The sequence below is a fragment of the Ursus americanus genome, chromosome 5 (assembly GCF_024610735.1).
Source record: "Ursus americanus isolate L20-20 chromosome 5, mUrsAme1.1.p, whole genome shotgun sequence".
In the NCBI taxonomy this organism is placed as follows: domain Eukaryota; kingdom Metazoa; phylum Chordata; class Mammalia; order Carnivora; family Ursidae; genus Ursus; species Ursus americanus.
In genome coordinates this window covers 31,188,900-31,477,257 of record NC_142131.1, presented here as the reverse complement: position 1 = coordinate 31,477,257, position 288,358 = coordinate 31,188,900, and the positions used below count along the sequence as shown (strand labels likewise).

At 39.6% G+C, this 288,358-nt stretch overlaps 2 protein-coding genes, 1 long non-coding RNA gene and 3 pseudogenes across 3 annotated transcripts in view; 1 reads left to right on the top strand and 5 right to left on the bottom strand.

Moving 5' to 3' along the window:
• LOC148110068 (uncharacterized) overlaps positions 1-67,610 on the bottom strand; it is a 97,596-nt gene extending 29,986 nt beyond the window's left edge. The window contains exons 1-2 of the long non-coding RNA XR_015724323.1: positions 67,452-67,610; positions 48,850-48,946 (exon numbers count right to left, since the gene is read on the bottom strand). This is a non-coding gene — a long non-coding RNA (uncharacterized LOC148110068). The remainder of the gene's footprint in view (positions 1-48,849; positions 48,947-67,451) is intronic.
• Positions 60,931-67,326, bottom strand: LOC123800250 (large ribosomal subunit protein uL1-like; annotated as a pseudogene).
• An 8,114-nt stretch (positions 67,611-75,724) lies between the features above and the next one.
• On the bottom strand, positions 75,725-101,766 carry GCNT4 (glucosaminyl (N-acetyl) transferase 4). Its single transcript, XM_045809842.2, has 2 exons — positions 101,635-101,766; positions 75,725-80,329 (listed from the first exon to the last, which is right to left on the bottom strand). Exon 2 carries the CDS (start codon positions 80,326-80,328, stop codon positions 78,964-78,966), a length of 1,365 nt encoding a protein of 454 aa, XP_045665798.1. The 5' UTR covers position 80,329; positions 101,635-101,766; the 3' UTR covers positions 75,725-78,963.
• Positions 101,767-117,912: 16,146 nt separating this feature from the next.
• Positions 117,913-286,563, bottom strand: ANKRD31 (ankyrin repeat domain 31). Its single transcript, XM_087862065.1, is given in 27 exon segments — positions 117,913-118,193; positions 126,067-126,169; positions 135,016-135,156; positions 149,400-150,396; positions 153,223-153,319; positions 165,333-165,420; positions 170,149-170,264; positions 173,016-173,178; positions 188,171-188,313; positions 189,162-189,299; positions 192,624-192,788; positions 193,461-194,976; positions 195,919-195,971; positions 200,636-200,783; positions 215,990-216,132; positions 227,125-227,280; positions 234,058-234,167; positions 242,422-242,693; positions 245,165-245,219; positions 245,221-245,810; positions 257,230-257,273; positions 259,846-259,922; positions 263,339-263,379; positions 268,735-268,843; positions 270,633-270,666; positions 274,225-274,283; positions 286,301-286,563. Coding segments are annotated over 27 exon segments (5,808 nt in total). The 5' UTR covers positions 286,405-286,563; the 3' UTR covers positions 117,913-118,047.
• LOC123800247 (metallothionein-2 pseudogene) lies at positions 210,454-210,681 on the bottom strand (annotated as a pseudogene).
• On the top strand, positions 275,459-275,571 carry LOC123800267 (U6 spliceosomal RNA; annotated as a pseudogene).
• Positions 286,564-288,358: the final 1,795 nt, after the last annotated feature.

Below are 288,358 nucleotides of genomic sequence, written 5' to 3'. Positions count from 1 at the left end.
CAGAGGGAGAGGGAGAGAGAGTCCCAAGCAGACTCCATGCTAAGCACAGAACCTGATGCAGGGCTGGATCCCACGACAACCTCGAGATCACAACCTGAGCCAAAACCATGAGTCCGAGGCTTAACTGGCTGCGCCACCCAGGTGCTCCCAAATATACACATGTTTTTATTATTCCTCTTCTTACACAAAACTTGCCTATTACATCCTGGAGATCTTTCGTTATCAGTATATACAGAGCTGCTACCTTCACACTGTCCAACCCGTATTTCTTTATTTTTGTTCGTTTTTAAAAAATTAACAGTGTCCACCTTTTGAGAAGTGTGAAGCTTTACTTGGGTATGACAAAATGCCTTGTGTTGGAAATTTAATTGATGCCCTTAGAGCCATCTGCCAATTTATACATCATCCAACTGAATTTCGCTATTTTAAAGTTTTCCGGTCGCTTGATTTGTACCTCTCGGTTTCTGAAGTTGAATATATTGGGGGTATGTAACTTCCTGCTGGGTGTTTTCATTCAATTGAGTGGTTCCCTGTTGGAGGACTTGTAGGAAATGTGGCAGACTGGAGGAATAGATGTTTTTGGAAAGGGATGGATCAAAAGTGGTCAAAAGTTTTCTGGTTGCAAGTTACAGAAACCCAACTTGAACTTGCTTGGTACAAGCAGAGTTCATTGCCTTGTATGTGTAAACTGGAGGTCTGGGGAAAATGAGTCTCAGTGACCCTTGGAGCCAGAGACTTGGATGCAGCCTTGTTTCTCTTCTCTACTTCTTTCTTTGCATCAGCCTGATTCTGTCAGATCAGCTTCTTCCATGTGAGTGGAAATCTAGCTGCCTGCAGCTCCCGGACTCTCATCTTTCATCTTTGATACCCAAGCGGGTCTACCTGACTTCTCTCAGTGCAATTGCAAAAGTATCTGTCTAAGGAATGAGTTGGATCGACCCAGATTTTATTACACGCTCAGCCTGTACCAGTTATCTGCTGGCGGGAGGTGGGATGCTATTATGACTGACAGCTTGTAGCAGACGCAGTGCCCATATCCTTTCAAGCTCACCCTGGAAAGCCACTGGAAGACTGACACTGAACTCACCTATAGCTGCCTTCCCCTCTCCACCGGATAGCATTCTCTCATTCAGGAGCATGCCCACCCGCCATGGGACGTGAACCCCAAGTGCAGAGTTAACGCACCTGCTGCATCCTCCTACAAATGACAGTTGGGCACTGGGAGATACATTAGGAGATAAACATCCCAGCTCCTCACCTCTTGGTTGGACAATTCTGAAGCATGTTCTACAGTTTCTCAGAGCATCCCCAGTGAGATCGATCCAAAGGGGTCACCCACTGATAATGCACCCCCCCTTTTTTTAAAGTAGGCTCCACACCTAGCATGGAGCCCAGCATGGGGCTTGAACTCGCAATCCTAAGATCAAGACCTGAGCTGAGATCAAGAGTCAGACACATAACCCACTGAGGCATCCAGGTGCCCCACAATAATGCACTCTTGATTGGCTTCCCCCCAACCGTCTCATTTCCCTGCTCTTGCCTCTGCTATCTGCAATCACCTCCCAAATAAACTACTTCTTCCAAATCCATCTCAGTGTTTTTCTTTTCTTTCTTTCTTTCTTTCTTTCTTTCTTTCTTTCTTTCTTTCTTTCTTTCTTTCTTTCTTTCTTTCTTTCTTTCTTTTTCTCTTCCTATCTTTCTTTTTTTTTTGGTGGAGGGCAACACAGACTAAGACACAGTCCCAAACTAGAACTACCAAAGTGGAAGTGGAAGAAAGAACAGCTACCCAAAAGGAAAGAGTATAATTCTTAGAAGAGGGGAGGGGTGCTATGCAGACAAATGATAGCCATTCAGCCCGGTATGGGTTATTCTACTTACCAAATCAGTGCTGAATGGGACACTGCATCCCTTATTTACGACATAAATAGCACACTGTCTAAAAAATAGCATGGCTTCTCTCTCAGACGCAAAGTAGATTAAATCTTCAGAACACCAAAGTGTAGCTTATTAGTGCTAGAACATGGAGTCATGGTGCTTGGCCTGAATGGGATCTTATAGGTTAACATTTCTCAAGCTTAGATAGTTTGGGTCCCCCGTGAAGAAACAAAACTTTTTTTCTTCCTTTACTCATACAATACTTCTTTTTTTTTTTTTAAAGATTTTATTTATTTATTTGAGAGAGAGACAGCCAGCGAGAGAGGGAACACAGCAGGGGAGTGGGAGAGGAAGAAGCAGGCTCCCAGTGGAGGAGCCCGATGTGGGGCTCAATCCCAGAACACAGGGATCACGCCCTGAGCCAAAGGCAGACGCTCAACGACTGAACCACCCGGGCGCCCCCATACAATACTTCTGACACTGGATATGTTGTTTTTTTTCCCTCACCAACCAATTCTCTGACACCATCTGAGGGTCCTAGAATTCAGGTCTGACGCCATCTGCTTGGAGTTCATGTCAGATCCCACAAGCGAAGGACTCAATCCTATTTCAGACACCAATTGCAAGTCCCAAGTTGTCACCCATACTTCTGACTGATGGTTCTAAGTTGGAGTCCCAACAACCTCTTCCTCAGGTTTGATCATTCACTAGAATAGCTCATAGAACTTGGGGAAACGTGCTTACCAGTTTGTTAGAGGAGATGATAAAGGAGACACATGAACAGTCAGATGAAGAGATCCAGAGGGTGAGGTTCTGGAGTCCCAAGCACAAGACCTTCTGTCCTGCGGAGATGGGGTACACCACCCTCCCAGCATGTGGATATGTTCACCAACCTGAAAGCTCTCAGGACCCGATAGTTTAGGGATTTTTATGGAAGCTTCATCACATAGACACAATCAATTATTGACTCAATCTCCAGCCCCTCTCCCCTCCCCAAAGGATGGAGGGTAGGGCTGAAAGTTCCAAGCTTCTCATTAGGGCTTGTTATTACTGGTGACCAGCCCCCATCCTGAAGCTATCTGGGAGCCCATCAAAAGTCCTCTTTTTACAACAAAAGACACAACTATCACCCAAGAAATTCCAGCGGATTTAGGAGCTCTGTACCAGGAACCAGGGTCAAAGACCAAATATGACAATAAAAATGCAGATAGCACCATTATTCCTTAGGAGATTACAAAGGCTTTAGGAGCTCTGGCCGGGAGCCAGGGATAAAGACCAAAATAGATATTTCTTATTTTATCAAAATACCATGCCACTTTAATAATTTTGTCATATTTTGGTGCCATCTGAACCATTACTTAAGTTTTTAATTGACTTAGGAAACAAAAAAACAGGATTGCCGACTATGAATAGAAGATAATCACACAAATGAGAATATAAAAATTGATGTTCTTTAAATAAACCACCAATACATTTAATCAAATATGCCACTAATATGTTGAGGAAATGCTCTTTGGGTTCACTGGCTTCTAAAGCTAGCACGAGTAGACTTCCAAGAGCTACTTGGGCACAGACAGTTTGATGGAAATGAGTTTCCATCAACTCTTTTCTAAAACACAACAGCCTGGGGGCACCTGGGTGGCACAGCGGTTGGGCGTCTGCCTTCGGCTCAGGGCGTGATCCCGGCGTTATGGAATCGAGCCCCACATCAGGCTCCTCCGCTATGAGCTGCTTCTTCCTCTCCCACTCCCCCTGCTTGTGTTCCCTCTCTCGCTGGCTGTCTCTATCTCTGTCAAATAAATAAATAAAATCTTTAAAAAAATAAAATAAAATAAAATAAAATAAAATAAAATAAAATAAAATAAAATAAAATAAAATAAAATAAAATAAAACACAACAGCCTGAGAATACACCCGTGAGAGTCAGGTTCTCCTTTCCCTCCCTTTCTCTCAAAGTCCCCCTTCTCCTGCTTAATAAAATAAGGGGAATCATTTTTTGGTGTATCATGTGGGGGGCAAGGGTAGCATTGTTTGAAATACTTGTGTCGGTTCTGAAAAAATTGAATGACTCTAATGACCAGGTTTTAAAAATCCCTGTGTCAGCCAGGTGGTTTCCAGTTCTTTGTTTTCAAAAAAATAGAAAGATAAAATTTAAAATAACTTTCAATGATAACTCACAATATACATTTTGGCATAAAGCTCAGGAGTTCACAGAATTGAATGATATTGTTCTAAAATCCCTCTTTTCATCATTTTTAACATATTTGTGTAAAGAAGGTTTCTCAGTGCTTCTATCTATAAAAAACACGTATAAGAACAGAATTGCACTATGTTATTCTAGTAATAAGTAATATTTTTCCGCAAAGACTGAATGGGGGCAATAAAAAGCAACTTCAGCCATATCCTCAAGAGATATACTTCCAGTATTTTACTTTTTCTCAAAGAATTTCATTGAAATTTGTAATATATTTATTTGTGATTTATTTCTTAGTCAATTGTGAATTCACTAACTGTAATGATAAAATCCAGAATACATTTTTAAAACTATTCAGGGCCTTATGGTCACAGCAATTTGTTTTTAAAATTCCAACTTATATACATATTTTTATCATAGTGAAAAAAACATAACATGACCAATAAAAGACTTTCTAGCACAAAATGTATTAAGATCAAATTCTGTAGGAGAATGGAAATATAAGGTCAGACACAGAAGGAATGATGTGAAGTTTCTGATTGTCAAAGAGCTTGTGGGGCGCCTGGGTGGCGCAGTCGTCAGGCGTCTGCCTCCGGCTCAGGGCGTGATCCCGGTGTTCTGGGATCAAGCCCCACATCAGGCTTCTCTGCTGGGAGCCTGCTTCTTCCTCTCCCACTCCCCCTGCCTGTGTTCCCTCTCTCGCTGGCTGTCTCTGTCAAATAAATAAATAAAATCTTAAAAAAAAAAAAAGAGCTTGTGCATGTGTTTTGTAAACGGGTAACAGTGAATGTCAAATTGCTATCATATTCGGATTCCATTGCCTACTTTAAAAATAGCAAAGGGACAGTTTTATTTTAAAAACTCTATATATACCATATGCTGGAGAAATACATATTTTGTAATTATATAAACTTACATAAACTTTCATCTGTCAATTTAAAAATGTGTGAGAGGGAGATTGTTTCATGAAATTCTTTTTGAGCTTCTATAACCACAGTAATTTGAAAAACAATGCAGAAGAAACCTCAAATATGTAAGAGCTTTAAAAATCTACTATTCATGAGGGGCGCCTGGGTGGCTCAGTCGTTAAGCGTCTGCCTTCGGCTCAGGGTGTGATCCAGGCGTTCTGGGGTCGAGCCCCACATCTCGAGCCCCACATCGAGCCCCACATCGAGCCCCACATCGAGCCCCACATCGAGCCCCACATCGGGCTCCTATGCTGTGAGCCTTCTTCCTCTCCCACCCCCCCTGCTTGTGTTCCCTCTCTTGCTGGCTGTCTCTCTCTCTCTGTCAAATAAATAAGTAAATAAATCTTTAAAAAAATATATATTCATGAATCCTTGCTGAAAACAATTGCTCAAATATGCATTCCAACCACCAGAGCAATGACTCAAAATCAAGAACTCAAAATTGGAAAAGTCAGAGTAAGAAAAAATGGAACGAAGAAACCAATTCAACTCCTAAAACTGATGGTAGATAACTATATTAGAATTGTTTTTCGAATTCAAAAATTTTCAAAAATGATCTCCAAATAAATGCAAACACCAAAGCAATCATTGAAAGGATTTAGATGGGAAAAATCAGATGTCAGGAGCTAGACCCCAAGACCTGACTTTTACTGCCCACCTGATTATACTCATGATCTTTGTCCCACATTTTCCCTTAACTTCTTCTTTCCTGCTCATATCTGAACTTAGGCAAAGGACGGTGGAGGTGAGGGGGCAGGGGGCATAGCACCCCCTGATGGAAACCAAAACTCCCCCTCAAAGGAAGAGCTCCGGAGGTCCAGACTACCCAGACAAGTTTGAAAATCACGCCTGCGCAGATGGACTATGGGATGCGCCATGGAGTGACTGACAGTTACCTTACCTCCTTGTAACACTAAAACCTCCACCCAAGGAGGAGCACAAGACTCATTTACATAACACGCAATCTGTGCATAAGCATGTTTCCTTAAGGTGCATGCATGACTTCATGCGTGCCTTTAAATGCAACGATAAAGCTCCCCTTTCTGAATATTCATCCTAACCCTAAATGAAAGGAGCCCATTCATCCTTGCTCCAGGAGTCACAGCTTTGGAAGTTACTCCCTGTGATCTCCTTATTTGGGGCAAATAAAGTTTTCTTTCTGTGACAAGTCCAGCTGGTATAGTTTCTACCTGTGACTCGCCAAGGAGTGAAGTCACGTTAGTTTGGTTAAAAAATACTGTGGTCCTACAAGCCCAGATTAAATCAACAGCTGGAGTAATGGAAAGCGAATGCTGGACAGCTTCCTTCAGTGCATTCATCTGCAGACAGAATACATGGTTCTTGAGTGCCAACTACGTGCCAAGCAGTGTCACAGGGGCTCAGGCTGTATCACTAAACAATGTGGTCAAGGATCCAAGCAGAGTTTGGAATTCTCTGCTTGGAGATATAACGTATAGTTGGAGGGTGGAGGGAGGGAAATAAAGAAAAACTGTTCAGTCTTTTGATGATCCTAATTAGGGATATAGAGTTTTAAGTTGGCATTTAGTATATGAACTTGACTTTCAACTTAAGAAATAATCAAAAAGAAACACCAAGGGACGCAGAGAAAAGGAAACACTAAAAGAAAAAACTAACATGAACACATAAATACTATTACTCTATGAAATGAAGGATGTCTGAATGCATGGAGAATATTCCTCACTGTCCATTTGTTTGAGGCATTTGCTCTCTAAACCCAGACATTTAGGGTTTTGATGAAGGTACAATTGATTTAATCAATCACTGATTAACCACATTGGTATTTAATTCAATCCCCAGCCCCTCTCCCGGGCCTGGTGGTCAGAAGGTAGGGCTGAAAGCTCCAATCCTTAAATCATGTGGTTGGTTCCTCTGGCGACCAGCCCCCATCTGCCAAGAGTCACGCATTAGCATAAACTCAGTTCCCAGCTCACTATGAATAACAAACGACGCTCCTCTCACCCCTGCCACTCAGGAAGTTACAAGTGTTTTAGAAGTTCTGTGCCAGGAACTAGGGATGAAGACCAAATATAGATCTCTTATTATATTATAACATCCAAGTGTGTGTCTGTGCTTGTGTGAAGAGGAAGATAAAGAGGATAGAAGGTGGGGGGACAACACAGTTCCCCTGGTCTCTTTCTCCTACTTCCACTGAAGAGGTGGCAGAGGTCTCCTGTGAAAGGCAGGGCCCTCCTCCCCCTCCCCCTCTCCACCCCCTCAGGTCAGAACTCTGCTCTACGGGAAGGGGATAAGCGAGGGGAAGAGTCCCCTCTCTGAAGGATGTACAGCGCCCAGCTGGGGCCAGGAGGAGATTCAGCTTCCCTCCAATAGTCTTCCTCTGGGAGCAAAGTGACAACCACATAAGGCTCTGGAACTTACTCTAATAATTAACATTGTGGGGGCTGGCTTCTTAAAGGCCTGAAGTCTCTTTGAACGGCTGGGTTCAAACAGAACTGAGAGTGGTTACATATCGTTTTTGTGAGGCCGCCCCTGTGATCAGAGCTGCTGTGCGCAGCCCCAAACTCCAGGCCTGAAAATAAAAATATCTTCTCCGTGTGAACCAGGGACCACCAGGAAAAGCAGAAAGGCTTTGGTTTTCTCTTTTGTGAAGCGAAGAACTCGTCAAGTCATCGATACGCGCTAGTCCTGATCGGATGCAGAGGAAATACAAGGAGTCATCGAAGTCACTTATCCAGGAGTCTCACTGACACGGCTTTGCACGCAGGAAGCTCGTGGAAACCACCGCTCTGCTTAGCAGTGACGCTCGAAGCCTTCAGAAACAGTGTAGCGGCACCTGCCTGAACCACAGTAACGGGATTGCGTTACTATGCCTGCAAATGTGTGAGGAATTGGACGAAACACAGTGTAGGTGATGCTAGAGTGTATTCTATTTTTTAAAAAACGAAACTTGAATGGGTTTCAAAAAGTAGACTTACGACTTTCAAGATTGATTGTTATTATTGGTTCCACAGAAATTGCCTTCCTCCCTTGGGATCGCGTGGAAGATGAGAAAGTGCGTTTTCAGCTAGTAGTTATGTGTTCTAATCAAATCACATTATTTTATTTTATTTTTTTGGCTTGACAGCACTGTTGGTGATGTATAAATTCCATCTGTAGCTGTCAAAGGTTTAGTACGTCCTCCCCTCACCTGAGCTAACTGGTGACATTCCTGCTAAATGACAAGGGTGTCTGTGGCTGGTTCTATCAGATGACGTTGCACAAAGGACGCCAGGAACCTGTCTGGCACGCGCGGCAGAGTCACGTAGGAGCTATTTCCTCACCCAGCTTCTCTACTGTTGCTTTTCTTTCTTTCCTGGATATGCTCGTTTTGCTTTTGACCATTTCTCTGTTTCGCACAGGGTCCATTCGGTCACCAGGTCTCTAGAGTTGCGGCATGTTTGTGATTTGAGTTTTCTATGGCTGTTGGCTTGCTTTTTCTTTGTTTCTGAGTCTAGACATTCAACGTTATGTGGCTCTTGGCTCTCGGTTTATCTTGAGGCTGATGGGTTCACTGACAAAGACACTGACACGCATAAACTCAAATCACAAGAAATCAGCTTAATTTAACATTGTTATTTTTACTCTTCGAGTTTTCATCCTTAAGGCATGGGGTCCTGCAGGAATGAGAGCTTATTCCAAATTCCTCGCTTTCTTTATTAAAAATAAAAAGAATCTAAAGATAAAAGTTCATTAGCATGCTGTTAGTGGAGAAAGGGATTTTTTAAAAAACAAAAACGGCTTTCCGCCCCCCATCTCCATCTGATGTTGCTCAAAACATACTATTGGTCATTTAGTCAGAACGATTAAAAAACCAAAAACAGATGCAATATATTTATGCACAGATCCATCAAGGAGTGGGAAAACAGAGGATGAAAGACTAGAGAAAAAAACTGACCTTTATGGTCGCCAGCTAGGATGTGGTGGGAGCAAATTAGAGTTTTCTAACTGAAGACGTAGCCTTGTCTGTAGAAGCAGGTTCTGGGGTCAAGTAGCAGGTATTCTTGATGCCCAACACATCAATTTCATTTTGTGTCTCCATTTCAGCTGCATAGATATCTGTCTCATTGTTTGGCTCCTCGTGAGACGGGGTCTCATCTGCCTGACAAGCCCTGTTGTTCACAACAGGCTCCGGTGCTGGAAGCTGTCACTGGGGCTAGGAGCAGCTTCCAAAGTGGCTCACGCCAAAGCCTGGCAAGTGAGTGCTGGGTGCTGGCGGGAGGCCTCGGTTCCTCACCCTTGGGACCTCCCCAGAAGGCTGCTTGAGAATTCACGACATGGCAGCCGGCTGCACCCAGAGCTAATGATCCAGGCCTCAGGTTTTGATGCAAAGAGTTCCTGCTAGAGTGATTCTCCTGGCATGTTTCTCCTTCATGGAAAGAGGAGGGGTTTTGACAGGTGAATTTGGTAGAAGGAACTAAGTATGGTCAATCGGCTTCTTTGAGGTGATTTTATTTTGGAGGAAGCAAGTCCCCAGGATGCAGGCATTCTAATCTGCTTTTGGCCAGACCAGAGAAAGGGCCAGATCTTGGAGAGTCCTTGCCTTGATCAGCTATGCCAGTAACTGGTGGGTAAGTCCATTTCACTGGGATGAATTTTTTTTTTTAAAGAATTTATTTATTTATTTGACAGAGCACAAGTAGGCAGAGCAGTAGAAGGAGGCAGAGGGAGAAGCAGCCTCCTCACTGAGCAGGGAGCCTGAGGCAGGGCTCCATCCCAGGACCCTGGGATCATGACCTGAGCCGAAGGCAGACACTTAACCGACTGAGCCAGCTAGGGGCCCCCTTGGGTGAATGGATGGTAAACCCACACAGCTGTAGATCTAAAGTCATGAGCTCTCATCAGCATTGCAGATGTTTTGCACATCACCCATATGACTCATATCAACTGATTCTGAACACTAAGAGGGAAGATGGGGCTTCTTCCAAGTTTCTGGAAGAGAATAAAACTAAAGTAATTCAGCCAGTAATCTGAATATCTAAATTGCTTTTCCACTGGCTACATTTTAACATCTTCAAAGCTGGGGGTATTTCTGTGCTCAGTTCTTTTCTGTGGAGCCTACGAAGGTATTTGCCAGACTTCTTCCAGAGGGGTGTCTGGGTAGGGAGGGCGCAGGGAGTGGGACAGATGTTTTTCTTTATCATTCTCAAGTTCTCGCATCTAGTTTTGTCAAATGGTGGTTATAACAACGTGAGAAATACCAACCAGTTAAAATTTTCCTGGCAGACCCATTGACTCCAATCTTCACTTTCTGTTCTTCTACCACCACCACCACCACCACCACCACCAGTACGACTACTGGCACTTGCTATTTTTGAGCAGCTCCCATGAGCCCACCAGTATACTATGAGCTTTACATACATCGTTTCTGATCTTTTAAAAATTATTTATTTATTTATTTATTTATTTAAGTAATCTCTACACCCATTGTGGGGCTCGAACTCACAACCCCGAGATCGAGGGTCACATGCTCCACCCACTGAGCCAGCTCAGGTGCCCCACGTTGTTTCTGATCTTTACATCAGCTCTGCAATGTAGATATTACTTTCTTTCAAATGAGGATAACAAAGCTTAGAGAAATTTGGAAATGTGTTCCAGGTCATGTAGAATGGAGACTGGAACCCCATTCTAACTCCAAAGGTCAGGCTCCTTCACTTTTGCCCCATCCCTCTGAGCGCATGCCCCATCTCAGCTTTGCAGCATGGCAAGAGCAGCTCAGAGGACATTCTTGTTTTTCAGGGCTGGCTGACTTTTCCCTAGTGGGGTTTTCCAAACAGTCTAGAAATGTAAGAGCTATTAAAGCCAAGAATTCTACTTGGAGGCCATCTTACCGTTCTAATATCCCCATCTCCTCCCCAAGCAAAACTCACAACGTGCACCCTCCCCCCTTTCTGCTATGAAACTGTTATTGTACTTATCTCAGTGTTTGCCAAGAGGCCATCTGTGCAACCAGGAGGTGTCATTATCTTTACAGTCTTTTAAAATGGCCATTGCCTGAGTAATAGAAATTGCATTTGACAATAGAAGATGGGCTTCTGGGTCTCTGAGGGACCATATCTACACTGCTATTTCCTCTTCCCGTGACAAAAATAAATAAAACAAACCGAAAAGCCCTCCAAAACAAGAAAACCCAAACAACAAAATCAACCCCCCCAAACTCTAATATTGAGAAAGAAAAGCAGCAATTCCCTTAATGGGGGTGGTAGGCAGACAATGGTTCCCCAAAGATGTCCACGTCCTTTCCCCTGGAACTTGTGAATATGGCAAAGAGACTTTGCAGATGTAATTGAATTAAGGATCTTGCAATGTAGATTATCCTGGGTTATCTGGTGGGCCCCACATAACTGCCAAGGTCCTTCCAAGTGAAAGAAGTAGGCAAGAGAATCAGAGGAGGAGACTGGCCACAGAAGCAGAGGTTGGAGCGATGGGATTGCTAGCTGGGGGGCATGGGCCAAGGACTGCAGGAATCCTTTAGAAGGTGGAAAACACAAGGAAACCCGATGTTCTTCTAGAGCCCCCAGAAACAACGAAGCCCTGCTGACACCTTAATTTTAACCCTGTGAGACCCATTTTATACTTCGGACGGCCAGAACTGAGACATACTATATTTGTGTTGCTTAAGGTACTAAGTTTGTAGGAATTTGTTACAGTAGCAATAGAAAAGGAACACAGTGGAATACTCTCTACCTTTTTTCACCTAATCGTTTATGCAATTGGCCGTTAAATATCCTGGTCAGAAACTATGCCAGTTAGTGATCCCGCCATTTTTTTTTTTTTTTTTAGATTTTATTTATTTATTTGACAGAGAGAGAGACAGCCAGCGAGAGAGGGAACACAGGCAAGGGAGTGGGAGAGGAAGAAGCAGGCCCCCAGGAGAGGAGCCTGATGTGGGGCTCAATCCCAGGCCTCTGGGATCATGCCCCGAGCCGAAGGCAGATGCTTAACGACTGAGCCACCCAGGCGCCCCCGACCCCGCCATTTAAACTTTTCTCACACAAGAAACATCTCAGCATGTCATGTCTGATGTACCATTTTGTTGCTGCCCTTTCTTGTAACAACCTTTTGGAAAAATGGGGTTAACACAATCCTGTTTCCTATTGATAAGAAATGATCACAACTATTTCAAGGAGAACACTGGAAGCCCCTGCATATCCTCTTACTGTAGGTGTAATTAAATATAAATCAGTAACAGTGAAACTAATAGCTGTCACATGTCCATCTGCTGCCTGTGCTCCTGGAAAACAAGGCGTGCCCTATCACCACCAGGAAACTCCCCTGGTGTTCCTGAGTCGGCTATTACCAACAGAGCTCTTTCAATGCCCCAGGAATCGAGGTGAAAAAAGTCAATGACTCCCAATCAGGCTCTGAAGGAAATGGCGCAACTACCGCAAGTTCCTGTGAAGTTGACTCGGTCTGTGGGTGTAGAGGCTCACAGCCCCGGGCTGGGCTACCATTAGGGAGCTGGGCGAAGAGCCTCTTTGCTCTGTTTCAGCAAAACACTGTGGACACTGCCTTGTTGATTAAAGGCATCCACTGTCTAGTTGCCAGCCAGTGGGATAATGATTTAATTAACCCTCTTACTGGTGGGAACCCAGAGCAGTCATTTCCCGGCACAAACTTTCACCACAAAACAAATTCAATTGATTTCTGCCCAGTCGTCCTCTCCTCTGTGGAAATCTGAATGAGCAAACCCGTTGTAGTTGATGAAACCAAAGATCCCTCCAGCAAAGCCTCGATGTGCCGACCCTTCTGGGGTCTGGAAGGGGCCAGGTGCTAATAAATTCTATGTGGCTACGGTACCAGGTGTCAGGCTGCTTCTAGATTCTTGCACCCCACAGTGCTCCAGTCTGTCTCCTCCATGCCCACTGGAGGGAAGGCTCCTATTCATTGATTAAAGGCTTCATTTCCCAGAATGGGTGCCTAGGCGATAGCCACATTATTGCTGTATCTCAAATTAGTCATTCCTGCTTCAAGCACAGGAAATCATCCTAGGGATTTGCTAATGCTTGTCAGAATTTCAAAATTTAGCATCCAATTAGTCAATCAAATTACCAGAAGGAGATAAAATATTTTGGTATTTCCATTTTACTGATGGTGCTAAAATCTGTATTCCTTTCAACATAGTCTCTGGGCCCCAATGATGTGCTGACATACTTAGAGAAAGCTAACTAACCTAATACCAATGTGTGCAGTTAGGACCTTCAACCTAAACCTCTCTAGTTTATTCACTCTTTGGGGTTATTTACATTTCTTTTATTTTGTCAATAGGAAGACCGCAAGATGAACTGTAATGAAAACTGAACTCGGGGTAAGCACTCTACTAGATGTCTTCTTTAATCTGCAGAATAACTATGTCCTTTTGAGTCTTCTGATAGGCAGATGCTGGTTTATTGGGGAGTAACACCTGTGAACTATCAAAAGCATGAACGGAAATGGAGAGGCTCAGGCCACAAACAAAGCTGACAAATTCTAGGCCAAGCCAGCAGGGGGTGGGGATGGGGTGGAGTGGGCTCAGGAGGGTTCCATATTGCACAGAAATGGCCAGGGTCTAGCACTCCCCTGAATCCCATCATTGGATGGGCTCTGCACAAGAAGAGTCTGGCCTCATCTCAAATGATGTGCCAGGTCCCAAAGGCCTGGATCTGGAGGTCACCGGCTCCCTGGGCTCCTCACAGCCAAAGGGCCAGTCCTTTCTTGATGGGAACTCTGAGCGGTGTACTTTCATAGTACCAGGACAACTCTGCGGGAGGCATGGCTATTACGTGTGGGGGAGGCCAAATGTTGCCTTGACCCTCTTTTTTGTCTGGGTCTGAAAATTAAAATCACATAAGAGAGACTAACAGGAGAAAGGCATACAAATTTATTTAAGTTTTATGTGACTTGGGAGCCCTCATAAGGAAATGAAGACCCAAAGCAACGGCAAAGCCTACTTGTCTGACTATTGGGTTGCACCAACAGGGGCAGTTGTGGAGAAGTGACTCCATGGGGAGGAAGAAGGAAGAGAAGAATTATGTTCACGAGATCTGCTTGTGGAGAATTCTATCTCAGCTTCCCTTCCTCGATGATAAGAATGCTATTTTCCTGGTACAGGGAAGATGTCTTCCACATGGGAATTTTTATCTCCTGTTTTTGGGAGGAAAAGCAGAGATTAGGATGCCTTTCTTGCAGCTGCTGTTTTTTTTGGGTGCCTTTGAGTCAAGATAATCCTTGTGCCAAGGTGACATATGCCACCCTTCTTCTGCCCATTTCATAGGAAACTAAGACATAGAGACCTTAAGGTCATCCAGCAGGACTTCTAATAGAGGAGACAGAACAGCTGATAATCAGTTCTGGGCACATGAGAGGTGTTTGGAGAAAAAAAAAAGTGCTTCATTATATCAGGTTAAGAACATAATACATGTTTTATTAACTAGGGCAATGGAGTTATAGAAGCTCCAATGCTGTGTTATTTGAGGGAGTCCCTTATTCTAGAAGCAGTCTTCCGAAGGCCATTAGACGACTTCAAATGTCACCACTCACTCTTTTCATTTATTTATTTTATTATTATTATTTTTAATAGTTTTTAAAAAAGATTTTTATTTATTTATTTATTTGTCAGAGAGAGAGAGAGCATGAGCAGGGGGAGCAGCAGGCTCCCTGCTGAGCAAGGAGCCCGATGCAAGACTTGATCCCAGGACCCCGGGGTCATGACCTGAGCCGAAGGGAGACGTTTAACTGATGAGCCACCCAGGCGTCCTTCCACTCGCTCTTTTTAAATCATAGTCTATAATGTTGCCAAAACCTGAGTGGGGCAACACATTAAGCTTTCCTTGGTTGCTAATTAGCTTAGCTTAGTTTTCTTTTTTTTTTTTTTTTTAAGATTTTATTTATTTATGTGACAGAGAGACAGCCAGCGAGAGAGGGAACACAGCAGGCGAGTGAGAGAGGAAGAAGCAGGCTCCTAGCGGAGGAGCCCGATGTGGGACTCGATCCCAGAACGCCGGGATCACGCCCTGAGCCGAAGGCAGACGCTTTAACGACTGTGCTACCCAGGCGCCCAGCTTAGCTTAGTTTTCTAACCATTTTCTGTAGGATGCTTTTCTGGTCTTTTTGCACTCGTGCTTCCCCTTTGGTGCAAGGGTTATTGATTTACTCAGCAGACACTTGAGTGCCCTCAGGCACTGTTCACGATGCTCAGAACAGGGGCGCTGGGGTGGCTTAGTCGGTTGGGCGTCTGCCCCTCCCCTTGCTTGTGCTCTCTCTCTCCCTCTCAAATAAATACATAAAATCTTAAAAAAAAACTCAATTTAAACTAAATTTAGTGATGGAAGCACAACACGAATGAAGATTCCCCAAGTAGAATTTTCAAATAGGCAGAATTCTCCACTTTCTTAGACTCTGTCTCTGGCAGCACTCCCCTCTGTGGCTAGGCACGCAGCACCGTCAGGCTATTGCCTATGCCTCGGCTCTCTATTTCTCTCTCCTCTAGTTCTCATGCTTTCAGCGCTACTTCCATCTTTCAGATATGCTTACCTGTCCAATTTCCATCCTCTCAGTATTCATTTTCTGTGAAGCAGATCTTGGGATCTGAGCTGACCACACAACCTTACGAACAGTAAGTGCGCAGTTGGCAGCTGTCAAAGTTTGCGGGAGTAACCGTGCGTGCGTCTCACACAGCTATCCTCCCCACATACGAAGTACCTATGCCATGTGCTCCTCCTCACAACTGAACCTGACTGGAGAGAAGGCCTGACAACCAAACTTGGGTTTTATTAGGCAAAGGTTTTACAATATGGGAGATATGACAGCCTGTTTGTATATTGGTGAAAATTATTCAATAGAGAAGAAAAAAATCGATAATGTAGGAGAAAGGAGAATTTCTGGCATTGATGTCTTAAGAGAGAAGAGAAGAGAGCTCCTGCACTTGTGGGAAGACTCAAAATATAGAAAGGTTCAAGATGCGGAGTGATTCAGAGGATTTAGGAAACAGACAGAAGGGACGTCTTCAGAATTTGCCAGTCCCTGTCATTGCTCTCCTGATTATCTGGGGTCCATGTGCTGGCCAAAATCCTGACCACAACCTACAAGACCATATATATATATATTTTTTAAGATTTTATTTATTTATTCGACAGAGATAGAGACAGCCAGCGAGAGAGGGAACACAAGCAGGGGAAGTGGGAGAGGAAGAAGCAGGCTCATAGCGGAAGAGCCTGATGTGGGGCTCGATCCCATAACGCTAGGATCACGCCCTAAGCCGAAGGCAGACGTTTAACCGCTGTGCCACCCAGGCGCCCCTACAAGACCATATTTAATGTGACTTCCCATGACTGTTACTTCTCTGAACTCCTCGGCTGTTATACATCCCCTCTTTCTCTCTGCTACAGCTACACTGGCCACCTTTCTGTTCCTTGCACATACGAGTCATGCTATTACCTCAGGGCCTTTGCACCTGCTGTTTCCGCCACCTATTTTCCTCCTCCAAATAATTATATGGCTCACTTCTCACTTCCTTAAGGTCTCTATGAACTACCACTTTATTTTGACAGAGGTGCTGAGCAAATATAACTTTCTCAAACTGTAGGGAATTTATATACAACGACCAATTGTTCTCTAAAAACTGAAATGAGTAACAGTTAAGTGGAACACAAAGTCCACATAGGTCATACTCAATTAAAAAAACATTACTCCTAATGTGAAACTAATGATCAGCAAATTAGACTGGATCTGACAAAGAATAAACACAAACGTAATTTAATATTTTTGAGGCTTGACAACATTGTTGAATTACAAATCCCGAGGGAAAAGAGAAATGATCTATTACCCAAATAAAAGACTTAAGAGCAATAGTTTCCTGCCATTTGAGGGCCAGTTGAAGAACTGATTTTCAATGACTAACACGAGCAAACAGATAAAAAATATATTTACATAAATATTTTAAGAGAATCAAAGGATTTAAGAGAATCAAAGGGAGTAGAAGAAAAGGGTGGTAGAGGAAACATACAAAACAATAATATCATTCAAAGGCTGTTAATTGGCTTCTATTTGTAAACTGCTTTTTGAATGACTTTTAAAAAAGTAAAAAATTCATGAGACCCTGAGAAGTATTTATCAGCATTTTTGAAAGCTCTAGCAGCTAATCTCTTTTATTTATTTATTTATTTGAGAGAGAGAGAGAAAGAGAGAGAGAGAAAGAAAGTGCGAACGGGGAGGGGCAGAGGGAGAGAGAGAATCCCAAGCAAACTCTGCGCCGAGTGTGGTCCTGGATACAGGGCTGGGTCTCATGACTCTGAGAGACGACCTGGGCCGAAAATAGGAGTTGGGTGCTCAACCAACTGAGCCACCCAGAAGCCCTGAGCAACTAGTCTCTTAATTAAATATAGCAACGATCGTTTTAAATACTTGTACTACTTTTATACAAATAATCTGTAGGTATTAAAAATATGGACTTTTAAAAAGTTACTTATCATTTTGCCATCCACAGAGACTCTGTTAGCATCTGGGTGTGTATCTTTTCAGAGTGTCTCTAGTAATGGCGTCTGAGGAAGGAAACGAAGTGGCAGAGATAAAATCAAATATTGAGATGTTTTGGAGGATCTTCTGAGGAATTTTTCAAGGTATACATAAATAATTGACAAGGTAAATTATTTTCAAGTAATTAACAAATGTAAAGATCTGTAAAAAAATCAGTGACAGCATCACAGAGAATGAGTGGGGGTAGACAGCAGAGCCCCAGTGTGCGCTTGACTCGTGATTTTCAAGACATGATTGGTGATTCATTTGTAAGTCACAAAATTAATTTAGTGGCCTTGACCATATTAAAAAGAAAAAAAAGGAGGAGGAGGAGAAATAGAATCAAATTGGAAGTATCAAGATGCAGTTTTAATATTTTTATTTCGTGTGTGTGTGCGCTCGCCTGAGTTGCCATGAATAATGCACTTCCTACTGTGAATTGTGGTAAAAACTGTATAAATGCTACAGCAGTAGACTGAAACCTTACAGAACAAGCAGCAAGTGGAGAGAGGATTCCACCTCTAGATAATAATACTCTCCTGTCCAAAGGGGAATAAGAAAGGAGGAAATCATCACAACCCGTGAGAACCTTATGCCTGATGCCAAGCTTAGGCTGCCCGGCTAATGAAGATACATTGACCTATTGACCTGCTGGATACACCATTAATACATTAGAGGTTCATCAAACGTCCTCCTCATAAAAGAACGGCACTCCTTCAAAATGCTTCTGATGCTTCCCTGTCTGCTCCAGGAGCAGTTGAAAGATTATGCTTCTTCTGATTTGTCTATGCCTTGCAGCCTTGACTAAAAACTCCCTTAGGTTTAAGGGGTTAGATGGGTCACCTCACTGGACAAGCCTGGAGCCAATGGTTCTCAGTGAAATTAAATCATAGCAAGATCTACAAGGCTGTGGAGGAAGAAGACTGCCAGTGGTCTGAGAAAACCCGGAGTGCTATTAAAATGCACGGGGCAATGGTAAAATGTGCTGTCTGGATGGGCTGTAGAATTACTGCCATCAAACACAAAAACAGGCCTGCTAGGGGGCAGAGGGCAGGGTGAGTATGAGTCAGTCACTGAGTCCCAGAGACCTTAAGCCATTAGCTGTAGTCAGATATTGGTCCTGCCAATTACTACTAATTGATGATTTGGGGCTCTGCTCGGAGCCCTCTAGTGAGAACTAGCCATGTGTCAGCCATCCACAGCCTCCAAGGATCATGTGCTGGACATGTTGTGAGGACTGAAGTGAGGAGAACAAGATGGCAGAGTTCACGCGAACAGTTGTGAAATCCGTCACTGCACTGTAGGGGAGCTCAGGTTTGGTCCTTATTATAAGTCATTCATTGAAAAAGAAATGGCAAATGCAAAGCCTTTTTTGATTGGTGGTTTCCACAAGGAAGGTTAGCAGAGCTGCCTCTCACTCCATAAACCCTGTTTCTCCCCAACTTCTCCCTGGGTGGGGGACATGGGTCTCAGTCCTCCAATTCCAGGGGCTAATCTGGAGTTGCAGAAGCAGCTAGTTCTTTCTGCCCTTGGATCAAAGGCACTAAAGAGAATCTTCGTACAGAGAGGCCAGGGAATCCTGTAAGGGAATCATGGTGGATGATTCCTCCGAATCCTCCCAGATTGTCTTTCCATACCTCTCTCTCTCTCATGAATTTATGCATTCTGACCTTCCTCAAAAGCACTATCAGAAAAGGGCCAGAGATTTACTGGGGTTGTTTTCTAATTCTGGTTGGATCCCTAGTTGGTACTTGATGGGAATTTGGAGGATCAGAGAAAATCCAAAACTGGACAGAGCCTAGATGCTTACAAGACCCCCTTGGTCTTAGAGTCCCAATAACATATAGTCAATAAATACTGATTGAATCCCTATGGTGTAGCAAGGCTTTACATGTAGGGGATATAAACTTTTTCTGTTTTAGTGATGATTTTAGTCATATGATCATCAACCCCCCACATCTTTTAAGACAATATTCCTTCTCTCCTGCTTGTTGGTGAAATGGTCATGTGAGCCCCTTATCCAAAGCTGGGCTGAGAAGCTTTAGGAACATCTAAGTAGCCACCCCATTGCTGTATCTCCCACTTATCACATGGATATAAGAAGACAGAACTGGGCACCCTGGGCATGGAGGAGAATGCTGGGTCCTGGGAGATGGGTGCTGGCAGCTAAAGAGCACACACAGCATCTTGCCTGCAAGAGCTTCTCAGTGTCCTGAAAACACTCAGGTCTCATGATGCCCTTATTCTGTAAAAGGATCACTGCTGAGGTCAGATGACTTGGCCCATTATCATCACTCAGCAACTCAGCAGCTACACCAGAAATAGAATGCTGCCTGGTACTCTCAAGTGCCCAGCAGAAACTTAAAACATGGCAAATACCCAGGGCAGGAGAAAGAAGTCACCCATGGAGTCCTTGCTCCTGATAAAATACAAAAGCTCACCTGACCCCTGAGGTCATAATGGTTCTTGCAGCTTGGAGTGTGCCCCCATTACCCCCAACACCACCCCAACTCAGAAGGCAACCCAAGGAGGGTGATGCCTGCTAGTAAGCAGCTGTGTTTGCTCTGTGTGTTTGCTCTGTTGGAGAGCATAGTCATGTTCTGAAAGGATAATCTAAACTATGGTGGGGCTCGGCTCCCCAGGGCATGCACTTGGGCTGCAGGGAGAAGACAGTGGGTGCTGGTGTCGCAGTCCTACCTACTCACTGAATGATGCAAAAAGTGGTGGCCCACTTGTGGGCTGTAGAGGCAAAGCTGCAGAGGAGGGTGGTAGCTAAGAGCTGCAGTAGGACTACCTGAGTTCAAGGTCTTGTGCTTGCTACCACTGTCATCTGCGGGTCACTGGGCAATTTGTTACTTCTTCCTGCCTTGGTTTCTTCATCCATAAAATGTGGATCATAAAAGCACCTACCTCATAGGGTCCATTGCTAGGATTAGATGAGCAAACATGAGCAAAGTACTTAGTACCCGGCATGTAATAGGCATCATATAACTGCTGGCACATATGTACTCAAAGGATGAGTGGGTGACCAATAAAAATGATGTTTATAAACAGTGATGTGCAGGTAAATGTCTAACAACTTGCTCCTTGAGGAAAAACAGCTTTGATTTGTAATGTTTGCTGATTTTCATGGCTTACCTATTCTCATAATGACTGATTTTAAGAACACAGAGTTTGGAAGAAATGCTTACAGTCAGGTGAGCTGTGAGCTCACATCTCTCCAGAGTGGCCACACCAATAGTTATGAAGCCCAAGTAATAATGTGAAAGATGCAATGATGTTTTATATGAAAAAATAAGAATAAAACTTGAAATAAAAATGATTATCAATTATGTAAAAATTTAGTGTGTGCATAGTTGGGGCACCTGGGTGGCTCAGTCAGTTGAGTGTTTGACTCTTGATTTCAGCTCTGGTCTTGATCTCAGGGGTCTGGGGCCAGGCTCCATGCTCAGTGGGGAGTCTGCTTGAGGATTCTCTCTCTGCCCCTCCCCCTCTCCCCCAAATAAATAATCTTTTACAAAATGTAACACACTTAAAAACAAAATTAAATAGGAGATATAACTGGAAGAATTTATCTAGAGGATAAAGAAAAGTAAGTACAGGGTCTCGATCAGTCATGAGAAGCTGCCACACTATTTGTGTCACGATTTGCTGACAGAAGAGAGATACAGGCCCTTAACCCTGGAATTCTCAGAAAATTTGGGAGGATATGAAAATTTTAATATAGGCTCGGTGGATTCTTTGCAAAAACACTAATTTATTCTCTGGTTTGAGTCCATCGCAGAAATGACAGACACAGAATAAAGTGATTAAAGCAAAACATTAGACAGGGTCTATCCTAAACCCCTTTGGCCCCATTGAGAGTTTCACTTCTCTCTCCTTATTAGTACAACAGCCTACACTTGCCTCCTGTCTTGGACTCCCACCTCCAACTCAGCCTTCACACCGCTGCTATCAGAGTTCTAAGGTGCACAGCAGACCAGTGCAGGGTCCTGGTTAAACTTTTGTAGTAGCTTTCTGTGGCCTGCTGGAAAAACTGGAAACTAATTTCTCACCGAAGGACCTTCATGATCTAGCCTAGCCCATCCACCTTGTCCACCTGGGGCCACGGGGGAGTTTGCTCAGAGTGGTAGTGAAGAGGATGGACTTTGAGACCAGGCTGCCTGACTCCACCTTTAGCACACATATTTAAGCACTTTGAGCCTCTATCTCCTTATCTGTAAAATGATGAGAGTCACAAGTCTGTTGAGAAGGTTACATGAGATGATTTGTGTAAAGCTCTGAACCCAGCGTGCAACACATGGGAACTGCTCAACAAATGTCAGTTGTTATGATTATGTACTTTCTTTTCTTGGAATATTTGCATTTTTGCCTGAACCAAATAGGGGACATATTTTGGGACAAGTCAGCATTCTGGATCTATCCCAGTAATGAGTCCTCTTTTGTTATTTTTTTCATTCTAGAATCTTTGGCTATCCTGCCAATTCTGCTTATACTTGTACAGATAAGGTGGCTGGAATGCGGCCTGTTTACCAGAATGAATGACCTCTATGTCTGTTGTTGGCTGCATTCAGGACAGCCCCTCCTACTAACACTGAGGGAAGAAAATCAGCAACCAAACCATTCGGGGTCCCAAATGAAACCAATCCAGAGATATCCAGACAAAAGTAGATTTTCAGCAGCCCACTTATCAGCCAGGAGTGAATGAGAACCCCCAACAGTCTGTGACTTCACACAGCTAGGGCAGCTTGGGCTAAAATCAGGCCCAAATGGAGATTAAATCAGAGTTTTGAGTGATGGCGTCAACAACCCAGACTGGACTTGAGCTGAACTGACCATCCCTCTGGGAGCATGCCTTAATGGGGGAACAAGACCCACTTAGCAAACCAGAACTGGAGAGGTGGCCTGCATCTCAGCTTCCTCACGGGCTAAGATCCCCAGGGAAATGAGCAGTGGAAGGAGTGAAGTAGGGGAGTCACGATGGCTCTTATGCCCTGGATGTGACATACTTATCTCCTGAAAGATTACTTTGGAGATGTGAACAGATCTTCTTTCCTCTTTTTTTTTTTTATAAAGATTTCTTTATTTACTTTAGAGGCAGGGGAAGGGCAGAGGAAGAGGGAGAGAATCTGGAGCAATTACCCACTGAGTGCAGAACCCAGCGTGGGGCTTGATCCTAGGACCCTGAGATCACGACCTGAGCCAAAACCAAGAGTCAGACACCCAACCAACTGAACCACCCAGGAGCCTGTCTTCTTTGCTTTTTAACCCAAGTTCAAATGTCCTTTTCATATGACAACTTGGTAAAAATAGTTTTCTTTCTTTTATCTCACTTCTAAGTTCCACTGGATTATTGATGCCAAAAAAAAAAAAAAAAGCCCTAATGATAAGCTATCAGACCATGCTAAAATATCTTCAGGCTGCCAAGTTAATGTTCCTATATCTACACAATTTATAGTGATCAAGGAGGAGAGGGCTTTTGAGGATTTGAGGTCTTTGCTATACTAATAACACCAGCTAGCATTGATTGAGCACTTACTATGTGCCAAAGATGTTCCTGCGTGATCTCATATGGTCCTACAGGTGGTGGGGCTGGAATCAGCCTCATCTTACACTTGAGAAGGCTGAGGATGCAGAGCGGAAGTAATTGCGCACGTTTAAACTGTTTAGCAAGAGACAAACCAGGAGCATCTGAACTGAGGGCTGAGCTTCTAATCTGTGGTGTATGCCACTCCTCTCTTTTCTCCACTTCCATAATTACTGTATGCTGTGGTCCCCCCACAAAATCGCATGTTGGAATCCTAACTGGCGAGGAGATGATATTAGGAGCTTGGGCATTTAAGAGGTGATTAGGTCATGAGGGGGGAGTCATCATGATTGGGATTAGACCCTAGAGAGCTCCCTAGCCCCTTCTGCCATGGGAGGACACAAGAAGAAGTCAGCAATCTGTAACCCAGAACAGTCCCTCACCGGAACCTGACCATGCTGCCTCCTGATCTTGGGCTTCCAGCCTCCAGAACAGGGAGCAGGACGTTGCAGCTTTTTATAAGCCCCTCAGTGCATGGTGCTTGGCGACAGCAGCCTAAACGAAGACTAAGATGGTATTGAGAGAGGACAAAACCACAGGGTTCCGAGCTAGCTCATGATGATAGTACGCTGCCTCAGTTCCTTGAGGTCACAACCTTCTCCGCGTTTGCCACTCATCCTTTCAGTCATCCATTCAACGAACACTTGTAATGGCACACCAGCAATGTGCCATCGCCTGCAGACACAGAGGTGATCAAAACCCAGTGCGACCCTGCACTTATAAAGCCTACAATTTACATGGGACACCAGTAGAGGTGGGGCGACCACACACACACACGTGTGAAATTGCAGGTGGGACAAGAGCTACAGACAGAGGAATGAGATGCCATGAGCATGTGTAAGAGGAAAACTGGCCATGATGTCTAAAGAAAGTGGAGAGGGGAAAGTATCCCATTGGGACGAGCAGCACAGGAGGAAGCCCTGTGACAGGAGCGGAGTGTGGCACATCCTGGGTCTGAAAGTTGACCAGCGGCTAGAGGAGGCCGAGCCGTGCTAAGGACTTGGTTTTTTTCTTTTTCTTTCTTTTCTTTTCTTTCTTTTCTTTTCTTCTTTCTTTTTTCTTTTTTCTTTTTTCTTTTTCTTCTTTCTTTCTTTCTTTCTTTCTTTCTTTCTTTCTTTCTTTCAAAGATTTATTTATTTGAGAGAGAGAGAGAGAGAGCACAAGCAGGGGGAGGGGCAGAGGGGAGAGTCTCAGACAGACTGCATACCACGGAGCACCATACCCGACACCGGGCTTGATTTCATCACCCTGAGATCATCACCTGAGCCAAAATCAAGAGTCAGATGCTTAGAGGGCTACAGAGGGGAGAGGGGTGGGGGAATGGGATAGGCCAGTGATGGGTAGTAAGGAGGGCACATATTGCATGGTGCACTGGGTGTTATACACAACTAATGAATCATCGAGCCTTGCATCGAAAACCGGGGATGTACTGTATGGTGACTAACATAATATAATAAAAAATCATTATAAAAAAAAAAAAAGAGTCAGATGCTTAACAGACTGAGCCACCCAGGCGCCCCTGGTTTTTATCTTAATGGCAGTGGACGGTCTTTGAACCACCAACTCTAGACTCCATTCTTGAAACATTGCTCGTGCCTACAGTGCCCCTACAGCCAGTGTGTGTGTGTGTCTGGTGCCCACAGAGTACTGGGGAGGTGGATGTTTACAGCATCAGCATCCCTACAGTTTGACTTCAGTCATGGTGTTGGCTGACTTGGGAACATAAAGAACCCAGTTCTGGCAGCTTCCTGCCCTGCCTGTACGCTCACTTCCTTTGGCCTGGTGGCGGGCTGACAATTCCACAAGGTGAAGGATCACAGAGTGCAGATGGTAATTACAGAGTTTGCTTGGGACTTCTTTGCAAACAAATCAGCCCATAATAACGAGTAAGTTCAGTGCAATTAGCAGAATTCCAGAGATAGTACTCTCCACCTCTGGCTTTTCTGCTGGATAATGCCATAAACTCTCTGATTGAGAAAAGCGGTAATGCAGTTTTCTGGTACAAAGCTCACTGCTGGCATTCTGCAATCATAAAAGAATAAAGATATGGTGACTCATTTGTTACTCTCATTACTTAAATATTCCTCCCTAAACTTTGTTAATATATTTCATGGTTAAGCCATGAAATAAGCCACTGGTACTATAAAATGATTTTTCCGCCTTACTACATAGAATTTTCCTTTTGATTTCAGATGCCATTTCAACACCGTCTGAGAAAACTCACTTCTCTGAAAGGTTGTGTGTGTGTGTGTGTGTGTGTGTGTGTGTGTGTGTGTAGGGGGGTTATTTACTTTTTAATTTACTGTTTATTTACACTTTTATTTCAACCTGTTTTTCAAGTTACCCCAAGTGAATGATTCTGAAATGAATAGGCACAGTCCCTTTCCACAGATTCAAAGCTACTCGGGACAACGCAGAGGGGAGCTCCTCGAAATGATTTCCAGAGACTGACACTTCCCTCTAGCCCCAATTATAACTGTTTACACTTCAAAGCCAGAGGAGTCATCTAGACGTCTTCTAGATAATCCCTTTAACTCTTCTAGATAATCCCTTTAACTCGAAGGAAGTGAACGCAAAAACATCCTTGACTGAGGGGGTCTGAGTTTACTGATTAAAAGCTTATTTGGATTTGCATTTGCACAAGATCAGGGTAGGGGGCAGCCCAATCCGTAGCCTGTGTCACGTGAGGGCTGCCCCAACTGAAATCACGGTCTCAGCCCAGGCCCAGGGATGGGGGAGTCAGTCAGGGAAACCCTTGGGAGAAAGTTGAGGAGATGGATGAATTTTATGCATCAGTTTGGCTCGGCCAACCAGTGCTCAGATATTTGGTCAAACGTTATTTTGGGTGTTTCTGGGAGGGTGTATTTGCATAACTTTAACATCTAAATTCATAGACTGAGTAAAGCAGGTTGCTCAACCCACTGTAGATGGTCCCACTGAAGGCCTGACTGGAACAAAAGGCTGATCTTCCCCTGAATAAGAGAGAATTCCTCCAGCCTGGTTGCCTTTGACAGGGAACATGTGTGTTTTTTTTTAAATTTAAAATTAAATTTAATTAATTAACATATAGTGTATTATTAGTTTCAGGGGTAGAATCCAGTGAGTCATCAGTCTTGCATAACACCCAGTGCTCATTACATCACGTGCCCTCCTTCATGCCCATCCCCCAGTTACCCCATCAGCACCCCCCACCCCCAGCAACCCTCAGTTTGTTTCCTATAGCTAAGAGTCTCTTATGGTTTGTCTCCCTCTCTGATTTTGTCTGATCTTTTCTTTTTGTCCTGTCCTCAGGCTCAGCTGAAACACTGGTTCTTCCCGGGGCTCCCGCCTGCAGGCCCTTGGACTAGAACGATGTCACTGGGACACCAGCTTGATAAGGGCAGATCTTGAGATTTGTCAGCTTCCATAAACAAGTGAGTCAGTTTCTCACAATGTATTTCTCTCTCTCTGTACAGACATAATTCCACACATTGTATTGATCCTGTTTCTCTGGAGAACTCTGACTAATAGGTGTGAGAGGTGGCTTATCACCTCCCAAGCGGCGTGGGTCAGAGTTGCTGGAAGTCTTGCCTGAGGAAGCACGTCTGTGCAGGTAACCTCCAGATCTCCCTTCTCTCCTTCCCAGGCCCACATTTCTCTGTGAGGGCTCATGACTTTCTCCATTTCAGTGTCAGGAGCTAGGACAGGGATAGGACGTAGGAAAGAGACAACAGAGGTTTTGGCTTGGCAAGTCCGGATTCTTGACCAGGTGGAACGTGGGTAGGAGGCTCCTCCCGAGGAGAAGGGCTTCCCACACTGTCAGGAGCGCTCGAGCACGCAGCCCTTCCGCTGACAAAGACACTGCCGTGTGCTGCTTCAGAGTGGGGCTCCGGAATCTGACAGCGTGGGCTCCACCTGGCCTCCACCTCTCCGTAGCAATGTGACCTTGGGACGACAGTCCTCACCTGACTTATTTCTAAAATGGGGATGATAATAATAACAACATACATCCCATGAGTTGCTGGGACGATCCCTTGAAAATACAGAAACACACAGTCCAGCACCTGTGCTGGCTGTTAGTAACAGTCCTGCCTGTTCAATGCTGCCTTCAATTTTGGGTACAAACATCCAATTTGGTTATTCTATGTTAGCGTTTGCCTTACATTTTGGAGTCTCTGCAGATTTAACAACTACCACTTGTATGTATTCAAGTCCCCACCACTGAAGTGTGGTCTGTGCTCCAGCAGCAGAGACACTGCCTGGAAGCTGATTAGAAATGCAGGACCCAGGCTCCACGTAGAGCACAGGCACAGTAAGGTGTGATTTAAGGCTCTGATCAAAGTAACAAGGAGCACAAGGCTAGTGACAGATTCCTATGACATTAACTCTGGAGACACCTCTCCAATTTAATACCGATTAATGTTGAATTCTGGCCAACATACTGGAAAACAGATGGACAGGAGGAATTCTGAGTAGTAGAGCAGAACTTGGGGGAAGGCAGGACCAGGGCAGCGGCAGGGGCTCCTGGACTCCCCTCCGTGGCCCTGGCATTCAATGCCTCCAATCCACCTGCCTGTGTATTCCATTCAAATTCTCTCTGACTGGCCCGATCGAGGTCAGTGTCTTCTACTCTTGGATTGGTCAGCACTGGCCAGGCTTGAGTGGGCAGCCAGGAAGGTGCTAAGCCAGAAGCCACCCTGGTTTGTATCCACTATAGAAACCATGTTCCAGAAAGATAGGAGTCCAGATTCCTGCTCTAAACAGACTTCACAGACATCCCTTTAAATGAGCTACACTAGTTGTCTACAATGGATCCTAAACAAAGTTAATGTCTAAAGTTAGGCATCTCAAACTTGCCTGAAAATTTGGAGAAGGGAGACTGACTCCAAAAGAGGTTATTTTTGAAGGTTAACAATATATTTACCTGATAGAATTATTAAAAACAATGGCTAGCACGTTTGATGTTTGTTCTTAGCAAAGGTCTCATTTGGAGAGTTTAATATTTCAGAAGATTCTTCTGGAATTTTAGCTTCCTTCAAAGCACTATATCTAGAGGAATAGATAGTACTGGGTCTGGAGAAGAAAGCCTGAATTTCCCGGAAGGCCATATTTGAGAACTGATGGTAGAACCAGGGCTATGGTAACCTGAGGGAGAAGAATGATTTCTACACCTTTATCTGACCCATTGTTTAACCTGTGACTGATATATGCATGTTGATAAAATCTCAACCACCTGGAACTAAGGTCAGGGAAAGGAGAGGCACATTTTTGGCTCCTAGTCAGCTAACGAACTAAAGGAATAGCATAGCCACAGTTTTAAAAGTAATAACCCCATTGTTCTTTGAATCAGCTGAGCTTTATTTGGAGGGTATTCAGGTATGTGTGCTATGGTCTAAGAAGGGCATTGGAAGCTGGATGGATTCCAGGCAAGGGCATCAGGAGAATGTGTAGCATGGTTTCCAGAACTTTTCTCCAAAGAACCACAGAATATACAACCAGGAACTGGGAACCATGGAATTTAGCCAAAAGAAGCATCTTCAGCCAAGGCGGCCATATGAAAGAGACCACAGACATGTTCCCTTCTGCTTCTGAGGGGCAAACTAAGGCCCCTGAGTGGCAGTTAGGGAGAGAGGGATTTAAAATGAGTACAAACATCATTTCTTTATCTGTGGCACAGAATTTCTTTTATGGAGAAGATTGTCTATTATGGAGGAAATGTCTTGATAAGTCTAATTTGTGTTGGAAAGATTGCTGGAACAGAAATGTCATATTTTAAAGGATTAGAAGAGGTGAGGGAAGCTCCTATGAAGAGGCAAGGAGAAGGGAATGATAATGGCGGAGACTATATGTTGGGGCAGGGGGCGGGCAATCTCTTTATCTTCGGTTCCATTTTCCTGTAAACTTAAAACTGCTTAAAAAAAAATAAAGTCTATCTAAAAAAGAGAGAGAGGAACAAGAAGAGGAATTTGCTGTGTTCCTGAGTGGTAACTGTGAGTAGAAAAGGAAGAGAGGGAAAAGAGAGAATTTAGCAAGAAGCGGGAAGCTAGGAGAAGGGGCACAGAGACAGATCTGGGGAGGATGGAATGGATTTGGGAGAACTGAAACAGCTATCCATCCATCCATCCATCCATCCATCCATCCATCCATCCGTGTTTTTTAGTGCTCAAACCTCTGGCTAGGTGCTGTTACATAGCTACTGGAGAAAGGGTAGTGAATAAAGCAGATGGACAGCATTCCTACTCTCATGGTGGACACATTCTAATGGGGAGATGGACAATAGACTAACCCACAAATAAATATGCAGTATGTCAGCTCACAGGAAGCGCCATGAAGAAAAACAAAGCCAAGGAAAGCAGTTGAGTGATAGAGTGGCCAGGAAAGGTCTTTCTGAGAAGACGACATTTAAGCAGAAAACTGAATGAGGTGAGGCTTGAGCCTCGGGAGTATCTGTGGGGAAACCTTTGGGGGAAAAGAATGGAAAGTCTACTGACTGGAGCTAAGGTGGGGAGGAAAAGTAGTGAGAGACAGATGTTTTTTCAGTGGTTGGCTGTCTTACGAATGCCGCCCAGTGTCCCGTCTCCCAAACACAATGCTTGTATAGGTAGAGGTGGTGCAAGACTGAGGTAGTGTGTGAAAACACATGAGCCCAGAGCCTGAGGCGGTGCTTCCACCCTCTATCACAATAGAGGCACCTAGCCCCATCACCCCCATCCTCCTCTGCCCTCTCTGAAATTTGCAAATGTCTTGGAGAAGACCTTGAACTTCAGCGTGACATGGAATTGTTAGTGTTTGAACCAATTTACCTAGATCTTTAAGGGGCAAGGGACTCCCACCACATCTGATCAGTGAAACATGAAATCTTCTTTCTAGAAGATTCTCAGAAGTGTATGAACATCTATTGCTGAAAAGATCTGCATCAAGTCTCCTAGAAGAGATTATTGCTTTGGGTAGGAGGTTGAACTAAATGGTTTTTATGCCTGGCTGGGTACCAGTCATCTGAAAAGTGTTTAAACAATACAGGTTTCTTAGCCTTACCCAGAAACTCTGAATCAGAATCTCTGGAAAATGGGGACAAGGACTCTGTACTTAAAAAAAGTTTCCCTGGTGCTTCTGCTGCAATTAGAATACAACTTGTATTTGGAAACCACAAAATTAAATGACTTTTAAGATTTCCTTCAGTTCTAAGCATTTCGAAGGGATAAAATGTCAGCTCTTCCATGAGGTCATCTAACGTACGTATTTATGCAACTATGATAAAATCATGGATCCCTTGGTTTACAAAAATATGATCATAATTACTGCAATTTGCTTTGTACACTTGATAATCTATGTTAAAGATCTTTATGTTAATGCATACAGTGGCACCTCATAATGATTGCCTGGTGTTCCGTTGTAAGGCTGTGTCATTACATCATAGACATGTAAGCTGTTTCCAATTTGATACTATTACAACCAATGCTGAAATAAACATCACTGTAGTGTATTGATGTTTATTACAAGCATATATTGGGCATCAATTTCTAGAATTGGAATTTTGAAGATATTCCATAAGGCTCTACCAGTTTATACTCATACCATTAGCTGAGAAAAGTTTCTGTTTCCCCTGTCCTTCTACCCTTCACTGATACTATCAATCTTTTACATTTAAGATAATCAGATGCATGAAAAAAATCTCATTTTAATTTGAGTTTCTTTGGCTGCTGCTGAGAATGGGATCATTATGTATGTTTACTGCTTATTTTTCTTCAGTGAATTACCTGTTCCTATCTACGATACTGTGATTTCTAATAAAAAAATCTGAATTTTGTGGTTTCCATTTCTGGCACAAAGCTCCTAAAAACCTTGGAATTTCCTAAGTGATAAGAACAAGAAAGTTGACTTTTGTTATTCATAACAAGCCCCTTTCAACCACACCTGAATTTTTGTTAATGAGGTGACTTTTGGAAAGCCCCCAAGGAGAGGAGGTGGTTGGCTTTATGACTAGAGGGTTGGAACTTTCAGTCCTACCCCCTGATCTCTGGGGATGGAAGAAGGGCTGGAGAGTGACTTACTCACTAATGGCAATGATTTCCTCAATCATGTCTACGTAAATCAAGCCTCCACAAAACCCCCAAATGATGAGCTCAGAGAACTTGTGGGCTGGTAAACAAGGTACTTCAATGTGCCTGGAGGTGGTGTACCTCAAGCTCCAAAGAGACAGAAGCTCTGGAACTTGAAATATGTATTTCTTCATCTGACTGTTCATTCGTATCCTTTAATATCCTTTGTAATACAACAGTAATCTAGTAAGTAAACTTTTTCTGAGTTCTGTGAGCTGCTCTAGCAAATTAATTAAGCCCTAGAAGGTGGTCATGGGAACCTCTGATTTATGGTGAGTTGGTCACGAGTTCAGGTAACAACCTGGACTTGTGATTGCCATCTGAATTGGAAGGCTGGGGGAAGTCTTGTGGGATTGGCTTTTACCCTGTGGGATCTGATATTATCTTCAGATAGACAGCATTGAGATTGAGTTAATTTGTAGAACAGCCAGCTGGTATCGCAGGATTGCTCGGTGTGGGGAAAAACTACGACACATTTGGTGATCGGAAATGGCAGAAGTGAAGTAGTGAAGTACAGTATTGAAAGTAGAGGAGACACACAGGAGTGTGTTTTTCCACAAGAGTCTCCTTTGTTCATTTCTCTATTAGATTGAAATTTCTTATTGATTTGTGAGGGATTTTATTTATTATGCCTTGTTTTAGTTCAAGCTATGAGACTGGGTGGCTTAAACAACAAATATTTCTTACTGTTCTGGAGATGGGGAAGTCCAAGATCAAGATACTAGTGGATCCTGTGTCTGGTGAAGGCTGACTTCTGGGTTTGCAGATGGCTGTCTTCTCATTGTGTCCTCACATGGTGGAGAGCAAAGAGAGAGAGGGACCTCTCATGTCTCCTCTTTTTTTTTTTTTTTTAAGGTTTTATTTATTTGAGATAGAGAGAGAGAGAGCGAGAGCATGAGCGAGGGTGAGGGGCAGAGCGGGAGATAGAAGCTGAGCAGGAGAGGGAGCCTGATTCAGGACTCAATCCCAGGACTCCAGAATCATGACCTGAGCCCAAGACAGACACTTACCTGACTGGGTCACCCAGGAGCCCCCTTACATTTCCTCTTATAAGGGCACTAATCCTATTACGAGAGCTCCACCTTCATGATCTAATTTACCTCCTAAAGGCCCCACCTCAAAATATCATCACTTGGGGGTTAGGATTTCAACATATAAATTTGGTGGTGAGGAGGCATACACATGCAGTCCACAACATCCCATGACACAAACATTCAGTCCATTCGATGTTATTAGTCCCTTATGCAGTTTCTCTAGAACGTCATATAAACTTTTTTATTTAATTAAATTTAAAAAATAGATATCTTACAGGATTCAAAAGTCAAAACTACACAGAAAGATAAACACGGAGAAGTCTCATTTCCACTTTTGTCCCTTTACCGTGTTCCTCCCTGTCCCCAACATTAAATCATTTTTCCTGTTCTTCATTTTGTAAACATAAGCAAAAGTGTCTATATAGTTTTCCCCCTCATTTTCTTAATAAAACGTGTCAGACAATAGAAAGTGTTCTGACCTTAGTTCTTTCACTTAACATACACTGGGGAGCCCCTAATGACCTCTCCATATCTTCCTTATTCTGCTTCTCAGCGGCCTCACACTGCATTGTGTGGATGTACTGTAGTTGATGCTGGACACCTGCGTTGTTTCCAAGTAGTTTATAATTACGAACAGCACTGAAATAAATAACTTTGTGCGTATTTTATGTTGTATCTCTGCAGTGTGTTTGTAACAAATTCCTGGGAATGAAATTGCCAGGTCCAAGAACTGTCACTTGCCTTTTAACTTTGTTATGATGTCTTTCTTTGTAAAGGAGTTTTAAGTTTTTATGTTAATTTTTTTCTGCTTAAAATGGTGGGATTTTACCAGGCTTTCCTTGGGAAGACCAGCTCTCACCCTCTTATAAAGGCATTCTTCTCTATTTTCTCCCAAAGTGCGTACGTACACACACACATCCTTTTAATATAGATTTCATATTGTCTGTGATCAGGGGTCGAATTACTTTCTCCCATAAGGATGCCCCAAAATACTATACCTCATTTATGGAACTTATCACCTTCTCTTTTTTCCTGGGAAGATAAACTTGTGTCCAATATGAACACTCCTACTGGACTGTGGGCTCCCAAAGAGCAGTTATTGTGCCTTCTTCATTTTTATACACCTGATAGCTCCTACCAGAGTCCTGGCTTCTGAGAGACGTTAAGTGAAATACGTCTTTAATGAAGTCAATAGGAAGTACAAAATGGTGGCCAGTTTTCCAATATTCTAATTCTAAACAACCCTGAAATGAATAAAGTTTACATATTTCATTTTACATCTGTGCAGTATATTTGTCAAGTGTAGAATGGTGGCTAGCTTTCCAAATTTAAGGCATGATAAAGAGACAGAAAATAGGCTTATATGGCCATTAAAGACAGAGAAATTTGTGCTGGGATAAGTTTCTAAAACTCAAGGTCTATGAGACACTGGTGTGAATAATAAATGAGAAAGAAATTCTCGGAGGTCTCTTCCAGTCTATGAACATTCTGGGTGAAACAGGTCAGCAATATTCAAAGGCAGGTTTTACAATATTGGGGGTGGACCGCAATAGAAGTACGTTGATGGGAGGGTGTTTCTACGACTTCTTCAAAAATCAATACCTTATAGGGAGAAATTTCATTCATTCAACAAGGATTAGACTAACCCATATGAAATTGGTAATATTTAACTATTTTTTTTTATCTACAAAAGCTGAAGTTTCATATGGTTAAATCTAATATTTATTGAACTCTGACTGCATCTCAGGTGGTGTATAAATATAACAAATGACAAAAGATCTTTCAGTGGAAAAACAAACATGGTTCCTGTCCTAATGGAGCTGAAAATGTACTGAGCAAGACAGACAATCAGCAAGACAGTAAGAAAACAAAGAAGTATAATTACAGATTTCTAGATTCGTATGCCTTTCTGATATTTATCTGAATCATTAAAAATATGTGGAAGTTGCTACCTACAGCTTAAAAGAAAATGTCATCTTTTTATTATTCTTTGCTTCACCCTAAATCTTCTTTATATCTTTGCCAAGTATTTTAGTCTTATAAGCCTTCAATTAAATTATGTTTAAGTAATGTATTTTCTGAAGTCACTTTCATTGAGGCACAATTTATGATAAAGTTTCACTTTTCAAAGTGTACAGTTCAATGAATTTTGACAAACGGATGTGGTTGTGTAACCACCACTTTAATCAAGATGTAGAACATTTCCATCGCCCCCAAAAGTTCCTCTCCTGCCCTTGTAGTCAAATGTGGAATCTATGAACGGAATGATCTGTAGGCAGACTGGGCGCCTGCAGTCTCTCTTCTGTCTTTTCTTTCCCAGAGAGCCCCTTCTTCTGGGTGTGAGGACAAAAGTCTGGCAGAGACAGAAGTTGCAGGGACCTTCACAGTGGCCCAGGAGACCTGGAGAGTTTATCTGAAGCAAATACCCGGCGTTCAGCTGGGCTGGGATCAACCAGTCTGCCCTGGGTGAGAACAAACGTTCCCTGTTTGTTCCCTGTTTGTTCTCCCCGGGAGAGCTCAGACTGTGGCTGTACGTCTCCCTTTTAGCTTACACCTGTTCTCTTTCGTTTGCCCACATATTTCTTATCTCAGCCTCTTGAACCCTTGAGCTTTTCTCTGAAGCCTTAACATTTTAGGTCTGAAATTCAGGGTCCGTTAGGCTAGGCACATAGGCTCCAAGTCTGTCCTTCATGTGAAGGGTCTGAACATTGGAGAAAGAGAAAGGTGTCTCTACCAATGAAAACCTCTGCAGAAAGAGCTTTCGGGATGTTTGCCTTGATTCTCAGGCGACTGGAGCAAGTGACAAAGCTCATGATTCAGACGTGGGTTCAGCCGTTTTCCAGAGGAGGTGACAGCACATGAGTCAAAGCTTTACCTCCTTGCTAACTATGATTGGACAAAGAATAAATATTGCCAAGCAGTCATTGTCTATGTCACCAGGCTTTCAAACAGAGGAATCGCAGACGCTGGTAGCCTTTTCTGGTCCTCCAGATGTACAGCCACATGCAGACTATTTATTTTGGCAAACAATGTATACAAGTAAATCAAAGGAGCAATAATGTCGAAACAAAGTCTTACTAATATAGGCAGTAATAGGTAATCAGTGTATTGATTAGAACACAGTAATGGATTTTAAATCAATTTATTGGTTATCTAATACTACATATATTACTATTAGAGTGGTAATTCCCAAATGTGACTGATTCTTAGAACTACCTTTGGAGCTTGTTGAAAATACAAATTTCCTGGAGATTCTGACTGAGTTGCTGGGGAAAGGATCCAGAAATCTGCATTTTCATCAAATGTCCTAGTTGGTTCTGATGCTGCTTTCCAGGGTCTGTCCTTTGAGGGTGTTACATTTCAAACTGGAAGATCTTGGTTTCAGAGATCTAGGATTGTAGGCTTCCACTGACTGGCTGTGCCGACTTGGTTTTGACCTGTCATTGCTCTGGGCCTCAGGGGCCTCATTTGGGAAATGAATCATAAGCAGTTTTTTTGAGCAGGACAGAAACATGGTAAGAGGTATGCTTTTGAGAGACGAAGGTGGTGATTCTGTGTGGGTAGGTTAAGGCTAGTTAGGAGGAATTCACCACAGTGTAGGAAGACCTGTAATGAGGGATGACGGGAGGGAAGGCAAAGAGGGGCCAGAGGTGAGAAATGAATGGGAGTCTCGGGACTTGGTGACTGATTGGATATGGAGCGTGAAGCAGGGGAAGGGGAACAGGTGGCTCCAGGGTTTCATACCTGGGAGACTAGGCCCATAGAGGCTTCATTTCTAGAAATAAGGGAGTCAGGAAAGACTGATGGATGGAACACTCAATAGCCCCTGAAGAGGAGACTCCCTAACGGTACTGTGTTCCATTCTGGAACTTTCTTCCCCATCCTATTTGAAGAAGGATATAGAACTATGCTGTGGAAGAGGCAGATACCAGCTCTGGACTCCTTCCATCACCGTAGGCAATCATCTCACCTCCCTGGAACTTAGTTCCCTCATTTGTAAATTAAAGATAGACCAATTCTTATGGGATCCATGGATGACCTTCAGGGGTTCTATGAATCCCTTGAAACCGTATGCAAGATTTTCATAAATGGGCCTACCTATTTTTTTCTTTTCTTTTTTTAACCTAAATTTTTCTATGGAGAGAGCCCTGAGCTTTCATCAAATTCTCAACAGAGTTAGTGACCCAGGAGGAATGAGTAACCATTGTAATAAATGGCTCTTAAAAAACACTTTTTATCATGGAAAATTTCAAATATACACAAGAACAGAATAAATGAGAGAACCGTGTCCTTATTATTCAAGTTTAATAACTGAGGGGATCTCTTAGGTCCTTTTTGAAGTGTTAGCATTTCATTGTGTGGAGGTACCATTACTTATGTTTGACTTTTTAAAAATTTATTACCTGTAAATGGGTTTTATTTTTTAAAAAATGGGTGTTTAAAAGAGGGAATGGTGAACGTCACAGACCTCCACTTAAGCCACTCGTTCACCACGCAGGATTCTCTGTACATGGTGGTGAATGTCCTTGCTTCTCTCTATGGCACTGTAGTTCCTTTACTCCTGCCAATTTAACTGTGTGTTTACCGAAAGAGTCAGTTGTATCTGTGTCCAAAACTGTGCTAGTTGTCATAAGTATTAAAAATATGTAATGTCCTTCAATGTCCCTGAATTATTGAGTAAGAGGTCAGAGTATGTACACTAAAAAAAAGAACTTCACTTTTTCTCATATATGCTGTTTTGAATTTTCTCTCTGCCACTGGATGGTCTCTCCTGCAGATGCCACAGCATTTCTACTCACTTCCAGCCCCTAATAAATAATTTCCCATTTAGTTATTCAAAAGTGCAGACCAGTTCTATATCAAAGCTCACCTGCCCCTCCATGTTGGGCCTGACAGAATCCCATCGAAGGCACAGCTGGCTTTTTCTTAGTCTTCCATCTCACTCTGCCATGGCTCCCCGTACTCCCTCTCTGTGCTGCATCTGAATACGTAGGATTGGAAGCCGGAGGGGGATGGAGGGGTGTGTGTGTGAGACCAGTGAATCTGTAATCTGGCACCAGTGATCCTGAGTGACAGATGCCCACCTATTTGCTTGCTCTCATGGGCACTTCCGTGGACCTGCCACATCACCACACCTTGGTACACGCAATGCTCTTCCGGCTGGTGGTCTACGACCCTCCACTCAGTTCCAAGCTTCTGATGAGTGTGCTGGCCTGGCAGGCAGAAGTCTTAGGCAGGGCTGCTCTAAAATGATCAAGTTTATCTACTCTGAGCAGTGTCCACTCTGGCCACTGGGAAGCAGCCATGCTTGGCTGACACTGGTGGAGGCATGATGGTGGTAAAAGTACCATTGTTCTCCCTCTACCACTCGCTCCTTCTGCAGCCGGGGGGCCGCGTCTTGCTCTTTAGCTCCTCTAGGCACAAGTCCAGCTTCTGGGCCTGGTGACCTTCATTTCCAAGACTCCTCATCATGCTCTTCTGGCCGTTCACTTAAGGGTCACTCCTGGACCTTTACTTCAGACAAATTCCTGCTATCCACCTCTTTCAGGAGCGCCCCGTTTCTCATGAAGCCTGGAAGTTGATGATAAGCTAAGCTGTGGTGGAAAATTTGGGCTGCACCGCTTAGCAGACTGTGCAGGGATGATCTGTGTCCTCTCGACGTGTGCACTAATGACCCCTGTTCTCAGTCGTTGGGCCTCAACCAAGATGGAGATAAGAGAAATGTTCCATTTAAAATCCACTGTAGAAATATCACTTAAAATGTGAAATGGGGGAAATGTGAGGGTGGAAGAGGGTTATTTCTATGAAAACTAAAGAAACATTTAGGAAAGACAAAAACAACAGAAAACCCAAACCCATCATTACAAAGATCCTATAAAATTCAGTACGGATGAGAGCTACTGACTGGGGGCATTGTAAAGATCAAGATCTTTAAGTTCCTGCTTCTCTCTCTCTCTCTCTCTCTCTTTTAAGATTTTATTTATTTATTTGACAGAGAGAGAGAGACAGCCAGCGAGAGAGGGAACACAAGCAGGGGGAGTGGGAGAGGAAGAAGCAGGCTCCCAGTGGCGCAGGGAGCCCAATGTGGGGCTCGATCCCAGGCGCCTGGGATCACGCCCTGAGCAGAAGGCAGATGCTTAACGACTGAGCCACCCAGGCGCCCCTCCCTTTTTTTTCCCAAAGAGAAGAATTTATTATTTGCTGTATGGTAAGAATAATATATTCCTTACATGCACACTGTGTCCATGGGGACAACGGCTAACCAGATAGTTACATTTTTAAAGCGAAGAGACAGAATACTCATGTACTTTCACTTTTGAGTTACACTCACTTAACTCTACTATCTAAAAGCTTCATATGTTTCTGAATTCATACTTATGTATCTTCAAACACTTGTAATTCACATTAGGCAGTAGATGAAAATCTATAAACAGAGTCCAAGAATTTGGGTATTCGAATGGAGAGTTCCCACATGGCTCAGGTGTGTCCCTAGCAGATTTCAGAACAAGACTGTCACCCTCTCTTTTCAACATCACAACCCACCGTTTAAAGTAAGGCAGCATCTGCCAGACCCTGCTCCTCCACCTTTGTGGTCAAATCTTGGTTTTCGCTGCCATCTTCTTTCCGGATCCAGGCGACATGCACCACCCCCTGGATCAGAAAGGGGTTACTGTCATCCGTGCTCCTGCCGTCTAGGACCAACGGAGTGCCATCCAGCCCATTCACCTTGTCTTAGTTATTTTTATTCTCTTAGCACAGATTTCAATCAGATGAACGAAACGGGACTTAAATTCCTTGGCCATATCAGGGAGGTCACCTTCGGCTTTTATGCAACCAGAGATGCTGAAGATGTTTGTGGTATCTTTTCTAGCTACGTGAATCTGTCATAAAAAGATTAGATTACTGGGGCACCTGGGTGGCACAGGGGGTTAAGGGTCCAACTCGTGGTTTCGGCTCAGGTTGTGTTCTCAGGGTTGTGAGATCAAGCCCTGTGTCAGCTTGAGATTCTCTCTCCCTCTCCCTCTGCTCCTACCATTCATGCTCCCTCCCTCTCTCTCTCTCTCAAATAAATAAATAAATCTTAAAAAAAAAAGATTAGATGACTGGCTTATTATAAAAGGATATAGCTCAGGAACAGCTAGATGGAGAAGATATATGGGGCAAGGTAACGGGAAAGGGCACGGAGCTGCCAGGCTCTTTCACAGGACGCCACTCACCCCCAATCTCTACATATTTACCAACCCGGAAGCTCCCTTCTTCTTCTTCTTTTTTAAATTATTTATTTATTTATTTATTTATTTTAAAAAGATTTTATTTATTTATGTGACAGAGAGACAGCCAGCGAGAGAGGGAACACAAGCAGGGGGAGTGGGAGAGGAAGAAGCAGGCTCTCAGTGGAGGAGCCCGATGTGGGACTCGATCCCACAACTCCGGGATCACGCCCTGAGCCGAAGGCAGCTGCCTAATGACTGTGCTACCCAGGAGCCCCATTCTTCTTTTTTTTTTAAATAGTTTTATTTATTATTATTTTTTTTGAGAGAGAGACAGAGAGAGAGTGTGTGCACAAGCACGGGAGAGGGGCAGAGTGAGAAGGAGAGAATCCCAAGCAGGCTCCGTGCTGGGCGTGGAGCCTGAGGCTGGGCTCAATCTCACAACCCTGAGATCATGACCTGAGCCAAAATCAAGAGTCAGATACTTACCCAAAGGAGCCACCAGGTGCCTCACTCCCTGCTTCTCTTTAAAGAGGCTGTACTAATTTCCACTTAGAGAAACTAAGACTAACTTCAATCAGCAGCCTGATTTTCCTCAAAGAACGTGAGGAATGAACATACTTTGTTATGTTAGAACTTAAAAGGAACATTTAAGGTAAATATCATTAACACATAAATATCTTTTTTGTACTTCCCTGCTTTAACTAACTTTTTCAATTACCAAACACTCACAAGGTTTAATAGAGTTGGTTAAAAGGTTTGCAGAAAATGCTGTTTTCCCCTCACTATGGAGAGTCTTCCATATCAACAGAGTTTCATTTTTTCACTGGGCTCTAGTCCCCCAGAATAAAAATATTTCTCTTTGTCTCTTGCAGCTCAGCCTAATAATGTGACTAAATCCTGGTCACTAGAAATATATTGAAATACCTTTTGGTAGCTTCTGGGAATGTTCTTTAAGCAAAAGTTACCACATGCTCGTGCCCATTTCTTCTTTGCCTGTCTTCCATCCTACTACCTGGAATACAGACATGATAGCTGGAGCTCTAGCTACCATCTTGAGACATAAGAGAAAAAATGGAAGGAGTCGGGGTATCTGAGGACTTTGTGGAGCCAACCTGCCAGAACAACATGGAAATAAATGTCTGCCTTCTTTAAGCTGCTACTGTTTTCAGTCAAAGCAGGATTCACTGTCAAGAACATTGTTCTTGTTTTCCTGTGCAAAGCAGAGGCTTGTATGAAGGTATATAATTTGTAGCAAATTGTCCTTGGAGGTACAATTTGAATAAATGAATTTTGAAAGACTAGAAGATTTTGCCATGTCCTATGAAAAAAAATCTCCAAAAGAAATTTGCAATTCTGTTTGTCTTTAACTTAACAATTAGCTGCCTTGGTCTTAAGGTATATTGACATTTCCATGTCTTTAACTGTATAAATACTTGCAAGATTGTTCTGTCAGATCAGAAAAGGATTATTAGCTCTTTTTCTATCATGTATATGATAGAAATAATAAATGCTTACAACTAATTTTAACAATGAGATGGAGATTCTTACCTCACTTAAATTTATATTACAATTTCAAGGCACATAAAAAATCAGGGCTCTGGATATCCCGGTAAGATTATTTTTTAAAGATTTTGTTTATTTATTTGAGAGAGAGATACAGAGAGAGAGCACAAGCAGGGGGGAGCAGCAGAGGGAGAAGGAGAAGTAGACTCTCTGATGAGTCCAGGGCTCCATCCCAAGACCCCGAGATCATGACCTGAACCGAAGGCAGACGCTTAACTGAATGAGCCACTCAGGCGCCTCACGATTTTTTCTTTACATTAATTTTGAGACTGCAGTTGGATTTTAGAAATGCAGATATTTTCAGAAATGCAGATTTTTAAATAGATCTTAACAACAAGAATACTTGGCATTTTTGTAATGTAATTCCTGTCATTTTGGGGGTGTGTGTCAGCAGACATTTAATTATCAGTCATATTTCTGTACTTGTGAGGCCATTCTTAACAGAGAAACGTTTAAGAGAAATGACAGTGAGTCTCCTCCCCGTCTGTTAATATTTTGTGCTGGGGAAACCCGTTCGAAATAACTATCAAAAGCAACTTAGAAGGTCAGTGAGAGTGCCATGTCCCGAGGAGGCAGTGACGGGCATTTTGAACGGTGTGCATGCAAGAAACAGGGCCATCAGCCAAGTGACCGACGAGATAAGGAATATTCTGTCTGCCTATATATGGACATTTGGGGCTTTCAGCACAAACCGGGCAGTGCCACGTCTGCTGTCTTCCCCAATCCTTGGCAGAGGACTGGGCCTCTGACCGAAGCAGTTTGGGACCCAAACAGATTGCTGGGTGTTGCTCTGCCTGAGGACCGTGCTTCCCTAACTTCAGTCATGCAGGCAATCACCTTTATGGTTTTAGCTACATCTGTATTATTTACTCGGTATTTTTGTCAGTTCCACTGTGTTTCCTTAAATATCTTTGCTTTAAAAGAAAACTTTGTATTATCTTCTATGGAATAATTAGTATCACACTATAAATGGAAGGCAAGTGTAGGTCAGAGATGGGACCATATCTGAAAAAGCCAGAATTTAATCATTACGTCCTCCCTGCTTAAAACAACCAGTGTCTTCTGAACACGTCTCCCAGATGATAAAATTCTGTGGGATCTGCTCTCCCCAAAACTACTCTCTGCTTTACCCTCCATGGTTCTGGCCCAATGACCTTCTCCCTTGACCCTAGACTTGCAAAGCTCACTATCCTTCTCTATTTGGCATAACCAGCTTTTCTTATCACTCCAAGGGCAGCTTAAATGTCACCTCCCGGGGTGGCCACTGTTGGTGTCCTGCCTGGAAACGCTCGAATACCCTTTACTAGTTCCATTTCACCTCTTTCTTTTTTTCCAAAATCCCCCTGGCACCAACAGAATACTTGACTCATAATATATATATATACAATATATACAATATACATATATACATGTATGTACATATGTATAAATATACATATATATTTTTAAATGTATTGTATAGCATGGGGAACATAGGTAAATGGATGGATCAATACATTTGAAGTATTAATTAATTGATTTTAACAATTCATTAATTGAAAAGGCAGAAAACATCTTAATTATTACACACTTGCTGAATAGTGTTCAGAATAGCAGAGACTCAGCTGAGGGGATGGTACTAATACAGGAACATCTAAGGAGGAATGATCACGAGTAGTCATCATAACCAGAGAAGGCCATCCTGGGTGAGTCAGCACTGAGGAGGAGGGAAGATCTGCTTCTCTGGGGTCTAGCAAAAGGGAACACCAAGGACCCATTTATTTTCTCTTTATTTCCCTTAGCTCCACAAAATATGGTTTTGTGTGCAAGGCAGACTGAGCCATTAGAAGACACAAAGCCCAGCGCCAGCATCTGGTTACGGGACTTGGCAGGTGGGAAAACGACAGAGGATGCGGCCTGAAGGGCCAACGTGGCTGTCTCAGACAAAGTGCGCTCCGTCCCTGGCCCCAGTGTGATGTGATTTCTGAATCCCCAGGCTGATAAGAGCCTCCCAGCGGGGAGGGGCTGTGAATCACTTGGCTACAAGCTTCCTGTCTGCTCTCCTCCCAGTTGATTGATTGGGTTGAACGCTGAGCAGTCACATTCCCACTGAGACAACTGCGTCGTAAGTCCTAGTCCTTAGTCTCCTGCTCTTCCAGATACGAGTGCACAGCCCCACGTGTCACTGGGAGAAGAGCTCCAAGAGTCACAGCAATAATCCAATCTATTGATCAGGCTTTTCTGGTTGCCTTTTCTGAGAAGACACGTTACTGGGAGGTCAGGTGTGGCTATGCTGATGTTTGCGGGGAACAGAGGCTACAGGAAGATAATCGGCACAGACTGAGGGACCATGTTGTGGGGAGCCAGTGTCTCAGGGGCATCGCCACCAGTTTCCCAGGCCTCCCTGCCCTTGGTGGACCACTGGGGGCCTGCCCATTTGGGGCTTTGGCTGGTACCAAATATGCACGTGCTCAGGGCATCACCCTTAGAGCACTTGAAGGTGGGACACTGTAAGTGACAAGGCAGAGGAGGCAGAGAGAAGTGGCAATGGGGCATTTTCCACACTCCCAGCCTCCATCAGCATCCTCCAAAGCTGACTGACAAAAAAACAATCTATATAATACTTGCGGCTCGCTAGGTAAAAACAGTTTTAAAATAAGTCCCTCAATACCTCTTCTAACTGTGAAGCTGCTGATGCAGCCCTTCCGGAAAGGAATTCTGAACCTGGGGACAACTTGGCAAAGACTTCTTCCCTAAGAGAAGTTTTATGAGTTAGAGTAGTACGTTTAACATTATTGCATTGACCAATATCTGGTTCTTTTCCTATTCTAGTCACATGAAAGGCTGTACTTCTTAGTCTTCGCCGGTGGACCGGGCCATGTGACTAGCTGTGATGGCCCTCGTAATGGTGTACATCATTTCCAGGCTGAGATGGTGAGACGCCCATGTGTGATTCTCCAGGCTCTTCCTTGCTACACCAAGGAAATCATGGTGAAAGCTTTATGCTGAGATGGAAGGCCCAAGAGGTTGAAGCAGCCAGAGTCTCTAGGTCACCATGTGGAGGATAAGTGCCCGGGAGAGCAGCCTGGACCCACAGGGGAGTTTTCCATTAGAAAGAAATAAACCTTTGTTGCATTAAGGCTTTGGGATTTGGGAACTGTTTGCTACTGCAGCGTAATTTACCGCACCCTTACTAATAAAAGAAGGAATGCTTCAGGGAGTGCCTGTTACTTCTCCTCTGATCCCATCCTTTTCCTCCAGCCAGGTATTCTTCTCTAAGCTAGACTTTTCTCCTCCAATCCTCTTCTGAGGCCGATAACCCTCCCCAGTCTTTCTTCCCCCGTCAAACCATCCTCAGACCCTGTTCAGTTAGAGTTCATGCTTAACCGCTCAGACTTCAGGACACTGAAGACCCAAGAATCTTTCTCAGCCACGTTGGCCTAAACAGGAAATTCTGCTGAAAACTCATCCAACTGTTTCATGAAATAAAACCTGTAAAGCCCCATGGAGAATTAGTTTGGATATCAAGGGAATGGAAAACATTTGACTTTCTTTACTTAATAAGCACCTGTATCTAGCTAAATTGTGGAGCAGGTCAGGATAACACTACTTTCCCTTTATCCTAACACTTATATGCCAATCTTAAGACTTAAAATGTTGGTATAAAAATAGTTGCTTTTTCTTTTTCTGTGAAGTTCACACCTAAGTGTCTGGGAGGTTGTGTCAGTGACCCAAACTTGAACCACCAAGCACTTGCATAGAGAGATGCCTCCCTTGCCAAAGAAAATGCCTCCTCGGCCTACAAGTCAGTTTGCTAGCAAGTCAAGTGTGTGAACCACTCCATCGATCTGAGACTTCTCACTCTCACGCCGTGACTGCAGGGAGGAACTCTGGGAGCTAAACGGATCACCATTCTTTCTGATTTCACTGTGAGCTAAGCCAAGCACATCAACAAAGCAAGGGACCCATACATGTGCTTTAAGACATCTCCTGAGATGAATCGTGATGTTAGTCAAGTAGCTACCACTCGGAAGAGATGTCTCTATTTGCTATATAACTTATTTAGAAGCAAATAACGGAAAATCTCATAATAGAGCCTTAAACAACCAACAGTTCAATTGATCATTTCTCCTGCTTTGATATTTTAGAGCTTCAGAGACCTTCCCGCAGGTGAGACATAGACCTCAGAGAATACCAGCATGTTATCCTGGCCCTCCGGAGATGGGAACTCTTTATCAGCTACAGAGAGGTCAGAAAGCAGTTAACTGTTACGGCCCGTGGACCCTGCACAGGGCAAAGAGCTCCAGGGCAGAGACAACGCTGATCTTGCTTTCTGCAGAGGATAGGTGTGGTTGCCTCAGTGACAGGCCCTGTTAATATCCACCCAATATCCCACATCCCCTTCCCCTTCCTTCTACGATTCTTATGCGGTGGCAGTATGTATGGCGAAAAATCATTCCTGGACAGAAGCCAATCATGAGAACACTGCTTCCTGCTTTCTCAGACTCCTTTGAAGATAAGAATGGCAGGTGACCTCATTAAGACCAATGAGATAGATATAAGGGAAAGTTTGCTAGGGGACTTCTGGGAAAATATTTTGTATTGAAAATGAAATGGAAAAGCATGGATGGCATTAAATCCTGGGTTAAATGTCATGATAATGCTCACCGATATAGTAACCATTTTGTGATAATTATTAGGCCCTGTGATGAGGAAAAGCTTCAAGAGAAAGATTAAGGTGGTAGATGAACCCCCCCCCCACCTCCCAAGGACTTCTGCTTCTGACTGAGATGGCATAACAGGGATTAGATCTATCCTTCTACCTGAAATGAACATAAAAGAGGACAAAATATGTGAAGTGACAGATTTCAAGACCCTGGGACATCAGGCAATGAAAAAGAGTGATACATAAGAGGCCAGGAAAAAAAAAATGTGAGCCCTGTAATTGCCCCAAAATATTGCCTTGAAAGAGTTTGCAGGCTGTAAAGGGAGGGGGAGTCTAGGTAGAACTCAGAAGACCCCCTGAGTGGGGGTAAAAGGGCTAGCAGTGAGGAGACCACAGGAGCTGGAGTTTACAGGGCAGAGAACCAGATTAGAAAGATCTATACGAAGAAATCCAGAGATCTGCAGAGGGTTCTCCTTGAGTTTTAGCCAATTGCTGATCATCAAATGCATATAAAAAAATTAATTAAGGCTGGAAAAAGAACCACCCAAATGGATTATGGTATGTTGCCTGACCATATGGAACTAAATTAGAAATGAATAGTAGAAAGATCTCTGTAAAGTCCTAAAATATTTAGAAACTAAATACCTCTCTAAAAAATCATGATCAAAGAAATCAAAAGGAAATTTAGAAAGTAGTTTGAGCTGAAAAAAACCCCAACATATCATATTTTATGGGATGCCACTAAAGCAGTGCCTAGGGGGTATATCATAGCATTAAACATTGGTATTAGCAAAGAATAAAGATCTTAAAATCAGTGGTCTCAAATCAGTGGTCTAAGCTTCCATCTTAAAAAACTATAAAAAGAGTCCTCGAAATCCAAAGTAAACAGAGAGCAGAAATAATAAACACCAGGGCAGAAATGACTGAAATAGAAAATAGAAAACAGAAAACAGAAGAAGAAGGAGAAAGGAGAAGAAGAGGAGGAGGAGGAAGGGGAGGAACAGGAAGGAGGAGGAGGAGGTACTGGTGGTGGAGGAAGAAGACCAATGAAACTTAAAGCCAGTTGTTTGAGAAGGTGAGTGTAATTGATAAATCTCATTAGGGAAACAAAAAAGAAGAAGAAGACACAAATTACCAATGTTAGGAAGGACAGAAGTAATATCACTACAGACTCTATAGATATTAAAGAGATAATAATAGGATATAATGAATACTTTTATGCCAATAAAATTGATAGTTTAGGGGAAATGGAAAAATTATTCGAAAGACACAAATTGCTAAAGCTTACTCAAAAAAAAAAAAAAAAGGATCAGCTGAATAGTCCTGCATCTATCAAAGAAATTGAACTTGTAGCTAAACATGTTCCCATAAGTAAGACTCCAGGTCCAGTTGGCTTCACTTGTAAATTCTTACCAAACATGTAAGAGAAAGATAATACTAATCCTATAAAAAAAATCTAGCCCAAAAATTGAACATCAGGAACATATGTCCTAATTCATTCTATGAAGCCATCATTACCCTTAGACTAAAGCCAAAGACATTACAAGAAAATAATTACAGTCAGAAATGAAAGATGGCTTTAAAATTTGAAAAAAAAAAATCGATCCTCACTGATCTATCAATAATTCACTATATAAACAAACTAAAAACAAAACATAATAAGATAACTCTATAAGATGATCTCATAAATAGAAAAACCATTTAACAAAATTCAGCATTCATTCCTGACATAAACTCTTAGCAAACTAGGAATAGAAGGAATTTCCCTTAACCTGATGAAAGACATTTACAAAAATATACAGTTAACATCATTTTTAATGATCAAAGATGAAATGCTTCCTTCTTAGACTAAGAACAAGACAAGATGACTCAATACTTCTGTTCAACAATGCCCTGGAGGTTCCAGCCAGTGCAATCAGGCAAGAGAAAGAAATAAAAAACACTGAGATTGGAAAGCAGGAAATAAAACTATTTACAAATAGCATAATCTGTAGGAAATCCACTGGAATCTACAAAAAAAGCTACTAGAATGAGTGAGTTTGGCAAGGTAGCAGGATACATGTATAACATAAAAATCAGCAGTATTTTTATATACCAGCAATGGACAATCAGATATTTAAAAATGTAAAAGCAATACTAATTACAATAGCATAAAACATATGAAATACTTAAGGATAAATCTAACACAAATGTACAACATCTGTATACTGAAGACATTACTGAAAGAAAATTTAAAATATACAAATAAATGGACAGATAAACTGTGTTGGTGAGTCTGAAGTCTCAATATAGTACCATCACCATTCTGCCCCGGTTTATAGATTCCATGAATCCCATCCCAAATTCAAGGAGGCTTTTTAAAAGAAACTAACAAGCTGATTCTAAAGTTTGTGTTATAATGCAAAGGACAAAAAATAGCCAACCATCTTCGAAAAAAAATTACAGGACTCATATTACCAATTTCAAGACTTATTATAAATAACAAGACAGAGTGATACACAAACTCAACAAGTAGATCAATGGAACAGAACGGAGAGACCAGAAATAAACTCAGGCATATACTGACAACTTTTCCCAAAATTACATAAGTAATTCAATAGAGAAGTTAAGTCCTTTCAACAAATGATGCTGGAACAACTGCATATCCATAGGCAAAAAGAAAAAAAAAGCAAAGTCTGATATCTCACACTGCATACAAAATTTCACTCAACAGACCTAAATGTTGTTATCTAAAACTTTTTTTTTTAAAGCTTCCAGAAGAAAATGTAGGTAATCTTTGTGACTTTGGATTACACACAGATTTCTTAGATACACCACTAAAAGCATAATTCGTAAAGGAAATAATTTATAAATTGAATATTATCAAAATAACTGCTTTTTGAAAGATATAGTCAAAAGAATGAATAGACAAACTGCATACCGGGAGAAAATATTTGCAAATCATATATCTGATGAAATACTTATTTCCAGAATAAATAAATAATTTTCAAAACTTGATAAGAGGAAAACAAACAACCCAATAAAGAAATGAACAAAATTTTGGACTGACACTTCACCAAGAAAATGTATGGAAATAAACACATACAGAGATACTTAACATCGTTAGGGAAATGCAAATTAAAATCACAATTTGATACCATTATATACTTATTAGAAGGTTAAAGTGGAAAAAAAAATGACGTTACCTAGTGTTGTCAAGGATGGAGAAGAACTGGAACTCTCTTACATTGCTGATAGGAATGTAAAACGGTGGAACCACGTTGGAAACAGTTCGGCACTTTTCTTAAAAAAGTAAACAGACAAACAAAAAAACTTATCATATGATCCAGCCATTTTACTCCTAGATATTTACCATGCAATAAAGAAATACATGTCCATACAGAGATTTTTACACAAATGTTCATGGCAACTTTATTTGTAATAGACAAAATCTGGAAACAATTTTTAATAATCTGGAAACAATATAAATAGCCTTCAACGAGTGAATGGATAAACAGCCTCAGATATATCCATACAGTGGAATTCTACTTGGGATTAAAAGGGATGAACTACTGATATACAACAGAACATGGATAATCTCAAAATAGAAACAGGCAGGGGCACTGGGTGGCTCACTTCGGTTAAGCATCTGACTCTTGATCTCAGCTCGGGTCTTGATCTCACCGTTGTGAGTTCAAGCCCTGCACTGGGCTCCACACGGGGCAAGGAGACTAATTAAAAACACACACACAAAAAGTCAGGCAGAAAGGGTACATACTATTGATTCTATTTATAAAAATTTCTAGAAAATGCAAACTAATTTATAGTGACAGGAAGTAGATCAATGGCTGCCAGAGGAGTGTGAGGAGGAGAGACTGGAGGGAGGAATTAAAAAGAAGAATGAGGAAACTTTTAAGAGTAATGGGAATGTTCACCATCTTGAGTGTTGTGATAGTTTCGTGAGTATACAAAAATGTCAAAATTCACTAAATGGTACAATTTAATTAATAGAGTTTATTGCATGTCAATTAAAACTCTAAAAACCTGCAAAAAAGAAAAAAAAATAAAAGATGCTGTCCCTGACATTGTTGAACCATTCAACCAATGACAGCGGTCTCTCTCCAAATCTTTGAATATGAAAAACATTCTAAAGAATTAAGCCGTGGCAAGCCATTTTTCCATATTTGCAGCTGGAAGCAAAATTTACTGCTACATCAAACCCAAACCTTGGTTGACACATAAAAATTACAGAAAACTAAAGCTTGGAGGGACATTGGGGATTAGCCATGCAAAGCCTTCCCCTCACCCCCCACTGGAAGAGAACCATGCTAGCCTGACTCCCAGCGGCGGCTCTTTCTAGTATGGCATACTGCAATGTGCCATTTCAATTCTTATTGTCTAAATTGTATTTTCTTGAAAAGGCAAAGAGGAAAAAAATGAAGAGTGGAATTTAATGCATACACGTTGAATTAGCCAGAGGAATGGTTGTATGTTTTATAAATGAGACAACAGAGCGTTGAGGTACAGAAGAGAAAGGAGATATTTTCTTAGACTCACACAGCAAACATGAACACCAGTCTCTTGAGGCAAGTCAAGGAAAATGACATCACTTGCCCTAAATAATTCTCAAACGTAGAAGTACTTCCAGGAGTCAACATCTGCCTCTGCTAAGTGCTCCTCTGAGCGTGCATGCGTGCCTGGAATAGCAGCAGACATTTCAATCCTGAAGTTTCCGAGGGTGTTCACATGTTAAAAGTGAAGTGCAAAAATGCAGTCATTCTGTGTTAGTTGACATTTTTTAAATGGCATATCTTTTTTTGTAACTTAACACTAAATTTGTTTTAGATCAGGCTTACTCATGAAGGCCTGAAAGTTTGTTTTAGTCCTTAAATGTTCTCATCTTTGAGCAAAGGCCAAACAATGAAAAGGTAGCAGTAGAAAACCATGCAAAGCCTTCCCCCAAACCCCAATCTTTTTTTTTTTTTTTTAAATATATACAGATGAGGAAAAAGAAACCCAGAAAAGTAGAGAGACTTGCCCAGATCTGCTGGGAGATCCAGGAAGAGAACCACACTGTCTTGACTCCCAGAGTGGGAATGAGATGGAATAAGAAAATGAGTATTTTACCAAGTTGTAGGTAACTGAACACCTTCCCGGCTCCACATGCTATCAATATCCTATGTGTCAAACAAAAGTTGGGAACATGGCTTTCGTCTGTGTGGTTAACTTTATTTTTCTGGGGCACAGCACCAGAGCCCATACCTTACAGACCTTCCCAGCGGAGAAAGGCTGATTTCTACTATTCTTCCTTTACGGGAAGAGTCACTCCAAATCCTGGCGCAAAGGGGATGTGGGAAAGTCTAAGAGACTTGGGGTAAATTACTGAAATGACTGAATTTTGAAACACAGAAATGAACCACAAAGAGATGAAAGGAGTTGAAATCACTCAGCCTCAATAAGTTAAGAGGATAGCTGATCTCCACCCAGTATTATCTTCCAGCCTTCCTGTCCAAATTCTGCTGGAATCTTTTATGACGTTAATTACACCATATGGCAGACACTGATATTTGCCTACCCAATATCCATTCCAGTGTCAGCCCCAAAACAGGATCCGGGTCTTGTTTAGGAGTGACAGCGTGCCCATCAAAACCACTGTTCCACATCCCTTCCAGCCGGTGGTAGCCATGTGACACCCATCTGACCAATGGGACACAAGCTAAGAGTTTCTGGACCGCTTCCCCCCCCCCTCTCCTGCACCCCTTCCTCCACATGCTCTTTTCTGTCACATGGACAGAAAGCCTAGAGGTGCAGCCACCACCTGGAGATAAAGGTAACAAGCATGAGGAAGACGGACCAGGGAGCCAACCGCCTTCCTGAAATCCTCAGTCAGGAAAAATGCTCCTTAGGCATCTCAATCACAACACGCCCAAAAGGGAACTCAGTATCTGCCTTTAGAATTTTCTGTTTTGCTAAATGGCTTCACCGTTGCTATCATCAAAATTTTGGAAGTTACCCTTGAGCCCCCCCGCTTCAGGCCCAACCAAACATTTCCCAACAGGCTCCTCACACTCACTATTTTTCTTATTGTGGTAAAATACACATAACAAAATTTACCACTTTAATGTGTAAATTTGGTGACATTTACTACATTCACAATGTTGTGCAAACATCACCACTATCTCGTTCTAGAATATTATCACCATCCCCAAAGGAAACCCCATGCCCATTGAGCAGTACTTCCTATCCTCCCCTACCCCTGCTTCCTGGCAACCACTGATTTGCTTTCTGTCCCTATGAATTTGTCAAATGAAATCAGAGCGTACGTGGCTTTTGTGTCTCACATCTTTCCCTTCACACAATGTTTTCAAGGGTCATCCATGTTGCATTATGTATCAGTATTCCGTTCCCTTTTATGGCCAAATAATATCCATTGTGTGGACAGATCGCATTTTGTTTATCCCCTCGTCAGCTGAGAGATACCTGGTTTGTTTCTACCTTTTGGCTATTGTGAATGGTGTTGCTATGAACATTGTGCATGTTTTTATTGGAACACCTGTTACGATTTCCTTGGGAGACCTACGGGGGGAATTGCCAGGTCATATGGTAATCCGCATCTAACTTCCCGAGGAAGTGCCCACATTTTTCAACGGTGGCTGGACAATTTTACATTCCCACGAGAAACTGAAGGGTTTCAATTTCTCCACATCTTCACCACACTTGTTATTTTCTGTTTTGTTTTCATCACAGTCATCCTAATGAGTGTGAAGTGGTATCTCACTGTGGTTTTGATTTGTATCTCCCTAATGACTAATGACATTGAACATCTTTTGAAGTGCTTTTTGGACATTTGTATACTTTCCTTGGAGAAATGTGTATTCATGTCCTTGGCCCATTTTTTAATTGGCATGTTTGGTTTACAGCTGCTGAAATAGGGTTCTTTATATCTTAGATATTAGATCCCTGGCAGAATTCTGATTTGTGAGTATTTTCTCCATTCTGTGGGTTGTCCTTTCATTCTCTTGGTAATGCCCTTTGATGCGCAAAAGCTTTTAATTCCGATGAAGTCCAATTTATTTATTTTTCTTTCGTTGCTTATACATTTGGTGTCTTGCATTCACCTTTGAGTCCTTTGTGAATCCATTCACAGAGCCGAATGATATTTTACATATTTACATCAGATGAGCACTCCCCTTCTTAACACCTTCTGTAGTTTTCCACTGCACTGAGGCTAAACCCCAACTCCTCTCTGCGGACTACAAGGCTCTGCATGACTTGGTCCCTGTCTTTCTCCTGAGTCTCGCTTTGCCACATTTTCCCTCCCTTCAGTTTCCTAAGTATACTAGGCTTTTTTTAATCCCAGGACCTTCTAACACACCACTGCTCCTGCCTGGAAGGCTCTCCCTCACCTCTTCAGTTAATTCCAGTTCATCCGTCAGGTTAAGAGTCTCCTTCCCAGGAGCCTTCCTTAACCCTCAGCCCAAACTTGTTATGAGAGGTACAGTTTTGCAAGACAGATGCTAAACAGCCACCACTGGAAATTCAATCATGTAAACACAATGAAAGGCATTCTATTAAAAACAAACACGTGAAACATTACATCCTTATTAGTCTATGACGTTGTACTATCATCCCCGCTCCCGAGGCCATCTGCACCCGGCAGCACGATGTACTGGCCTGCTACCGGGCATCTCATCCCAGCTCTGCCTTTGCTGGCAGGGGCAGCCTGCCATCGGTCATGGGCGAAATATTTACTCAAAGGTTACAAATTAGGGGGTTTTTTGGTGGGAAGAGCAGGGGTGACATTTACCAAGACACCAGCGTCAGATCTCCCTTACATGCTGCCAGGACACTCTAGACTTTTCTGTTTGGTTTTCTTCTCTCTTATAATCTCTTAACTTATTACTTGAAATCGTGCGTTCAATGCCTGTGTTTCTCGTAAGAATAGGAATTCTCTGAGGGAGATGTCAGGGTACGTGACGTCCCCTATTGATCTCTGACCTCCCTGCACCTAGCACATGATACCTACTTAATAATTTTGTTGACAGACTGTCACCAAGACCAAAGAAGCCAACTCCAACCTTTAGATATAGATGAATTAACGGCAGGGACTCATCTAGAATTGTACGAAATGTTCACTCACCAGGCTGTCTTGAGGATTTAAACACTGATGATCATTTAATGATACTCTAAAGTCTACCAGGCTTAAACGTTTCCTTGATGCCCTTTTAATTAAAAGATAACCAGTGATGGCCAAAGGCACTTTTCACCTCAGTGGTCTGTATAGACTCACCAGTCCCCACTGCCCCCCCACCCCATTGGTTTCCAACCCCCACTCCACCTTCACACAGTATTCTTTTTCATGTGTTTTCACCATCTTCTTCCAAGGACATCGGTCACGCTGGATTAAGGGCCCACTCTTCTCCAGTATGACCACCTCTAAACTAATTGCATTTGCAAGACTCTGTTTCCAAATAATGCCACATTCTGATGTACTGGGGGTTAGGTCCTTAACATATCTTTTTTGGAAATGCAATTCAACCCATCACACTCTGCAAGTGGCTCCTGTCATACAGGAACGCCCAGTGCATCACCAGAAGCTGAACCTGGAGGCTCTGCCTCTTTACTTCCTCTACTTCCCGTGAACCTCACAACGACCCCTCCTCCAAAGACAATCTAGTTGTTCGCTTTGTTTGAGGATTTACATCAAACCACCCGTAGGCCCTAACTGTGAGGGATTAGAAGCTGGCCTCTGGGCACAAAGGCACACTTTCCAGCCCTTGGCTGGGACGCCTGGGAGGAGGGAGCCAGTGTCTGTCCCAACTCCCCCTGAGCATTGGAATGTGGAGTCATTTCTCTACTGAAGCAGATTTTATTTCTACACCCCTCTGGGGATGTTTCCCTTTACTAAGCACTGATATAGATTCAGTGATTGTAAGCTAGAAAGATCAGACAAGTTGTCTGAACCAGACCTCCATTTTACAAAGCCACAAGCCCCTGCTGGGGTCATCAGCTTTGAGAGGGTCAGAGCCAGAACCAAGGTGATCTTGCTGGTGCTGGCGCCCTCAGCCCGAGGCCTCGCCAGTGGCTTCGCGGTCAGGTCTGTGGTTGCAGGGACCAGTACCTTCTGCCATCGATTCAAACTTAAAGTGAAAAAGTCAAGACAGGACTACAGACAGTGGCCAAATGTGGACATGCTCTCTGACATCCAGGAAGGAACACGCCTATTGTGACTTCCTCCTGAGAAGACAGTAACTTACGTGGGTTTTATTTCCGGGCTGTTAGAATCGTTATCATTAGTGGCTTTGTTGGGAGAACAATACTCCAGAGTATTCATTATAAGGTTTAACTGTTACTAGCAAAATACAATCATCTTCAAACAGTTCTGAAGGCACTGGATTTAGAACTTTGCAATCCAATTTCATTTTATTTAAAGACTTAAGAAGAATTACACCTTGTGAAGTCTTGTCAGAAAAACCAGTATCCTACGCCAGGCTAGTACTCCCACAACCCTGGGGCCTCTGGGCTCTCACTCTACGTTCCTGGGAAGGGAAATCAATTAAAAGTGACCATCATAGTTATATATCGGTGTTTCTAAAAGGCTCTGGAAAATTTCTGCTTAAATGTGGCTGATTAAACACTTGCTTTTATCTCCAATATCTCCTGAAATCTCACCAAAATGATAGTTAACAAGGGGGGGAAGAGCAATAAATCACAAGTTTTAAGAAAACAGAATCAAGGTAACTAAGACATATGCAAAGAACTAAGTTAGGGGGAGCTGGAAAGAGAAAAATGACTGTTACAAGGTTTATCAGACCAAAGGTCCCAGGACCTGAAACCCGCAGTGGGGGAAGCCAGCAGGAAGAGAGTTAATGTCCCCTGCAGAACCCCACAAAGCCTTGGGAATCTGAAAGCAGGGGTGCAGAGCAGTACTGAGAACTGCAAGATCCCTTGAATATAGGGGACCAGCGAGGCAGCAGAGCCCCTCCCTGACCCAGCATAGCCAGAGGGCTGCCCTTCCCCGACCTGGCAGGAAACTGGAGACATACTGGAGATGGACCAGCGGATGTGGTCTAGGGGACTCCAGCAGGACAGAGACACCACAGTGAAAGTAGATGAAGGTCTGCAGGCAAAATGGAGAGACCCAGACACCATCTGCTTCCCTCTCAGTACACTTGCAGCCAGCCATGTACAACCCATGTGAGAGACTGGAGGATTCCGCCCTGCACACATTGAGCAGCCCCAGACGGATACTGACAAGTGTGCCATGGGGCGGGGGCTCACCTCTCCAGGTGCCTCTCAAACTTGGCTGCACATTGGACTCACCTGGAGAGCTCGGCTCCACTTCCAGAGCTGATGAAATTGCTCAGTACAGGCCAGCATCAGGAATTTTTAAGCTTCCCCAAGTGATTTTAATGTACAGCCAAGCCTGAGAAATGCCACTTGAATGAACCCTACTGGTCCACAGCGTCTTCTAAATGTCTCATTCCTGATCTTTTCAAAGAACCAACTTCCAGTTCTATCGAGATCCTCTATTCTTTGTCCATTTCCTATTTCATTGATTTGCCATCTTATTTCCTTTCTTCTGCTTATTTTGAATTGAATTTGCCTTCTTTTTCTAGTTTCTTAAAGTGGAAACATTAAACACCCGTTTAAGACTTTTCCTTTTTTCTAAAAGTAGCATTTAATGCTATAAATTTCCCTTAAAGCACTGCTGTAGCTGGGTCCCACAAATGTGGATATGCAAGGTTTTCATTCTGATTCTGCTAAAAATATTTCCTAATTCCTCTTGTGATTTCTTCTTTGACATATGAGTTATTGAGAAGTATGCTGCTTAATTTCTAAGAATTTGAGGGTTTTTTTCCTGGCTATCTTTCTGTTACTTTAATTCTATTGTAGAGAGAATATACTTTGTGTAATTTGGATCCTCTTAAATTCATTGAGACTTGTATTATGGCTCAGAATATGTTACACCCTGGTGAATGCTCTATGTCCATCTGAAAAAAATGCATCCTCTGTTGTTGGGTGAATTGTTCTATAGAGTCAATTAGGGAGTGTTATAAAACTGTCTGTATGCTAACTCATTTTTTCTCTGTTTCAACTATTCATTATCAACATCATCTTCAACAATAATTTTAGCTTTGCCTACTTCTCCTTTCAGTTCTAAAAGTTCTTGTTACAAGTACTTTAAGGCTATGTTATTGTGTGCCTATACACTTGGAATTATTATGTCTTCTTGATGATTGTTCCCTTTATCGTTATGAAACATCTCTTTTTAACCCTGGTAATGTTATTTGTTTCAAAAATTACTTTATCTGAATACAATTCAATATAGCCTCTCTCTCGCTTTCTTGCGATTAGTAATTGCACACCATTTCTTTTCCAATCATTTTGCTTTTCATCTATTCGCTTTTACAGTTTAAGTAGGTTTCTTGTATTTGGCGTATAGATGGGTCGTTTTACAAGATTTTATGACTCTTTTGATGGGAGATCACAACAGAATGATGCCTGGATAACCCAAAGGCAGAGCTCTGTTATTTACAGCTCTGAAGGGGAGCAGGCTGCCAGGCAGGGCCATACAGGACTCTGCCCCAGGGGGGGACAGGAAGCCAGAGCTCCAGCGAGCAGTTTGGATATGGTAAGTGGGATAGGGTTAGCTAGGTTTCGTGGGGTCCCTGAAATAATATCAAGGGCTCCAGGGGCATAGAGGCTGTTCCTAGCTGTCTGGTACTGGGCCCTGGTCAATTAATGGCTGGTGCACAGGGGCCTGGTGTGCAGCTGCCCTGACAAAGGAAGTGCTTGGGGTACAGACTCAATCAGCTGCTCCAGAAGGGGAACTCACTGGCTTCCAGCCAAGGTCAAGACTGCACGGAGACAGCAGTTCAAAAAAAAAAAAAAAGTTGTTTTTTGTTTTTTTAATCAAGGTAATAATGTCTACCTTTAATTGGAGGGATTAGATAATTCACATTTAATGTGCTTATTATTATGGACAAGTGTAAGCCTATTGCCATTTGTTTTCTATATTGTTGTTTGTTCTCTTTCCTCTCTTTTCCTGCCTCTTTTTAAATTTAGCATATTTTATGATTCCACTTGATCTCTACCATTGATTAGTTACATTTCTTCGTTCCTTTTCACTTTTTTCCTCACATAGTATAGTTTATATTTTTTGTTGTTCCTTTTCACTTTTAAATATTTGCCCTAGGGTTTCAGTGTATATTTTTAACTTATTACAGCCTTCATCCACATAAAACTAGATCTTAAGGACCTTGTAACAGAGTACCACCATTCCCCGAAAAACACCCATTCTTTGTGCTATTGTGGTCATGAATTCTATTTTATAGATGTTTTAAACCCAGTAATACATTTTAATTTTTAAAAATTTAAACAATTAAAAAAATATTTTTTTATAGTAGGCTCCATGCCGAAGCCCAAACTCACAACCCTGAGATTAAGACCTGACTGAGATCAAGAGTTGGACGCTTAACCGCCTGAGCCACCCAGCCGCTCCTTTAAAATTTTTTAAAGAAGGAAAAAGTTTCTTCTATAATTATCTACATATTTACAATTTCCAGCATTTTTCATTTTTTGTGTAAATCCAAATTTCCACTTGGTATCAATTTGCTTTTGCTGTAAGTCTTTCCTTTAATGTTTTTGTGTGTGTGTGTGCGTGTGTGTGTGTAATTCAGGTCTGCTGGCAGTTAATTCTCCCAGGTTGTTTGAAAAAGCCTCTATTTTGCCTTCATTTTAAAAAGATATTTCTGATAGATGTAACCTTCTAAACTGACCTTTTTTAAATCTTTCAGTGCTTTCAAAATGTCACTTCAGTGTCTTGTGGACTGAACTTTCTCATGAGAAGTCTGCTTTAATTTTCAACTTTGTTATGTGCGTAATTTGTTTTTTCTCTTCTAGCTGCTTTGAAGGTTATTTCCTCATTATTGATTTTTGGTAACCTGATTGTGATTTTCTATACGGTTCTTCTACTTGGATTTCATTGAGATTCTTAGATCAGGGTGCTTAGAGTCTTAATCAGATTTTGGACCAGATTTCTCCGCACCGCCTGTTCCCATCGCATGTATGTTCTATAGCTAACGTCGTCCCCCACTTCACTGAGGCTCTGTTCGAGGATGTCTGTCCATCTTTCAGGTCAGGGAGCTTCTACTGTGCCACATCCTTAAGCTCACTGATCTTTTTCCTCTGCACTAGTTAATCCCACCCAGTATATAGTTCATTTCAGGTATTTTTCACCTCTAAAAAACTCCATTTGATTTTTTTAATCTTTCATTTCTCTTCTCATCACATCCGTGTTTTCTCTCACATCCTTGAGCACATGAAGCACATTTAGAACAGCTGTCTTCACATACAAATGGCTAACAGACACATGAAAAAATGTTCAAAATCATTAGCCATCAAGGAAATTCAAATCAAAACCACACTGAGATACCACCTTACGCCAGTTAGAATGGCAAAAATAGACAAGGCAAGAAACAACAATTGTTGGAGAGGATGTGGAGAAAGGGGATCCCTCCTACATTGTTGGTGGGAATGCAAGTTGGTACAGCCACTCTGGAAAACAGTGTGGAGGTCCCTTAAAAAGTTAAAAATTGAGCTACCCTATGACCCAGCCATTGCACTACTGGGTATTTACCCCAAAGATACAGACGTAGTGAAGAGAAGGGCCATATGCACCCCAATGTTCATAGCAGCAATGTCCACAATAGCTAAATTGTGGAAGGAGCCGAGATGCCCTTCAACAGATGACTGGATTAAGAAGTTGTGGTCCATATATACAATGGAATATTACTCAGCTATCAGAAAGAACGAGTTCTCAACATTTGCTACAACATGGACAGCACTGGAGGAGATAATGCTAAGTGAAATAAGTCAAGCAGAGAAAGACAACTATCATATGATTTCTCTCATCTATGGAACATAAGAACTAGGATGATCGGTAGGGGAAGAGAGGGATAAAGAAAGGGGGGGTAATCAGAAGGGGGAATGAAACATGAGAGACTATGGACTATGAGAAACAAACTGAGGACTTCAGAGGGGAGGGGGGTGGGGGAATGGGATAGACCGGTGATGGGTAGTAAGGAGGGCACGTATTGCATGGTGCACTGGGTGTTATACACAACTAATGAATCATCGAGCCTTACATCGGAAACCGGGCATGTACTGTATGGTGACTAACATAATATAATAAAAAATCATTTAAAAAAAAAAAAAAAAAAAAGAACATCTGTCTTCATGTCCTTGCTACTAACGTCATCTTCTCCATCATTTCCTAGTTTGTTTTTATTTTTTTTTAATTTTTTAATTTTTTTAAAGATTTTATTTATTTATGTGACAGAGAGACAGCCAGCGAGAGAGGGAGCACAGCAGGGGAGTGGGAGAGGAAGAAGCAGGCTCCCAGCGGAGGAGCCCGATGTGGGACTCGATCCCGGAACGCCGGGATCACGCCCTGAGCCGAAGGCAGACGCTTAACGACTGCGCTACCCAGGCGCCCCTCCTAGTTTGTTTTTAATGACTAATTTTTCTTCTTGTTATGGGTCCCATTCTCCTGCTTCCTCATACGGCTAGTGATTTTTGACTGGATGCCAAACATGGTGAATTTGTTATCACTAAACACTAGACTTATACTCCTTTAAAGAATATCAAACTTTTTTGGCAGGCAGTTTAAGTTACTTGTGGATTAGTTTGATCCACTTGAAGCGCGGCTTTTCAGCTCTTTGAAGGGAGTTGTAGAGTCCTCATTAGCCTAAAGTCAGTTTAGCCCCACTTTTAAGGCATGGCCTTGCTGGGGTCTCTACTGAATGCTGGGTATTCAAGGAGAGCTCTCCACCCTGACTAGTGGGAACTTAAATGGTTTTGAGGCCTATGTGAGATCCAAAATTTGTTTATGTCATGGCTCCCTGTCAATTATTCCTTTCTTAGAAGTTGCTGTCCAGACTAATGGAAGCACCGGAGGCATAAACAGTGTTCAGCCTCAATCTCAAGACCCTTTGCGGATTTCTGGAGGTCTGGGTAACTCCTGCCTTTTAAGTACTCTGCCCTGGAAAGTTTAGCCACCTGGATCTCTCTCAACTCCAATCTCTATTTAGATTTCTCCTGTACCATGGTCTGGGCATTTCCTCCAGGCAGAAAGCCTAGGTGGTAGTAAGGCTCACTTCATTTTTCCCGTTTTCTCAGTTTTGTGCTGCCTGTTGTCCAAGCCTGCAGATTGTGTGTATATATATATAAAATTTCCAGTTTTCTAGTTGTTTATGGTGGGAAGGTACTTCTAGATCGTCTTATCAATGGGAGCACAAATAATACCCCACTTTTTTTTTTTTGGTAGCACTAGGGTTTATTAAGCTGCCCTTCATGCAGACGCCGGGCTTGCCCGTGGTGCTCTTGATGTATAAAGCTCAGATGTTCTGCCAGTCCCTCTTGAGCAATGACGCCAGGAAACTTGACAGCCAATTGGACGTTGTACACAAGCTCTTCCTCTGTCGTCTTCATGGGCCCAACAGCCACCGCCAGACACAACACCTTTTCATCTGGAATTCGATTCTGGACTTTACTGCATCCACTTTGGCCACCATGTTCTCATTGTGGGTTAGCAAGGAGGGGAACTTGGCAGCCTTCCTGAGGCCTGGGCTCAGGATTCATGGGATCTGCTTGATCAGAGATTCTGAAGCAAAAAAAAAAAAAAGGCATCGTACGTCTTGGCTAGCTTCTTGACTCATGTTTTATTTTTGTTGAGTTCCTTCAGTGCCTCAGTGTCCATGGGGGGAATATCCACAGCCTTGGCCTCATCACAGTGCTGCTGGTCCCCCCAAAACACACACAGGGAATTTGGGGCAGGGACTGGACTTAGCCTGCTGGTGCCCAAGAAGGGTTTGTCCTTCTGAGGGTCTTAATTCCTCAAGCTGACGTGCAGCTCCACCATCTGCCAAAGCTTCAGTGCTCAAGCTGGTTCCCATGCAGGACTTCCCAGCCGCCTCCCACAGGGTGTCTGGGGAGACCGCCGCTCACGGCGCTGCACCTCAGTGACCGGAAAAGCGAGTCGGTGCTCCAGTCTTACGTTTGAATTTCCAGCACTGCATTACCAGATCGAGGGAACCCCTGGTATGAAACACAGACACGAAAACAAAAGGGGAAAAAGGACCAAAAAACCCCCGGATGATGCAGAGAGTGACGTTTTTAAAAAAATTATAACGAAAACCCTAAAAGGGACCTGAGAAGATACTGCATCACTGAATCACAGAGTATTCTGAAATCACAGACAGCGTGAATTTTTTTTTTTTAGATGCAGGGGATAAGAAAGTTTTTGATATTAAAAATATGCTAGAAGAAAGAAAAATTCTGCATAAAGTATCAAAGGTACAACTGAGGAAATTTTTCAGACAATTGAACAAAAAGACAAGAAGACAGAAAATACCAGAAAGGAGACAAAACCACCACAGGATTGATGAAGAGAGACCAAATTTTCAACTCAATGTATCTTTAGGAAAAGAACATAGGAAAAAAATGGAGGACAGGAAATTATGGGAAAAGGAAAGCAAACTTCCCAAAGAGGAATGTGAAAGTCTAGATTGAAAAGGGCCACTGACGGCTCAGCTCAACGGGGGAAAGAAAGATCCTCACCAGGTAAACCATGACCAAATCTCAGGATACCTGAACAAACGAGAGGCTCTCAAAAGCACACGAAAGGTCAGGGATTAGAAAGGCACAGTGACACAGGAAATGAGAGGACAAGAGGCTAGTGCCCTCAACTTCTAAGAGGACATGATTGCCATCTGGAGATTCATACCCTGACGAACTATCAAGTGAAGTTAAGGGTCTAATAGAAATATTTTCAAACACACACGGCAACAAAAATTTGATCCTTCATTCATTCTTATGAAGCAGCAGAAGGATGTGCCCCACCAATCACAATGACAACCCACGGCAGGACACAGGGTCTGGAAAATGAGGCGTCTCAAACAAGAGATTGTGAGAACCCCCTGGAAAATGCCAGGAGGGGGGACTCCAGGGTGACAGCTGGGCAGCCAGCTCAGAGGACAGTCAGTGGAGGCCGGAGGGGGACTATGGTGAGGGGATGTTCAGAGGAGGGGACAAGGGGACCTGATCATTTACTTGACATGACTTATTGTGAAGAGTTTTCATGCAGCATGCTGTTCAGAATAATTTAGAATAATGAAGGCAGATATGAAAAACCGAAAAGATTTGAACATGGTTGCTCTGGGTTGTGGAAAGTGGAGACCAGGAGGGCCTTGGGGAGTGACGGTCATTTTTTTGTTTTAACCCTGTACTTTTGTTTGCTTTTTAAAACTCTTCATTTATTACTTTTATAGATAAAAAGAATAATAAAAGGGTAAGAGGCCTAGATTTAAAGTACAGGGTAGATGCGGCCATCATAACCAGCTAGACCCCTGGAAAACTGGAGTTCCCGGGGTGAATTCATAAGGGACCATACAAGAGGACCCATTTAGGGAGAAATGTAACTGTGAGGGCTGATTGGAAATTCATGTTAGCAAGTCTGCACATTCTTTCCTTAATAGAGAAACAGATTCAAGAAGTCTAATTACATTCAGAAGTTTGCTTGATAAAGAGGAAATCAAAGTGAAGGGAGTTATATAGTCCTCAGAAATATTTCTTTCTTTTTTTTTTTTAAGATTTTTAAAATTTATTTGTCAGAGAGAGAGAGAGAGCACAAGCAGGGGGAGCGGCAGGCAGAGAGAGAAGCAGGCTCCGCACTGAGCAGGGAGCTGGATTTGGGACTCCATCCCACCTGAGCCGAAGGCAGACATTTAACCAACTGAGCCACCCAGGCGTCCCTAGTCCTCAGAAATATTTCAGTGAGACCACGATCAATATGGCCTGGTGAGTCGCCTGCTCCTTTAAGAGCTATCAGAGATCAGCAAACTTTCTCTGTCAAGGTCTAGATAGTCAATGTTTCCACTTCGCAGGCTGTCTCTGTCTTAACTGGTCACCTCACCTGTTACAGCTGGTTATACGTTTTATCTGACCTGGTGTTAGCATGTTTTGCTTTTTCATCCAATTCCTGTTTTTATTTCTGTTCCAAGAAAAATAACAGAATTTGCACCAAAGGACTTTCTAGAATAAGTTGGATCATGGCTAAGATGCCAGGGAGAGTCTATTCATTTTGGTTTGTCATTAGGATTTGATTGCATAAAAGGAGGTTTCATGAGATTGTCACTAACATGCAAGGACAATTTCAGGTTCATTCTGTGAACTTACAGGTGCTCTTTAAAGAAGCACAGACGTTTTCTTACAGCATGGCTACCTGACCAGCTCTGCCTTTTGTGTTTGTTTACACCGTGGTTAAAAACCACAGCAATTACTCAAATGCAGAGAACTGAAACAGCAAGAATTAATGTTTGACTCTTGGAAATTGAACACTTTGCTTTTCCACTTGCTTGCAGTCTACCTTATTTAATCTGCTGAGAGCAAAAAGGCAAAATAAACAATGTTTTCCAAGAGCTGTGTCAGTTCAGAGGACAAACAGCAATTGTAGATTCAGTCACAGAAAGCTCAGAATTTCAGTCATTGAGCACCTACTTACTGGACATTTACTGTGTGCCTGGTGCACATACAAAACAGAGCGCCGAACGACACACCATGGTCCCCGTCCTCATGGAACTTAAGTCTAGTGAGGGAGACACAGGTTTAGAAAAGAAAAATACTACATATATAATTATCAATTATAATAAGTGTCCTAAAGGAAAAGTAAAGAGAGGAGGATGTAATTTAGACGGTGGCATCTTTAGAGAGATGTTCTTTGACCTGGGGCTTCCAAGTTATCAACAGGGAGTTCCAGTTATCTACAACTGCATGACAAACCACCCCACACCGAGTGGCAGAGAAGACCATTTTGTGCTCAAAAATTCTAGTCGTCAGGATTTCAAACAGGACATGGTGGCAACAGCTTATTTCTGCTCCACATTTAGGGTCTTAGCTGGGAAAATGAGACTGTCTGGGAGTGATTCAAATAGCCAGGGGCTGGACTCTTCCCTGGGCATCCTCACACACATGGCTGGTGCTGTCTTGAGCTGAACATTGGCTTCAAAGACATATGCCCATGTTCTAGTGTCACTACCTGTGAATAGGATGTCATCTGGAGAATGGGTCTTTGTAGATGTGATCAAGTCAGGGATCTTGAGATGAGATCATTCTGGACTGAGTGGGCTCTTTATAAAGCCAATAACCGTGTCCTCATAAGAGAAAGCAGAGGGCAAGTTGAGAGAAGGAGAAACACAGGGGAGAAGGGAGTGTGAAGAAGGAGGCAGAGACTGGAGGGATGGGTCTACAACCCAGGAGTGCCAAGTATAGGTGACTACCTCCAGAATCTTGGAGGGAAGAATGGGTCAGATTGTCCCCCAGAGACTCCAGAAGGGGGCAACGCCCACTGACAGTTGGATGTCAGACTTTTGGTAGATTTCAGAACTGCCAGAGAGTGAATTTCTGTTAGCACAAGCCACCAAATCTGTGGTTACATACTATGCAGCCACAGGAAACTAATACAGGTGCCTATAGTGGGATGACTCAAGGACCCAGTAGCTCCATGTTGCCTCAGCTTCTCGTGGTGTGGTGGTGAGGTTCAGAGACAGAGCTTCCCCAAGCAAGCATCCCAGGAGCATAACCTTCCAGAGACCAGGGCAGAGGCTTTTCTTGCCTGGCCTAGGAAGTCACACTAACATCACTTCCATCATACGTTACAAGCTCACCCAGATTCAAGGAGAGGGGATATAGGGCTCCATCTCTCTATTGGAGAATCTGCGACCATCTTCTAAAACTGCCTCAAGGAGTTGACCATTTGTAGCCGGGAGTAGAGCGGTCCAGATCTGCACTGTCCTTTCTGGCAGCAGCTGGTCCCAGGGGGCTATTTAAATGGGAACTAGCCACATGGCAAGTACTCAGAGCTGCGTGTGGCTAGGGGCTACCATGCTGGAGAACACAGACGGAGAACACACCCAGCATTGCGGGACGTTGTGTTGGACGTGCTGCCCTGGATGGGACGGACGTAACAGTATGGGCCAAGTCTCTGAGTTAGAACATAAATGGACTTAGACGCGGAATAGAAAAAAACCCTGGCTTTACATATACTATATGCTAATTAACTAAATTTAAATAAAATTAAAAAAATAAAGAAACAATGAATATACACTCCACAATAAAATATTTGTCCTTCCTGAAAAGAGAGAAAGAGAGAAAGAGAAGGAGAGAGAGAAAGGAAAGAAGGAAAGAAGGAAAGAAGGAAAGAAGGAAGGAAGGAAGGAAGGAAGGAAGGAAAGTTGGCTTTAAGGTCAGGTTCTTTAGCTGTTTTCTGCTGTTGTGTTCCTAGCATCTAGGACATAATAGGTCCTCACAATTTTTTTGTGGATCGAAAGGATGTATACATATGGAAGGCTTAAGTATAACATGTGCCAAGCTAGAGAAAAATGACCTCAGATGAGATTGGAGGAGTGGACCAAGGTCAGATTACACAGGGCCTTTTTTTTCTTAAGGAGTTTACATTTTATTTTAAGTAAAATAGAACTCGCATAATATGTTGTTTCATATTTTGCATATTTATGAGAGGCCTAAAAAGAAATAAATTTATTGTGGCTATTTGGTTTATTTGTTAGTAAAAAAGGCAGAAGACAGAAATCTAGAAATAAAAGTTTGACCAAATTAGGAATCTATTTATCTCTATATGAATGTAGGCTGCCATGGCAACTCCAGAACCATGAGGAACCCAGGCCCTCGGTTGAGGCTTCTACCTTATTGTCCAAGATGTCTACTTTGGTCCAGCTTTTTAATCCTCTTTCTAGACAGGAGAAAGAGAAAAGGGGAGAAGGAGAGCTGCTGGCCCTCATATCCAGGATGATGATCTCACTTCCTCTAGGTCCCTTTTTTTTTTTTTTAAGATTTCATTCATTTATTTGAGAGAATGAGAGAGAGAAAGAGAGAGAGAGAGACAGAGCATGAGCAAGGGGAGGGGCAGAGGGAGAACCAGATTCCCTGCTGAGCCTGACACCGGGTTTGATATCAGGACCCTGAGATCATGATCTGAGCCAAACGAAGGAAGATGCTTAACTGACTGAGCCACCCAGGTGTCCCTAACCTCTAGATTCTTAACTTTATATGCAAAAACCCTTCCTCCAAATAAGGTCATATTCAGAGTTATGGGGTGGAGGTCTTGGACATCTGCTCAATTTAAGGACACTTCTCAGAGAGTTGCACATAAATCTTCCACTATATCCCTTTGGCCAGTTCTTGATCAGATGACCACATCTACCTTGCAAGGGAGGCTAGGACATATAAACTTCATTCAGGGAAATACGTCCTCAGCTAGGAAGGAGAGTTCTCTTACTACAGAAGAAGCTGAGACAAGACAGGAGCGGCAGCAGCTGTTTGTCTCTGGCAGAGCGGAATGCACAGGTGTTTCCACTAGACCACAAGCTCCTGGACAAGGAGCAAGTCTCATTCATTCCCAACCCCCAGCACAAAGTACGCTGCTTAACAGGCAGTAACTCATCAGTGATTGTGTGCTGAATTGCATGCTTCTCAATTTCAAGGTTCTTAAATTCCAACCTCTTTTTCAGAAAGATTTATTTCTTAGAAGCCACATTCCCTGCACCCCCTGCCCCGCCCCCACTCTGGCCCCTACTTGCGGAAGCATGTGGGGACTTTTCTCCCATCTTTACCCTGAGAATCTGCTGGGGCTCCTGGAGATAAACACAAGTGCAGGGTTCCCCTAGAATTCCTCCCGGAACTCTGCACTCTCCAACTCTCCCCACTGAGCCTCCAGCAATGTGCCACTTACAGTTGAAGTGTTTCCTCTGGTACTGGCTCTGGCTGTGGACTTGTGCCCTGGGAGGGTGGTGATGCTTTGTGTTCGCGTGTCTCTCCAAGGTTCAGGGTGACAGTTCGCCCAGTGACGTCCGTGCTCTGAGGGATCCAAAAAAAGTTGTTCATTTTCCGTTTGTTCAGCTTTCTTCTTACTGAGATGGTTTGGAAGAGGGTGGATTGGTAGGGGAACAACGAGAAAGAAAAGGTGAGGGACAGGGAGGACAGGCAGGAAGCACAGGGTATAAGGACACTCACGAGCCAGGAGCTCCGCCTTCCCGCAGTCACCCCACGTCTTTCACCGGCCAGCTGTGCCCTCAACTGGCCCCCCAATCCCTGCTGCCGCTGCCACACCGCCGTTTTCAACTCTGGTTATTAGAATCCCCTGGGGAGCTATTATAGCGCCCTGCACCTAGGTCTCCCCTAATCAGAAACACTTTAGGGGCTTCTAATGTGTCATTGGTGCTGAGGACCCGTGATCTGGGGCCTTGCTCCTCAGGGGACGGTCCACAGACAAGCAGCGTTGGCATGGATCGGGAGCTGGACAGAGAGGCAGCGTCTCACGCCCGACCCCAGACCTACCCAATCGGAATCTGCGTTTTAATAAGATCCAGGTGATTTCTATGCACATTAAACTTCGAGGAGCTCTGACAAGATGACCCTCCTGTAACCCCAGCCATGGCTGAACTCATGAAGCAGCCCGCTCCCTGCGACGAGCTACGTCAGCCGGCGTCCTGCCGAGCACGTGGTGTCCGTGACGTCCGACGCGGCGCGGCCCACACAGACCGCTCGCCCGCTGTCATTCCCCAAGCGTAATGTGTTTGAAATAGAATTCGATCTTCCAACAGGGAATGGGCTTGGGCTCTTTAGTCTGAAACCCTGATAATAAGAGTTCATTAACTTCAGCGTCCACAAGAGTAAAAAACACTCTGAATTAACTGAACAGGTTATAATTGAAGAATTGGGGTTAACTTGCAGGCTAGGGTTGGAAGTAGGTGTGAGAGACTTCAGTGGAAAAGCAGATTGAAGCATGAAGCCAAGAGAATGGCACTGAGAGTAAGAAAGCCAGGGGAGGAAGACGGAAGGTCAAGTCAGCTCAGGGGGGAGGGGGAGCCCTGCAGGGAGGGCTGGTGGCCTCCAACAGAGCCCCAGCAGAGGAAAGGCAACAGCGGCCCCAAATACCCACTCCCCCCAAGCCCCACGGAGGCGTTCCTCAACTCTGGCTTCCTATTCTGTAAGCTCTGGTTGCCTCCTTCCCTACAAGATCTCAGTACCTTGTGGAAGAAAATCACCGTGGGCATGTGTCTCGCACTTTGCTGCTCACCAGGACCGGTGCATGAAGTGCAGTAGTGGGAAGGGGCTAAGGGCTTGGCCTGGAGCCACAGAGCGTCAGTTCCAAACTCTGCTCTGCCACTTACTCGCTGGGGACGTTGGATAAGTCAGCTGACTTCCCGGGGGTTCTTCATCACCTATACAATAAGGATGGTATGGGCAACCACTCATAATGGTAAATGCAAAAGGAAAGACTACTGTGCTTGGCACAGTGATACACACATGCACACGCATACATATGGTACATTCTTTAATATATTTTTAATCTATACATTTATGTGTATTTAATATATTTAATATATATTAAATAATATCCTAGAAGGAACTGAAACCTGATTCTTCTGGCTTTTTTTGTAGGAAGATTGTTCACCATTCCATGTCACCTGTCTAGGTTCCTTCGAGAGTGCTAAATGAGAGTAATAACATAAAAAGTTATTTTAGTTTATTATTATTTTTAAAAGATGTATTAATTTATTTGAGAGAGAGAGAGAGAGAGAGAGAGAGTGTGTGTGTGTGTGTGTGTGTGTGTGTGTGTGTGAGTGGGGGGAGGAGCAGAGGGAGAGAGAAAGAATCCTCAAGCCAACTCCATGCTGAGTGTGGAGCCCATGAGCATCTCAATCCCAAGACCCCAAGATCATGAGCGGAGCTGAAATCCAGTCAGCTGCTTGACTGAGCCACCCAGGCGCCCCTAAAAAAGTTATTTTAAACAAATTAATGTGCAGACCTTATTTGGATCCTGATTTAAACAAATGGTGGCTACAAAGATATATGTGACACAACTGGGAAAGTTTGAAAATGGACTCATTGTTACATATTAAGGAATTGTTAATTTTGTTAGGCGTGGTTATGTTAAAAAAAAAAAGAGTCCTTACCACTTAAATTCATCTTAAAGTATTAGGTAAGATCATCTAATATTGCCCACATTTGACTGGTTTTGACCTATAAAAACAGCAGTTGCATATGGGCTCAAATATGGACAAAAGAGGCATGTGTCTGGCACTTTCCTGCTCACCAGGACCTGAGCGAAAAGTATAGGTAGACTGCAGGGGCTAAGTGAAGTAATATGATGTCTGGGATTTTCTTTTAAAATATTCCTGGGGAAAACAGGGTGGAGAGAGAGACAGATGAAACAAGACTGTCAAAATGTTAGTAAATGTGAGGCTGGGTATCATGTGATTTATCATGCCATTCTCTTTACCTTTATGTTTGTTTGAAATTTTCCAAAATAAAATTATTTTAAAGTTTTGTTTGATGGTATTTGACGGTATATTTTAGTATTTTATGACTACAACTAAAAGAAAATCCAATCTTGCTTAAACAAACCAAAGGAGGGCTTTAGTTGGGCTGAGAAGAGGGCAGAGGAGCTGGTCTCGAGAAAGACTGGATTCATTTCCTTAAATACCTTGAGGACCTTTCTGTCCTCTAGTCCTTCTCGGTTCCTTTTGGCACATTGACTTCATTGGCTGCTACAACCTTGTCCAGGTGTGGTGGGGTACAGGGCTGCCTGTGGCTAGTAGGCCCGTATCCTTGCGTTTGGGAGGTGAGAGTGAAGCAAGAGGTTCTCTCTCTTTCTCTCTCTTTTTTTTTTCTTTTTTAAAAATGGGCCAGCCTCTTTGCTTTCTTTCCAGGAACAAGCAGTTATCCCCCGGCAGGAATTTTGAAAGTCCCAGGAACCCTGATTAGCCTAATTTAGGTCGTGTGACCACTCCATAGACCAATCACTGTGTTGTGGTGGTGAGGGCCTGTGCCTACCCCCTCCGTAGCCAGGAGGAGTGTTTTCTGAAGACTTGGGAGGCAGAAGGGCTCAGCAGACCCAAGCGACAGCCACCCTTCTAAGGCCTCTGGTTGTTTGTACCAGCTATTAGATTATAAGCCATCTTTGCTTACAGATTATGTCTTTTTCCTTCCTGCTTGCTTAATTGACTTTCCCCCCAGCTTTTATGTTAAAGTTGATAGAGCTGGCTATGAAGTTTATTGCAAAAAAAATCAGCAGTTTCGATTTCTTCCCCCATTTCCCTTCTTCAGTGGCAGCTAGTTTCAACTCTCTGAACTGGTTCTTTCGGTTTTATTTCCACTTAGCGAAATGGATTTTTATATTGATTTTTCAGTTTTAGGCATAATCTGTTGATTCCTACCATGGGAGATAATATCTCTCTCTCTCTCTCTCACACACACCCCCCCCCACACACACACCCCTATATTCTCCACCCCACATATTCATCCTTTCTATTCCTCCCAAATTCACAATAAATTCTATCAGTATCATGTTGACTAGATCAGGATTTAAAACTCACATGTTAAATATTAAGTGATTAACATTATAGGATTATTACCATGTCAACAGTATTTCCAACTCAGCCATCGCCACACGACCTTTTGCTCTCCTTTGGGCTCATCATTTTTTCCCCACAGGCATTCAGTCCCTAATTCTCCAATGGTCTAATTCACCTCTAAACAAATACATTCAGATTTATGAGGCATTCTATATCTTCATCCTTCTGAAGAAATATCTGAAGCTTGTTGACCTACTCCAATGTGAACTGGATTCCACTCCCCTTCCTTCCATGTTGGACTCCCTACTTCCTGTGGAGGTGGCCTTCCCAACAAACATTGGTGAAACTACCTGTAAAACTGCATCAATAATTATCCTGAATAAAAAAGAATTATTAGCCATTAAGAGTAAATTGAATCATGGACAAGAATTACTGTAATGAAACTTACCTGTTCCGTGTTGTTGCTTAAAACAATGGAAGATGTAGGAGGGGCGCCTGGGTGGCTCAGTCCTTAAGCGTCTGCCTTTGGCTCAGGGCGTGATCCCGATGTTCTGGGATCGAGCCCCACATCAGGCTCCTCCACTGGGAGCCTGCTTCTTCCTCTCCCACTCCCCCTGCTTGTGTTCCCTCTCTCGCTGGCTGTCTCTCTCTGTGTCAAATAAATAAACAAAATCTTAAAAAAAAAAAAAAAACAATGGAAGATGTAGAGCTAGTTTCCCTTAGGTAGATACATTTTGCTGAGTTTTCTAGGTCCTTTTTTTTTTTTTTTGAACATCCACCCATGGTTGAAGTAGAAACTTAGAAACATTTAAAGATGACGTATAACTCTGTATCTATTTTGCATTGGCATTCCTGTAGCAGCTTGAAACAGTGAGGTTAGAATGATATGGCTCTCTGTTTCAATATTTAAAAATTTTTTAGGACTATCACATTGAAATGCTCCTGAAAAATTCCATTTGGGTATTCTGTCTCACCAGCATACATCTTGAAGAGAATTAACACCCAGGTCTGAATTTGAGACTTCACCACAGTAACTTCAGGTTAACCACAGCTCCAAAACTCATTTGTTTCTTATTACATTTCATAAAATGATTCCAAATAAGGCAGCAAAGTGGTTGACAATAATTGTAGGAGGACCTATAGTTAGGGAACTATATCAGCTTTAGTTCTTATTAAAATATATATAGATAACCACCTCTTCAACAATGTAGAGAGAGCCTATAAGGCAGCGTATATATAAACTATTTCTGAACTTCTGATCACAGCTTTTAGGATCTGGAATTGTACTTATTGTAGTATTTGGTGCTTTCTAAATGCTAACTTGGCCAAATGTTTCCAATGTAAAGAAATAACTTCAGGAAAGTCATCCTTATAGTGGTTCTCAAAGTGTCGTCTGGAACACCAACAGCAAATTCCCCTCTCCCTCCAGCACTCCACTTAATGAAAAAGTGAACAGGGGAGAGGGGAAGTAATTTGTGTTTTAACAAGCCCTCTAAGTGATTCTGCTGCAGACTTAAGTTTGAAAACCATTGTGCTAGGAAAACACTGTATCATGTTCCACTGTTAGTAACAGATAACCTAGGTAACAATAGCTTAAAGTATTTATCAGTTTTTTTTCACCCCTAAAAGAAGCCGAGGTAAGTGGTCTTGGATGATTCAAATGTCATATTTTACTCTTTCCTTGCCATAAAACTTGTATCCCCATAGTTTTAAAATGGCAGCTTAAATTCCACCTACTATAAACACATTCTAGATGGTAGGAAAAAGCAAGGGAGGCAGAGGGAAAGTGAGCCAAGTAAGCCATCTTTTAAAAGTATTCTCAGATGCCCCACCCAATGACTTCTGCTTTTTCTTATTTGCGATCCCTAGTTAAAAGGGAGGCTGGGAAATAACAGTTGGTCACATTATTGCTCAGAATAAAAATACTCAGAAGCCAGGGAGAATGGTACTAGAAGAAACCAGCCTTTAGAGCCTTCCTGGAATAGAGTTAAACATCAAAAGTAAGGCTTTCAGAACATTATTCTGATTGAGCACGTCATTAACCATACATTAAAACACCTTCTTTGATCTGCTAGAGGAATGGCTGCATCCTTGTGTAAGACAAAGGTTTTTGCTCACTGTGAGAATCAGAAAAGTCGTTTATCAAAGTAAATATATACAGTTTCTTTCACATAGGTTGAAGTTGTGTTTGATATACACCAACCAAATGTCCTATGCAATTCTTTGACAAGGCAATATGTCAAAAAATATGTAACATATGAAAAGCAATCAGCAAAAAAAAAAAAAAATCCATTCTCTTCAGAATTGTAATTCCTTTTTCAGAAAGTAATTCAAGGAAAGAAGAAGCTATATGTATAAAGCTGTTCACAGCACTGTTACATAGGACAGCAAAGAAAAAAAAGTTGAATATTTTACAATCCTAATGTCCTATAACTAAGGAAAGGCTGAGTGAATTATGGTATGACCATTAGATAACCATAAAGATCATGCAGGAACATGGGAAAGTGATTGCAAATATGTTGGTGGTGGGCTGAGAGACAAAAAATGTATATGTATGTGGATAAGTTTAGAAGAGCATTCAGAGTGGAGAAGGGAACCCTCTTACACTGTTGGTGGGAATGCAAGCTGGTGCAGCCACTCTGGAAAACAGTATGGAGGGTCTTCAAAAATTGAAAATAGAGCTAGCCTATGGCCCAGTAATTGCACTAATGGGTATTTACCCCAAAGATACAAATGTAGTGATCCGAAGGAGCACTTGCACCCCAATGTTTATAGCAGCAATGTTCACAAGCCAAACTATGGAAAGAGCCCAGATGTCCATGGACAGATGAATGGATCAAGAAGAGGTGGTATATACATACAATGGAATATTATGCAGCCATCAAAAATATGAAATCTTGCCATTTGCAACGGCATAGATGGACTAGAAGGTATTATGCTAAGCGAAGTAAGTCAATCAGAGAAAGACAATTATAGGATTTCACTCATATGTGGAATTTAAGAAACAAAACAGAGGAGCATGGGGGAAGGAAGGGAAAAATAAAACAAGATAAAGTCAGAGAGAGAGACAAACTATAAGAGACTCCTAGCTATAGGAAACAAACTGAGGGTTGCTGGAGGGGAGAAGGGTGGGGGGCATGGGGTGACTGGGTGATGGGCATGAAGGAGGGCACATGATGTAATGAGCCCTGGGTATTATATAAGACTGATGGATCACTGACCTCTACCTCTGAAACTAATAATACACTATATGTTAATTAATTGAATTTAAATAAAATTTTTTAAAAAGAAGAGGATTCAGAGAACTATAATGGTTTTATCAGGTTGTTAGAATTACGAATATAAATGATTTCTGTTTACATTTCCTTTATTCTCTAAGAAACAATGGCAACGATGACAACAAAAAAAGTAAAATAAATTCACCCAAGTCGCTGACCATATTTTTTCCTCAGATTCTCTTCTGGGGGTTTGTCTTCTCCATGGCTCAATCCCAGGTGCTCCCAGGAAGGACTCTGCTGCTCTATGTGAAGCCCACACCTGAGGCCAGGCGAACAGTCCGCACACCCATGTGTGTTGATACACTGATCATTTGTCTTTGAAGCAAAGCTCAAGCTGTTTGTTATGCATCTTCCCAGGAAGATTTTTCCAGTAGTGGGAATAAATTTGCAATCATCTGCTCTCTCTTGCCAGAGTTTCCCTATAATCAGTTTCATGAAATGAGAAGCCAGTTGTCTTAGTTCGTATGTAGATTTGTAGATCCCAAAGGGAATAAAAAATGTATTGAACTGATTACCTAGGAATCAAGCCTCTGGGTCTTCAGTATGATGCTGAATATCCCCCACCCCCAACCACTACCGAAAAAGCCCAAATCCTTCCATGAGATTACTGTGGATTTGCATGGTTGTCCAGTTTGGCAAGAGCGAGAATTAACCATAGGTTAAGAGTAGACGTTAATTTTTATTATGTCGAAGATTCCCAAAATGGCCTTACTCCTTGAGGTGGATTGTGATTTGTGAGTGTGACATGCATATTCCTTGCCAGCTAGGGAGTTGGTGACTATTATGGCTTTAGACAGGACAGAGGGAAACTGGTCAGGGGCATTTTCCGAGTGGGTGGGTGGCATAGAGATCAGCCACGTGAAATAGTCCTTAGCTTAGCAGAGGTAGGAAAGGCGGTGATATTCAGAACAGAGAGGAGGCTCATCAGGAATCAGCCACCAACCAAACCTGAGGGCCCTGGAGGTACCCGAGTCAATGGAGGTCACACCAAGGCAGGAATCCTGGTGTGGAGAGAAAGATAGGCTTGATTCTTCAGGGACCAAGGGACCTGAGATGAAGAGCTCGACCTCCCCTATTTATAACTTCCAGAAAGTAATCCAGCACACAGGGATACTTGTCTAGATAATTCATCCTAGAAGAGTAGTCAATCTGAAGAAGAACGAAGACAGAGATCCTGAAAGATTCCTTCAAATTAAACAACTCAAGTTCAGGTGCCCGTATTTTGTGTATAATACACAGAATGAATTCTTTTACTCTGAAGTAAAATTAACTGTGCTCTTCAAATACTGGGCAAGTGTCATAAATGTAAAGAGTCTTTGTGGGGAACCAGTATCCCCAGAGAAAGGAAACATCACAAATTCCAGGGCTTTGGTTTTCGGAGCATATTTTATTTTACAATCCTAGAGAATTAACATCTGCTGGCAGCGTAATACCAAAATGCAACATCAATCTATTTCAAACGCCTACAATGGGAAATATGTCTTTCAAAAATGGTAAAAACAACAACAACAACAAAAACAGCTGTAACATACACATAATACATTCACTTTTCATTCTCAAAGAAGATTGTCAGTTTTGTTTTCATGAAATATGTCAAAAAATATATATATGTATGTATAATATTCACATTTTGGAAGGCAAGAGAAATCTTCAAATTTAACTCTGGAAATTTAAACATTTTATTTGTATATATACATATTTCACTTAGAATAACCAAAACATTAAAAATAGCAGCAACATTGATCTTCAAATATTATAATGTTATAGTAGATAGTTCACATAATGTAGATATATTTTAGTAGCTCTTTCATTATTAATATCTAACACAATTCATAAACTTCAAGGTTCTGGTCTCATTGCCAAATAACTTAGAATCTAGATTCAATAAATACTATGCAAAGAATGATGATAAAACACAGACTGTAGAACATGTCTAGACCAGAAAAAAATCATACCAAAAGGTTTTAGCAGAAAAATCTGGTCTGAAGGAGGTTCGAAGACATGTAAGGAAACTGCAGGATTCCCAAGGCAAAAGAGATGACCGGACAAGCTCCCTGAAATGTTGAATTGAATCCCGGGAAATGTGTCAATGGGGACAAAAAGGCACTGCCACCTCTTCGTGGGGCCATGTTTCATTGGAATATGGCATGAAAGTGACCAATGACTGGAAAATTTTCCAATAAACGAGGGATAGAATCATTTCTTACCAGGAGGCAAGACACTGGACCAGGAGGTCGATACTTATTTTTCAGCCTTTACATTTATTCTGAGGGCCAAAGGCACAAAACCTGAGATTTCAGTGGGACCTTGTGTATTGAAGCCTACAAGGTATGAAAAATTGATCCAAGCCACTGGATCAATGTGCTGATCCTGTTGGCTTAAAAAGAACTCCAGATGTGGTAACAGGGGTCTCTCTGTACCCGGATTCATTTACAGAAGTTGCTCCTGCGGTGTGGCTTCTTTTATATTTCAAAGGTTTTCCAGAAGAGATAAACAGTTAAGTCTCACAAAGGGGCTGGATCAGATACCACTCTCTGATATTTATTGTTAATAGTTTGTCTCCATTTTCAAACCAGTTCACACACTATTTTAATTGATTCTCTCTCACACACACACACATGTGTGAGGAAGCAGGGTAGGCATCCAAGTACTCACTTTAAAGACCAGGAACACTGAGGCTCATAGAGACCAAAGTGACTTAGCTTGTCACAGTTACACGTTAGCAAACTGGTAAGTATCTTCTGCAGAACTTAACTCTATCCAACAGTTACTTATTTTTTTTTTTAAGATTTATTTATTTGGGGGGGGAGGGACAGTGGGAGAGAATCTTAAGCAGACTCCTCACCGAGCATGGAGCCCCATGTGAAGCTTGATTTCATGACCCTGAGATCATGACCTGAGCTGAAACCAAGAGTCTGACACTTAACCGACTGAGCCACCCAGGCACTCCCAACAGTTAACTTATTTTTAAGAATGGCGGCGTGGTCATAGTTATTCTCTGGAGAATGAAGTAATTTGAAGGGGGTGGGGGGAAAAGAGGAAGAAAAATGAGTTCCAGAGAAGAAAGGGAGAGAAGTGGTGCCCTTGGCAGTATCATACACTTTAAAACCAGCAAAGTGCATTTCGCATGTAGAACACAGACATGTACAAAAATATGTAAATACTCTAGTCTTCCAAATAGTCTCATATTGGCCTTGATTAGTACGTCTTTATGTAGATACTGAGGCTGACACTGAAACATAAGATTAGCAAGAAATTTTTACATGAGTTCCATGATTTCCCAAGAGATGGAAAAAAATGTTACAACCTGTTCTCAGGACCCTGCTCCTGTCCCCTTTCACCTCCAGCACAACACACTGACAGTAAAATAGATGTATATTTGATTCGTTTGGTAGTTTTCTAAGGTGTAGGTTTGACAAGATACCACTAATGAATATTCTATGTCCTTAAGAAACTTAACTTTTCCTCTCTGTGTCTAAGCTGAGAAGAGTTCAGTGGACTTAGAGCTTTTGCAAGTTTTAGTTTGGATTCTACTTGGATAGTTATTGGAGACATAAGCAAAAATTTTAAATGACCATAAGAGTTAATTTAGAAAGCGTTCATATTTTACACAACCTTTTCAAGAAAATTCAGTGACTCTTAGCTTAATGGTTCCGTAAAACAAAATTACACTAATTCCACTGTAAAAAACCTACATATAACGATAATCTATGAGCTAGAAGACTTAGGTTCAATGTTCGGGACTGTAACACTTTGAACTGTTAATCAAGTTCTTATTTTTAATCAATAATTTTAAAGAACTAATTGAATTAAAAATGAGACCATTCATGAAACCATTGTGTAACATGATGCAAAAGTCCTATAAACCCTTTTTTTTCTCTTCGGGCACCACCTGTCCCAGTCCCCCCACCCCCCACCCAGCCTCCCTAACATTCACACACTATAAATGCCCCACCAACAGCGTCTTCTGACTCTGAATTGAAAGGGTCAGGCACCAACAGGAAAATTATGCTTTGGCAAGCAGGAAATTGGGCAATTCTTTGAGCTTTCCTGAGGTAGTGGAGTTTCTCCTTCTAAAATATTCAAAAGGTTAAGAAAAGTCTAGGGAGCTGAATTAAGAGACAAGGGGAGTGTTGGTCACTGTACTTAAACACTACCCTGAACTTGGTGGTTTCGATAGTTACGTGATTATCCCACACTCCAACACCTTTTCAGTAGAGTCCTGACTGCTATGTGGAAAACTTCAGATATTAAGGTTGCGGTGTGACTAGGGCAAGCCTTGATGGCATTGTATAGGCTCATTACAATTTGGATTTAATTCCTACACGTTTCTGTAAACGTACCTGGCATACAGTTGGAGCTCAGTAGTTACTGGGCTCTGATGATGGACTCTTTAAAATCTCTGATTTAGTTCCATAAGGTTACAAGGAAAAATAAACATGAAGACACCCAACCAAACGCAGGCTAATTGTTGCCTTTGTGCGTGGAATTTTGGACACCTCGCAAACTATGAGCGGGTTAAGCTCGAGTGGGACCAGGCATAGTAAAGCACACAAGTCCATATGAGCTCTATTTATCAGATACCCTTCTTTCTATCATGATTTTATCATGATGTGATTACGGGATTTTTAGCCATAAGTAACTTTTTCGAAGACAAAGTAATCCATTGTCTCTGTTGCTCTTCAAGCTTTTCTGCCAGGCATTTAATCAAGACAGGATCCACCTTAGAATCAAATTTATTAGCAAACCAATGTCCGTCATTTATAAGCCACCTTAATTCTGCCGCTCCAAAGATACACACACTTCGAAGGTGGGAGCCGGTACAACGGGGATACAAAAGGCCTTCATGATAGTTCCATTTCACAAGGCGGGTCTTACTCTGTAAGTCAGACACATCCTGGGCTGACCTAGAAATCTCCCCAGGTATTCCTGGTACCCGAATTAAGGTAGCCCAAAAATGTTCATCAGGAGAGTATGTATCTTTAGACCAGGCAAAAAAGTCTTTAACAAGGGAGTTGTTGAAAACATATTTAACAAATGCTCGACTTAAAACAAAATAAGCACTGCCAACAAATATCTCAATGTTATGAGGGGGGGCTTCCTTGGAGATGTTCGTCCTCATTGGTAGCTTCACATATTCATAAGGCACCTGTCTGAGTTCATGGTGATAAGTGAATCTTTCCATTTTACTGGTAGGGGGTTTCACCGTTTCTAACATATTTGCTCCATTGAGTTTCTTCAACTCTGACACTAATTCAAAGTTTGACTTCAAAGGAAAATCTTGCCCACACAGATTGATAACATACTTCCACTGAACCGGGGACTTGAGGAGGTCTGACAAGCAATTCAGATCAGCTTGGAGTCTGGAAATGTGTGCATATTGCACTGTCTCTAATTTGGAGGCAATGAAAACATTGGAGAAGCACTTAGCTAAGTTGTTCATGGCAACCTTGAAGGTATCAGGTGACTTATGGTCATAATGGATGCAGTAAATATTGTGCCGGTTGTATATAGCATGAAGTAGCCTTTCAACCATAATGGCATCTTTATGAACAACCAAAGAATAGGCTATTGGGAAGCTCTTCTCCTCCCTTGAAACGGGCTTTTGATGGTATCTTCTCAGGGTCTGATAAATGTCACAATCACTGGTTATTGCCATGACATCCTCATCATCCAAGTCAATGATGTCTCTCCTTCTTATCTCCAGACTCTTGCCAATTTCCAAAGGCGCCTGTTCATAGACACCCGAACAGTTAACTTCATACCTGACTTCATTCTTCACATTGGTGTATCTGTTCCTTACAAAAGGCGAGGTACTCAGGGAGGATTCAACCAAGTAAATGCCTCTTTGAGGGAAGAGGAGGCTTCTCACATTTAGAAGCTTCAACAAGGAGAACAGCCATAGAGTTACAAATAAGATGAAAACTTTCTGCTGTGCTGGGTATTTAAAACAGCATTTGAATGTCTTCATTCTGTTAAGAGGAAAAAGGAATAATTCAGGTGAAATAAGAGAAAGAGGACTAAGAGAAAATTCGTTCAGTTCGATCAAAATTCACTGGGTACCTTTCATATGCCAGGCAGAACGCTGGGCCCCAAGGTAAATAAAACAAGGTTCTCACCCTTATGAGAATCCAGAAATAAGGGAATGAGAATATATAGAATGGTGGTATCTTGTGGTATTCTGTGTTAACTGTACCTGAATTGTGAGAGATGTTGGTTACCAAATAGGTGGTCAATTATGTAAACTCCTAAAATATAGGTACCGTGTAACTTCCCCTGTCTGCATTTCTGCTTAGCGTATTTGGGGAGAGATTACTCCGGTTTGGGCAGAATTGGTCTATGCAGTGAGATGTCAGTAAGGGCTCAGGGGAGAATCAAATGTCCCATCTGAGCCTAAAAGGAGCATCCATCGTGAGTCTACCTTCAGAGCCTTATTAGATATAGATCTAAAGTCAGATGGGGAAAGCGCACTGAATCCCACTGCTATAGACTGAATGTTTATGTCTCTCCCCAAATTCATATGTTGAAACCTAAGCCCCCGGGTGATGGCATTAGGAGGTGGGGGCTTTGAGAGGTGATTAGGTCATGAGAGTGGGGCTCTCATTGAGGGGATTAGTGCCTTTATATGAAGAGACCCCAGAGAGCTCCCTTACCCCTTCCACCACGTGAGGTATGGATTAAGTACATCCATACTATGTGAAAAAGTCTCAGACAAATCTGCATCTGTCCTTGTGGGACGATCCCGGTGATACACTGTGAAAGAGAAATAAGCAAAATGCGTAACCGTGCACAGTGTGCTCACATGTGCATCAAAAAAAGAGATGATATAAACAGTATCTACACCCAAAGAGCACATGTTGGCAAACTTTTTCTTCCTCCATCACAACTACTCAACTCTGCTGGTGTAGTGGGAAAGCAGCCACAGATAAAGCGGAACGAGAGGGCTTGGTTGTGTTCCAATAAAACTTTATTTACAAAAAGGCAGTGGATGGCTATTTCCAGAAGAATACTGTACAGACATGACTCCAGGAAGAGGAGCTGCTTTGCAGGGCGGGGTGGGAGAGGATGGAGGATTAGGGGCCTGGGTAGGACGGAGATTTACTTATCACTGAATATCCTTCTGTGCTATTTGTATTTTAAAAAAATGATTATATACTTTTTTTTTTTTCAGATAAAAACAGGCTAATCAAATGGAGGCACAGCTGAATTTATTTTGGGAGCAGCAGGAAGGGAGAACCAGAGAGCACCATCCCAAAGTGTGAGGCCAGGAGGGCCAGCTGAGTTCATAGGGCTGCTTCAAAGAGGTTCAAATCCTGAGACCTGGGGAGGTCTGAGGAGCCCATGTGCAATTTCTTAACACATCTAATAAATCTTAAATGAGGACATAATCATTGTTCCCAGTTTTCTTAGAGAGAATTAACAAGCAATTTGAACCTGATTTATTTTTGCAGATTTCTTCTTTACAGGTCAATTGAAATAGCTCTCCCAGGAAGGACAGAGCCTCATTCATCTTCACTGGAATCACTTTCATTAAAGAACAACACCTGATCAACAATGAACTGTCTTCCCCAATCCCATTGCAGTCTCTCCTCTGTGGGTTTCCCCGGGTCCTGTTTCTCATTGCTCTTCTCACACACGCTGTCCCTAGCTGTCTGGATCATGACTTCCACACACACATTGCCAACACCTTTGTCTCCAGCCCTTGCCTGCTGCCCAAGCTTCTGACATGAACATCCAGTTGCTTGATGGACATCTCCTCCAGATGTCCCGCAGTCACCCAACCTCAAATGAGTCCCAAACTGAACTTGACATCTTCACCTCTCCTGTGTTTTCTGTGTCAGTGGATGGTGAGACCACCCACTCAATGACCCAAGCTTGAAATGTGAGTCATCTGACTCTTCCAGTTCCCTCACACCCGCATTATCAAGTCATCTCATAAAGACCATCCCTTCTTCTCCACCCCCATTAACTGAACCAGCAGCCAGGGAATCTCAGTCAGGCTCCTGGCTCTGGGTCCCTTTGTCAGGTCTCAGCTTTCTGCTCCTCCGAAGCAAACTGAAGAGGGTTCCATCCACTCAGGCTCAAGGCCAAGGTTCCTGTCAGTTGTTACAGAGCATGGGAAAACTGACTCCCCATGCACAGGGCCAACCCCAGAAGCCTGAGCATGCATCTAGAAGTAGGTGTTGTGATAAAATTTGACTTAGAAGATTCATCAATCCCAAATCAACCTATCTCATCCTTGTTCTAATGCATGGTAATTAGGCATACACAGGAAGGAGCTTACATCAATGGCTAGAATTAGAAACAATCTTACCCAAAGTAAATTTTGCTTTGTCTTTTTTCCCTTGATTGGTCCATGGGATTTCTACTTCGGGGCAGTTAATAGTTCTCCCTGATACCACAGTGGTAAAATGAAAAGATCCCCTTAAATTTCTTTTTTTTTTAAGATTGTATTTATTTATCTGAGAGAAACAGAGCAAGCAAGGGCACGAGAGAGAGCATGAGCAGGGAGGAGAGGGAGAAGCAGGCTCTCCAGTGAGCAGGGAGCCTCACATGGGACTCCGGGATCATGACCTGAGCCAAAGGCAGACACCCAACCAACTGAGCCACCCAGGTGCCCCGATCCCCTTAAATTTCTAAAGAGGTTCACAAAGTCTTCCAGAGTTGTCGTGGTGTTTATGATGTACCAACTAACTATCATCTTCACACATAAAAAGGCAAAGGCTGGCTTCCTGTCCTGTCACCCATTTCCAAGGGCTCCTTGCACCCATGCTTACCCCATCCTTCCTGAGAACACCTGGAGCACACACTTCCTGATTCCAGTCTGGTGCCTGGAGAGTCTGATTTGAGGTAGGGGTCATGGCTGCCTGCCCAGAGAGGGAAGGTGGCAGGGCACCCATGGCAGGGAGAGACGGCGGGCACGCGGTGAGAAGTCCGGTGGGAACTGATGCTGGGTCCCATGTCTGAGCTTCACCAGCCAGGGACAAAAAGTAATTTTAAAGGAACGAGGGGAGGGAATTGGGACAGCCCAGGTATCTGGCTCTGGGATTCTTCTTCTCCTTTCCTACTCTGGGCATCTTTAAGGAGGAGAGCTCGTCTACAGATCAGCCCTAGACATCGGGGGAACCAAGCAGCCGTCCAATACCACCCTGTCCCAAGTCAAAGTAAAATCCCTTCCCTCACTTACTATGGCCAGAAATGCCTTTGACTGAAAGTGTTCCTTTACCTGGGTATTTACCCCAAAGATACAGATGTAGTGAAAAGAAGGGCCACATGCACCCCAGTGTTCATAGCAGTAATATCCACAATAGCCAAACTGTGGAAGGAGCCGAGATGCCCTTCAACAGACAAATGGATAAAGAAGATGTGGTCCATATATACAATGGAATATTACTCAGCCATCAGAAAGGATGATTACCCAACATTTGCATCAACAGGGATGGAACTGGAGGAGATTATGCTAAGTGAAATAAGTCAAGCAGAGAGAGACAATTATATGGTTTCACTTATTTGTGGAACATAAAGAATAGCAGGGAGATCGTTAGGAGAAGGAAGCGAAAAATGAAGGGGGGGTAAACAGAGGGGGACATGAACCACTAGAGACTATGGACTCTGGGAAACAAACTAGGGGTTTCAGAGGGAAGTGGGGTGGGGGATGCGGATAGGCCGGTGATGGGTATTAAGGAGGGCACGTGTTGCATGGAGCACTGGGTGTTATACGCAAACAATGAATCATGGAACACTACATCAAAAACTAATGATGTACTGTGTATGGTGACTAACATATCATAATAAAAAAAATTTTTTTTAAAGGGGGTAGGTACAAGCCCTTTGGTGTGAATGAGCTTTTGTCAAATCCTGAAAGGGACTGTGGGCCTCTTCCCAGCTTTGGTGAGAATATCCAGGGCACAAAAGCCCCAGGAAGTGAGAGACCACAGCTCTCAAGCATGATTCTGCTTTCCTCTGGACAGAATCTGTGTGTGACACCTATAGGGAGCCGCCGAGGGCAGGCACCTGCCCAGTGTGGTACCTGCCTCCCTTCCCTGTGGTACCTGCAGCCCGAACTGGTGAATCCCCGAAGGCCCCAGGTTTGGAGGGATGCAAACGAGCTCCTGAGGTCTAAGCAGAGCTGGCTGGGGTAAGGCTGCAGTCCTGCTGGCCACATGGTTCCTAGGAGACTGGGGCAACAATATCACCTTCTGCAAACACCCAACCCCAGCTCCTTCCCTCTTAAAGGCCCTGGGAGCAGGAAACAGGCAGGTGTTTTGCTGCCAGGAAGTAGTCTGATAATTACATTACAAATAAGTGCCCACCCACAGGAGAAGGGTTACTTCCCCATCCACCTGCCCAGACCAATAAGGAGCCTGGTCCATTGCAGAGTTCACTGCCACACAGGTGTGCGAGCCCCTAGTGAGGAAGATGGGACTGAGAAGGACATGATAACAAGGCTGGATTGCTACAGCTCAGCTGAAATAAGGTCTGTTTGGATAATTCAATGAAAACCCAGAAGTGAAGCCTTTTCCCCAAACCCTCTTCTTTACACAGCCTTTCCAGGCACTATTTACAGCCTTAAAAGAAACAGTAGGCACACACAAGGTACTAAGGGATTATAACTGTAGTCGGGGCTAAGTGCTCACAGCCATTAGCAGCTCTTCGCGAACTCTCCATAAATCAGCAATCACAAAACCCAGGACTGTCAAAAAGCTTGCTTTCCCCAGGGAGGAAGGAAGCTGAGGAGCAAAGTACTGAATCTGGTGTAGCTTAGGGATCAAGAATGAGGGACCCACCATCCATATTTGCAGATTAGGTGGCCTCTGCCACCTCCACCCCCCTCTCTTGCTCCCTCCTTCCACCCCGGGTCCCACGGTGCACGTTTCCCGCTCCGGCCACACAGCTAGAACTTCAGCTCGGAGGATGCCCCCCCATTCAATCTCAGAAATAGCCTGTCGAGCACCTGGACCCTGGGCAAGTCGCTCAACCTCTCCACCTCTCTGTGTCCACATCAGTACAGGTATGTTAATAATAGCAGCTGCCTGGGGAGATCTGGAGAGTAAATCTGGTAATGCATGCAAAGTGCTTTAGCACAGACCTGACAGTGACTGCCCGGCCAGTGCTGGCTGTGGCTTCAACTTCAGCATCATCTTCCCCCGCATCACCATCACCTGGGCGTCAAGCTACCCTCTTCCCTCTCCTCCTCCGCATTGACTTGCTTAAAGATCCTGCCCAGACCTATGGCTTATTGTCCTATCTTTTTAATCTATCTATTTCCCCCCAAAGTTCTGACATAACACTGTTTTAGAATTAATGCCTGAATGTGTCCCTGTACTCTGTTAATTTAATATCACCATTATTATGAATATAGGATCCCCGAAAAGTCTTACGTGGGGCCATGTTCTCAGACCTCCGCATGTGTGCAATCCCCTCAATGGATCAATGAGGTAAGTACTACCTTTATGCTTCATTTACAAGACAGGAAACTGGAACATGTGGTGACCGAGAAATCACCCAAGGTTATACAGAGCTAGGATCCCCATTAGTTGAAACTTGAATCTTGTTCCAGAGATGCATTCTTAATGCTCTAGGTAATACTGTCCCTTGGAACATAAAGTTTTCCACAACAGTATAGCCCCTGACTGAAATGTCTCATTACCATGTCTTACCTAACTGTCCGAAAGCTGAAACAGGAATGAATATCAGATCACCCAGCCCTGAGATCTTCCACCCAGCGTAAGGGATTCTGTGCACGGAAAATCAGCCTGGAGCCTCGCTGGGGAGGCATACATTCTGTTCCCATGGTCAGAGGCTGGGGCAATCCAGGTGCTAGTGAGGAGACCAGTCACTCTTCTGGCCACGGAGCCCACTGAACGAAAAGAAAGCTAGCTCATCCTATAAATTTTTGTCTTACATCCCGTCACTGACCACTTAGTGACTTATTCGTTCTTTTTTTTTTTTTTTATCAGGTTTCAGGTTTTTTTTTTTTTTTGGTTTTGTTTTGTTGTTGTTTTTTTTTTAAAGATTTTATTTATTTATTTGACAGAGAGAGACAGCCAGCGAGAGAGGGAACACAAGCAGGGGGAGTGGGAGAGGAAGAAGCAGGCTCCCAGCAGAGGAGTCCGATGTGGGACTTGATCCGGGAACACCAGGATCACGCCCTGAGCCGAAGGCAGCCGCCTAACGACTGCACTACCCAGGCGCCCCTATTCGTTCTAGTAGTGACCAGTCACACAGTTTGGGTTCTCTGAGAATTACTAAGCAGTTTAGAAAACTTTCTGGGTGAAATCTCTCTCCACATGACAAATATTCCCTCTGTGGGCAACCTTTAAATTCTTAAACTGGGTATCATTAAATGTTAGTGTGAAAAATGGGATTTGAAGAGTTTATTGATTTAGAAATGTCAGGATTTTGTTTCTTCCTCAAGTTTTACAAAGAATCATCACTTAAGAACATTAATATAAAGATGAGTTCACTAAAAAATAAATTAATTAATTAAAAAACAAACAAAAAAATTTCCTGATCTAGTTGAATAAGCTAAGGTCCTTCTACTGCAGCTCCTTGATTTCAGTAAGGTCTTTGACTCTCTTGATGACATGCTCATCACCAAACCGAGAGAAAGTTTTGGAGTAAGACCATTAGTGGGAGGATGACTCAGCTGAGATGCATTTCCTTAACACCCCCACAGCACCTGAAGCGTCTCTAAAAGAGCAGAAAGGCAAGTTTCTTGCCCAGATGACCCTACATTCTCATTGTTCTACAGGGAAGACCGCAAAGGCAAGTAATGATCAGACTGCGAGTTGGTAAACAGTAACCAGGGGAAAACATAAGAATGGTGTGACTGGGTCCAAAAAACAATACAAATGGAGAACAAATCCTCAAATAATAAGAGGTTATAGGCTCAAAAAGGAAAAGAATGTTTTTCCATTCTCTGTTTATAAAAGTAAACACCTTCATTAAAAAAAAAAATGAGAAAGTCAGACAAATCTATAGAGGAAAATAAAGCTCACCAGTAACCCACCACCTGCCAAAAGCATTCTGTGGCCATGATGTCCTTCCAGACTGTTTTCAATAAAGACACCTTTGTGGGCTTGCTTTTTAACAAGGAGTCTCACTATATAGGTACTGTCTTACCTGTTTCTTTCATTTCACAATATACTATGAGTAAGTCCTATTCTAAACTGTGTCTGTAAATTGTTAGAAACTAAACCACTTCTGAGGTCGACATAATTTTCTATAGGAAAAAAAACTAATTTCAATAATAGAATCTACTTTTCTGGGCCTTCTTCACCAAAGCTTAATTATCCCATAATTCCTAAAGAAACCTAGAAGCAAAATCCTAAAACTGACAAGGACTTTAACAGTAATGGAGTTCAAATTCCTCCTTCTCTAGATGAGTAAACAGAGTCCTAGCCATCATTTAACACCGTTTCATTCTTGGGATGCCAGGAATACGTTTAGTCCATTATGTACATGTTTGTACACCCAACTGCTCCCCCTCAAAGGACTGGACAGAGGGAGAATTTCTATTCCCCAGTATCTAGACCCTTCATGGTGTCATTCAGTCCAGCCTGGCTCCACTGCCCCCTCAACTGAGACCATTCAGGTCAAGTCAATAAAACCCATCATGTTCCCAGATTCAGTGGACACGAACCTGTCATTTCCTAATGGTCTATACTGAGCACTCATACTATTTGTGTTATTTATTCCATTCAATAAACCTATGTGGTTTATTATCCCTATTATCCATTCTTTATCCCATCACCATCCCCATTTTTCAGATTAGGAAATTGAGTCACTGAAGATAAATAGCTAATATGGGAAGGACAGGATTTTCAACTCCGGCCCAATTTCAGAGCCTATAGTAGTAACCACAATGCCAAGTGCCTCTCCAAACTCTTGGGAGGAGTAGAACCCTGTTGGTTCTACATCTAAAATGTGTTTTGAATCCACCCACCACCACACCCACACCACTCCACAGGAATCACCACAGGCCAAACCATCATCAACTTTTGCCTCTAAAGGATATAACTTCCTCACTAATTGAGTCCCTCTAATCCATTCTCTGTACTGTAGCCAAAAGGATCATTTAAACACATAAATCAGATCACGCCCCCTCCCTAGTCCCACTCCCTACACTTAAAACCCTTAAAACCCTTCACTGGGGTTGCACTGCACTTGGAATAAAATCAGAAATCCTTTCCATGGCCACAAGACCCAGCCAGTTCCTTTCCACACCTTCCTCTCCAACTGCATCTTATTCTGCTCTTCTAAAAGTTTCTAGAACACAGTCTCTTTCTTGCCTCAGAACCCTTGCACTTGCTGTCCCCATGTTCAGACCATTTTTTCTCTGGATCATGGGGTTACTGGCCTCTCTCTGTTCTTCAGGCTGTAGAAGAAACGTCCTTTCCTTGGGTCCTCTCTGATCACCCTTCTCTAGTCTTTTTCCTGACTATTGGACTCCTTGTTTTCTTCCAGGCGCTCATCACAGCAGCAGTAACTTTGTTTGCTGGTTTATTTCTGTCTCCACAACAGGTCTTGTTCCTGCTCTACCTCCAGCTCCAGGTACAGGCCTAACTGGCACAGGGTCTTATTCAGTGGGACAAAATCAGAAGACCTAAGTTCTAGTCTGGGCTGTGCCATCAAAAACTCCTCAAGTCAGGACTCCTGGGTGGCTCAGCTGGTTGAGCGTCTGACTCTTGGTTTTGGCTCAGGTCACGATCTTGGGGGTTGTAGGCTTGAGCCCCTCATGGGGTTCCGCGCTCAGCGTGGAGCCTGCTTGTCTCTCCCTGCTCATGCATGCACTCTCTCTCTCTCTCTCATAGATAGATAGATAGATAGATAGATAGATAGATAGATAGATAAAATCTAAAAAACAAACAAACAACTCAAGTCACCCTGGCAAGTCATTTAATCTTGGGCACGTCCTTACTTCCCATGTGTTAAATGGAATAATGTTTTCTCTATCGTGCAATGCTATCATGAAGGTCACAGGCATGGACCTCTACAAGAGGAATGGTTTCTTGAGAAAACTGGGAAAGAGGCCATACATTGTGGTTTGGTTTTCTTTTCCTCAAACAGCACATGCATTGTTCCCTGCATTCTGACATTCTAATTATTTTTTTGTTTTTCACTCTCTGATGACATTCTTTTTTGCTAATGTCTGGTTCATATATTGTCCTGAAGACAAACACCTGTCTTGGATTTTGAAAGACAGGAAGATAGTTACTGTAGTTAATCAGTAGAGGGTTTTTTTTCCCCTCCCTTTGCTCGATGTCTTTTGGACAGACTGATAACCAAAGAATTCCTTTCAAAGCAACCAGTTTTGTGCAGTTACGATCAGCTAACCGGTTTCTGTAACTCTCCACATGGCAGAAGCTATGTATTTCCCTCGCAGTTCAGTATCTTTACAGGCAATTCTCCAGACAGTGCAAAACTGCAGTGACCTGTTAGAGCGTCCCTGCTCGGCAAAGCCATCCCTAATGACCACATCACAAACAACACAGGACTGTGGACTGCACAGCGATGTAAGCACACAAAGCACACCCTCAACCGGGGCCTCTGCCCGTGCTCAGTTTCTCACACTGTCAAGATATAACTGTTTGGGTGCAGGAAAGCAGGATGCCCCTCATCCAACAAGGCTGTGGTGGAGACACCTGCAGGACATGTCACAGTTGAGAGCTTCCATCTAAAGTACAAACGCTACAGTCACCACCTTTGAGATGAAAGGTCTGAATGAAAACACCGGCATGAACATCAGTTTGCCAACCACCTGTCTGTAATTCTTTCAACTAGTGACTTCACTGGGGTTTCTTCGTTTCGGGGAGATTTGTGGAGTCGTTTAAAGTCATATGCGAAACGAGAACCCACATCAGGCTGTATTTTCCAGATGCTGGTCCTTCAAGGTCATCAGAAATCTGGGCTATAGCAACGGAGGGGGGAAAAAGTGCAGAATTCAGCCAGGTTTTTATGGTCACAAAAAGTGGGAGGTAACCAACCTGGTTTTGGCATTGTTGCATCTGTTTGTCCACAGGGCAAACATCAAAAGCTGATTGTGTATCTTGCTGGGCAAAACTAAGGGGCTAAGTCTTTAGCAGGAAGTCTAAAGGGCCATAAATGATACTACTGAATGAAGTTTCTATTTTGTAACAGGTTGTGACCCTCATTATGTTGCAAAACAGTAAGAGCTTTTTTCTATAGAAAAAAACAAAAAACAAAAAAAGAAGGGTGGGATTTCAAAAATACCTATGCCCTTAAATTTTAGCTTCGATGGAAACAGCTTAAATAAAATGTTTCCTCCTTTTTAGGTAGAAAAGATTACAAAAAAGAGGTTAATTAATGTATTTGACCTCTGCCTCACAAGCTTTATGAACAGCAATGTTAGTATTCCTTTCTTAGGTTCTTCTCTTCTCTGCCTTCCACACTTAGCTGGACATGATCCAGAGCCAAAATATATTTTTTATGTTCTAAATGTAAAATGTGGGTTGAAAATATCTTGGCTTCTTTTTCTACAAGGAAGAAAAACTGAACTGAAAAACATTTGTGTCTTTCTTTAAAATGTATGCTAGAAAGAGAAAAAAAACTTTCCTCACCCAAGGGTGGCATGTAATTTCACCCCCAGAAATTTCTAGAAGCACTTATTTGGTATACAGCTAACTCCATATTTTATACTGGCCAGAATTAATTCCTCAAAGGTTAGGTAGCAGCCGAAGAGGTATAAGAACTCTGATTTGTATGCGCACACTTAAAGTAGAATCTTTAATGTCCGTAACTACATCAGAGGGGCAGCACGGGGATAAACAGATGTGAATGAAGAATACGGATGGCAGAAATGGCTTAAGGCCAGGCCACACTCTCCATGAATGGATTAGACACACTCAGTTTTAAATCATCAGAAAAGCGGCTTTGTTTGTTTTCTGTGTTTTGGTGATGGGGTGGGGAGCTGGGCTGGAGACTTCAATATGCTTCTGCACTTCCACTAAAAAATTCAAGACCAGCTGCCCGGGCGTGACCTTATCATTTCATAAAGATCTGTGTTTCTTGGTTGAAAATGTACATATTGTCCTGAGAGCTTGTGTGTGTATGGACATAACAAAGTTAAGACGCAGGAATTTAAAATTAAGATAAAGTGGTGGAACAAATACAATCTGCAGTGCTTGAAAAGATTCTGACCGAAGAGGAATTTCAAAAGCAGGGATTTCATGTCAAATGTCTCCAGGTAAATTGAGAAATGACTCCAGGAAGCTCTCCATTTGGCATCTCCTACAAGGATGCTTTCTAGCAATGGTTTTAATTAAGATAACACGTCTCAACATATAGGTTTACATTTTAGATTAATATAATAAAAAAGTAAAAGACTGTTTAGTTAAAAACAGTCCAAGCAAGCATACATGCCAACTGTATAGAATGCAAAAGTAAGAACCAGACTCCTCAGATTTCCACGCAGATTATAACACTATAGTCATTAAACCAGTCTGATACGGGTGCCAGGACAGACACAGACAGCTCAGGGAGACGAAATTCAGAAACAGACCCAGTAGGTAAGGATGTTATCTACGGTTCTGGTAGATACGGCCACTTGCTTTCCAACATCCATCCTCCCTTCCTTCTTTACTAAGATAACCCTCATGTTGTTGCTGGCAGAAATGTGCCCCCCGCACAGCCTTTCCCTTCAGCCTCCATTGCAGAGGCATGGTTAACACAGGATACTGTGGGGTATCTGAAAAGTTCTTTACAGGAGACTGATTCAGGGGGAGGTATGCCATTTTGTGCTTTTTCCCCTGTGCCCACTTTAGTGCATGGACCTCTGACATGATGGCCAGTTACAGTAGCCATGTGGGGACCATGAAGAAAAGGCCAAGGGACTATCAGAGCCCTCAGCCCCGAAATCCTCAAGCCACTGAACCAGCAGCAGCAAACACCCACTCTGCATTCTTGTTATATGAGAAAAATAAGCCCTTGTATGTCTAAGCCACTTTGCAAAGACACACTTTGAAAGATGACCATATGAAAATGGTCATGCTTCACAGAAGGACACAAACACACAAGCAAGATGAAGCTTACACTGAAACTACGTTTCCACAACTAGGTACGGCTACTTGTACAACAGTACAATACTGTAGATGGTCCAGTGTGAAATTCTAGGTCTCAGGAGTTGTGAACTTCTTATCTGTCTGTTTAGAGGCAGATGGAGGTTTCAGGTAAACATCTGAGGGGAGACTCCACGACTTACCAGGTTAGCTCTGATATTGGCAACAACTGTGCAGCATGCTCACCACGCTTCAGGTAAGCACTACTCAGCTTACCTCTACTTTGTCGGGTTCCAGCCACAGAAGGGGGGTGGGCCAGGCGATCTCTGAAAGTCACCTTGCAGGCAGGCTGCCTTCTTGTGAGCTTATGTGTAACAAGCTTGTTATCTATCAAGAAAGGTATCAGTACCACGTAGGGTGAACCATGTTGCGTGGTTCTGAGCCCCTCCCTCCTGCCCTCCCTTCCCTGCCTGACCCCAGTCCTCTCTTCCCTGCCATACCCAAGCCTCCGCTTCTCACCCTCCTATTTTACACCTCTGTATACAACATACCTGGTGTGGAATTCTAAGGCCAATGGTTCTGAACGTAGGTCCTGACTTCACCAAGAAGCTGTCGCCAGTCTAGTGAGTCCTCTGCCTCCTTCCCTGAGAAAGCAGGCCAAGGTGCTAACTCACACGGAGACTGTGATGACTAACTGAGCCCATGCACTGCGTACATCCTGGCAGGAAAAGCAGACTGGCGTATGGGTGGTGTGGCAGTACGGGGTCAAAAGCATTTAAACAAGCAACAGCCGGAGAAGGCGCATCGAGGATCACAGGCCAGGGGCTGTTCTGCAAGCAAGGACTGGGCTTCACCCCCAACCTGCCACCAGCACTCCTGCACCCAGAGACCACCTTTGAGAAGCAACAGCCAGGGGTCTCTTTTGGGCCAGATGGCTCAGAAGCCATACTAAAGGCTTCCACATTCTCCTGTCCAAGGGGAAATCAGACTGTGCCCACTGTAATCGTCTTACAACTTTTCTGTAGGCTTGAAATTTTTCAAAAGGTTTTTATTTTTCCTTTTTTTCAAGTGGGAATCATGGGGGTAAACAGGACTGTGTAGGATTAAAAGCCTTCAAAATTCCCTGCCTCAGATTGGGATTCAGACAACTCATTTTTAGTAGCATGGTCTTAAACCTCTCTGTAAGTCTGGCGTCACTGCTACCTTCCTTCTGTAATTACAGGTTCCAAATCTTACGTGGTTCACTACTTTGCTATAAAAATATCTTTTCTTTTGTTGTTCCATATTTATGAACTAGTTGATGATCATAAAAATATTCTTTCTTTTATTATTTTATTGTGGTTAAATATGCTTAACATAAAATTTACCATTTTGATCATTAGTGCTAAAAAGTCTCTGCTTCTTAGTTTATCCCAGAAAAGCTATTCCATAAATGTTGGAGACGTCATGGGTGGATGAGTGGGTGGACGAATAGATGGATGGATGGGTGCATGGATGGATGGAGAGGTAGATGGACACGGATGGATCAATGGTTAAAATTTTAACCATTTTTAAGTTCTGTAGCATTATATATATTCACACTGTTGTACAACCATCACCATCTCCAACCACAGAACTTTTTCATTTTCCCCAGCTGAAACTCTGTACCCATTAAACACTAATTCCTCATTCCCCCCCCCCTCCGCAGCTCCAGGCAACTGCCCCTCTGCTCTCTCTTTTTATGAATTTGATTCTTTCAGGACCCTTGTCTTAGAGGAATCATAGTATTTGTCCTTATTTTACTTAACATAATGTCTTCAAAGTTCATCTATGCTGCAGCGTGTGTCAAAAGTTTCTTCCTTTTAAGGCTGAATCATACTCTATTGTATGTACCTACCATACTTTGACTATGCATTTGTCAACAGACACTTGTGTAGCTTCAGTCTTTTGACTCTTATGAATAATGCTGCTATAGACGTGGGAATACAAATATCTATTCATGTCCCTGCTTTCACTTCTTTTTGGGCATATATTTTATATATACCTTCATTCTTACATCCTGCTTCTATTCCCCTTCAACTGGTTGCCCATCCACCCAGCAAACGTTTAATGCGTGCCCACCACATGCCAGGGAGACGCTGTGTTAGAATCTGGACAGATATGACAAGAAACTGTCCCACCTGGAGGAATCCAGAGAGAAATAAATAGTGAGATCCTAGGTGACCTGACAATACAAGCCAAGAAATCCCAGTTATTGTGATATATTTGAATTTTATTGTATAAAAACTGTATCTCAGAAAAGAGAAGTCCCCAGCTAGCATGGAGAAATGGTTCTTTTATTCAGGGATTTTCTTGGCACAGTGGTGATTATATGTTCCTCCTTTTTAGGATCTCTTCTCTGGTTCCACATCCCTTCCTTCAGCTCCAGAATCTCCCTAATCTCCATAAAAGTATTTTTTCCTGATCTAGCTGTTGCAACTTAGTTGGTGTCTACCTTGTGTGTCCCTTCACTTCTGTCTCCTGACCCATGTGCGACTACATGTAACTCTGCCCGCCTGCACGTAGGGCAGGGCACTTGCTGGGAAGGCTAAAGGAGGAAAGAATCGGGTGGAAGACCATGGCTGGGCAGAGGGAGCCCCTCCTTGCTGCACTCAGGTGGAATGCAGGGGGGGGGGGTGGCGCGGATGTGGAGAAAGGACACAACAATGCAAATATTCCAAATATGCCACAGTGACGCAGAGGAGCAGAAGGAAGACAAAAGGAAGCTTGGCAAGCACAGGAGCTATGCTAAGCCTTGTTCTTCCTGGTTGTGGGCATGCCTGGCCACTCTCTGGTGCTGTCTGAACGAGCTGCTCTGTCATGGGCTGTCTGGATCTGGAAAATACCCGGGAGAAATACCAGGGCTTGCAGAACTGTTAGAAATAGGTCCAACCTATCCAAAAGCAAACAGGCTGATTGTCTAAGTCTGAATATAGACAGGAAGCTCTCCTCCAAAGGGACAGGGGGAGAAAGAAAAGCAATCAAAGAGTCAGAAACAGAGACTATTGGTGGAGATTTACTTGAGGTTACAAAGAGCTCCCTTACCAGCAGGCACTTTTTTTTTTGGCTTGCCCCAGTAATGGAGCACATCCCATCAGAAGACGTTTGGTGGCATCTTGGAGGAGGAAAGCGAGCTTAGATTTTATGGAACCCTTTGCAGTTTGGTTTAAGGCTAGTCTTTTTGTGCAGGGGGAGGGAGGCGGGAGAGGACTGGATAAGGATCATGAGTAACAGTGTAGGATTCCAGGCACTTTTTCATGCTCCAGGAACCATGGCTAAAAGCATTCTTGCCATAAAGTTATTTTGCTTTTTGCATTCTTAAACTCTTTTGTGCAATTATATTATCTAATTGTACTCCCTTAAGAGTCGTATGTTAACAAAATTCTACATCAAAGAAATTTTAAATAACCAGAATCTCTTGGTTAAATGTGAGCTTTAGCACAAAACTCATGAGGCCTAGAGCTTGGTGGTGGCAGTGAGGGGTGGGGTGAAGCAAAGAGAAATGACAAGGCACAATTATTGCTTCCAAATACTTTGAAATTTCTGAATTCATCTTAATCTGACTATAAATAAGCTGTAACCTACCTCTGTGTTACCGACCAAAAAACCCCTAAGCTGACTGTGTAAACAAAACAGGAAGAGGGCAACACTCATCACAGACATGGAGTTCCTGACCGTATGCTGCAGGTGAGTGTATGGGGTACTGGGCTGGGGGGAGCTTGAGGGGGACACTGAGGCTGGAGTCAGAGAATACGGTCCTCGTGGAGCGTGGAGCAACCCTGTGAGGGATGCTTCGGAGCAGCTATAATTTAAATGCAAACAATGATCGGGCCGATGACAATTCTTCAGATGTCAGCCCCACAAGGACTGCAAAGATGCCAACTTTTTAAGCCTCATTAACTGTGAGGAAGGCCTCTAACAAAGATACTCACATTGTTATTAATTCCTCTGGCCAGGACATCAGCAGCCAAATCAGCAGAGGACACAAGGGTTTATACGAAAGAGGACAGAAGGAGGATCCAAACAGATTTAGACAGATTTGAATCTAGTACGATGCAATATAATGCCGATAAATACAAAGAGTAACATTTAGGTCCAAGAAATTAACTGCACTCATACCAGATGGAGAAATGGGGTTTAACAGGAGCATGTGTAGAGAACAGTTCAGGGTTTGGCAGACTGTATGTTTGGGAGGAGTCACAGTTTGTTGGGTATGAGACTGCCAAAAGATTTTTTTTTTTAAAGGCAGCAAATGCAAACCAAAACCCCAATCAGTGTGGTCCTGGACAGCATGAGAACCACAGAGCTGCAGAACAGGAGAGCCCAGAGCACTCTTAGAAAGCATCTTCTGGGGCACCTGGGTGGCTCAGTCAGTTAAGCATCTGCCTTCAGCTCAGGTCATGATCCCAGGGTCCTGGGACTGAGTTCTGCATCAGGCTTCCTGCTCAGCGGGGAGTCTGCTTCTCCCTCTGCCTGCTGCTCCCCCTGCTTGTGCTCAATCTCTGATAAATAAATAAATAAATAAATAAATAAATAAATAAATAAAGTAAAAAAAAGAAAAGAAAAAGAAAGAAAGAAAGCATCTTCCACTGGATTAGACCTTGGGGCAGAAGAAGGGATGGGTTTGTGTCTGGGTCCAACCCTCCACAGGGTACTGACTGACGGAAGTTAAGCAGAGCAGTGAGAAGCTAGTGACCACAAGAGGGAAATGGAAGGTCAAGACTGAAGAAGTAAACGTTCAAGAGGAATGAAAGCTGGCTCCAAATATGAATACACAGGCTGCGGGGCCCCATCCCCAGAGGTTCCGATTCAGCACATGGGAGTGGTCTTGGAATTTCCGTTTCTAAATTCCCTGGGGATGTTGATAGGGCTGGTCCAGGGACCACACTCGGAGAACAAGCGCTCTAAGAAAAAAAAATTGTAATTCAGAAAAAAATACGTTATGTGTTTCTGAGATTTTCCAAGGTACCATGGCCCGTTCCCCAGTAAGTCCAAATTAGGGAGAATTTACTGGTTTTAAAAGCCCACACATTTATTTTTATGATTATGCTCTTTTTAAAATTTTATGTTGCTCAACACAAGTTCCACCTTTACTTCTGACCCTTAGTGTTTCTTATTAGTTCAGCCTCATAAAGTGAAATTTTGTTTCTGTTTCTGCTTCATTTTCTGACACTGTACATGGCAGGCAGTCTCGCCCTGGTCTTCTTCCATGCCTCCCGTACTGCTGTATTATATTCAGCAGGTCAAGCTTCATTACATATTAAAATGTGACCTGTTTTTATCAAATGGTATCTGGCTTCCCACGTCTTCTAAAATAGTAAATATTGATCCAGTCCTTTCCCCCAAGAGTCCACACTGAGCCCACCGTGCCCAGGGGCCCATTAGGCTTCCAACCAGCTGCATTCAATTCCTGATTAATTTTATTTGATCTTATATACTTGAAGCTTTAGCCTTTCGATCCCAGTAGGAAAATTACCAACATATGGAATGCATATAAAATGACATGCAAAGCAATGCAAATTAATACAAAACATACACCTCTAAATTGCTTGGGGAAAGTCTGTAAGCTTTGACATTGATATTATCTGCTTTGCTTCTCTAGAGTCTGGCGAGCAGTGACCAGATTCTTTGATTACCATTTATTTTGATGGCCGCCAGCACCTGACACTTGCTAGCATGCTAAACAGAAGAGCTGCCTCTGCCTGTGAGTCAGGCAAATGGGATCCAAGACCTAACTTCGCCACTGTTTGGTTCTATGGCCTTGTACAAGTTCTCACGATTCTCTGGTTCTCAGATCCCACATCTGGAAATGATGGAAGCGACGCCATCACAGTAAAACCACCAGCCCTAAGGCTCCCTGAGCACCCACCAGAGGCTGGCACAGTGCACACATGCGCACACCCATACCTGTGCACACATGTGCATGGCATGTACACATGGTGCATGCATGACACACACATGCCGCCCTCACAACAGCCCCTGGCAGGGTACCATAAAGACGCACCGCGCAGGTGTGGCGCCACTTCGGGGACCAGGAAACTCAGACAAGGCCATAAGCCAGGGAGTGGCCAGAACCCAGGCCTCCGCAGTCTGACTCCAGGGGCCCCTCAGGCACGCCCCAGCTTTGCTGCACAATTCCCAGCCGTGCTTCCCTAAACACGAAGTTTGCCTAACCTATGAAGTAAAAATTCAAATTTCACCGTCATATGTGCTTCAAAATATTATTTCTGTAAGATGGTGATAGTTATGTGAGTTTGATATCACAATGCCACACAATCAGACCGTTTTTACCTAAAAGGATTCCAGATAGCCTTTCCTGCCCGCTCGCTCCATCCCATTCACATATAAATTATGTGCCAGGCTCTCTCTCACCAGTCCTCAGCCCACACCGCACCCCACACCGCGCAGGGTGCCTGCTCCCACGTGGGCTTTGGTTGAGACGTGCTGCCCTAGCTCTCACCCCTCCCCATGAAGGCAGGGGCTCTGTTCCAGGTCTGCACTCCTGTCCCATCCACCCCAGGCTTTAAACAGTGCCCCAACACAGATGGCCCCCCGCTTCTGTGGAGCATCAGCCGGGGTCTGGAAAGCAACTCAGACTCAACCAACCAAATCTATCTTTCCTCCAAAATCTACCCCTTGTCTAATGTTCTCCCTTTTGTAAATGGCAGCAACATCTGCCCAAACCTGGAGGGAATCGCCCTGCCCCCTCCTACACAAAAGTAGTCACAAGTCACTCCAGAGTCTGCCTTGAATCTAAGCACTTGTGTAACCCTGCTGCCACTGGCTCAGCCTAGACCACCAGGCCTCTCACTCCCTTGGAACAGCCCTGTTTACCTTCTGGGCACCTCGGACCCATTCTCACACAGCAACCTAGTTGTTTTGAACAGAAATTTCACCAGGATGCTCTCAGGTGTGAAACTGTCCAGAGGATGTATTCCACAGATTGGCCCCAAGGTAAGGCATCATCTCACCTCACCTGTGCTACTCTCCCTTCGTGTCAGACTGAACCTTTCCATTCCATGAACTGTCTGCTAGCCCTCCTCTGTCTTAGGGCACACCGTTCCCTGGGGGGAGAATGCTCCTTTTCTCCTTCTCCTCCCTGCACTTAGTGTAAGCCACTCTTACTCATCATTCAGGCCCACCTTAAATCTCCCCAAGAAGGCCTCCTGCCTCTACCCCAGACTCAGCATATCTGTGCTCCCACAGTACCCAACACTGGCCTGACCCACAGTAAGTGCTCAACAAATTTGGACTGATGAATTGACTTTTCAACCCTGCATCACATAATCTCACCATCTTGCTGTTTTCTTCCTGCCTCCCAGCCAAAGAAGGAAATTCTTTGAAGCAGACACAGTTACACTTCTGGTAGGGGTGCTAAGATAAGCCCCAGGTCATCAACTCATACTCCCAAAACCAGCTCCAGTAGTTGGTGATTCTCACCGGAGAGAGCAGAAGCTGGGCACCATCATGTATACTCTCTACTTGCCCACCTCCCTGCCTCCCACGATCTGAGTTCATTGGAAGTCAGACTGATAACTATTTACTGCCTGCCCGTCTTGAGGGTACTTAATTAGCATAAGCCATCAAGGGCCAACTTTGACTTCTTCCCCAATTATGCTATTCACCCCTACCTACCTCTGTGGTGATTACTGTGGCATTTAGCAAATTACTGTAAACTTTGGAATGAGTATGAGTAATAAACAGGAGGGAACCCCCCCCCCAAATTCTATCAGTTTTCCAAATTCAGTACCATACAACCAAATTCTCTGGCTACTGTTTCTATGCTAATAAAAAAGATAATTCAACAGCATCTTAATTGGTCATTTCTCAGTATTAGATTCTTAGAAAGTGCAACATAGGAAATGTTCTCTGCAATAATTCACTTATTTTTAAAGATTTTACTTCCTCAGGACGCGGTCAACAAAAGCTAGCAAAAGGGAGAATGCCTTAGGCTGATAAGTAGTTTAATAAAGGCACGCCTTTCGCACGTAAGATCAAAAACGGTGACTTCTAGGTCTACCAAACCTCATGGATACTTAATATTATTCCTAATTCCCTTAATATTCTGGTTTGTTGCTCTTCAATTTTACGGATGAGAAGAGGAAGGAATAAGGGCCTCAGGGCTAACACCACCTCTTCGCGTGCCCATTTAGGGGGCAAAACACAAGTTTCCCAGGCTACAACGACCCGGAAAACCTCCCCAAGACAGAGAACTTAGTTCTAAAATTTACCAAGCAATACCAGCTCACTCGCACTGTTAGCCTAAGTAAAGATAGTAAACTGACTTGAGAATCCAGACCTCTTGGCTCCGATCCCCGGAGCCTGCCGGAGAGGCGCTGCCACCTCGCCGGGGGGACGTCCCGGTCAGCTCTGCGGCATGAAAACTTGACCTTAAAAAGCGCAGAAGCTCGTGCCTGGGAGGGCACCGCCGGGAGGGCACCGCCGGGAGGTCCGCCCCGCAGCTTCCGATCCCCAAACTGGTAAGACCCCCTCCCTCCCAAGCACCTAGTCCTAACGAAGAAGCCACTGGAGCAGCCCATTCCCGAGCGCCTCGTAGCTCTCCCGCCCACTCGCCTCCCGCCTAGCGGGGGCGAAAACGCCCACGGCCCGGGGCTCGGGGCTGGCGGCGTCGCCGGGCCCCGGGCTGGCGCGAAGCTGGCGGGCTAGTCGGGAAAAGCGGGCGTCGCGACCCCGCCCCTCGGCGCCCCTCACCTGAACTGGTCTCCCTGGCCCTCGGGCCGGGAGGACTGAGACTGCGGGACCCTCGCCTCGGGTAAGGGCGCGTTCCGGAGCCGCGTTCTCACTGCTCGGTGAGAGTCTGGGGAAGCCCTGGTGCGCACACGCCGCGCGACTCCCTGCCGCCGCGCGGGTTCCCGAAGTTGCGGCGTCCGCTTGGCGCGCTGCGGGGTCGCCCACAGCAGTCCCCGGCTCCATCTGCGCCCGCCGGGTGCCCGCGCCGTCCCTCCCGGCACCGGCAGGCGCGCAGCCAGGCGGGGACTCAGCCCGGGATCCCGATGCGGCACCCCGGGGCCGACGCCCCAGCCCTCACCCCCGAGAGCAGCGCGGCGCCCAAGTTTTCCCCAGCGGGAAAGTGAAAGTCTAGAGGAGGAGAGGGTCCGGGGGTCCCGGCCACCCTGCGGCTGGGATCGGAGCCCCGCACCCGCACCCGCCACCGCGGGACAGCTCTGCACCCCGGCCCCGGACGTTCCTCACTGGCCTGCGTGGCTAAGTCGACTTACGAAAGGGAGCAGGGGAGCCCCGAACGCGGGGTTCCCGCGGCTGCAGAGGCCACCCAGGCGGGGGCCGCGAGCTGCGCTCTGGGATCCCGGCCCCTCTGCGGCGGCGGCGGCGGCGGCGGCGGCGGCGGCGGCGGCGGCGGCGGCGGCGGCGGCGGCGGCGGCGGCAGCTCGCTCCCGCCTCCTCGCCTTTCGCCAACTCGGCAGCGCGCCCTGCTAGGGAGTTGCTCTCCTTCGGCCGGGGGTGGGAGAGCCCCGAGCTGCCCCCGTGACGTGGAGAAAGGAGGAGCGCCGTCGCCGCGCTCCCGCAGCGGGAGCTCCCCGCCCCTGCACTCCGGGGTCCCCTCCACGCTTGGGACAAAGTTCCGAGGCGCGCCGGGCGCGCCACACTCCGGCAGAGCCGCGCGGCTCTCCGCAGCTGCCGTGAGTATCATCCAGGTTCGGTTTCCTCCCCGCAGGAAACAGACAAGATCCGAGGTCTAGGGAGCTAAGAAGCTAGCCCAAAGTCTCTCAGGGGCCGGTGACAAAGCAAACTTACATCCGCGACTCCTTGCTTTTCCCCGAGGCTGTGCTCTGTGAGGCTCCGGCCCTGTAGGAATCGCCTGGCTCTCATTGGTGAGACGGCGACAGTGTCCCACGCAGCCTGGAGAAATATCTAGGAACAGCGTGGGAAGGTGGAGCTTTATGGCCAATAAATAGGGTACAAAGTTGTTTTTCAATCAGTGCCTACATGCCAAATAGACACTCTAAGTCTTCCTCTTTATCCTAAAGCGCGGGTGAGGGCGGCAGCCTTGAGGGCGCAGGATCCGGTACCAACCCCACTCACCGAGTAATTGAATGAAAGCAAGCACAGACGTACTTAACCACTGGGCAGTTATCTACGACTTGAAATATACCAATTTTGTAATGTCGACGTGATGAAGCAGACCAGTCTGAGGACCCAGAGTGGGGGTCCCACAGGATCAGCCAAGAGGGTTCTTCAGGCAAGATGGAAATCAAATGTTTGCCAAGAGGAAGTGAAAACAGGGTTTATTGAACACCGTGAGTGACAGAGAATAGCAGAGAGAGTGTGTCTGGGAGACTCCAGAAGGGGACTAAATATACTGGTTAGTCTTGGGGTTAGGGATTTCTATTGGAAAGGGGTACAGGGTACCTGTTCCTTGGGTAATCCAGGGTACAGTCCAATCGAAGGTGAGTGACAGGTGATTATGTTATTTTATAAGTCATCAAAGGTAGGGGGTGGTGATGCCAGCGTCAGCCCAGGTTTGTTCAAAGCTGAAGTGTTTGGGATCTGGCTAGATGTCATCAGGTGTTTGAGGGCCTAGTGCAAAACTCAGAGAATGATTAACTTTCTTGTTTCCGCCTTGGATTGGGAACAAGCTTCCCTGGTTTATTCAAATGCAAAACATAGAATATGGGTAAGTGGGACCTAGCAGAAAAACGGCAGAGATGGAGCCCTTCTAAAACTGGAGTCCCTTTTCAGATGCTTTACCTGTGCTGGCAATTGCCATACTTCCAGAAGTCTCTGCAGCGCTCGTGTTCTTTTCAGGACCGGAGGATCCTAGGCCCTGCCTTACAGAATAGGAGGGGCAGAGGCAAGTCAATCACAGCTAGTTTGTTCCTTCCTTCCTCTGTCAGTCTACCTTGACTAAGGGCCTGCTGTATTCCTGGCTGGTTGGTGGGGAGTCAGATAGGACCAGGCCCTGACACCCCATGAATCCCAAATAGGGAGCACTGCATAGGATGCCATATCCTTTACTCCCAGCATCTGGAGTCTGTCCACAGTAGTACAAACTCTGAGACTACTCTGCCTTTTAAAAAGTTCTCTGTGCCAGGAGAGCAAGTGTTTTCAAGCAGACATTTTCAAGTAAATGGTGAGCTTTGCACTTACCTCTTTTTCCCCAGTGGGACGTCCCTTTCCTGCAAGAGTCCACTAAAGGTCAGGTAATTCATCCTTCTGGTCTCCCTCATCTGCACAGGATGATGATGATGATGATGATGATGATAAAAGCAAGTGAGGTTTCTATCATCCATCTTGGGTGCTGTTCTAAGCAATTTATGCAGACTCTTTCAATCCTCACAGTGTTATGAGGGAGGTGCCATTTCTATTCCGATTTTGTAGATGAGGAGAGGAAGCAAGTGAAGTGTAGTAATTTTCCAGTAAGTGGAATAGCCAGAACTCAGACCCAGGTGGTCTGTCCCAAGTATTCATGCTATGAACAATGGAGGAAACCAAAGCCTCCACCCTGGAATTCAAGTGGTCCACCAGCCCACATCAGCCCTAGCTCACCCACGGGAGCTTCCAATGATCTCTAGCAAGGGGTGCTGTGAAATCCACACTAACATAATTCCACACTCACATAGGTTGATTCTATTATCTTGAATATATCATATTGTAAGTGATTATCTCTTCATTCACTTGCTCCCCTGTCTCCAACTCCCAGATCAACCTTTTTTGTCATAAAGCAAACTGTTTCTAATGAGGGGACCTTGAAAATGCCTTTAACATCAAGTTTGTAAACATTGTTTTGGGTTGTTCTGTATTCAGACCATACCAGTTCTTTCCCTGCTCTCTGCATTCATTGCCTTCGATGACTCCCTTCCCTTAAAACAGTGCCCCAGGTCTTTCAAAGGCCAACTGTCCAAGGCTGGATGGTGGCCCCAGAAGGCCTCTCCTACACTCGATAGCATGCTCAGTGTTCCTGGGTTAGTTTCCCAGGGCTGCCATAACAAATGACCACAAATTGGGTGACTTAAAATAGCAGAAATGTATTCTTTCACAATTCTGGAGCTAGAAGCCTGAAATTAAGGTGTTGGCAGGGCTGTGCTCCCTCTGAAATCTCAAGGGAAGAATCCTTCTCTGCCTCTTCGTAGCTTTGGTGGTTGCTGGCACTCCCTGGCATTCCTTGGCCTGCAGAAGCATCTCTCCAGCCTCTGCTTCCATCACTGCACTAGCCTTGTTTGTTTGGGTCTCCCCTGAGTCCAAATTTCTCTCTTCTTTAAGGATACCAGACATTGGATTTAGGGCCACCCTAATCCAGTATGACCTCATCTTACCTCCATTACATCTGCAAAGACTCTAATTTCTAAATAAGGTCATTTTCACAGCTTCTGGGTGGACATGAATTTTGGGGGGGGGGTTCTATTCAACCCAGTACCATCCCTAAAAGTCATTGTTAATGAAAATGTTTGCCTGAGCTAAGGATGCAAAGAGGTATAAATCACAAAATAATCAAAGTTAGACACTGTACTTACAGACATGGTCTCTATACCCAGAACATAAATAACCAGCAAGACAGGAGATGCTAAAAGCCCACTAACTGGGGCCAAATGACAATCCATGGACCAAATGACAGCCATGTTCAGGAATTTAGCCAAGAGGACACAGTCACTGAGGACACCACTAAAGGACTTTACTCTAAGCAGAGGGTAATCTAAGCTTGTCCTTGAAGGAAAGCAAAGATGAATCATGAGGGCTTATCAAAAGCACAGCCCTACGGGGCAGGGCAGGTGTGCTGGGCAGATTCTTACTTCTGAAATTTCATCGCAGAAATGAGAGACTGAAAAAAAAGAAAAAGAAAAAAGAAATGACACTGAACGGTTGTGAACATGTACCGTATGGAGTGTAAGAACACGGTGAATTTGGCTATAATAATAGTATGTTGTAAGGCCATAGCAATTAGCATGCTTTAAAGTGCTCTTTCCTTTCATTAATTTCAGTTGGTCTTTATGACAATCCTGAGTGTCCTCAGAGAAAACGATATCATATCTTACAACTAAGGATTCTGGGGCTCAATAGAGGCAAGTAATTTCCCAAGTCAAACAGCAAACCAATTGTAGAATTGGTATGAAACACATTGGCCTCAATAGTCCTGTTCAGGAATTTCCTTACCCAATGATGTTTCCCCCTGGGTGAGCCTTCCAGTACTGGTTGTGTTGTTCTTGGCCCAATGAATGCATTTGAAGAACACGGTAATCCTGAGAGAAATAAAAAGCCTTCCTCAAAGCCATGTGAATTCCAAATTGGAATTGTGATAAACCTCCCCCAGAGATCTGAATTGGTTTCACTAAAACTTCTGAGGATTTTTGACTGTATTAAAGAATCTTCTTCGGCCTTCAGAGACATAATAGGATACAGTGGCCTTCTGAAAAACTCAGCTGATTATCTTATGAAAATAGGGGTTGAATGGAACTTGAAGGCACACAGAGACATCGGTGAGAAGTTGAGAAGTTGAATACAAAAGACCATAAATTACATCACAAAATGATAAGCTGGCAAAAACTGATAATCACAGCTTAGTGTCTGATCTCATCAGTGCAGAGTCATGCCCAGAGGACCAGATCTTGGCATGTTTTAAAGACTTTCTAATAAGAATCTGTAACTGTGGCTAGCAGCTGGAAGCCAGCAGAAGTCTAGCCTTGGGCTGAGTATCGGATGATAATGCAATGCGTTTTCCTGGGTTTTCCCAGGTAACTTACTTGCATCCTCACTGGTTGTCTTTTAAAGGTATATTGAAGGATGACATGCTTTTGAGTCTAGTGTGAGTCATAAGTTCTCGCTTGTGCAAAGTGCTACACTGGTTGCTATAGGAGAATACAAAAATATAAAAGTCTCTGACCTTGAAGAAAATCCCATCTAATTCAGAAGATTAAAAATGGTATAAGTGGTGGGGCGCCTGGGTGGCACAGTGGTTAAGCGTCTGCCTTCGGCTCAGGGCGTGATCCCGGCGTTGTGGGATCGAGCCCCACATCAGGCTCCTCCGCTATGAGCCTGCTTCTTCCTCTCCCACTCCCCCTGCTTGTGTTCCCTCTCTCGCTGGCTGTCTCTATCTCTGTCGAATAAATAAATAAAAAATCTTTAAAAAAAATGGTAAAAGTGGGGCTGCAATGGAATTCTTAAGCAATTTCTTATCACTCAGTTGTCTGTTCAGACGCAACTTCTCAAAACCAGGTCTTGGCTTGCCACCCTTTTTAAAAATACTGGCCGCAGTACCTTCATATCACCTGCTAGCCCTTTAACTTGCTCCAGGGCCTTTATGACACTGATCACTATCTGAAATTCAGTTGTTTGCTTGTATACTCTGCTTCTAGACATAGTATCCACAAGGACATGGAATTGTCTTGTTTTTTGCTGTATTCCTAGCAACTAAAACAATGTTAGGCATATATTAGGTGCTCATTAAGTATTTTTTAAACAAATAAAATACATATTAATTAACTGAAAATGGGCCAAGATAACTTGAATTAATGTAGTGTTTCTCATATTTGCCTGATAAGACTTACATGGACATTTTGATTCAGGAAGCCTGGAGTGGGGCCCAGGAATCTGTATTCTTAGGAAGCATCTCAACTAATTCTTTTAAAGGGGTAATTGGGGAAACATGGGATTAATGCAATGATTGATGGTGGGTGGGAGAAAAAAGTGAAGTGACAAGATCAGTTTCCAGAGATCAGTGGCTGTTCACTGGAATCATCTGGGAGAGATGAAAAAAATCCTGACAGCACAGACACTACTCCAGATCAATGAAATTAGAATCTCTGGGGGTGGGGCCTGGATTTGGTCTAGGTTTTAACATTCATTGGGTGAGTCTAATGCATAGCCAAGGCTGAAAAGCCCCTGGGATCTGCAGAAATATTTTATAAGTACTCCAAGTATATTACTAGGTTGTGCTTCTGTTGCTTCCAGCTTCTTATATCCCATAACTGGAATCCTTAATCTCCTCGTCTAGAAAAAACATGTGAAGAAATTTACACAATAACCCCATTTGGAGAGAGCTATTGTAACTTTTTGCTATTGTAAAAAAATGTTATTTAAAGCAACAACTGAATATAATCTCTTATACTTCATGGCCAAAGCAGAAAACACCTACAATATATTAAGGTGAGAAAGCCAAGGCCCCCTGGGCACAGCCTAGGTGGTCAGGGTGAGTCATAGAAAGCAAAAATGCTATGCTTACAACAAAATGGGAGCATGGGAGAATCCTGAGTTTCTCTTGAATGCCTAGAGAAAGATGACAGGTGGCCCAGGAAAGAGGGAGAAGGCAAAGATGTGGAAAGAGTCTAGAGCAGTAGTTCTCAGTCTGACTGCATATAAAAGTCACGTGGGGAGCTTAAGAAATTACTGATCCCCAGATTTGTTCTCAAAGATTCTACTGTAATAAGTATAGGTGTGTGTGTGTGTGTGTGTGTGTGTGTGTGTGTGTGTGTGTGATGCAGCAAGGTTGTTATCAGAGGTTTAGAGAGGGGAGCCTGGGGGTGCCTGGGTGGCTCAGTTGTTAAGCGTCTGCATTCGGCTCAGGTCATGATCCCAAGGGCCTGGGATCGAGCCCTGCATTGGGTTCCCTGCTCCGCTGGGAGCCTGCTTCTTCCTCTCCCTCTGCCCCTGCTTGTGTTCCCTCTCTCGCTGGCTGTCTCTCTCTCTGACAAATAAATTTAAAAATCTCAAAAAAAAAAATATGTTAGAGAGGGGAGCCTGGGCGAGTTACCCTTCATAACAACAACAGCTATCTTTTATTGCACAACCACTCTGCCAGCCACAGTGGCTGATTCCTGCTTTACACAGGTGACCTCATTTAATCCTCACAAACATCTGAGGAGGGAGGTACATTGCTAGCCCCATTTATAGACATGGAAGCCTAGAGAGGCTCACAAGTTTCTGTAAGTAGAGACTGGTAGAGCCAGGATGTTGGCCCACTGCCTGCCCTCACATCCACTGTCTTATACTGCTACAACCAAGACAGGGTCTGACAAGAATGTCATCAAGGAGAAACTCCCTGTGGCAGAGGTCATGTCCAGTCATTAAGTTTTGTGCTGTGCTGTGCTATAATTCCTTCCCCTTTACCAGGCTTCAGAGAAGAGCTGGAGTGGGTGGTGCTTTGGGGGAAAGGACCAGCTGGGGTGAGGTTAGTACAAGGCAGAGGGATATAGGAGGTGGTGAGAGCTCTAGTGGCTGGGAGCAATGTCCAAGAACCAAGCTGATCAGTAGGCTGATGGAGTTTCACAGAAAAGAGGTAGAGTGGGGAACATAAGTCCCTTCTTGGGAAAATGTAGAGAAACAGGAACAGAGGGACATAAAACGGGGTGGTAGTGGACTTTGCCCTGTATGTTGACTGAGGGGTTCAAGTCATTCCACTTGGTTCTAAAGGAAAGGGACATCCACAATTCTAGGGAGTTAGGGGCTCTCTGGGCTCTCATGACTACACATAAAATAATTTGTGGCACAGAGCTGGGTTCTTCCAAATTTGACTGTCTACTCTTTTATTTAACCTAGATACACACACACACACATACACACACATATATACATATACATATATATACACACATATTTTGTAAAACACATATGTACATACACATATGTAAATATATACACATATTTTGGCTAAGTATCAAAATTTTCTTAAACCTCTCCATATCCACCATCAGCATTTTTCTTTTTTGGGCCATTTGTACACAAAGAAACATAATTTTTGTTTTACTCTGTCTAATCATTTCATGACAATGTGTAGGCAAAATGAACAGAGAACAGAAATGTTGTGCTGGGGTGCAGATGATGGGTGATTGGTGAGACTCACCCACCAGCTGGGTAACTTGCCTCACCACTTCCTCACCTCTGGCTTTGAAGGACATGACCCAACTTCATATCTCAGCCAAGCTGCCAGACGTCATGGAACGTTGAGGTGTCTTGTGAAAATCTAAAAAGAGAATGTTAACTGCTTTTACTTTTAGATATACCACTAATTACATTACAGCTTCAAATGTTTGCATCTGCTGTTCCTACTTTAAAGTTCCTGGCAAAGTAGCCTAAATGAAAGAATATGAAGTTACAAATATGTCCAAGGAATTTAAGGTTGACCATGTAGCCTGTACCCAGGGCTTGAATTAAGATTGAGGCAAGCTGATCTGACACGGCCTCAAATTCTGTTCCTTTTATTTAGGTGGTAAAACAATTAGGGACATGAGAAACTTATGATCGAGTTCAAGCAGAAGCTTACTATATTTCTTGGCTTTAACCTGTTTAAGAATGGTATGTCTCTGGTTTCCTTCTGTAAAATAGGCTTCAACATAAATGGGCTGAGGAGACATAGGAGAGGGAGTCCAAAGAAACACACTTGGAGGGTATGTGCTGTTACCCCCTCAACGTACTGAGAATCCAAAGGAACTTAAGTTCCACGTCCTATGGGCAGATGCATTCATTTAAAAACAACAGGATATTTCCCCACAAAAATTGAGTTTGGGCAATATGGATTAGCTTTACTCATTCTTTATACCTGGAATGCCCTAGATTGAAAAAGAGAGAGCCCAAGAGCAGAGACCAGGGTGTTCATATTACAACTCATCCAGTAAGACTTCTACCTTCCATTTTGCACTTAGTCTGGCCTGACACTACCTGTGATTAGCTGAAGTGAGCAAACAGACTGCCTCAGAGTATGTAGGTGGAAGGAGTCAATAGGGTCATCATCACTCAGAATGATGTCAACACTCTTCATCATTTAACATATGTATTCGGGCAGGAACTTTAGTTGAGAGAGAGGAAATATATGGTGCCTAATAGCATGAGTTCTGAAGCCAGATGACCAGGCTTTGCCACTTGGTGGCTGTGTGACTTTGAGCCAAGTTACTTCAACTTATATCTGTTTCCTCATTCATAAAATGCAAATAATATCTCCTACCTCATATGGTGTGATGAGGATTAAATGAGTTAATACATTGGAAGTGCTTGTAACAGTGACTGGGATATATAAAGTGCTCAGTAAATACTGCTCTTAGCCCAACCCCTCCCCTCACACATGTTCCGTATTTGTTTCTGTTTGTTTCTGTTTTTTTCCTGGCAGAGTGTGGAATCTGTACAGCTAGCTGAGTACTCTCATGTACTTACTTCTCTCAGCCAATCACGTTAACCCCACTTCTCTGGCCAGTGACTGATTTACAAATGGGCAGACGGTACAGTTCTAGCCAATGAGACACAATGTCCTAGGGTGTTGGTGGTGTTCAGAAAAGACATGCATTGGGAGAAAGTATTCCTTTTCTTCTTCTAATGACGCTGTTTCTTCATGTCCACCCGCTGTTACAGTGGCGCCATCTTGACACCGTGAAGGGGGCTGGAAGAAAGATGAAAGCAACAGTGACAAAGTTGAGTTGAAGAATTAACCAACCCTGAAGTTTCTACGTCTGGACTCGTGATAGGAAATAAATTTTCCTTATTGCGTAAGCCATCTTGTTATTGTGTCTGAAACATCCTAACTGGTTGATATTTCTTGAGCATCTAGTATGTTTGAGATATTTTATAGGAAATAAAGTATAAAATTCTAAACCTGATCTTGATAAGTTTTCCAGGTACTCAGGGGAGAAAAGCTATGAAAACTTCAAAGAATAGACTTCAAAGAATAAAGAACACAATGGACAGGAGAGGGAACACTCTACGTAGTGTAAGCAAATGTATGGGAGAGTTAGGGATTGTATTAACTTGCTCGGACTGCCATAAAGGAATACCCCAAACAGGGTGGCTTAAACAACAGAAAGTTATTTCTCATAGTTCTGGTGCATAGAGATCCAAGATCAAGGAGTCGGCAGTGTGGGTTTTATTCCGAGCTCCCCATCCTTGGTGTGCAGTTGGTTGCCTTCTCACTGTGTCCTCACATGGTCTTTTGTTTGCGTGCATCCCTGGTATTCCTTTATGCATCCAAATTTCTTCATGTAAGGACAACAGATTATATTGGGACTTACCTTACTGGCCTCATTTTAACCACCTCTTTAAAGGACCTATTTCCAAATACAGTTACATTCTAAGGTCTCAGGGGTTAGGACTTCAACATACGAATTTTGAGGGGATACAATTCAGCCTGTAAGAGGAAAGAAAGAATGACTTGTTCTTAAGAGTGAGTCAAAGTTAGAGATGATTGGGAGATGAAGCTGGAAGGTTATGTTAGGACCAGAGAATAGTGGGCCTTGAATGTTGGGCCTGGATTTTACTCTTTAAGCAGCAGGGAAGGAAGAGATCTTTAAGAATAATTTGGCACAGTGTGCCATAGGTTTTATAAAGAACTGGGTGGGAGAAATAGGGCAGGATTCCTGTTGCATACAGTCTAGATATGCACTGATAAATGACTGAATTCAGGGAGGTAAGTTTAAGGGAACCAAATGAAAGAGAAATTGAGGAGAAAAGGACAAGACGTATGCTTGGACATTCTCAGGAATCAGGCCAGTGGAAGTCTGTGCCATAATTCAACTCATAAATGTAAGTAATTTTATCCTAATAGAATTGTGAGGCCTGGGACATTGTGGTTCCAGCTTTCTAACACTTAGGACTACCTGTATGAAAGGGAATAGGATTCCTTATTGGGTATGGAGTATTCCAGAGGTGTTTAAGAAGTTAATGTTATAGAAAGGATACAAAGATCAGGTAGGAGATTGGATTATTAGCTATTATTGGAGGTTCCTTATATGGTTTAGGGCCAGAAGCTTGAGGGTTTTAACCCAGAATAGACAAAACATCTAGCAAACACCCAAAATGTTGTCTTTTCTCAGGGATGATATGGTGTAACATAGCTCTCTGGACTCTAGCCCTGGTTGGAGTAGACCCTTTTGTTGTTTAGTCTGGGCAACACTCAGCATGACTCAAGGGCATCGGGTGTTATGTTAGTTACCAATTGGTATATACATTTTTTAATGGGTTTAGGAAATTAAGTTTAAGAATTTGATCATTAACATGAAAACTCACATCATTGAGTTCTTGTAGTATAAACTTAGAATATATGATTTTTGTAAATTTTAATAACTAAGCAAAATACCTGCTTTTTAAGTTATTCTTTAAAAAATATTTTTTAAGTTTCAAAAGAAATATATTTAAAAAATATATTTTAAGTTTCAACTTCTTAAGTTGAAAGTACACTGCAAAAGTATCCTTCCACCCTTCCCAGTCCACCCCCCTTAGGGGCAGACATAGCAAATGGTTTTCTTGGTGGCATTCCAGACCTTTTACTCAACATACCTCTACCCCCACCCCATACACATGTTCATATATATAAGTACACATTTCATGGCTCATCAAGTATATATAGCATACAAGATATAAATACATGCATATTTATATGGCTATACAAATTATACACACACTCAAAGGCACATTTTTTAACACAATCAGGACTTGTATTTTTTTTTTTTAATTTTTATTTGAGAGAGAGAGCACGAGCAGGGGCGAGAGGGAGATGTGTGGGGCTGGATCCCAGGGTTCTGGGATCATACCTGAGCCCAAGGCAGACGCTGAACCAACTGAGCCACCAAGGCGCCCCAATCAGGACTTGTATTAACCACCATCTAACAATGTGCATTTTTTCATTCATATATACAACTTCCCATGTTAGTACATATATTCACAAATGAGTCATGTTTTAAATATCTCCTTAAATAGGGACCTCAACACCCCACTATCAGAAATAGAACACCCTTGCAAAAACTAAGCAAAGGGCTTTGAATGCCATACTCGACGAGTTGGACCTCATAGACATATATAGAACACTACACCCCAGAACCAAAGAATACTCATTCTATTCTAATGCCCATGGAACATTCTCAAGATTAGACCATGTTCTGGGACACAAAACAGGTCTCAACCGATACCAAAAGATTGAAATTATCCCCTGCATATTCTCAGACCACAATGCTCTGAAATTGGAACTCAACTACAAGGAAAAATTTGGAAGAAACTCAAACACTTGGAGACTAAGAACCATCCTGCTCAGGAATGACTTGATAAACCAGGAAATCAAAAATCAATTTAAACAATTTATGGAGACCGACGAGAATGAAAACACAATGGTCCAAAACCTATGGGATACTGCAAAGGCAGTTCTAAGGGGGAAATACATAGCCATCCAAGCCTCACTCAAAAGAAAAGAAAAATCTAAAATGCAGTTTTTATATTCTCACCTCAAGAAGCTGGAACAGCAACAGAGGGACAGGCCTAATCCACTCACGAGGAAGCAGTTGATCAAGATTAGATCAGAAATAAATGAATTAGAAACCAGGAGTACAGTAGAGCAGATCAATAGGACTAGAAGCTGGTTCTTTGAGAGAATCAATAACACTGACAGACCACTGGCAAGACTTATCCAAAAGAAAAGAGAAAGGACCCCAATTAATAAAATTATGAATGAAAAAGGAGAGGTCACGACCAACACCAATGAAATTGGAAGGATTATTAGAAACTATTATCAACAGCTATATGCCAATAAATTAAGCAATCTAGAAGAGATGGAGGCCTTCCTGGAAACCTATAAACTACCAAGACTGAAACAGGAAGAAATTGATTTCTTAAACAGGCCAATTAATTATGAAGAGATTGAATCAGTGATAAACAACCTTCCAAATAACAAAACTCCAGGCCCGGACAGTTTTCCTGGGGAATTCTACCAAACATTCAAAGAAGAAACAATACCTATTCTCCTAAAGTTATTTCAAAAAATAGAAACAGAAGGAAAGCTACCAAACTCATTCTATGAGGCCAATATTACCTTGATCCCCAAACCAGGCAAAGACCCCATCAAAAAGGAGAATTACAGACCGATTTCCCTAATGAATATGGACGCCAAAATCCTCAACAAGATCCTGGCTAATAGAATCCAACAGTACATTAAAAGGATTATCCATCATGACCAAGTGGGATTCATCCCTGGGATGCAAGTGTGGTTCAACATTCGCAAATCGATCAGCGTGATACATCATATCAACAAGAAAAGTCTCAGGAACCATATGATCCTCTCAATTGATGCAGAAAAAGCATTTGACAAAATACAGCATCCTTTCCTGATTAAAACCCTTCAGAGTGTAGGAATAGAGGGTACATTTCTCAATCTCATAAAAGCCATCTATGAAAAGCCTACAGCAAATATTATTCTCAATGGGGAAAAGCTGGAAGCCTTTCCCTTAAGATCAGGAACACGACAAGGATGCCCACTCTCGCCACTATTATTCAACATAGTACTAGAAGTCCTTGCAACAGCAATCAGACAACAAAAAGGGATCAAAGGTATCCAAATCAGCAAAGAAGAAGTCAAAATGTCTCTTCGCAGATGATATGATAATCTATATGGAAAACCCAAAAGAATCCACCCCCAAACTATTAGGAGTTATAGAGCAATTCAGTAATGTGGCGGGATACAAAATCAATGCTCAGAAATCAGTTGCATTTCTATACACGAATAACGAGACCGAAGAAAGAGAAATTAGGGAATCCATCCCATTTACAATAGCACCAAAAACCATATGTTACCTTGGAATTAACTTAACCAGAGACGTAAAGGATCTATATTCTAGAAACTATAAATCACTCTTGAAACACTGAGGAAGACATAAAAAGATGGAAAGATATTCCATGCTCATGGATCGGAAGAATTAACATAGCTAAAATGTCCACGCTATCCAGAGCAATCTACACTTTCAATGCTATCCCGATCAAAATACCAATGACATTTTTCAAAGAAATGGAACAGATAGTCCTTAAATTTGTATGGAAACAGAAAAGGCCCCGAATCTCTAAGGAACTGTTGAAAAGGAAAAACAAAGCTGGGGGCATCACAATACCCAATTTCGAGCTGTACTACAAAGCTGTGATCACCAAGACAGCATGGTACTGGCACAAAAACAGACACATAGACCAATGGAACAGAATAGAGAACCCAGAAATGGACCCTCGGCTCTTTGGGCAACTAATCTTTGATAAAGGAGGAAAAAACATCCGGTGGGAAAAAGACAGTCTATTCAATAAATGGTGCTGGGAAAATTGGACAGCTACATGCCAAAGAATGAAACTTGACCACTCTCTGAGACCATACACAAAAATAAACTCCAAATGGATGAAAGACCTCAATGTGAGACAGGAATCCATCAAAATTCTAGAGGAGAACATAGGCAGCAACCTCTACGACATCGGCCAAAGCAACCTTTTTCATGACACACCTCCAAAGGCAAGAGAAACAAAAGATAAAATGAACTTATGGGACTTCACCAAGATAAAAAAACTAAGAGGCAGGAGAATATATTTGCAAATGACACTACAGATAAAAGACTGGTATCCAAGATCTACAAAGAACTTCTCAAACTCAATATGCGAGAAACAAATAAACAAATAAAAAAATGGGCAGAAGATATGAACAGACACTTTTCCAATGAAGACATACAAATGGCTAACAGACACATGAAAAAATGTTCAAAATCATTAGCCATCAGGGAAATTCAAATCAAAACCACACTAAGATACCACCTTACGCCAGTTAGAATGGCAAAAATAGACAAGGCAGGAAACAACAATTGTTGGAGAGGATGTGGAGAAAGGGGATCCCTCCTACGTTGTTGGTGGGAATGCAAGTTGGTACAGCCACTCTGGCGAACAGTGTGGAGGTCCTTTAAAAAGTTAAAAATTGAGCTACCCTATGACCCAGCCATTGCACTACTGGGTGTTTACCCTAAAGATACAGACGTAGTGAAGAGAAGGGCCATATGCACCCCAATGTTCATAGCAGGATTGTCCACAATAGCTAAATCGTGGAAGGAGCCAAGATGCCCCTCAACAGATGACTGGATTAAGAAGTTGTGGTCCATATATACAATGGAATATTACTCAGCTATCAGAAAGAACGAATTCTCAACATTTGCTGCAACATGGACGGCACTGGAGGAGATAATGCTAAGTGAAATAAGTCAAGCAGAGAAAGACAATTATCATATGATTTCTCTCATCTATGGAACATAAGAACTAGGAAGATCGGTAGGGGAAGAAAGGGATAAAGAAAGGGGGGGTAATCAGAAGGGGGAATGAAGCATGAGAGACTATGGACTATGAGAAACAAACTGAGGGCCTCAGAGGGGAGGGGGGTGGGGGAATGGGATAGACTGGTGATGGGTAGTAAGGAGGGCACGTATTGCATGGTGCACTGGGTGTTATACGCAACTAATGAATCATGGAACTTTACATCAAAAACCAGGGATGTACTGTATGGTGAGTAACATAATAAAAAAATCATTAAAATAAATAAATAAATAAATAAATAAATAAATAAATAAATAAATAAATAAATATCTCCTTAAATAATAAAAGCCAAATAGACCACCTCATGTACATTATTCAAGAATCAGAAAAATAGTGTAGTCTAACAAAATGATAATGGCGTAATAAACTTGTCAGTTCTCAAATATTGTAACTTGTCAGTTCTCAAATATCTCAATATACAAATATTACAATTATTAGAATGTAGGGGCATTCTAACCCAAACATTTTCAATGGACTCTCACAAGAAGAAAAATGACCTAAGACGTCTTTACACTTTTAACAATACGAAACCTTTTCAGGTGCTTTCTTTTCAGATAATTAAAACTTTTTATTTGAACAGTAAGAACACACACATAGTACCAACTTCAAAAGTTGCCAAAGAGCACATGTAGTTAAAAGTCCCCCTTTCCTCTCAGCTCTCTAGCCCCATGATTTTTCTACCCACAGGCAACTGTTAACCAGTTTCCTATATATTCCAAATATATTTAAGATACATTCTGTACATTCAAAGAAAATATCAAAAAAACAATATATCTCCCAAAGTCTAGCTCTTGTGAGAGTAAATTTTATTGCAGCTTGACTTCTCTACCCAAATAAGAAAGAAAGGATGGACTCAAGCAACAAATCAAAAAGCTTCTCTGGGAGCCTGGGATGGTGACCAGTAAGAGTAACATGGCAGTTAAAGGAAGAAGACAGACCTTTGAGAGAACTTACCAAGTTTCTTTTATAAAAATCTTTCTTAAAAAAAAAAAAAAGAAAATCATGATGATAATGTAGCAAAAGTCAAAGGTTAAGTATCCTACTTAAAATAATCAGCCCCCAAATCAACATTTGATTCATTTTTGTTTTATGACTTACCAGTTATAGTTTTACCTATGCTAAATTTTATGAAATTTAAAATAAACCTCTTCGATAATTTTATATTTTGGTTACAAGATAAATTCCAAAGTAAATGGGTGAAGGTACTCGGACATTAAATTCTTGTTTTAAGTAGATTCACTTTATCTGGGCCTTTTACGGACCAATTATCACTCTTTTTTTATCTGTACTTACCATAAGGAACAACTGCTATTTATACAAAGGTAGAGGTGTTGATTGAGAGATTAGTTTTACATTTATGGTAGTAAAATTAAAGCCAGAGAATCAATATGGTTTAATTCAAAAATGCCTTTATTTCAATGGCAAAAAGGTATTAATCTTACTACAATAGTTTGAGTTTTATTTTTTTTCTTACAACAGTAAACACACATTTTAAGTAGCAACTCACGAAGTGTGTGTTAAAATAGGTCTTCCAACCCATATAACATAAAATACGAATGTGGGTTAATAACATGAACAAATGTCTAATAAATTATTACAAAAACAAGGTTTTAGAATGTTAGCTCTTCACATTCCACATAGAACTTCCAATGCTGATCCATTGTATGGCATGGGAGAAATTCTTGATCGCTGATTAGTAGTACTTCATTTATTTGTAGATAATGTGGGATGCTTTGAATGGACTCTCTGGAAGTTCCTGTTTACAGAAATGCCAATAAATTAAAAACTGTCTTTAAAAAAATAATATTTATTTTTTTTAAAGATTTTATTTATTTATTTGACAGAGATAGAGACAGCCAGCGAGAGAGGGAACACAAGCAAGGGGAGTGGGAGAGGAAGAAGCAGGCTCCCAGCGGAGGAGCCTGATGTGGGGCTCGATCCCAGAACGCCGGGATCATGCCCTGAGCTGAAGGCAGACGCTTAATGACTGAGCCACCCAGGCGCCCCTAAAAAATAATATTTAAATTTACTTATTACAAATCCTAGACCCTAGTCAAGTCTATTAGCACACAATGAGATTCTGGACCAGTCATAATTCACTTACTCCATTTTCTTTTTTTCTTTCTTTCTTTTTTTTTTTTTTTAAAGATTCTATTTATTTGAGAGAGAGAGAGTGTGCACGAGCAGGGGGAGCGGCAGGCAGAGGGAGAAGCAGGCTCCTCACTCAGCAAGGAGCCTGATGCAGGACTCAATCCCAGGACCCTGAGATCATGACCTCAGCTGCAGGCAGCTGCTTAACTGACAGTTACGCAGGCATCCTGTCTCACTCCATTTTCTATACCCAAGATAAAGTTGTAAATCGACATTGGCTTATCTTGGGAAAAAGAAGCCTGTCTGCAGTCTAAAACACCATGGCAAGAAAAGGATGACTGAAGCTTCTGAAGGTAGTCGTACAAACTCCTCCGTGCCTCAATCTCCAGTACACTGGGAATAAAACAGTTGTGAAGATTAGATGGGAAGTTGCTGTGAAATGACTGGCTACTGGTTAACATATAGCAAACATTCAATAAATATAAGCTGCTATTATTATCATTATTTCTTACCGAAAATAGTATTAGGCTGGAAGATGGATAATCAACTTTCTAGGCCATACAAACCTGTGTGATCTCAGGCAAGTTACGGGGCTTCTTGTGCCCAGTACAACTAGGAAAACAGCCATGTAAGTGAATGTTTAGCTCTTCTTGCTGCTCCTCATCCCCAAGCAGCACTGCACAGCTAATGAACCATTGTGCTCATGCAAGAAGTAGGGAGAAATACATCCTTCTCAAGGAATATCACTAAATGTTAGATACTCTGCGTAAGTCTCCTGGAAGTGAACTGCAAGATTCATCACTAGGCAAAAGAACAGACTCATGCAACTATTCATGTTATCTAGTTGCCTAAATTAGCCCTTCAAAATGACAGGCTAACTAGTTAGGTTAAAAATAATTTTAACTTTCACTTTTTTTCCTCTAGTTTTTTTTTTAATTTCCCTTAATGATCAAAAGCAAAAATAATCAGATTCATTATTTTAACTGATATTTCACTTCTGAAACATCACTAACCTATGAACTCTTCTCATTCAACCCATTTTACCTCTCTGGCTCTATTTCATCATCTGTAAAATAGGTCCAAGACCAAGATGATATGTAAGTCTCACTTTTAACACTAAAGTTATTGAACTCAGACTTCCAGAGCTTATTTTCACAAACTAAGCATTCTACATTTCATTAGGATTATGGAATGAAACTTTGCTTACTCTAGTTGTAAATGGAAATGAACATATTTATGCACACATTCTCATTCTGAACAACAATGCAAGTAATGAATCATGGAACACTACATCAAAAACTAGGGATGTACTGTATGGTGACTAACATAACATAATAAAAAATTACTGTAAAAAAGAAGTATAATTCCAATCAAAGGGAAAATGATTGGGAATTATTTTAGTAGACTGTAAAAGTACATTTGCTGTAGTTACACTGGGGAAAAAATTCAATTATGACTATCTAAATACAAAGTTCAATGCCATTTAAAAAAAGGATTCTAAAGCATAAGTATGGTGGTAGAGTATTAGGTGATTTGATATTTAAAACTAAATTAACAGTTTGAGACAGATTTACATTGATAAGATCAAAAGCATCTGTGAAAACTGTACTGGAATGAAGAAACAGACTTGGACATTCTAATTTTAAAACTATGTAAGCCCTCTTTCTTTGTGTGAAAATAAATTTAATAGGTGGTTTCTTAAGCTGAATTGGGTCTAAGATGCTTAATTTTATATCTGTAAAGTGTTCATGTTTTTTTCTGCCTTTGTTGTACAGACATGAACTCGGGGGGGTTTTACTAGTAAGAAGCTCCTCAATGTCCTAATGTATGTACAATAATCTGGCAGGGGGCCTGGCACATGGCAGGTGCTCAACAGAAAATTAGTTTTCTTCTCTTTCCTCTCCTATCAGATGTATCCTCCATTTTATGAATTAGGTCAAAGTTAATCATGATACCACGATGAAAAAAATTATGATTAAGGTAATGAAAAACAATCAAGAATCGTAAACAGGAGCTGATATAAACACCTTCTGCTCTGTTATCAGGCACCCATCTTCCTTAGGTGTCTAAGTCTGAAGAAGTTCTTAACCACATAAAACAGAAGCACCTGTGAATGTTTGTGCTCTGTTACACATACTTTCACAGAGCAATGACGCACAGTAACAGCACCAAAATGAAGAAAACTCTTTCTCTCATTTATTTGCAACATATTATCAGTAGGTCAAGGATGGCTTTTTTTTTTTTAATAATGATTTTTTATTATATTATGTTAGTCACCATACCAAGGATGGCTTTTATTAAAAACAAAAGAGTCTATTTTTTTCTGAAAAAGCATGTTCTATTTTCAAATGAAGAAATAATGTTAGGTTCCCTTGAAGGAAAATGACATAATTAATATGCATTAAATGATGGCTGGGGGAAAAGAAAGATTTCAGGAGATAATCTTTTTTTCCTTAGATGAATACATTTGGCATAATGTGCTTTGACTGTCCTAATACGATGGTGACAGGTGACATAGATATATATAAAATTGGCTTTTCAGGTAAATAATGAAATGTCATCTATGTTAACAGATTCTTTTTAAAGAACTGTGGAAAAGGCTGATATGTCCGTACACAGTGATCACAAATTATGTAGATGTTTGGGAATGTTCATTTTTTTCCCTTCCAATTTATTCTGAAATATCAGTGAAGATTCCCTCAGTAACACAGAAGAGAAACTACAATCAGGTAGACAGAGAGAAGAGAGGTTTGGGAGGAAGTTGTGAAATTTCAAGGGAAAATGAACCATAGATTCACTCCATTTTACAGCTTCGAAGGACTTTAGGAATTTCATCAACAGAATTTCATTTTTTAAAGACTGGTGTTTGTATGTTTAAAATCTTTAATTAGAAATAACATATGCTTTCAAATGTATTAATATACCATATTATAACAGTCTAGAGTTCACCAATACATTAATCTGAGCTACCAGTTCAACTAGTTTTTGTGCAGGACTAGGAATAAAGTCCTTCCATCATCTCTGATTCACTGAAAAAAGTCTTAAAATGGCAAGATTAAAAACTTTTATAACTTATCTTCATGACTCAGGATTTTCTGGATACCAGGGTTCCAAAATGATATGTAGAAATAAACTAGATATTGAGTTTGCTATTTGTCCCATGAAGTGCGTTGATACCAAAGTTTAGGAAGTTTAGGAAATGCTGGTTACCAAAGCTAAACAGATTTATGATTTCTCATAAAGAGGGGGAAGAGGAAGTGAGGGAGGTAGGGGGTATAGCTGTTTTTAAAATATATATTTGAGAAAATGTGAAGGGCCATCACTCATATCTCACAATTAGAAGCAAAAAGTTCACATAAAGGAGATAACATTAACTAGCCAAATCCCATTTACTATTTGTTGAATTCTTCACAACAAACTCCATTCATTATAGCCTGTGAGATCTAGGCATGTCTACTTATTAGGACAGTCAATCACAAGAAAATCCAGTTTTAAATTATCAGTCCTTGGGATCACGTTCATGCTTCTATCCATTCATTATTTATTCGATAAACATTATTTAATAAACATTTACTGGGAAGTTACTGTGCCAGTCTTTGGGGAATGTAACAGGGAGCAAGAGTTCAGAAAAGTCACTCTAAACTCAAAGATCTTCTCTGTCAGGGGGTGAAGATTAGGTAACCAGCAATTATGTATAATATAAACTGATATGCGTAAGATTTGCCTATCTCTTTGGACAACAGTATGTAAGAATCTATATAGTTCTTACAGAGAACAAACTGGTGGTTACCAGAGGGCAGAGGGATAGGGGATGGGTAAAATAGGTGATGGGGATTAAGGAGTGCACTTGTCATGATGAACACAGAGTGATGTATAGAACTGATGAATCACTAATTTCTACACCTGAAACTAATATTACACTGTAACTAACTGGAATTTAAATAAAAACTTCTTTAAAAAGTAAATGAAATTGAAGAGTTGCTCTCTCTCTTTTTACCATATCCAAATTTCATTTTTTTCCAATACCTATTTGTTTGGTTCCCGTACTGGGTCATCTATACAAGGCATATCTGAAAATGAAAGGGAGTGCTACTAATGATTTGGCTGGATTGAGAACCGCTGTGGTCCAGCTGGGAAGCATGGTCACTCTAGTTTTGGGAAATGTAATGTAAATAGCTCTTCCTAGTTCCCCTAGTCCCCAAAAAACACTATTTTGGAGTGTGATCATTAAAAAGTGTTAAGAGTGGGGCCCCTGGGTAGCTCAGTTGGTTGAGCGTCTGCCTTCGGCTCGGGTCATGATCTCAGGGTCCTGGGATGAGCCCCACATTGGGTTCCCTGCTCAGCGGGAAGCCTGCTTCTCCCTTTCCCTTTGCCTGCTGCTTCCCCTGCTTGTTCTCTCTCTCTCTCTGAGTAGATAAATAAAATCTTAAAAAAGAAAAAAGTGTAACAGAACAGATTATGTTCATGATCTGAAGTGGACTGATGAAATCTATCTGGACTTGTTTTCCTCTAAACTTTGTGCACTCTAGAATGTCAGCTTCATGATTTCCATGACCACATTTTGATATGCAAAACAGGGGGAAAAAAATCTCTCTTGAATAGTTTGCTTGTTACAGAGTTAATTTTTCTAGCTTGCCAGGTCTTTGGGTTTCTGTCAGGTACTACAAAACCATGTGTAAAAGAATCCTAAATCAAACAGGTTCAAGTAAAACTAAAACCCCAACAGCCTAGAGAATGCCAGCAAGTAGGGTGCCCCTGAGTGGTTCAGTTGGTTAAGTGTCCGACTCTTGGTTTTGGCTCAGGTCATGATCTCAGGGTCCTGGGATGGAGCTCTGTGCTCAGTGGGAGTCTGCCTGAGATTCTCTCCCTCTCCCTCTGCCCCTCTCCTTGCTCATGTTCTCTCTCTATAATAAAATAAATAAAATCTTTGAAAAAAGAAAAAGAAAGGATAAAGGAATGCCAACAGGGACCTGCAGATTCCTAGGCTCAGATTAAGGCAGCAAGAGGCTGGCTTGCCTAGTGGCCCTCCATAGTTCCGTCTATTAGCGTTAACATTTTCTGACATATCTAAAGGAAAGACATTCAGTATTCCTGGAAAGAAATTAGTAACAAGTAACTTGTTTATATTGCAGGCAACAGAAGCAACAGTTCAGAACCCATTTTTCATTTCATGCTCACTTAGCAGGGGAACTGCAAGCCCTCTTGAGGAAGAAGAAGCATGGCTAGGGTTGGAAATGCCTGCTCAGAACTAGAAAATCTGAGGAGCAGATATCCTCTGTGATACAAGGAAGATCCTTTATTTCTGCTCTGACTCTTGGAGTTAGAAACTAGGAGGATAAAGGTTTTACTTGGCTTTCCTTTGTGTGTGTGTGTGTGTGTGTGTGAGAGAGAGAGACAGAGACACAGAGACAGAGAGACAGAGAGAAGGAGGGAGGGAGGCAGGCAATGTGTGCAAGCATGAGAGTGGGTGTGCTTTGGGATCAAGGTGAAGGGCTGAATATAAGAGTTTTCAAATTATTATCTGCATAAGAAATCAGATACTACTTACTAATTATTCAAAGTCTATAGTCAGGCTGCATAAGAATCATTTTTAAAAATTCAGGTTCCTGGGCACCACTCCAAGTTTTGATTGGGTAGATGTGCAGTGAGGGTTAGGAACCAAAGACCATGAATTACTACAAGAACTCCTTCCAATTTAAACCCTTTAACTTCTTTACAATTTCTGTTTTACCTGACCTGTTTTCCCAAAGTGATGAAAAGCACTTTGAGGCTATCTTCAGAAAACTGGGGAAAATGCATCCTATTCCGAAGCCAGTTTCTGAGACAAAGAAGGACCCTAAGAGGTTATGGTGGACATAAAGTTAGGAAAGGGAAGTACTGAATTATTAAGGTCTGTTGTAGGAAGGAATGGCCCTGGAGAGCCCCTGGTTAAGGGCTTAGTGATAGTAATCCCTGATTGGTTCTTGACTCAGGTTATCACAGAATTATCATCTTCTGTATTGTATTTCCTTTCTGCGTATACTGTCCCCAACTGGTCTGAGGCAGGGACACTGGGGGAAAAAGAGGGGGTGCTGCAGCAGATAAGGGTAACACAACCTCAGTTATGTTTGTTTTACAGAAATGTGTGCTGCCTCTACCCAGATCATTTCAAAATCTGCTGCTAATTGGTGAAGACTACATTCTCTTCAGTTTTCTCAGGTTAAAGTTTATTCCAGCACCTTAGTTTACACTACCAAGCAAAGATTTATTTTAGTACTGGCTTTTAGAAAACTAACCAAATCATGCCTGTGAGAAGGATAAAATACCATTTTTCCTTTCTGTATGACACTTAAAAAAATCTACCCAAAGTAAGTATAGAATAGGTTCAGAGAAAGGAACTGTGAGGGAAGGTGTCATTTAAAAAATTCTCCTAGAATCAACTGTGGTTAAAAATGCAGTGCTGTAAACAAACAAACAGAAAATGACAAGTGTTGGTGAGGATGTGGGGAAATTGGAGCCCTTGTACGTTGCTGGTACAACGTAAAATGATTCAGTTGCTGCGGAAAACAATTTGGATGTTCCTCAAAAAGTTCAACACATAATTACTATATGATATAGCAACTCCCCTCCTAGGTATCTATCCAAAAGAATTAAAAATAGGTACAAATATGCGTATATACATGCTCGCAGCAGCACTATACCCAACAGCCAAAAAGTAGAAACTGAACATCCATCCAGGCAGGATCCTTGAAAGCATTGTGTCAAGTGAAAGATGCCAGACACAAGAAGTTATATGATTCCATTTATATGATACATTCAGGATAGGCAAATCCATACAGACAGAAAGCAGATTGGGGGAAGTAGAGAAGAGGGGATTGTTGAATGGGTGTGGAGTTTCCTTCTGGGTATTGGAAGTTGCTTTAGAACTACACAAAAATAGTCGTTGCAAAACATTGGAATGTACTAAATATTATGCTAAGTGAAACAAGTTAATGAGAGAAAGACAAATACCATATGATTTCACTTCATATGTGGAATTTTAGAAACAAAATGGATGTTATACGCAACTAATGAAGCATCGAGCTTTACATCGGAAACCAGGGATGTACTGTATGGTGACTAACATAATATAATAAAAAGACATTAAAATAAAAAAAAAAGAAACAAAACGGATGAACATTCGGCGGGGGGAGATAGAAACAAATCATGAGAGACTCTTAACTAGAGAACAAACTGAGGGTTGATGGAGGGAGATGGGTAGGGGACGGGCTAGATGGGTGACGGGTATTAAGGAGGGCATGAGTTATGATGAGCACTGGGTGTTGTATGTAAGTGATGAATCACTGAACTCTATTCCTGAAACCAATATTGAACTATATGTCAACTAACTAGAATTTAAATAAAAACAAAAAAAATGCTACTGAATTCTTCACTTTAAACCAGTTATTTTAATGTTATGTGAATGAAAAAAATACAAAAAAAAAAAAAAAAAAAGGAGTGCTGTCTCAGTAGCTTTGGGTGTTGTCCTCACGACTAAGAGGGTGTTGGTCTGCACATACCTGGAAGACAGGGTTGATGTTGCTGAGGCACCACGACCGGCTCTGCGGGGATGGGTACTTCCTCAGAAACATACTTTAAAAGCTCCTTCCCCAAATATGTCACCTGCACATAATTAAGCACAGAATTTTAAAATTCTATATTTCAAAAAAAGCAAATACATCTGTCTCTGGCAAGTTTTAACTTCAGCCAAATCTGGCCTGCCACCCTTTTATAAGCGAAGTTTTATTAGAACACAAAGATACCCATTCATTTACTTAATATCAATGGATGCTTTTATACTATAATAACACAATTGAATATTCACGACAAAGACCATATGCCCATGAGGCCTGCAATGTTTATTATTTGGCCCTTTAGAGAAAATATTGTTGACCCCTGTTGTTTATCATGAATTCTCTCATCCATTCACTTATTAAACAACCATTAAACCAGCATCCACTACTTTATAATATTAAAAAATTAATGCTGTACTAATAAAATTAAGCCATAAAAGTAATAGTACTTTTCAAGAAATCAGACATTTAACTGATTAATATTATTTCAGATCTATGCATTCAAATTTTTTTGGCTTTTTCTGGTTTGTTTGTGAACTTAGCTATTGTTTATCAGCCCCAAACATCAGCTCTTAGAAATACCTACACACAAACAGGCTGGGCTGAGGCTGACCGGCAAACACTGCCAGAGGGTCTTTGGGTTCTTCACTCCTAGTTCTAAGGCAGCCTGATAATATGCGCCAGAAGCTAGGTTCACTGTGGCCAAACTGTCCAGTCTTCACTCTAACATCCCTTCTTCCAGGATGCTTTCTTAGAACGTCAAAGCTCAAGCAATAAATCAGTCCCTCCCTCTAGGCCCCCATAACTTCTGTGCTCATATTTGTCAAGGCACTTATCCCATTAAAATGAAAGTATGTGTTAATATGTCTGTTTCCATTAACACAAGCTCTTTGAAGACAAGGTCTGTGTCATATTCATTTTTATACTCCTAGCACTTCACATAGTGCCTGACAATTCTGGGGAAAAAAACCTCTGATGTCCCAGCTCTTAGCAAGAATCTTAAATCGTCTGAGCCTCAATTTGTACATTTGTAAAACAAGTACCTCCAGTTTATTAGGCTGTTGTGAGGATTAGAAAAAATAATATATGGAAAGCATTTGGCATACTGTCTAACACATCCTGAGTGCTCAAAAACTGCCTGTTATTTAACAGAATGGGGGCAGACATAAGGGATCTGGAAGGTTTAGGCCCCCTCTGGGCTCAATCCCATGACTGAATGAACTTGGTAATAGAAATGGAATAGCTGTGTCTACCCAGTGTGCTAAACCATCGTCATGTACCATGGAAGGAGAGATGAGGCCTCTGAATGCCACTGGTCAGCTCTCCAAACAACTAACAATTAGAAACAATGGGTTTTGTTCATGTTGTGCCCTGACAATAACCAAAACACCTTACATACCCATCAATGTGCAGGCTCAGTATGTTCTCACCAACCTTTCAGATTTAAAGTATATTTTTATCTGTTAATACTAGGTAATATAAAGTGATAAAACTGTACCTTAGTAGCCTTAGAGGTCATGAGTCCGCATAGGTCTTAAACACACCACTGGGGTAATTCAGACATCGAAAGAACACAGCTTTAAGAAAATCCACTGAGTTAAAGACCTAGTTTCCACAAGGTGGGAGTGATTTATTCAACAAGGATAATAATGTATACACCTTAAAATGAACAAGCACTAGGTCACTCCCAGAAACTGTCCATTTCATAATAGTGTCTGTGCTCTAGTTGGCTAAAGCATAAGAGCAAACAGTCATCCATTTGCATACAACTCAAACTTTGAATGCTCAACTAAATCTTGAATCCGAATCTAGCTCATATGCCTGCTCTGACAGAGGCATGTAGGAAGAGCTGTAGGCGAGGTTCTTAGGGTCTTAAGACTGCATAGCTGCCAGCAATCTTGACAACTTCACCACTCAAAACACATTTTGGGATGGGTGATGGGATGCCACTTTCCCCCAGATGAGAAGAGCAATAAAGTTGGAGTTAGGGTAAGGTACATTCTGTGAGGATATCTGTAGGTTGTTGTGTTCTTATTTTCTAAACGGTGGAACTGCAGGAAGTGCTTCATCCTAAGGCCACTACTGCTTTCCCTAAACCTCTTAGGCATAAAGTCCATTATCCTCAGAAATCAGTTTATGCTGACTCCATAATACCATACTTAGGGAAGAAATGGCACATGTGCATACGTGCGTGCGTGCGTGTGTGTGTTTGGCGTGGATGGATGATGCAGTTAGCCACTATTTTGGAAATGTAGTCAATCAGCCAAGTGAAATTATTAATTAACTTTACTTTGGTAAGGTCTCTGAAGAAATAAAGTTTAGTATCAATTGTCATTAATTGCAGTAACAAATGTTTCTCTATACCTTATGTTCTAACATGCATCAAGAAAAAATATAAAATACAGCCCGCTTTTAAATACTAAAGAGCTGTGCAAAAATTTATTTCCCTGCTGGGGCTCCATTTTATTTGAAACTATCAGTCCATTTTCCTATGTCTTCAGGAAAACCATTTGTTGGTACTAATGGGAATCTGTTCATGGATGATCAAATAACTGTTTTAATTCCATTTCAAGTTTTATGAAGCAAGTCTTAACAAATTTGCACTACCCCAAGAGGGAGAAAGAGGAAAGGATAATTGTTTTTTATCTCAGGGGGCTGGGGGGAGGGTGGCGTGGAGGAAGGCAAAGTTTTCGTTTAAGTTCACTGTAGCACAAAAACACATTTTGGCTAAAAAGTAAAATAATTCTCAAATATTTGAGAAGGTAGAATCAAAGTATAATAACTGCCACAAAAGAGCTGATCCTGGGAAAAGCATCATGGAAGTGAAGTTCATCTTCATACCACCTACCTCCTCCCAATTCCCATCCCAGAGCCTCCCCTTCTCTACTTCTCCCAGGCACTCCATGCAGCTCCAGGCAAGAGAAAGGCACTGTGCCTTCCATACTATTTATGTTTTCAGGATTCACACCTCCTGGATATTTGTATTTTAAAAGGGCCCACATCTCAATGTGATACACTACATTAATGAAAGAAAGGACAAGAACCATATGATCCTCTCAATAGATATAGAAAAAGCATTTGACAAAGTACAGCATCCTTTCTCGATTAAAACTCTTCAGAGTGTAGGGATAGAGATAGAAATCATAAAAGCCATATATGAAAAGCCCACAGTGAATATCATTCTCAATGGGGGAAAAACTGAGAGTTTTTCCCCTAAGGTCAGGAATATAGCAGGGATTTCTACTATCATCACTGGTATTCAAGTCCTAGCTTCAGCAATCAGACAACAGAAAGAAATAAAAGGCATCCGAATCAGCAAAGAAGTCAAACGCATACTCTTTGCAGATGACATGATACTTTATGTGGAAAACCCAAAGGACTCCACCCCAAAATTGCTAGAAATCATACAGGAATTCAGCAATGTGGTAGGATATAAAATCAATGCACACACTGACAATGAGACATAAGAAAGAGAAATTAAGGAATCGATCCCATTTACAATGCCCCCAAAGCCATAATATACCTAGGAATAAACCTAACCAAAGAGGCAATGGATCTGTACTCTCAAAACTATAGAATACTCATGAAAGAAACTGAGGAAGACAAATGGAAAAACATCCCATGCTCATGGATTGGAAGAACAAATATTGTAAAAATGTCTATGCTACCTAGAGCAATCTAAACATTTAATGCAATCTCTATCAAAATACCATCAACCTTTTGCACAGAGCTGGAACAAACAATCCTAAAATTTGTATGGAACCAGATATAGCCAAATGAATGTTGAAAAAGAAAACCAAAGCTGATGGCGTCACAATTCCACACTTCAAGCTCTATTACAAAGCTGTAATCATCAAGACGGTGTGGTACTGGCACAAAAACAGACACATAGATCAATGGAACAGAACAGAGAACCCAAAAATGGACCCTCAATTCTATGGTCAACTAATATTCGACAAAGCAGGAAAGAATATCCAATGGAAAAAAGACAGTCTCTTTAACAAAAGGTGCTGGGAAAATTGGACAGTCACATGCAGAAGAATGAAATATGACCATTTCCTTACACCACACAAAAATAGACTCAAAATGGATGAAAGACTTAAATGTGAGACAGGAATCCATCAAAATCCTGGAGGAAAACACAGGCAGCAACCTTCTTGACCTTAGTCACAGCAACTTCTCACTAGGGAAGGGAAACAAAGGCAAAAATGAACTACTGGGCCTTCATCAAGATAAAAAGCCTTTTTCACAGCAAAGGAAACAGCTGACAAAACTAAAAGACAACCTACAGAATGGGAGAAGATATTTGCAAATGTCTTATCAGATAAAGGGCTAGTATCCAAAATCTATAAGAACTTATCAAACTCAACACCCAAAGAATAATCCAATCAAGAAATGGGAAGAAGACACAAACACACATTTCTCCAAAGAAGACCTACAAACGGCTCACAGATACATGAAAAAAATGCTCAACCTCACTTGGCATGAGGGAAATACAAATCAAAACCACAATGAGATACCACCTCGCACCCATCAGAATGGCTAAAATTAACAGGTCAAGATGCAAAAGATGTTGGTGAGGATGCAGAGAAAGGGGAAGCCTCTTACACTGTTGGTGGGAACGCAAGCTGGTGCAGCCACTCTGGAAAACAGTGCGGAGTTTCCTCAAAAAGTTAAAAATAGAACTACCCTGTATCCCTGCAATTGCATGATTAGGTATTTATCCCAAAGATACAAATGCAGTGATCCAAAGGGGCACCTGTACCCCAATGTTTATAGCAGCAATGTCCAGAACAGCCAAACTATGGAAAGAGCCCAGATGTCCATCGACAGATGCATGGATAAAGAAGATGTCGTGTATATATACAATGAAATACTACTCAGCCATCAAAAAATGAAATCCTGCCATTTGCAACAATGTGGATGGAACTAGAAGTTATTATGCTAAGCGAAATAAGTCAATCAGAGAAAGACAATTATCATATAATCTCACTCATATGTGGAATTTAAGAAACAAAACAGATGAATATAGGGGAAGAGAGGAAAAAATGAAACAAGAAAAAATCACAGAGGGAGATAAACCATAAGAGACTCTTTAATCATAGGAAATAAACTGAGGGTTGCTGGAGGGGAGGTAGGTGGGGGGATGGGATAACTGGGTGATGGACATTAAGGAGGGCATGTGATGTAATGAGCACTAGGTATTATATAAGACTGATGAATCCCTGACCTCTACCTCTGAAATTAATAATACATTATATGTTAATTAATAGAATTTAAATTAAAAAATTTCAAAAACAAAAAAAAAAGGGCCCACATCTCCAACCAGCTCCTGAATAGAAGCTAGGCTCACAGGAAGTTTAAGTTAAGATACCTGGGAATGATTAATTGATTCAATGAGGGTGGCTGGCTGTCCAGATCAACAATTTTCATCACTTTTTTTTTTTTAAGATTTATTCATTTTAAAGAGACAGCGCATGAATGCGAGGAGGGGAAGAGGGAGAGGGAGAGACACGGGGCTTGATCCCAAGATCCTGAGATCATGACCTGAGCCCAAAGCAAGAGTTGACGTTTAAACAACTGAGCCACCCCACCCAGGCGCCGCAATAATTTCCATCACCTTCTATACTCCTACCTCAACCTTCGGTATCTTGATATTCCTAATCATGGTGGTAGGAGGAATTGTTTTAGAAAGTGTGTAGGGTGAGGGGTAACCATAGAGAAAAGTTAATGCTAAATCCAAAGTAGTGAATTTATAAGGGTGGAAATTCAGAGAATGAGTCATTTGAATGGGAAGTATATTTGCACAAGAGAGCTGTCAATGCTCCTTCAGTCACTTCCCAAAATGGCAGTCTGTTTGTCATCTGCAAAATCCAGTCAGGGGCATTCACAAAAATAAACTGTCATTACAATTCTTAGGATTTTCATACCACAACTCTATCACAGAAAGATATTTTTTTTTCCTGTGGAAATGGACAATTTTTGCTGCACAAGAATGACACTTGGCATAAATTCATAAAGACAGCTAGGTAATACTGTGTGTGCTCTTTTGAATTCAGGGCAACCTGTTTCCAATGAAAGGAATGTGGTTTCCCTCATGTCATTGTTGTAAATGTAGAAAACAACGTACAAGGAACCATAAGACCAGGTTCTAGTCCTGGTCACTTATTGGCCTTGAGGCTAATCAAATCACCTAATCTCCTATAACTCTGGTTTTACAACCATAGATAGAGAAAAATCATCAACTTTCTTACTTCATGGGGTTGTAAAAGTATATATGTAAAAGCCTTTATAAATCATACATGGCTATACAAGTCCTAGAATCTCCACATTGGAAGGGTCTTTTTTTCTTTTTTTTTAAGATTTTATTTATTTATTTGAAAGAGAGAGAGACAGCCAGCAAGAGAGGGAACACAAGCAAGGGGAGTGGGAGAGGAAGAAGCAGGCTCCCAGTGGAGCAGGGAGCCCGATGTGGGGCTTGATCCCAGGACTCCGGGATCACGCCGTGGGCCGAAGGCAGACGCCTAACGACTGAGACACCCAGGTGCCTCTGGAAGGGTCTTTAGAGACAATTAGCACTACTACTTAATTCATACATAAGAAAAATGAGGTTAAGAAAGGTTAAGTGACTTGATCTAGATCAGCGATTCTTACTCCAGGCTGCCTACTACAATTACCTGGAAAGCTTTTTAAAGTATTGCCACCTGGTCTTCAGTCACGACTATTAGATAAGAAGGTGGGGCTGTGGTCCACCAGGCATTAATTTTTAAAAGCTCCCCACATGATTCTAATGTGTAGGCAGAATTGAAAACCATTCCCAGATCACGTAACTTATCAAGAGTGGAACCGGGAACTAGCTTGGCCTCCTGTTTCCCATCCAGAGATCACTCTGCCATACCAGGATGATACCAAATAGCCAGGAGATTGCTGGAATGAGAGGAATCAGTGATGCCCAGTGGGAGTAAGCATCAGGATTCCCTGTATAGCACTCCAGCCGCTTGGGTAGGAAGTATGAGTCATCTGTGTCTAGTGGCTCTGTCATTCTGTCTGAGGCAGGATAAGACCTAGTTTTCTGACATTTCTTGCCTAATGACCAACCATTCCTGGCCCCATAACCACACCAGCAGTCTCGGAATTAGTCAGTAGAAATGTTCACATTTACTAATGTAGCAAAAAATTCCTGTCATTGCAAAGTGACTATGAATTCAAGAGTTCCCTCAAGACAAGAAGAGGCAGAGGTTTCTGTGGTAAGTTTTAAAAGAGGATTTTAAATATTGTAAAAAATATCACGAGGGTAGTGTTTCTCAGCCTAGGGACTTTATTAGAAGTACATGAGTGTCCTACAGTAATTTTTTAAACTGTTTTTAGGATAATAAAAAAAAATCTAAGCCTACTTAGATAATCTGTATGAATATCTTACATCCAAGAATTCTAATTGTAGTGCCTACATTTGTCTTTGGCTTCACTATCACATAGGTGATAACCGTATGACTAACTGACATGGCTGATGAAAAAAGACCAGAGGCAATGTGATATATAAATGAGGCTAAGTACAGAGTGAGGGCCAAATGATGTCACAGCCAGCAATTCAAAAGCAGAAAATGCAGTAGTTCCAATAAAGAAAAAGAGTGGGAGAAGTGAGTCATCACTGGGCACACAGTAGCAGAAGCATGTTGAGCTCAAAAAAACTCAACTACAGAAACCAGTACCATATTCATGCTGTGAGCATAGACTATTATAGCAAAATGATAAAATCTATCACAAGTTTAAGAAACTTTTTAATAAAAAGGGATTTCCAGCAGTAAATGTTAATTACTAGCATACAAAATGATTTATCAATTATGGAAAGGACTGGGCAGGTGAAAAGCTGATGGTCTGGTGACTCCAAGGATGGAAAATAAACAAGAAAAAAGAAAAAACCTTTAAGAAAAAAAAAACCCCAAAGACTATAAAGTAGAGGAAATCTAAGATGTGCTGATCTAAATGAAGGAACTAAAACACAGTTTTGGAAGCACCTGCCACAAAAGGTCTGGGATACCAGAAAACAGTTTAGGGAGGAGGAGCTAGGAGGAATGGTGGGCAGAGCTAAGCGGGACAAAAAGGGAGAGAAGAAACTGCCTTTTATTACTCAGGAACTGAGGCTTACTGTAATGGCTAGTGGAGGCTGAAAGGATCTGCAGTTCTGTTTAACAGTAATGGTGGATGTCTGATAATTCACACTTTGCTGGGTGAATCACTGCAAGACTGTTTCCTGAAGTGTGGCCGGGGACATCTGGAGGTGGCTGATCACTGGACCTCAAGGGTGTCAATCATTAATAGTCTTTAAACTGGTGGTTAAACAGGGCTTATAAGTCAGAAGACAAAACTGTGTGGAAGACTACTAAGTCTGGGAAGTCAGAATGAAAAGAGGTATTTCTTTTTGGGGGGCTGGCAACTGATGGACAAAACTGTGTTCAAACAAAAGTGCACCATAACTTTTGTGGGCCTTAGGCTGCTTGCTCATTCCTTTATCTTTAGGAGAATATTTTCCTTCATTGCATCAGAATACTAACATATAGTTAAATGGTCAACACACCAGAGGTCTCGAATTTTCTATGTGGAGTCACAAAGACCTGAAATCACCTGGAAAGATAATAGGGAAGATTGAGGGCATCTGAATTTCTGAGACTAGATGAGGAACAAAGAAGGAGAGGCTGTCAGCTGTCCAACTCTGTCCCTGGGGATTTCTGGCAAACAAGCATTGTGGGAGAAAGCATATAGCACATTGTTGAAGGAACATATGAGGACAAAAACTAGCTTGGAGAACTTAAGATTTCTTTAAAAATAGTTTTATCATAAAAAAAGGTACTTTTCCATTTGAGTATGAAGTTACAAATAAACTTAAGAATGACCCACCTTACTCCAAGCATAATTCCAAGTCACGTAACTGTCGTCTCCTAGAAGATCCTTGAGCCAGGTGACTGGATTTTGGTAAATACGACCATTTTCTACCTTAATTTTACCACTCAGTAAAACACTGGCTTTGTGGGTAGTCTCCTGAAGTGAAAAATAAAACAAAAATTAAGAAGGAAAATACGTGAAATATGTGAACTTCCGCTTGTGGCCATGATGAAGTAATAGGAACCAGACCTACCCTAACAAACAAAAACAGACAAAATATATGGAGCAATAGTTTGCAAGGTACCAAACATCAGGAAGCAAAGTACAGTGATCCCTGAGAAGTAAGAAATTAATGAGGTGAGCCTTCTAAGTGTCCCAGATCACTGCCTGGAGTTTCCAGGTCATGGTGGAGGGGAGAGGGAATCCAGGCAAAGACTCTGGACTCCCTGAGTTGAGGAGACAAAGCAGAGTCCACGGAGGCAACGTGCCTAGAGTTAGGCACGTTGCCTCAAGTTTGCAGGACAGAACACTGAAGAAGAGAGAATACAAAGAAAGAGAGCTCTGCAGATCTTTAGGGGGTCCTCTTTAAGTATTCCACTGAGTAGTTATTGGCCATATTTGAGAGCAAATTACCCAGGGCTGGGAAAAGAACCACCTGAGAGGATTAGAAATAATGACACCTGGCATTCTCAAAGGTCAGAAATAGTGCCTGTTCCCAACAGCAAGACTAGAAAACCCCAAAACTGGTGGGGCATTGGTTGGGTACAGTGAAGGGCCTTACCTCAGTAGTGGGAAATGTTTAGCCCTAAACTGAACACATGCTCCCATCTCGCCTACCAAATCTTAAAAGCAAGACCCATAGGATCAAATTGTTTCCAAGGAACTTAACTGTATCCTAGAACAAATCAACAAAATATTTATAAGAATACAAAAATATCCAGCATCCAACAAGGTAGATGTCTCAATGTGTGGGATTTATAAAAAATTAACAGGCCTGGAAAGGAGTAGGAAAATACAACCCATACAGAATAGATAAAGCAATCAACTGAAAATGACTGAGAACTGATAAGAATGTTAGAATTAGCAGATAAAGACATTAAGTAGTTATCACAGTCATATTCCACATGTTCAAAAGTTATGTGGAGACATGGAAAATATTTTTAAAGAGACCAAAATAAAAACTCTAGAGAATGGGATAGACTGGTGATGGGTAGTAAGGAGGGCACGTATTGCATGGTGCACTGGGTGTTATACGCAACTAATGAATCATCGAACTTTACATCAGAAGCCAGGGATGTACTGTATGGTGACTAACATAATAAAAAAAACATTAAAAGAATGAAACACAGAGAAAAGAGAATTTTTAAAAATGAACACATCATCAGTGAATTGTGGAATGATTTCAAGCCATCCAATATGTGTGTAATAAGAGGTTCAAAAAGGAGGGAAGGGAAGAAAAAACATTTGAAGAAATAATAGCTGAAATTTTTCCACATCTGAGATTCAAATTTAGAACCCAGAGATTCAAGAAATTCAATAACCCCTAAGCATAAGAAACATTAAAAAAAAATCATGCTAATGCTCCTCATAATCAAAATTGCTTAAAACCAGATAAAATCTTAAAAGCAGCTAGAAGGAGAAAAAAAAAAGACCCAATACTTACAGAGGAAGGAGGTTAAGAACAACAGTGTATTTAAACAGTGCGAGCAAGAAAACAGTGCAGCAACATCTTTAAAGTACTCAAAGAAAAAAACCCTTTCAACACAGAAGTCTGTATCTAGCAAAAATATCTTTCTTTTTTTTTTTTTTTTTTTTAAAGATTTTATTTATTTATGTGACAGAGAGACAGCCAGCGAGAGAGGGAACACAGCAGGGGGAGTGGGAGAGGAAGAAGCAGGCTCATAGCGGAAGAGCCTGATGTGGGACTCGATCCCGGATCGCCAGGATCACGCCCTGAGCCGAAGGCAGACGCTTTAACGACTGCGCTACCCAGGCGCCCCATCAAAAATGAAGGTGAAATAAACTTTTTCAGACATGCAAAAGTCAAAAGGATTCATTATCAGCAGGAGACCTTCAATACGAGAAATGTTAAAGACAGTCCTCAAGGCAGAAAAAAAATGATAGCAAATGGCAATCAGGATCCATAGAAACAAAAGCAGAAACAGTAACTACATGAGAAAAATATTTAAAACTACTTAGAAGATAATTGCTTAAACAAAAATAATGTAGTGTGGGATTTATAACGTTAGGTAAAGGTAAAATATATGGTAACACAAGGGTCATGAGTAGAGACATGGAAGCATATTAGTTTGAGGTTCTTACAGTATTCATGAAGGGAAACAATATCACTTACAGGTAGACTGGGAGAAGTTAAAAATATGTTCTATAAACTCTAAAGCCACAAATGAAGTAAAAAGAATCACAGCTAATAAACCAACAAAGGAGATTAAAGCATAAAAGGGTAAAAAAAGGAACGAAGAGACGAGAGAAATAGAAAATAGATGCCATGTGATAAATTTAAATCTAACTATATCAAAAGTCCCACTGAATGTAAATATTCTTTTTTTTTTTTTTTTAAGATTTATTTGAGAGAGAGAGCACAAGAGCACATCAGTGGGGGGAGGAGCAGAGGAAGCAGGACAAGCAGACTCCCCCATTGAGCAGGGAGCCCGATGTGGGGCTCAATCCCAGGACCCTGAGATCATGACCTGAGCCAAAGTCAGATGCTTAACTGAATGAGCTACCCAGGTACCCCTGAATGTAAATATTCTAGAATCAACTTCTGGCATGACAATATGAGGATCTAGTCCCAGGTGAAAAGTATTTTAAAAAATTGTTTAAATCTGGAAATGGTCATAAATGCATTCAGCAAATAAAGAGCCATCTATTCAGCAAAATCTATGACAATTAGGTGGGAAAAAAACAGGTGAGTCTGTGGTTATGTGAACCGAGATTGCTTTCTCCCCCCCTTCCCAAGCTCACTGAGGTGCAGATTCCACTCCAGACTGTGCAGCCAAGAACACGGGTTCCCTTTCCCTATAGCCTCCAATCAGAGACTACCTTCTCGTTAGGGGCAGGATATCAGCATTTCTCATCCTGCCCTCAACTATCTGTTGCTAAGGCTAAGTTGTGAGTGAGTGCAGCCAAGAGGTGGGGGATCCCTTCTGCCTAGCCTGTACTGGTGAGGCAGAGGCCCTACCTTTGGCATGGTGGCACTGAGACTAGTAGGACCCTGATCATCCCTGCCTGGCTCGTAAGGTAGTGGTTTCCTGTCAGGAGAGACAAGCTGTAAAGGCATGAGGCTAATGTGCCAACCCTTGCTAAATGCTCAGGACCTAAGGCTGGGGTGTCATTCAAGAAAAGTTGCTATGTTCCAACCCCAGCTCCAGAGCTATGGCACAGAGATTTTGTCTGGGAAAAGAAGCAAGCCTTAAAACAGATGGTTCCTAATCTCCTCCAAAGGAAATGACTTCATTTGCAACAAAACATGGAGAAGTTCAAGCTCAAGGGCACTTTAAAGGCAATACAGGTTGTGGTAAAAAGCAACTGAAAGTAAATTGGTAGATTCACAAGGGATACAGGCTGAATTGTAGGCTGGCTAGTTTTTAGGCTAGGGAAGAGCATTCCTAGAGTCAGAATAAAATTCAAACACTGACCTCATAAACTATCCCTTCATAGGAGCGAGCACACACTTGACTGGATTAGTCTGTACAGCAATTTATGCTCCAGGTCATAGCTGAAAACAATATAATAATTAACCAGCAATAATTGGAGCTTAATGGCTAGGTATGGACAGGGAAAGAGACAGTCAAAGAGAGACCTGCCAAGGTCTCAGTCCATGTGGTATAGTATCAAAAGTTTATCACTATAGTAGGGAAAAATAACCTTCACTAAAACAATCTAGCCAGTAACTAAATAAGCAGGCACATAATAATAACAAGCCTAAGAGAAGATGAAGGCCAGTACATGGAGTCGCTACGTCTTTCAAAATACCTAAAATGTCCCGTTCCAACCAAAAATTGACATACGTGGAAAAACAGGAAAGTATGACACATACACCAAAACAAATAAAGCAACAGAAAACATCTGTGAGAATGACTAAATGTTGGATTTAAAGACTTCAAAACAGTCATTATAAAAATGTTAAAAGAATGAAAAGGAACCATAATTAAAGAAGCAAAGGAAGGTATGATGACAATGTCATATCAAATACAGAATATCAATAAAGAGATGGAATTTAATAAAAAAAGAACCAAATAGAAGTTATGGACTTGAAAAGTACAATAACTGAAAATTTACTAGAGGGGCTCAACAGATTCACAATGTCAGAAGAAAGAATTAATAAACCTGAAGAGATCAATAGACATTATGAAGGCTGAAGAACAGAAAGTAAAAAGGATGAAGAAAAATGGAAAAGCCTCACAGAAATGTGGGACACCGTTAAATACACTAACATATGCATAATGGGAGTACTAGAAGGACAACAGAGAGAAAAAGAAACAGAAAACATGCTTGAAAAAATAATGGCTGAAGACTTCCCAAATTTACTGAAAAATATTAATCTGTATTTTCAGAAGGAGGCTCAGTGACTTCCAAGTAGGATAAACATGAAAAACTTCATGAACAGATGCATGCCGAAAGTCAAAGACAATGAGAAAATACTGAAAGCAGCAAGAGAAAAATGACTCATCACTTACAAGGTAACACCAAGAAGATTACCAGCTGGCTTCTTGTCAGAAACAACGGAGACTAGAAGCAGTGGAATAACATATTCAAAGTGTACAAAGAAAAAAAGTGTCAACCAAGAATCCTGTATCTAGCAGAGCTATCTTTCAAAAATAAAGTTAAACGGGTAAACAAAAATGGAGAAAACTTGTTGCTAGCATACCTGATATGAAATACCCGAGGAAGTTTTTCAGGTTGAAAGCAAGTGATGCCAAATGGTAAAATGAATCCACATGAGAAAACAAACAGCATCAAGTAAAGGTAATTACACATTATAAAAAAGAGTATGGACAAATATTTCTTCTCCTTTCTTAACGGATTAAAAAATTATATAAAACAATAGGTATATAATATATATTTGGAAATAGCAAAAAGGAGATGGGTGGGAGCAGTTTTCTTGGGCTAAGGGAATGATACCAGATGGTAACTCAAATCCACAGGGACAAATGAAGACAATCAGAAAGGGTAAATAAGAAGGTTAATATAACAAAATGTATAAACATGTACTTGCTTTCTTCCATTTATTTACAAACCACAAAATTTTATAGTCATAATTATAACAATGAATTGTTGCATTTATAACATTTATATATATAATACATATAATGATAATATTACAAAAAGGGGGAAAGAGGGATGGAGCTATGTATGAATTATAGTTCTTTGTCTCACTAAAATTAGGTTAGTATAAATCTGAAGCTGATTCTGATAAGTGAAGATATCCTAGGGTAAGCACTGTGGAAATAGCTCAAAAAATATGGTGAAAAAAAGTCACTAAAGAAACTAAAATGCTACAATGGAAAATATTCACTTAATGCAAAAGAAAATAATAAAGAAGTACAGAGGAACAAAAAATACATGAGACATATTGAAAACAAAAATGGGATAGGCTGGTGATGGGTAGTAAGGAGAGCACGTATTGCACGGTGCACTGGGTGTTATACGCAACTAATGAATCATCGAACTTTACATCAGAAACTAGGGATGTACTGTATGGTGACTAACATAATATAATAAAAAAACATTATTATAAAAAAAGTAAAACAACAGACATAAATCCAATAATATTAATAACATTAATTGAATGAGAGTGGATTAAAAAACCTATTCAAAAGGCAAAGGTTGTCAGACTAAAAAAACACAAGATCCAATTTAGCAATTTGTGCATACACAAAACAGACTAAATTGAAAGAGACAAGTAAATGAACATGAAAGGATAGAGAAAAATGTATCATGCAAACAGCAACCTCAAGAAAACTGAAGCAGCTATACTAATACCATACAAAATAGACTTTAGAACAAAAAATGTTACTAGAGATAATGAGGGACACTTTGTAATGAGGAGAGGGTTAATGCAGCAGGAAGATATTATAATTATAAACACACATGCACATAATGAAAGAGCACTGACACACATGAAGCAAAATTAACAGAAATGAATGGTGAAATAGACAATTCAACAGTAACAGCTCCACTTTGTTTTCTATTAACAACACAACTCCACTTTCAGTAATGTCTAGAACAAATGGCAGAAGATTAATGAGGAAAGAGAAAACTTGAGCAAAACTATAAACCAACTAGACCCAACAGGCATCTATAAAAAAACTCCTAATAACAGGAGAATATTTTTCTCATGTGCTCATGGAACCTTTTTTTAGGACAGGCCATCTGCTAGTTAAGCCATAAAATAAATCTCAGAAAATTTAAAAAGACTTAAATAATACTAAGTAAGTTCTCTAAATGCAATAGAATGAAATTAGAAATTAATAATAAAAAAATAGAACACTCACAGTTGTATGGAAATCAAACAACATACTCCTAAGTAACTAATGGGTTAAAGAGGTAATCAAAAGACAAGTTAGAACATACTTTGAGATGAATGAAAATGAAGATACAACATATCAAAAATTATGGGATGCAGCAAAAGCAGTGGGTTAAAGGGAAATTTATAGTTGTAAATGCCTATATCAAAAAAAAAGAAAAATCTCAAATCATTAACCTAAACTTACACTGATGACACTGAAAAAAGAACAGCAAACTAAACCCAAAGCAAGCAGAAAGAAGGAAATAAATATTAGAGTGGAAATAAATAAAACACGCAATAGAAAAACAATAGATAAAATCAGCAAAATCAAAAGCGATTCTTTGAAAATATTAACAAAACTGACAAAGCTTTGGCTAGACTGACCAAGAAAAACAAGTGAAGAGACTTAAATTACTAAGGTCAACAATGAAAATGGGTACATTGCTACTGAACCTAGTGAAATAAAAAGGATTATAGGAGAAACTATCAAGAATTCTTTGCCAATAGTCCTAAGGGGGAAATACATAGCCATCCAAGCCTCACTCAAAAGAATAGAAAAATCTAAAATGCAGTTTTTTTATTCTCACCTCAAGAAGCTGGAACAGCAACAGAGGGACAGGCCTAATCCACACACGAGGAAGCAGCTGACCAAGATTAGAGCAGAAATCAATGAATTAGAAACCAGAAGTACAGTAGAGCAGATCAACAGGACTAGAAGCTGGTTCTTTGAGAGAATCAATAACATTGACAGACCACTGGCAAGACTTATCCAAAAGAATAGAGAAAGGACTCCAATTAATAAAATTATGAATGAAAAAGGAGAGGTCACGACCAACACCAATGAAATTAGAAGGATTATTAGAAACTTTTATCAACAGCTATATGCCAATAAATTAAGCAATCTAGAAGAGATGGAGGCCTTCCTGAAAACCTATAAACTACCAAGACTGAAACAGGAAGAAACAGATTTTTTAAACAGGCCTATTAATTATGAAGAGATTGAATCAGTGATAAACAACCTTCCAAAAAACAAAACTCCAGGCCTGGATGGTTTTCCTGGGGGAATTCTACCAAACATTCAAAGAAGAAATAATACCTATTCTCCTAAAGCTATTTCAAAAAATAGAAACAGAAGGAAAGCTACCAAACTCATTCTATGAGGCCAATATTACCTTGATCCCCAAACCAGGCAAAGACCCCATCAAAAAGGAGAATTACAGACCGATTTCCCTAATGAATATGGACGCCAAAATCCTCAACAAGATCCTGGCTAATAGAATCCAACAGTACATTAAAAGGATTATCCATCATGACCAAGTGGGATTCATCCCTGGGATGCAAGCGTGGTTCAACATTCGCAAATCGATCAGCGTGATACATCATATCAACAAGAAAAGTCTCAGGAACCATATGATCCTCTCAATTGATGCAGAAAAAGCATTTGACAAAATACAGCATCCTTTCCTGATTAAAACCCTTCGGAGTGTAGGAATAGAGGGTACATTTCTCAATCTCATAAAAGCCATCTATGAAAAGCCTACAGCAAATATTATTCTCAATGGGGAAAAGCTGGAAGCCTTTCCCTTAAGATCAGGAACACGACAAGGATGCCCACTCTCGCCACTATTATTCAACATAGTACTAGAAGTCCTTGCAACAGCAATCAGACAACAAAAAGGGATCAAAGGTATCCAAATCAGCAAAGAAGAAGTCAAAATGTCTCTCTTCGCAGATGATATGATACTCTATATGGAAAACCCAAAAGAATCCACTCCCAAACTATTAGAAGTTATAGAGCAATTCAGTAATGTGGCGGGATACAAAATCAATGCTCAGAAATCACTTGCATTTCTATACACGAATAATGAGACTGAAGAAAGAGAAATTAGGGAATCCATCCCATTTACAATAGCACCAAAAACCATACGTTACCTTGGAATTAACTTAACCAGAGACGTAAAGGATCTATATTCTAGAAACTATAAATCACTCTTGAAAGACACTGAGGAAGACACAAAAAGATGGAAAAATATTCCATGCTCATGTATCGGAAGAATTAACATAGTTAAAATGTCCATGCTACCCAGAGCAATCTATACTTTCAATGCTATCCCGATCAAAATACCAATGACATTTTTCAAAGAACTGGAACAAATAGTCCTTAAATTTGTATGGAACCAGAAAAGGCCCCGAATCTCTAAGGAACTGTTGAAAAGGAAAAACAAAGCTGGGGGCATCACAATGCCAGATTTCGAGCTGTACTACAAAGCTGTGATCACCAAGACGGCATGGTACTGGCACAAAAACAGACACGTAGACCAATGGAACAGAATAGAGAACCCAGAAATGGATCCTTGGCTCTTTGGGCAACTAATCTTTGATAAAGCAGGAAAAAAACATCTGGTGGGAAAAAGACAGTTTCTTCAATAAATGGTGCTGGGAAAATTGGACAGCTACATGCAAAAGAATGAACTTGACCACTCTCTCATACCATACACAAAAATAAACTCCAAATGGATGAAAGACCTCAATGTGAGACAGGAATCCATCAAAATCCTAGAGGAGAACATAGGCAGCAACCTCTACGACATCGGCCAAAGCAACCTTTCTCATTACACATCTCCAAAGGCAAGAGAAACAAAAGATAAAATGAACTTGTGGGACTTCATCAAGATAAAAAGCTTCTGCACAGCCAAGGAAACAGTCAAAAAACTAAGAGGCAGCCCACGGAATGGGAAAATATACTTGGAAATGACACTACAGATAAAAGACTGGTATCCAAGATCTACAAAGAACTTCTCAAACTCAATACACGAGAAACAAATAAATCAAAAAATGGGCAGAAGATATGAACAGACACTTTTCCAATGAAGACATACAAATGGCTAACAGACACATGAAAAAATGTTCAAAATCATTAGCCATCAGGGAAATTCAAATCAAAACCACACTAAGATACCACCTTATGCCAGTTAGAATGGCAAAAACAGACAAGGCAAGAAACAACAATTGTTGGAGAGGATGTGGAGAAAGGGGATCCCTCCTACATTGTTGGTGGGAATGCAAGTTGGTACAGCCACTCTGGCAAACAGTGTGGAGGTCCTTTAAAAAGTTAAAAATTGAGCTAGCCTATGACCCAGCCATTGCACTACTGGGTATTTACCCCAAAGATACAGACGTAGTGAAGAGAAGGGCCATATGCACCCCAATGTTCATAGCAGCATTGTCCACAATAGCCAAAGTGTGGAAGGAACCAAGATGCCCTTCAACAGATGACTGGATTAAGAAGTTGTGGTCCATATATACAATGGAATATTACTCAGCTATCAGAAAGAACGAATTCTCAACATTTGCTGCAACATGGACGGCACTGGAGGAGACAATGCTAAGTGAAATAAGTCAAGCAGAGAAAGACAATTATCATATGGTTTCTCTCATCTATGGAACATAAGAACTAGGAAGATCGGTAGGGGAAGAAAGGGATAAAGAAAGGGGGGGTAATCAGAAGGGGGAATGAAGCATGAGAGACTATGGACTCTGAGAAACAAACTGAGGGCCTCAGAGGGGAGGGGGGTGGGGGAATGGGATAGACTGGTGATGGGTAGTAAGGAGGGCACGTATTGCGTGGTGCACTGGGTGTTATACGCAACTAATGAATCATAGAACTTTACATCGGAAACCGGGGATGTACTGTATGGTGACTAACATAATATAATAAAAAAACATTAAAATAAAAAAAAAGAATTCTATGCCAATAAATAAGATAAAAAAGACAAATTCCTAGAAAGATAAAAACTACCAAAAAAGATTCAAGAAGAAATAGACAATTTGAAAAATTTTTAGAGATTGAATTAACACTAAAAAACTATCTATAAAAAAACCCCAAAAAACAAAAAACAAAAAAACCCAGGTACTGATGGCTTCATTGCTGATTACTACCAAACATTTAAAGAAGACTTAATACCAAAATTTTGCATTACCAATATTCCAAAAGATAGAAAAGGAGAAACATTTTTGTAAGACCAGTATTATCTTAATACCAAACCAGACGAAAACAAGAAAACTAGAAACCAATATCTTCAATAAATATGGATGCAAAAATCCTCACCAACTTACCAGAAAACCAAATCCAGCAACATATAAAAAGAATTATATACCATGACCAAGTATCATTTGTCTGCCTTCCCAAATGCAAGGCTGGTTTAACATCCAAAGCTCAAAAAATGTTATATACTATATCAACAAAATGCAAACCAAAACCCACATGATCATCTCGATAGATGTGGAGAAAACATTTGACAAAATCTAATACCCCTTCATGAGAAAAACATTCAAGAAACTAGGAAAAGAAAGAACTTGCTCAGCTTGATAAAGGGCATTTATGAAAAAACCTATAGCTAACATTATATTTAACAGTGAAAGACTGAATTTTTTCTAAGAAACACAGTCTTAGGGAAAAAAATAGAAGTTTGATCTCATTATTTTATTTCAACAGTCTACAGGAGGTTTTAGCCAGTGCAGCCAGACAAAAAATACATAAAAAGCTTTACAATGGAAAGAGAGAGGTAAAACTGTCTTTATTTATAGACAACATGGTCATCTATACAGAGAATCCAATGAAATCTCCAAAAATTTACAGGAAGTAGTAAGTGAGTTTAGCAAGGTTGTATGATAACATCTCAATATACAAAAACAATTATATTTCTGCCTATTAGCAATAAACAAACAAAAACAGACACTTAAAAATGTCATATATAAAACTATCAAAAACATGAAATACTTTGGGATAAATCTGATAAAAGATGTGAAAGACCTGTATATCCTACAACTGCTGGGAAAAAAAAGAGAGACCTAAATTAACAGAGAGCTATATCATGTTCATGGTCTAGACAACTTAATATTGCTAAAGTGACATTTGTCTCAAAATTATAGATTCAACTTAATACCATTAAAAATAACAGCACCCCTTAAAAAATTGAAAAACTCACTCTAAAATTCATATGGGATTGCAAATGACCTAGAACAGCCAAAACACTTTAGAAAAGGGAGAACAAAATTGGAGGACTAACACTACCTGATTTTTAAAAAAAGATTTTATTTACTTATTTGAGAGAGAGCGAGCGTGCGCATGCATGCGCGGGGAGAGGGGCAGAGGGGGAGGGAAAGGGATAAGTAGACTCTGTGCTGAGCGTGGAGCGTGATGTGGGGCTTGATCTCAAGACCCTGAGATCATGACCTGACCTGAAACCAAGAGTCAGCTGCTTAACTGACTGAGCCACCCAGGTGCCCTGACACTACCGTGTAGTAACTGTACAATCAGTGTTACTGATTCTAACACTTATTATAGAACTACACAATCAAGATGATAAGATAGACAGGTAAGTTAAACAGAAAAGGGAGTCCAGAAATAGGCACATGATTTTCTACAAAGGCAAACAGGCAAAATGATTTTTACAAAGGTGCAATAGAGGGTAATTTTTTCAACACATGTTGCTGGAAGAACTGAATATCCAAATTCAAAAAAATGAATGGGAATCCTACTTTGTACCAAATACAAAAATTAATGGATCATAGACCTAAATTCTAGGAGAAAGTCTTTGTGACCTTGGGTGAGACAAAGAATTCTTAGATATGGTACTAAAAATATAATCAGTGAAAGAGCAAATTGCTAAGTTGGACTATATCAAAATTTTAAACTTCTGTCCTTTATAAGACAATTTTGAGAGAATGAAAAGATAAGCCACAGACCAGGAGAAAATATTTTCAAAGTATATGTTTGATAAAGGACTTATATCCAGGGGGCGCCTGGGTGGCTCAGTCGTTAAGCGTCTGCCTTCGGCCCAGGGCGTGGTCCCAGAGTCCTGGGATCGAGTCCCACATCAGGCTCCTCCGCTGGGAGCCTGCTTCTTCCTCTCCCACTCCCCCTGCTTGTGTTCCTTCTCTCGCTGGCTGCCTCTCTCTCTCTGTCAAATAAATAAATAAATAAAATCTTTAAAAAAAAAAGGACTTATATCCAAAATATATCAAAACAAATATCAAAACAAAATAGAACAAGGCACTAATTAAAAAACAGGCAAATATTTGAAAAGAAGCTTCACCAAAGACTAAATATGGATGACAAATAGCACATGAAAAGATGCTCAACATAACTAATCATTATGAAATGCAAATTAAAACCACAATGATAAACTACTATACATATATACATATCACATACATACATCTACATTAAATGTTAGTATGGCTAAAATTAACAGATTGATCATACTAAGTGTTAGCTAAATAGGAATGTGGAGGAACTGGAATACTCATACACAGCTGGTGGGAATGTAAAATGTTACAAACAACTTAGGCAGTTTCTTATAAAGTTCAATATATACTTACCATATTTAATCCAGCCATTCCACTCCCAGGTATTTACCCAAGAAAAGCAAAAGCCTGTGTCATACCAAAATCTGTACACCAATGTTCATAGTAGCTTTATTTGTGATAGTCAACAACTGGAAACAATCTAAATGTTTATCACAAATGAAATGACAAACAAACTGTAGTTTGTTCTACAGACTACACAACAATAAAAAAGGAATTAACTACTTATACATGTTCTAATGGTGATGATTCTCAAATAATTACGTTCAGAAAAAGAAGCCAGACAAAAATGAATACAGCTGGTGTAATTCCATTTTACAGAATTCTTAGACATGCAAACTAAAATATAGGGGCAAAAAACAGAACAGCAATTGTCTAGAGCTTAGCATGGGAAGAAAGGGGTATGAAGGAGGTAGGAAACTTTTGTGGGTGATGGATATGTTCATTACCTTGTTTGTAGGCATGGTTTCACAGGTGTATACTTATCAAAATCTGTCAAACTGCATAATTTAAATACATGTAGTGTATGTTAATCATATCTCAATAAAGCTGTTAAGAAATAGCTGAAATATGAAAAGTTATATTGAAATTTTATTATAGCTGATCCAGAGAAGTAGCTACAACTGTCAAAATTTGAGTTAACATAATTAATTTACTAACTAAGATCTGAGGCTAACCTGAAGTAGGTACTACTCAGCAATAAGTTGGTTGACAGGCAAGCAAACAGGAACATCAAGGGACCTGAGATCAAGCTACTAACCTGGTCTTTACACTATAGTTTGGAATTTTAAAATTAATTTTTTTTGCTCCTAACTTGTAAGTAAAGTTTATTAGGAAAAGTCTTATTAACCAGAAATGGAAGAACTGGAAACAGTGGTCATTCAGATTAAATTCCATTTAGCCAGGGCTGATTTCTAAGTTCAACTGGTCGTCCCTCAGCAAAGAAGCATTCCAGAACTCTTGAAATCACTGCCACTCTGACTTCCTTTTTCAAAAAGTGAATGTGGGCAAAAGAGAGAGGAAGCCTTTTCTGTAGGCATTTCTAGTAGAACAGTTTTTCTCTTCTTCTATTTTTATGCATTATGCGATATTGTTTTAATTGAGTGAGATTTATCCAAACTCTAAATTACTTCCTGTTTCTAAATTGAGCTCCTATGGAAGAGGAATTTATACCTATCCCATATCAGGGGAAGCTTTAGCAGTATACAGTAATTCCCTAAACTCCAGAACCAAAGATAGCTCTAATTTATTATGTTTATGTTGTTCTTAAATCCTTCCTAAGGCAATATAATTGACTGATTCTGTCCTGAGAGTCCAAAGGTGCTTATGACCAATATGTACAGAGCAATCCGAAAAGCATGATTTCACTAAGAACACAGTAGTATGTCCCTTCATTCAAGAAGCCCAGCCAAACCCTATTTTTCTAATAGAGCTAAATGCCTACACTTTTTGACAGCAACTTATTTATAAAATTACATGATTTTAGAGAAAAAGAGGATACCTGTGTTTTGAATTCCAGAACGTTATTTCCTGGATTAATTCTTCCGAGTAATATCAGATCCTTTATCTGCATACATTTCTTTCTAGTGCAGTAGTTTAAAGGCTTTTTTATAGTACGTTGACGGCCACACCCAGAGGATGAGGAGCTCTGACTGTCATTAGCACGTGGAACAGCAAAAGCTGATTTTTTAAGATATGATTTCGTCTGATGCCCAGTATTGCTGCCTAAGACATCAGTTCCTTGATGTGCCAGGGATTCTAATGTCCCCCTAGGTGGCTGCTGGGAAGCTATTTTCCTCTTTCCTCTGTTTGGATCACAACTGGTAGGAGCCTGATCACAAATAACAGTCAATGGATGGGCATCATTTTCGGCAAGTATGCTTGTAATCTCTGAAATATTTAATGTATCAGTTACTGCTGAAGGACTGCTATAGGATTCGTGCCCCTCAGCTGGAGTTCCTGTAAGATCATTTTCTTTTTGCCAATGTTCTGCTTGAGCAATAAAAGCAACAGGTTGGGATGGTAATTTAATCTTCTTACTGCCGTCTGAATGTCTGGATTTTGATAACCCATCCAAGGTACAGTCACTGACATTTTGTTTAGAATTCAGTTCATTTCCAGAAAATTCTTCCCTTCTCACTGTTTCTGAGTTTACACAAATTTTGGTATTTTGGCTGCCATTCCACATTTCCAGAGACAACTGTGTTTCCTGCATGCTTCCACAAATAAGGCCTACAGGAGAAAGTGAACCTGACTGGGGCTGCAATGAATTTTCCAGACTGGTAAGCTCTTGGCTGTCCTTTTCACTACAAATTTCTGAGCTAGATGGAAGCTTCCTCAAACTAGTACCAGACAAAGATGTAATGTTTTTATAGTTCTGAATTTTCTGGCTAATTTTTTTCTGTTTTTTTGCCACAACTAAAAGGTTCTTCTGTCTTGTGGCCAAGTTAGCCAGTTGTTCTCTCAGGATTCCTTGCTTAAATGATTCTATGGACACCCTAGAGAAAGAAACAGAAAGAGAAAAAAAATACAAAAACAGGAGAAAATTTTTTTTAGTAGTCATTTGGATTTTAAAGATTACTTTGTCTCAATTTAAATTTAATCAGCCCAAAGCACACCAGAGTCTATTTTTGCAGTGAATTTCCTCTGGGATGGAAATGACTCTTAAGGTGAGTAAGACTGCATTTTTATGGAGGTGATGGTGCGGTTATCCACATTTACATTATTTACCAGTTTTGAGTCAACTCTGAAAAAGAAACAAAACTTAGGTAGTTTAGTTGGAAGGTAGCAACGGATGGCCCAGGAGGAATACCATTCTTTAAATTTGGAGTTTGCTTACCTGTTTATAGTGGAAAGGTGTATCAGGAAGTAACATTTGGGAATAAGTTCCACTTAAGTTCCCTTAGGGTTATGGAGAAGTGAGACTGTTTTGTAAGTAATTATACCTGGGCTAGACCTGAGAAATGTCGGTCCAACAAGTAATTACTGTAATTATACTTTAAACATGTTCAGAGGGACTACCCAGACAAATATTATCCAGTGTGACTATAAGGGGCTTGATTTTGAGAAAAAATGGCTGATCCACACACTTTTTTCTTTCGGTTATACCCACCTATTCTACAGTGACCTTCAGGATACTGGACTCTTTGTTTCCAGTAGTTCCCAAACTTTTTGGTCTTTTGACTTCTTTATACTCTTAAAAATTATTAAGGAACCCAAAGAGCTTTTGTTTATATGGGTATATCTATCAATATTTACTGTTTTAGAAAATAAAACAAATTTTTAAAACACAAGAATATATAAGCATACATCCCATTAGCTATAATACCATCACAGTTCATGTGGCCTCTAGAAAATTCCATTACACACTCATGAGAGAATGTGAGCCAAAAAGGCAAGCAACATCTTAGTTTTATTATAAAAATAGTTTTGACTTCACACACCCCTTGAAATGGTCTCAGGGACCCTCAGGGTTGCCCTTAAGCAGTTGCTTTAAGGGCTGGCAATAGTATAGATACCTGTTTCTCCTATCACAGTTCGTTGGTACTGAATTCCAAGCAGAACGGATGTTAAAGTGAGTAGCAGATGGAAGTGGAAGAACCAGCAAGAAGAAGTTAGATAAGCAAACAACTAGTAGCATAAAAATGCAAGAAGCTGGATAGAGAAGAAAGAAAAAAAATAGTAATATCACATTTAAAACAGAGTTCAGACAGAAAAATAAAAGTGCATTTTAGATTACAAGATTTTGTCTTAGAGCAATATTAATAAGGATTTACACACCTGCAAACCTAACTGATCAGGAACTTTCCAAAATTCTCAGTATATTGTTAATCATAGGACATAAAAGAAAATTGAAGCTAGCCTTCTCCAAAGACTCCTAGAAAATATCCTGCAGTCAATTACACACCTATAGGTCTTATAAGCTCACTTGCATTATATTGACAGGAAAATAGGAAATAAACATGAATTTGTGATACTTATTCACTGGAAAAAAAAGCAAAATGAAGACAGAAGATTTGTAAATGAAAATAGAAAACTGATTTTTAAATAAGTTCAGAAAAAAACCGAATATGCAATAGATGTCAAATGTTTACAAGTATATAAAGGAAATTAGAAAGATCACATGTGAATAAATAATAAGGTCAAAAAGGTATCTGCAACCCCATATTCACTGCAGCACTATTAGCAATAGCCGAGACATGGAAACAACCTACATGTCCATCAAAGGATAAATAAAACGTGGTATGTGTACACACACACACACACACACACACACACACACAGAGAAAAATATTATTCAGCCATAAAAAAGAAAGACATCCTGCCATTTTTGACAACATGCACAGACCTTGAGAGCATTATATTAGGTGAAATAAGTCAGAAAGAGAAAAACAATGAGTGAGATTGTATGGTCTCACTCATACGTGGAATCTAAAAACCCACAAAAAACTGAGCCCATAGATACAGAGAACAGATTGGTGGTTGCTAGTGATGGAAGGTGGAGGGTGGGTGAAATGGGTAAAGGGAGCCAAGAAATACAAACATCCAGTAATAAAATAGTTAAGTCATGGGGATATAATGTACAGCACGGTGACTATAGTTAATAATACTGTATTGTATACTTGAAAGTTGTTGAGAGTAAACTTAGAAGTTCCTATCGTGAGAAAAAAAAAAAGAAGCCTATATAGCTAAGTCTATGAAAAACTAATAAAAATAATGCCCAAACAAGAAAAAATATATAACATCTTTCTCTTTTTTTTTATTATTATGTTCAATTAGCCAGCATATAGTACATCATTAGTTTTTGATGTAGTGTTCAATGATTCATTAGTTGCATGTAACATATCTTTCTCAAGAAAAGGATAAAAAGCGGTATATAACCAATATCATCAGGATGAAACCTCTTAAAAACTCTGAGAATTTGGAAATACACAAAACTAAATAATATACGTGGTTATACTGCTTAGAAAGACAACATTTATGACAGCAAAAGGAAAAATCTGTAATGTAAAGAATCTGAGTTCACTACGGAAAGAAATTTATTTTGGGGATTCATGACCAGAGACACTTTCATAAAATTCTTGGCTGTAGACAACTTTTAAGATACTAAAATGTCTTTTTCTGAATATTTCAAGTAATAAAATAGAAAAATCTCTCTCTGCAAAGTACAATTCCCCATGGAGGTAATAGATTAGATGACCTCATAAAGTCATTCTTTGGTCCTAAGCAACACTTGTACTCTTAAGAAATTCTAGATCTAACTATTTTAACTACAAAGGGATAAATTATGAAAACTAGAAAGCATTTCTATTTTTTTCACTCACCTGTATTTTTTAGCCAGATCATCCCTTTCTGCCTTCTGTTTGGCAAGCACATTATCCATAACCTCTTTTATCTCTAACATCTTTTCAATGTATTGTTCTGGAAAAATGGTAATAAAATAAAACTGAGAGATAGCAAATGTTAAATTTGATCACACAGGACCCAGCCTTACTGTTACTTAAAACTGTTACTGTTACTCTTAAAAAGCCATTATTTCTCTACCCTGCTCCCTAGTATCAGCGGCCCAGATATATATATAAATCAAGGCTCATTGAATTATGCCACCCTATGGAAGTACCCTGAATACAGAAGGCCAGCCTGAGTTCTAATCCTGCTACTCCACTAAGCTCTGTAAACCTGGACAAGTCACATGACCTCTATGGTCACCTTCCTTATTGTAAAATGAGGTTAGTAAAAGAAAATAAATAGGAAAGAAAAATAAATAGGAAAATAAATATTTTGTGAAATTACTTTTTAAAATATAAAAGGAATACATTGTAAAAAAAATTTCAAATAATATGAATGTTTACACAGAAGAAAAATAACCCCCTGCTTCTCCTCTTTTCCACTCCACAAAAGAGACTATCATTACTACTCTGGTAGCAGTGTGTTTGTAAAAGTTTTTAATATATTTAATGCATTATTCTATATATTTATACTATATGTAGCTATATATTATATGTACTTAAAAATAAGAAGGATGGGAGAGAGGAGTTAAGATGGCGGAGGAGTAGGAGACACCGTTTTCAGCCGGTCCTCCGAGTCGAGCTGGATAGGTACCAGACCAGCCTAAACAACCACAGAACCAGCCTGAGACGCAGGAAGACGCATCTGGATCTCTACAAATGAACATCTCCAGCGCTGAGTATTGAGGTACGAAGCGGGGAGCCGTGAAACTGTGCACAGATATCGGAAGATAAACGGAAGGGGGAGGGAGCCGCCGCGTTCGGGCGCCGGGAAGCGGCAGCCACTTGCACGGGAGAGCGGGCGGGCTCGTGGTCGGCACCCGCAAAACAGCAGACTGAGACCGTGAGCTGGGTGCGCGTGCCACCAGGCATCTCGTGGAACACCGGAATCCCGGTGCGCTCACTGGATCCAGACTGAGACCGAGAGATCCGGGAGCGCGCGCGCGCGCGCGCGCGCGCGCGCGCGCGGCGGCTGGCGGCATTAGAAACACAAAGGACAGAGACGCGCTGGCCCTGGAAGTGAGGGCTGGGACGCCGGGTGTGGGGCGCACATCCCGGACGCTGCAGGGTTGAGCAGCACCAACAGAAACAGAGTTAAAGTGGCCGGAACATTAGTAGAGAACGGGCCGCAATCCCTCTGTTCTGTGACAGAGGCTGAAATTTGGCCGCTGCTGCTCTGACTCTCAGAAGAGGCACAGCAAACCGCCAGGGAAAGCCGCCAGAGAACAAAAGCCTGGAAATACCGGCTCAGGGAGTGCCCATCCCCATCCCCCCTCGCAGGGGACGCCGAGACTCTACCCAAACATGGCTGCCTGAGTATCGGCGCGGCAGGCCCCTCCCCCAGAACACAGAAGGCAGGCTGAAAAATCAAGAAGCCCACAACCCGGGCGCCTGGGTGGCGCAGTCATTGAGCGCCTGCCTTCGGCTTAAGGCGGGCGTGATCCCGGCATTCCGGAAAGGAGTCCCTCATCGGGCTCCTCCGCTGGGAGCCTGCTTCTTCCTCTCCCACTCCCCTGCTTCTGTTCCCTCTCTCGCTGGTTGGCTGCCACATAAATAAATAAATAAAATCTTTAAAGAAGAAGCCCACATCCCTAAGATCCCTATAAAACAAGGGGCACGGCCTGGGACCCAGTCAATAATTTGGGCTCTGGAAACCCCGCAACCTCTCTTCATCAGAATGACAAGAAGGAGAAGCCCCCCCCAGCAAAGAAAAGACAGTGATTCTGTGGCCTCTGCCACAGAAATAATGGATATGGATGTAACCAAATTATCAGAAATGGAATTCAGAGTAACGATGGTCAAAATGATGAGTAGAATTGAAAAAACTATTAACGAAAAGGTTACTGAGAATATAGAATCCCTAAGGACAGAAATGAGAGCGAATCTGACAGAAATTAAAAATTCTATGAGCCAAATGCAGGCAAAACTAGAGGCTCTGACGGCCAGGGTCGCAGAAGCAGAGGAACGGGTTAGTGAATTGGAGGATGGGTTAATAGAGGAAAAAATGAAAATAGAAGATGGTCTTAAAAAAATCCACGCCCATGAATGTAGGTTACGGGAGATTACTGACTCAATGAAACGATCCAATGTTAGAATCATCGGCATCCCCGAGGGGGTGGAGAAAAACAGAGGTCTAGAAGAGATATTTGAACAAATGGTAGCTGAAAACTTCCCTAATCTAGCAAGGGAAACAAACATTCGTGTCCAAGAGGCAGAGAGGACCCCTCCCAAGCTCAACCATGACAAACCTACGCCACGTCACGTCATAGTGCATTTCGCAAATATTAGATGCAAGGATACAGTATTGAAAGCGGCCAGGGCAAAGAAATTTCTCACGTACCAAGGCAAAAGCATCAGAATTACGTCAGACCTGTCTACACAGACCTGGAATGAGAGAAAGGGTTGGGGGAGCATATTTAAAGCTCTTTCAGAGAAAAACATGCAGCCAAGGATCCTTTATCCAGCAAGGCTGTCATTCAGAATTGATGGAGAAATAAAGACATTTCAGAATCACCAGTCACTAACCAATTTCGTAACCACGAAACCAGCCCTACAGGAGATATTACGGGGGGTTCTATAAAAGTAAAAAGGCCCCAAGAGTGATACAGAACAGAAAGTCACAGCCAATACAAACAAAGACTTTACTGGCAACATGGCAACATTAAAATCATATCTCTCAGTAATCAGTCTTAATGTAAATGGTTTGAACCATCCCATAAAACGCCACAGAGTTGCAGATTGGATAAAAAGAAATGACCCATCCATTTGCTGTCTACAAGAGACTCATTTCAAACCCAAAGATGCATTCAGACTGAGAGTAAGGGGATGGAGTACCATCTTTCATGCAAATGGACCTCAAAAGAAAGCTGGGGTAGCAATTCTCATATCAGATAAATTGGATTTTAAACTACAGACTATAGTTAGAGATGCAGAAGGGCACTATATTATTCTTAAGGGAAGTATTCAACAAGTGGATATGACAATTATAAATATATATGCCCCCAACAGGGGAGCAGCAAGATACACAAGCCAACTCTTAACCAGAATAAAGAGACATATAAATAAAAATACATTAATAGTAGGGGACCTCAACACTCCACTATCAGAAATAGACAGAACACCCTGGCAAAAACTAAGCAAAGAATCAAAGGCTTTGAATGCCATACTCAACGAGTTGGACCTCATAGATATATATAGAACACTACACCCCAGAACCAAAGAATACTCATTCTATTCTAATGCCCATGGAACATTCTCAAGAATAGACCATGTTCTGGGACACAAAACAGGTCTCAACCGATACCAAAAGATTGAAATTATCCCCTGCATATTCTCAAACCACAATGCTCTGAAATTGGAACTCAACCACAAGGAAAAATTTGGAAGAAACTCAAACACTTGGAGACTAAGAACCATCCTGCTCAGGAATGACTCGATAAACCAGGAAATCAAAAATCAAATTAAACAATTTATGGAGACCAATGAGAATGAAAATACAACAGTCCAAAACCTATGGGATACTGCAAAGGCAGTCCTAAGGGGGAAATACATAGCCATCCAAGCCTCACTCAAAAGAATAGAAAAATCTAAAATGCAGTTTTTATATTCTCACCTCAAGAAGCTGGAACAGCAACAGAGGGACAGGCCTAATCCACGCACGAGGAAGCAGTTGACCAAAATTAGAGCTGAAATCAATCAAGCAGAAACCAGAAGTACAGTAGAGCAGATCAACAGGACTAGAAGCTGGTTCTTTGAGAGAATCAATAAAATTGACAGACCCCTGGCAAGACTTATCCAAAAGAAAAGAGAAAGGACCCAGATTATTAAAATTATGAATGAAAAAGGAGAGGTCACGACGAGCACCATTGAAATTGGAAGGATTATTAGAAATTTTTATCAACAGCTATATGCCAATAAACTAAGCAATCTGGAAGAGATGGAATCCTTCCTGGAAACCTATAAACTACCAAGATTGAAACCGGAAGAAATTGATTCCTTAAACAGGCCAATTAATTATGAAGAAATTGAGTCAGTGATAAACAACCTTCCAAATAACAAAACTCCAGGCCCAGACGGTTTTCCTGGGGAATTCTACCAAACATTCAAAGAAGAAATAATACCTATTCTCCTAAAGCTATTTCAAAAAATAGAAACAGAAGGAAAGCTACCAAACTCATTCTATGAGGCCAATATTACCTTGATCCCCAAACCAGGCAAAGACCCCATCAAAAAGGAGAATTACAGACCGATTTCCCTAATGAATATGGACGCCAAAATCCTCAACAAGATCCTGGCTAAAAGAATCCAACAGTACATTAAAAGGATTATCCATCATGACCAAGTGGGATTCATCCCTGGGATGCAAGCGTGGTTCAATATTCGCAAATCAATCAGCGTGATACATCATATCAACAAGAAAAGTCTCAGGAACCATATGATCCTCTCAATCGATGCAGAAAAAGCATTTGACAAAATACAGCATCCTTTCCTGATTAAAACCCTTCAGAGTGTAGGAATAGAAGGTACATTTCTCAATCTCATAAAAGCCATCTATGAAAAGCCTACTGCAAATATTATTCTCAATGGGGAAAAGCTGGAAGCCTTTCCCTTAAGATCAGGAACTCGACAAGGATGCCCACTCTCGCCACTATTATTCAACATAGTACTAGAAGTCCTTGCAACAGCAATCAGACAACAAAAAGGGATCAAAGGTATTCAAATTGGCAAAGAAGAAGTCAAAATGTCTCTCTTTGCAGATGACATGATACTCTATATGGAAAACCCAAAAGAAGCCACTCCCAAACTATTAGAAGTTATCGAGCAATTCAGTAACGTGGCAGGATACAAAATAAATGCTCAGAAATCAGTTGCATTTCTATACACGAATAACGAGACCGAAGAAAGAGAAATTAGGGAATCCATCCCATTTACAATAGCACCAAAAACCATACGTTACCTTGGAATTAACTTAACCAGAGACGTAAAGGACCTATATTCTAGAAACTATAAATCACTCTTAAAAGACATTGAGGAAGACATAAAAAGATGGAAAGATATTCCATGCTCATGGATCGGAAGAATTAACATAGTTAAAATGTCCATGCTACCCAGAGCAATCTACACTTTCAATGCTATCCCGATCAAAATACCAAGGACATTTTTCAAAGAACTGGAACAAACAGTCCTTAAATTTGTATGGAAACAGAAAAGGCCCCGAATCTCCAAGGAACTGTTGAAAAGGAAAAACAAAGCTGGGGGCATCACAATGCCGGATTTCGAGCTGTACTACAAAGCTGTGATCACAAAGACAGCATGGTACTGGCACAAAAACAGACACATAGACCAATGGAACAGAATAGAGAGCCCAGAAATGGACCCTCGGCTCTTTGGGCAACTAATCTTTGATAAAGCAGGAAAAAACATCCGGTGGGAAAAAGACAGTCTCTTCAATAAATGGTGCTGGGAAAATTGGACAGCTACATGCAAGAGAATGAAACTTGACCACTATCTCACACCATACACAAAAATAAACTCCAAATGGATGAAAGACCTCGATGTGAGACAGGAATCCATCAAAATTCTAGAGGAGAACATAGGCAACAACCTCTACGACATCGGCCAAAGCAACCTTTTTCATGACACATCCCCAAAGGCAAGAGAAACAAAAGATAAAATGAATTTATGGGACTTCATCAAGATTAAAAGTTTCTGCACATCCAAGGAAACAGTTAGAAAAACTAAGAGGCAGCCCACGGAATGGGAGAATATATTTGCAAATGACACTACAGATAAAGGACTGGTATCCAAGATCTACAAAGAACTTCTCAAACTCAATACACGAGAAACAAATAAACAAATCAAAAAATGGGCAGAAGATATGAACAGACACTTTTCCAATGAAGACATACAAATGGCTAACAGACACATGAAAAAATGTTCAAAATCATTAGCCATCAAGGAAATTCAAATCAAAACCACACTGAGATACCACCTTACGCCAGTTAGAATGGCAAAAATAGACTAGGCAAGAAACAACAATTGTTGGAGAGGATGTGGAGAAAGGGGATCCCTCCTACATTGTTGGTGGGAATGCAAGTTGGTACAGCCACTCTGGAAAACAGTGTGGAGGTCCCTTAAAAAGTTAAAAATTGAGCTACCCTATGATCCAGCCATTGCACTACTGGGTATTTACCCCAAAGATACAGACGTAGTGAAGAGAAGGGCCATATGCACCCCAATGTTCATAGCAGCAATGTCCACAATAGCTAAATCGTGGAAGGAGCCGAGATGCCCTTCAACAGATGACTGGATTAAGAAGTTGTGGTCCATATATACAATGGAATATTACTCAGCTATCAGAAAGAACGAGTTCTCAACATTTGCTACAACATGGACAGCACTGGAGGAGATAATGCTAAGTGAAATAAGTCAAGCAGAGAAAGACAACTATCATATGATTTCTCTCATCTATGGAACATAAGAACTAGGATGATCGGTAGGGGAAGAAAGGGATAAAGAAAGGGGGGGTAATCAGAAGGGGGAATGAAACATGAGAGACTATGGACTATGAGAAACAAACTGAGGACTTCAGAGGGGAGGGGGGTGGGGGAATGGGATAGACCGGTGATGGGTAGTAAGGAGGGCACGTATTGCATGGTGCACTGGGTGTTATACACAACTAATGAATCATCGAGCCTTACATCGGAAACCGGGGATGTACTGTATGGTGACTAACATAATATAATAAAAAATCATTTAAAAAAAAAAATAACATACAAATCAAAAAAAAAAAATAAGAAGGATGCTATCAGTTCTTGTTCTTTACATTTAACACTTAGGACTATATGATATCTAAGGTTACTTAAAGATGTATATAAAATTACTTTTACAATAATTACTTAAAATTTTCTTACTTTCTTCCACTACTTCCTCAGTAAAGGCATCATGACCTCCCTCACCCATCACAAATCCACAAGATTTACACATAAATGTCAATTACGTCCAAATCCAGATTCCCAAGCAGTTACTGGAAAGGCTTAGATGAATACATTTTACTTCTTTTAAGCTATTTGTTATTTATTTCACTTTTGGCTCTGTTTCCTAAGTTTTTTCCTAATTATTTTAGACCAATGCATATTTTTCTAGATAATTTAACTAGAGAAAATCAGTGGTGGGAAATGAAATCAAGTTCAGAGTAGGAATTTATTCCCTTTGCAAATCAGACAGATTATCCCAGAGTAGTCTGCCTTGTGAATACTATGACTGAGGATTAGTTTTATATGATGCATGTGCCAAAAAACGGGGGAAACCTGGAATATCATTAAAAATTTTGATATAAATTTGTTTGGCAGATAAAAACAGGGGAAACCTGGAATATCATTAAAAATTTTGATATAAATTTTTTTGGCAGATTTGACATTATTTAAATCAAAGATGTTCACACTATGTACCCTGTCACATTGGGTTTTTCTAAATGAATTTTAAATCACAGGTAAAAATAACATCATTATAGTAACCTAGAAGATTCTGTATGTTTCTATAAAAAAGGATATAAGGAATTTTACATTAACTTGATACTATATACTTATTTACCAGATATATTAATCAGTGGTATCTTAGAGAAAACCTAGAAATTGCCCTAATGTGTGTAACATTTTAATATATGATAATAAGGCATTAGAAAAACAAGGAGGATTACAGAAATTATTCAACAAATAAGAGGAGGCAAATAGAGTAGTAATATGGGGATGGGAGATTCTAGTCTATCCTTATCTTGTGCCATATGTGGAAAAGAGATTTCAAATGAATAAAAGAGCTAAAACACTTAATAATAAATAACATACGAAACGTTCAAAGTAAACATTTTTCTGGTCAGTTTGATTGAGGGACTAAAGATATCTGATATTCGAGTGAATGCAAGACATCTATAAGAAAAACTTACAAAGAAATGTACACAATGGGATTCATTATTCTTGGATCCCTCAGCCACATCAAAGATATAGAAGGTGTGAGAACACGGAGGTGGTGAACTTCAGAGAGCTATTGCTTAACTGGATGGGAATCTCCAATATGAGCAGCCCAAAGTGAGAGGCGAGGTTTCTCTCCTTTATTCAAGCCTAATGGGGGTGGTGGGAGGGAGCAGTCTCTCAAAGGACTATTCAAGAGAGTAACAACTTTCTTTTGAGGTGATGATGGACTCAGACCTGGCTTCCTCCTTGAACATCTAAAGGTTGAGACCCTTCAGAGCAAGACATTTAGACAGCTGAGGAAAGGGAAAGTTGCTGCTAGAAATTAACTGTACTCCCTTCTAACCACAGGTCCAGAGTTCCAGGATCCTGAGGACTTGGTTTGGAGCCTGCCCTGTGATCCTGACTATGATGGCTTCTCCCTCAGAGAAAGAGCCTGTATAGGGTGGGACACCAAAAAAGAAAAAAAGAAAAAAGAAAGAAAGAAAGAGAGGGAGGGAGAGAGAAAGGAGAAAGAGAGACTGAGAGGAGCCAGGGAAAGGAAAATGCGTGTCCTGCCACACAGAAGCCAGGCAGAAGTTTCAGAACAGCCTCAGAAAACTGCTCTGAAGAGACTAAGTTTTAGACATTTGCCAAAGATTGAAGGAGTCAACAGCAGTCAGTATTTAGTTATTAGCCAAGAACTCTACAGTCCCATTGGCTTTCTCTCCTCCCTTAAAGGGACAGTGAGATGAAAATAAAGGGATCCTGACTAAAAAGAATAAAAGTAAATTATAAAGCATAGGGATGGGGAGGGGAGAAAATTTTCTAATTTCAAAAGCATTAAAAAAAAAAAGGGGATCCCTCCTACATTGTTGGTGGGAATGCAAGTTGGTACAGCCACTCTGGAAAACAGTGTGGAGGTCCCTTCAAAAGTTAAAAATTGAGCTACCCTATGACCCAGCAATTGCACTACCGGGTATTTACCCCAAAGATACAGACGTAGTGAAGAGAAGGGCCATATGCACCCCAATGTTCATAGCAGCATTGTCCACAATAGCTAAATCGTGGAAGGAGCCGAGATGCCCTTCAACAGATGACTGGATTAAGAAGATGTGGTCCATATATACAATGGAATATTACTCAGCTATCAGAAAGAATGAATTCTCAACATTTGCTGCAACATGGACAGCAGTGGAGGAGACAATGCTAAGTGAAATAAGTCAAGCAGAGAAAGACAATTATATGGTTTCTCTCATCTATGGAACATAAGAACTAGGAAGATCGGTAGGGGAAGAAAGGGATAAAGAAAGGGGGGGTAATCAGAAGGGGGAATGAACCATGAGAGACTGTGGACTCTGAGAAACAAACTGAGGGCTTCAGAGGGGAGAGGGGTGGGGGAATGGGATAGGCTGGTGATGGGTAGTAAGGAGGGCACGTATTGCATGGTGCACTGGGTGTTATACGCAACTAATGAATCATGGAACTTTTACATCAAAAACCAGAGATGTACTGTATGGTGACTAACATAATATAATAAAAAAAATTATTATTAAAAAAAAGAAACAGCAAAGGTTAAAAGCATTAAAAGAAATAGCAAAGGAAAAACGCTGATACATTTTACTACACAGAATTTGAAAATGTATGCTGCAACATGGACGGCACTGGAGGAGATAATGCTAAGTGAAATAAGTCAAGCAGAGAAAGACAATTATCATATGGTTTCACTCATTTATGGAACATAAGAAGTAGGAAGATCGGTAGGAGAAGAAAGGGGGAGTAATCAGAAGGGGGAATGAAACATGAGAGATTATGGACTCTGGGAAACAAACTGAGGGCTTCAGAGGGGAGGGGGTTGGGGGAATGGGATAGGCTGGTGATGGTAGTAAGGAGGGCACGTATTGCATGGTGCACTGGGTGTTATACGCAACTAATGAATCATGGAACTTTACATCAAAAACCAGGGATGTACTGTATGGTGACTAACATAATATAATAAAAAAATACTACTATAAAAAAAAGAATTTGAAAATGTATGTACTTAAGCATAAATTAACATGTTACACATGAAAAGACAGTTAAGTAGCTGAAAAACATATTTGCAGCAGTTATGGCAGAACAGGGGTCAATAACTTGATTAATAAAATGGCTCCAATTTATTAATAGACAAACAGGAACAGTCAATTTACAAAGCAGGAAATAAAACTAGAGAAAAAATACCACTAATAATCAATAAGGCAAGTGAAAATATGAGGCATTCCTCTTACTAAACTACTAAAATTAATTTAAATGAAAATACTGATGCTATTAGCAGTGTAAAGGAAAACAAACACTAATGTGTGTCAGTGAAAGTGCAAATTAAATTAGTATCTAATACTTTATGAAACAATGTATCAATACAAATCAATAGATTTAAAAATGTTTATATATTTTTGACCCAATAGTTCCAATTCTGTTAATATTTCCTAAGAAAGATAAATGCTATAGAATAGCAAAAAACTGGAATAACGTAAATGCTCAACAGAAAGGGAAAAATTAAGCCCTGGAACATTAACAGAAGAGGATACTATGTATAGCACTAAGAACGGCTATGGGGGAAAAATGTTAAATTGGCAAATTTGGCCTGAGCTAAACTATATTTTTAATATTTTTATTGAGGTACAACTGCATAACTAAATTCTTAGAAAAAGAAAAAACAAATACTATGGTGGGATGGTAGGTAATTTTAGCATATTTTTTCATCTTTATTATTTTTTTGAAGTGTATTTATATGCCTTTTTAATTAAAAAATTATAAAATTGGAAAATTCATCTTAGGTGTATATTATAAATACTAAATAAAATAGATGAACTATTCACATCTGTTTGAGGGTATACATTATTTTGTATTATTTTCCTTAAATCATAACATGTACCGTGTATTAGGCCAAGATGAAAGGGAGAAAGGGTATATTTTATTTTTTATTTTTTTAAAGATTTTATTTATTTGACAGAGAGAGAGACAGCCAGCGAGAGAGGGAACACAAGCAGGGGGAGCGGGAGAGGAAGAAGCAGGCTCCCAGCGGGGCAGGAAGCCCGATGTGGGGCTCCATCCCAGGACCCTGGGATTATGACCTGAGCTGAAGGCATATGCTTAACGACTGAGCCACCCAGGTGCCCCGTAAGGGTATAATTTAAAAGGAAATAATTTTTAAAGACCATACAGTATGAACAAGACATGAACTAACAGTTGTATCCTGTTACACAAAAGGTTGATGAGATACTTCAAATTACTTTTTAGCTAACTACTTAAACATTCAGATCTGCATCTATCAGGAGTTAATTTCTACCCTGTAAGTCATAACTCAAGAAAACACAACTATCTAACACACAACTAACTGTGATCTATCAAAGATCTGCAAACAGTCACTGAAATTTTGAAAAATTCAGCTTATTAGGTTAGGAATCAAAGTCGAATTTACCATTTTGAATCACTAGAGTTTTGTAAACAGGAAGACATCTATGCAGTAACACATTTACCTGGTCTATCTGTTCATCTGAAAGGCATGAGGATTTGCCTTACTTGAGTCACAACTGCCTATTCCTTTTCTGATCTGTTTTTAAGGGTTACTATAGCTGGGTAAAGCTGGGGAGCTAAGGAGTAACATAATCTCATCTCTAGCCACTATCTTACGCTTTCTTCCCCACATCTTCATCTAAACATATCACCAGTAATAGCTTATCTTTGATCATGGTTCTGAGTGTCCCTCATGCTATACCTTGACTCTAGAAGTATCTTGATCAACAATTACACTAACTGCTCATTTGCATAAATGACTTCTAATGCTCATTCCTGGCACTTTATCATCACATAAAAAAAAAAAAAGGTTACTTTTCAGCCACCACAAGTAAGCTTTGACATAAACCTGTACCTTAAGAAGCGGAGGGAGCAATGACCGTGGATGTATGAAATAATCAAACTGGAGTATGGGTTCACATTTACCTGCATCTTCAGGGGTTCTTATTTCAAATTCTAGTAAATTTTCTTGTTTTTCTTCTATATCTTGTAGAATGGCACTGATGGTCTGATGCTATCAGATAAAAATATTAAAAACTTCATTACAAGAAGGTAGATTTCTCGGATATTCAATTGTCAAATGCACAGCAAAAGTGCTAAAGAAAGTGCTTCTAAAATGCTCATTTCACTTTATGTTCAAAATGTATTCATGTTTTGTTTAAACTTAACTGTAAAATGTTGCGTATTTGGGGGAACAAGTAAACCTAAGTATTTTGATTTATGTAGCAGATCTACTTCTGGTAAATAGAATATTTGAGTAGCAACCATATAAAGACTCAGAATTTCTCACTGACTTGTGTTTTAATCATAGCTGTAGATGATGAAAGAACAACTTAGCACATAATATTTAAAGATCACATATATGCAATAAGTTCACTTTAAGGCTTCATGACTATCACTGCACACTATTAAAATCTCACACATAATCTCAAAAATACAAAACGCTACTCTCAAAAATTCACAAATAGGAATTAAGGCCACCTCTCCACGACCTTGTTAGTACTGACTGTCCTGCCTGGAATGCCTTATATTTACTTTGCCCAGATCCATGTCTTTCTTATCAGAGAAGTAATCATGGAGTGGATTCTGGAACTAGACTGCCTGGGTGTGAATTCTGGCTTCACCTCTTCCTAGCTGGGTGGCTCCAGCACTTTACTTGTCCTCTCCTTTCCTGAATAGAGTAACACAGGTAAGATGCTTTGGGCAGTGCCAGCAAAACACAAAAGTTCAATAGGTACTGCTTATTATTATATAAAACCCATATCGAACATGAAACCTCTGACTAATCTAATTCATATGGATTTCTCCTTTCTCAGAATTAGTTAAGAATTTTGGTGGTATATAATTAAGCATTAATATATATAATGTCTTACACATTATATTTCTCCATCAAGAAAATAACATCTTATAGGCAGGAGCATAGCTTTCGTATTTGTGAATGGTTCCCACACTGTTGGATATATAGCTGGTGCTCAATAAACGTAAAGTGACGGACTGACTCATGTCACCTACCCTTTAATATATTCTCAATATACATTCATTTAAACAATGAGACAGTCCTCAAAGCCTTCTAAAGTATGCTTCCCTGAAATTTTACTTTGGTGCCTACAGGGACATGAAAAATGCACATAATAAAACCTCAATTATGTGGAAAAGCAATCTCACTGCTGTCACTTATGAAATGCATCAGAGCAGAACTATAAAACATAAATATGCAAAACAAACAAAATGAGATTTATCTCTTTTTACACTGAACGACTATAAAAGCAACCTAAATATCTGAATCTGAGCCCTGGGTAAGCCTCTATCTACAGGTCAGGATAAAGAAAACAGTTTTTGGTGCTGATTTTCCTTTTGGTTTGCTAATATTGTGGATGCACTCAGTCTTGGCCACCATGGGCAATAAGCTCCAACTTCACACCAGCCTTACCTTCCACCATGAAGGGGCCACCATAACCTTCCCTCCAAGATCCCCTGTCTTAGTTCATTATTGTTTGTTTATCTTAAAAAGAAACACCAAAAAACCCAACCTATGATCTGTCTGTGGAACAAGCAGCTTTAGACAGTTTATTACTGTGCTTACAGAAAGCTTCACTACAATTTTATTCCAAATTTCCTATTTTTCATGGCAGGATCATCTTTGCTTCTGACACCTCTCTTACAATTTTGTACAGTGTAGCACTGTGGCCAGAAGCACCGGCTCTGTAGCCAGACTGCCTGGCACTGCTTTAACTCTGGTATTGCTACTTAACAGAAATGTAATTTTGGATTAAGTTACTTAACCTCTTTTACTTTAGCTTCCTCAACTGTAATGAGGAAGATAATGAGAATAACAGAATGCACCCAGAAAGGTTATTATGAGGATGAAATGAGTTAATATAAGGACTTAGAGGACAGCTTATCGTGTAATAAGTACTCAGTGAATGCCAACTATTAGTCTTATTACTCCATCTACACGGCTATAGGGAAGGAAGCTGCCTACATGCTGTGATATGAAGGTGTTATAAGGCAGTAACAAACTAAAATCATCTCATTTCCTTTGTATCTGGCCAGAGTCACCTCCTTCCCAATTCGATTTGAAGTTTCCAACATTCAAAAATCAGTTTACATTTACAAAAGACTAACCCCTAATGACTTTAAAGTCCTTATTTTTCTTGAGTTTTCCTCCTTTTCTGAAGTTGGTTTTCTTTTTCTTTTTTTTTTAATTGAAGTATAGTTGACACATAATATTACATAGTTTCAGGTGTACAACAGTAATTTGCCAAGTTTATATGTTATACTATGCTCTCCACAAGTGTAGCTACTATCTGTCACCATATAATACTATTACAGTATCACTGACTATATTACCTATGCTGTACCTTTTATCCCTGTGACTTATTCATTTCATAACCGGAAACCTACCTCCCACTCCCCTCCCCCATTTTATCCATTTCCCTACCCAAAGTTGGTTTTCTTTAGACTCCTGTATCTCCATTACAATTTTTCTGAAGCTTGACATGTGAAATGATATATATTACTCCCAAAGCAAACACCCATACAGTTAATAACAGGCAGTTTTTCCAAGATGTTCTAATCTTTACATGAAAATACACCTTAAAGATACTTATGATCAATATGGTGAGCTGAGCTGATATAGAAGAACCTCTGCCTACTCCAAACACATGGAAACAGTACACAAAATACAATAAACTTTAAATATACACACACACAGTTAAGAATGGAAAATGACTGAAAAATTCCCTGGTGTCAGAAATGAAACTAGTAGTGGCCCATCAGGGATTTGGAACAAATACAGGTATTAGGGGCTGGGTTTTTAATGCTCACAAAGGAAAAAGAGGCATGGAATCCAGACATAAAGTTGGAGATCTTTAGGTTAACTAAAGGTTAGAAAAACTCTACTTGCCACTACCCAGGGCTTTGGGTAGAAAATTAGAGACTCAAGCCTATACCACACAGTATATAAGAACTGAGTTTATATAATTTGTGTGGTTCAGGAACCCAAACTGAGAAATTAGCATAAAAATTTGTGTGAAATTGATAAACTTCTAGGGCCTCAGCAGAGGCAAATGTTCAGCACAAAGGCTAGGCACACGAAAATTCCCACAGTAATCAGTCCTCATGGAAATGAGATTATAATAAAAAATTAAAAACCACATAAAGAATCATGTTATCATGAGAAACAATCGGGAAGAACCTTTGAAATTCCTTTTAAAAAATGTTTGGATTTTTAAAAATGCTATCAATATTTTAAGAGCAGAAAAGTCTTTATTTTGTTTTCTTCAAAAAAAATTTGAAAAGCAAACAGAATTTCTAGAAATAAAGTCATTTAAACTAAAGGCTCAATGTATGGGTTAAGTAGATTAGAAATATTTGAGGAGAGAAAAATGAACTAGAAGAGAGGTCAAAGGATATCACATAGAATATACTGTGGAGAGTTAAAGAGATGGAAACTATGAAGAAGATATTAGAAAACATGGAGACTGGTCTAAAAGACAACTGAATAGAGGTTACAAAACAGAAAAATACTGAGAATGGAGCAGAGGCAATTTTCAAAGGTATAAGGACTGAAAGTTCCTGAAATACAAATGAGAAATGTGCCTTCAGATTAAAGGAGCATTTCTAGGCCCGAGTACAATTAATAAAAATCTGCTCCACATTTAGACATTAACTTAGTGAAAGTGGAGAACATAAAATCTATAAGACTAAAAGACAGATTATCTACAAGGCAATGACAGATTGAGGTTGGCTTTCTGTCCATGACAACAGATACCAGGAAACAATGTAAAACATTTTCCAAGTCCTGAGGCAAATGCAATTTAGTCTGAATACCACTTAAGATAAAATATGTAAGCTATAAATTTGTTAATAGTTTAGATTCAATGAATGACAATGTCTTCTTTACAATGACTAACAGAAAGCATGTAAGAGAAGTCTAATCAACATACATAGTCTTTTTAAAAATTATTTATTTATTTGACAAAGAGGGAGAAAGCACAAGCAGGGGGAGTGGCAGGCAGAGGAAAGCAGGCTCCCTGAGGAGCAAGGAGCCTGATGTGAGGCTCAATCTCAGGACCCTGAGATCATGACCTGAGCCAAAGCTAGATGCTTAATTGACTGAGTCACCCAAGTACCCCTCAACATACACAGTCTTATTCGATATAGTATTTCACCAAGGATCCTATTTTCTTAAGAAGTTAGTTCCTAGTAAGCTCTACGTTTTTATCAGGTTACACATATCCATCTTAACAAGTAACATTTTTTTTTATCAAGCAACTACTATGTTATTTTTGTGTAAATATATTTTTATATGAGGAGTTTAACATATAGCAAACACTATCACTATAAACCATGTGAGATTCCAGGTTGGCTAACCCCAGTTGCTTTTCTCTTCTCTGTCTGGGTTCCAGGGTCTTTTCTACCTACTAGACATCCTCGACTTTTTGTGGAAGTGGGTGGGTGAAGACACACTATGATAGTGGGACAAGAAGAAGCTAAAAAACACAACCTAGTTGTAAAGAATAGCAGCTAATCCATAATTCTGTATTCAACGCAGATAAGTGAGTTAACTGTTCCACATATTTTCTTGGCTCATTAGCTATATATTTTCTTGTGACAAAAAATATTTTCAACCTGTGTCCTTAAAATGGGAAGAGTACTGCTGATAGCCAATGGCTGGCTTGCTGGCCCAAAGAATGGCATTTTCAAAGCTGAAAAATGAAAGGACTTCAACTTCACTCACCACAGGATGGCTTTCTCTTGTTTTTTCTCTGTGTGAAAGACAAGGTGGATCAACAGTTTTGCAGTCATCACAAAAACACCGTTTAAGTCTTTTTGGCCGGACAGCAGGAATTTTGACTTTAAAAATTAAAATCAGAAAATATAATAATGTGTAAAAACTTAGCTTCATTTTATCAATTTTAATGGTGACAGGAATAGAAAGAATAAATTAAGTTTACAATTACTATAATAACTTAATGTTGATCAGCATCTCATTATTATTATTATCAATTGAGTGATTACAGCTAACATTTACTGAATACTTACCATACACTGGATGGCAAACTCTTTTCCTGAACCATTTTATTTAATCTTCATATGAGCCCTATAAGATAGGTAGTTTATTCTGCCCATTTTACAGAAGAGGAGAATTAAGCTTAGAAGGATTTGGGAAGCTTCCTTAATGTCACATAGGTAGTACTGAAAACAGATCTGATTCCCAAATCCACGCTGTTAATCACTATGTCTACGATTCATTGTCTCTGACCCTTTTCCCATTCTGGACTCCCTTTCTTCACATAACTACTGTACCTACATCCCTCATCCCTTTAGGGTACCTGATCAAGGAAATGTATACACAAGTAACAACAGACAGGTGGGAATAGATATAGCACTTCACAACAGAGTGCCCAATAACTCTAAAAATGGCTGGGGCTCTATATGGTAGCAGGCAATGAAAACAGGAACCTTCTATCAGTCTTGAACTTGACCTCCATGTCATCTATCTCACTAGTAAAATATGAGACAGTGATTATCCTTCCTCTGATCAATCATATCAGTAATATGATTCTTCTCTTGAAAATCAACAATTGTTAAAGATAGTGGTAGGCTGGGGGAAAAGTGTGTGACAGAGGTTCTCTTCCCAATTATTCTGCCTCATAGGGAGAAAGGGCAGATATGTTTCTGGGTTTCTTGTGTGAGTCTTGGTTCAAGCAGGACAGAAAAGGAAGAACAAATCACTCTCCTCAACACTTAATAAACTGCGTTTAACTGTTTGTTTTCTGGTTGATCTCCCCACAAGACTAAAAAGTTCCTCATAGGCAAGTACTCAATTTACTTGGCAGGTGCTTAACAAATATATGTTTTCTAAATTAGTGTTCACTACATGCCTATTTCTTTTTTTTTTTTTTAAAGATTTTTTATTTATTTGTTTGACAGAGATAGAGACAGCCAGCGAGAGAGGGAACACAAGCAGGGGGAGTGGGAGAGGAAGAAGCAGGCTCCTAGCGGAGGAGCCTGATGTGGGGCTCGAACCCAGAACGCTGGGATCACGCCCTGAGCCGAAGGCAGATGCTTAACCGCTGCGCTACCCAGGCGCCCCTACATGCCTATTTCTTATAGATAGTTCATTATTTTATTTAAATGCAAACTATTTCTTTTTTTTTAATTTTTTATTGTTATGTTAGTCACCATACAGTACATCATTAGTTTTTGATGTAGTGTTCCATGATTCATTGTTTGCGTATAACACCCAGTGTTCCATGCAATACGTGCCCTCCTTAATACCCATCACTGGCCTATCCCAATCCCAACCCTCCTCCCCTCTGAAGCCCTCAGTTTGTTTCCCAGAGTCCATAGTCTCTCATGGTTCATTCCCCCTTCTGTTTACCCCCCCTTCATTCTTCCCTTCCTTCTCCTACCAATGTCCCTGCTATTCCTTATGTTCCACAAATGAGTGAAACCATGTAACTGTCTTTCTCTGCTTGACTTATTTCACTTAGCATTATCTCCTCCGGTCCAGTCCATGTTGCTACAAATGTTGGGTAATCATTCTTTCTGATGGCTGAGTAATATTCCATTGTATGTATCGACCACATCTTCTTTATCCATTCGTCTGTTGAAGGGAATCTCGGCTCCTTCCACAGTTTAGCTATTGTGGACAATGCTGCTATGAACACTGGGGTGCATGTGGCCCTTCTCTTCCCTAAGTCTGTATCTTTGGGGTAAATACCCAGTAGTGCAATGGCTGGATCATAGGGTAGCTCAATTTTTAACTTTTTGAGGGACCTCCACACTGTTTTCCAAAGTGGCTGTACCCAACGTGCATACACCAACAGTGTAAGAGCGTTCCCCTTTCTCCACATCCTCTCCAACACTTGTTTCTTGCCTTGTCAATTTTTGCCATTCTAACTGGCGTAAGGTGGTATCTCAGTGTGGTTTTGATTTGAATTTCCCTGATGGCTAATGATTTTGAACATTTTTCAAGTGTCTGTTAGACATGTCTTCACTGGAAAAGTGTGTTCATATCTTCTGCCCATTTTTTGATTTGATTATTTTAAATGCAAACTATTTCTAAAAAATTGTTCATAAAATTTTGCCTCACTGTAAATTCCCTTGAATATTTTTTACACTACATTTACACATATGCATACAAGTATATTTGCTAATCAACAAATTCATATTCTAGCATTAGAACATTAGAGTATTGAAAAGTTGGCATCAGTCCCTTTCACATGAACCACTACAAATTTTGAAGTAATAGAATCTTAGTATAGTGCCAACCTTTTCCAACCCTAGTACCAGTAAGTCAATTTGTGTGATTTCAGTTACATCTCTATCTCAGACCCAAAGTTAGAGATTAATAATTGTTTAATGAATAATACGGATTCCATTTCAACATGTAACTCCAATCCAACAGGATCATATGGTATATAAATTAAACCAATTTGGAAATGCTAATTTCTAAAAATAAACAATGCTTTTCGAGAGTTTAATAAACATACAAAACATCTACCCCAGTTATGAAACAATTTATATTACAAATCTGCAGATTTTTCTAAGCAGAGGTATACACTTGTCTAAAATAGCATGCAATACTGACATACATACCAGTGACTATAACATTACTTTCATCTCTATTATCAGTCTCAACTGCACCATAAGATTTCAGCAGCTCTTTCATTTTTTCATCATCTGCTTCATCCAAAGCAGTCTTCTGCTTTTGATTCTTTTGATTTGGATTTGCTCCATGTTGTAGTAGAATCTCAGCTGCCTAGAAGATATTTTTCCAAAGTTATCTCTACAGATACCTAAGATCAATAATTTCTGCTTTCATTATAAGTCACCACTATTAAAAGTTCTCAAAAGAAGTTTCAAACTCTGGCCAAGAAATTTTTTGATTAAATTTGCTATGAAAGCTGTAAACTGATCCACGGATTTGGCCCGATCTGTCCTCACAGGAGAAGGAAACATAATGACATGAAAGTGCCAGATATGTGCCTTCATTGCAATCAAGAAGTAAACATAGGCAGAATGATATGCAAGACTGACTCTCTCTCTTTAACAGAGCCCTTTGTCTCTTCCTCCAACCTGCATTATTGTATTTTAGGTATGTTACTTGTTCAAGAAGTTTAATGAGCTAGCTTGAAAATCCAATGACCCTTCTAATAATGTTTGTGCAAATCTGTCATGTGTCCTAAATAAGTGACTTATATATGCACATTAGCTGGGGGGCAGTTTCTAATATAAATAAAGTTTCTCTGAGTAACTCAAAGCTATTGTATATGAGAAGTTTATAAATGGTCAAAGTTAAAGATGTTACTAATTAGCTTATGGTATAAGTCGACTAGTGAAAAAAAGCCAATGATTCTGTGTGAGGTAAGGGACTCAAATCACTGAAAAACCTGATTAGGACAAGATGGTCAGGATTTTGTTAAAAATAGAGGTTTGCCCTGTGTTAGTGACTTATCTCTTTCTTTTTATGTTCAGGTATGAAGAAGCAGAGACTTTGGGAGGAAATGGGCCGCTGAAGATGATAAGGATAGCCCCTCATTTGTTCCATTAGCACAGCGTAAAAGAAAACACGTTTGTTTTAAAGTCAAGCATACAAAACTCACTCCTGCTATCTACTAGCTATATCCTTGGGCAAATTATTTACCATTAAAACCTCATTTTTATCATCTATGAGAACTAAATGTGAGCCCTTGTGAAATACCTTGTACATAGTGAATTTTTAACGAAAGTAGTCCCCTAGACCCCCTTCTTTCTTAGAGGAGTGAAAAGACCAACTGAGGTAGTGAGAGACAGTAGATAATAAATAGCATACGAAAAAAGGTCTCCTGCAAAGATTTCTGATGAAAACTTAGTGAAGTCTGAGTAAAGGTATTTTGTTTTTAAAAGATGGGGTGAGCAGTACCTCAATCCAGTGGTTTCTAAGCACCCTCTTTCCACTGCTATATACGGGGTCAGGAAAAAGCTGGTTTGTTTGTTTTTTAACAAAGGAAGCTTTTCTAGACTTAAAAATCATGTCATATTAATAATGACTATTTTGTGTGTTAAGAGGAGGCCTTCCTCTAAGGGCTTGACCTTCAATGTATTAACATGGATTCATTTAATCTATTGGTTTGGAAAACACAGAACTCAGCTCAGAGGGAATGGGACCCCCAACAGCTCTGTTTCCATAACGCTCATTAGTAGGAAATAACCTAAAAAGCTTAAGAGAACAGCAAAATGGCCACAAGGCACTGAACAGGAAAGGCTAAAGCTACAGTTGGGAGAGAGTTCCAGGTAATACAATGGGGTAGACCTGAGGAACAAAGAACTTGATAAAAATTAGGTGACCAAGAAGTAGGCCCCTTGCCTTTTTTTTTTTAATCAGCTTTACTGAAGTAATCACTACTATTAACCATGACTTAGAAACATTCCATCATTATAAAATATTCATTATGCTTCTCTACAGTCACTCCCTATCTCCCTTTGGCCCTTGGGACTCAGTAATCTGCTACAATCACTGTAAAATTCACCTTTTGTAGTATTTCATATGAATGGAATTATATTTTCCATTAAAGTCTTTTTTGTGTGTCTTCTTTAAATCAGCATAATGTTTTTGAGATTCATCCATATTGCTGTATCAACAGTTTGATCTGGCTACTTGCTAGCTGGTATGAGGACAGTGTAAAACAGTTATACTTATTCTTCCATGTATGTAGAGAAGTGTACAAGAACACTTGTAATAAATCTATTTCTAGGGGCACCTGGGTGGCTCAGTGGGTTAAGCATCTGACTCTTGATCTCAGCTCAGGTCATGATCTCAGGGTCCTGGGATCAAGCCCTGTGTCGAGCTCTGCATTCAACATGGAGTCTATGTGTCCCTCTCCCTCTGCTCCCCACCACCTCCCCCAACTATCTATCTCAAATAAATAAGACCTTAAAAAGAAAGATGTTTCTGAGAATGCCACCTGCAAGGTACAATGAGAACACTGCTATTTCAGTGAATGGAAATAATACAAAATCTTCAATGTACGTAGTATGAGAGGACACTTGTAGTAAAGATGTTTCTAAGAAAAAAAAAAGTTTGTTCCTTTTAACTATATATCTACGTATCCATCCATCCATCCATCCATCCATCCATCCATCCATCCATCCATTTACCAGTTGATAGACATTTGGGTTCTTTCTGGTTTTTGGCTGTTATGAGTAAAGCTACTGTGAACATTTGAGTACATATCTTTATGCAAACAAAAAGGTTTTTATGATCTCTCTGCTAAACCTCTAGTTTTGTTCATGTATTATTTCCCTAATTTTACTGAGTTGTCTGTGTTCTCTTGTAGATTGCTGAGCTTCTTTAAAACAATTATTTTACATTTTTGGCCAGGCAATTCATATATCTCCATTTCTCTGGGGCCAGTTACAGGAAAATTTGGTGGAGCCGTGTTTCCCTAATTTGGTACGTTCTCTGAAGTCTTATGTTCACATCTGAAGACTCCTGTAGTCTTCATTAACCAGCTTTGCAAGAGACATCTTCGCCTGTCAGTCCATCTATGGATTCTGAGGCTTTCTTAGATCTTTTCTTTAATCTTTTCTGAGGCTTTTCTTAGATGCCCTTGCTCCACACTTTGTTTTCTCTTGGGGGAAGTTCTTAAAACTGTATACCTTCTCTTGATCCCACAAAGCCAGGCCAACTGTTGAGAACTATGTTTTTCCAAGGGTGGCTCTCTAAAATGTCCCCTGAAATCCTACAGAATTGAACTTTCTGTGTTGGCTTACTAGCAAGTCTGTGAAGGCTCACTTTTGCTGCCCATGAGAGTGCATACTAGGAGCCGGCCACTGGGGCTGGGGAGGGGGCGCAGCGGTAAAAGGGTGTGTGGGTGAGGTGGGCAGAGCATTAGGGAGATTCAAAGAGCTAGTTGGAGAGTTCTTCAGGTGCGGCATCTCCACAAACTTGTAGGTAGGCTTCCTGATGGGAGTCTGCAAACCAGGTTAGTAGGAAGAACTGTGAAGCAGTTAGTAGCATCCCTCTGTGAGGTCTAAGCCTTTGCTGCTGTGTCCCCAGCCTCTCTCAGCCCTTTAATCTTGCAGATCAACTCAGATCTCGGTGAGGCAAGAAAGAAGTGGGTCCCTTGGTGTGTATTTTTATATCATTTATTAAGAGAATTGCAATTGCCAACTATGAAAGTGGATTTGTCTATTTCTCATTTCAATTCTGCTTTTTCTTCATTTATTTTGAAACTCATTATTGTATGCACGTACTCTCAAGACTGCTATGTCTTCTTGGTGAAATACCCCCCTTATACTTATGAAATGTCCCTCTTTATCCCTGGCAATATTCCTTGCTCTGAAATCTTTGTCTTATGTTTCTAGAGTCACTCACTCTTTTATTGTTTTCATGGTATATCTTTTTCCTCATTTCCTCTTCTTCATAGCCCCTGGCAATCACTAATCTACTCTCTGCCTGTATGGATTTGCTTATTGTGCATGTTTCATATTAATAAAATCATGTAATATGTAGCCTTTTGTGTCCATCTTCTTTCATTCAGTCTAATGTTTTCAAGGTTCACCCATGTGGTAGCATCCATCAGCACTTCATTTTTTCATGGCTTAATAATATCTTATTGATATGCACCACATTTTGTTTATACATTCATCAACTGATGGACATTTGGGCTGTTCCCACTTTTTGGCTATTTGGAAAATAGTGCTATGAACACTCATATACTAATTTTTGTGTGAACATGTTTTCAATTTTTTTGGCTATATACCTAAGAGTGGAATTTGCTACATCATATGGCAACTCTATGTTTAACTTTCGAAGGAACTGCCAGAGTGTTTTGTTGTGTGTTTTTTTTAAGATTTTATTTATTTATTTGACAGAGAGAGACAGCCAGCGAGAGAGGGAACACAAGCAGGGGGAGTGGGAGAAGAAGCAGGCTCCCAGCGGAGCAGGGAGCCCAATGCGGGGCTCGATCCCAGGACTCTGGGATCACGCCCTGAGCTGAGGGTAGATGCTTAACGACTGAGCCACCCAGGCGCCCCTGCCAGACTGTTTGCTAGCAGCAGTACCATTTTACATTACCACCAGCAATATATGAAAGTCCCAATTTTTTCACATCTTTGCCAACATCACCTTTACCATTGAAAGATTTTTTTGGCTGGGTATAGAATTCTAGATTGACAAGTTTAGTTCCCCTTGTAGTACTTTTTAAAGATGTTGCTCCTTTGTCCAGTGGCTTACAAAATTCTTGATGAGAAGCTAGCTGCCATTCTTTTTTTTTTTTTTAAAGATTTTATTTATTTATTCGACAGAGATAGAGACAGCCAGTGAAAGATGGAGCACAAGCAGGGGGAGTGGGAGAGGAAGAAGCAGGCTCATAGCAGAGGAGCCTGATGTGGGGCTCGATCCCATAACGCTGGGATCACACCCTGAGCCGAAGGCAGACGCTTAACTGCTGTGCCACCCAGGCGCCCCTGCCATTCTTTTATCTGTTCCTGTATACAATTATCTTTTAAAACTTTGTTTTGAAGATTTTTCCCATACAAATCAAAACCACAATGAGAAATCACTTCACACCAGTCAGAATGGCTAAAATTAACAAGATAGGAACAACAAATGTTGGCGAGGATGTGGAGAAAGGGGAACTCTCTTACACTGCTGGTGGGAATGCAAGCTGGTGCAGCCACTCTGGAAAAGAGTATGGAGGTTCCCCAAGATGTTAAAAATAGAGCTACCCTATGACCCAGCAATTGTACTACTTCCTAGTTATTTGCCCCAAGGATACAAATGTAGTGATCCGAAGGGGCACCTGTACCCCATTGTTCACAACAGCAATGTCCACAATAGCCAAACTGTGGAAAGAGGCGAGATGCCCATCAACGGATGAGTGGATAAAGATGTGGTGTATATATACAATGGAATACTACTCAGCTATCAGAAAGGATGAATACTTACCATTTACATCACCATGGATAGAACTGGAGGGTATTATGCTGAGCGAAATAAGTCAATCAGGGAAAGAATTATCAAATGGTTTCGATGGTTTCACTCGTATGTGCAATATAAGAAACAGCACAGATGATCATAAGGGAAGGGAGGGAAAACTGAATGGGAAGTCATCAGAGAGAAAAACCATGACAGACTCAACTACAGGAGACAAACTGAGGGTTGCTGAAGGGGAGGTGGGTGGGGGGATGGGATAACTGGGTGATGGGCATTAAGGAGGGCATGTGATGTAATCAGCACTGGGTGTTATACACAACTGATAAATTACTGAACACTACATCTGAAACTAATGATGTACATTTTGTGTACTTTGTTGGCTAACGGAATTTAAATAAAAAATAGTGGCATGTACACTTTAACAATGTTAATTCTTCTAGTTCTTGAGCATGGTGTATCTTTCCTTTTTTTGTGTATCTTTATTTTTATTGTAATGACCATTTATTAATGCTTGGAAGTATGTTTTTCTTGTAGGATACATGATGACTTGGTTGGTGGCATCAACTAAATTGTTTCCCTTTACTGTACTATTTTATTTTATTGTCTATGTTGATAGTGATACTTTAATAAATATATTTTATGAGAATAGATAGATATTTTTCTCTTTTTTCACTGATTCTCAGCAATTTGGTTATGGTATGTGTTGGTACAATTTTCTTCATTTTTCTTTTACTGGAGGGTTGGTGAGATTTTGGTTCTGTGGGTTTACTGTTTTCATCAAATTTGTATAATTTTGGTCTTTATTCTCCAAATATTTTCTCTGACACCCCCCCCCCCTTCTTGGGGATTAAGCTTGCATGTATATTATATAACTTGAGATTACCCTACAGGGCACTGAAGTTTTCTTATTTTGTCTTTGTTTTGTTTGTTTTCTCAGTCTTTCTTCTTTGTTTTATTTTGGATAATTTCTAATGCTTTATCTTCAAATCCACTGCACTTACTTTTCAGTATTAAATATGCTGTTAACTAACCCAATTGGTGAATATCTCACTTCACATGCTTTATTTTCATCTCTAGTAGTCTGAGTCTTATTTATATCTTCCATTTCTCTTCCCATCATGTTTCTGTTTTCCTCTACCTCCTTGAACGTAAGAGAGTGTACTAGTGTTACTGCATAACAAATTACTACAAATGTGATAGTTTAAAATAAGATAAAATTATAATCTCACAGTTTTTCTGTAGGTCAGAAATCTGAGCCTGGGGTGGCTGTGTTGTCTGCTCAGAGTCTTCACCACGCCGAAATCAAAGTGCCAGCATACACTGATTATCACCTAATGTTTAGGGTCCTTTTCCAAGCTCACTAGTTTTTGGCATAATTCATTTCCCTGAAAGTTTATAAGGTTCTTGTATTCTTGTTGGCTGTGGGCTGGGGACTGCTCTCAGCTCCTAGAAGCTTCTGCAGCTCTTTGCCACATGGCTTTTTCTGATGCTTTCTTTCTTCTAAAGGATTCACCTCATGAGGTTGGGCCCACCCACACTCAAAGGGAGGGGCTTATACACAGTGGGTAGAGGCCAGTGAGTAAGAATCTTAAGGACCATTTTAGAATTCTGCCTACCATGTGGAGTATATAGTTATATTTGTTTAACATCCTTTTCTGCTAATTCTATTATCTGTGTCATTTCTGGGTCTCTTTTGAATGATCATTTTTTTCCTCCTGCTTATGGTTACTATATAGTACTTTTTTATTTAAAAAATTTTGGATTGGTTGATAGGCACTGTGATTTTTATATTGCTGAGTGCTGAATTTAATTGTATTCCTTTAGATGTTGTTGGGCTTTGTTCTGGGACATGTTTAGGTTACCAGAATTAGTATGATCTTCTTGATATTTTCTTTTAAATTTTAAGGTGAGTCTAGAGAAACTTTTAGTACCAATTAACTCAACTCTGCAATTAACAGGGTTGCCTGAGTATCAGTGCAGCAGGCCCCTGCCCCAGAAGGCAGGCTGAAAAATCAAGAAGCCCACATCCCTAAGGTCCCCATATATAAATAACCTCTACTTGATGCTTCCATGTTTTAAGAGTTCCTGCCACTCTGGCTGGTGGAAACATAAACACAAACTCAGCTCTCTATAAGCTCCAGCAATGGTTCTGCCAATCCTTCCTGTTGGCTCTTTGCCTAATCTTCCATCATTTTCTTAAACATATTTGTAGATTAGCCAAAGAATCAAGGGGATTCTCCTTCAAATTTTTGGGAAGTTCTCTATATGTAGATCCTTTCTCTCTGGTATTTTGCCCCATAAATACTACCTGTTGAGCCTTTTAAACTCCAAATTCTGTCTTCTGAACTTGAGACCATAGGGCTGTTTGTTTCCTCTCTTTCTGTGCTTCTGCCTTGGAAACCCCCCTCTAGTCTATACGGTAAGGCAACCACAGGATTCATCTCATTTGCTTCCCTTCTCTCAAGGACTGCTGCCCTGAGCTGCATATTGTACAATGGTTCAAAACTGCTATTTTATGTATTTTGTTCATCTGTCAAGTTGTTAAGATGGGAGGGTATATCTTGTCCTTTCTATTCTTTCTTGTACAAAAGTGGATATCCACTCCCACCCACTTTTTATCTTTTTCCCTTATCTTTTCCTCTTACTCTCCTTTTCCTTATCTTTTTATCCTCTTCCTTTTACAAGATAAAACATATGACCACTTTGGAAAATAACTTAAAACAGAAATTAAGATTGAAAAAGAAGTTGAAAGTTGGAAAAAATAGGTGATTAACTTTCTGTGCAGTAATTCAAGAGTAAAAAATCTCAGAATTAAATTTATAGGCTATAATAGAACTGATACCATATATTTACCTCTCCTGCTCTCTCCTTGTAATCTTTCTGGTTCATGCATCAGTATTCTACTTCAAGATAAAGAAATAAGGACAAAAAGAAAGAAATGAGAAATAAAATAAGCCAATGACAGAAGAACTGTCACATGGAAGGAAAATTAATGAAGGTATGAGGAGAGATGTTGGCAATATATCAACATCAAAAGAATGAAAATATTCTTAAAAATACTACCTCCTTCTTTTCAAATAAAATGTTTCTCCTTAAAATATTGATGTGGAACCAGACTAAAACCGGGAGCTCGGGAGCACGCGCGTGTCCAAACTGAAAACCGGAGCTCCGGAGCTCACCCTCGAACTAGACTGAAAACGAGAGCTCAGGAGTGCACGATTGACCAGACTGAAAACCGGAGATCCAGAGTGCTCACTGGAACCGGACTGATACTGGGAGCTTGGGAGCGCGTGCGGGAACCGGGGCGGCTGGCAGTGTTAGAAGCACAAAGGGCAGAGATGTGTCGGCCCTGGAAGTGAGGGCTGGGACAGTGGCTGTGGGGTGCACAACCTGGGACACTGCAGGGTTTCTGGCAGCACCGACAGAAACAGAGTTAAAGTGGCCAAGAAAGCTCAGTGGAGAGCAGACTGTGATCTGTCTGTTCTGAGACAGAGGCTAGGATACGGCCACTGCTGCTCTGACTCTCAGAAGAGTCACAGAAAACCACCAGGGAAAGCCACCAGAGAACAAAAGCCCGGAAAGACCAGCTCACATTGTGCCCATCCCCATCCCCTCTTGCAGGGGACAGGGAGACTCTACCCAAACAGGGTTGCCTGAGTATCAGTGCGGCAGGCCCCTGCCCCAGAAGGCAGGCTGAAAAATCAAGAAGCCCACATCCCTAAGGTCCCTATAAAACAAGTGCACACTGCCTGGGTCCTGGTCAATGATTTGGGCTCTGGGCATCCCTGCAACCTCTCCTCATCAGAATGACAAGGAGGAGAAATCCCCCCAGCAAAGAAAAGATAATGAGTCTGTGGCCTCTGCCACAGAACTGATGGATATGGATATAACCAAATTGTCAGAAATGGAGTTCAGAGTAACAACGGTCAAGACGATGTGTAGGCTTGAGAAAAATATTAACGAAAATATTAACAAGAATACAGAATCTCTAAGGGTGGAAATGAGAGTGAAACTGGCAGAAATTAAAAATGCTATGAATCAAATGCAGTCTAAACTAGATGCTCTGACGGCCAGGGTAAATGAGGCAGAAGAACGAATTAGTGAATTGGAGGATGGGATGGTAGAAGAGAAAGTTAAAACAGAAACTTGGCTCAAAAAGATCCAATCTAAAGAATGTAGATTATAGGAGATTACTGACTCAATGAAATGTTCCAATGTCAGAATCATCGGCATCCCCGAGGCAGTGGAGAAAGAGAGAGGTCTAAAAGAGATATTTGAACAAATTGTAGCTGAGAAATTCCCTAATCTGGCAAAGAAAACAAGCATTCGTGTCCAAGAATCAGAGAGGACCCCTCCCAAGGTCAATGAGAACAGACCTACACCATGTCACGTCACAGTGCAATTCGCAAATATTAGATCCAAGGATACAGTATTGAAAGCGGCCAGGGGGAAGAAAATCCTTACATACAGAGGGAAAAATATCAGAATAACGTCAGACCTGTCTACAGATACCTGGCAGGCTAGGAAGGGTTGGCAGGGTATTTTCAAAGCTCTATCTGAGAAGAACATGCAGCCAAGGATCCTTTACCCAGCAAGGCTGTCATTCAGAATTGATGGAGAGATAAGGACCTTCCAGGATCAGTAGAAACTGACCAAATTCATAACCACCAAACCAGCCCTACAGGAGATATTAAGGAGGTGTTCTATAAAAGTAAAAAGGCCCCAAGAGTGTTACAGAACAGAAATTTACAATCTATAGAAACAAAGACTTCACAGGCAACATGACATCATTAAAATCATATCTCTTAATAATCACTCTCAACATGAATGGCCTAAATGCTCCCATAAAACCCCACAGGTTGCAGATTGGATAAAAAGACATGACCCGTACATTTGCTGTCTACAAGAGACTCATTTTGAACATAAAGATACATCCAGACTGAAAGTGAAGGGATGAAAAACCATTTTTCATACCAATGGACCTCAAAAGAAAGCTGGGGTAGCAATTCTCATATCAGACAGATTAGATTTTAAACTAAAGACTGTTGTTAGAGATACAGAAGGACACTATATTATTCTTAAAGGATGTATCCAACAAGTGGATATGACAATTATAAATATCTATGCTGCCAACAGGGGAGCAGCTAGATACACAAGCTAACTCTTAACCAGAATAAAGAGACATATAGATAATAATACGTTAATAGTAGGGGACCTCAATACTCCACTCTCAGCAACAGACAGATCACCTAAGCAGAAAATCAACAAAGAAACAAGAGCTTTCAATGACATACTGGACCAGATGGACCTCATAGATATATATAGAACACTACACCCCAGAACAACAGAATACTCATTCTTTTCGAATGCACATGGAACTTTCTCCAGAATAGACCATATACTGGGTCACAAAACAGGTCTCAACCGATACCAAAAGACTGAGATTATTCCCTGCATATTCTCAGACCACAACGCTTTGAAACTGGAACTCAATCACAAGGAAAAAATTGGAAGAAACTCAAACACTTGGAAACTAAGAACCATCCTGCTCAAGAATGACTGGGTAAACCAGGAAATTAAAAATCAGTTTAAACAATTTTTGGACACCAATGAGAATGAAAACACGTTGGTCCAAAACCTATGGGACACTGCAAAGGCGGTCCTAAGGGGAAAATACATAGCCATCCAACCCCCACTCAAAAGAATAGAAAAATCTAAAATGCAGTTTTTATATTCTCACCTCAAGAAGCTGGAGCTGGAACAGAAGAACAGGCCTAACCCACACACGAGAAGGCAGGTGATCAAGATTAGAGCAGAGATCAATGAATTAGAAACCAGGACCACAGGAGAGCAGATCAACAGAACTAGAAGCTGGTTCTTTGAAAGAATAAATAAGATCGATAAGCCACTGGCCAGACTTATTCAAAAGAATAGGGAAAGGACCCAAATTAATAAAATATGAATGAAAGGGGAGAGGTCACAACCAACACCAATGAAATAGGAAGGATCATTAGAAATTTGTATCAACAGCTTTATGCCAATAAATTAAACAACCTGGAGGAAATGGATGCCTTCCTGGAAACCTATAAACTACCAAAACTGAAACAGGAAGAAATTGATTATTTAAACAGACCGATTAATTATGAAGAGATTGAAACAGTGATAAAAAACCTCCCCAAAAACAAGACTCCAGGGCCTGACGGATTCCATGGGGAATTCTACCAAACATTCAAAGAAGAAATAATACCTATTCTCCTGAAGCTGTTTCAAAAAACAGAAACAGAACGAAAACTACCAAACTCATTCTATGAGGCCAGAATTACCTTGATCCCCAAACCAGGCAAAGACCCCATCAAAAAAGGAGAATTACAGACCGATATCCCTGATGAATATGGACGCCAAAATTCTCAACAAGATCCCTAGCAAATAGGATCCAACAGTACATTAAAAGGATTATCCATCAAGACCAAGAGGGATTCACCCTGGGATGCAAGGGTGGTTCAACATTTGCAAATCGATCAGTGTGATGGATCGTATCAACAAGAAAAGAGTCAAGAACCATATGATCCTCTCAATTGATGCAGAAAAAGCATTTGACAAAATACAGCACCATTTCCTGATTAAAACCCTTCAGAGTGTAGGGATAGAGGGTACATTCCTCAATTTCATAAAAACCATCTATGAAAAGCCTACAGCGAATATCATTCTCAACAGGGAAAAGCCTTTCCCTTAAGATCAGGAACACGACAAGGATGCCCACTCTCACCATTATTATTCAACATAGTACTAGAAGTCCTTGCAACAGCCATCAGACAACAAAAAGGGATAAAAGGTATCCAAATTGGCAAAGAAGTCAAACTGTCTCTCTTCGCAGATGACATGATACTCTACACAGAAAACCCCAGACTCCACCCCCAAACTACTAGAACTTATAGAGCAATTCAGTAATGTGGCGGGATACAAAATCAATGCTCAGAAATCACTTGCATTTCTATACACGAATAATGAGACTGAAGAAAGAGAAATTAGGGAATCCATCCCATTTACAATAGCACCAAAAACCATACGTTACCTTGGAATTAACTTAACCAGAGACGTAAAGGACCTATATTCTAGAAACTATAAATCACTCTTGAAAGATGCTGAGGAAGACACAAAAAGATGGAAAAATATTCCATGCTCATGGATCGGAAGAATAAACCCAGTTAAAATGTCCATGCTACCCAGAGCAATCTACACTTTCAATGCCATCCCAATCAAAATACCAATGACATTTTTCAAAGAGCTGGAACAAACAGCCCTTAAATTTGTATGGAACCAGAAAAGGCCCCAAATTGCCAAGGAATTGCTGAAAAGGAAAAACAAAGCTGGGGGCATTACGTTGCCGGATTTCAAGCTATACTACAAAGCTGTGATCACCAAGACAGCATGGTACCGGCACAAAACAGACGCATAGACCAATGGAACAGAATAGAGAACCCAGAAACAGACCCTCGGCTCTTTGGGCAACTAATCTTTGATAAGGCAGGAAAAAACATCCAGTGGAAAAAAGACAGTCTCTCCAATAAATGGTGCTGGGAAAATTGGACAGCTACATGCAAAAGAATGAAACTTAACCACTCTCTCACACCGTACACAAAGATAAACTCCAAATGGATGAAAGACCTTGATGTGAGACAGGAATCCATCAAAATCCTAGAGGAGAACATAGGCTGCAACCTCTTTGACATTGGCCACAGCAACTTCTTTCATGACACATCTCCAAAGGCAAGAGAAACAAAAGATAAAATGAACTTGTGGGACTTCATCAAGATAAAAAGCTTCTGCACAGCCAAGGAAACAGTCAAAAAAAACTAAGAGGCAGCCCACGGAATGGGAGAAGATATTTGCAAATGACACTACAGATAAAAGACTAGTATCCAAGATCTACAAAGAACTTCTGAAACTCAATACACATGAAACAAATAATCAAATCAAAAAATAGGCAGAAGATATGAACAGACACTTTTCCAATGAAGACATACAAATAGCTAACAGACACATGAAAAAATGTTCAAAATCATTAGCCATCAAGGAAATTCACATCAAAACCACACTGAGATACCACCTTACGCCAGTTAGAATGGCAAAAATTGACAAGGCAAGAAACAACAAATGTTGGAGAGGATGTGGAGAAAGGGGAACCCTCTTACATTGTTGGTGGGAATGCAAGTTGGTACAGCCACTTTGGAAAACAATGTGGAGGTCCCTTAAAAAGTTAAAAATTGAGCCACCCTATGACCCAGCCATTGTACTACTGGGTATTTACCCCAAAAATACAGACGTAGTGAAGAGAAGGGCCATATGCACCCCAATGTTCATAGCAGCATTGTCCACAATAGCTAAATCGTGGAAGGAGCCGAGATGCCCTTCAACAGATGACTGGATTAAGATGTGTTCCATATATAGAATAGAATATTACTCAGTCATCAGAAGGAACCATTACAGAACACTTGCAGCAACATGGACAGGACTGGAAGAGATTATGCTAAGTGAAATAAGCAGAGAAAGACAATTATCATATGGTTTCACTCATTGATGAAACATAAGAAATAGGAAGATCGGTAGGAGAAGGAAGGAAAGAATGAAGGGGGAGTAAACAAAAGGGGGAATGAACCATGAGAGACTGTGGACTCTGGGAAACAAACTGAGGGCTTCAGAGGAGAGGGGGGTGCGGGACTGGGATAGGCCGGTGATGGGTATTAAGGAGGGCACATATTGCATGGTGCACTGGGTGTTATACACAAATAATGAGTCATGGAACATTGCGTAAAAAACTGGGGATGTACTGTATGGTGACTAATATAACAAAATAAAAATTGTTAAAAAAAAAAAAAAAAGACCTGAGCTGAGATCAAGAGCTGGATGCTTTACCAACTGAGCCACCCAGGTGCCCCTTTTTGATATTTTTCTTAATCATTAGTTTACATCTCCTATTGCTGCACATCATAAATTCAATACTATTCCTTCATGTGACTACCTTTAGGCTGAAAACAGTGGGGATATGCTCTCATAAAATTAACAAAAAAATCACCAGGGTCTTAAAAATATCTAGAGACAGATAAATTGGTGTTAGTGACAGTGTCAAGGTATTTTTATATGAACCTTGGTTTTATGTTGTTGTTATTGGCAGTGGTTTCTTTAACTATTTTTTCAAAGCCAATGATTATTCCTTAAGTCTGTGTTGCCTATTGATAACAATAAAAGTCTTCTGCTTAGATTTGTCAAAGATGAGTTTAAAAATCTTAAGGATTTTAAGGTCTAGATTTGAAATTCATTGTTATTGAGATGATGACTTTAGTAATTTTCTTTTGTGATGGTTGTGTGATTAAGAAAAACAAATGAGAAAAATATACAACAAATCCTCAGGAACAAGCAACATGCATTTTTACCCATTTCTTTGAAACCTCAAAGCCACTGAGAAATTTTGAGTTAAAAAAAATCTGTCAACATGTTATCAGTATAATTAGACTCTTTTATATACAACAGCATATCATTTAAGACAATTAAAAATGGAATGTATTAGATTTATAGCCTACGTTTACCCTGAGATCTTTCATTTTATTCTGACTTACATGAATTTTATGAGGTAGAGATAATGGAAAATGATTCATTAGTTAATATGATCTTCCAGTCTATACACAATATCCTATCTTTGTTTAACATTTTAAGTAGGTTTTAAAAATAATTTATTTTAAGGAATTACTTTAGTGCTCAGTTTAAAATACCTTGATTTTCTTCACTCACTTTTCTAAGAAAAAGTAATAGAAGCCCAATCTGATGTGCACTGTACCTTTAAATGATTGTTGGCAGCAGCATCATGTAAGGGAATAATCCCATCTAGATTTTCACAATTAACATTAGTACCAGCTTTTAACAACTCTACAATTATATCATCAGATCCCTCACTAGATGCCTCATGAAGTGGTGTCCAACCTAAACAAGTAAAAAAGAAAAAAACAAAACAAGCTGCTGCTTACAAATCAACATTCACGTAATATCTTCATTATTAAGTTTATCTGCACGAATGCAATGAATATCCATATTGATTCAAAATTATATACTAAGTATTAGACAAGAAATAATACTGAAAACTATGGCCTTGAAATGTTTCAATTTTGAAAACCAATCTCATCAAAAATATTTGTTGATCCAAGTGCCAAAACAGAAGACTCAGAGAACATAAAATACAATGGGACTAGAGTAAATACTAATCACGTCAATTTGTTTCAACTCAGATGTTACAATAGAGTAAGATCAAGTCTGCCTTCCCTATTTGTATCACTGCATTGTCATATAGCTCTTTAAAATGACATATGATTCTTGAAATCAATCTTTGAGTTTTTCCCTCTGTTAACTCCTCACACAAGATTCTTTTGTGCTTGAGCAAAATGTTAGATCAATTTAAAAATGGAGGCTGAAAATAAAATAAGGAAAGAGGAGAAAGAGAAGGCACAGGGAAATGGGAAAAAATTGGCACTCTCTTCCAAGTCAGAGATTAGTATTAAGATCTCCAAGGAAAAGACCTAAATAAAGCTCTCTTTACTCCCCATTCTGTATACTTCCTCTGAATGCTCCCACATGTATGTTAAAAACTGTTTCAGAGGAGTTTATTTTAGCAATTGGTGAAAAGCAAGATAAATTTAACTATTCAACTAGATAATATATTATTAAAAAGACAATTCAAAGTTAGCAGCCAGGATCAAAACTGGGGTAGGGTGGATGAAATGTGTACTTCAGTGAGTTCAAGTTATAAACACAATTAAAATTTCAAGAATCCAAACCTGCATTATCTTTTAGATTCACATCTGCTCCAGAGTCTATTAGAGCCTTCACCAGAGACAAATTTCCTCTTCTGGCAGCCAAATGAAGCCGGCTTTCCCCTCTGGCATTCCTCTTATTGATCCCAGCTGTTTTCACTTCTGTAAATTTGCCAAGCAAAACTGAGGCTTCTTTTCTGCCAAATGCTGATCATTACAAAGGAGCTTAGAAAATACATAGCAACTTCCTCAAAATATCGTAAGTAGGGTGCACTATACAAAACACATCAATATCACCATTGCTATTACTGTTTTAAAATATAACTTGTGAAGGAATTGTAGAGCATCTAAGCACATTACTTTGCATTCATTTTAACAGCTGTTTAGTCACTCTATCATAAGCTTGATTAAAACAAACTTGCTTCAGTTCTACCCTCATTTCACTCTCAGTAGTCCTTCAACAATGGATAAAATTTTTCTTAAAACAAATTGTGATTTTATAAAACTCCTTCTATAGCTCTTCTCTATCCCAATGAGTGTGTTTCTGATCACAAAAGACACCAAAAACTGAACCACAGCCCAGTGGATTACTTTTCTTTGAAAAAACATGCAGTACAACATTATCCAGAGATTTTTAAAAAATCTTCTCCTTGCACCACAAGTTAAGATTTAAGTTGGAACTAAAAAACAAAACAAAACAAAACAAAACAAAAACAAAAAACAAAACTGGACCATATTTTCCCCTCAATTTCCTCCCCAAACCATGCTAAAATGACAGTAAAAGATTTTTTTTACTACCATAAAAAGAAAATAGAAGAGGAAACAATAGAGGACAAAGACTTCAACAGCTTTTTGGGAACTGGAAAATCACTGCTGGAGAAGAGTTAGCCAACTTGAATAAAATGGGGGAAATGCCTCAACCCAAATGCCTGCAAAAAAAATTAGGGAGAGAGCCCACCTGAACCCAGCACTTGGGGGCATCAAGTACGGTGAAAGGCAGTGTGCGTGAACTGGGCTAGAAATATGCAGACTGACTGAAAGTATATATAGAGAGAAGCTGGGACTACAAGTTCCTCTCCCCAACCCTGAATTGTCGGGCAACCATTTCTCTTGCCCAAGGTCCCCATTTCCAAGCCAGGAAAATGGAGATTTACTTTCTGTAGAAACCACATCAGAGAAGCTTCAGAGTGAGACATAAGGAAGGCAAAGTAGAGGATTAGAGTGATCAAACAGGAAAGAATACTCATTAAACCAGTAGTCCCCAAATGTAGTCCCAGATTAGCAGTCAGTACCACCTGGGGGACTTGTTAGAAATGCTAATTCTCCAGCCCACCCCACAAGCCTATTGTGGAGGACAGACTTCAGGGTAACTCCTAAATATCCCCATCTCCTGGTATTTATGGCCTTGGATCATCCCCTCCTCTTGAATAATTTGCTTCTAATCAATAGAATATCTCAATATTGAGGGTATTTCACTTCCTTGATTAGGTTATAAGAGATTGTAACATTTTTCGTCTTGCTAGCAAACTTGCTCTATCACCTTCAGTTTGCATGTTTTGATGAACCAAGAGGACACACTGGAAAAGCTCATGAAGGAAGAAACTGAGGATGACAAGGTGGCCACAACCTGCAAGGAACTGAATTCTGACAACAACCACGTGAGCTTGAAAATGGATCCTTCCCTAGTTGAGCCTTCAGATGAGACCCCAGTCTTGGCCAACACCTTGATTGTAGCCTAGGAAATATCCTGAGCAGAAGACCTGCCTAAGCCATGCCCAATTCCTGATCTACAGAAGATAAAAAAAACCTGTGTTGTTTTAAACTGCTAAGTTTGCAAATGTGTAATACACTAATAGATAATACACCTAACAATTCAGACTTTCTGGGGGGTAGAGACCAGCAATCTGTATTTTAACAAGCTTTCCAGGTGATTCTGATGCAAGATAAGGTTTGAGAACCACTGCATTAAACCTTAAGACACTCTCCCTGTTCTATTTCCTAAATGACAGCAACTACGTGCACAGTTTCAGGGCAAGAGATTAAAAAGTTTAGAGAATTACTCTCTAAAAGATGGATTCTTCAGTTATGTGAATCACAGAGAAGACTGACAGCCTCATGTCTACCTTCCACTGACATCTAGACAAAATCATACTGCTCTTAGAAATCTGCACTTGGAAATTCTGTATTTGAAGAATAAAGACATATCTATTATATATATTTAATATTATATATACATATTTATATTTTAAAATTATGAAATATGCAAAACAGCAGACCTGCAGTTTGCAAGTTTGAACTGAAAAATCTCTCCAATAATTGGTACCATGACAAATCCTTTCACCTAGTTCATGGTGTCTTGTAGCAAAGAAGGTTGGCACATGATAAACATTTTGGGGCAAAAACGCAAAAATTGTTTCATTTTACTGTCATCATAAATTCCTATAGCATGTAACTGAAATTCTAAAATAAATCTGGAAAAAACTGGAAAGAAAACAAATAGGACTCACACTAACTTCACAGAAAACTTTATAAAGCCCACTGTGGTTAATGCTAAGTACTTCTTAATAACAAATTATTACATTTATTATTTATTATTAACAAATTAATAAATATTAATTGTAATATAATACTTAATAATTGGTATCAACATTATTTATTAATAAAGTATAATGCTACTAAGACATACTCAGCTTTCAGTTACTTTGTATGTGATCTGTTTTTTTTTTTACTCTCTGGAAACTCAAGATCCTTAATTACATCTGCAGAGATTCTTTTTCTATTTAGGTAAAATTCACTCTTTTATACAAGATATTATCACAGATTCCAGATATTAGGACATGGATATGTTCTGGAGGGCCACTATTGAACCCACTACAGAAGGGATGTATAAGAAGGGCTTTAGATTACATGAGAGGGGGACAACGAAGATTCACAGAGAATGCCTAATCCAGTGTCCTTCCTACCTCTTAATAGACAATAGATAAATGAACTTTTCAGTGTTTACTATTTAACCTGAAGTGGCCTGGCCTAGCCCATTGTTTTCCACAGAACTGGCAAAGGATAGTTAACTTGTCCACACTGTCAAACACACGCAGTTCATTCATCTGACAAAAAGAAACCAGTGGCCATTCTTTAATTTGCCTTATGGTGAAAGGGCTCAATGGAAGTATCTGAGGGATCTGGCACAGTTCAGATGCACTGACCCCACTCAATATTCTTGCTGTCTGTTTATCTTACCTCCTCTAATATTTAAAATTAGAAGTCATACACAGAAACATGACAAGAATGTATCTGAAGACTAACAGATTCTCATGTGGTACTTCATAGTAAAACAATCTAAAAAAATATAGCTGAAATAAACTTATAACTTAGTGAATGAGAAAAAAACCAACAGTAAATCTGAAAGTTTAGAAATTCCCTGAAGTAGAGTGCATTGCTGGGCTTGATCATGTCAACTTTTACCTATACAGGTATAGGAATACAAACCTTGGATGCAAGTAGCTTTCAAGAAATTTTGCCTTTTTCTGAAATTCTGAACTTTTCTGTGTTCTTGGATATTAGACATGCAAATATCAGAATCTGTTTTTTCTTTTTTCTCACCATTTCTCATAGTGCTTTCATCTCCATTGATATTATTAGTTAATTCCTCACCTGAAAAACAAACATTTTGCAACCTCAGTGCTACAGTTCTCCTTACTGGTTACATGATTAGAAAAGAGGCTAGCCTCATAACTGTTCCAAGTTTCTATTCCTAAGCTGGACTGATTTTTAAATTTTCTTTTATTAATTTATTTTTTAAGGGAATGAAACCCTTTAAAAATGTTTTTAGGGGTACCTGGCTGCCTCAGGGAGTAGAGCATATGATTCTTGATTTCGGAGTTGTGAATTAGAGCCCTGGCTGGGTATAGAGATTACTTAAAAATAAAATCTTTAAAAAATTTCTTTATATAACAAACAAAATTTGCTGGATGCAATTCTGATGGGAATACAGTGATTCACTGAAATCAACAAAGCTAACACTTTCCTGCTATGGAAATGTTGATTTAACTGATACTAAAGAAGTGCTAATTAAAAAGAAACATAAAAATTGATAGAAATATTGTTTATTAACTTCTGTCAATATCAATTTAGCAACAGTCTTTGATAATAATGGTTTGATTTTCAAAGTAAACAATATTACTTAACTAACAGTATCCCTTAATTATAGTCCACATGTCCTCATTCTTGTCAGCTTGGCTAAGTTCAGTAGAATTCAGATAGAAATTTCTATAAAGTAAGTAAATCTACTGGAGATGTGTACAAAGCGAACAATACTACTAATACCTGGTTTATGAGAAGTTTTCTTATCTTCTTTCTGTCTAAGTTGTGAGATGTTGGTCAATTCCTTACTGATATTGTCAGTGGAATCAAAAACTGTATCATGTATGGTTTTGCTCTCTGGAAGATCTTGTTTCCCCCTTTCAACTGTAGTTGTTTCTATTACTTGAGAATTAACAAGCATGGATAAAGACCCATTTGAAGAACTTGTTTTCTGGCTTTTATCATTGTAATTCCTTTTAGTGCCTTCTCCCTCATTTACTTTTCCCACAATATGTGTATCTATTTGATCCGTTAAAGAAGTTGGTGCTCTGGAGCTAAAATCTTGAGGCCTTTTGAATAGCTTCACATGACTAGTCAACTTTGAAGCTTCCTGTGTTGAAAATGTTCTTGGACAAGCTGGGGAAGTATGCTCAGGATTGCCATGTGAGTGATCAAAAGAAGTTTCACATGCACATTGTTCATATTTTGCAACATGTTCAGGATCAGAAAGATTAAGAGCTTCCTGTTGAGGAAGTATGATTGGACTGCATGCTTTTAACTCATTTTCCTGTGAAAAATGGTCTTCAGAAGGGAAAGACTGTTGAAAATCCATTTCTTCTCTATTGGTTATATTCTCGTTATAATTACAGTGGTTTTTGCAACCTGTAGAACATACCACTCTTTTACATGCTACAGTCTTCTCAGAGGTAAAGCAATCAACATCATCAACGTTACTAAAATTTTCCTTTATAAAGGATGAAAAAGAATTTTCCCACTCATTAAGGCTCTCACCTTTTTGACCTGAGTTACTGTTTTCAGGAGATTTATAAGGGCTAAAGTGCTCTTGTTCTTGGTGAGTGGCAGGCTGCTGATCTGTAGTAACAAGTGGTAAGTTGATTTCTTCCTGTAAGGAAAGTCCTGAGAAAAGAACAGCTTCCTCTTGGTCAGTGGACTCTAATTCTAAGAATTTTATTTCTTGATTATCTGATAAATCCAGGCTCTGGGTATGTGTCTCTTTGGGAATTGAACAAGCCTCAATATTGTTACCTAATCCATTTTTCAGGCTTGACAGAGTTGGGCTAAAAAGTTTTTGTGACTTTTCTGGAAGGTCATCAAAAGTTTGGAGATTATCTTGCTGACCAGTAACCAATCTGTTTCTCCTTCTGAAAGAAGAAACAGCTGTTATCTTTCTTGGAATGCATATTTCTTGTTTTGCATCATCCACTTCCGCTCTTTTATGTTGTGTGTTTCTTCTTCCTTTATCATTAGACACATTTGTGTTAGGACCTTTGACATTCTGAAGACTCTTCTTTCTGAGTCCCCTAGTAGGGTGTATCTGGTTCAGAGTTGATTGCTTATGCTTGGATTTACCAAATTTTGTGTCTTTGGAAGCTTTTTGGTAAGGTTCATATACATCTTCTTTATTTATAAATAAACCCTCTTTGCTTCCTTTATCAACTTTTACAAGTTCTGGCTTCTGTCTGTTGGAATTTTCATCACAAACGAACCCAATGAGATTTTTAGAACTGAATTTTGGTTTCTAAAGAAATAAAACATATAGTTAGCTTTAATTTTCAGCTGTAGTTCTACACTCAATTAATTCAGGATTATTGATAAATCAAACCATTACTCCATTCAATTTTATGATTTGATCTAACCACAGGGCCTGATGGGATATATACAACCTGCCATTTCAAAAAAGAAGACTAACAGAAAAAGGCAAATGTAGTAGACCAAGACTCATTATGTCTACTGATCTGTATTTTCTGCTTCACATTTCAATTTGTTTTTGCCAGGATTTAGCAGTATTAATCCTATTATGCATAATAAAAAATTTAATCTACTTAATTTTTATGGGCTTTAAGCATAATCAAACGAGAATGCTTTAGAAACACTCTCCTCTCCTAATTGTTATATAGATACAGCTAGAATTAAGAGAGTTCTTTCATCTAGTGTCTGTAATGGACTATATAGGTAGGGCAGCAGAAGAAGGGGTTTAAAAACAAGAAGACAGATATGCTCCCAAACTGATCTGCATGAAAAAATTATTGTGGGCCGCTAAGATTAAAACAGGGACACCGCTTCCTCTCACTCACCACAACCCAAGCACCAGATGAAGAGGAACTGCCCACCATATAAAATTTGACAGAATGGATCAACACCTTTGGCTCTTGTACTGTGTGCTTAGGCCAGAGGAAATTCGACATGGTTGACAAACCTCATGGCTCCATGAAGAGGACAGAGGAAATGGCTACTGATACATCTGTGTGCCGAGACAAGCTGTATTTACTCAATTGCTTTGCAAACTAACAGCCTAGAACCCTCTGAGTCTCATGTAATTATTCCAAAGTTTCTTAAAAGCAAAGGTGAAGTCACTGTTCCCTGATGAATGCTTCAGACATCCTTCTTTCCACTCTGATAATCTAGAAAATAAGCTACAGGTTCTTTCCATAACCATGTTTATTGCTAAACAGCGCTATACCTTGTGCTGGTGTGCATCCTCTAAGTCTAATGCGTCAGTGCTGTTCTTTTGAGCTGTAAACAAAAAGAGAAAATCCTAGGTTTCTGAAACCCACCAGTCCTTTGCCATGAGAAAACCAGAGAAATAAGTGAAATTATGCAAACATTTTCCATTCAAATTGGCACATATAACATTCCTACAACTGATAACTTTCCTATGTTTTAGAAGCCCCATACTATCTTGAGAAAGCTGAAAACATTTCTGTAGGAAAAGCACCATGGCTCCAACAAAATAATACCAAAGACTGGCAATAAACACACTATTTTAACATTCCCCACAGATATATCCAGGTACACAACTGTTGGCCAACTACTTTTATAAGGCAAAAGATTCTTTCATAATTAACTGGATTATCATTTCCTAATATGTCTGCTTAATAAGGTTCTAGTTTGAATGTTTCATTCTCTTAAAAGTGAAACATACATGCAGGGAAAAGGCTGCTCTTGAGAATGCGTAAGACAAAAAAAGATGATTTGAATAAAATATACCTAGGTTGATAATAAAAGAAAAGTACTTTAGTGTCTCTTTTAAATACTAGAGGTGGAATTAGTTACCTACATATTCATTGGCCACAAAAGATAAAAACCTAGAAACAGTGCCTTGCACATTTGAGGTATTCAATGATTATTTAATAGAGGAAGGAATAAATGAATGAACATCTTAGATGTGATATGTAAACAACATAAAATTCTTAAATACATTATGAATTAGAAATGTAAAAATATTTTAACAGGGATGTAACTGGGAAAAAGAACAATGACGGCAAATTATAATATACATAATGAGGCTTGGCATTCACCTATTCACCTCATGCAGGAGAGTTGACACACAGAATGTCCTTCAGTGAAGCAAAGCAGTTGGGACCACATACTCTGGAGCCTACTCCTGAGTTTCTATCTTCACTCATTTGCTTAGCAGCTGGGTGACTCTGAGTTAAGTTTCTTAATATCTCTGCCTCAGTGCCATAAAATGAAAGCAGTAACAGTCCTTATTTTATAGAATTGTTATGAGGATTAAATAAGATAATCCATGTAAAGAGTTTAGAGGAGTTCGTGGCACAAAGAAAGTGCTCCATTATTCATTTTCTTATTATGATTTTTCAAGAGCAAAAGGATTGTGTGCCTTCTCCTAACACTGGTTCTTAAATAAAAGAGCAGGCAGGCACCTGAGTGGCTCAGTCGGTTAAGCATCTGCTTTCAGCTCAGGTCATGATCCCAGGGTCCTGGGACTGAGTCCCACATCAGGCTCCCTACTCAGCGGGGTGCCTGCTTCTCCCTCTCCTCCCAGCTCTTGCCCTCTCTCGCTATCTCTGTCTCTCTCTCAAATAAATAAAATCTTTAAAAAAATAAATAAAAATGTTTTAAATAAAAGAGCAGAAAAATGTTTTACAGGAACCATGATTTGGGGCACGGTTCCTAAGAGAATCTGGAAGCAAGAAAGAGGGTTTTATCCCCTTTCACTTTGTTTTTGTTTTTGGGTTTTTCTTCCTTGTATAGAAAGCACCTTTCAACTAACATCTTTTTTTTTCTTTCTTGTCATCTTATTTTATTTAAATCCAATTAGTTAACATATAGTGTATCATTAGTTTCAGATGTAGAGTACAGTTATTCATCAATTGTATAAACACCCAGTGCTAATTATACCACGTGCTCTCCTTAATGGCCATCTCAATTTTAAAGAGTCTATATGCTCTAGTATAACCAGCTTAAAAAAAAACTACACAGATATAAATTGAGGTGGTGAATTTTAGTGATGTAGATGTAGCTGTCATTCTTTTCACTTTGTTACTCCAAGCTCTGTCATATGTAAGGTATTGTATTGAAGTATTTTACATACATCGACTCCAATCCTCACAGTAACAATCCCACATATATGTAGGCAGAGGAGTAGATATTATAAGCCCACATTTACAGATGAGAATACCCCAGGCTATAAAGTTAGTAAGAATGAACTCTTGCCCTATACCAAAGTAGATGTACTGTACTCTACAACAAAAAAGCACCAAATATATATTGCATGAGGAAGGTCCTTTATCCATCATTCCCATAATTAAAAGCTCTTCAACTGAAATTTAAAAACAAATACTCTGTTTGATATTCTTTATTTAAGTAAATTAATTTTTACATTTATATTGATAAGTAAGCTGATAATTAATGACAGACTTCGAAAGTTCAAACTTAAGAAACAGTCAAACTACCTGATGAAGCATGATAATACAGCCCACCTTGTAAACTGCCTCCCTAAAGAAAAGTGGGAGCTAACTCCTAAGAAGAAAGGCCTGGGATTCCTTCCATGAATGAAATTCCCTGGGTAGTATAGGTCAGAAGTAGGCACTGGTGAATGGGAGATTCTGGATTTGGAGAAAGGGCTAAAATGCTGGAGGAAAGCACTCTCAGCAGAGCAAAAAAATGCATGTTACCATAAAATAGAGAAGTCAAGCAATTAAGCAGATTATCAAAACAAAAATGTAAAAATACACATACTTTTACCTCCAACTAAATACCTGCAATTTTTCATATAGCTTGAAATATAAATATGAGTGCAATAATCTATACAGTTTATATAAGTATGAATATAATAATCTATCTCAATGTGCTTTTATAGACCTGGCCTCAACAAGGTGTAGTCTGTCCCCTCTTATTTTCTGATGAGATTGCGCTAGTCTTTTGTTCTAAAGAACCATTAATTAATTACCTCTTGGTGGCTTTTAATTATCAATGATGTTATCTCTTTATTATAAAGTAGGCTGTTTTAATCCAAGTCTTAGTCCTTAGTCAACAGCATTCAAACAGTTACCTCTTTAGGGAAAATTTTATTAAAATATAGTTTAAGGGAGTGCCTGGGTAGCTAAGTCAGTTGAGCATATGCCTTCGGCTCAGGTTATGATCCTGGGGCTTGGGATTGAGCCCCATGTTGGGCTCCCTGTTCAGCGGGGAGTCTGCTTCTCCCTTGCCCTCTCACTCTGCTCCCCGCCCCATGCTCTCTCTCTCTCTCAAATAAATAAATAAAATCATTAAAAAATAAAATATAGTTTAATAAAAGTGAATGAAGCACATACACATCTTTTAAAGGTAAAGAATTTGTTTGTTGTGTTTAAAGGAACTAACACACTACTTATTCAGCAAATATTTACTGAATGCCTACTGTATACAAGGCATTTTAGTACTCATCACCAGACTAAATAAAGGTTCTTTCCTTCATGGAGCTTAGATTCTTGGGGAAAGACTGAAAATAGAAAAAAAACAAACTGCCCAATGTGTTAGAAGGTGTTAAGTGCTATGGGAAAAGGATAAATAGACTAAAAGAGTCGGGTAAGAGGAATTGGAATGAGTGTGGCAGGTTGAATAATACGTTCACAAAATTTTTGATACTCCTCCTTTCAAAAGGTGGAACTTCCCAGACTTAGTGACTTACTTATAACAAATAGAATATGGCAGAACTGATTGTATATCACTTCCAAGATTAAGTTATAGAAAGCTTTGTGGCCTCTGTCTTGGGTACATTCTTTCTCTTGGATCACTTGCTCTGAGCCAGCTGCCAGGCTGTCAGCAGGCCTGTGGAAAAAGCTAATGTGGCAAGTAACTGAAGCCTCCAGCTTACAAGCAGTGAGGAACTGAGGCCTGCCAAGAACCACGTGAGTGAGCCTGAAAGTGGATTTTCCTGTCCTAGCTGAGCCTCGAGATGACCATCCCTCACTAAGAGTTTGGCTGCAACCCTATAAGAGACCCTGATCCAGAACTGGTTACTCACTTGAAAGACTTCCAGACTTCTAATCCTCAGAAACGCTGAGAGATAATAAATGTTTATTGTTTTAAGTTGCTAGATTTTGGGTAATTGTTGCATAGTGATAGATAACGACTACAGTGAGGGTGGGAAGGAGGCAGGTTGCAGTATTAAACAGGATGGTCTAGGCCTTCCTGAGGAGCTCACATTTGAACTAAGACTTGAAGGAGGTGGGGGCAGGCACATCTGAGGAACAGCAAGGAGGCCAGTGTGACTGAAGTCTAGTGACAGACTAGAAGAAATTAACTGTTAGAGTGGCCAGCTGATATGGGGGCCTGTAGGCCACTCTAAGGATACTGATATTTCTTCTAGATTAAATGGAAAGCCACTGCAGGGTTTTGAGCAAAAGAATGCTGTGATCTTACCAAAAAATCTAACGGACACATTACGGAGAATATAAAGAAAATGCCATGCATGTAAATTCTTCTTATTGACAACCATAAATCGAGTTCTTTAGTAGTTCAATTTTTTCCAGTGTAATGGTTGACAGGGTAAAAATACAGCCATAAGAAAAGATTCCTAGGGAACAGAAAGGGAAATAAACAATCCTGGCCATACTCATCGAAAAAGATATAGCCAAATATAATTCACATCGTATCATGTTTTTCTGCCAAAAAATTGTCAGGGGAAAAAACCAGAACTTTATAAAAGTTCTCTTAACTGTTTGCAATGCACAATGAAAAGTACATTTGATATTCTCTTTTAGAGTCCTTCCTTTATGCGCACTTGCAAACAAGACAGTGTGCTTTATTAAAGGAATGGAGCAAGGACACCACTGGATGGATCTTCTCAAAACTAAGGAGGAAAAGAAACTTAATTTCTATAATTCTAAATTCAATTTCTATAACTCTCTATGAATATGATAAACAGATATAACAGGGCAGTTTAATCTTACCTGATATAAGAAGATGTTTTTGGTGTTTAGGAATATATTTCTCAAGGAGACGCTTCATACATGAATCTTTGGCCTCATCCAAAGCACACTTCCCACCGTCACTTCTAAGTAAGGGATCGGCTCCATTCAAAAGAAGTAACTCTGCCACCTACAGGAAGACTGTTCATGTGAGCATGCCCAGACAAAAGGTACATTATTGTAAATGTGTGCTAGCATACAACTCGAAGCAATCTGATATTTCTTTCAATAAGAGAGTTTGGGTTTAAATACAACAACTCTGCCCAATAAAAAAAATTAATGTAATTGCTACTGAATCATAATTTGTTGATATACATACCCTTCTCTTACAAAAAAAAAAAGAGATGAAGAGGGAGAGAGGAAAAGGGAGTAGGTAGACAGAAAGAGGCGCAGACAGTGAGAAGGAGGGAGGGAGGGAGGGACTGAAGGAGGAAGGAAAGGTCAGAAAGGTCAGAAATGTATATAGTTCAGGTGCTGGTGAAATGGAGCTGGCGGATACACCAAGAACTAGCACTGGTTTCTGTAGTAGTAAATGTAAGTTTAACAGGTTCCAGGAGATGGTTATGCCTTCTATCTATAACTGTTGGTGCTGCTCCTCCTCAGAGTGTCAGGAGAGAAACCAGTCAACCCTTAATCTGTTACTACTCCTCAAGTAACCTCTCTATGAAGCACTCCCTGACCTCCCATCCATTGCTGCTCTAGAGAAAAATGACCTCTCCCTTCTTTCAGGTACATATTTTACCATAGTGCCCAACATATATTATATTTATTATATTATTTCTTATATATTTGTCTCTCCTGTACGCTAAGGTTTCTGAGGGTGGGACTACATTTTTCTTTTAAAATTTATTATTTTTGAATAGGGAATTAATGAATATAGTTCAAAATACAGAAGGCTCAAAGAAGTATACAGTGAGAAATAAGTTTCCCTCCTCTACCCTGTCCTCCAGTCATCCAATTTTTCCCTAAGCCTTGTTAATAGTTTCTTCTGAATTTTTCCACAGTTAATCTGGTCCAACAGGTATATATATGTATGTATACACACATATGTATACATATTTTTTTCTTATGCAAGTGGTCATATATTATATACATTCCTCTATATTTTGCACCCAAACAATGAACTTGGAGATTGTACCATGTCAATATAAAATGAACTTCATTATTTTTTATAGCTGAGTAACAGTCTACTATTGAATGTACTGTACTTTCTTTAACCAGTACCCTCCTGACAGATGTTTAAGTTGCTTCCAAGCTTCCACTACAGATATATGTATTAATTATCTTTATATTGCCAGTGCCTATCTCAGTGTCTGGCACAGTGTAAATATTCAATAAATATTATTTAATAAAAGAATGCATGTAATCAGGGAGGATATGAGGAGTAGGCGCTAAGGAACACTACACTAAAAGGAGCCTAAATTTTCATGTTAATATCTGGAATGAGAAAAAGGATCTGAATTTCTGTAAATCATATATACCCCTCAAATTAAATATATACACATTCTTCCTTTTATAACAAAGCATACTAGGAGACAAAAATATCATACCACAAAGGGACAATATAAGCCAGATCCCTCAATAATTATTCAGCCTCAGCAATTCTGCTTTTCAAACTATTTTATTATAAGATAGTCTAGTCCCTGGAATTCAGCTGATAGCTATCAAATCATTCTGAATACCTGTGAACTTAACTGGAGATCTAAGAAAAGAACTGCTGTAGTTCTACAAATAGAAAAGTGACCACTTTCTGCAAGGTAGGAGGTACAGAGAAGTGAATCCTAGGTGATATATTGCAAGATAAAGTGCAGGGGGAGGGAGCCTCTGTCAGCTGGCTACTGAACAGTAATATAGCAGCAGAACACAAAATGAGAACTTTTAGAAGTCTGCTCGAATGGGGAATGTCCCTGCCTGAAAGGTGCTCAGGTAGTGAAGTGGGGGAGAATGCCAGGTGGGACAGCATGGTCTCAGGATCCCCGGGGGTCACAGGAAGACTAGGGATACCTGACTGTGGCAGAGTTCCCGAGCATCGGAGTGGGGAAGCCGGCTGCAATCAGTGAACCCAGGTGTGGGCTTTCAGTTCAGTGTTGCCATAATCTATGAACCGGCAAGGTAAGCGACCGCTCTCTGAGCAGGGGCCCAGCAAGCCACAGAACTGTGGCAAGAACCCCCTCCTTCCCCCAGGAGGAGGCACCGGTGTCTGCAGCAGGAGTCTACAGGGTTTGGAGATTTGAAACGGGGTCACGTGCCTAGATAAAAAAAGCTCTGGGTGAGCACAGAGAGTGGACAGAGACCAGGGAGACAAGGGTGATGGACTGCTTTTCCCTGAGGATGCACTGAGGAGTGGGGGGCCTGAGCTTTTGGCTCTAGGGCTGCGAGGCTGCCATTTTCATTCTCATCCTCTAAAGCAGTACCGAAAGCCTTCAGGGAACAAAAGCCACGTGGAGCAATCTGGACCTGCTTACTTAGCCTGGCCTTTTGGTGCATTTCCAGCCCAGGGAAAGACACTTGAGAATCAGAGGAACAGGTCCCTCTCCCAGAAGATTAGCAAGAACATCCAGCTAAGACCAAGTTTACCCATCAGTGACAACTGCAAAACTCCAGTATTAAGGGAAAAGAGCATATAGAATTCATGGTTTTTTTTCTCATGATTCTTTAGTCTTGCAATTCTAATTTTTCCCCCTTTTCCATTTCAACTAATTTCTTATTTTATCAACTCTTTTTTAAAGTCTTTTTAAATATTCATTTTTACAGTTACATTCTATCCTTTCATTGTATTTAATTTTATTTTTGTATATATATGTTTTTCTTTCTTTACAATTTTGGGATCTAGTTTCTTCTAACAAACAGACCAAAATACATGCAGGATCTAATGTATTGCTCTGTTCTGTTCACTTATCTGATTATATTCTCTCTCTCTCTCTTTTTTTCTTTTCCATTTCTGGTCTGTCTTGATTTGTTTAGTGTATATTTCTCTGGGGTCATTGTGGCTATTTTAGTATTTTGTTCTCTTGTTCATCTATGCTTCTCTGGACAGAATGACAAGATGGAAAAACTCACCCCAAAAAAGAGAACAAGAGGCAGTACTGACCGCCAGGGACCTAATCAATACAGACATTAGTAAGATGTCAGAACTAGAGTTCAGAATAATGACTATAAAGATACTAATGATACCATTAATGAGATGCAATAAAAAATGGAGGCTCTAACTGCTAGGATAAATGACACAGAAGAGAGAATGAGTGATATACAAGACAAAATGATGGAGAATAAAGAAACTGAGGAAAAAAGAGATAAACAACTACTGGAACACGTGGGGAGAATTTGAGAGATAAAGTGATACCATAAAGTGAAACAATATTAGAATAATTGGGATCCCAGAAGAAGGGGAAAGAGGGAAAGGGGCAGAAGGTATACTTGAGAAAATTATAGTGAAGAACTTCCCTAATCTGGGGAAGGAAACAAGCATTCAAGTCCAGGAGACACAGAGAACCCTCCTCAAAATCAATAAAAATAGGTCAGCACCTCGACATATAATAGTGAGGCTTGCAAATTTCAGAGACAAAGAGAAAATCCTGAAAGCAGCTCCAGACAAGAGGTCCTTAACCTACAAGGGTAGAAACATAAGCTTGGCAGCAGACCTATCCACAGAGACCTGGGCAGGTCAGAAAGGACTGGCATGATATACCACCAAGAATACTGTAGCCAGCAAGGCTGTTATTCAAAATAGAAGGAGAGATAAATTTGCAGATGACATGATACTCTATATGGAAAACCCAAAAGAAGCCACTCCCAAACTATTAGAAGTTATAGAGCAATTCGGTAACGTGGCAGGATACAAAATAAATGCTCAGAAATCAGTTGCATTTCTATACACGAATAACGAGACCGAAGAAAGAGAAATTAGGGAATCCATCCCATTTACAATAGCACCAAAAACCATACGTTACCTTGGAATTAACTTAACCAGAGACGTAAAGGACCTATATTCTAGAAACTATAAATCACTCTTGAAAGACATTGAGGAAGACATAAAAAGATGGAAAGATATTCCATGCTCATGGATCGGAAGAATTAACATAGTTAAAATGTCCATGCTACCCAGAGCAATCTACACTTTCAATGCTATCCCGATCAAAATACCAAGGACATTTTTCAAAGAACTGGAACAAACAGTCCTTAAATTTGTATGGAAACAGAAAAGGCCCCGAATCTCCAAGGAACTGTTGAAAAGGAAAAACAAAGCTGGGGGCATCACAATGCCGGATTTCGAGCTGTACTACAAAGCTGTGATCACAAAGACAGCATGGTACTGGCACAAAAACAGACACATAGACCAATGGAACAGAATAGAGAGCCCAGAAATGGACCCTCGGCTCTTTGGGCAACTAATATTTGATAAAGCAGGAAAAAACATCCGGTGGGAAAAAGACAGTCTCTTCAATAAATGGTGCTGGGAAAATTGGACAGCTACATGCAAGAGAATGAAACTTGACCACTATCTCACACCATACACAAAAATAAACTCCAAATGGATGAAAGACCTCGATGTGAGACAGGAATCCATCAAAATTCTAGAGGAGAACATAGGCAACAACCTCTACGACATCGGCCAAAGCAACCTTTTTCATGACACATCCCCAAAGGCAAGAGAAACAAAAGATAAAATGAATTTATGGGACTTCATCAAGATTAAAAGTTTCTGCACAGCCAAGGAAACAGTCAGAAAAGCTAAGAGGCAGCCCACAGAATGGGAGAAGATATTTGCAAATGACACTACAGATAAAGGACTGGTATCCAAGATCTACAAAGAACTTCTCAAACTCAATACACGAGAAACAAATAAACAAATCAAAAATGGGCAGAAGATATGAACAGATACTTTTCCAATGAAGACATACAAATGGCTAACAGACACATGAAAAAATGTTCAAAATCATTAGCCATCAAGGAAATTCAAATCAAAACCACACTGAGATACCACCTTACGCCAGTTAGAATGGCAAAAATAGACAAGGCAAGAAACAACAATTGTTGGAGAGGATGTGGAGAAAGGGGATCCCTCCTACATTGTTGGTGGGAATGCAAGTTGGTACAGCCACTCTGGAAAACAGTGTGGAGGTCCCTTAAAAAGTTAAAAATTGAGCTACCCTATGACCCAGCCATTGCACTACTGGGTATTTACCCCAAAGATACAGACGTAGTGAAGAGAAGGGCCATATGCACCCCAATGTTCATAGCAGCAATGTCCACAATAGCTAAATCGTGGAAGGAGCCGAGATGCCCTTCAACAGATGACTGGATTAAGAAGTTGTGGTCCATATATACGATGGAATATTACTCAGCTATCAGAAAGAACGAGTTCTCAACATTTGCTACAACATGGACAGCACTGGAGGAGATAATGCTAAGTGAAATAAGTCAAGCAGAGAAAGACAACTATCATATGATTTCTCTCATCTATGGAACATAAGAACTAGGATGATCGGTAGGGGAAGAGAGGGATAAAGAAAGGGGGGGGTAATCAGAAGGGGGAATGAAACATGAGAGACTATGGACTATGAGAAACAAACTGAGGACTTCAGAGGGGAGGGGGGTGGGGGAATGGGATAGACCGGTGATGGGTAGTAAGGAGGGCACGTATTGCATGGTGCACTGGGTGTTATACACAACTAATGAATCATCGAGCCTTACATCGGAAACCGGGGATGTACTGTATGGTGACTAACATAATATAATAAAAAATCATTTAAAAAAAAAAAAAAAGAAGGAGAGATAAAGAGCTTCCAGGACAAACAGAAACTAAAAGAATTTGTGATCACTAAACCAGCCCTGCAAGAAATATTAAAGGGAATCCTTTAAGCGAAGAGAGTCCAAAAGTAACAGAGCAAAAAGGAACAGACACAATATACAGAAACAGTGACTTTATTTATATAATACAATGGCACTAAATTCATATCTTTCAACAGTTACTCTGAATGTAAATGGGCTAAATGCCCCAATCAAAAGACACAGGGTATCAGATTGGATAAAAAAGCAAGACCCATTGATATGCTGTCTACAAAAGACTCATTTTAGACCCAAAGACAGCTCCAGATGGAAAGTGAGGGGGTGGGGAACCATTTATCATGCTAATGGACATCAAAAGATAAAAAAACTCCCAACAAACAAGAGTCCAGAGCCAGATGGCTTCCTAGGTGAATCTACCAAACATTTAAAGAAGAATATCTATTCTTCTGAAGCTATTTCAAAGAATAGAAATGGAAGGAAAATTTCCAAACTCGTTCTATGAGGCCAGCATTACCTTGATCCTAAAACCAGACAAAGACCTCATCAAAAAGGAGAAATAGACCAATATCCCTGATGAACATGGATACCAAAATTCTCACCAAGATACTAGCCAACAGGATCGAAGAGTACATTAAGAGAATTATTCACCATGACCAAGTGAGATTTATTCCTGGGCTGTAAGGGTTTAACATCCACAAATCAATCAATGTGATACTCTACATTAATAAAAGAAAGGACAAGAACCATATGATGCTCCCAACAGATCCAGAAAAAGCATCTGATAAAGTACAGCATCCTTTCTTGATTAAAACTCGTTACAGTGTAGGGACAGAGGGAACATACCTCAATTTCATAAAAGCCATCTATGAAAAGCACACGGTGAATATCATTCTCAAGGAGGAAAAACTGAGAGCTTTTCCCCTAAGGTCAGGAACACGGCAGGGATGTCCACTATCACTGTTGTTCAACATAGTACTAGAAGTCCTAGCCTCAGCAATCAGACAACAAAAAGAAATAAAAGGCATCTGAATCGGCAAAGAAGAAGTCAAATTCTCACTCTTCACAGATGACATGATACTTTATGTGGACCACCCAAAAGACTCCACCCCAAAATTGCTAGAACTCATACAGGAATTCAGCAATGTTGCAGGATATAAAATCAATGCACAGAAATCAGTTGCATTTCTATACACTAACAATGAGACAGAAGAAAGAGAAATTAGGGAGGTGATCCCATTTACAATTGTACCCAAAACCATAAGATACCTAGGAATAAACCTAATGAAAGAAGCAATGGATCTGTACTCTCAAAACCAGAATACTCATGAAAGAAATGAGGAAGACCAAAGAAATGGAAAAACATTCCATGCTCATGAATTGGAAAAATACTATTAAAATGTCTATGCTATCTAGAGCAATCTATATATTCAATGCAATCCCTATCAAAATACCATCAACTTTTCACAGAGTGGGAACAAATAACCCTAACATTTTTATGGAACCAGAAAAGACCTGAATAGCCAAAGGAATGTTGAAAAAGAAAACCAAAGCTCGTGGCATCACAATTCCAGACTTCAAGCTTTATTACAAATCTGTAATCATCAAGACAGTATGGTACTGGCACAAAAACAGATGCATAGATAGATGGAACAGAATAGATAACCCAGAAATGGACCCTCAACCCTATGGTCAACTAATCTTCGACAAAGCAGGAAAGAATGCCCAATGGAAAAAAGTCTCTTCAACAGCTGGTGTTAGGAAAATTGGACAGTCACATGCAGAATGAAACTGGACCATTTCCTTACACCACACACAAAAATAGACTCAAAATGGATGAAAGACCTAAATGTGAGACAGGAATCCACCAAAATCCTAGAGGAGAACACAGGCAACAATCTCTGTGACCTCAGCCACAGCGACTTCTCACTAGACAAGTCTCCAAAGGCAAGGGAAACAAACGCAAAAATGAGCTATTGGGACTTCATCAAGATAAAAAAGCTATGGTGACTAACATAACATTAAAAAGAAAAAAAGAAAAATAAGCTTTTTCACAGTAAAGGAAACAGTCAACAAAGCCAAAAGACAACCTACAGAATGGGAGAAGATATTTGCAAATGTCTTATCAGATAAAGGGCTAGTATCCAAAATCTATAAGGAACTTATCAAACTCAACACCCAAAGAACAAATAATCCAATCAAGCAATGGGCAGAAGACACGAAGAGACATTTTTCCGAAGAAGATCTACAAATGGCCAACAGACACGTGAAAAAATGCTCAACATCAGTTGTCATCAGGGAAATACAAATCAGAACCACGATGAGACACCACCTCACGCCCATCAGAATGGCTAAAATTAACAAGAAACGACAGATGTTGGTAAGGATGCAGAGAAGGGGAACCCTCTTACACTGTTGGTGGGAATGCAAGCTGGTACAGCCACTCTGGCAAACAGTATGTAGGTTCCTCAAAAAGTTAAAAATAGAGCTACTCTATGACCCAGCAATTGCACTACTAGGTATTTATTCCAAAGATACAAATGTAGTGATCCAAAGGGGCACCTGCACACTAATGTTTATAGCAGCAATGTCCACAATAGCCAAACCATGGAAAGAGCCCAAATGTCCATCAACAGATGAATGGATAAAGAAGATGTGGCTGCATACACACACACACACACACACACACACACACACACACACACACACACACTGGAATATTACTCAGCCATCAAAAAGAATGAAATCTCGCCATTTGCAACAATGTGCATGAAACTAGAGGGTATTATGCTAAGAAAATAAGTCAATCAGAGAATGAAAATTGTCATATTATGTCACTCATATGTAGAATTTAAGAATCAAAACAGATGAACATAGGGGAAGGGAGGGAAAAATAAAATAAGATGAAAACAGAGAGGGAGACAAGCCATAGAGACTCTTAACTCTAGGAAACAAACTGAGGGTTGCTGGAGGGGAGGTGGGAGGGGGGATGGGGTAATTGGGTGATGGGCCTTAAGGAGGGTGTATGATGTAATGAGTACTGGGTGTTACGTATAACTGATGAATCACTGAACTCTACCTCTGAAACTAATAATATACTATATGTTAATTAATTGAGTTCAAATTAAAAAATAAATAAACAAAAGGAAAAAAAAGGAAAAGAAGTTTTGTAAGGGAGTTGCCAAAAGGGCTGTTGTTTATCTCTGGAGGTTTTGTGTCAAATAATAACCCATGTAGTATGAGAGTGACTCAGGATCAAGGAGCATGAAAAGGGGACTGGAGGAAGGGAAAAGGCAGGGTCTAGAGCCCCACTTTCCTGGAAATCTGAGTTGGTGATCCCAAGGGAGTAGATACATTACCTTGGCAGTCTCTTTAGGGAGTGGATAATCTGCTTCACCAAATATCCACAATTACCATTTCCCTCTGTAGTCTTGATTTTATGAATTCTGAAGCCTACTTACTTCTCCTCTAACTTGAAACACTCTCTTCTCACCAAAAGGCAATAAATAAATGACTTTTGCTGAGTATTTCCCCCTTTTTTTTAAAAGATTTATTTGAGAGAGCATGAGTAGAAGCAGCTGAGGGAGAGAGAAGCTTAATCAGACTGTACCAAAATGGGGTTTGATCCCACGACCTTGAGATCACGACCTGAGCCAAAACCAAAAGTCAGACGCCCAACCAACTGTGCCACCCAGGCACCCCTACCCCCTATTTTAACCTACATTTAGATTCTATATTAGCTCTCTGTTGCTACCTAACAAATTACCCCCAAATGTAGTGGCTCAAATAAATAATAAATATTTATAATCTCACAGTTTCTGTGGGTCAGGAATTGGAAGCAGCACAGGTAGGTGGTTTTATATCAGGTTCTATCTCTATCTTCTTTTTTCTTTTCTCTTTTCTTTTGCCAGAAAAATCTAGATGAGATTAATGTCATTCAAATATTTCATAGAAACAGGAATGTAGCAACTGGGTTCAGGTAGGATGAAAAAGTGAAAAAAATGGAGGTATGTTTATGTTGATATATTTACATCTGGAACAGGCACTCCTCCACATGAGGCAGAGCAGCTGCACGTGTCCAATGCCTCCTTGCAGATGCAGCCCTGGGCACACTTGGCATGACTAATGGGGCAGTAGGAGCAGCAGCTCTTCTTGCACAAGGTGCATTTGCACTCTTTATATCTGCAGGAGACAGAGCAGGTACAGGAGCTCCTGGTGGAGCATGAGCAGTTGGGGTCCATTTTGAGCTGAGGTGAGGATGGAGGTCCAAAGTGGATGATGCAGGGAGACACTGGTATGGGCTGGAGGTGTGGTTAGTTTCTTATGAGGATGTAGTCAAGAGGATGGCTGGAGATACAATTATGTAAAAGCTTGACTGGGGCTGGAGGATCTATTTCCTAAGATGCCTCGGTCACACAGGTGTGGGACACAGACCTTAGTTCATTGCCATGTAGACTTCTCCATAGAGCTACTTGAGTGTCCTGATATGACATCTGGCTTCCCTCATAGAATGAACCAAAAGAGAGAGAGAAGTAAAAGAACAAGGAAGAAGCTATAGTACTTTCAACCTAGCATCAAAAGTCATATACTGTAACTTCTGGCATATCCTAGTTGTTAGAAGCAAGTCACTGACACTCCAGGCCACAATCCTGGGGAAGAGAATCAGAATCTTTTGAAAAGAAGAGTATTAAAAAATTTGTGGATATATTTTAAAGCTACCACGGGTTCCTAACTAGGACAAGCAGAGGAATTTCAGTAAGTGGGCAGCATCACAATCTCTACTTCTTTGGCTCATCAAACAGTAGCCTCCTTAAGGAAATATACTTCTATTTCAAGTTTGCTTACGGATTTTCACCTTTAATCATATTACTGAATCAAATACTTTCTTCCTGGGATGCCTGGGTGGCTCAGTCAGTTAAGCATCTGCCTTCGGCTCAGATCATGATTCCAGGGTCCTGGGATCAAGTCCCACATCAAGCTCCTTGCTCAGTGGGGAGTTTGTTTCTCCCTCTCCCTCTGCTGCTCCCCCTGCTTGTGCTCTTTCTGACAAATAAATAAAATCTTAAAACAACAACAACAACAAATGCTCTCTTCCCTCTAAAATCAGCTGCCCTACTTGTGTAAGAAACAAGTAGGAGAATAAAAATTTTTTTTAAGTTTTAATTTAAATTCCAGTGAGTTAACACACAGGTAATATTAGTTTCAGGATTCAGCACTTCCATACATTGCCCTGTGCTCATCACAACAAGTGCACTCCTTAATCCCCATCACCTATTTAACCCATCTCCCCACCCATCTCCCCTCTGGTAACCATCAGTTTGTTCTCTATAGTGAAGAATGTGTTTCTTGGTTTTCCCTTCTTCCTCTTTTTTCCCCCTTCGTTCATTTGTTTTGTTTCTTAAATTCCACATGAGTGAAATTATATGGTATATGTTGTTCTCTGACTCATTTTCCTTAGCATAATACCCAGAGAATAAAATTCTTTCAAGTACTTGAAAAGACAGTATCTTGACTATACTTTGCTAATGAAATATGCACAAAACAGAAAGAACTACAAAAAAACCCTTCATCAGTAGTTTCATTGTTAATAATAATAATGTTAATATTGATAATAATATTGCTAGTAGTAATATTAAAAGTATATTATACAATAAAGAAGTAAATTAATGTAGTAAAAACAAATGTTGAGCCTCAGAGACATATATAAGTAAAAAATCAAAGTTCAATATAAATCTATTATAATATTAAGTTGAAAATAGAAATATCAATATGAACTCACAATCCTTCCTTATATATCCTCTAACTTGAAAAATATGTATTTTATTAAAAATTCCTAAAAGCAATGATATCTAATACCAATGAGCATACCTAGCATCCAGACTGTGGTCTCTAAATAGATTATCCATTAACAGAAAATGTAAGAAGAAACAAGCTATATAACACCACAAAAATAAAATTAGCCAAATCCAGAATTTAGGAAATTCTATAAGACAAAGACCCATATGCTAGAAGACATAAGAAAACACAAAATGGAGGAAGGATTGTTATAGGTCAAAACATATTTAAGAGCCACAACAAACATTATGTAATGAACGGACCTTGATTGATCCTGATTCAAACAAAAACGTGCTATAATACCACATTTTTTTAGATAACCTGGGATATTTGAATATGGATAGGGTATGAAATGATATTAAGAAACTGTTAATATTTATTAGGTGAGATAATATTGTGGGTGTAAAACGAAGCCCTTATCTGTTAGAGATGCAGGCTCAAGTATTTATGAGTAAAATGGTATGATGTCTGGGATTTCTTTTAAATTCCCAATAACAACAAAACACAGTTGTGTTTGAGCCCGTTGAGGGAGTCTGGCTCTTTATAGTATAATATAATATATAACCAAACTTCATAACAGAGTTCACTCTAGATATACATGGAATGAATAATCAGTATGTCTGAGGGATATTTTTTCAATATATATGAACCCTAATAACACTGTCAACCAACCTCCAATTCAAGATCTCATATACTCATATACCACATACACCATTTGATGATATTATTCATTAAATAACAGCTTTGTTAAAATCATGATAGCTTACATCAACATGTCATGCCATTTTCTTCACCTATTAACAAAGTAAGCTGAATAAAAGAGAAGTCAAGTTTAGTCTGACATGACTTGTTCTTAGTAATGCCAGATTCTCAAAGATCACTACATTCTTGTCTAAATATCTTCCTTATGTCTAATAATTTATTCTTGATTTTTCTAACGAATCAGAATGAGCCACTCATCTATAATTCTCAAATTTCATTTTTTCCAATTTAAAAAAGTGTACCTCTTTTTAACAGTTTTAGTGAGATATAATTCATCCATTTAAAAAATATAATTCAATGTTCTTTGGTATATTAAGAGAGTTGTATAACTATAATCACAATCTAATTTTGGAACATTTTTAAAAAAAGATTTTATTTATTTATTTGACAGAGAGAGAGCACAAGCAGGGGGAGTGGCAGGCAGAGGGAGAAGCAGGCTCCACGCTGAGCAGGGAGCCTGATGCAGGACTTGATCCCAGGTTCCTGGGATCATGACCTGAGCTGAAGGCAGATGCCCAAATGACTGAGCCACCAATGCATCCCTAATTTTGAAATATTTTAACACCCCCTAAAAGAAACCTTTTAACCATGATCTGTTACTCTCCATTCCCCACTTTCTACCTTCCATTCTTACTCTTCTTTCTGTCTCTAAAGATTTGGACTACTGCAACTATTAATGGCTTTTTACTTCTTAAAAAACAGGGTATTATCTTTTAGTATCTCCCATCTTTTAGTATAAAAGTCAATTCCTGTAAGACAAAATATATTCAAGTTTTTTCAACTCTGGAATATTTAAGAAGCTCACACTGTCCAGGTACTGAGTCCAGCTTCAAGTTCCCAGGACTTCCTTGTCTGTTATCTTAGTCCTGTGACAACTAAGGCATGGGACCAATACAATACTCAGAGTCTAGACCATTTTTCTGATCATATTTGCATCACGTAAGAGCTTCCTCCAAGGTTAGCCTCGATCCTCATCTGATGCTCCCACCATACCTACTCCATCCTCCAAAACAATGTCCTGCCCTGCTTTGATTCTTAAGGCTTTGGTTCTTAAGTCAGTCCAGAACTGACCTGGAGTTTGGAAATCTCTCTTGGACTGGGTTAAGTAACTTTCTGGCTCCCCCAGCGAAAAAGAAAGGGAACGGAACAAAGAAGACCGTGATTTCACCCCACCCCACTGGGTTTTGGCTTTTAATTCTCATAACTGTTCTCTAGACTTCCACTTTTGTCTTGTCATTCTCTTTTCTCCTGCCATCAGTCAGGACATGCCACAGTGCCAGAAGCACATGAGTCACAGGAACATATAGTTTGGCAAGAGGGAGTGAGATAAGTAGTGAGGAAATTAGATTCTGCAGTCAGAGCCATGTGTCTTTGGTCCCTTTTAATTCACTGAGGGGGTAGGAGAAGCTACATATCTGCAAAGGCCAGAGAGGGGATAGCCAGTTCTAGCCCGTGAGGCAGAAATTGACTAAAGCCAAGTTACCAGATGGGACAAAAGAACAACTGAGAAAGAAAAGAAGAAAAAGTAAAGTGCTCAGGGCTTACATTGCCCAAAGGGGGAAAAGACACTTGACTAGGATACATCGGCCCTGACAAGTTGAAGAGCAGATGCGCCATGAGAAGGAAGAAGTGCTTTGGCATGAGGTTTCTCTAATGGAGGTCACCTTTGAAGAGGGGATAAAGGACAGAGAAGGCTCACACCATCACTTGTCCAAGCCTGGATTCTTCTGGCCATTAAATTAGGTCCCAAGCAGAATTCCCTCCCCACAGCCCTCTCTACAATGTGCAGGGGTGACCACCTATTAGCAAGTGATATATTATCAAAAAAGGCAAAACAGCCTAAACTTTCCTGAAGTACTGTTTCACATTAGGAAGGAATATGCTCTATCTATCAATGCCTGTGGCTCCCGGCAGCCTTCTTCAGCTCTACCTGTCAGTCATTTCTTCCAGAAGTATGGAGAACATAACTTCCTGAGCCCAGCTGATTAGGTCCCTTTCCGTTTTTTTTTTTTTTTTTAAAGTGTTGCTCTTAAGAGACACTATTTTTTTTTTTAAAGATTTTATTTATTTGACAGAGAGAGAGAGAGAGACAGCGAGAGAGGGAACACAAGCAGGGGGAGTGGGAGAGGAAGAAGCAGGCTCATAGCGGAGGAGCCTGACGTGGGGCTCGATCCCATAACGCCGGGATCACGCCCTGAGCCGAAGGCAGACGCTTAACCGCTGTGCCACCCAGGCGCCCCGATTAGGTCCCTTTCCTATTCTAGGAGTTTGAACCCAGAGGCAACTTCCAATACCTGAAATAAATAACAGGATATTTTCAGCAAGTGCCTCAGTCCTGTAGCATGGTGCCTAGACCAGAAAAATACCTGGGAAGCTCAGAGCTTAAGTGACTTCTGAAATAAACTGTATGTGCTGGAATCAATCATCTTAATTTAATATTACCATCAACCATCTTAATAGCAGCTACTATTAACCAATTTGTATGGAACTACAGTATTTTGATATTTTAACCATTGGTACATCTATGCTAGTATATACTGGCTGATCATTAAACCCAAGAGATTCAGGTCTTATGTGGACTCTGAAAGTGACATTAGTGTCCATAAAGCTGGATGCCTCCTATCAGGACTGGACATCACTGTGTAATACTTTACAATCAGGAAACTTTCTGGTAAAACCTATAAAGCACCATACTAAAAGAGTCTTAGAGAAGTGTACGTTTAAAAAAGACTATGTATAACCAAAACATGATCTATACTTATTAAAAGTAACATGTAAAATGGCATCTACTATATTAGAACAATGAATCTCTAACACAGTAAAACTTTATTACATATTCTAAGTATCCATTAGCAGAATGAACTAACTGAATTCCTAAAACTGATAGGTTCCAGAGATTTTTAATACTTGCAGAATGTAGTATTTGCTTTGCAAACAAAAGCATCACAGTACCTTATAATGTCCATTTATCACAGCATCGTGTAGGGGAGTGATCTGGTACATTCCTTTGATATTTACATCTGCTCCACCTTTTAAGAGTTCACTTGCTGTCTGATAAAATCCTCCTACACTAGCTTCATGAAGTGCTGTCCAACCTATTACACAAGAAGGAAATGGTATTTATGTTTTGTGCTTGCCCTTAAAATAAAAACTCTATCTTGTTTCTTTAAAAATATTTTGATTATATGAGACAAGATAATCTTACCATGAAAATAACTCTATTATTAGATGAATTCAATAAATCTGAGGGCCAAATCAAATTCCTACCCCCAACTCAGTTGTGAAAAAATATGAAAAGAAGTAAGAAAAATGTTTTAAATAAGTAAAATATTTGAAACTATTCCTGCCCTCCTCAAATAAAAAGGCTGTAAGGGAGTCATTATTAGCTCACTGAGAATGCTAGTTGCAGGCTACTTTTCTGCAGAGAAGAGGGGGGGGGGAAACAAACTTTATTTATAGCTCAAGGTACTTCCATTAAAGTGACCCAGCTGGTAGGAATGCACAAAAGTCACTTCGAAAACATATATTCTTTTCTCCTTATTTGTAAAAAGCTATTTACAGTAATCCTTTTTTTTTTTTTAAGATTTTATTTATTTGAGAGAGAGAGTGCAGGGAGAAGCAGAGGGGGAAAGAGAGGGACAAGCAGACACTACGCTGAGCACGGAGCCAGATGGTGGGCGCGATCTCAGCTTGAGATCATGACATAAGCTGAAACCAAGAGTTGGATGCTTAACAGACTGAGCCACCCAGACGTCCCTATTTACAGTAGTTCTAACACCAAGTGTTTTAAGAAAACCAGTCACACAGACAAGCATCCTTGTCTGTTAGCCAGAGACAATGGTATAAGTTATATTTATTAAATTCCAAGAAATCATAGGACTGATGAAAGAAAACCTAAAAGTTGCATGTTAAAAAGTGTATTTCACTCTTTCCAGAACCTTCTCCATAAGGCAGGGTTTCTCTAACTCAGCACTAACATTTTGAGGTGGATAATTTTTTGTTGTTCTGAGCATCCTATTAGATGCCAATAGCACCCCACCCCATTCCAGTTGTAACAACTAAAAACGATTCCAGAAACTGCCAAGTGTCCCCTGAAAGGCAGTATCACCCCAGTTAAGACCCATTGTCATAAAATGTTATAGAAGCAGTTTCTCCAATGTTACTAATTAGAAGACTTTGAGGAAGAAATGAAGAGTACTAAAAATGGTAAATATATAGTTATAATAGAGTTTTTTTCCCTATAAATTTCCTTAAAATGCATGTGACTATTTAAATCGAAAATTATAACATTATAGTTTGGTGTTATTAATGTATACAGATGTTATATATATAGTACAAAAGGGAGCTGTGTTCAGTGTTTTTACATTTTATAGAAATATACTAACTCTAAAAGGACTGAAACATTAAAGATGTATATTGCAATCACCAGAGTAACTACTACAAAATAATGCAAGGACAAAGAGAGGGGGGAAAAAGATAATATGCACAAGAAACAATTAGTAAAATTGCAGTCCTCAATCCAAATGAAGATTGATTAATCACCCTAATTAAAAGGCAGAGATTGTCAGAATGGATAAAAAAAGCTGTCTATGGATAAGAAATATGCTGTCTATAAGAAATAAATTTTAAATAAAAAGAGATAGGTTGAAAATAAAAAGATGGGAAAAGATATAGCAAACAGACAAGAAACTAAGAAGGCTAGGGTGCCTATATTAGTATTATATATAGTAACTTCAAGACAAAGCGTATTACCAGAGATGAAGTGAGATATTTCATAATAATTAAAAGGTCAATTTATCAGAAGAAAGATATGACAATTACAACGGTGTATGTACCTAATAATGAAGCTTCAAAATACAAGCAAAAATGGACAGAATTCGGGGCACCTGGGTGGCGCAGTCATTAAGCGTCTGCCTTCGGCTCAGGGCGTGATCCCGGCGTTCTGGGATCGAGCCCCACATCAGGCTTCTCTGCTAGGAGCCTGCTTCTTCCTCTCCCACTCCCCCTGCTTGTGTTCCCTCTCTCGCTGGCTGTCTCTCTCTATCAAATTAATAAAATCTTAAAAAAAATTTTTTTAAATGGACAGAATTAAAGGGAGAAATTGACAAATCCATAATCACAGTTGTTAATACTTCAACACCCTTCTCATAAAATGACAGATTAACTAGACAAAAAATCCATAAACACAAACATGATATTACCAACCATCTTCATCTAAGTGATGCTTATAGAACATTACATACAACTGAAGAAGAAACATTCAAGTACACAAGGGATATTAAGACAGACAGACCATATACTAGGTACTAGACCAATTCTCAATAAATAGAAGGATCAAATTCACAGAAAGTATATCCTTTAACCAAAAGGAAATCAATACCAGAAAGATACCTGGACAATCCTCAAATATTTAAAAATTTAACAACTTCTAGTATGATCTTGGGGTGAAACAAATAATCCATGCAAGAAATTAAAAGTATTTAAAAGTGAATGATAATGAAAATACAACATATTAAAATCTGTTAGATGCAGCAAAAGCAGTATTTAGAGGGAAATTTAAAGCTTTGAGTATCACAGGGGAAAATGTACAAAAATCTGTGACCTCATTTTCAACCTTAAGAAACTAGACAAAGAAAAAAATAAACCCAAAACACGTAGAGGTCAAAAGAAGCAGAAATTAATAACATTTAATACAGATAAGAGACAAAAATTTAAAGCTAGAAGTTAGTTCTCTGAGGAAAAAAAAGCAATAAAATTGAAAATCCTCTAGCTTAAACTACTTTAGGAAGGAAGAAAAAAAAGATAAAGGAGAGAAGGAAGAGAGGAAATGAGCAATATCACGAATGAAAGATAAATTTATATCCCTAAAGATCTGCAGATATTAAAACAATAATAGGGGAATATTATAAATAACTTTATGCCAATAAATTCCATAACTTAGATAAAAAGGACAAATTCCTCGAAAAAGTACAGCTTACCAAAACTGACACAAGATGAAACAAAGTATGACTAGCTCACACACAGGTGAAATTTGCATTTATTATTAAAATCTTGCCACAGAAAAAAATTATAAGCTCACATAGTTTTACTCTGTCAAACATTTAAGGAAGAAAAAAACCCCCAAACTTACACAAACTCTTCCAGAAACTAGAAGAGAATACTTCTTAACTCATTTTATGAGGTCTACATAACCCGGATACCAAAACAAAAATCATTACAAGAAAATTATGAACCAATATTATTTACATAGTTTTAAAAAATCCTTAACAAAATACTAGCAAAACCTGATATCAAAACCAGACAAAAGCATTACAACAAAAAGAAAATTACAGACCAATATTACTCATGCTCACACATGCAAAAATCCTTAACAAAAGAGCAGCAAACTGAATCTAGCAATATATAAAAGGATGATTTATCATGACCCAGCATCCATTCCTGATAAAAATACTCAGGAAATTAGGAATGGATTCCTCAATATGATGAAGAGCAGCTATAAAACCTACAGCTAATATCATGCTTAATGGTGAAATAATGAAGAGGCAAAACCATCAGAAATACTGAATAATATCAGAGAAGTATCAGAACAGCGGCTTCTAGGGAGTGGGGGCGGGGAATGACTGGGAAGAGAGATGAGTGAAATTTCTGGGATGCTGGTAATATTCTATCTTGACAGAGGTTTGGGTTACACAGGTGAATATATTTAAGATCTTCATTTTACTGTATGAAAATTTCACCTCAAAAAAGAAAAAAAAACTGGAACTCTAGTTAGAGACATTAATGCTGAGGTGTTCAGTGGTAAAATGTACTAACTTTCTTTGAAATGCATCAACATAAGGATGGACTGATGGACAGAGATTTACAGATGGATAGGAATGAAATAATAAGAAATTTTATTGGTTTCTGCCCCCTGGTTCCTGGGACAGAGCTCCTAAACCCTTGTAAACAGGGGTGCTGGGACAATCTATTGTTCTAATATTTGGTCTCTCACCCCAGTGCCTCATGTAGAACCCCCAAGACCTCTGCAATTTCGTAAGTGATAGAAGTGTCTGACACAGAGCTCCTAAATCCCTCGCTATTCCGGGTGACAGAAGTATCTTTTGTTCTAATGAAGCAACTTTTGGTGGGCTCCTGGAAGGGGGCTGGTCATAAGAACGACCAAGTCACAATCAGAAACTTGGAAGTTTCAGCTCCATGTCCCCCTCTCCCCTGCCCTGCCTTCATGATGAAACCTCCATAAAAATCCCCAAACTCTGGGGTTTGGAGAACTTTTCCAGGTTGGTCAACACATCTACATGCTGGGAAGGACATACTCTAAATCCACAGGGATGGAAGCTCCTGTGCTCAGGACCCTCCCAGGCCTCACTCTGTATCTTCATCTGGGTATTCATCTGTATCCTTTGTCATATAATAAACTTATATGGTATCATATAATAAACTTATATGATAAACATAAGTGTTTCCCTGAGTTCTGTGGGCTATTTTTGGAAAAGATCAAATCCAAGGAAGGGACTGTGGGAACCTCCAATTTGTAGCCAACTTGAACATAAATTGTGGGTAACCCAGAGACCTAGTACTTGTGACTGGCCTCTGAAGAGGGGGTGGCTGACAGATTCCTAAACCTGTGGGATCTGTACTAATTTGGGTTAGTGTCAGAAATGAACTAAATCGCAGGACACCCAGCTGGTGTTGGAGAATTGCTTGATGTGTTGAAAATCCCACACATCTGGTATCAGAAGTATTATGAATAAAAAATAGAAACAGAAGGAAAACTACCAAACTCATTCTATGAGGCCAGTATTACCTTGATCCCAAGACCAGGCAAAGACCCCATCAAAAAGGAGAATTACAGACCGATATCCCTGATGAATATAGATGTCAAAGTTCCCAACAAGATCCTAGCTAATAGGATCCAACAGTACATTAAAAGGATTATCCATCACGACCAAGTGGGATTCATCCCTGGGATGCAAGGGTGGTTCAACATTCGCAAATCAATCAGTGTGATAGATAACATTAATAAGAGAAGAGACAAGAGCCATATGATCCTTTCAATTGATGCAGAAAAAACATTTGACAAAACACAGCATCCTTTCCTGATTAAAACCCTTCAGAGTGTAGGGATAGAGGGTACATTTCTCAATCTCATAAAAACCATCTATGAAAAGCCCATAGTGAATATCATTCTCAATGTGGAAAAGCTGAAAGCCTTTCCCTTAAGATCAGGAACACAACAAGGATGCCCACTCTCACCACTATTACTCAACATAGTACTAGAAGTCCTTGCAAAAGCAATCAGACAACAAAAAAGAATAAAGGGTATTCAAATTGGCAAAGAAGAAGTCAAACTCTCTCTTCACAGACGACGTGCTACTTTATATGGAAAACCCAAAAGACTCCACCCCCAAATTACTAGAACTCATACAACAATCCAGTAATGTGGCAGGATACAAAATCAATGCTCAGAAATTAGTTGCATTTCTATACATGAACAATGAGACTGAAGAAAGAGAAATTACGGAATCAATTCCATTTACAACAGCACCAAAATCATAAGATATCTCGGAATAAACTTTACCAGAGAGGTAAAGGATCTATACTCTAGAAACTATAGAACACTGATGAAAGACATTGAAGAAGACAGAAAAATGGAAAAACATTCCGTGCTCATGGATCGGAAGAATAAGCACAGTTAAAATGTCTATGCTACCCAGAGCAATCTATACTTTCAACGCCATCTTGATTAAAATACCAATGACATTTTTCAAAGAGCTGGAACAAACAATCCTAAAATTTGTGTGGAACCAGAAAAGACCCCGAATCGCCAAGGAAATTTTAAAAAAGAAAAACAAAGCTGGAGATATCACGTTGCCTGATTTCAAGCTATACTACAAAGCTGTGATCACCAAGACAGCATGGTACTGGCACAAAAACAGACACACAGACCAATGGAACAGAATAGAGAACCCAGAAATGGACTCTTGGGTCTATGGGCAACTAATCTTTGACAAAGCAGGAAAAAACATCCAGTGGAAAAAAGACAGTCTCTTCAATAAATGGTGCTGGGAAAATTGGACAGCTATATGCAAAAGAATGAAACTTGACCACTCTCTCACACCATACACAAAAATAAACTCCAAATGGATGAAAGACCTCGATGTGAGACAGGAATCCATCAAAATCATAGAGGAGAACATAGGCTGCAACCTCTTCAACATTGGCCACAGCAACTTCTTTCATGATACATCTCCAAAGGCAAGAGAAACAAAAGATAAAATGAACTTGTGGGACTTCATCAAGATAAAAAGTTTCTGCAGAGCAAAGGAAACAGTCATCAAAACAAAGAGGCAACCCACAGAATGGGAGAACTTGCAAATGAAGCTACAGACAAAAGGCTGGTATCCAAGATCTAAAAAGAACTTCTCAAACTCAATACACGAGAAACAAATAATCAAATCAAAAAATGGGCAGAAGATATGAACAGACACTTTTCCAATGAAGACATACAAATGGCTAACAGACACATGAAAAAATTTTCAAAATCATTAGCCATCAGGGAAATTCAAATCAAAACCACACTGAGATACCACCTTACGCCAGTTAGAATGGCAAAAATAGACAAGGCAAGAAACAACAAATGTTGGAGAGGATGTGGAGAAAGGGGATCCCTCTTACACTGTTGGTGGAAAGGCAAGTTGGTACAGCCACTTTGGAAAACAGTGTGGAGGTCCCTCAAAAAGTTAAAAATAGAGCTACCCTATGACCCAGCAATTGCACTACTGGGTATTTACCCCAAAAATACAGATGTAGTGAAGAGAAGGGCCATATGCACCCCATTGTTCATAGCAGCATTGTCCACAATAGCTAAACGGTAGAAGGAGCTGAAATGCCCTTCAACAGACGAATGGATAAAGAAGATGTGGTTCACATATACAATGGAATATTACTCAGCCCTCAGAAAGAACGAATACCCAACATTTGTAGCAACATGGACGGGACTGGAGGACATTATGCTAAGTGAAATAAGTCAAGCAGAGAAAGACAATTATCATATGGTTTCACTCACTTATGGAACATAAGGAATAGTAGGGAGATCAGCAGGAGAAGGAAGGGAAGAATGAAGGGGGGGTAAACAGAAGGGGGAAGGAACCACGAGAGACTATGGACTCTGGGAAACAAACTGAGGGTTTCAGAGGGGAGGGGGGTGGGGGATTGGTATAGGCCGGTGACGGGTATTAAGGAGGGCACATATTGCATGGAGGACTGGGTGTTATACGCAAATAATGAATCATGGAACACTACATCAAAAACTAATGATGATATGGTGACTAACATAATAAAAAATTTTAAAAATATACTGAGAAAAAAGAAGTGTTATGAATATAAGTAGAGGAGAAACACATGAGTGTTTTCCTTTATAGTAAGTATGTAATAAAAATAAATATGTAGAATCTAGGTTTTAAGTATCTGGATGCATTCTTTTAACTTTTCAGTATGTTTAAAATTTTTCATAATGTTACAAGAAATTTCAAATAAATAGCTCACATGTGAACTTTTGAAACATAACCACTTAAGGACTACCTATTTTTAAAAACATAATATATTATGTTAGTCACCATACAGTACATCCCTGGTTTCTGATGTAAAGTTCCATGATTCATTAGTTGCGTATAACACCCAGTGCGCCAAGCAATACGTGCCCCCATTACCAGTCTATCCCATTCCCCCACCCCCTCCCCTCTGAAGCCCTCAGTTTGTTTCTCAGAGTCCATAGTCTCTCATGCTTCATTCCCCCTTCTGATTACCTCCCCTTTCTTTATCCTTTTCTTCCCCTACCGATCTTCCTAGTTCTTATGTTCCATAGATGAGAGAAATCATATGATAATTGTCTTTCTCTGCTTGACTTATTTCACTTAGCATTATCTCCTCCGGTGCAGTCCATGTTGCAGCAAATGTTGAGAACTCGTTCTTTCTGATAGCTGAGTAACTGAATGCCACTTTAAATGAGACCCAAGCAAGGATGATCCAGTGATAAACAGTATCAGTCTTTTTTTTTTTTTTAATTGGGGGGGAGAGGCAGTGGGAATCGCCAGCAGATGCCCCACTGAGCAAGGAGCCCATCCATGCAGGGTTTGACGTGGGGTTCACACGGGGTCCAATCCCAGGACCCTGAGATCAGGACCAGAGCCAAAATCAAGAGTCAGCCGCTTAACCGATGGAGCCACCCAGGTGCCTCTGAATAGTATCAGTCTTACGGTTGAAATAAAATTCCCAGCATCGACAAAGCCAGAAGGATCTTTACAGAGCCACTGTAGACCGGAAATGGCTACACAATGCAAAACGACATCAAACACACTAAGAATTTCCCTTCCCCTAGGGATTATTCCTTCTGTCTTATAAAACCACTCCTTCAAAATAAAGATGGACACATTTTACAACAGATCTTTTATTATCTCCCAGATCTGCAGGTTGGAAGAGCCTTAATTTTTTTTTCTTTTTAAAAACTAACATCTTAAAGGAAATCTCTCTAAAGCTTTATAAGATAGTAAGTTTCCCAGAAAGAGAAGATAACAACACATTTTAATAAAGATCCTAGTACTTATAGGCTCTAATGTAGCAACTGTTAACACCCACAGAGGTGTAAGTGCATGCTCTTCTGTATTATACAGTCCTCAACAATGTGGCCTCTCATTTTTATGTTCTTATCTGTCTCTTGCCTTGCTGTTAAACTTCTTGCTATTATCAATATCCTGGACTGTGCCAGCCTTTACTTTCAGTTCGAATGTGCCACAGACTTAGGAATCAGATAGAATTCTGTGTAAAATAATGCTCGAGGCATTGGTATGAGAGGGTTTTAGCAAAGAAGCTTTATGAGATCTGTTTTTGGGTATTCAGAGTTTCTTCAGCCTACTTCCTGGTTTCACCTTTGTTTTTGATAGATGAAGAACTACTGCAACCATTTTTTTAAATCAAAGACAAAGATATCATAAAATGTAAATGAGGATTCATAATGCAAACTATTACCTATGACAAATCATTGGTCTATTATTATAACATCTTATGAATTTCTCAAAAGGCACTTATTCTTTCTTGGACTGTATCACAGAATATATTTAAGCTTTTCTAGTATACGTATGTTTCTGTTTTCACAACATCTGGTACATACGGGCATATGTAGAAGCTCACTACAATGAACTGATGTATCACATGGAGGTCATACATCTCTTGCCAGTAGTTCCTGAACTTCACTGAGAATACAAATCATCTGGGGAAATATGTTAAAATGCGGATTTCAAGGTTTTAACCTACAGATTTTAATTGTGAGACGGTGTTTGTGTGCATGCGTGTGTCTTGGAGGGTGAAATAAACATTTTAAACAAACCACATTTTAAACAAACACTGCAGGTGACTGATGAAAATGGTTGTAGTCAAGTCTTTAAAAACACTACCCTCTGCAATTTTGTAAGATGGAACAGCCAGAAGCAAAGATCAGAGCTAAGATGCAAAGTGAGAAGGAAAAATAGAGAACAAGAGAGTTCAAGAAGCCAGGAAAGTATGTTAAGGATAAAGAATTCATAAGGTCACAGAAGGTCTCCTCACTGCGCCAGGAGAAAGTGCACAATAAATGGCCGAAGACAAGTAGAGAATAAACACCAAGGATGTAAACAATGGCACAGAAAAGGGCTAATGAAAAAAAATATATTAAGAGATTCTTGGGAAGTCCATAAAGTAGAGTTAGCTGCATGTAGAGCTACTCCTGAACTTAAGGAGCAGATAGAGACTAACAGCAAGTACCACACATTTCTGAAGGGAGCAAGTGCTTTGGCTAGCAAATAAGGATCCAAGGTTGAGGGTCACAGGACATTGGTGGTTCACTTGGGTATGAGATTCAGAACAACGGCCTGTTAACCCCTGATTATCATATAAACACATGCTTTACTAAAGTCAGTCTAATCACCTGCTTGTCCGTGGACTGTGCTGTTCATCCCTGTGCCTCATAAGACTTTTCGCACTGTTTCACAAACTGAGAAAGTCTAGACACCTAATAAAAGTATGGACACATAAATGCACTACCCAGGCTGGCCCAGTGCTGCTCAGTGCCTTAAGCACTTAAGTGTCCTTAAAGAAGCGTTCTTGTCCAGGAGAACATCAGCTTCTCTCCACAAAAAACACTGTAACAGAGATCCAGCCATGTGGAAAGAATGTTCTGAGCTCCCTTCCCCACCTTCTCTACCTCATACTCTCTTCTCTCCATATCCCTGGCCATTGCCCCTGCTGTACATCTACCATATTACCTCAATTTCCCTCATAGCTCAGCATACCATCAGCTTCCTTCAGCTTTTGAGCTTCTTTTCCATTCAAAGTTGAGTCTCACCGTAACAATGCCCATGCAAAGCCAACAAGTCAGCCACAGGAACCGCATCCTTCTGTGGAAGGCCACTGCACATGGCCCAACTGGTGCGCCCTGGGCAGGCATAATCTTTTTTTTTTTTAATAAAATTTTTTTATTATGTTATGTTAGTCACCATACAGTACATCCCAAGTTTTTGATGTAAAGTTCCATGATTCATTACTTGCATGTAACACCCAGTGCACCATGCAATACGTGCCCTCCTTAATACCCACCACCAGCCTAACCCGATCCCCCACCCTCCTCCCCTCTAAAGCCCTGTTTTTTTCCCAGAGTCCATAGTCTCTCACGGTTCATTCCCCCTTCTTTTTACACCCCTTTCCTTCTTCCCTTTCTTCTCCTACCGATCTTCCTACTTCTTATGTTCCATAAATGAGTGAAACCATATGATAACTGTCTTCCTCTGCTTGACTTATTTCGCTTAGCATTATCTCCTCCACTCCTGTGCAGGCATAATCTTTGAAGATGAAATATAATGCTCTTCTCCTGCCCTTCCCTCCCCACCTTACCACATCCCTGGGAGAAGATGGTGATCAGTTACCTAAGCAGAAAAATTACCTGGAAGCTTTCTGTCTGTGACTTGCCTTACACCCACTTCGTCATACTTTCAAAGGAGTGACTAAGCAGAAATTATGAACCACTCTCAAGATAATTGTGCGTGGTAACCCCAACTTACCAGCATAACTTGTCTGATTAACATTTCCACCTTTTATTATATAATGATGAACAAGACCAACGTCATTATGCAGAGCAGCCTGATACAGTAAGTTCTCTCCAAAAATGTTTCTACGGTTAATGCTAGACAGAGATATTTTATTCCTCTTCATTTTTTCTGAAATGAGGGGATGAACAAAAGAAAACAAAAATTAATAATCCTTACTTGAAAATCGGGAAAAATACAAGTAACAGTGTGAATCCACTCAACATTCAGGAATTATACTATGAAAGAGTATTTCATCCATAAACCCAACTATAATGTTATCTACATGCAAAAAGGTAAAAGAAAAAATGTCATTAGTTTGAAAATACTTGCAGTACATTATAAATCATGTAAGCAGTTTATGTTTATTGAAACCCCATGAAAGCACATACATGAGAAGACTAACAGATTATTTTCTTAAAAGTTCTGGTGAAAAGGATAATTTAAATCTAGAATTAGAGTTATTAAATAACAAAATACTATAGTACCAAAATGTGTTACAACACCATGAGGAAAAAATCTCAGAAGTATATAAGGAAGATACAGAAATTAACCCCAGTGAGGCCAGAAAAGAGAATGCTAAATTTGTTTGTTACAAATAGTTGTCATGAATTTAAATAAAGAAAAATGATCTTGATCTGTACAACAGTTTTATTTCCTAAGCCAGAAAACAGACAATTAGATTCCCAGGTTATGTATATCAGGTATCATTTCTCCACTGTGTCTCCTGATATTCCTTATTTAGATACTCTAAATCCTGTCATCTTATGGAATAGTTCATTTGGTTTTACTGTATTTCAGAATAACATTGACGATAGCTTTTCCAATTCTGATCTACCTAATCTGCCTTATCCTAAAATCTCACAAAAATAACTGAGTACAGCAGCACATTTTTAATGGATCACAATTTATCTGCTTTGCCTTTATTAGATTTCCTCCATTCAGTTCCACTGTAAAGCAAACCAACTTCTGAACATTTGAACCTATCTTCCCTCACTCAAGACTAGAAAGCATTCTGCTCCTACCAGATAAACTGTATGCTTACAAAAAAATAAAAAGTATTCTTTATTCCAAGATCTATCTTTGCCAGTTGTACTAGTTATGTAATTTATCAGAAATAACAAATTAAGAATAAAAAATTTTTCAATGAAAACTAAGATGTAGAAGACATTCACTTCCAATCACAACTAAATAATTGTCATGACTTGCCCTTCCATTGCAAACAACTAAAAAAAAAAAAAAACTAGACAAAACATATGGGGTAAAAAAACCCTATATTCAGACACCGGAGAACAGGCAATTCAGATCTATGACTCCTCCCAGAGAAGGGAAACAACAGAGTGAGCCCTAAGATCACTCTTGTCTGGAGGCACTTTCCAGCATATAACATAAGCATAGCAAGGTGATCCTGCTGAGCTGAGGAGATAGAGATTCAAGCTTCAGGAGGCTAGGATGATTAGATTTTGCATGGTACGGTACCAAAGATTTGGGAAGAGAGAACAGGTACCAAAAATCTATAAAAGGGACTCCTTGAGTCACTATCTAAATACTAAAGTGCTCATATGTAGGTTGAGTCTTCATGAGGCTGGACAAGAACAACTACCAGAGAACTATAAAATAACAATCCTGAGAGATCACACAGGCCTGGGAAACATTTACATTCCTGACGCCTGAGGAGAGAGACCTTGCTGAACAACCAGATCATTCGTAGAGACCCCTGACAGGTCATGTTTTAGTAGAAAGGGCTAACTTAGCTGTATAATAAAGCCTACACCAAACCTGCTTAACAAGGTTTTTTTAAAAAAATTGAAAGGATAAATCTGATCTTCAAGTAACTTGTGGGTCAAAACAAAATTCAACATTCTTAAAATATACAGAGACATTCAGTAACATCTTGTTGCATGTGGATATCCAATTGTTCTCCTCTACAAAAGCCTTGTGCCTTTGTTAAAACTCAGGGTTTATTTCTGATAGGCTATTTTGATTATTATAGCCATTACCACTTTTTTGTTGTTTTGAGAGAGAAAGAGAGCATGAACACGTGAGTGGGGGAAGGAAAGAAGAGGCAGGAGGAGAGGGAGAGAGAGAATCCTAAGCAGGTTCCATGCCCAACACAGCCATCTCACAATCCTGAGATCATGCATGACCTGAACTGAAAGCAAAGGGTCAGATGCATAACCAACTGACCCATCCAGGCTCCCTGCCATATATATATTTTTAAAGATTTTATTTATTTATTTATTTATTTATTTATTTATTTATTTATTTATTTAGACAGAGAGAGAGAGAGAGAGTAAGCCAGGGAAGGAACAGAGCAAGGAGACTCCACACTGAGTGCAGAGCCCAACTCGGGCTTGGTTCCACGACCCCAAGATAATGACCTGATCTGAAATCAAGAGTCAGATGTTTAACCGTTTAACCAACTGAGCTACCCATGCACCTTGTCCTGCCATATAATTCTTAAAATCAGGCAGTGCTAGCCCTCTAACTTTGTCCTTTTCCATAACTATTTACCATTCTAGGTCCTCTGCATTCCATATGAGTTTTAGAACCAGCTTGTGAATTTCTACAAAAAAACCCTACAGGAATTTTGATTGGGATTGTGTAGAATTCATAGATAATATCTGAGTAGAAATAATATCTTAATATTCAATCTTCTGGGACAGCTGTGTGGCTCAGTCAGTTGGGTATCTGACTCTTGATTTCAGCTCAGGTCATGATCTCAGGGTTGTAAGATCAAGTCCCGTGTTGGGCTCTGTTCAGGGCGCAGAGCTTTCTTGGACTTCTCTCTCTCTCCCCCTTTCTAAAAAAAAAAACAAAAAAGCCCCCCAAAAACTAATATTGAGTCTTCTGACTGATGAACAAAGCCATATATCCCCATTTTTCTCCAATAATTTTCACTGATTTTTCTGAATATTTTCTAAGTTTCAGTGTACCTGTCTTTTACATAGTTTGTCAAATTTATCTCTATTTCATATTTTTGATACTATGTATCAAATTTCAATGTCTAAATGTTTGTTACTAGAATATGAAATACAATTAATATTTGTATATTGACTTGTATCCTTCATTGTGCAAAATTCACTTACATATAGTTGCTTTTACTATAGATTTCATCAGATTTTCTACATAGATGATTATGTCATTTGTGACTAAATACAGTTTTACTTCTTTTTTTCCCACATGGATGCTTTTTATTTGTTTTTCTTTCTGACTGCACTGGAAAGAACCTCTACAATGATGTTCAACAGAAATAGTGAGAGCAGACATCCCCTGCCTTATTTCTGATTTTAAGGGAAAAGTATTCAATCTTTCATCATTAAGTATAATAGATGTATATTTTTTTGTAGATGCTCTCTGTAGGTTGAAAAAGTTCCCCTCTATTCTTAGTTTGCTGGGAGTTTTCACTAGTGAGAGATGTAAGGTGTTGTCAAATGCCTTCTTGACATCCCTTGAGATGATAATATGGCTTTTCTTTTTAGCTTGTTAATGAATTACAGTGATTGATTTTCAAATGGTAAAACTAATCCTGAATTCCCGGGATAAACCCACTCTGTCACGATGTATTATACAATGTTAAAATTGATTTGCTAAAGTTTTGTTTATATATTTGTATCTATGTTCACCAGACATATTCATCTGTAGTTTTCTGTTCCTGTGATGTCTTTGATTTTGTTTTCAATTTATTAGTGGGTTCACAGGATGAATTGAGAAGTATTTCCTTATCTTCAACTTTTTGGAAGAGTTTATGGAAAACTGGTATTATTTATTCCTTAAATGTCTGTAGAATTCACCACTGAAAGTGTTATGAACTGAATTCCATCCCCCTCAAAATTCATGTTGATGCCGTAATAGAATAGGATTTGAGTCCTTACAAAAAAAAAGTAAGAGACATCAGAGTTCTCCATATATGCAGGAAGGACATGTTGAGAAGTCTGCAAGTCAGGTAGAGGTCTCGCTAGAAATCAAATTTTCTATTACCTTCATCTTGGACTTCTAGCTCCCAGAACTGCGAGAAAATAAATTTGCCACTTAAGGTAATTAGTTATGGTAGCCGTAGCAGACTAATCCAGAAGGCTTTGGGCCTAGAAGTCTGGGCAAAATCAAGAGCTGGACACTCAACTGAGCCACCAAGGTATGCCTAGAATAAATCCCTTTAAGTAAAATTGTCAATTCAAGAATTGTGACTTGAAAGTCTGAAGAATGTAAATAAACTGCCTGGCAAAAAGACTGCACAGGGGCGCTTGGGTGACTCAGTCAGTTAAGCGTCCCACTCTTGGTTTCAGCTCAGGTCATGATCTCAGGGTCAGTGCTCAGTGCAGAGTGTGCTTGTCAGTCTCCCTCTGGTCCTTCCCCTGCTCTAGGTCAAATAAAAAAATAAAATCTTAAAAAAAAAAAAAAGACTGAATAAACTTACACTATTACCAACAACATAAAAGAATGCTTACTTTTTCCACATTCTTGCCACTGCGAATTCTCAAATGTTCAAACATTTGACATTCTCTTAGTGAAAGCTATACTTCCTAATTATCTTTTTTTAATCATAAGTGAGATGCTAATCTTTTCAGTTATTTTTTAAAAGATTTTATTTATTTATTTGAAAGGGAGAGGCAGAGAATCTCAAGCAGACTTGGAGATGAACAAGGAGCCTGACGCAGGGCTGGATCTCACGACCCTGAGATCATGACCTGAGGTAAAACCAAGAGTGGGATGCTTAACTGACAGAGCCAACTAGGCACCCCAGTTATTTATATATATGTATTTTTTTTTCTGTGAAATGCTTGTTCATGTTCCCTACTCATTTTTCCTTATCCTTACTGTTTTGTAAGAGCCCTTTGCATGTTAATGCACTTAACACTTGTTATGTGTTATTAATATTTCTTCTGTGTTCAATGTTTGGTTTTCTTTGGGGTATTTTTCCATAAAATCTTTTTTAAATATATGTAGTCAATTTTATCATTCTTTTCCCTCCTGGCCTCTGGGTTTGTCATTCTTTAAGAAGGTTTTTCCTCCTTGGAGATTACAAATAGATTCACTTATGTTTTCTTCTACAACTTTTTTTCACTTAATCTTTGGCCAAAATGGAATTAAATTCAGTATAAGGAATGTTATAGGTATTCATCCAATTTTGTTTATGTCTTCACTATTTATTGCTTGGTCCTTCTTTTTGCCACCAATTTGAGATGTCATCTCTATTATATACCTTCCCCAAAATTCACACTGTATCAGGCTTCTACATTTAAACTCTATTCTGTTTCTTCAATTTATCTGTCTATTCCAGTGCCTGTACACCAAATTATTTTAATTTCTATGGCTTTCTAATAGCTTTCATATTATTTACAGTAGGTTCTTGTCTCTCCACTCTCCCTGTGCTTTTATTTTTCAGAATTTTCTAGGCTAGTCTTTCATATTATCATTTTATAACATTCTCATAACTAACCTCCAGCTTTATAAAGCAAAACAAAACAATTAACAATTAAACAAAAATCTGTTTTTGACCGAGCTCTCACACATTTACAGGGTAATTTGGGGAAAAATAAATTTCTTAACAAGACTGAATACTTATGGTCAAGAATAAGGTTCTTCTTTCTATTTCTTCAAGTCTTTTTTCTTTTTTTTAAAGTCCCTCAGCAGAATTTTCAACTCTCTTCTTACAGGTAAGGCACATTTCTTATTAGGTATATAAGCAGGTATTTTCTCTTTTATAATTATTATAAATGGGACTTTCTCCTATATTTTTTCTAACTGGGTAATACTTATACATATGAAAGGTATTTATTTTTGTCTCGTCTCAGTTTACTAAATTTTTAAAATGTTTTATCTGGAAAAAATTTCAGACTTAAAAAAAAGTTATAAAAACAGAACAAAAGAGTCACCCATTGTTAGTATTTTGCCACCTGTTTATATCATTCTATCTCCCTTCTTATTTATTTTTTCTATTTTTTTATTTTTATTTTTTTAATAATAATTTTTATTATGTTATGTTAGTCACCATACAGTATATCCTTAGTTTTTGATGTAATGTTCCATGATTCATTATTTGCATATAACATCCAGTGCTCCATGCAATATGTGCCCTCCTTAATACCCATCACCGGCCTATCCCGATCCCCCACCCCCCTCCCCTCTAAAGCCCTCAGTTTGTTTCCCAGAGTCCATAGTCTCTCATGGTTCATTCCCCCTTCTGTTTACCCCCCCTTCATTCTTCCCTTCCCTCTCCCTTCTTATTTAAATATATGCATGCACACAGACATATATATAAATAATAACTTATGTACACCATGCCCCTTTACTCACTAATACTTAAGTGTGTATTTTGCAAAAAACAAGGGGATTCTCTTAAACAACCAAATTATTATTAAATTCAGGAAATTTAACAATGGTATATTATTATTTAACCTATAGTCCACATTTTAATTTTGCCAATTGTACCCCTAGTATATTTTAACCAGCCTTTCTATATTCTTATTGTTTCTCTCAGTTTCTTAGGTTATTCTTTGGGGTTTTATAGGAACAAAAAATAACAACTAAGAATAACAATAATTTTGCCTTTCCCTTTCCTCTAATTATTCCTCTTGGTATGATTTCTCAAAGCCTTATGCTAGGTTGGTCATACCACAAATAGATCACATATCTAAATTTGAAAAGGGTTCTGTAACTATGCTATCCAAAGTAGAAATATAGAAAAAATACCAGCCTATAATCTAGAAGTTCATGATCAAGTCCTAGCTATGCTACTAATGAGCTGTGCAATGCTGGGAAAAATCCTTAACCTCTATGAACTTCCTCATCAGTAAAATTAGAAAGATGAGATAGATAATCTCTAAATCCTTTTCAGTCCCAGAATTCTATGTTTCTGTAAGTTATTTAGTTAAAAAAAAAAAAAGAAAGAAATCAAATATGCCTCACCATTTTTTCCAGCAAGTTTTTTGTTTCTCTGCATCTGTTCTCCACTTTTGAGTCTGGTTGAATGTATATTCTTCCCTTTACCTTTAATCATTAAAGCAGGATCCTGAATTCTTGAAACATAAATGTGTTTTTAAAATTATTATCATGTTCTCTACAACCATTCATACAGAATCATACTAAATTTTTACTCAATTTTTAAAACTAGAAAGTATTTTGCTGAGCTGCTATCAAACAGCATGGCACTTTAAAATATGGAGATGGCTCCTGAGCAAACTGAAGATAATTCTGTGACAGGCATGCCAGTTTTTGTGGTTTCTAGACTTTTCTTTGTGCCACCTGTGGGTTTCTCTCCTTTAGGAGCAGTCATCTGCAAGTATTCTGAGTCTCTTGCTCCTCGTTCCATAAGCTGGCATGCCACTATGTATTTACCTTGTAGGGAAAAAGAGAGGCTTTTTGCAAGAAAACAGGACTTGCCATGTGGGATTACACTGATCAAAAACTGCAAAATACTGGAATAAAAACAGACACATAGGTGAAAAGGACACTGTGGAGCCAGGAAATAAACGTACGTATATATGGTCAATTAACTTACAATAAAGGGACCAAAAATATACAATGGGGAAAGGACAATTTTTTTAATAAATGATGTTTGGGAAACTGGACAGCCACGTGTAAAACAAGGAGACTGGGCCTCAATCTTATATCATACACAAAAATCAATTCAAAATGGATTAAAGACTTCATTGTAAGACCTGAAACCATAAAACTCGTAGAAAAAAACACCTTGACATTGGTCTGGGCAATCATTTTTTGGATTTGGCACTAGAAGCAAAGGCAACAAAAGCAAAAATGAACTAGGGCTACATCAAACTAAAAAGTTTCTGCACAGAAAAGGACACCATCAACAAAATAAAAAGGAAACCTACTGAATGGGAGAAAGTATTTGTAAATCACACATCTGATAAGGAGTTAATATTCAAAATTTATAAGGAACTCATACAACTCAATAGCAAATCAGCAAACAATCCAATTAAAAAATGGAAGAGGAAGTAAAAAGACATTTTTCTAAAGAAGACATCCAAATGGCCAACAGGTACATGAAAAGGTGCTCAACATCACTAACCAGCAGGAAAATGCAAATAAAAACCACAGTTAAGATATCATCTCATACATGTTATAATGGCTATCATTAAAAAGACAAGAAAGAACAAGTGTTGCTGAGGATGTGAAGAAAAAGGAATCCCTGTGCATTGCTAGTGAGAATGTCAACTGGTGAGGGCACTATGGAAACCAGTATAAAGCGTCCTCACAAAATCAAAAACAGAACTATCATATGACCCAGCATTTCCACTTGTGGATATTTATCCAAAGGAAATAAAATTACTATCTTGAAAAGATATCTGCACCTGTGTCCACTGCAGCTTTATTTATAATAGCCAAGACATGGAAACAACTTAAGTATCTACTGATGGATAAATGGATAAAGTAAATTGGTGTATACACACACACACACACACACATACATACACACACAATGGAGTATTATTCAGCCATAGAAAAGGAAATTCTGCTATTTGTTGACAATGTGAAAGGACCTAGATTGGAAAAAGATGGCAGAGGAGTAGGCGACCCTATTTCAACCGGTCCCCTGAATTGAGCTGGAAATCTATCAGACCATTCTGAACACCTATGAAATCAGCCTGAGATGTAAGAAGATATATCTGGATCTCTACAAACAGAATATCTCCAGCGGCTGGTTTTGAGGTAAGAAGCAGGGAGCCGTGATTCTGCAGGAAGATACTGAAGATAAACAGAAGGTGGAGGGAACCTCCATGAACTTGCACCAGGAAGGCAAAAGCCTCCCATGCTGGGAGACTTGAAGACTGGTAGCTGTGGAGAAAGGACTTTAGGGAAGCCCTGGACTGAAACCAGGAGCTATGGGTACGTGCGAGTGAACTGGGGACGGCTTGCGGTTGTAGAAGCACAAAGGGCAGAGACATGTCTGGCCCTGGGAATGACAGCTGGGAGTGCTGCTGTGGGGTACACAACGCAAGAGACTGTGTTTTTTCGCAGCACAGAAACAGAGACAGTGTGGCCTGGAGAACTCAGTGAAGAGCAGACTGCGATCTCTCTGTTCTGAGACAGAGGTTTGGCTACAGTCACTTCTGCTCTGACTCTCGGAAGAGACTCAGAAAGCCGCCAGGGAAAGCCACCAGAGAACAAAAAGCCCCCAAAAAACCATTTTCACTGAGCCCATTCCCCACCCCACAGGGGGCAGGGCAACTCTGCCCAAACAGGGTTGCCAGAGTTAACAGCACAGCAAGCCTCTCCCCTCAAAGAAGGCTGGAAGAACAAGAGGCTGACAACCCTAAGGTCCCTATAAAACAGGCGCATCTGGGTTAATACTTTGGACTCTGTACATTCCCTCAACCACCCCTCAACAGAATGACTAAGAAGAGGAACCCTCAACAAAGAAAAGAAGCAGAGACTGTTGCCTCTGCCACAGACCTAATGGATATGGATATAACCAAGATGTCAGAAGACTTCAGAGTAACAATTATGAAGGTGATATCTCGGCTTGAGAAAAATATTAATGACAATACAGAATCTCTAAGGGCAGAAATGAGATCTAATCAGGCCGAACTTAAAAATGCTATGAATGAAATGCAGTCTAAACTGGATACTCTTGACTGCCAGGGTAAACGAGGCAGAAGAACAAATTAGTGAGCTAGAGGATAAGATGATAGAAAAGAAGAAACCGAGGCAGCATGGGAAAAACAGATTAAAACCCAAGGGATCAAACTGAGAGAGATTAGTGACTCAATGGAACATTCCAATATCAGAGTTATTGGGATCCCCGAGGGGGTAGAGAGAGAGAGGGGTCTAGAAGATATATTTGAACAAATCGTAGCTGAGAACTTCCCTAATTTGGGAAAGAAAACAAGCATTCGTGTCCAAGAGGCAGTGAGGACCCCTCCCAACATCAATGAGAACAGACAGATGCCACGACATATAATAGTACAAGTCCCAAATGTTAGATCCAAGGAAACAATCTTGAAAGCAGCAAGGGGAAAGAGATTTCTTACGTACAGAGGGAGGAACATCAGAATAACGTCAGACTGGTCCACAGAGACCTGGCAAGCCAGAAAGGGCTGGCAAGACATATTCAGGATATTAAATGAGAAGAACATGCAACCAAGGATACTTTATCCAGCAAGGCTGTCATTAAGAATGGATGGAGATACAAGGAGCTCCCAAGACCAGCAGGAACTGAAAGAATATGTGACCACCAAGCCGGCCATGCAAGAAATATTAAGGGGGAGGGGGGTTTTATAAAAGGAGAAAGACCCCAAGAGTGATACAGAACAGAAATTTACAGAGACAATCTATAGAAACTAGGGCTTTACAGGCAACATGATGACAATAAAATCATATCATTCAGTAATCACTCTCAACGTGAACGGCCTAAATGCTCCCATGAAATGGTACAGGGTTGCAGACTGGATAAAAAGACATGACCCATCCATATGCTGTCTACAAGAAACTCTTTGTGAACCTAAAGATACCTCCAGACTGAAAGTGAGGGGATGGAGAACCATTTTTCATGCCAACAGACCTCAAAAGAAAGCTGGGGTAGCAATTCTCATATCAGAAAAATGCGATTTTAAGCTAAAGACTGTAGTAAGAGATACAGAAGGACACTGCATCATTTTTAAAAGGGTCTATCCAACAAGAGGATCTAACAATTGTAAATATGTACGCACCCAACATGGGAGCAGCCAATTATGTAAGCCAACTAATAACCAAAATAAAGAGACGCTATATTTTTTTTTTAAGATTCTATTCATTTATTTGACAGAGAGACAGCCAGCCAGTGAGAGAGGGAACACAAGCAGGGGGACTGGGAGAGGAGAAGCAGGCTCCCAGCAGAGCAGGGAGCCCGATGCAGGGCTTGATCCCAGGACCCTGGGATCATGCCCTGAGCCGAAGGCAGACGCTTAACGACTGAGCCACCCAGGCACCCCAAGAGACATTATTGATAATACACTAATAGTAGGAGACCTCAACATTCTACTCTCAGCAATAGACATATCATCTAAGCAGAAAATCAACAAAGAAATAAGTGCTTTGAATGACACACTGGATCAGATGGACCTCATAGATATATAAAGAACATTCCACTCTAAAACAAGAGAATACTCAATCTTCTCGAATGCACATGGAACTTTTTCCAGAACAGACCACATACCGGGTCACAAATTAGGTCTCAACTGATACCAAAAGACTGAGATTATTCCCTGCATATTCTCAGACCACAATGCTTTGAAATTGGAACTCAATTACAAGAAAAAATTTGGAAGAAATTCAAACACATGGAAGCTAAAGACCATCCTGCTTAAGAATGTTTGGGTCAACCAGGGAATCAAAGAAGAACTTAAGCATTCATGGAAACCAATGAGAATGAAAACAAATCAGTCCAAAACCTATGGGATACTGCAAAGGAGGTCCTAAGCGGGAAATACACAGCCATTCAAGCCTCACTCAAAAAACATAGAAAAATCCCAAATACATAAATTAACCTTACACCTCCAAGAACTGGAGAAAGAACAACAAATATATCCTAAGCCACACAGGAGAAGAGAAATAATTAAAATTAGAGCAGAGATCAATGAATGAGAAACCAGAAATACAGTACAGCAGATCAATGAAACTAGAAGATGGTTTTTTGAAAGAATTAATAAGATCGATAAACTACTGGTCAGACTTACCCAAAAGAAAAGAGAAAGGAACCAAATTAATAAAATTATGAATGAAAGGGGAGAGATCACGACTAAGACCAAAGAAATAGAAACAATTATTAGAAATTATCATCAACAACTATATGCCAATAAATTAAGCAACCTGGGAGAAATGGATGCATTCCTGGAAACCTATAAACTACCAAGACTGAAACAGGAAGAAACTGACAATCTGAACAGACCAATAACCAGTAACGAAATTGAAGCAGTGATCAAAAACTTCCCGAAAAACAAGTCTAGGGCCTGATGGATTCCCAGGGGAATTCTACCAAACATTCAAAGAAGAAATAATACCTGTTCTTCTGAAGCTGTTTCAAAAAATAGAAACAGAAGGAAAACTTCCAAACTCATTTTATGAGGCCAGTATTACCTTGATCCCCAACCAGGCAAAGACCCCATCAAAAAGGAGAATTACAGACCAATATCCCTGATGAATATAGATGCCAAAATTCTCAACAAGATTCTGGCTAACAGAATCCAACAGTACATTAAAAGGATTATCCATCATGACCAGGTGGGATTTATTCCTGGGATGCAAGGGTGGTTCAACATTTGCAAATCAATCAATGTAACAGAACACATTAATAAGAGAATAGACAAGAACCATACGATCCCCTCAACTGTTGGAGAAAAAGCATTTGAGAAAATACAGCATCCTTTCCTGATTAAAACCCTTCAGAGTGTAGGAATAGAGGGTACATTTCTCAATCTCATAAAAACCATCTATGAAAAGCCCATAGCGAATATCATTCTCAATGGGGAAAAGCTGAAAGCCTTTCCCTTAAGATCAGGAACACAACAAGGATGCCCACTCTCACCACTATTGTTCAACATAGTACTAGAAGTCCTAGCAATAGCAATCAGACAACAAAAAGAAATAAAAGGTATTCAAATTGGCAAAGAAGAAGTCAAACTCTCTCTCTTCGCAGATGACATGATACTTTATGTGGAAAACCCAAAAAACTCTACCCCCAAATTACTAGAACTCATACAACAATTCAGTAATGAGGCAGGATACAAAATCAATGCACAGAAATCAGCTGCTTTCCTACACACTAACAATGTAACTGTAGAAAGAGAAATTAGGGAAGCGATTCCATTTACAATAGCAACAAAAACCATAAGATACCTTGGAATAAACCTGACCAAAGAGGTAAAGGATCGATACTCTAGAAACTATAGAACACTTATGAAAGACATTGAAAAAGACACAGAAAGAAGGAAAAACATTCCATGCTCATGGATCGGAAGAATAAACACTGTTAAAATGTCTATGCTGCCCAGAGCAATCTATACTTTCAACGCCATCCCGATGAAAATACCATGGCATTTTTCAAAGTGCTGGAACAAATAATCCTAAAATTTGTATGCAACCAGAAAAGACCCCAAATCGTCAAGGAAATGTTAAAAAAGAAAAACAAAGCTGGAGGCATCACATTGCCTGATTTCAGGCTATATTACAAAGTTGTGATCACCAAGACAGCACGGTACTGGCACAAAAACAGACACATAGATCAATGGAACAGAATAGAGAGCCTAGAAATGGACCCCCCAACTCTATGGTCAACTAATCTTCGACAAAAAAGGAAAAAATATCCAATGGAAAAAAGACAGTCTCTTTAATAAATGGTGCTGGGAAAATTGGACAGCTATGTACAAGAATGAAACTCGACCATTCTCTTACACCATACACAAAGATAAACACTAAATGGATGAAAGAGCTTAATGTGAGACAGAAATCCATCAAAATCCTAGAAGAGAACATAGTCAGTAACCTCTTCAACATCAGTCACAGCAACTTCTTTCAAATACGTTTCCAAAGGCAAGGGAAACAAAAGCAAAAATGAACCTTTGGAACTTCATCAAGATAAAAAGCTTCTGCACAGCAAAGGAAACAGTCAACAAAACAAAGAGGCAACCCATGGAATGGGAGAAGATACTTGCAAATGAAGCTACAGATAAAGGACTGGTATCTAAGACCTATAAAGAATTTATCAAACTTAACCCCCAAAAAACAGATAATCAAGTCAAAAAATGGGCAGAAGACATGAACAGACCTTCTCCAAACAAGACATATGAATGGCTAACAGACACATGAAAAAATGTTCAACATCATTAGCCATCAGGAAGAGTCAAATCAAAATCACACTGATACCACCTTACAACAGTTAGAATGGCAAAAATTAATAAGGCAGAACACAAAAATGTTGGAGAGATGTGCAGAAAGGGGAACCCTCTTACACTGTTGGTGGGAATACAAGTTAGTACAGCCACTTTGGAAAACAGTGTGGAGGTTCCTCAAAAAGTTAAAAATAGAGCTACGCTATGACCCAGCAATTGCACTACTGGGTATTTACCCCAAAGATACAGATGTGAAAAGAAGGGCCACATGCACCCCAATGTTCATAGCAGCAATGTCCACAATTGCCAAACTGTGGAAGGAGTCAAGATGCCCTTCAACAGACGAATGGATAAAGAAGATGTGGTTCATATATACAATGGAATATTACTCAGCCATCAGAAAGGATGAATACCCACCATTTGTATTGACATGGATGGAACTGGAGGGGATTATGCTAAGTGAAATAAGTCAAGCAGAGAAAGACAATTATCATATGGTTTCACTTATATGTGGAACATAAGGAATAACATAGAGGACATTAGGAGAAGGAAGGGAAAAATGAAGGGGGGAAATCAGATGGGGAGATGAGCCATGCAAGACTACGGACTACGGGAAACAAACTGAGGGTTTCAGAGGGGAGGGGGGTGGGGGGATGGGTTAGCCTGGTGATGGGTATTAAGGAGGGCACGTATTGCATGGAGCACTGGGTGTTATATGCAAACAATGAATCACGGAACACATCAAAAACTAATGATGTACTGTATGGTGACTAACATAACATAATAAAATAAAATTTTTTTAAAAAGTGTGAAAGGACCTAAAGGGCATTTTGCTAAGTGAAATAAGTCAGACAGAGAAAGACAAATACTGTACAATCTCATTTATATGTGGAATCTAAAAAAAAAAAAAACAACAAAAAACCCAAACTCATAGGTACAGAGAACAGATTGGTGGTTTCCAGAGGCAGTGGGATGGGGAGTGGGTAAAATGGGTGAAAGTGATCAAAAAACGCAAACTTCCACTTATAAGGTAAGTAAGTCCTGGGGATGAAACGTGCAGTATGGTAACTGTAGTTAACAATACTGTATTGCATGGTTGAAAGCTGTTGAGAGAGTAAATCTTAGAAATTCTTATGACAAGAAAAGAAAATTTTATAACTGTGTGATGACGGATGCTAACTATAAAACTTAATTTAAAAAAGAAAGAATGGAAATTAGCATTAGGCTGAAATCCAACAAATCTCCCTTTACTCTTTTTTTTTTTTTAAAGTAGAAGAGTTTTCTGGGTTAAAAAAAATAACTGTACAGTAAATAAGGCAACAACATTAAAAAATAAAGTTCCTCACTTAGGGGTAACTGTACATAGGCTCTAGTGTCCCAAGCACAGAATTATCTATAAGGTCTGTAGTATATATAAAGAGAAAGACATAATTTGGGAGTATACCTGAAATTCTTACTTGAAGAGTTATTATTTGTTTGATCCTCACTGACAAGTATCATTGGTAAAATCTTTTCTGGCATCTTACACACGTTATCTGTGTGCTTTGCATCTCTGCCTGCTTTCAGTCTGGATGATCTCCTTAACACACATGGAGTGTTCTGATCAGATTTCTTTTCCACCGAATTTGAATTTCCCTTATTATTTAGTGGATCACAAGAGGTGACATTTTGATGAACCAAAGTTTGCAACCCAAATGGACTTGGATCTTCTAGAGTCTGTAATAAGATGTAAATACACAATTAACTGTAACAATGCAAAAAATTTAAAATGAGAAGAAATTAAGTTTTATCTTGTCCTTTGATTACACAAAAATGCCTCTTATAAGATGAAAGTACAAAAACCCACAGGCCACATAATGAAAATTTAATAATATAATAAAAGCCAATGCAAATTTAAAAGGCTAAAACAAGAACAGCAGAAGTAAAAATTATTATTATCAATATTCATCCTTAAAATTCAAGGGCAAAAACTATAGTTACTCTGGATACTTTAACTTCACAGGAAATAGGCAGCAAAAAATGATGAGAGACATATAAAAACAGCAGAAGTAATGAATCATGGAACTTTACATCAAAAACTAGAGATGTACTGCACGGTGACTAACATAATATAATAAAAATTATTATTAAAAAAAGAATGCTTTCCTTTCAGAGCTACTGTGAGAATATTACGAAATAAAGTATGCAAAAAGCCGAATCCACACAACAACAACAACAAAAAACAGCAGAAATGTCATACTAGACCAGATTAATGTTCTATTCAGCCCAGTGCTTATTGTTTGACAGCAGCAAGTAATATTTGCAAGTAATATTTTGTGGGACAAGATTGTATATGTATATATAACCTCCATTACATTGATTTTAAAAGGTTACCAGTATATCATGAATGGCTCTAACTTCCCCTTAATAATCCATTATAGATTTAACTTTCATGAAGATATATGTGTTTTTACACATATCATGTAAACTTTTCTTGAACTTATTTATATATCCAGCTTGCAAAGCTTTTTAGCCTAACAAGTTCCCTAACTTTAATATGACTGAGTAAAAGCGTATTCAATTTTTTCTAAATCAATCTCTTTTTTACTTTTATTTTATTTTATTTTTTTTTTAAAGATTTTATTTATTTATTCGACAGAGATAGAGACAGCCAGCAAGAGAGGGAACACAAGCAGGGGGAGCGGGAGAGGAAGAAGCAGGCTCATAGTGGAGGAGCCTGATGTGGGGCTCGATCCCATAACGCCGGGATCACGCCCTGAGCCGAAGGCAGACGCTTTAACCGCTGTGCCACCCAGGCGCCCCCTCTTTTTTACTTTTAAAAGGGTTTGTTTTTTTTGAACACTTGATAAATTCATGCTCACTCTATTAATACTAATCAATTATAATCTCCTACATTTTACTTATATACCTCTTTTCAGATTAGAATACTGGAATGTTTAATTTAATCTTCATGCCCTAACCCCATGATTAGTTTTCCTTTTTCTGGATTTTTTTAGTTTTGTTATGTCTGCTTTGAGATGTTTTCTATGAGAATTGCATGCACTATTATGCCAGGTATGTATTTTTCAACATGAGCTTAGTAATGTGTTATTCAAATTGTCCCAGGGATGTTCATAAAAGTAGCCTGATAATAGCCAAAGAAAAAAAAGAAAAGAAAGGAAAGAATTCAAATGACCATCATTAGTGAATTAGTTAAATCAATTATATTTTATATAATATATGTACATACACACACACACAAAATATCCATATAGTGGAATAATATTCAGCAAATATAAAGATCTAAGTAGTATGCTACATTCACTGACACAGATAACCAAGGTGTATTGTTAAAAAACAAGTTGCAAAATGTCAACTATACTTTCATAAAAAATATTTTAAAAAGTTGCAAAGCATTATGTATAATTCAGTCTCATTTATATAAAATAAACTTATATAGAATTTGCATAGAAAAAATTGGAGACAGATACACTAAACTGTTAATAGTGATCATCTCTGAAATGTGGAATTGTGGGGGACTTTTTCTTATTATATTATTATGTATATTGCTGTACTGTTTGATTTTTTTTTTATAATGAGGATGTATTACTATTGTAGTCAGAAAAATAATAAGATTCCTTTAAAAAGGAAAAAAAAATTGTCAACGTAAAAGACAGACTTGGCTAGTGGTAGCCCACTGCAGGGTCTCCAGGCATAATACTGCAGGAATTCTAAACCCCAGGAACTGTGCTACCTGACAGTAGCCTCAAACATAGACTGCATAGTTCTGCTGAAGCCAGGCATGACCTTTTCCCTCTCCTGGCAGCTCAACCGCATATATTCTATCCTCAGCTAAAAATTAATGTGGAGTATATCTCATCTTTACTCTGCACCCAGGTAGGCACAGTGATTTTCTGAGCTAACAGGAAAAAATCTGGTAGATAATCATTTCCTTCCTAAATACAAGCAATCTAATGATAAGTCTCAGGTCTTTGATGAGAAACTGATCTATTTCAACATTTAAATCCCTTGAAAACTCTACTCCGGGAATCTCTAGAAAGATCACTTTATGCTTTGAACTCAAAAAGCATCTTCTGAGTGTTGATATTTGGAAAGAAGATTTGAATTTAAAATAAAATCTATGGGCAATGAAGACTTGGCAAAGGTTACTATAAAAGGCAAAATCATAGACTCACACTTGCACTCACATGCTGCAGTGAAAGATACTTGTCCTGCAGCTCCCCTAACTCGGAATCTTGCTGAGGGTGGAGGAGAACAAAGAGACTCAAAATTTACCTCTGTTATTTGTGTACAATCTTCACTGGTCTGAGACATCTTGGGCTCCACTCCTGAATATTTACTTCCAGCACTTAGACTGCTGCCTCCCTCTTTTCTGTGACAGAAAGGTCCCACGTTGCCCTCTGATAATGTGTTTAGGGCTGCTAACAACTCAGTTGGCAATGCATCATCCTTTGTGCTTTCTAGCAAATCTCTGTGACATGTCAAAGATGTGGATATGGAACTTGGAGAGTTGCTCGATGGGTTGGCCAATTCTTCAGGTTCAAAATCACTCATTATTTCAAACAGTCTTTCCTCCTGAGTGATTTCTGGTGATGTGAGTAACCTTTCTAAGGCAGACACAAAAGTTTTAAGAGAACTTTCTTCATCCTTGGTTTCTTCAGAATTCATGGTCAATGTGGCTTCCTTTCCAGACTGAGAAAACTGGTTTGGTACTGCTAAGATCTTCTCTGGCTCTATTAACGTTTTCTCCTTTACAACCACCACATCAGATACTTTAGTAGTAGTACCTGAGAGAAAGCTAATTTCAGGAGAGTCACTGTCTGTGCTTAGTTCCTGTGTATTCCAAACAGAAATTCCATCATTACAGCATATGCCAAAAATTAAAATTAAAACTTCATAGTTTTCTAGTTTATCATCTTGGTAAATTACCACTAAAAAAGTTTTATCAATATTCTTCCCCTTCCATAAATAAAAATACTCTTTATTAATCTCCTATACCAAATTACTAATGAACTTTGAATACATGGCTAACACTCACAGTGGACCAAGAGTAAAATTAGTTGGGTCATAATTATAGATGCCAATTATCTATTCAGCTAAGTTTAAATTATTTGTGCAAAGAGAAGAGGCAGAGATGGCATGAGTAGTTGATTAGTAGCTCATCTCAAAACTTTGCTGCAGTTAATGACTGTAAAATTCTCCTTTGCCTAAAATCACTACTGGAGTGCCTGGGTGGCTTAGTCAGTTAAGCATCCGACTCTTGATCTCAGTTCACGTCTTGATCTCAGGGTCATGAGTTCAAGCCCTGCATTGGGCTCCACGCTGGGTGCATAGCCTACTTAAAAATAAATTAAATAAGTAAATAAATAAATAAATAAAATTTAAAAATCATTATTGAATTTTATAAAAATCATTAATTAAGAATAAAATTCGTGTAGTTTCACCTTCATTTTATTTCCCACCTCTGTATCACTATGTAACTGTGAAGTAAAAAGGCCAAAGGAAAAAAGATCAGAGGGAAAAAGAAGAAAATTAAAGACATAGCTCTATATAAATATTACAGGCCTTAACTATAAATCAGTGGTTCTGAATTATGGTTAATTTAAACACATAACACAAAACTTGTATTTCTAAATGACTATTACTTTTCAGAGACATCATCTTTACAGGTTATATAAACCTGTTCTTATAATTTTTCAAATGCGCAAAATATTATTAGGCTCCTCTTTTGAAGTCGCTTTCAAAAACCATTTATAAGCCATTCAAAAAGTCTCAATACTTTGAAGACACTGAACCTTTTTTTTTTTTTTTTTTACGATTAAAAACTGTTAATGTGCTGGAAGCCTGGGTGGCTCAGTCGGTTAAGCATCTGACTCTTGGTTTCAGCTCAGGTTCTGATCTCAGTGGAGTCTGCTTGGATATTCTTTCCCTCTGCCCTTGTCCCTACTCATGTGCGCACGTGTGCACTCTCTCAAATAAATAAAATCTTAAAAAAAAAACACTTTTAATTTGCTTGACCTTAAATAATAGAATGGGTTTCAATGACTTTTGGCTATTTCTAAAAATCAAATTCATCTTTCATTGACACACCATTCTGACAGAATGCACTATAATCTGTAAACTCTCTGGTATTCTGATTTGATCTGATTTGAATAAGAGAAGTGAAAAACATTTTCTTATCCCCCTCCTTTCCACCATGCCACCATTTATCTTCTCCACATACAGCATACAAAGCTTAAGAAGATATATTGATTAGTAATGTAAAATATAATTTGCTCAGAAAGATAAAAGGAATTTAGAAAAAATTCAAGAACCAGATTCTAGTCATTCTTTAAGTCCTAGTCCTCCTATCTGAAGAACTTATATCTACTAAATTCAAGGCCACAGATGCAATAAAATATATACATCGGACTCTGCCCTAAAGGAACTTAATTTCTAAATGAAGACTGAAGGTATAAATACATAAGACATTAAATAAATATTTATAATGTCAAAAACACTCTATGAACTCAAATGAATGGCATAAACAAAAGAGCCCAGTGTGTTACAAGAAGTTTTCTGGGGGCGGGGGGAAATAGGAGGCAGTGGAGGGTTTTCACGATTGCTAGGAAAGTGCTTGGTTAAACCAAGTTAACCAGGTTTCTTTACTGCAAGACTTCTCAGAACATGTGTACTAAAATCTCTCAGGAGACTTTAGGATATGGTATCTCCAAACGTCTTTGTTCACAAAGATCCTTTTTCTCAGAAGATCTATTAATGTCATCGGATGCAAGTGATTGAGAAATACTGATACAGTCAGTGAATAATGAATGTTTAAGAGGGAACAATTACTTTGGTTAAGATCACCAGAGTCATATGAGATAGATTCACACAGGAAAAGGACTTGAACCAGAAATTAAACATTTGTGAAGAAAAATACATATTAAGCACCAAGTAGGTGCCAGACACCCTGAACTATCATGACCTCACAATAATCCTGTAAAATGGGTGTTGCAATTGGTATTTTACACATGAAAATTGACATACTTGCCCTTGAAACTCGTACTTTCTGGTTCCATATTTTATGTTCTTTCCCTTGCTTTTTGGCTCCTGATTTGAACAAAGGCATGGAGGTGGTAATATATAAGATAGAGTTGAGATAAAATAAGCTACAGGTACAGGTGTGGTAGGGTTGACCTGGGGAGATCCTGGACTGCTTGAGTCTGTTGTGGGCAGAGTCAGTCTTACAGTCCTCTAATTCCCCATAGCACCAAGCAGAAAGCAAAGTCAAAAGAAGCACTCAATACATGGTTACTGAGTAACAGTGGAAGATGGAAAAGCAGTATCTAGCAGAAAATATTATATACTTCTCTTCTAGATATACAATAACACACTAATAATACTGGATATGAAGCACAGATCAAAGTAAATTCTATGGAAGATGGTGGAGTAGAAGGACCCTAAGCTCACCTCATCCCACAGATACAATTAGATAACACTCACATTGGTGTAAATAATTCAGAAAATGACCCAAAGACTGTCAGAACAAACTCATAGCTAAATAAAGAGAAGAGGCCACAATGAAGAGGGCAGGAAGGACAGAGATGCAGTGGGGAGCTAAACAGACCTGCAGGACCCTCTCAGGGAGGGAGGAACTCCATGTGGATAGAGGAGAGAAACATACTACCAGGCTAAGGGGAACCCCGCTGGGGAAAACCAAAGGGGTTGACTTTCAGTGGGACTTAAAACCTAGAAATCAGCAGCAGGCTCAGCAGGGATGGTGAGAGGAAACAGTCCTCGCTTAAAGAGACAGCACAAAAAAACAGCCTGCAGAGATACACCATAGAAGCAGCAGTTGGAAAAATACCTGGGAAATAGGGGAGGGAGATTTGTTTATTCATCTCAGAGCATGCGCTAGAGGTACAGAGATCCCTGGGAGACTTCTCTAGAAACAAAGGAGCTGGCTGGCAGTGCGATTTCACACTCTGTCCACACCCCAGCCTAAACACATGGCCATGTGGAGGAACCAGTGGGATGCAGACACATGCTACCTAACTTGCTAACAACACACCTCCTGCTCCCGTGATTTTGGGGATCTACCCTCTCCAATAAGCTCTCTTCCAGAGCCCGTCCAAAAAGGTACAATAAGACTCCCAGTAGCAGCCCCCCAACAGGGGCCAGCGCCACTCCAAAGTGACTCTTGACCCAAGGAGAAGGGAAGACAAACCACATATACCAGTCCAAATGCAGCCCCAGCAGTGGGCTAGAGGCAGACTGCTGGTCTAACTGTAAGCATTGCCTGCTAACAAAAGCTTCTAAAGGGACAACAAAGGGAAAGTGCCTTGCAGTCTGGTGATACTGTCTCTCTGGCAAATGCCTGGTCTGACTCAACTCAACCTCAAGGTGGCTCCAAACTGGCCCGCTAACAACATAGGGGCCAAATACTGCCCACAACAGATAAATAGAGCCGTTGCAGACAACTGGACTAAAGGAAAACGTAGCTCTGCCACCATAGCAAGGTGCACACAACACACACAGAAGACACCCCTGAAGCACCACGTTCTGGAGAACACTGCACTGCAGGGCACTACAGGAACTCTTCTTCATAAAGCCACTGCTTTCAAGATCAGGAGATGTAGCTGCCTTTCCTAACACATAGAAACAGATGCAGAGAGTTGGACAAAATGAGGTGACAGATGAATATGTCCCAAATGAAAGAACAAGACAAAATCACAGAAAGAGAGCTAAATGAAACAGATGTAAGTAATGTACCTGAGAGAATTTAAATAATGGTCATAAAGATACTCACTGGACTAGAGAAGTGAGTGGAGGACCTCAGTAAGACCCTTAACAAAGAGATAGGAAACATAAAGAAGAATCAATCAGAGATTAAGAACTTCACTGAAATTAAAAATACATTTGAGGGGCGCCTGGGTGGCACAGCGGTTAAGCGTCTGCCTCCGGCTCAGGGCGTGATCCCGGCATTATGGGATCGAGCCCCACATCAGGCTCCTCTGCTATGAGCCTGCTTCTTCCTCTCCCACTCCCCCTGCTTGTGTTCCCTCTCTCGCTGGCTGCCTCTATCTCTGTCGAATAAATAAATAAAAATCTTTAAAAATAAAAACAAAAAATAAAAATACATTTGATGGAATAAATAGTAGACTACAGGAAGCAGAAGAATGGCTCTGTGACCTGGAGGACAGAGTAACGGAAAGAATCAAGCCACACAGGTGAGAGAACAAAATACAAAATGAAAATAGATTTAGGGAACTTGGCAACACTATCAAGCATAATAACATTCATATTATAAGAATCCCAGAAGGAGAAGAGAGAGAAATGGGGGCAGAAGATTTACTTGAAGAAGTAATAGCTGAAAGCTTCCTGAATCTAGGAAAGGAAACAGAAATCCAGACCCATGAGGCACAGAGATCCGCCAACAAACTCAACTCAAAGAGGTACACACCAAGACATATAGTAATTAAAATGGCAAAAAGTAGTGATGGAGAATTTTAAAAGCAGCAAGAATAAAGAAAACAGTTATGAACCAGGGAAACCCCGTAAGACTATCAGCAGACTTTTCAGCAGAGACTCTGCAGACCAGAAGACAGTGGCATGATATACTTAAGTGTAGAAAGGAAAAAAACCTGCAGCCAAGAATACTCTATCCAGCAAGGCTATCTTTTGTAAAAGAAGGAGAGAGAAAGAGTTTCCCAGACAAACAAAAGTTAAAGGAATTTATCAACACTAAACCAGTCCTACGAGAAATGTTAAAGGTAACTCTGAGTGGAAACAAAAGACCATAAGGAAGAGTAAGAAAAGTAGGAAGCACGAACACAGTAAAAATAAGTATATCTGTAAAAATCAGTCAAGGGACTCATAAAATAAAAAGATGTAAAGTATGACACCATATACCTAAAACACAGGGGGAGAGGAATAAAGAATGGGTTCAAACTTAAGCAACCACAACTTAATACAGACTGCTATATAAAGAAGATACTATATACAAGCATAATGGTAACCAAAAATCAAAAACCAGTAACAGATATATAAAAAATAAAGAGACTGGAATCCAAGTATATCACTAAAGAAAGCCAATCAATTGTGAGAGAAGGGAACAAGAGAAGGAACAAAGAACTACAAAAACAACCATAAAACAATAACAAAATGGAAATAAATACATATCTATTAATAATTACTTTGAATGTAAATGGACTAAAACATTTATCAAAAGACAGAGGGTGTCAAAATGGATTAAAAAACTAGACTCATCTATATGTGGCCTATAAGAGACTTGTTTCCAACCTAAGGATACATGCAGATTGAAAGTGAAGGTATGGAGAAGCATTTGCCACACAAATGGATCTGAACAAAAGCCCAGGGTAACAATACTTACACTGGACAAAATACAAACTTTATTTTTTTTTTTTACAAATGGAGTTTCACTGTCCTTTTATTTGAATAGCTCATAAAAAACACTTTTTTAATTTAAAATCAGTTAATTAACATATAGTGTATTATTAGTTTTGGAGGTAGACTTTAGTGATTCATCAGTTGCATATAACACCAGTGCTCATTACATCATGTGCCCTCCTTCATGCCCATCACCCAGTTACCCCATCCTCCAACCCCCACCCCTCCAGCAACCCTCAGTTTGTTTCCTATGACTAAGCGTCTGTTATGGTTCGTCTCCCTCTCTGATTTCGTCTTGTTTTCTTTTTCCCTCCTTTCCTCTATGCTCCCGTTTTGTTTCTTAAATTCCACATGAGTGAAATCATATGATAATTGTCTTTCTCTGACTGACTTATTTCACTTAGCATAATACCCTCTAGTTCCATCCACATCGTTGCAAATATGCAATGGAATATTACTCAACCATCACATTTAGGTTCTTAATTTTCAGTTTTTTTTCCTGTGTGGTTTAAGAAAATGGTCCAGCGGCACTGGAGGAGATAATGCTTAGTGAAATAAGTCAAGCAGAGAAAGACAACTATCATATGATTTCTCTCATCTATGGAACATAAGAACTAGAATGATCAGTAGGGGAAGAAAGGGATAAAGAAAGGGGGGGTAATCAGAAGGGGGAATGAAACATGAGAGACTATGGACTATGAGAAACAAACTGAGGGCTACAGAGGGGAGGGGGTGGGGGAATGGGATAGACCGGTGATGGGTAGTAAGGAGGGCACATATTGCATGGTGCACTGGGTGTTATACACAACTAATGAATCATCGAGCCTTACATCGAAAACCGGGGATGTACTGTATGGTGACTAACATAATATAATAAAAAAATCATTATTAAAAAAAAATGGTCCAGTTTCATTCTTTTGCAGGTAGATGTTCAGTTTTCCCAAAAACCATTTGTTGAAGAGACTTTTTCCCTTCCATATGCTTGCCTTCTTTGTCAAAGATTAATTGACCAAATAAACATGGTTTTATTTCTGGGCTCTCTGTTCTGTTCCATTGATCTATGTTTCTGTTTTTGTGCCAGTACCATACTGTTTTGATTACAACAGATTTATAGCATAACTTGAAATCTGGGATTGTGATACTTCCAGCCTTGTTTTTCTTTTTCAAGACTGCTTTGGCTATTTGGGATCTTTAGTGGTTCCATACACATTTTAGGATTGTTATTTCTAGTTCTGTGGAAAATGTTGCTGGCATTTTGATAGGGATTGCATTAAATATGTAGATTGCTTTGGGCAGTATGGACATTTTAACAATATTTGTTCTTCTTATCCATCAGTGTTGAGTATCTTTTCATTTGTGTTGGCTTCCATGTAGTTTATCAATGTTTTATAGTTGTCAGAGTATAAGTCTTTCACCTCCTTGGTTAGGCGGTATTCCTAGGTATTTTATTGGTTTTAGTGCAGTTGTAAATGGGATTTTTTTTTAAATTTCTCTTTCTACTGCTTCATTATTAGTGTATGGAATGTGACAGACTTCTGTATATTGATATTGTATCTTACAACCTTACTGAATTTATCTATCAGTTCTAGTAGTTTTTAGGTGACGTCTTTAGGATTTTCTAAATATAGTATCAGGCCACCTGAAAATAGTGATAAAGTTTTACTTCTTCCTCAATTTAGATGCCTTTTATTCCTTTTTGTTGTCTGATTGCTGAGGCTAGGACTTCCACTACTGTATTAAATAAATGTGGTGAAAGTGGACATCCCTTCCTTGTTCCTAACCCTAGGAAAAAGCTCTGTTTTTTCTCACTGAGTATGACGTCAGCCATGGGTTTTCATATACAGGTTTTATTATGTTAAGGTTATTTCTCTCCAAACCTACTTTGTTGAGGGTTTTTATCATGAATGGATGTTTGTTGGGTTTGGCCAGCAAACCCTGAGATGGCGAATGAAAAGATTACTCCAGACACCAAAGTAGGAGAAAGGAGAGGGCAGGGGGACCAGATGCTCTAGTGGCGAAAGGTCTCAAGCCAAGCTCTGTCTCCACTTTCATAGTGAGTTTTATCAATACACCACATGCAAGAGAAAAACAAGTAGGAATGTGGAGCTTTAATGATCAGGACAATAATATATGGGGCAATGCATGACAGGAGCAAGCAGTGCTCGTGACATACATGCAAGGCAAGGAGTTCGTGAAGAACGTGACCACTACAGGTACCTGCATCTCTTCAAAATTTAAACATTTTCTCCCTAGATGAGAACCTTGAGCCACAGTAAGAATCGGGTTGATTTCAGCCAAGAAACTTCAAAGGAGACCCAGCATTCTGGGCACGCCTTTGCTTTTCAGTTTGTCTCATCCAGGGAGGTATATACAAGTCAGATTTTATCTATCCAGGCACTGTGAATCCTCACAGATGTCATACTCTGTCAAATGCTTTTTCTGCATCTATTGAAATGTTCATATGGTTGTTATCCTTTTTTTTTAATCGATGTAACGTATCATGTTGATTGTTTTGTGAATATTGAACCACTCTTGCATCCTGGGACTAAATCCCACTTGACTGTGGTGAACAATTTTTTAAAGTATTGTTAGGTTCAGCTTGCTAATATTTTGTTGAGGACTTTTGCATCTATGTTCATCAAAGATATTGGCCTGTCATTCTTTTTGTGGTATTTTTTTCTAGTTTTGGTATTAGGGTAACACTGGCCTCAAGGACGATTTGGAAGCTTTCCTTCCTCTTCTATCTTTCAGAACAGTTTGAGAAGAGTAAGTATTAACTCTTTAAATGTTTGGTAGAATTCACTTGTGAAGCCATCTGGTTCTGGACATTTTGTTGTCGGGAGTTTTTCATTACAGATTCAACTTCATTGCTGATAATCGGTCTGTTCAAAATTTCTATTTCTTTCTGATTCAGTTTTAGGAGATTATATGCTTCCAGGAATTTATCCATTTTTTCTAGGTTGTCCAATTTGTTGGCATAGAATTTTTCATAGTATTCACTTACAACCCTTTGTATTTCTGTGATGTTGGTTGTTATTTCTCCTCTTCCGTTTCCGATTTTGTTTATGAGTTCTCTCTTTCTTCTCTCTGATGAGTTTGACTAAAGGTTTATCAATTTTGTTGATCTTTTCAAAGAACCAGGTTCTGGTTTTATTGATCTGCTCTACTATTTTTTTTAGTTTCTACTTTGCTTATTTCTGCTCTAGTCTTTATTATTTCTTTCCTTATCCCAGTTTTGGATTTCGTTTGTTCTTCTTTTTCTTGCTCCTTTAGGGATAAGTTTAGGTTGTTTGTTTGAGATTCTTCTTTCTTCTTGAGATACACCTGTATTGCTATAACTTCCCTCTTTGACTGCTTTTGCTGCATCCCAAACTTTTGATCTGTTGTGTTTTCATTTCATATGTTTCCACACACTTTTTTTTAAAAGATTTGTTTATTTTAGAGAGAGAGAGGTAGAGGGGGAGGGAGAGGAGCAGAGAGAGGAGGAGAGAACTCTAAGCAGACTCCATGCTCAGCACGGAGCCCAAAGCGGGGCTCGATCTCACCACCCAGAGATCATGACCTGAGGTGAAACCAAGAGTTGGACGACAAACCGACTGCTCCACCCAGGTACCCCTCTCTCCATGTACCTTTTGATTTCCTCTTTGATTTTTTGGCTGACCCGCTTATTGTTTGGCAGCATGTTTTTTAACCTCCATATTTCTGTGGTCTTTCCGTATTTTTTTTTTTTTTTGTGGTTGATATTTAGTTTCATAGCATCATGGTCAGAAAAGATGCATGGTATGATTTTGACATTTTTAAATTTGTTGAGATTTGTTTTGCGGCCTAATATGTGAACTGTTTTGGAAAATGTTCCATGTACACTTGAAAACAAAGTGTATCCTGCTGTTTTAGGATGGAATGTATTTTTGTTAGATCCACCTGGTTCAATGTTCATTCTCAGCTACTGTTTTCTTACTATTTTCTGTTTGGATGATCTGTCCATTGCTGTAAGTGGAGTGTTGAGGTCCCCTACTATTATTGTATTACTACTGATTACTTCCTTTATGCTTGTTAGTAACTGCTTTGTGTATCTGGGTGCTCCCTTGTTGGGTGAGTAAATATTTACAACTGTTATACCTTCTTGTTGAATTGTTCCATTTATAATTATGTACTATCTTTCTTAGTCTCTTGTTTTAGTCTTTGTTTTAAAGTCTATTTTGTCCAATGTGTTCAAGCTGTATTACAAAGCTGTAGTCATCAAGACAGTATGGTACTGGCACAAAAACAGACACATAGATCCATGGAACAGAATAGGGAACCCAGAAATGGAACCTCAACTCTATGGTCAACGAATCTTCGACAAAACGGGAAAGACTATCCAACGGAAAAAAAAGACCGTCCCTTCAACAAATGGTGTTGGGAAAATTGGACAGTCACATGAAGAAGAATGAAACTAAACCATTTTCTTACACCATATGTAAAAATAAACTCAAATGCATGAAAGACCTAAATGTGAGACAGGAATCCATCAAAATCCTAGAGGACAACACAGGCAGCAACCTCTTTGACCTCAGTCACAGCAACTTCTCACTAGATTACATCTCCAAACGCAAGGGAAACAAAGGAAAAAATGAACTATTGGGGCTTCATCAAGATAAAAAAGCTTTTCCACAGCAAAGGAAACAGTCGACAAAACCAAAAGACAACCTCAGATATTTGCAAATGTCTTATCCGATAAAGGACTAGTATCCAAAATCTATAAAGAACTTATCAAACTCAACACCCAGAGAACAAATAATCCAATCAAGCAATGGGCAGAAGACATGAACAGACATTTCTCCAAAGACGACATACAAATGGCCAACAGATAAATGAAAAAATGCTCAACATCACTTGGCATCAGGGAAATACGAATCAAAACCACAATGAGATACCACCTCGCACCCATCAGAATGGCTAAAATTAACAGGTTAAGAAGCAACAGATGTTGGTGAGGATGCAGAGAAAGGGGAACCCTCTTACGTCATTGGTGGAAATGCAAGTTGGTGCAGCCACTCTGGAAAACAGTATGGAGGTTCCTCAAAAAATTAAAAACAGAACTACCATATGATCCACTAATCACACTACTGGGCATTTACCCAAAGAATACGAAAACACTAATTTGAAAGGATATATGCATTCCTATGTTTACCGCAGTATTATTTACAGTAGCCAAATTATGGAAGCAGCCCAAGTATCCATTGAAAGATGGATAAAGAAGAAGTGGTATATACATACACAAGAATATTATTCAGTCATAAAAAAGAATGAAATCCTGCCATTTCCAACATTCATGGATCTAGACAGTATAACGCTAAGTGAAGTAAGTCAGAGAAAGACAAATACCATATGATTTCGCTCCTATTGGAACTTAAGAAACAAATGAACAAAGAAAAAATAGACAAACCAAAAAAAAAAAATAGACTCTTAAATAGAGGACAAACAGATGGTTATCAGAGGGGAGATGGATGGGGGGGATGTGTGAAATAGGTGAAGAGAATTGAGAGTACACTTATCTTGATTAGCACTGAGTAATTTATAGAATTGTTGAATCACTATTCTGTACACCTGGAAGTAATAAAACACTGTATGTTAACTACACTGGAAGTAAAATACAAAAAAGAAACACAGGTCAAGAAAACAGTATTTCATCAGAGATAGGGAAGAACAAATATTGGAAAGGGTTTTTAGACAAGAATACATTTCTATCTATTGAAATGGTTTAGTCATATTCTCACCCAGGGAAAAGAACCTAAATGGGCTTGATACTTTAATCAATATAATTTTTAAATAAAATCTAAACACATGATCTGCAAAGGTAATCTCTGTTATATAGACCAACCTTTTCTGGGTTTGGCAAAATCTCAGGATTTTTAGCCTCAGGTCCTAGAAGATAACAATATGTTTTACTCTGGTTTTATTAAAGCACTTTTAAAAACATACCTTCTCACCTAGCATTTCTTAATCAAAATAACTTGAAATGGTTCTCTCAGGCATTCATGCGACATATAAAATATTTTATAAATATTACACCTATTTATTGATATAAAAGTATCATTACAGTGGCAATAAAGTTACAAAAGAAAATTCTTCCATTTCTTAAAAAAATACTTCACACGAAGATAAGTAAAATTATAGTTATTTAGAATTAGTTTAGCTAAAATCCTCTCTCAATTGGCTGGGTTATTCTAAGTATAGGTAACTACAGGAGGAAAAATCATACCTACTTTCTCAGGGTCATCATCTCCTCCATTATAGGTAATAGAATATAAATTAAAATCATGCTGTCAAGTTAGGCATGAAAAAGAACAACCCATGTAGGGGTGAAAAGGAATCAGGAGGCTGTCCTAAGTGACTTCCACTTTATTATCCCCTCCTCATCCTGCTCCCTCTGCAATTCATACCAAGTGAAGTTGAAAGAGAATCAGGAAAAAAGATAGTTCTCCTATACCACTCCTCTTGCCTCCTACCTTCACCATCAAGGCCCAGGCACTCTGATATATTTAGGTAGGAATTTAGGGCTCACTGGTGTTTCAAGTATATGTTTGAGTCATTCTTTTGGTTTCTTTCAATTAGACAATATCTAGAGCTACAGGATAAGCCAAGTAATTATTTGCTGAACCTTAGCATGCATCCTCACAAGCAAGACAGGTTTTTTCAGAGGAAAAAATAAGCATAAATATGCTTGCTGAGCTTTACATCATGCAAAAATCCGCTTTTTCTTGTTCTTGTTTTTGTTTTGTTTTGCTTCACCTTTGCCATTTGAAGATGATAAGCTATGAAAATCAGCTAGGAGGGTTAACATCATGGTATTGCACACCCTAACAGGAAGATGAGCAAAACGTTACTAAGAATAAATAACTTCTTATCCTTGCATTAGAATCCTTTTGCCAAGCAATGATGATAAGATGTTCTACTATGTATATCTTGTTAAAGTTTTATCTCTGGTTGCTTAAAATTTAGTACAAATTAAAGAAACACCATAATAGATACATCTTTAATTATCTTTTTTTTAACTGTCAGATCCTTGGAGGGTTAGTTTAAAAACAAAGAAGACGACTTCTCTTTTCTCCTTCTCTGAATTGTAAAGAAAATCCTCAAAGCCATCTCCTTCTGTATTTTTAATCACCTCATAATCAAAATGATCATTCTCTTATGCCAAGTTAGTATTTTTAAAATTCGGTAAGTTGGTGTATATATGCTAATTTGACTACTGTATAAAAATAAACATATTTAAGGAATTCTCATTTTCTAACTGCAGAATTTACTTAAAATAGTTTTCACAAATTAAAAAAATTTTGGGGGGGTGGCACCTGAGCAGCTCAGTCAGTTGTGTCTGCCTTCCGCTCAGGTCATGATCCTGGAGTCCTGGGATAGAGCCCCACAATGGGCTCCCTGCTCAGTGGACAGCCTGCTTCTCCCTCTGCCTGTTGCTCCCCCTGCTTGTGCATGCTCTCTCTCTCTTGCTCTATCACAAATAAGTAAATTTATCTTTAAAATTTTTTTTGAGTTTTTGTCTATCCTTTAAAATAAACTATTAAAAGATTTTGTACATTTTCTACTTAACACTTGAAAGAGACAAAATGTAGTAGTAGTAGTATGTACGTATAAAAAATAATTCTAGGAGCGCATGGGTGGCTCAGTCGGTTAAGCATCTGCCTTCTGCTCAGGTCATGATCCCAGGGTCCTGGGATCAAGCCCCATGTCAGGCTCCCTGGTTGGCAGGGAGACTGCTCCTGACCTCTCCCTCTGCACACCCCCTCCCCTCCCCCCAGCCTGTGCTCTTTCTAAATAAATAAATAAATAAATAAAATTCTAAAGTACCAAATGAGAAGAAAATGCTCAGGGGAGCTGAATTTTAACTTATAAACAATAACAATAATTACTAAAGATAATTTGTTTATTTTGACAAATAAATTTGTTATCCTACAATTTGGTTAGAATTACTCTTTGAATTGGGAGGAAGAAGATAGAATTGTATTAAAATAGACTTAGCTAAACTAGCAAACAATTTACTAGTTTCCTTATATGTGATTTAACCTAAAATCTAGGATGAAAATAAAATGAACTTTTGTTTGAACACTCTGAAAGGAATGAAGGGAAGTGGGAGTTGCAATGAAGTGTCAGAAGGGAAGGGAACTTCCAATTCTATGGGTGTCTAGTCACATCAGCTTTATGGCAGCAAGAAACACCACAAAGTTATAGAGGAACAGCCAGTTAAACACCTCTGACTTAGAAGTTCAATAAGGGTAGTGGTAAAAGTACAGAGATGCCAATAGTATCATATGGCATTAATGGCTCCCAAAATGCCAAACATCCTGCATTTCCTACACTTCTAACCTCCTACCAATTTGGCCTTCTGAGAGCCATTAATGCAAATAAATCTATATCTAACTAAGCCTTCTATTTTTAGGCAAAGACAAATTTACTTTATATGACTCTACCCATAAAAACATACCTTGAATGCTTTGGTGGGTCACTGAAAGTTCGGCCTGGGAAAATAACCCAGTGAACATTGGAAAACTTTCTCTATTCCTAAAAAATAAATCAATTATTTAATAAATAAATATAAATTTTGAAATGAAAAGAAAAAAAACACTATTTCTCAATCAAACATAATTTAAGGGTTTTTTTTCATTTAAAGGAATTTCAAAGTTGCATAATGTTTTTTGCTCCATCCTTCCAATTACTTTTACAATTACTACAAATTTGTTAATATTTACATTTCAAGTGATTGCAAAAATGAAGGAACAAGCTGAAAAATTAATGGATGAAATTCAGGAGTGTAAACAAGATGACCTTAAGTTTAGGTGTGAAAGTCACTTTGGGATGACTGTGTATCAAATAAGGGTAGTGGGGGAGAAAAAACTGGTTCTAAACTATGTATTTTGGTTATCTAAATCCTCAAATACATTGAAAGTTTGTCATTATAGTTTTAGATGTAAGTGCAAGTCACTAATGAGAAAATTCTCAGGTGTTATTTATCATTCTTATATTTCACAGCAGGTAAAGAACATGTATGAAATATTGATGGAAAGAGGTTGAAAGCAAAATTAGGATCATGCCTAATCTGCAATTTTTATCATCTGCCCTGGGATAATTAAAAGTTGATTGAAGAAAAGCAATCAGTTAACTATTTTTTTCCTCAATTCAATTTATTACATGCAAACGCAATCAAGATATCTCCCTTAAAAAAAAAAAAAAAGCTGCTTGTTTCAACTGTATAAGAGCAGTTTTTATATACCAGGTATACTTACTTGAAGCCTAAGCAAGAATAATAAATTGTACTGTATGGTGACTAATATAACAAAATAAATATTATTAAATAAAAAAAAAGAAATTTGAAAAAAAAAAGAATAATAAATTGAACACTCCCTCCTGTCTAAAAACAGAGGTGATCAATATAAGTGACCTTGAAAATGGAAATGAAACTGGTCATGTATATATATAAAATAATTTCTATGAGGCAAATAGAAAAGAATACTGATTTTTTCCCTAAAATGCAATTCTTTGAGAAGAGCAAGCTGATTTAAAACAAAACTGAATCATACTTTGAGTCAACAACAGAATTTTTTCCCTTAACTACAAAAGAGAATTTAAGACATAAGCCTGAAAATAGAGCAAACTCTTAACTAAATTATTAAACAATATTTATATTAGGCAAGACAGCAAACAATGTACATGTCTAACAGTAGAGGAATAATTAAATGCATTATAGTACAGGCAAGTTATACAGTGAAATGTTGTGAGGCCATTAAAATTCATGTTTTTAAAAATACGACATGAGAAAATAATTATGATAAATTATTACTTAAAATTTTAAAATAGGATACAAAAAACTATCTGAAGCATGATTCGGCTTAACAGAAAATATAAATAAAGATATATATAAAGCCTAAAATAAAATGTACCAAAATGTTAATAATAGTTCACCCTGGGCAGTGAGATTATGGATGCTGTGTTAGTCTTCTCTAGTTTTCTTTTCTTCCCCATTTCTGTAGGTGAACTTATAGTGCTGATATATTCAGTAATAGGGTTATTTAAACATAGTGGTTCTCATACTTTTTGATCTTTGGTCTCCTTTACATTCTTAAAAATTATTGAGGAACCCAAACAGCTTTTATTTATGTGGCATATACTTATTTATACTTACATATTAGAAGTTAAAATAGGAAAATTTTTAAATAATCATTATTTTAAAAATAACACTAAAAGCACATTTATCATGATGAGCACTGAATAATATACAGAATTGTTGAATCACTACATTATACATCTGAAACATAACACTGTATATTAACTATACTGGAATTAACATTAAAAAAAACTTAATAAAACTGAAGATAAATAAAAATAACAGTAATAATCCAGTAACATGTAGATATATTTTTATGAAAATTTATTTTACAAAATGAAAAAATGAAAAGAATGGCACTATTTCACATTTTTAAAAATGTATGGATGGCTTCATAGAAGACAGCTGTCATCTCATATCTACCATTGCATTCATTCTTTTGCAATACATTGTTTTATGTGAAGTATATAACAAAAACCTGGCCTCACACAGATATACAGTTGGAAAAGGAAGGAGTATTTTAGTAGCTTTTTTTGATAACTATAGTATCAAACCAAAGCAAATATCACACCAAAACTCTAAAAGGAATAACTTCTTTAAAGGTTACTGAAAATGTAGAAATTGAAACAACACCAATGAACTTTTTTGTGTTCTGTTGCATTATGACCCAGTCGTCTACCTTGCATTTTGAATGGATCTTTCACCTGCATGTGATTGTGACATTGTGCATTTGTCTTTTAGAAAATACTGATTCACTGAGTTATGCAAATCTTCCTAATATTGATAACACTATTAAACATCAAAAAGATCACCTTTTAAAGATTACCACTGATCTCACTGGAAAATTTTAAGTACTGGAAGCCATCAAGGTCAAGGTGGTAAAAACAAGTTTTCTGACACTAATTTTCACATGAAAGCTTGAATTATTTCATTGGCAACAAATACCAACAGCTGTTTTCCTTGAAGTGACTGGCTTACTTCATTGATTTTCAAGAAAATGTCTGCCATATACCCAAGTGTGAATACTATTTCGTCTGTCATTTATTCTTTCAAGTTAAAAGAAAAAGTGTGCTAATTTTCCTACAATGTTTACAACTCAAACAAGTTACACAAGTGCTCTCAAGACAATGACCACACTTCATTATGCACGAAATGCTCAAGCATACTTCCCCCATCATCACAGAGCATATCAAAAAGATACATATTCAAGAGTAGAAATTTAGTAAAACAAGAACTTTTCTGCTTCATCACGTGCACAAAGTGAAGCTAGGTTTTTTCCTACCTTTTTTTTTTAACTGCTAGTTCATGGCAGTGAAAAATACAGCAACTACTAGTACTATCTGGTGCCACTGCCCTGATTCCTACTAAGGCTTCAGCATTTCATTACCATTTTCTTTAGCACTGTATGTGCAAATGTCAGTACTATGAAATAGGCAAATGATGTGTATTATTATGAAAATAGTTTTGACCTCAAAGACCCTCTGGAAAAAGTCTCAAGGACTCCCAAAGGGTCCACAGACCATACTCTGACAACCACGGTTTTAAAAGAACTGAAAGGATAAAATCTTTTAAAGTACAATAGTCCTATAAAGTCTAATTTCAGTAAGGTCTACAAATTCTTCCTTCAGGCTATGCTATAAATCTTCTTTTTAAATAATATTAATAGACAGAAAATCAATCTGAAACAATCTTTCTCATGAAACGAAACTTTAATCTAGAATGTTTAAAAATAACATTTATGCTGCTAAAGGGGCAATTATTTAAAAACATACAATAATTGTAAAACTTTGAAGAAAACAAAGATTCACTTTAGAGTGCAAAATTACAAAAAAAAAAAACCCTACAATATAATAAAGCCAAAAATTAGCATACTTACTGGAACAGAGCTTGACTTTGTTCCATTTCATCTTGAGGTTGCTAGGGGAAAAAAGGTAGTTTTCTTTTAACTGATAAATGCTAATACAATGCAACAATTAAAAATTTAACATTTAAAATAATTCTTGTGTTGTTCTTTCTTAGCATCTCTGTTGTGGTAAAATACGTATAACATAAAATTCACCATTTTAACCATTTTTACACATACAGTTCTGTGGAATTTTGTGCATACTGTTGTACAACCATTACCAGCATCCATCTAGAGTACTTTTTCATCTTTTCCAACTGAAACTCCACACCTATTAAGCACTAACTCCCCATTCACCCTTCTCCCTGGTATCTACCCTGCTCCTTTCTTTCTACTACTCAGTCTCTACCGTGACTACTCTAAGTACCTAATATAAAAGGAACCATACAATATTTGTCCTTCTGTGACTGAACTTATTTCACTTAGCATGACGTCTTTAAGGTTCACCCATGTTGCACCATGTATCACTATTTCCTCCCTTTCTAATTACGTTGTATGTATGTAACACATTTTGTTTATCCATTCATCTGTTGGTGGATGCTTGGGCTGTTATCGCCTTTTTGCTACTGTGAATAATGGTTCAATGAACATGGATGTACAAATACATTTTTGAGTCCCTGCTTTCACTTATTTTGGGTATAAATCCAGAAGTAGAGTTTCTGGATCATATGATATTATGTTTAATTTTGGAGGAATCACCATACCATTTTCCACAGTAGCTGCACCATTCTACATTTCCTACCAGCAATGAGAAAGAATACCAATTTTCCCAAATCCTCACCAACACTGGTGATCTTGGGTTTTTTTGTAACAGCTATCATGAGTGTAAGATGGGATCTCAGTGTGGTTTTGATGTGCATTTCCCTAATGATTAATGATGCTGAACATCTTTTCATGTGCTTATTGGCCACTAGTCTATCTTCTTTGGTGAAATGTCTGTTCATACCCTTTGTCCATTTTTAAATCAGTTTTTTTGGTTTTTTTGCTGCTGAGTTGTAAGAGTCTTTATATATTCTGGGTAGCCATCCCTCATGAGATACATGATATACAAATATTTTCTCCCATTCCTTGTGTTGCCTTTTCATCTGTTGATAGTGTCCTTTAATGCACAAAGGTTTTTAATTCATGATTCTAGCTTTATTTATTTTTTCTTTTGTTGCCTGGCTTTCATGTCCAAGAAATCATTGCCAAATCCAACGTCATGATACTTTTCCCCAATGTTTTCTTCTAAGAGTTTTAACTCTAGTGTTTAGTTTTTTTCTTAATTTCTTTCCATAAAAGAATTTATGGAAATTAAGTAGAGAGAAAGGATGTGACCCTCTTTTTACTCCTAGTTCATTAATCTATAATGGTTCTGATAAGCCATTCTTGTCAGGTTCTCAGTTTTAATATTTCCCCCAAGGGCCAAAAATCATACAATCTCTGTGTCACAATGTTAAATGCTAAATGACTTTTGCCTAATTCTGAAGTCATGCCAGAAAATCTGAAGTTGTGTCCCTTTCAAAAAAAAAAAAAAAAGATCAAATGCACTGATAAAATTACTCCAATTTTAAGTATTACAGCATACTGGCTTTTACCACTTTAAAAGGAATCCTTACATTTAATATCTTGTAACCATCAAAGAGCATCTTTAGAAAAAGGTCTCTCTTTGGGGGCCTTCTATGTTTCTACAATCAATAACAAAGCTTTCTGAAAACAAAGCTTTTAGCCTGAATTTCTAAGCATTGTTTGATCAGTGAAGAGCCGTAATAACAGGAAAACACAAAGTACTGTGAGAACCTCAATCTTCTCCATTGAACATTCACTGTTACTTACTGATAATGCATCTTTACATACTTCAAGGTTATCAGATTGGTTCCACATATATATACATTGCAGGCAGACCTTACAAAACTCAGAGGTGCAGAGACAAGAAAGAATTTCAAGAAGTAAACCTAGAAACTTCCAAGGATTAATTAAATAGAGTATACTTATATACTTACTAGATTATTTCTACATCTTCACAAAATAACACATTCAAATACCTGTAATACCCAGTTCATTTCCCTTACTATAGATCCGTGACTTGACCCTACCTACATAAGGAAAGTGCAAAAAATAAGAGAGGAAGAAAAAAAGGAAGTTTGCTCCTGACAGCCGATTTTTCCCCCTCCTTCATAGGCAAAACAAAAACAAAAACAAAAACAAAAAAACACTTAACAGCTAATGCCTCTGAATATAATGGGGGATGGAGTTGGTCATTTGTTAATTAACAAAACACAAGGATACATTTCAATTAGCTCTTACCTAAGGGATCCAAATTGCTATCTATCCTTTTGATTCATATGACTGTCATTTTCTCCTGCCCTTACCACCCCTATATTCTGATGGTTCCTTAAGCTGTACAGTTTTTGTTTTGTTTCAAATGTTGGGGGTAGGGTGTAGGAGGTGAAAAAGAGTTTAAATTAATTGTGCTGATTTGGAAAAGAGGCAAATCTATTTATATATCCTCCACCAAAAAACAATCATCCAATATCTGAAACCATTCTCTTCAACTGAATCATGTATCACTGGGAGTGGAGTGGAAGAAGTCTAGACAGTCAAATCAGCCTAAGCAACCCTGGGTCGCCAGGAGGCATCAGGTATCTCACACAAACTATCCTCACATTCTGTATAGCAGAATAAACATTCCTGGCGTTAAGTGTTTTATTTACTGATCTGTTACTGATAACATCTGTTTAAAATAACATTCTCTCAAAATGACAGTATATAATAAAACTAGGGGACTTTAACATCCCACTTACATCAAAGGATACATCTTCCAGAAAGAGATCAACACGGAAACAATGGCTTTGAATGACACCAACAATGGCCCAGAACAGATGGACCTAACAGATATATACAGAATATTCCATCCAAAAACAGAATACATTTTCTTCTCAAGTGCACATAAAATATTCTCCAGGATATATCACATATTAGGCCACAAAACAACTCTTGATTTAAAAGACTGAAATCATGGGGCACCTTCGTGGCTCAGTTGGCTAAGCATCTGTCTCTTGGTTTCAGCTCAGGTCATGGTCTCAGGATTGTGGAATTGAGCTCCGTGTCAGGCTCCTCACTGAGTATGAAGCCTGGCTGGGATTCTCTCTGTCCCTCTCCCTCTGCTCCCCTCCTTCCCCCGCACTCACTCACGCACTCTCTCGAAAATAAATAAATAAAAATAAAATAAAAACAAAATAAAAGGCTTTTATACAGTGAAGGAAACTATTAGAATAATGAAAGGAAACCTAATGAATGAGAGAGGATATTTGCAAATGATATATTTGATAAGAGGTTAACATCCAGAACTCATAAACTCAACAGCAAAATAAAGAACTCAACAACAACAAAAACCTAAACTAAACAGTACAATTAAAAAATGGCCAAGGGGGGCGCCTGGGTGGCACAGCGGTTAAGCGTCTGCCTTCGGCTCAGGGCGTGATCCCGGCGTTACGGGATCAAGCCCCACATCAGGCTCCTCCGCTATGAGCCTGCTTCTTCCTCTCCCACTCCCCCTGCTTGTGTTCCCTCTCTCACTGGCTGTCTCTATCTCTGTCAAATAAATAAATAAAATCTTTAAAAAAAAAAAAAGTGGCCAAGGACCCAAACAGACATTTTTTTAAAGAAGATGAACAGGTGACCAACAGACACATGAAAAGATACACATCACTAACCATCAGGGAAATGCAAATCAAAATCACAATGAGATATCTCTTTATACCTGTCAGAATGGCTAAAACCAAAAAGACAAGAAACAACAAATGTTGGCAAGGATATGGAGAAAGGAGAACTATCATACACTGTCATTGGGAATGGAAACTGGTGCAGCCATGATGGAAAACAGCGTGGAGGTTACTCAAAAAACTAAAAATAGAACTGCCATACAATCCAGTAATTCCACCTCTTGGTATTTTTCCGAAGAAAATTAAAACAGGAATTCAAAAAGACACATTCAAAAAGACACAACCCCTATGTTCATTACAGCATTATTTACAATAATTAAGAAGTAACCCAAATACACACACACACACACACACACACACAAACACACACACCCTAGAATATTACTTAGTCATAAAAAATGAAGTCTTGCAATTTATAACAACATGGATACACTTACAGGGCATTATGCTAAGTGAAGTAAGTCAGAGAGACAAAGACAAATACCATATGATGCCACTTATATACAGAATCTAAAAAAAAAACCCAAATGAACAAAAACAAAACAAAACAGAAACAGACTGATAAATCAGAGAACTGATGTCAGAGAGGAGGGGGATGGGGAAATGGACAAAATAGGTAAAGGGGAGTAATAGGTAAAATCTTCCAGTTATAAAATAAATGAGATATGGGGATATAATGTACAGCATAGGGAATATAATCAATAATATTGTCACAACTTTGTATGGTGACTGCTGGTAACTAAACTTACTATGCTGACCATCTGATAATATGTAAACATCAAATCATTATGTTATACACCTGAAGCTAATACAATACGGTATGCCAATTATTCAATTAAAAAAAACCAAATTTGAGATTCAAGATATAGTATCTCTCTGATGAGAATGTTTCAAGTATAATAAAAAGAGAGCTGAGTTGTCTTATTCTAAAAAGGAAACTATGCAATTTTTCCCTGAAGTCTTGAATCTGTGTAAAATTAACCATCTTCTTTCATAAAAACATATGTGTGTGAATAAATATTTTATTTCAAAACAATCAATAAAAATGTTACTTTTTATCCTCAGAGGAAAAAATGTATCTATCTTCCCTTACTTCCTTAAGACTTTGTAAGTATCTCTGGTTAGCTGACTTATTTATACCATGGTGCTAACTAAATCACTCCTAATCTTTCCCCAGGGCAACTGCATTAAAAAGAAACAAAAATTTGAGTATGTAAGTGTGTACACATACACATGCACTCACACACATGTAAGATAATAGAAGGGACTTTCAGGAGCCCATATCTCAAATTATACCACGCAGACCAACATCTTCTTCACAAATTTAAAGTGATCTCTAACAGACAATGGAGATGAAAATCATAACAATTATATTCTGTTTTAACCTTCTGTTTTTCTCACTTCCACCTCTCTACCTAAAAGAGAAAAAAGGAAAGGAAAAAGGAAGAAATGAAATATTTTAAACACCCCAGTTTAAAACAACTGCCTTTCACCAAAGCTGCAACCAAGAAACAGAACTGACTAGCTAAGAAAGGGTAAAAACAGAGTAAGAGAAGAAAGAAAGAAAATAACAGACAAAAAGAATTAATCATTAGTAATTTGCCACTCTTTGAAATAGCATTTCCAATTTTTAATAAGTATGTATTTAATCAATATGCTACATACCTGTAAGACTACATTCTCATTAAGAGGCATTATCTTATTTTTACTCTTTTGCTCTTGTGGATCGTCTCTGAATTTGGACGCAAGTTTAATCTCTGGAGAAGGTGTGCCTAGAATGAAATATAATCATAAATTACTTCCAACATTTTTATCACTCTGCATTGACAATAACTCCATCATTTTACAGAAACTACAAAATGTCATTTAGAATTATTCTGTAAACTATAATTTCCTAATTGCCACTTCTATATATCAAAGTTTTTAAGTTATTAATTTCAAAGAGACACATATACTACACTGGAATAAAACAATACTTGATATCTGTTTCAGGTTGAATGAACGCAAAGGATACACAGAGACAATATAGAGACTTAAACCCCCCTAGAGGGAATTCTTTCTTCTTTTTTAATTCTATGTGAGGATATTTTTAAAAACTCATAATGCTAGTATATAATCCAAAAACAAAGTCTGTGGTTTTTTGGGTTTTTTTAAAGATTTTATTTATTTATTTGACAGAGAGACAGCTAGCGAGAGGGAACACAAGCAGGGGGAGTGGGAGAGGAAGAAGCAGGCTCCCAGTGGAGCAGGGAGCCGGATGCAGGGCTCAATCCCAGGACCCTGGCATCACGCGCTGGGCCAAAGGCAGATGCTTAACGACTGAGCTACCCAGGTGCCCCCAGAGTCTGTTTTTTAGATGGGAAAGCAAGCTCATATTTTAACTTTTCTTCCCTTCCCAATTCCTAAAAAGAATCCAAAGAAATTAGTTGTTGTTGTTTTTCAATTTTTTTAAAAGAAAATCTGAAGCAACAATGAGAAAAAAGGAAATATACCCACTACAGATCAGAAGATGAGAACGGATTAAAGGGAAACCAAACACTGGTAAACAGCATGTCACTCTACATGGGGAAAGGGGCAGCTCCTTCAGAAATAACTATATGGATTTCTTCTGTGAGAATCTCAGAAAACCACCCAACTCAGAGCAAATCCCACCAACCAAAGACAGAAAAGGGTATGATCACAATGGGTAGTCTCATACTTCACTGAGATTTGTACCAAAGAATCTCAAAATGAATGCTATAGCCAGTTACTCTGTGTAGGAGGATTATCTTCCCTACCAGATAAAGAAATGTACTAAAAGCTAAGGTTGATAAAATACAGTAGTGATGGCACATTACTAAATATAGTCACGTAGAACAATGAAACAAGAAGTGGACAATAGACTTACATGTATCTGAGAATTTAATATAAAATAATAATGGTATTTTAAACAGTGACAACAAGATGAATAAATATAATAAATATAAATAAGGATAAAAGAAAAACTTTTATGGTCTTGTGGTAGGTAAAATATTTCCAAGTTTGAAAAAATCAAGAAACCCCAGAAGAAAAGACTGACAGAGGTTTTACTTATAAAAACTTAAGGGCACCTGGGTAGCTCAGTTGGTTAAGCGTCTGCCTTTGGCTCAGGTCACAATCTCAGGGTCCTGGGATCGATCCCTACCTATATGGGGCTCCCTGCCCAGCAGGGAGTCTGCTTCTCCCACTCCCTCTGCCCCTTCTCCCGCACCCCCACCCCCCTGCGCTCTTGCTCTCTCTCTCAAATAAATAAAATCTTTGAAATAAATAAACCTTACAATTTTTGCATACAAAAAGTATCATGAATAACATTAGAAGTTAACTAGGAAGCTGAGTGAAACTATTCGCAACGTATACATGACAAAGTTTCACCATCTTTAATATATAAATGGTTTTATAAATCAATAATAAAATGAGAATAATTTAGGAGACATATAAGGCAATTCACATACACAAAAACTATGAATAGTTAATATTAAAATATGTCTAACCTTAGTATTCTTAAAAAATGCAAATTAAAATAATTAGATATTTTTTATTTGGCAGTTTGGCAAAGCCTGAATATATCCTTTGTTGGATCTAAAGGAAAAAGCCATCTTTTTTAGGGGTAGTATGTGTCAAGATCTGACATCTGTCTATCCTTTAAAAACAAATCTAATTTTGGCTAGTTATACTAAGGAAATAATCAGAAAAGGAGGCAAAGGTGTAAATATTAGAATATTCACATTTATTACAGTATTGAGAAATACCAAAAATATTATCAATTCATTAAATAAGGGTACATTCATACAGAATAACATGTAGCAATTTAAAAGGTTGAGGAAGATCAATATAACAAGCAGATAAATATATTTAACACAATACCAATTATGAAAAAAGATATTCATATTGGCATACAGAAGTCTAGAAAAATACATAAATACTAAACACTGGCAATTGTTGGGAGTGCAATTGCAGGGAAGAGTAGGGGGTGGGACCTTACCCTTCCTACATTATATAATTTTGCATTTAGAAAATTTTTATTTTTTTAATAATTAGCAAAAATAATAAAAGTCCATCAATTTGGAAAAGGAAAGAAAAAGAAGGAAAGCAAAGAAAAAACTTGGTTGGAATATTAAAACATACCTCTAACTTCTTCCTCATGGTACTTTATATAACATAAGAGCAAGTTCTGGAGACTACTATTGCACATTGCCTCTTCCAACTACACGTAGGAAAAATCCCTCCCAGATGAAACTGCAACTTGCCATTGGAGTACCAAGTGAGATTATGTACAGTGAAAAGATTCTGTGAACTATATATAAAAGATCTTTGTGGTGCTTAAGAAGTGTTTCTTTTTTTCCATACCTATTTTCAGACATCCTTGAAAATAAAAAATGGCTCATAAGAAGAAAGCATAAAAGAAATAATGTACCCCTTAAACAGCTATGTAAAATTGATCTTTTTGAACTGTGATGATCACTGATACATTTTTCTAGAAGCATTTAAAATGACCTAGAAGTGGACCCACGATGTATAGAAAATTGGTAAGTAAAAGGTACTTTAAAAAAATGTATGTACCACATATCAGCGAAATCATTTCAGTCTGACTTCTTTCATTTAGCATAATACCCTCTAGGTCCGTACGTGCTGTTGTAAATGACATGATCTCATCTTTTTTCATGGCTGTGTACTATTCCACTATACACACACACACATCACATCTTTTTTTATCCATTTATCTATCAATGAACACTTAGGTTACTTCCATATCCTGACTATTGTAAATAATGTTGCAATAACCTAAGAGTGCATATATTTTTTTGAATTAGTGTTTTCATTTTCTTTGGGTAAATACCAAGCAGTGGAATTATTGGATCATATGGTATTACTATTTTTAATTTTCTGAGGAACCTCCACACTGTTTTCTATTTCAGTTGTACCAATTTACATTACCACCATCAGGGCACAAAGGTTCCTTTTTCTTCATATCCTCACCAACACTTCTTATTTCTTGTCTTTTTGATTTTAGCCATTCTGACAGATCTAAGGTGGTAACTCTTTGCGGTTCTGATTTGCATTTCCCTGACACTTAGTGATATTGAGCATCTTTTCATACATCTGTTGGCCATCTGCATGTCTTTAAAAAAAAAAATGTCATTTGGGTCCTCTGCCCATTTTTTACTTGGATTGTTTGTTTTTTAGGTATTGAGTTGTTTTAGGTATTGAGTTCTTTATACATTTTTAAATTAACCCCTTATCAGATCTATCATTTGCAAATATCTTCTCCCATTCAGTAGGCTGCCTTTCATTATGTTGATGATTTCCTTTACTGTATAAAAGTTTATTTTGATTTAGTTCCAATAGCTTATTTTTGCTTTTGTTTCCCTTGCCTTTGGAGACATATCTAGCTAGAAAAATGTTACTAGGGCTGATATCAGAAAAATTACTGCCTGTGTTCTCTTCTAGGGTTTTTATGGTTTCAGGTCTTACAGTTAAGTCTTTAATCCATTTGAGTTTATTTTCATGTATGGTATAAGAAATTGCATTCTTTTGCTTGTAGCTGCCCAGTTCTCCCAGCACCATTTTGAAAAGACTGTATTTTTCCCATTGTATATTCTTGGCCTAATTTATCATAGATCAACTGATCCTATAAGTGTGGGTTTATTTCTGGGTTCTCTATTCTGTTCCATCAATGTTTTGTGCCAGTACCATACTGCTTTGATTACTACAGCTTTGTAGTATATCTTGAAATCTGGGATTGTGACACTTCCAGCTTTGTTCTTTCTCAAGACTGCTTTGGCTATTCAGGGCTCTTTTGTGGTTCTATATGTATTTTAGTATTTCTTCTAGTTCTGTAAAAAATGTTGGTATTTTGATAAGCATTCACTGAATCTGTAAATTGTTTTGCGTGATACCGGCATTTTATTTATTTTTAAAGATTTTATTTATTTATTGGACAGAGAGACACAGAGAAAGAGGGAACACCAGCAGGGGGAGTGGAAGAGGGAGAAGCAGGCTTCCCGCTGAGCAGGGAGCCCGACGCGGGGCTCGATCCCAGGACCCTGGGATCATGACCTAAGCCGAAGGCAGACACTTAATGACTGAGCCACCCAGGCACCCCTGATATGGGCATTTTAACAATATTAATTCTTCCTATCCCTGATCATGGAATTTCTTTCTATTTGTGTCATCTCCAATTTTTTTCATCAGTATTTCATAATTTCCAGAATACAAGTCTTTCACCTCCTTGGTTAAGTTTACTCCTAGGTGTTTTATTCTTTTTGCTACAATTATAAATGGGATCATTTTCTCAATTTCTCTTTCTGCTACTTTGTTATTAGTGTATAATAAGCCACAATAAGAAAGACAAATACCATATGGTTTCACTCATACAGGGAATCTAAAAAACAAAACAAACGAATTCACAAACAAACAAAAAAAGCTGAACTAGACCTATAAATACAGAGAACAAACTGAGGGCACCAGTTGCCAGAGGGTACAGGGGTTGAGAGAATGGACAAAATGGGTAAAAGGTAGTGGAAGATACAGGTTTCCAGTTATGGAATAAGTAAGTTACAGTAACAAAAAGCATAGCATAGGGAATATAGTCAATAATACTATAATAACAATGTATGTGACAGATGGTAGCTAAAACTGTGGTGAGCCTAGCATAACCCATAAAGTTAAATCACTATGATATACACCTGAAGCTAATGTAACATCATGTGTCAACTATACTCAAATTTAAAAAATTAAATATATATGAATATACCAAGGATATTTGGTATTTCAGACTGAAATAATCGGACTGGTTATTAAAAAGTACTATTCACTTATGCAAATAAACAAGTTCTAGGGTTAAGCTGGAAATTTTTGCAAGGAGAAGAGCTATCTGGGTGTCACTTGCATATCTCTGAAGCCCTCTCTAGGAGTCATAAACATCTTCCAGAAGTTATAATTCCCCTTACCATCCTTATAGTCATAGACCTTAATAGACCTGAGGGTCTCTTACAGATAAGTATAAGAAACTAATTCTGTGTAAAGTTAAAAACAAAACTAACTATAAAAGGAGAAGTTGAAAGAATAATAACACTTGGCAAATTAAAGGGACTACTTAGTGAAAAAAAAATTATTTCTCACCTTTGTACATTCCACTTACACCAGGATGGAGACTGAACTCAGATCTAAGAGATGTGTCTTCATCAAAGAGCAACCTTTCAAATACCAAAAGAGATTAGATTATGTTTCCTAAACACAGACCAACAATTTAACCACAATTTTTTATTATACCTAAACTTGCTAAAAATTCTTAGTTGCACCACACTATTAATATCTACACCAAAATATTTTTTCAGATGTGTACCCTTTAATTAAAGACTTATATAAAATGAAAAATACAGACTTATTCATATGGCCAAGTTCATTTTTATAATACCCTGTTATTTCTGAATAGTTGGGAGTAAGGAACGAATATCAATATAGTTTCTGAACAGAGACGAAATGAGATTATTTGAGGGAACAGTGCTGGTAGGTTTTCTCCTTCACATTTCTCTATACCACAGAGAATTTGAGATTAAAATCCCAGGACTGAATCTGAGTGTGTATTTTCAGAATAAAAATGATAGAGTTCTTTCAGTTTTTGGATTCACTTCTTACTATCTTCTAAGCAATACTAAGGTAACAGAGAGAAGACATACAGTCCATCCCCTCAAGAAGCTTCAAATTCAGTGACAAATACAAAACTAAAAAATAGTAATGATATGCCACTATGCTTGTAGGCAGATTTAAGTGTTTTATCTTTTCTCTTTAAAAAAAAAAAAAAAACCCTACAGATTTCAAAAACAGGCAAAGGACTTGAAAAGAAATTTATCCAAAGACGACGTACAAATGACTACCAAGAACACAAAAAGATGCTCAACACGACTAAATATTAGGAAAATGCACATCAAAACCACAGTGAGATATCACATCACATCCATTAGGTTATGATAAAAAACAAAACAGAAAATAACAAGTAGTGGCAAGGATATGGAGAAATTGGAACTCCTGTGCATTGCTGGTGGGAATTTAAAATAGTATAACCACTGTGGAAAACAGTATGGTCGTTCATCAAAAAAGAGATCTTTAACCACCATTTGATCTAGTAATTCCATTTCTGGGTATGTACACAAAGTAACTGAAAGCAGGGATTTGAAAAGATATTTGTACACTCCTGTTCAGAGAAGCATTATTCACAGGAGCCAAAAGGCGGAAGCAACCCAAGTGTTCATCAACAGATAAGTGAATAAACAAAACGCAGTATATACCTGAAATGGAGTATTATCCAGCCTTAAAAAGGAAGGTAATACTGATACATGCTCTAACATAGACAGACCTTAAAAACGCACCAGTGCTTGCTTCGGCAGCACATATACTAAAATACGAATTGGAATGATACAGAGAAGATTAGCATGGCCCCAATGCAAGGATGACACACACATTCATGAAGCATTCCATATTTAAAAAAAAAAATTATGCTAAGTGAATGAACCAGACACAAATGGATAAATATTATATGATTCCACTTATATGACATAGCTAAAGTAGTCAGAGCCATAGTGATCAAAAGTAGAATGGTGTTGCCAGGGACTGGGAGCAGGGAGGAATGAGGAGTCAGTGTTTAATGAGTGCAAAGTGTTTGGGAAAATGAAAAAGTTCTAAAGTCAGATAGTGCTGATGGGTGCACAACAATGTGAATGTACTTAATACCACTGGGCTGTATACTTAAAAATGGTTACAATGGTAAATTTTATAATATATATTTTTTACGATGATAAAAAATGAAATTAAAAAAAACTTTTCAGAATAAAACTATGTACTAAGGCATGAATATATGATTTGGTACTAACTGGGTTCTTTTGTTTCCCTACTTGTTCATTCTGCTTTTCACTTTTTTAAGGAAAATTACAAACAACAACAACAAAAGAGACGATAGTATACTTATCGGCTAGGCTCATCAATTACCAGTACACAGACAGTCTTATTTCTTCTATAATCCTTCTGCCATCCTCTCTGCTCCTGCCAGTCCCTCACTAGATTATTCTGAAATATGTCCTGGACATCTTATGCCAATATGCAACTCTAAAAGATAAGGATACTTTTCAAAACAATACTATAATAACTACACCTTTAAAAACCATAATTATCACACTTCTAAAAAGCCAGTAATTCTTTAATATTACTGAATTTACAGTCTTTAGTAAACAGCCTCTGAAATGGCTCCTGGTATTTATGCCCTTATGTGAACCCCTCTCTTGAGTAAAGACTGGATCCTCTAATGAAAAGAATATGGCAAACATGTTAGGATGTTACTTCTGAGAAACACACTGGCTTTCATGTTGCTTTCCCTCTCTTATTCTCTTCCCTCTCATGGAAGTTAGCTTGCCATGCTGTGAAACTCTCTGTGGAGAATCCCATGTGCCAAGAAACCAAGGGAACCCTCCAGTCAACCATCAGAGAGAATTGAATCTTAACAAGCACTATGCAGGAAGTGAATCCTTCTCAAGACCAGAGGGCTGCTTGGGTGGGTCAGTAGGTTAAGCGTCTGCCTTCTGCTCAGGTCATGATCCTGGAGTCCTGAGCTCCATACTGGGCTCCCTGCTCAGCGGGGAGTTTGCTTCTCCCTCTGCGTCTCACCCCACTCATGCTCTGTCTCTCAAATAAATAAATAAAATCTGGAGGAGGAGGAAGAGGAAGAAGAAGCAGGAGGAGGAGGAGGAGGAGGAGAAGGACCATGATGACAAAGACTAGATGAGGGGCGCCTGGGTGGCACAGCGGTTAAGCGTCTGCCTTTGGCTCAGGGCGTGATCCTGGCGTTATGGGTTCGAACCCCACATCAGGCTCCTCCGCTATGAGTCTGCTTCTTCCTCTCCCACTCCCCCTGCTTGTGTCCCTCTTTCACTGGCTGTCTCTGTCAAATAAATAAATAAAATATTAAAAAAAAAAGAACTAGAGATGAATGCAGCCTTGTACGTCTGTGAGCCTGACGACACAGATAAGCCACTCCTGAATTCCTGACCCACAGAAACTACAAGATAATAAATGTTTACTGTTAGAAGTTGCTAAGTTTTGGACTAAGCTTTTCTACAGCAAAGGAAAACTAAACAGATTGTAGTCACAATTCCCCAACTATTTCTTTTTAGTTGTTTTGTTCAAATCAAGAGCCAAACAAGGTGCCCACATTGCATTTAGTTGCTATATCTAAGTATCTTTTTAAATATATAAATTACCCCCCCTGCAATTTAATAGTTGAAGTAATTAGACTGGTTTTTCTCCTTCTGTCTCCCACATTTTGAATTTTCTAACTGCATGTCATTAAACATGTTCCTCTATCTCAAATATTTCCTATAAACTGGTTATTAGAGCTAGAAGTTTGATCTGATTCAAGTTAACTGGGGCTGGAATGCATGTGTGTATTTCCTACAGGAGATAATAAAGTATGTGTTGAGAAAGGTAGTCTTGTGCATAGTCTTTCAGCCCCCCTTCAGCCTTGGGCCCAGAACACTTTCTTATCAAGATTTAGAGTCCTCCCAGCCTGTGCTGGACTTATTACCTTGTATGGGAATACCTTTCCCAGTTTCAGACCTGGGTGTACTCCTTTGTTGTGAAAGCATATGTGTCATATGTTATCTGGAAAACCCCACTACTATGTATGTCCTCTGTGGGGACAAGATGAAGTCATTCTGTGGCACAAGAGAAGTGTGTGCAGACCAATGGCCCTGCATCAACTGCAGAGAGTGACTGCTAGCCGTGGGGGCCAATACCTACTACTGAAGCTGATCTTGTTTTGTCTCTTCTCTATGTGAGTAAAGTATTGTTCTAGCCTGCCACCACTTTGATCTTGGACTTCCAGCCTCCAGAACCATAAGAAAATGTACTTGTTGGTTAAGCCATCCAGTGTGTGGTATTTTTATGGCAGCCTGAGCAAACTAATACACTACTAGTCTTCCCTAGCTTCCCAGAATAAGATATCGTATCATATTTAGAATCCACAATATTAATATTATCACTAACAGTATGATTACTGAAGTTACTTTGCAGTTCTTTATGTCCTTGGAGTATATCTTATCTGGCATGCATAGATTAATTCTATGTTTAAAAGACACTTAGTTTCTTTTGGTGTAATTATGCTAGCAAGTCAATAAATAATTAGGTTCACCTGTTTAATCTTGCTTTTTAGAAAGTTTTTTCATGTTGGTTTAATTTTGTTTCATAATTATGTAAACCATAAATGTATAAAACAAGATCTATTTAGAGAAGTCTAGCCTTGCCTCATCTTGTCTCTTCACCCATCTGTTCTCTCACTTCCCATTTTTAAAAATTGTCTGGTTTATTCTTCCAATGTGTTTTTGAAAATATAAGCAATAGGAGTATACATGCCCTTGCCCAGTCTTACATAAGCAGTAGCATTCTATATATACCTCTTTACTTACTTTGTTTTTCCTTAACAATAAATCCAGTAGGTTGATCAGTCTAGGGGAAAGAGACTTTATTCATTCCTCTTTATTAATTCATAGTATACCACTGTGTGGATTCTCACCCAGTTTTTTAAAAATATTTATTCATCTAAGTAATCTCTACACCCAACACGGGGCTTGAACTCATAACCCTGAAATTAAGAGTCACATGCTCTTCCAACTGAGCCAGCCAGGCACTCCTATTCTCAGTTTTAAAAGCTTAGCAAAAGATGACTATGAAATTTGAAAAAAAGGGAGGGAAGAATAAGAAAACTTACAGAACTATCTCATTTTCCATTCCCAAACACAAATATACATCACATACATAATCTCACATACATTACGAAGAAAGAACAGGTTACTAAGAAAAATAAGTCACCATTAACAACAACAACAACAAGAACAACACCACCCATACCTCCTTATAGTTCTAAGCACCAGCAAAACTAATAATGAAAAGGACTCCAGTCCGTAATCTAACACACGGTCTGTGAGAGTGAATGCTGGCTCCTTCTATAAGGAGAAAAAGCATCTTTTTTGGCTCAATTACTATTGGCCATTACCAAGGAATGAAAATTTTATTATTCAAATATTGGTAATACCATTACTACAGCACATTTTTCTAAGTAAGAAAATCTAGGGATGCCTGGGTGGCTCAGTCAGTTGAGTGTCTGCCTTTGGCTCAGGTCATGATCCCAGGGTCCTGGGATCAAGCCCCACATCAGGCTCCTTGCCCCACAGGGAGCCTGCTTCTCCTTCTGCCTGCCACTCCCCTTGCTTGTGCTCATGCTCGTTCTCCCCACAACCCCCTCCCCCGGCTGCCCCCCAGCCAAAAGATAGATAAATAAAATCTTAAAAAAAAGAAGTAAAAAAGTCTATTCATCTTAATGTCCCTAAAAGACAGAATTATTTTACTTTTTAAATTTTTTTAAGTTTTTTTTTTAATCTAAAAATAACACAAAAAAGGCATGAAGGAATTGTGGAAGCTAATGGGACTGTTCTATATCTTCATAGTGGTAATGGTTATTACACAACTGTAGGTGTTTATCGAAACACACAGAATTGTACATTAAAAAGAATGAATTTCACTGTATGTAGATTGTACCTTAATAAAGAGTGAAAAAAGTAACATAACGATGTTAATTTTCCATAAGTAAATGTATAAATTTAACTTTATACCAATAAAAGTACCAACAAGACTTTTCACTGAACTAGACAACTGATTCTAAAGTTCATGTGGTAAAATAAATAAGAACAGCCAGGAAAATGTTTTAAAATAACAGTAAGGAGATAATAACCTACAGGAAATTAAAATATTTTTGGATATAAAATGTTTTTAAAATGTGAAACTAGCACATAAAATGATAAACCAATGAACAGAATAAAATCTCCTAAATAAACTCACATACATATAAGAATTTAGTACATTAAAAAGGTGGCATCTCAAATCAGAGAAAAATATAGGATTTTTCAAAAAAATATTGGAACAATGAAGGAGACATTGGGAAAATAATTTCGTTGGATCCACACTTCACACTGTACTCTGAAAAAATCCTACATGAATCAAAATGTAAATGTTTAAAATGAAAGAAAAAGTATAAAAGAAACCAAGGAGGGATTTTTTTATCATTATGAAGGAAAAAAAGTTTTTCTAATTATGAGATAAACCCAAATAATTCAGTTATTAAGATTACAAATACACAAACCCTTTCACAGAGTGCTTCTATTTTTAGAAAACAATTTTATATATGTTTGAGAACATATATACATATCTTAGAAAATATCTCTGGGAGGACAAAAAAATCAAATATATTGGTTGCCTGTGGCAAAGAAGACTGAGTGGCTGAGGAGATAGGGATGAAAAGATTTTTACTACACACCCTTTCATACTTAAAAAAACTTCCCTGAACCATGTAAATATATTACCTATTCAAAAAAACTATAGAAAATGTGGGCAATAAAGATAAGTATAAATAAGAAGATAGAAATTTCCTATAAGTCTACTTGTATTAAGACTTTGGTGGATTTCCTTTCAGCTTTCTATGGAGGCTTACATACAACAGAACCATAAATTCTTTCACAAAGTTTGGATCAATCTGTATTAAGTTTTAGAAACTACATTTCGCACTTAACATTGTATTTAAACATTTGCAATGTCACTACAATTCTTCCTAAAATCATTAAATATTGATAATACTCCCTCAAAAGGATATATGATTTATTTATTTAAGCATAAGGATATAATTTATTTAAGCATTATATAATTCTAAAACATTTGTTTTTAATTTTTCATTATTACAAATGCCTCTGAGATAATTCCCTTATACATAAATCTTTGGGTTTTTTTTTTTCCTTAAGAGAGGAGTCAGGACTATTTTTGATACTAAAAGGAAAATGAGAAGAATGGGGCCCAGGAAAATTAACTTATCCATGTTCAGTCAATAAATTAACTGAAAAGAGACATTAACTTCTTAGTGAATCCTAGTCAAACTACCAGACTACATTAATAACTAATACTCTAAAAGTCACTGACCACTTCATTACAGATGCAGTATTTTAATAATAAAATTTACCTATAAATATTGGAAAAATGAGACAGTACCAAGTAGTAACAATAGAAGAGGGAAGTAGAAATTAGATGGCTGGGTTAAAAGGAAAACTTTCAGGGAAAACCTAATTGAAATTTTCAGATAATGTTCACCGTTTTGTTAAAAGTACAATAAAATTTGGGGGGACAATTAGGTTTTCAATTTTATGTATCAAAGTTTTGATAGCACAGTCCTCATGTCGTGCTAAGACTCTGATTCATAAAAAATCTAATTAAATATCCTTTCAGTGTAACAATTCTAAAAATAGTACTTGCTACCACTGTGTTATCACTGGAGTTGCCACTACTTTGATACACACCCTGACCAAAATGTTGCTTTCTTTTTTTTTTAAAGATTTATTTATTTTTATTTTATTTATTTATTTTGCATCCACTATTTTTTTATTTAAATTCAATTAATTAACATATAATATTATTGGTTTCAGAGGTAGAAGTCAGTGATTCATCAGTCTTATATACTGCCCAGTGCTAATTACATCACACGCCGCCTTCCTAAGATTTGAGAGAGAGAAAGAGAGAGAGAATGTGCACACATGGGCACGATTAGGGGGAAGAGCAGAGGGAGGGAGGAAGTCTCAAGCAGACTCCCTGTTGAGTGTGCAGCCCAAGGTGGGGCTCAATCTCACAACCTATGAGGTTATGACCCGAACCAAAATTATGAGTTGGACACTTAACCGACTGAGCCCCCAGGTGCCTCCCAAATATTGCTTTCTTTAGCCAATTTAATGTGGATTATTAAATCCTTGTCTCCTTGTACTTTGCTTTCTTTTCCTCCTTCCCCAGGTATACCCTTTGTAACAAAGCATTTTTCTATCTAGACAATTCACATGAAGACAGTGTTGGTCTGACTTGGACAGAATTAACACTCCTCTTGCAGGGTAATGGTGTTGAATTAGCTTTTTACTAAATGCAATTGTAATGCTCAGAAGAAACATGACCTGAACACACACACAAATCCACGTAACAATGAACTAAGGCGCGGTTCTGTTTAAATCTACTGCATAGGATTAATTTGAGATATATCCCTTCATGTTATAGAGCAGTCAACCTTACCAGAGGCTGAAATAGAATACAAGGGTTGGTAAAAAGCTCCCAGGGCACATATACAAAAAACGGATCATGCCTCTTAGAAAACAAATTATAAGCTAACAAAATCTTATTAGTCGGAAACTTGAATTTTTACAAAAGATGAACAGCAACACCTACCAAGCCACAAAAAAGACTGGATGCAGGGCGCCTGGGTGGCTCAGTCACTTAAGCGTCTGCCTTCGGCCCAGGTCATGATCTCGGGGTCCTGGGATTGAGCCCCATGGTGGGTTCCCTGCTCAGCGGGGAGGTCTGCTTCTCCCTCTGCCCCTCCCCCTGCCTGTGCTCTCTCTCGCACTCTCTCTCTCTACTAAACAAATAAAATATTAAAAAAAAAAAAAAAAGACCGGATGCATTTTCAAACATGGTTTCCAGAGAGAAGGAAACCTAGGACTAAATCCAAACTCCCAAAGAGTGTTTTTTCAAATATTAACACACCTGGCAACCTGGTTCTTTATAAACCTTGCCTACCTAATCCCAAAGGTGATCAAACCTTTTCTCCTATCTTAGCAAAAAGACCTTAAGAGCTGCAACACTTAAGGATTACTTAGCTACATGAAACTGTGTTTTGCCTCTTAGGGATCTTTACTAGAACCTGTGTCCCTCATTCTAGTTAAAGTTGCGACCTAGAGCATAAAAAAACAGCCAAAATGAACTGCACACAAGCAAAAAAGATGAAAACAAAAAACAAAACACAATGGTCCCAACAATTCAGTTCCAGCAATGCTTAGACTTTGACCATATTGCCATGCCAATAAGACCACTAGTTTTTAACCTTGAGCTTATGAGGTCTGAAAAAATTATGTCTGTATGGCATTGCAGAGAAGCATTTTAAATTAATCACAGGGGAAGAAAAAGATTGGCCAGCTAAGATAGAATGAGCCACCTAAAGCCTATTTCTCCTCTCATTACATAAAAACTCAGAGTATTTTTTAAAAGCTCCCTGAGTCATCTGAAAAGTAAACAATAGCAGGTAGATTGAGGACTGAAGTCAAAATCTAAACACCATATAATAGGTGAATTTTCAGAGTTTCTTTTTGTTGTTTTGTTGGTCCTTAATTTGTCTCCAGCTTTGATCCAAGGCTACCAATCCTACCATACAGTGGGCTCAGACAGCAGAAACTCCAGAAGAAACCCCCTATCTCTATCCTGAAGACTAGGGAAAGGGATCCCTGAATGCCAGAAGCGTGGGGGGAAATCTCTGGGTTTTATTTATTTTCCCTCTTTAGTCTCAGAAATATACTGCTACCAACCATGGCAATTTGGGCACTTAAAACCCAAGACAAAACCTGTCTCTCTCGGAGAGTATCTCTTTTATTTTCTTCTCTCTCTTAACACTTTTCCCTGGAGGTGGCCTTAGTTGGAAGGGACTGCTCTGAAGTAAGAAAGCTAAGAGAAATCTGTCTTTCTGGTCATATGAACCAGCATGTGGGTATGGGGAAGGAAGGGTACATGAGACTCCTGCAGGGGAGAAAAAAAGAGAGAGAGAGCAGAAAAGGGGAATCACCTAATTCTGTATACAATTCAATGTAAGTCTCAGGCTCAACCCTGAGCTGTCCACTATGCAAAGCAGATTCAAAGAAACACAACAAAGGCTTACGGAGCTGAACTACGATATTAACTACTGCCCAAGTCCCAGATTAACCCTTGAGTGGTACATGAGTCAGACTCAAAAAGCACAGTAAAGGCTCTGAAAATTGGACTGATGTAACCACACCCACAGGACTCAAAACAGAATGTGCAGTCAGAACCTAATAAGGCTGATTGCCTGTCAAAACAAAAATCAACCACGTAGAGGATTTTAACAGGACCAAGAATCCAGAACCTAAGATTCAAAATACATAGGTATAATCCCCAATTACTCAACATGCAAGGAACAGGAAAATCTAATTCTTGAGAGAAAAGATAATTAACAGATGCCAACCACACCCCATGACCAAGATGCTGGAATGACAAGACAAAGACTTTAAAGCAGTTATTATAATCATTATCTATGAGTTAAAGGTAAACAGTCATCAAATAGATGAAAACACTGACGTTCAGCAGAGATATAAAAACTATAAAAAAGAATCACTGGAAATATTTAGAAGAGAAAATTATAGTATCTGAAATTAAAAATTCACTGGATGGGCTCAACAACAGAATGGAGATGATAAAGGAGAGTAAGTAACTTCAGAGATAGAGCAATAGAAATTATACAGTCTGAAGAACTGAGAGAAGAAAATTAATACAGCTTCAGGGAGGGATTTGGGAACAGTATCAAAAGGTCTAACATTCATGTCATCTGAAGTCCCAGAAGAAGAGAAAGAGATTGGTATAGAAAAAAATATACAAAGAAATCATGACAGAACACTTCCCAAGTTTGCTAAAAGACATAAATTTATATATTCAGTAAGCTCAGTGAACCCCAAACAGAAAAAACACACAAAAAAATCATGCCCAGACACACTGTTATCAAACTGCTGAGAACCAAAGACAGGGGAAAACTGAAATCAGATAAAAAAAAAAGTGATACATTATACATACAAGAATAGCGATTTAAATGGGTGAGAGGACTTAACTACAAAGGGGCAACACAAGGGAGTTTCTTTTGGAGTGATGGGACTATTGTGGATCTTGACTATGATGGTTGTTATAAGACTCAATGTATTAGTCGAAATGCTCCCTATACACCAAGAGCAAATATTACTATGTGTATATATAAATGACCCAAACACCTGGGTGTCATCATCTCTGCTCTAAATAATTCCAATTTAAACCTGGAAGCTTGCTAGAAATGCAGAATTTCAGATCCCACCCTAGAACTCCTGAATTGGACTCTGCATTCTAACGGGATTCTGGAGTGATTTTATAAGGATATTAAAATTTGAAAAGTCCTGCTCTAGAGCATGCTTGAGTGAACGAAAATCTGATTATGCTTCTCCTCCACTTAACATTTTACAAAGACACACGCAAGATACATGAGGCCTTATATTCTCTCACCCTACCTTCCTCTCCAGGGTCATCTTTCACCACACCCCACCTCACCATCTAACACTTCACTTCAGTAAGAATTAACTACTTGTATATTCCAGCACACAATTCAATTCTATGTCATCCCCCCCTCAACACCTTTACTCATGCACTTCCCTCAGCCTAGAACACCTCTTCATCTGCCTAATTCCTAACCCACCTTCAAGTCTGTATTCAGAAGTCAAGCCCAGCAATCTCTAAGGACTACCTGGGCTCTTAAACCAGCCAAAGCATACTTCATCCCTGGACTTTCACATTTTAGTGAAATTATCTGCGAAAGAAAGAAAGAAAGAAAGAAAGAAAGAAAGAAAGAAAGAAAGAAAAGAAAGAAAGAGAAAGAAAGAAAGAAAAGAAAAGGAAAGGAAAGAAAAGAAAAGAAAAGAAAAGAAAAGAAAAGAAAGGAAAAGAAAAAAGAAAAAAGAAAAGAAAATTATCTGCTTATGTGTCCTCCCTGGCCTTTAGGTTTCTCAAAGGTAGTGGCCTCATCTCTTCTATAGTTCCCCTGGATCTAGCACAGAGAACTAGGTATGTTCAAGGTTTTGATGAACTGAACTACCATCTTCTTTTGATTCTTATAAAACCATTCGTTTCCAACTTAGTTGCAAACGGTTCCCCCACCACACATTCTTTTCCTGAAATTATGTTAACCATCTCCTAGATCAGAGCTTCCAGTTGCTTAAAGCAAAATGCATTTCAGAAATCTAGACCCAACACTTTTTTGCCTGTACAAAAGGACTTAGCCTCTGGCTAAGAGGAAAGGTTTTTGTTTCTGTTTTCTCTTTTTTTAGATGCCATAAAGCCATCTACCGTAAAACTCATTTTGTCCTAAACTAAAGGGTGGGGGGACTGTGTTCCCTTTATTTACAAGTTCTTAGCTCAGGCCTGGCTGCCTCACAAGACTCGAATTCCGCCTGCCATTACACACTCATCTGGTAATAATTTCTACTCAAATCTCCGAGGGCCACTCCACAGCAAGTACGCAGCACAATGGCGGGTGCCTTGTCCAAGGCCTGGCGCTAACGGTGGTCACCTTCTCCAGGGCAGCTCCTCTTCTTCCAGGTCGCTCTCAGTCACCGACCCGTCTATCACCGTTTCATCACTGTCCCAGTCTGGGGCCTGGGCGGCTTCCTCCATCTTCAGTTCGCACTCGGAGCCTTTTTTATCCTCCTTCTCTAACGCCCCGCTTCCTGCGAAAAGAAAGGGCACTCTGAGGCACTCTGACGGTCGGGGGAAACTGTGAGTGAAAAATGAAATTCGAGGGGGTAGGCGGGAGGCAGGCCTGGTGCAGAGGGCTGAGGGCACAGCGAAGGAACGACGGTCGTCGTCGGGACGCGGTCCCGCTCGGCCCCCCTCGCCGCACGCCGCCGGCAGGGGGAGCCGCGCGCCGCACGTCGCAGCCGCGTGCGGCCCCGCCCCCCGACACCGTGGCCGGAAGTGGCTGGCGGAGCGCCCGCTCGCTCTGGGTTTCCCGGCCGCCTGAGGCGTGGCCCCCCCCAACCGCATCCGCTTTCTGTGCTTTCTAACCGATTTTTTTCGCTGGGCGGAGTGACTGGCGTCGGGGTCGTGGGGATCAGAAACGGAGCGGTGCCACAGACAAGACCGCAGTCCGAGCCTTCCTAACGCCATTGTTAGAAGGGAGACTTAGGTCACCTTACCTGCAGTGCGCCTCGTGCTCGTGAGACCCAGACCTGGAAAGAATTGTCCGCTCCTGCCGGATTCAGTAGCCCCCAGTGTCAGTCCGACATTCTGAAGCCAGAATGTTACCTTACACGAGAACAGTGTTTGTTGCAGTCCACCAAGTGCTGCCTTTCTCCTTAATTCCTTTGACACCTCCTCCTCGAGTGTCCTTTGAGGTAGGCCAGAGAAATATGTTTATCATAATTTTATAGATCATCAACCCATCTAACTGATGTATTTTGTATTTGTATTTTTCCCTCATTAACTCTTTAAATGCCTTGAAATACAGGTTGTGTAGAAAAAAGGAGAATAAATGCTTTTTTTCCCCTATATAAACCTTTAGAACGATAGTGTCTGGCAATTTCCAAAAACAGCCAATTACAACTTTTGAATGAAGTATTAGATTTTTATATATTTGGTGTGTTTCAGTGTATTTGAAAGTTTTTAATTCAAACAAAACAAAACCAAGTGAACTCCCATTTGCCAAGAGAGGTAGATTGAGGATGAGAACCCCTTCCCCCTATCAAGTGTTTAGTGTTCACTTTGAAAACTCCAGCGTCTTGCCAATATTGGGTCTTTAAAAGGTTTGTTGCATAAATGAATGGAACTAGAGTTTTCTGACTCCCCAATTCACTTCTCTTTTCTTTACATGCAATGACTTTTCCATTCTTATTATCTTACTATTTAGATCATATTTAAACCACTGCTGTTTAAAAACACTTGGTTGGTGATTTTCTTTTAAATTTGTTTGATTATTCCTCCTGTAAATGAGGTGGAACAGTAATAAATATGCACAGAACTAGATCTCTCCAAGTTTTTCTCACCTCTCCATGTACATCATCATGTTTAAATCAGTCCTAAATTCCCATCCACTGTCCAGCTCACCTACTCCTTCGATCATCTAACTCTGTTTCCACTTGTTAAAAAGTGGTAAGTATTGCCAGCAATGGAAGTGCATATCCATTAAAAGGCTGGTGGGTGGCTCTAAATGCCCAACCAGAAGGCGACTTTGCACTAATAAAAGACTTGCTCCAGGCGTCTGGTAACTCTAGCTAAGTATAGAAAACTCCTAAGTCTGAAATTCAGATTCCTTTTAAAAATACTTTCTCCTTCGGTGGATAAGAGTCAGTTATTTTTGCATCTTCAGTTCTTTTATATTATTCAAGAGAGTTGCTAGGAGTGATCCGCATAAATGCCAGCATGACTTTAAAGGAAACGTTTTTTGTTTTTATAAAATCCAAAGCTTCACTGCAGGACAGAGATAGAAGAATGACTGATCTGTGTTAGAAATCCAGATTGCAAATGACAAGAACAAATACAATTCAAACTGACTTAAGGGGATAAAAAGGGTGAGTTGGATCATGTAACTGAACCATCCATAAGTACGCAGGCCTTTCAGGTGTGATGCGAT

Coding starts and splice junctions, on each gene's coding strand:
- GCNT4 (XM_045809842.2), bottom strand. CDS start 80,328: ATGAAGACATTCAAATGCTGTTTTAAATACCCAGCACAGCAGAAAGTT.